The sequence below is a fragment of the Thermobia domestica genome, chromosome 11 (assembly GCF_964235325.1).
Source record: "Thermobia domestica chromosome 11, izTheDome1.hap1.1, whole genome shotgun sequence".
Taxonomy (NCBI): domain Eukaryota; kingdom Metazoa; phylum Arthropoda; class Insecta; order Zygentoma; family Lepismatidae; genus Thermobia; species Thermobia domestica.
Window position 1 is genome coordinate 250,813,563 of NC_137464.1, and position 288,358 is coordinate 251,101,920.

Genomic DNA, 288,358 nt, shown 5'->3' on the forward strand with positions numbered 1-288,358 from the left:
ATTCTTATTTAGGGAAATCGAATATAATTCTAAAGTTAATTAGTGACTTTCTTTAAACAAATCCGATTTAATGTCGCATTAAATCGAATCGTTAATGGAACACCACCTATCATTGTATTCTGGTGATATATATAATGGTACATAGGTCATACCGCCACCTCTCTTAAACTTATCCTTTATCTGATACTAGCTGAAATACCCATTCTTCGAATGGTGGAATGAAGAAAGTGAGAGGAAACGGAAGATCACCAGGAAAACCCACCCACACAGTGTTTGACCATCACAAACTTCACTTGGCGGGAGTAGGGTTTGAATCTGGGAACCTCGAGCACCAGAGGTGAACGCTCTACTACTGAGCCACCGCGGCCCCGGATACATTTTAGGAATCGAAATTAAAAGTCGCGGAGCGTTCTTCTCTACATTGTCATGTTTTTTTTTTAACTTCCTCTGTTCTCTGTTCTCCTATGTCCCCGTCATCATTTACGCTGTTCTTCGATGTTTCTTCTCTCTGTAGTTTTGTTCCAAGGCGACGGTCATTGAATTCCCAGTTCAATGAATCGACACAGCAAGCTGATGATATGCAAAACATGTAGGCTGACATCAGATTAAGTTAATGTTTAGGAATGTAAACAAAGAAACAATCTACATGTTTATCCATTAAGAAGTTTAAAATAGCTAAAGCAAATGTCGGATTCAGGTAAATTATCAATATGTCAAAACCGGTAGGAATTGAAGTCAAAATCGGGATGGTGGTCCAGCGGGATGAAGAGGGCCAGCTACCCAGATGGTCAGGGTGTAAAAATGATAAAAAGTGAAAAATAGATTAAATATAGACGTGTAAAGTATTTGTGGATGAGTGTAGATGAATTTGTGTATAAATGTAACTCTGTGTAATGAATGTAAAATGTGCACTTTTCACTTAATCTCCTTCCTCTTCTGCGCAACACACCAGGGGATGTTGACACTATCACAATCACCGCTGAACACTTCCGGGAGGTTTCTATCTGGTTTATTTTAACACAATATTTTTGCTCAAGGGATCATTTCCGAAAATTTGTTATGGGTGACATTGTTGACAAAATCTGTACATTACTCTTTGACTTGAATTGATACAACATCCAGATAAAAATAATATATATATATATATATATATCGGGTGTTGCAAAATAAGTGTTACAACTCTTGGGAGGTGACTCCTGCCAGTGAGACAAGAAAAAAAGTTCTCTTCAATTTTCTGCTATCGGACATAGTTTCAGATCTACAAGGTGCCGAAAGCGTGGGAAAATGACTTTCGGACGCCAGTAGTTCGGAAACTATTCAACATAAAGAGGGCGGGTAAAAAATTCACTGAAGAAGTCATACCTGCTCTATTGAATTTTGCATGTTTCACAATCCTACCGTGCACGCGCAAGGGATTCCCCAAAGGAACGTAGGGAGTCCCGGATAATCTGCCAAATGAAACTTGGTTAAATGGATATGAATTGATAGGCTTTCTGCTAGGTAACAATAATTCGTTTGTCTTAAGTCGATATCTAGAACAAATACAAAATGGCGGACACCTTTATGCCCGTTGTGTGTGGTTGCATAATCGCCAGATACGGATGCTGGCCAACAGTGACGTTCTGAGTATTAATTGTAGCGAATTTGTACTCAAATGCTCTAGAAAGACATCTGGAGTGTCGGTAGAGCATAACAGATGAAGCAGGGTGATTCACATGTGTGGAAACACTTAACGAAAAATGCCAAGAAATGCACTCATACTCAATAAACGTGAGTTCAAAGCGTCGGAAATGTAAGGATTAGCGTCAAGAACATGAAAGCCATTGCCAATTCACCAATAATATTCCCTCAAACCAATGCAATATGATGTGCACGGTTGCACACCAATAAGGATGCAACAACTGAGTCCAAGTTCAAATTGTGCAATGGACTCACAAAGAAACTGGGTAAACTAAAGGAATGTCACTAGTGGGATCGCATGATAGATATTGAAATGTGGCCAATGTGTGTGTTGATATCAACATGTAGCTAATGGACAAATGTGAACATGTCGCACTACTGCTGGGACACCGTCTCACGTGCGAAAACTAGGAAAATAACGTTGTACATTCTGCTATTACATGTGGTGCACCTTTTGGTAGAACGTAACTAGAACACGATTTTACCAATGTCCCTCTTTATTTGGGACATTGTCCCACAGTCGACACATATGGAAAGAAATAGCGTGAAAATAACAAACTTGTATCATGTTGCACTCTTCTGAGACATATGACGTACTCGAAATATAGGAAAATAAATCCAGAAATTCGTATCTTACACACAGTGCACATGCCAAGACAAAGACGAAAATGAACCGATTTGGCACATTTAACACTACAGCTGGAACACCATACATATGGAAAATAAAACGACATGAGAAATAGGAAGAAACGTCTTAAAACTCTGATTGTTTACAACTGTGCAGTAGGAATAACAAAATGAAACACACAAGTACCGGTATGTCGGGAGGCTGTACAAGAGGGCTTGCCAAACAAAGCAGGTACTCCTGAAAGAAATGAATACAGAGAAAGTGAGGCTCCGTCGAACCTCAGGGCTAGAGCGCTTGCTTTTGCTCGGTGGTCGCAGTTTCCAATCCTACTGGGAGCCCACGGCCTCAGATTCAAGACCCGAGTAGTTATTTTCCTATTTTTCGCACGTGGGACGATGTCCCGGCAGTAGTGGGACATGTTGACATTTGTCCATTAGCTACATGTTGATATCAACACACACATTGGCCACATTTCAATATCTATCATGCGATCCCACTAGTGACATTCCTTTAGTTTACCCAGTTTCTTTGTGAGTCCATTGCACAATTTGAACTTGGACTCAGTTGTTGCATCCTTATTGGTATGCAACCGTGCACATCATATTGCATCGGTTTGAGGGAATATTATTGGTGAATTGGCAATGGCTTTCATGTTCTTGACGCTAATCCTTACATTTCCGACGCTTTGAACTCACGTTTATTGAGTATGAGTGCATTTCTTGGCATTTTTCGTTAAATGTATCCACACATGTGAATCACCCTGCTTCATCTGTTATGCTCTACCGACACTCCAGATGTCTTTCCAGAGCATTTGAGTACAAATTCGCTACAATTAATACTCAGAACGTCACTGTTGGCCAGCATCCGTATCTGGCGATTATGCAACCACACACAACGGGCATAAAGGTGTCCGCCATTTTGTATTCGTTCCAGATAACGACTTAAGACAAACGAATTATTGTTACCTGGTAGAAAGCCTATCAATTCATATCCATTTAACCAAGTTTCATTTGGCAGATTATCCGGGACTCCCTACGTTTCTTTGGGGAATCCCTTGCGCGTGCACGGTAGGATTGTGAAACATGCAAAATTCAATAGAGCAGGTATGACTTCTTCAGTGAATTTTTTACCCGCCCTCTTTATGTTGAATAGTTTCCGAACTACTGGCGTCCGAAAGTCATTTTCCCACGCTTTCGGCACCTTGTAGATCTGAAACTATGTCCGATAGCAGAAAATTGAAGAGAACTTTTTTTCTTGTCTCACTGGCAGGAGTCACCTCCCAAGAGTTGTAACACTTATTTTGCAACACCCGATATATATATATATATATATATATATATATATATATATATATATATATATATATATATAGTTTGAAAATAAATCATGTACTTCTTGAAAACTTTTACATAAACTTTATTTCAGATTCTTACAATGTATATCTATTTACAATCAACGTTTCATTGCCATAAATTGTTCATTAAATCTTCATAGTAATGTCCATTCATGATATGTAGAATCTCAAACATTTTTTGTTTGTTTGTTTGTTTACAGAGAAATTAGTTTATTACATTAACTGTACATAAACCATTTTATGCTGGCCAATAAGAATTGGATTATAGAGTATCGTCGAACTTACACAAGAGGCCAGCTCAAAGAATTATAAACAAATGTTCTTGTATACTTATAACTTCCAAGACACACTCCAGTTATAGACCTGGAAGCTTATCAGATATTGGTGTTTAGCCACTCTCTTGGAACGATATTTATTCAATAATAATAATATACAAAAAAGAAAAAAAAAAACATAAATGCAGGGTGCCGGAGAAGTCCCTTATCATTCCTGAGAAGGAGCACTTGAATTCAAATGAAATGTTTATAATATCAAAGAAGATACCATAAGTCAACCTAATTACAGCAGTTCGACATTACTGCCCTCCATATCCAAGCAGAGTTGCCATCTCTCCGCGATACATCTGAACACACGCTGCAACCTCATTGGAGTATGCACCGATGCCGAAATGCGTTCACGCAGGTGCAAAACCCCTAATATTCACCTTTTGGACCTGAAGATTAAAGATTTGGCGCACCTGCGTGAACGCATTTCGGCAACGGTGCGTACAATTGCCCCAGCAATGTTGCAACGTGTGTTCAAATGCTCTGCGGAGAGATGGCAAGTCTGCTTGGACATGGATGGTGGTCATGTCGAACTGCTGTGATTTCGTTGGCTTACAGTGTCTCTTTGATATTATAAACTCCTCGTTTGAATTCAAGTGTTCCTTCTCAAAAATGGTTAGGGATTTCTCGGGCACTCTGTATAAGATAAAAATATAAAATAGAGTCGGAACTAAAACAATACCCAAGTGCTCAATAACTGATCAGATGAATTTTTAATACATCGCTCTCAATGATATGATCCATGTTGTGTTGAGAGATAGTGGTTCCCCCGAGAGAAGGCGAGACTAGAAATAAGGTTTTCTCGACTCGTCTCGATTCTAAAAAAAAAAAAAAAAACTGTTGTCATCTCGTCTCTTTTCGTAAAATTATGTACAAACTTTATACCCTGATTTTTAAAAATTTAATTTCATCTCAAAGATATCAAAACTCTACTGCGTAATAAGATGTCTACGAACGTTGGGATATAACAACATTTAAGCCATGTTTATTATCGAAGTGTATCATGTAATGTTTTGTGTATCTTTAAACGTTGATAAATGCTCTTCATTATGTTCGTAAAATTACTTTATCAATGCATATTTTTTTATACTATGATTCATGAAGATGTAACGCTAAAACAGTGTTTGAGGTCTAAAACTTGGATAACTACTTGTCCACGAGACTCATTTATTCAACCACTTCCTTCATTAACATATCCGCCTTTATTAACTCCGGTGCATAATCGTGGAAATTTAAAACCTAAAAGATAAATTAAATGAATAGCTAAGAGCAATATAAAGAGAAATTTCTAATACTTGTACTCACCAAATGCAAGTTGGTTAGTCCCGGGGCGGGGATCAGGGGGACATGTCCCCTCCAATCTTGGAACTGGGGAGGCTGTCTCCCCAATAATCCGATTTGAAATGTTTTTTTTTTTTAAAGGAAAAAACGTGATACTTGTGTCTGATTGCCATAAAGGGAAGTAAGATGAAATTGATGTCTCCTCAGAATAAGCCTCAAATCTGCTCGCCTCCCAATGTTAAAGACAACTCTGCTCCTCTGATCATCCACAGGATTGTTTTTCAACTTCACAATTATTTTGAGCATCGCTTTAAAAAAAAGAAAAAGAAAAAGAAAAAAACTTGTCCCCCCGAATGTTGGAGACAGATTAGTCATACTTATTGTTACTTTAAACTGTTTCCATTAGAGTATTGTCACTTAAAAGCTTTCTACACACTGTAGCCCACAAACATGTGTCAAATTTAATATTATCAACATTTTGTTTATAAATTGCACGAAATTGAAGTTTTCCATTTAGTATAATAACACTGAATCTGTTTCTAGTATCTGTCCACTAAATTATAAGTTCTTTCTCCAAAATATCCTCTCATATTCAGTATTGTAGTTTTGTGGTGGACAAACACCGTGTGCGTGGGTTTTCTCGGGGTTCTTCCGTTTCCTCCCACTTTCTTTATTCCACCATTTCATTCATTACTCATCATCACCGTCTCCTCTAGCCTAACCGGCATAACCGTGGGACGTAAAACTCAAAGATTTCATTTCATTTCATTTCAGTATTGTAGTCTGATATGGAAACAACGTAAGAGGCTATTACGTTATAGTTTTTGAGATCTGTAGAACATTCCTTAAAAATGAATTTATACGATTTTTTGTTTAATTTGCTTTATCTTTTTAGATGATACAAGCTGAACCTGTAGTAGCTAGTATCTACACTAGCTGAACCTCTCTACACAGCGCTTCATTCACATATTAGCATGAATTTCCTTGTCATTCCTCTCACCATGTGTACGTGTGTCCCTTTACAGACACAAGTGAAAGACGTCTTGATAAAAATCGGCAAGGGGTACCATAAAGGGAAGATTTTTTTCGATTATTTTTTCAATATCTCGCAGTGTTTGCAAGATTTGAACCTACTTCCGGTTGGAGTTTCTAATTCATGTATGATCAGTGTTTTCTTTCTTCTTGCATGCAGTATGTAATAAGCAAATACAATACACACACAATTAATTATGATAGTTCTGGATTTAATACATCTAGATAAATTTTCTGATCTTGTATTCGTGATATCCGTAACTTCTCTTTTTTTATTAGAGATATCTCTAATTTCTCACTTTTTCCATTCGTGATATCCCTAATGTATCTGTTCTTGTATTCGTGATATCCCTAACTTATCTGTTCTTGTATTCGTGATATCCCTAACTTATCTGTTCTTGTATTCGTGATATCCCTAACTTATCTGTTCTTGTATTCGTGATATCCCCAATTTCTCTGTTCTTGCGTGCTTAATATACCTAATTTGTACTCGTGATATCCCTAATTTCTCTGTTCTCATATTCGTAATATCCCTAATTTCTTTGTTCTTGTAATCCTTATATCCCTAATTTTTAACTCACTTTTTCACCACAACTTTATGATTCCCATTATAATCTGGTATCGGAAGTATAGATCGCACTAATTCCGAATAGATTCCACCAAAATTAAAGGTGTATCTTTTCGCGATAGTAATAAATAGTACTTCCGGCAATACAACAGTACATACTTACTTGGTATACGCGTACTTGCAGCATAAGTCATCTTTGTTATTTGTTAGGTTAGCGTTGCTCGCCATTCAATTAAAACGGAGTAGTTAGTACGGTCGTTGCTTTTTTAAGGGAGAACCTGCTTATTCTAAAATAAAGTTCTATGCATTTGTAAAAGCAGTGTTTTTATTTTCAGCCGTTCCGACGTAATAACTTATTTATATTTTTTGAATGTATAACTGTGATTGTGAAGATAATCTAACTAGGGAGCCTACAATAAGGGGTAATGGCAGAAAGTGTATCATTGAAATTTCAGGAGGGGGTGATAAATGAAACATTTAACTTCTCAGTGTCGATCTGCCTACGTGCTAGTAACCTCTTCTTCACATATTTCCGACCTATCTACGTGGTAGTGATCTCCCCTTCTTCACATACTCCCGATCTATCTACGTCGTAGTGACCTCTTCTTCTTCACACGACCTACCTAGATAGTAGTGACCTCTCCTTCATATGCTCTCGAACTACCTACATGGTAGTGGCCTTCTCTTCTTCCCATGCTTCCAATCTACCTACGTTGTAGTGGCCTCTCCTTTTCCATGTGCCCCGAAATCAGTACATCGTAGTGACTTCTGCAGTGGAATGATTGAAATTACATAACTTCTAACTTACTTAACATATTCGGATTAGGAATTGTGACTTAGGGGTACAAAATTTAAATACCCTCCACCCGAACGGTCAAGCGGCGATATGCTTTGAGCCTCCACATCACTGAGGGATTAAAGCAGTTACGGGGCTACAAATTTGTATTAAAAACTGTTGACTTTATCCAAGGACATTTATAATCAATACCGGAAGATTGGAGAGGAGTATTGAAAATCCATACTGTTGATGAAAGGTGTTATACTTCTATGAATTTCTTTGAAGAATATTTTTTTTTTCTCTAATGGAAAATAAGTTTATAGTTACTGCGTATACTTATATAATCTTTCCCTCTTCTTTTCTTTTTTTTTTAAATGGTATTGTATCGCAGTTTGCTACTCAAAATCATATAATTGACGGTAAATGAAAAATTGCATCACGAAATGCGATTTATCTATGATCATTAGTTTATTAGTGATTATTATTATTATTATTATTATTATTTTATTTTTTTATTTTTTTATTTTTACAAGGAAACCGCATAATATAACTTTTCCTTTATGATAGAAGGTTCTCTTTTGATACCGTATAGTTGTAATAAATGTGCCTTCGAAAATCCGAAATGCTGCATTCAGGTCCTTCTATGGTTCTCAATTATCGTACCAATCCAGTATGGATTATACAGCATATTACTGGTGACTGATCACGGAATTATAACAAAGAAACCATATAAACTTCGACATTTTATATCCTAAGGTTATATAGCGGCTCAACAGACTTTGACCTCAGCTTGCCTTTCGGAAATCAAATAAATAGCGAAAGTACGGGTCTTTAGCATTGTGTTTTAGTTTATGTCATTCAGTTGTTTCAAACTCTAGTGTAAGGATTTTGTAAATGACGCATCTGCACAGTTAATTCATACCATTGGCTTAGTATTCTTTTGCTATGCCATCTTGTTTTTCACTGAAATGGCGAAAGAAAAGTTATGTTCGGTTTACAATTTAAAAAGAAAATGGAAAAACAAACGAACTCAACATCATGTGGCTACAATATAAGTTAGAAAATTTACGCTTGTGTAAAATTAAGCTATTGTATCTTTGTCATCAAAATATAGGTTCATTTTGTGTACTACATAATGCCAAATCCCCGTTTCTTGTTTAGTTGTAATTATGGATTCAACTGTCAATAAAAGCTTCCAATAGAACACATTGAAGATCAGGTACCATTTTAGTCAATTTGTAGCATAACAAAGTACCTGGATATGTATTCATTACTATTTTTCTATTTTGCTTTACATTATCACACGTGTTTGTTATATTAAAATGTTTATTATTATTATTTAATGTCAACGTAAAAGCAGGACGACAAATAATTAGCCTTCATTTCCATTACCTTTGAGTTTCGCAAATTGTTATGCAAAAAGCAAAGTAAAAAAGAAAGCATATTTATATACCTGATTTTGATTGGAATAGACAACCATGTGTTCGCAAAGTAATTAGCTAACTTTCTACAGGGTGTTTCAAAACAACACCGACAACGTTTGGGAGGTGATTCCTGACACAAAGATAAGGCAAAAACTATAGACCAACCTAGGTGCACAAACGCTTCCATTCGGAGTTATAGGCTGCCGAAAACATGAAAAACTGAACTTGGAAGATCCATAGCTCCAAAACTATAGGACCTACCGTAGTTGGATCAAGACCTCACTTAGGAACTAATATTCCTATTCAATCACTAACTCCCTATTCAAAAATACGTTTCAGAATCCTGCAGTACTCACGCAACAATTTTTATAGAGGGAGTTTGGCTATTGGTATATAATTTGAAATACTCACCAACTACCTCTATAGAAATTGTTGCGGAAGTACTGCAGGATTCTGAAACATGGATATTTGGATAGGGCACATACTAGTTCTTAAGTGAAGTCTTGACCCAACTACGGTAGGTCCCATAGTATTGAAGCTTTGTACCTTTAATTTTTTTTCTGTGTTTTCGGCAGCCTATAACTCCGAAAGGAAGCATTTGTGCACCCAGGTTGCTCTATACTTTTTGTCTTATCTTGGTGACAGGAATCACCTTCCAAACGTTGTCGGTGTTGTTTTAAAACACCGTATATAAATAAAAACATCGCTGTACTTGTTGATCGGATAAATTATCTCTGGTATTTTCACTTGCAAAAATGAATATTGAAAGATAATTTTTTGCAATAGCATTAGCGTACTGTGGGCAAAAATCCAAAGATGAGGCAAATATCAACTGATAGATCTCACTATGCTGAACAGAATGGCATGGGTGAGTGGGTGAGTTAATAGTTTTAGAGAAAATTGAAATACAACAGGCTTAAAGCGCGCCATCTCTTTAAAGTGAAACTATAACTAAAACATTCTTCATCATGCCTTTCACTAAGTTAAGCGTGACCGGTATAGCTCCAAAGATCTTGACGAAATTTTCATGGGACTATTGGGAATGTATATAAACAAAGAAGGACCATTAAAATTGGTGCACCTATGTCCAAGTTATGTGTGAACATACCCACATGTATAAAAATTTATTGACTTAGGAATCTGGTCCTTTTTTGTAGTATGTTAAAAAGTAACATAACACGGAACTATAATAATCTTTCGATAAGGTACCTCTGGATAGGTCTACAGCTATAAAACAATGAGAAGATGACACCAGGTGAATATATATATATACTGTATATATTAGCAGCAACCACTGACGCTACAAACACTTGATGTAATTTATCGGATAGCCTGATCCGTTGAGGCACGTAGCGTCAAATTGGAACAAGTTCTGACTAGTCAGTCAGCGTCCAGAGTCGCTAGAGTGAGGTTCTGTTTACCGTGTCTGTCGCACATCATGGCTTTTGAATAACGCGTGAATATTAAATTCTGTTTCAGGTTGCAAAAAAATGCCAAAGAAACTCATGAAATGTTCTAGTTGGTGTATGGCGATAATGCTGTAACTCTGAAGACTATTTTCAAGTGATATGAGCGATTTAAAAGCGGAAGTGAGTCGGTAGAAGATCAAAAACGTTCGGGACGTCCATTAACCTCAAAAATTGAAGAAAACGTGAGAAAAATGGTAAAAATTGTTCGTTGAAATAACTATTCGAGAGCTTACAGAAGAACTTACTATCTCGTACGGGTCAATGAAAAGCATTTCGACCACCGATTTGCAAATAAGAAGAGTGGGTTCGAAATTCGTTCCCCGACTTTTCACCGGAGTTTTTGGTCGATAAAAATACTGGTTTTGTTCACATCTACAGTATTCTCCGCATATAGCACCATGGAAGTTCTGACTGTTCTCCAAAATTAAAACTTTGCTTAAAGGAAAAAAAAGTTTTGACACCATTCCTGACATTGAGACGATCATGACGCGACAGAACAACTGAACGCTCTTTCAAAAGAAGCCTTTCAGAAATGCTTCCAGTCATGAATTTAACGTTGGGATAAGTACACTGTTAGCCAAGGACAGTAGTTTGAAGGGAATTAAATCAAATTCTGTTTATTACTTTCTTTCTAATAAAATTATTCACCGTATTTTTTGATTACACTTCGTATATGAAAAGATAATAGGCAAATAGGAAAGCTCGGTTGGTTTTATACCGAAGAGAATCCAATGACTATCTTATGTTTGTGCAGTCATGAACATTCGAGTCTCTTAATCCATAGATACAGCCAATGAATTAACGAAGTACTTTGATTACGTATGTAACATGATTTCGAATCACACATGATTTTCTTCTAGTTCATTCAGAATACTGAACCTAATAAAGGGAGAAAAATTGAAGTTTGTTATTATTAAATCTTCTCAAATATGAAAATAATAAGCTAATTTTAAACCGTAAGCCCGATCATACAAATAAACATTTACTTACCAACCGCAGTACCTTTTAATACACTACGTACAAAATGTACTAACTAAACGAGAAAATAAAAAGAAGTATATGTAACCCAAAGCGTTCTTTTTCTTCGCTATCGAATATCAACTGTCTATGTAATCAATAAGCAAAGTAAATCAAACTATGTTAAAACCAGCAGCATTTTAAGCATAGCTGCTAAGTTGTAAGAAAAAATTAAGTAATTATTAAAAGACATAGAGGTAATATTTGAATTCAACGTCTAGAATCTAGCAGAGAGCTGTCAAGAATTGAAATTTTAATAAATATACAACAATTATTAACAGTTTAAAAAACTTTACAAATATTTCAGAGAAATATTTAAATTTTACAAATCATATCTTACTTACAAACAATAACAAAATTTACTTTTGATTTTTCATTTTTCTTTTTTGACAAAAATAATTTTTTTTAACAAATTCTGCTTCTTTCAAAAAAAAAAAAAAAAAAGTAAAGAGAGAGAAAGGTAAAATCTTAGTTAGAAATAACTAAAAACTAATAAATGATTCTGTCCATAATAGGTAATTACATTTCGCATTACGAATTTGGACCACATTGTTGCAGTACGTAGGTTGTAAAACCTGTAATTAGTGGAACCCACTGAAAGTGGTTCAGTTAAAATGGCGGACTCCCCGTTCTAGAATATGTATAGAGTCTCCCGTATCTAGAAAAGACGGCGAGCCACTGTTCTGACTGACTGGGATTGAGAGTCACGAATTTGGACCTTCTCCGAACGCCCAGTCAAGGATTTCATAAAACGAGTTTATCTCCTGCCAAACGGGCGGAAGCTTCTTCTATACATAACTTCCAGCCTCAGTTGATTTTCCTAGATGAGGACGGACAAAGAAAGCCCTTGTACAGCTGGTGTTTCTTCTCAACTGCAAGCAATAGCTGAAAACAACCAACCACTGGTAGGATTCAAAGGCTGAAAATATACGAAAGAACAAAATTTAATTAAAAATTTCTGCTTACATAAAATATCGTACAGTTTTCTCGAATATAAGGCACACTTTGGCGCTTACCGCGAATAACTATATTAGGGATATTGTAATTTATTAGGAAACATCATGTACAACCTATTGCACTTTTTTGCGCCTTATACGAGGAGTAATCAGAAAATAAGGTTACAAAGCCCGCAGTGAAACATGTATATATTATTTCATACAACCAATACATCCAACAGATAGTACGTACATTAGGTTACTTTTGGACAGTTTTCATATTGGTTGAGGCCCCTATCACATCGTGGGATGAATTTGAAGATTTTCTCGTGGTAAAAATTTTGTTCTTGCATGTTGAGCCGAGTTGTCACGAAGTGTTGCATATCCTCGTCTGAAGCGAAGCGACGACTTCCGAAGTGCTCCTTCACGAGCAGCAACAGATGACAATGCCATCTGATCCTGTAATGTAAACCGCCTGTTGCCTTGAATCAGCTCCTCCACGCGAGTTATGTTCAAATCTGTTTATGCCGTGCTGGGTCGGACACTGCGCTTCACGTCGTGTTTTTTTTTTCTACCAGCCGCAAACGTTTGACACCATTCTGCGACATGCTGACGAGACATTACAGTCTCTCCGTAAATTCTCTACCAGCTGCTGGTGAATTTCAGCCGTGGTTTCACGTTTCGCCCATAGAAACCGAATAACCGAGCAGATTTCTTCGCGGACCAGTTTTCTAAACGAGTAGCCATTTGTGCTTTACCTACAACTATCACTGTAGTTGGCGGGTGGCTAAAACTGCTCAGTTCCCAACTCCATGTATTACCGCACACTCCTTATTCCTCTATAAAAGACGAAATTCCAGAAATATTAGCCTTGTAACCTTAGTTTCCGATCCTCCCTTTTATATGGGTATGATGTTATTATATACAGGGTGGGCCAAAAGTAGGTACACTTCCTGCATTGATCAAATATAACATTCTAGTTTATGGATTTATTTGCTTCTATTGTTCTGGGAAAAGGCGTTAAGAACAAATAATAAAGAAACTAGATCTATCTGTTTGATAACAATAAGAAATGATATAAAATACAGTAAGCTGATCAATACGAGACTATATACCTACTTTTGGGCCACCCTGTATATTATATCTTATTAGAACATCTCATTTATAGCTACTGTCGTATATGTAAGCATAGAAGAAATAACTGAACTGTAAATACATCTTTAATAATCATCATAATAAAGTAACATTTGTACCTATCTATGTGTGTGTCATCAGGCCCGTATCCAGGGGGGTTTAGGGGGGCCGAGCCCCTCTAACATTTTTACGGTAGGCTTGCAAATAAATTATAATATGGTGATCAACTATAAAATGGTTGGATCGGGCCCCAATAACTTCAGCCGGGCCTACCCTACATTTTTCGACAGACTACCGGTCTGTGTGTCATCAAGTTTTCGGATAGAAATGGGTCACCTGGAACAACCAAATTTTAAACATATGTAGATTTTCATAACATCTAATCGCTTACGAAGGCGTTTCTAGATTTTTCGGCTCGGAGGGTTGTATCCTCCTTTTGCCTAATTGATACGACCATAGAACGTTAAATAATAATAATAATAATAATAATAATAATAATAATAATAATAATAATAATAATAATAGTAATAACTCATATTATTTCAATGGACATTTCCTTTCTCACAAAAAGTTTTAACTTAATAATTGCATTGCATAGAATTAATCTTCAATATGGAATATACCAAAAATCTCTGAAAAATATTTCTTGCTGTGTGCGCAAGGAAAGGTGGCTTCTGACAGTTGGGCAGAGCACGTAGAGTATTGTAGGCGGTGTTGCCAGAGGCCCCGCAACAGAAACAGCAACTCTGGCGACAAACTTAAGACGTTTAACAAGTCATTTCAACTACCGGCAACAGCGCGGTCCGTGACCTTCGTTGCCTAGCAACAGCCTGTAAGAATACTGCTCTGATTGGCGAACAACCCTCCCTCTCGTTTTGTTTACAACATGTGCAGCTATCTGTCAGAGGCCAAGGCCACCTTTCAGTAACTCGATAATGGGTACGGAAATACAAAGCTTCAAGGAATGCAAAACTGCGCTGCTTACATCACGGTAACAGAAACAAGCTTTTTTTGGCGTGACTTCACGTATCAGGTCGCATCTCTGAGCCGCATTGAAAGCTTTAGGGAATGTTTTTAAATTTCAGTTTCTTACTGTAAACTACAACTAAATTTGGTGGAGTAGTGAAAGGAAAGTGACGAAATAAGTAAAATACTGTATATAAAAGTAATGTGTTAATAAGACCTATTCTCCTAGTTTAAAATACACTTAAAGTCATGTGTAATATTTTATCATTACAAATATTTTAGATATATATCAACAGGATCATCATCGTATTAGATCAGAAACATTAGGAATCTTACTACAATTCGAAGTAAATATAAATTCCAAAGAACTTAAAAACATATGAGTATTTACATTCTTAGGCACTGATTGTGTTGTACTTCTAATAAAAGTAACATTAGTTATATATATAAGTAGTTTAATAAATTCAACACATTGACTTTATTATTGAGTAACACAGAAGTACTTCAGTATGTAGTTAAGATATTTTGTTGCATAATCTGACAAATTAATACACTACAACAATACCCTTAAATATTCGATTACGTTCAAATAATTACTTGTAAAGAAATAGACAAATAGTTTAATTTTTAAAAAATCTTAAGTTTAGTTATTTTTTATTCTTCTTTTATTAGTAACGCTGTAGATATTTGAAAAAAAAAAAAAAAGATGCATATCTAAGCCGTTTCCGTGCTGAAAGGGGCAGACAATTTCCACTGAACCGACAGGTGACGTATAAACATGGTGATCGTTGTTTTAAAGGTACAAGTAATAAACTGAAATTCTGTTTCGAATTTCGACTAGTTAAAATCAACGCACGAGCAAAAGGAAGTGTGTTTCGTAATTAGATAACTCAGAGGTATTTTATAAAGAAATAAATTTTTAAAATCAGAGAATATGTCCATTTTATAATAAGGAAAATCTTGTTCCTATCTTTTTGTTAAGATTCTGAGTTAAGATCTTGATCTTGAAACAACTGGTGCTTACAGAAGGTACATTTAAGCTACAGAAACTACAATTGTCTCAAGCTCTGGTACAGTACAAATATACGAAACATGACTGACCCTCCTCGCTGATCTAGTGACTAGCGCTCTAGCCTTTGGTGCAGAGGACACCAGGTTCGATTCCTGGTGCCCCAACATTGAAAACATTACATTATTCAGATGCTACCTTTAACTGTAGGTCCACTTCTCATATACCCACTGTACTGAAAGGGGAAACCAACTTCAACAAACAAAACGTAACTATTTTTGATATGTTCTTTAGACTATAGTAGACGGATGATTAAGTACAGTTAATAATTATAAAACATTCGGCGAAAGTCGTGAGGCAAACTGGGGAGTCACGTAAATAAAAGACGTGACGATCACTGGGTCTAAAGAGCTCCTGATACATCTATTAGGGACTGGGTGACACAGCGCACTAATCATGTGTTCGTCGCTACGGTAGACATAGTTCAGTCAGTCGCTAATAGATGGCGTTGGAGGGGATTAGAGTTGCAAAGGGTTGTTACGTCAAGTGGGTTGGTTTGATTATGAATTTGGTTGATGGAATGAGAATGTGGAAAGGAACGGAAGAAACCAGAGAAAATCCACGGACAAGATGTTCACCACTAACTCACATGTTGGTTTGGGAACGAACTAGAGACTCCTTACACCAGATGTGAGTGCTCTTATCACTGAAGTACCGTGTACTTGGAATTTAATTTATAATATCTAACTTAAAAGTATTGGTAACTTGTTGGAGTTGAATATAAGTGTCAAAGCAAACATAACTTTTGTGAGGAACGAAATGAGCCTTCAATTACGGCCCCCCACTACACATAAAATCCTGGGCATCAGTGGCGGATCTAGCCTTGGTCCGAGGGGTCGTACCTCCCTCCAGTTTTCTGAGTGTCAAAAAATAGTTGAAACTATTACTTATGAATTTTTGAAAGTTTATAGTAAACTTATGCTATCATAGTTTGGATTCTGGCCGCTCCTCCCAGTTTTTACTTTCTAGATCCGCCACTGTTGAGCATGTGCAAAAAATTAAATACATTCCAAAGAAAGATTCAAGTGTTTTATTAGTTGACAAATTTGTATAACTATGGCAATTGTATATATTACTTTATATTGAATTATATTGACAAATACTGTATTAATAAACCAAACCTACAATTAAACAAAAAACGTCAGCACAAAAAGTACCTAATTTGAGTTTACAAGTAATACATTCTTGTTGACAATCTGGCAACCCTTCTGTCTTTGTAGCGTTCTGTTCAGCAGTAAGGCTATGTGAGACGCGGACCACATAACGTGGGATCCAAATCCCATGAGCTTCCGCCGGAAAACGAACCCGATTTCTCTCCGTCCAGTCTTTGAAAATCAAACAGTTATGAATATTCTTTGCCAATTATAATGTTTTTTTTTTTTAACGCACAATAGTGTTAGAAATAATTTTCGTATGGTTTCGAGAATATGATGATTAAAAGAGAAATAGAAGGGATAGTTGTTTGAACACGACTGTACATTGCAGTAGATTGAATACGAACAAAAATTTCCCAACGCAAATGTACAAAATCCTGACGAGATAATATGAATGAAAATATGACGTAATACTGACATCTAAGAGAAATTTTCATACAGAAATTGGTTCTCCATCCTATGCACAAGAAGAGATTTTTTTTTTTCTTTCAACGTACCGTACATTTCATTCCGGATTAAAAGTTGGATTCTCTTTGTAGATAATAAGCATTTTAGAAGCCTCTTTGATCCTCTTAAGATTAAATTCATTGTTAATGAGATGTCTTTTGTCCCGTAATTGTAGTAGATCGCTAAAAAGAGCAACAAAAGGCTGACGAATGTAACCATTTCATCATCTAACTTACAGTATGTGTATGGTTTTGTTTGCGTATGTGTCGTGTGTTTGTGTACAGGATGCTTACGAAATATTAGTAAGAAATACGTTCAGAAGTCCATCATTTTCAATTTCAATGAAATTTATCATAATTAACTTTCTATACTATACAGTGGCTCAGTGGTAGAGTAATGATCAGTGGCGGAATGTAAGAACTTGGGGAGAGACAGCCATAACCCAGACTATGATAGGTATATAATGAGTTTACAATTTTTCATGTGTCTTGCAGAAGTCTCTAACTTAACTCTTTCCCGATGGATATTATGGCTAGGTTGAACGTTGACATTGTTGACCTCAAGTATTGTTTCACACATCGCATAACAGAGAAACTGGAACTGAAACTATATCTAATGTTTCAAAAAATTTCCAATAAATTATAAAAAGCAACGCTTACCATAAACTTTTGAAAATATATAAATAATATAGTTAATTATTTTTGTTACTCAAAAAACTAGCCCCTCCTTCTCCGAGATAGATCCGCCACTGGTGATGACCTCTGATGTTACTTGTCCAGGGTTTTGGAATTCCGGAGTTGGAGGAATTCCTCCCAGTTAAAAATGTCATCTTATTAATATGTTACTGCAAGTGATAACGAGAGCTTGTTGTAAGAAGTTTGCAAATTAATTACTGTAATTCCTGTGTAATTAACTAGAGCGTTCACCTCTGGTGCATGGAGTCCTGAGTTCGATCCCAGCTCGTACTAAGTGAACTTTGTGGTGGACAAACACCGTGTGTGTGGGTTTTCTTGGGGTTCTCCCGTTTCCTCCCACTTTCTTCATTCCACCATTTCATTCATTTCTCATCATCACCGTCTCCTTTAGCCTAACCGGCATAACCGTGGGACGTAAAACTTAATGATTTCATTTTTTCGTATTTCATAATTTCACGTATCCCTAGTTTTACGTATTTAAAACATTATGGATGTTCATATATATATATATATGTCGAGAAGCATTCCAGCTCATTTTTTTTTTTTTTTTTCAGTTCTGTTCTGTATTCACCCTACTTCCTTTGTGACAATTTAGCACTCTGTGAGTGGTAGTATGCAGATCGATCGCAGGCCGTGAGTTTGGAGTGGACAACACCGTGTGTATGAGTTTTCTCCCAGTTCTTCCCTTTACTCCCACATTACCATTACACTAATTCTATGCAAGCATCTATTTTAATTTCTTTTTTTTTTTTTTTAAAAAAAAAGTCCGTGTCCTATGGCTTATAGGGCAAAACAGTGGGACATAAAATTATAAATTTCTTTGAACGTCATTATACTATACTATAAATGTCCGTTATTTTTTTTTAAATCTTAAAAATGAAAAATTAAACGAAATTTCAAGTTATATGTCCCACTCACACGAATTTTCGACTAAAACAAACGAGTAACAAATGAAAGTATCAGAGACTTGATGGAATGAGAGAGTAACAAGAAACGAAAGAATTACAAGAAAACCCAAAGACACAATGTTGTTCACCGAAAACTAACACGCGCTGGAATCGAACCAGGAATTTCTAACACGAGAACTCAGAGCTTTATCACTAAGTCACGGTGTCTTCTTTTACAATATTAAGTCAAACGAAACGAATAAATACTGGTAAAAGTTGCTATTATACCAGATTTTATCACATCGAAGTAAACGATTTTTGACTAATTCCACTTCGATTAATCGATTCATTTCGATTAAAGAAATAAAGTACGAGATAAACTTCTTTTTAAATACCATGAAATTGTATGAAAATTACAAGAACGAAAAGTTGCGACCGGACTGAGAATCAAACTTGGATCGACGATTTGCTCTTTTCTGTACGAATGTAAGATATTTCTGAAATATAGATCAATTGATCAATATTTTCAAAAATCAAAATATCGATAGATCAAAATTTTCAAAAATGAAAATATCGAATGATCAATATTTTCAAAAATCAAAATATCGATAGATCAAAATTTTCAAAAATCAAAATATCGTTATCTAGACTAGTAATGACCCTTATTTCTATTTTTGATGTGTTTGATATACAAGAATTTAATATTTCTTGATATTTCTACATATTTCGACATTCAATATTTTGATACATATATTCGATATTTTAATATTTATATTTCGATATGTCGATCAAATCTCGAAATTTCATTGAGAACAATTATCGTTATTTAAATCGAGTTATCGCTTAAGGCTAACCGTAATTCGATTTACCGATCTATCGATATTTTTAAATATCAATATGTCATTATCAAACAATTTTACTAATTGACTTGTTAATATTTCAACATTCTTCGATATTTCAGTATTCAAACTATTTTAGATATTTTAATCCCCACATTGCTAAACCTATCTCCCAGTATTTCTGTACTGAATGCTTTTCTACTTTCCGTGACCCCGCTTAGCATAGTCGCTAACGCTCTCGCGCTCGGTGCGAGCGGTCCTAGGTTCGATTCCCGGTGGGGGCACTCGGCCGAAAAAGTGTAAAGAGCTTCTTCAGGCCAGCCACCCTGAATGAGGTTTTCCTGGGTTTCCCTAATTTACACCAGGCAAATGCCGGGTAGTACCTAACATATAGGTCCCCGGACGCTTCCTTCCTTCTCCAATCCTTTCTTCAGATAGTGTGCTCACCGGCGAACATCATCCTTCATTCGTGAAGAGCTAACATGATCATAGATGCCGAAAAGCCCAGAAATCTAAATCCTACATCCTTTGCTTTTCTACTTTCGCATGTTCGATATTCCCATGTTTTCGATATTTATCGATGTTTCGATATGTTAATAGAGTTTCGATATTTTACCAAAAATTCTGATATTTTCGTACACACTAAAAATGTCTGTGTCAAGTCAACACAATGCTTCTGTGTCACTCGACTTACGTTAAATTTTGACACAAGCCTGATGTTACCTCAACTCCATTGCATAAAATAAAGAGTTAAAATCGTAGTCGTTAAATGAACTGACTGACATGATGAGGAGCGATTTTAATAACACGACATTAGTGTTTTATAAATATATACTTATCAAACAACACTTACATAAAAAAACTATTAAACGGACGTGATTTTTATGAGAGATAATAAACTGTGGTATAAATAATTGATAAGTGGTTACGAAGAACGAAATATTCGGTAACAAAGAAGAATGTAGTAAACTTTGGAATAACAGATGGCAGTACTTCTACGCACGTAAAAGTTACAAAATGCATACGCTCACGAAACCATTTTCGTGAAGAATTAAAGGAAATTTAATACGTTGTTCGTTACTTGGTGTACTCCGTAGACCTTTGCTCTAGCAAAAATATAAGATCTAATACATATTCTTAATGTCAGTCACTCAATATTTATGATATTGTTGGAAGGCAATGTCCACGCTCACAATTACAATATAGTCGTATCTATTTGATACAGGGAATTTTGATATCTTTCTTAAATCATTGCTATTAGAGGCAATCCAAGTGAAATTGACCAATGGTGTTTGCTGACAAGATTTAGTTTATTTTATTAATTTTTTTTATCTAAGTTTGTACCACATTCAGGAAGTTGAAAATGAGTATTCATTTACTATTAGCCGCACAGATTTTGTCGTAGCGGCCATTTTGTATAGAAGCCTGAGCGTATTTTGAACTTTTCAGAGGATTCCGTTAAACTCTGTAACTTTTTAGGTTTTAAAGATAATGAATTCAAACCATATGAAAGATAATGGAATGGACAATATTCTATGTTCTGTGCACATTGATACATACTTTAGAACGTCGAAAAAGGCTCTGAACATTGAGGTTGGAAACCTAGAAATCGCCATTTTGGAATGTATAGTTTGAAACGAAATAAATAAGACTCACCTTCAATATTTTGTCTACATAGAGACTAGATAATAAACAAGTCTCAAAGAAGTTTCAGATCTGAGAACCATATACTTGATTTCTTTTTTAATTTTTAAACATTACAGATTTTCGAAAATCGTGCATTTTCACCATCAAATATCTCATGAAGGTCACAAGTGAAAAATCTCAAATTTACACAAAATAGACGAAAGTTGTACAGTAACAAGTGGGTAAAATTGCATCCTGAGGCTCGAGTACTTCCTAAGTTATAAGTTTTTTCTTCACTGGGACTTAATATCATGAAGCGCCATGAGGCGTGGATATAAACTTTGTAGCAAGTCAAAATAACACAACAGTAATGTTAAATGGGTAAAGTGTGCATAATTTATGAATCATATCTTGTACAAAAAACGAAACGCTTCTTTTATTTCATTTCTGCCTGTAGCGCTGGTGTTAAGACATCAGTGAGGTAAACAGTTGACTAATTTGTGTAAAGAGTTTGGTAGTGATATTGAAAGTACGACCTGTAAGAGTTGTCAACTCTGTGGGCGTGAGTTTCCGGAGAAAGTTAGTGATTAGCACCCACATTTTGCCATTCGTAGATAATTAAAAGAGGTTCTTGGGCCATTAGGATGGAAAACATGAACAAAAAGACCGTTATTTTCCCAACTGATATCTTCAATTCTCCAAATCCAGCATTTCTCATCGTAAATACAAACTACGGTATCATTAGGTGCAAATGACAACATACTATGTTCTGGAAGTACTGAAGTACTGCTATCTGTAAATTAATCTGATTGTATTTATAACATCTGCTTTAGTTTTGCGTCAGAGGTACAAATCTAAGATATGATCTGGTATTGAATTCTTTTACAAGTAGCAAATCTCGAATTTCTTGCTGTTTGACTGCACTTCTGATGAAACATAGATAAATTGTATGCCTAAGACACTATCAACTCAAAACCTGTACATCTGTTCAGCTATTAAAATCGCGAATTTCACATCATTGCAACAACTTGTAACTCAGAAACTACTGAAGTTTCAGTGATACAACTTTACTCACTTATTACTGTACAACCATCGTCTATTTTGTGTAAATTTGAGATTTTTCACTCCTGTCCTTCCTGAAATATTTGATGGTGAAAATACACGATTTTCGAAAATTCGTAATGTTTAAAAATTTCAAAGAAAAAAAATCAAGTATATGGTTCTCAGATCTGAAACTTCTTTGAGACTTGTTTATTATCTAAAGTCTTTCCAGCCTTAGAACAAAGTAGATGTAAACAAAGTGAAATGTATTACTCCGCGGCTCACACGTGCTTCGGCAGTGAGAGACGTGAGCAGGAAGATCGTTTGCTAGCTTAATGTCGTCGCATAATTTCCAAAGTATAAGGCTCCGTTGGTTGTTAAATAATAAACGCACTGATACTGACTACTGCTATGTTGGAAATAGCATTTTCTTAAATTGTTATATAAACGAGATTGCCTCTGTTCTTGTTGTTCTCTTTTGTGTTTTATAGCATGAGACGAAGATGGATTATTGTAACTCATCGTCGCCATGAAACTGTATTCTACAATTTCAAATGAGCGGAGTCGGCGCATGAACGCATACGCATGCGTAGTAAATACTATATGTCCAAGTACAGGTATGGTTGAAATAAAGCTACATCTGTTCTTAAATATTACATTTGCTGCGTTTCTCATCACAAAATAAAGGATAAATTGAGATATTTTTAATTCAAATTAATATTTTAGTAGGGATTATATTGCGGTAGGATACTAGTGCAATGAGACCAACAACCAATCACTAGTCACTGACTCATTGGTAGTCAGGTGGATTTGTTTACATCTACTTTTTTCTAAAGCTGGAAAGAGAATAGTCTCTATGTAGACAAAAATTGAAGGTGAGTCATTTATTTCGTTTCAAACTGTACATTCCAGAATGGCGATTTCTAGGTTTCCAACCTCAATGTTCAGAGCTTTTTCTTTCAACTTCTAAAGTACGTCTCAATGTGCACAGAACAGAGAATCTTGTCCATTCAATTATCTTTCATATGATTTTGGTTTTAACTCATTATCTTTAAAACCTAAAAAGTTATAGCGTTTAACTGAATCCTCTGAAAATTGCAAAATACACACACGCACCTATACAAAATTCGCTACAAACAAACCTACAAGGCTAAAAAAAAATAAATGAATACCCTTTTTTAACTCCCTGAATATGGTTAAATCTTAGGTAAAAAGTTAAAAAGTAAATAAATTTTGTCAGCAACCTTTGACCTGGAAATTGGTCGTTTTCATTTGGATTGCCCCATTAGCAAATAATAAAAAAAAAAGTCACTAATCACTGACGAATATACTGTTATTAATATTAATGTCCCAATGGCCTGCGTTGGCCATGCTAGCTGGGGTGTTAGTAACACACGTTATACGTTGGAAGACAATCATAGCACTGTTTTTATTTCCGCGTTCTCTTGTTCTTTCTCTTAGTCCTATAACATCGACGCGGGGTTAACCGTGTCACCATCAAATCGGTAACAACAGACATGTGTAAACCGCATTATTGGATCATTGGTATTGAAATAACACGCTGTAATCGTGTTAAAATTGAGAGTTGTTTTCATAGCATCTACGCAATTTTTTTTTAAAGCACGGTAACTACATATCTCACCATATAGGCCATTTTATATAACGTCGTTGAAGATGTGAACCGTCGTTTGTCCAATTTTTGCGATTTTGAGTTCTTGGCATAAACCCCATGAGAAGACAATAATCCATATTCTAGCAAACCCTTGTGCGTCACAAGACATCGATTGCTGAGAAACAATCGATTATACCATTTTCTTGCATGTCGATTGTTGGCAACTTTAGGCGATATTTCGTATGCCACTGATTTCAATGTATTATAGCCATATGTGCTGAGATGAGAGAAGCTGTACCAGCGTGTTCTTAAGATTGGTTTAAAGTGAAAAGTTTTGCCGATAGATGGCACTACAGTCTTCGTATCTCTCCCATGTATTTTTTTATCTTTCACGAAAATTCACGATTTCTCTTACAAATTTCAACTTACAGACTTCAAATTTTTAGAAAAGGAATTTCATAATCTATCGAAGGCAATAATCCGTGCCGATATTTTATTTAGAATTTTCTTCATTGTTGAAATTACTTGATCGTTGAAATGGATATCCAAACCTTTGACAATCGAACTGTTTCAACAATGAAAAAAATTCTAAATAAAAAATAGGCACGGATTGTTCCCTTTAATAGATTACGAAGTTCTTTCTCTAAAAATTTGAAGTCTCTAGGTTGAAATTTGTAAAATAAATTGTAAATTTTCGTGAAAGGTAAAAAATACATGGGAGAGATACGAAGACTGTAGTGACATATATCGGCAAAACTTGTCTCTTTACACTAACCTTAAAGGATGAAACTCCTTTCAGAAGGTCTGAAATATTAATTTTGTGAATATAGTGACGTTTTTTCGTTTCCTGAAAAACTAACAAATTGGACATACGAGATATCATATCTTCAACTACGTAAAGCATCTTAAAGAAATAATATTTTCTTGCGGAACCCTTGATTGAGCCTGCGGACTTCAATTTGAGAACCACTTGTTTAATATTTAACAATATGATTTAATTAACCTTCTCAAATGATAGACAAACACTTTTAAAATTCCAGCATTAAAAAGCTTATTGAAAATACTAAAACATACTATCTTAAAGTTTTTATATACTTACTTATTAGAAGAAAAATAATTGCTAAAACCCACAAATAGATGGTGTTGCCTGTCTTGAAAAGTTGTACCAATTTCTCCATAAGAACAAATACAAATACACATAACGATAAGAATGTGTATATAATCCATGGAAATAACAGAATTGGTTTACCCTGGAAACAAGAAAGAGAATACGGAAATGTTAGTACTCGTGTAACAATTATTATATAAAAATGAAAAGAATCTTCTTTGTAATAGCATTACGGGAAAACGACTAAATCTTGGAAATGGAGTTCCGCGGTGATTGTGAAAGTGTAAACATCTGCTATAGTGAGCTGCCGAAGAGGAAGTGGTTAAAGTGGAAAATATTCATCATTCACCATCTACACACATCACATTTAAACACGAAAACATTTACACACATTTACAATTACTCTACACGCACTCATTTCATTTATTTTTCACTTTAGCCAACATTTTCACCCCGATCATCGGGGTAACTGGTCCTCTTCTTCCCGCTGGAACTCCTCGATTTTGACCATTTTCATACCTGGCTAAGACGTTACAATTATTACCTGGATTTGTCTAATTGTTTCTTTATACACCACAACCTACTTAACTAACAATTTATATTTAAATATATATTTAATACTATATGTAACAATAATACGACTAGAAAGTCGACCAAAAAAATGCAAATGGCGGCTTCCACCATTCATAAAATTAGTTAAATGTCAATAAAAACATTTCAATTTACACACATTTATAGCATACTTGGCGAAAGCTGATGCTCTATAATAACTAGACTTCGGATCGATATGCACTAAAAAACGGCAAAATATGCATGCAAATATGCCCTAAAAATCACGAAAATATGCCCTGAAAATATGCAAATATGCACTAAAAAGGATAAATATGCACCAATCAAAAGCTAAAATTTGCGAAAAATTTTATTATCTTTAAAGAAAAAAACCTGTATTACTTGAACTGCATATGCATGGTGTACAACTATGATGCATTCATGCTACAATACACAACTATGTAGTTTTCGGTATTTTCTGGCAAAACCCTGCATTTGTCAAAACATTACTGTACATCGAAAATATTCCTTCTCTGTCACGAGTCGTTAAGCTACAGTATTTCAAAGAAGCAATGTTACTTGCCGATAAATCTGTAATTCTTGCGTCGTTGTTCCCAGGAACACTTCACTTGCATTTGACAAGAATTTTATGCCAGTTTTTTCCGCGTCTATTGACTGTGCTTTTCGTGAAAATGTTTGTCGGATTGGTCTGGGCGGAGTCTGTTTCGTTATTGAATCAAACAGCTCAAATGCACTACAAAGTCCTGAACATCGCTCTTCTCATCTCGTTATGATCTTTGAAATTGAACTGAAATGAGTATTGATAAACGCACGTTTGCTTTTAATGTTTTCAGTATTCATGGCTTCTAGAATACATTTGGTTTCTTCGGATTCAAACAGCTCAGTATGTGAAAATGTATATATATATATATATATATATATATATATATATATATATATATATATATATATATATATATATATATATATATATATATATATATATTTCTGCATAAGCATATAGTAAAACCTTACTAGCGAGATTAAACAGGACTCGTAAAAATTTCCCTGAAAGGTTTTAAAGTTAACGGAGATAGATCTATGCAAAACAATAAATAATGGACATAGGGAGATAAATTAAATTTTAATACATATCCTATTAAATTACAGTATTTAGTTATGCTACAAATTTATACACATAAAACTTACAGTGTACAAAAAAAGCCTACATGCATTTTCCAAGGCCAAGACAAAAAGTAGATGCTATTTCCTTTTCAGCGTTCTTTCCTCTACTTTTGGTTCCCTTTGATCTATTGTGTATATTATGCTCCTTGTTCTATGTCTCTGAACCAGCTAGAGAAATAGTTATTGGTTTGGAAATTACTATATAAATTGCGATTCGTTAAAAAAAGTTGCACGGTATCTAGGGCCTTATATGGCGGTAGACTATAGGTTAAATGTGTAGGGTAACAAGTAAACGAAGACAACGTAGTTCATATACCTAACCTCTCATAGAAAGTCTAAAATTTTTCTAAACGGTGCATTCCGGAACTTGAAAATTTCCGTTAAAAAGTATATTTTAACATCTGTTGTTCGCAACACAGGTTCCGACTAATCAAGAAAATTTAACACTTTTTTTTTCAATCTTTAAATTCATGGGACCATGAAATATTTCCGTTTAGTAAGGAGACTTTTCACTGTATTAAAAGCCTGCATTCAAAACCTTATGTTCTTGTTTAAAAGAAAATAAATCCACTTCAAATTACTTTTTGTATCCAATTATGTGTTAATCCTAGAATATTTTCTTCTAGCGTAACATTGTACGTCAAAAACAGTAAGAATTTACATTTTTTTAAATTGATACTTTGAATGGAATAAACTGATTTGAGCGAGACGTGGAGCATGAATGGGAAGAAGGTAAAGTTATCGAAAACATAACAGAAGAATTAGTAGGAAAGTTACGTTTCGAGAGACTGAGGTGCATATCAAAGCAACACAAGCTTATATTTAAATAATCTCATAAACTCCTTAAAGGAAAACTCGGTAACTTATCTCAAAAAGTAACTGCTGCGACAAGTTTTAAATTTAGTAAAGCAAATATTTTAATTAATTGTAGAGCATATTTTCAAAAGGGATGTTCGTTTCTTGCCGAAAAACGTTTTAAAAATATTTCTTTGAGATGGTCTCTGTCGAGTATTAAAAAAAAGCCACAACTGTGTTGTTTCGTACTTGTAGAACTCCTTGAAACTGCTATATAAGTAGCCCAAAAAATATGGCGCTGCTGAAGTGTAAGCTTTTGCTGTCGAACAATATGGAAATGTTCGACAGCATACTTAGTTTGAAAATATTACTTGTTTAGCACACACTTTGCAAAATCTATTTTCTCCTTGAATTGTTAACGTCTATCGACCTCAATCCACTGTTTCAGAGGGTCCATTAATTGTAGTCCTACACCTTCAAATTTCAATTTTAACTAGCTCTCAGAATTTTGTCCATTTTTGTACATCCAAGAAAAATCTTGTACCATTTAAATAAACGACGGAAGGCCATTTCAAAATTTGGGCCACTTCGACCATTTATCGTACGACATCTCGAAATTCGAATTTTAAGTAGCTCAGAATTTTGTCCGGTTTTTGTACATTGGTGAACCACGAATAATTTATTTTACAATTGAAATAAACAAGAGAGGGCCATTTGAAATTTTGGCCACATCGATCAGCTTCAAGCGACATCTTCAAACTCGCATTTTAACAAGCTTAGAATTCTGTCCAATTTTTTACATTCTTGAACCATCAATAAAAAGATATATACCATCCAGATGAACGAGGGAGGTTTATTTCAAAATTTGGCAACTTCGATCACCTGTAGTGAGACATCTTCAACCTCGAATTTTAATTAGCTCAGAATTTTGTTGAATATTTGAACATTTTTAACCACCAGGAAAAAAATTCGCAACATTCAAATAAACCAGAGACGGACATTTAAAAAATTGGCCAATTCGTTCACCTGTAGTGATACATTTCAAATTTGAATTTTAACTAGCTTGATGGTACAAAACTTCACAAAAAACAGTGAAAATTCTAAGCTAGTTAGAATTAGAATTTAAAGATATTACACTACTGGTGAACGAAGTGGCAAAAATTTTGAAATGACCCTCCTTTATTAATTTTAGCGTTTAAATTTTTTTCTTGGTAGTACAAAATTGTACAAAAATTGACTAAATCCTGAGCTAATTAAAATTCGAATTTGGAAATGTCACACTACACGTGATCGAAGTAGCCAAATTTTGAAATGACCTTCCTCGTTTATTTGGATGGTACAAAATGTTTTGTTTTTGGTACAAGGATTGGACAAAATTCTAAGACTGTAAGAACGTGAATTTGAGTATGTCACACTGATCGATGTGGCCAAAATTTCAAATGGCCCTCCCTCGTTTATTTTAATTTTACATAATTTTCCTTGGTGGTGCAAAACTGTACTAAAATCGGACAAAATTATGAGCTATTTAAAATTCAGATTTTGAACATGTCGCACTACAGGTGATTGAAGTGGCCAAATCTTGAAGTAGGCCTCCCTCATTTATTTGAATGGTACAAACATTTTTCTTGGGTGAACAAAAATAGATGAAAATTAAACAAAACTGTGAGCTAGTTAAATTTCAAATTTAAAGATCTCTTACTACAGGTGATCGAAGTGACCTAATTTTGAAATGGCTCTCCATCTTTTTTACTTGAATTTTACTTTTTTTTTCTTAGATGGGCAAAAATTTACAAAAATTGGACAAAATTCTGAGGTAGTTAAATTTCAGATTTGAAGATGCCGCACTACAGGTCATCAAAGTGGCCAAATTTTTAAATGGCCCTCCCTCATTTATTTGAATTTTCAAAATTTTTTCTTGGGTGGACAAAAATGAACGAAAATTGGACAAAATTGTGAGCTAGTTCAATTTTGAATTTGAAAATCTCCCACTACAGGTCATCAAAGTGGCCAAAATTTTAAATGTTCTCCCTTTGTTAATTTGAATCTTACGAAATTTGTTCTAGGTTGGACAAAAATGGACAAAATTCTGGGCTAGTTAAAATTCAGTCTGAAGATGTTGCACTACAACTAAATGGACCCTGTTACAGGAGATAATTCCTAGAAGATTTCTCTTTCGGTATTTTTGTTCTGCCACAGGACCACACAATTTCAAATCTACACGCACACAACGGTAGCAACTTTAACTTGTTGTAGGTGGAAATTTTGTTGTAGGTGATTTGACGCCGTTATTTATATCTTGGTATTTAAAAAAGGTGTCAATCATGCATCATTGCCGGGAGGATGAATCAGTCACCCCTTTCTTATTTTCCTTTTACATAAAATTGGAAGATATTCGAAGCCGACAACAATAAACCATTTCAAGGTCTTGAGTCTATTAACATTAGAAACTTGAAATTCAATTTATAACGATAGTTATTGCACATTAAAAAATATCAATTTGGTCGTTTCTTTAAATATGCATTTATATGCAATAACGACATAAACATGCACTAACCTCCGAAATATGCAAATATATGCACTATAAAACTCTACTATTTTACCCCAAAACAGCTGAAACGAATTTCTGTTCAAAGAGCATATCAATATCACATCAGGAAAAAAACATGCAAATATGCAAAAATCCGAAGTCTAATAATAACACCGATAACGGTGTAGAAGACAAGACAAGACAATCTTGGAAATGATTTTCGGATATAGTTATCATATATCACGAACTGAGTTTTTGCCATATTTACTCTATAGTGCGTTTACTCAACAGAAGTGCCATTCAGCAGATTTCTTTCAAGTTCTCATGCTGAGTTTTACGACAGCATCCATTCCTCCATCCATCCCTCTTTTGATCGCATTCGTGGGGTTGCAACGACTTAACACCCACTTTCTTCCCAATATTATGGCTAATATGAAACAGATGTCAGACAATGTAAGAAAAGGAAGAAAAAAATGTCAGAATTGGTCTTGGGTACATGGAATCGAGCATTAACTTTAAAAAGACAGCGTTTCAAACTGTGGCAACTAAGATTCCACATGGAGTTGACAAGCGATAAGTCAATTGTTTCAAATGAGAGATAATTGGTTGGCCATTTGGTTATCGGGGATGTTTTCCAGAAGTTATTAGCTTTCCGTACGATTGGGCCATGACTTATTTATGGCACGAACCAACATATGTAGAAGTCGGCATTCTTAATATACGAAATGCACTTAGGTTGAATAAACCAACTATATAATTAATATGTGTATCCTAAAAGGAGAGCAGGGGTCAAAATTTATGGAAAACGTTGACTTTCTCACAATCCTGTCAAGTTAGGAAGATGAGACACGCTATTTGTAAACTTCTCATTAAAAACAAGCGAATTCGTGTCCTGGTGCTTTTGAGAGTTATCGTTTTAAGGGTTGTGGGGACATACTTTTATAATTCCTTTCCTCATATTGAAAGCCATGTTACCTGTTGTTTGTGATTTTATATGGGGAAATGATTGAACAGTTTGAAATGAATTTTTGATCATAGTTAATACCTACCTCAAGCTGGGATTTTATCATGTCTCGGATTAGAGGGTGGATTTTAAGGGAAGGCATGGGTTTAAACTTTTTGCGGCAAATAGAGTAATTTATGGGTTTATATCACTACAATTTCATTAAAATCTCTATCCTAAGGGGAGTTCAAATATTTTCCCTAGATCATATCTATTTTCCCCGTGCAGAAAACGAAGATTTCAGCTAGTCGTAACTAACTAACTCTATGACCTATGGAACATGGAAATTCAATACCGCTTTTACAAAAGCTTTCCATTGACTTCTATCCTTAGCCAATTGGATCCAGTTTCTACTTTGTATTTGTATTTCTGAGAGAACCATCTTAATATTGTTCTTCCATCTGCGCCTAGATCTTCCTAATGGTAGTTTTCCGATTGGACTTCCACTTAGAACTGAAAAAGCGTTCCTACTTTTATCTATTCTGGCTTCACAACCCGCCCACCTGAGTCTCCTAGATTTGATGACCCTAACCATGTTTGGTAAATGGTATAAAGTATGCAGTTTCTCGATCCCAGGACAAGTAGATATTGGACATCATATTTGTACCTTACTGTTCTCTCACTCTCTCCCACATTACCATTTCACTGATTCCGTTAATCATCCCTTTCCGTTAAGTCACATCCATGGAACATAATTCTTGTTTAAAGACGTTCAGTAGATAACGTTGATATATTGTCTACCCTTAGTTTGGCGTGAATTCTCGTTGTATAAATATGCAAGAAACAAAAACTATGACTTTTCGCAATATGACTTGCTTGAGGTCTGAGATACTCCACCCCAAGCAGCGACGTAAACACGGGTGGGTCCTAGGGGCCCGGCTCCCCCGAAATGACGATTTTTCTGCAAAATTTAGTCTAATTTCAGGGGTAATTTTGAAATTGTAATATAATTTATCCTCATATTGAATTTAGACCCTCCTGAAAACATTGAACAGCCCCGGAAATAAATTCCTCCGTACGTCTCTGTCCACCAGAGTATAAAACGTTAGTATTTTCTTATTTAACAGTGTTAATACCAAACTCAATATATATGTAACTTTCCTTTTTATAAATTTTATGTTTTGTATATGAACTCTCAAAACGACACCACAGAAGTCACTGGCTCTAGAGAAATCTTTACCAACAGCGGCGAACCCATTTGCAAATAAGAATAAAATTGCATGTTTTCATAACATACATGACACTGTACAAAATATCTGTTGGAGTGTCTATATGAGATCAATTTTTAATTGTAAGTGCCAAGACAACGACTAAATATAAAGGAGAATGCTCACGTCAGAGTCTTGAAGACAATAGGAAGAGGAAATAACAAACTAAGAAATTGAAAGCGATGTCAAGTGAAAATTTATTGGGAGAGACTAGTCACGAATTTTGCCTTGAGGAAATAAATGGCAGTGACGATCTGGAAGAAGGGGGTGGCAGCTATTATTAGTGCAGGAGAAAATAATTGATAGTGACTATGTAGAAGAAGGAGGTGATAGCTATTTTCAATGCAAGAGGAAATAAGTAGCACTAACGATGTGGAAGAAGGTGACAGTCATTCTTATTACTGCAGGATAAAATAAAGGGTAGTGATGATGTGAAAGACAGCTATTTTTTTAGTGCAGGAAGAAATAAATTACAATGACGATGTTGACGAAAAAGGTGACAGCTATTTTTAATGCAGGAAGAAATGAATGGCAGTTACGTTGTTGAAGGAGGTGACAGCTATTTTTAGTGCAGAAAGAAATAAATGGCAGTGACAATGTGGAAGGAGGTGACAGCTATTTCTGTTTCCTTTATCCTAAAATGCATATGAGTGAGATGTTAAACTAAGGATTTCATTTCACTTTCAGTGCAAGAGGAAATATATGGTAGTGAAAATGCGAAAAGAGATGGCAACAGTTATTTTTAGTGCAGGAGGGAGTAAATGGCAGTGACGATGTGAAAGAAGGAGGTGACAACTATTTTCAGTGCAGTTTTACGTTGCATATCGGCAGATTAAAATAAAAATAAATAAATAAACTAAAAAAAATATTTCACTCTCTTCATGGAAAAAATCTTATTCAGCTTCATATTTCTGGTTTTTCTATATATTTCCTTCAGTTTAACATTCCACAACTTTACCCTTTAGGGTAAGGGAGGCGACTTCATACTTCACAACGTGACAACTGCAACTTCTCAGTAGATTGACATTTAAACGTTCAACGAGTCCATGTCCATTGATAACTTTGTAATACGAGTAGTAAAGAGAAGACCACTGACTTAGGTAACTTTTTTTTTCACCAGAATAGTTACGAATTAAATTTCTGTTTCCTTTATCCTAAAATGCATATGAGTGAGATGTTAAACTAAAGATTTCATTTCACTTTTTCAATTTTCTCCATTACTACGAACTAGCGAATAAATTCTCTTAACACTCAAAAAAAAAAAAAAAAAAAAAAACATATAATTGAGGTCAATCGTGATTAAAGATGAAAAGAGCTTACGTGACTGCGCACTCGAGGTCACGTTTTAGAGAACACGGACGCGTGCATCATCACTAATCAATTTAAAATGACGTCTTAGAGGATAGGAAGTTTCATGAAATAGGAAGTTAGAAGGTTAATGAGTTTTCTTTTTTAATTTATTATTATTACTAACTGTTTCACTCCTATTTTTCCACAAGGCCTTCGGCTCGCTATATGCTATGAGTTGAAATCGTACTTAATTAAAAGTTCTAATTAATTACAATTAACTTTCTATTTTTAAGTGTGTCCAACTAATTTGTGATTAAATATTAATGCTCAAATTTAAATATTATTACGGCTTGTTAAGGGTCTTCACTACAGCGAAATTAAACTGCCGTTAATTTTAGTGTTTTTCTGTAATATCTTCAAAACAAATAAAAATATTTGAAAAGCAGAAACGTAGTGAACTAGACAATACGATTTTGCATGTGATACCTTTGCCACAATTCATATCTCTGCTTTTGGTATGCCCCTATTTACAGAACCCGCAAAAAAATGATAAATCTATCTACAATTGCAAATAGAAAACAGATAGATGAGTTGTGATAACGGTATCACATACGCAAAATCGTATTGTCCAGTTCACTACGTTTCTGCTTTTCGAATATTTTTATTTGTTTTGAAGATATTACAGAAAAACTCTAAAATTAGTGGTAGTTTAATTTCGCTTTAGTCAAGACCCTTAATGGTAGTATCCTTCATGCGGATTTTTGATAAATCTTATTAAATATTGCACTATCCTAAAGGAAAACGGTAACAACTGTCTTTGGTTTATGTACTGTGTTCATGTTGCTTATTTAATAAATTCAAAGGGTGATCAGAAAGTAAGGTTACAAAGCCTGCAGTGAAACGTGTATATATTATTTCATACAACCAATACAGCCAACAGATGGTACGTACATTAAGTTATTTTTCGACATAGTTTCCATATAGATTGAGGCATTTGTTGTATTGTGGGATGAGTTTGATAATTCCCTCTTGGTAAAAATCTTGTCCTTGTGTCTTCATCCCAGGCCGGTAGCCAGCTCAAAAATGTAGGGAGGCCGGTAGAAGTTAGAGTGGGCCGATCCAACCATATTATAGTTCATAACCATATTATACTTCATTTGCAAGCCTATCTTGAAAATTTTAGGGAGGCCTCTAGACCCCCCTTGGATACAGGCCTGCTTCAGTCACGTTCTCACGGAGCACTTCACTTCCTCTTGTGAAGCGAAGTGACGGCCTCGTAGATGCTCCTTCAATTGGAGGAACAAGTGAAAGTCGCTTGGAGCGAGTTTCGTACTGTACAGAAAGTGGTCTATGGTGTCCCAGTGAAACTGTATCAACAACGTGGTGGTCTTCTAGGCTGTGTGCGGGCACGCGTTGTCATGAAGGAAAACAACGCTCTTGGTGAGAAATCCTGGCCGTTTCCTCTACCAGCTGCCGATAAATTTCAGCCATGTTTACGTGTTTCGACTACAGTAACTGAATAAACGACTGGACTTCTTCGCAAGACAAGTTTTCCAAACGAGTCGCCATTTCAGTTTACCTAGAACTAGCGCCGTAGGCGGCGGGTGGCTGAAACTCTGCACAGTTCCTAACTGCATGTATTAAAATTACTGTATACTCCTTATTTCTTGATAACAGGCGAAACTCCAGAAATATCGGCCTTGTAACGTTCGTTTCTGATCCTTTCTCCTATATTGTGCTTGACACGGAATAAATGAAAGGTGTGAGGCAAGAACATGGTAATCCACAATTTTACTATTGTAAGAAATTATAGTTTTTTTGTCTGCACACTTCATTCTCAAAGTCGAAAAGCTGAGTTTTCACATAACACTATATATGAAGGATTAAATGGACAAGGTCAAACGAAGCGATATGCGTTGCTCTTTGTTGAGTGCCACAAAACGCAGAAATTGCAAAATTTTGGGTTACCATGTTCTTGCCTCACACCCTTCAAATACTTGTGGACATTTTTTTACGAGGAAGAAGAGTCTATTGTGTGGGATCTTGAATAAAGATTTGAGAAAAGACTCATAAAATGCTTCGTGTGGAGTATTGTATTGTATGCGACATAAACATGGATATTACGCAAAAATGATTAAAAACGACTGGAATCTTTCAAAATGTGGGTGTGGAGAAGAATAGAGAGAATTTGTTGGGTAGATCGCAAAACGAATAGGAGGGGATTGGAATTGGTAGAGGAGAAAATAAATAGTTTTAGACGTTATTGAGAAGAGGAAAAGAAACTGGTTGGGGCATCGGTAAAGAAGAAATTGTATCATGAAGGACGTAATAGAAAGTATGATGGCAGAAAAGAGAGGGGGCAAAGTAGACTGTAATTGTGGATGATATCAAACCAGAAAAATCGTACGTGAAGACGAAGAGTTTAGAGGAAGACTGTGGAGCATGGAAGCTTTTCATTTGCAGCAAGTGACCTTCCAATAATGTCAGAATACCTATGATGATGATGATAATGATGACTTTTCATAAGTATTTACAACCTTACTTACACTTAACACGGCTCTTGTCTTAATAATATTAAGCAGAAAAGTATATTTACGTTCAGCATTATCACTATTCATTTTCGAAACAAAGACAGGCATAGCTACGTAGCGATTTTTAACATTTAGGAGTTAATGTTACAGACTGAGAAGATTTTGTATTATTGATAGATTGAAATTTACCTACTTAAAGGGTTGATTAATAAGTTATAATGTAAAGAAATTACTGAAAGTTGAGAACGATTATTTATTTTTAACATACTTTTACATACAACAATCTGCAAAGACGGTTTGCATTGAAGTCATCAACAATCATCAACGAACAACGACAGCAATGACGAAAGAAGTCATCCAGGTAGGCGTATATACAAGGTATTTTCAAAAGTACCCGCTTCAACACTGAAATATTGCGCCATTTATATGAAGCCATTCATAATACCTAGCGCTACCTGCAGAAGAAAGGAAATATCAGTTTCAACTGTCTAACTCCGTCAGTTCGTTGGAGGCGCTATGGGAGCTGCCACTGTCCGTTAAGGTCACTTAACTGGTCTAGTCTCTACGGCTGTTATTGTCATGGCTGGGGTACTAAATCTGGGCTACATGGTGGATACTGAATTTTCTCGAAGCCACAGTTTTCATTGTAGCCTTGGCAAGAACAGCCGTGCAGACTGGGGCATTGTCCCGTAGTAATTGAGCTCAACGCAGATCAATTGGTTCAAATATGACTGTCTTCAAGGAATTGACAGAGGAGACAGTTGGAAGTGATACAGTGTTCCTTTCATAGATGGCAGCACTATATGCCAGGAATTGCTTATTATTTGTTACGTGATATTTTAGCGGCAGGCCATAGACTTTCGGAATATTCTCGTATATAAATATTGTAGTATCCTGCAAGCAATTATATCTGTAAACATCAACATGTGCTTTTATTTATAAATAAAACTAATGCTCTTCCATTATAAATTACCACATGAAGCAGACGACAGAAATCATCGTTACCACTTGGTCATGTGATGGAAGAGAATCACTAGCGCCACCGCTGTTTGGAGGAAGGTATAAAACTCCATAAATCGCCTCAATCGTCATCAGTTTCGGCTGGTCAACATCCCTCTCTTAGCTTGCCTGGAGTTTTGAGGTCTGCAATAGCTTACCTGGAGCTCTGTAAGAACTCAACCTCCCTTAGCTTGCCTGGAGCTCTGAGAAGATCCTAACTTTACCCAAGCCTTCTAGCTTGCCTCCTGCGCACTCTGCTTGCCTGGAGTATTGTGGGAACATAACTACTCTTCTAGCTAGCGTGGAACTTTGAGATATTCCTAACGGCCGCAACCACCCAGCTTGCGTGGAGCTTCGTGGTTTTCTTTCCCGCATACCTTGTCTGGAGCTTTGAAGGACTCCAACATTTTTTTTTTTGCTTCCGTGGAGCACTGAGAATCCAAGCCCATTCTAGCCCACCACCACTCAGCTTGCATGGAGTTTTGTGGGTATCCTTCCGTTGGCTGCCTCGGCCTTCGGACATCTATTTACCCTAATTACTTAGTGGATTTTGTATTGATCTTAGTGAATCTGTGTTATACATGTTTTATAAGAAAAACTCTTATAATAAAGGGTTGTCGGAGAAAACCGAATCCCGTGCATGAATTGTTCTACCTTCTACCTAACAAGATAGAGCTTCTACCTAACAAGATTATTTTACAATATGCATTATTCTGGCATTCTCCTGATAGAAATTAGGAAAATACAAGGGGAAAAAACTTTAGTTAGTATACCTAGTTACCGGATTTGAATCTGCGCTTTCACGATTAGGGAAAGATAACGCTACCCCACTAGTCTACATCATGTTTGTTAATGATATTAATCGTCATTAGCAACCAAATTACTAGCTATTGACTCAGATGACACAAATTCTGTCAACATCAAGGAAGAAAACAGTTTTGTTATAGAACACGCGGCAGCCAAACTGAAGTTTGGTGTAAAACCAATGAGCTCTCGGCGCACTTATTGCCAACCTTCTGGTGAGAAAATTGCTTACAGCGGACCAATATTGTGAAAATTTCTCTTGTTCTTACTAGGGATGGCCACAAAGTTCCGGTTCCGGTTTTCAGAACCGGTTCTGGATTCGGTTCCGGACCTGGATCCGAAGACCCGGTTCCAGAACCGGATCTTAGGAAGCAGTTCCATACCTGGAGTTGAAAGTCCCCAAAGACCCGTAAAGGAGGCACAAAGTTCTCCTTCAAAATATGCAAAAAAGGATCATGCGCTTGTGCCCTCCCCACCTGGACCCGCTTGTACCCCTAGAAAAAAAAATGGTCCACCAGTGGGTGTTTAGCCAAATGAGTTGGCCAGTTACCCAGTTTATTTTGCCAAATGAGACAAGCGACCGCCACCTGGGCGCCTGCCTGTCGCTTCCACCACTTCATCTAGCACACTGTTCACAGCCTGCCAGCAGCTCGGGTTTAGCGTAGGGATGGTCACAAAGTTTCGGTTCCAGCGGAACCGGTTCTTAGAGATCTGGTTTCCAGAACCGGTTCCAGACCTGGATCCGAAAAACCGGTTTCGGAACCGGATCTTCTAGAACCGGATCCGTTCCGACTCGAAACCGATTCCTGATGGAACCGGTTCTGAGCATCCCTAGTTCACTAAGAACGTACAGCATGATGACCAAATCTGATTCCTACATTACAGTGTTGACAACCTTGCTATGAGCGGATTAGTCGACGTGACATCAGTACTCTAGTTCAAACTTCAATTAGACTGCCGCGCACAATCGTTAAGTAATTAACTTGATTATTCTTGGTTGTTTACAATACGGATCTCCAACCCAAATTAAACGTGACACGTTTTTACGTGAAAGGTTTCGGGTATGACACTCTAGAACTCTTGCACTGCAGTTTTCTTTATTTTTCAACGCACGCACTGCGGTTCCTGACTTTGTATATGTCATGTATATACAAAGTTTAAGTGCGGTATTAATAGTATGTGTGCTCTGGATTGACCAACTCCCGTAAATTTCACCAAGGATTCATAGAAAACGTTTGTTTCATATCAGAACAAACAAAGAATTTAGCAATGATAACACTTAACAACGCTTTATACTTTTCTTACGTAAGATCCAAACTTGAATATGCCTCACCTATTTGGAATACTTCTGTAAAATCACGTAGTGAAAAAAAAATCGAGCAGATACAAAGTAAATTCTTACGATTTTTCACATACAAAAGGAAAGAATTTTTACCCAAATATGAAGCTATGATATTTTACTTGATAATTTTACACTTCAGACACTTGAACAAAGACAGACGTTAAACGATCTCATTTTCTTACATAGACATTTCTATAACAAAATACACTGTACAAACATAATAATCCAGGTTCCATTCTTCAAAACACATAAGATAAATAGTAACCTGTTCTTCTGCGGAATACACGTAGTACAAATGCACTGCATATGTCACTTACATAGAGAATTTGTGCTACATACAATAAAATTAGTAAGTGTTATAAAGGTGGATATATATTTAATAGTTCTGAAAAGTCGTTCAAAAGAGTAATACTGTGTATTTTGTAAAAAAAAAAAAAAAAAAAAAAAAAGTTTTGAAAGAAACTATTATTTTAATATTCTATATTCAGGTTTCAGTATCATTATAATATAACATTATGCATTCAAGTATCATGTGTAGACACTGTAATTGGGCAGTAATGCCTGTTGTGTTGATAAATAAATATAATGTAAATTCAGCAAATTCATAATAAATAATCATTAACCACAAAGAAACTTACCAAAATAGCACCTACCGCCAAGACTATATCAAGGACTACGTTCACAGTGGAAATTACTAAACTGGCAGTCAAGGCTGTAATAAACGGAGAAAATACAAAGATTTAGTATATCAGAGTTATTTACAACTATAAGGTAATATTTAAAAGACTTTCAATTTCAAGTGTGCTCCCGGAAAATTTGTGAAACATACTTCGGCCCCACCCCCTCCGCCCTCTTACGGAGGAAGGCTTCCATTTGATATGGAGAAAGAAGTGAATGACGTCGGCTGTGTTGCCAATTTTGTCATTCAGTCGTTTGGTGTTGGCGATCGTAGGCTACTTAGAATGACTAACAAGAATGTACACAGCGAAGCTCGTCAATTTGGAATCCTGTCCACATCCAACTATTGAAGGATCTTGGCTAAAGCAACTTGTCTCTCCTCTTTCGAGGGAGGTACGGAATAACATATATCGACAGCAGCACCAGTAGAGGTACACTTCAAGTGGAAAGGTTCTAGCATAGTTGAATAACTTATAACTGAACGATAATACAGGGCGTTAATGAACTATACCAACAAACTGTAAGAGATGATTAGTCACATCAAGAGAAAAAGTTCATATGGACCTATGGTGAAAAGTGCATAGTTTCAGAGCTAGGGCTGTCCAAAATCGCGAAAAAGCTCAATTTCAAGAAGCCCTATTTCGAATTCCAGAAACTTTTGATGGTGGTCCTTATAAGCGTAAAGGAAGCCATGCATACACAATCCAAAAGTGCATATTTCATCAATTTTCAATAGGTGTACAGGGTATTCTCTACAGAGTGTAATTCTCAGATATGTTTTCAATAGACTTTTCAGATATACTTTGATTTCAAGGAGGGTCCAAAGTAGGCAGGAGGTAAGCCTTGACAACAATGGAGATCTAATGCTTCGGAGGGGAGTCGGAAGCGTTAAGAACCGGCAGCTCCATGTTGTTTTGTGTTCGGAATAACGTGTGATGCGATGTGTTTTGTCACAGTATAATTCATGTTTTCTCCACTCATAAGCGTGAAAAAAAAAAAAAAAAAACATCTCAGCATGCGTTTTCCCGAGTACGAGAGAGCGTGCTGCTGATAATCCTTAACCCTTCCGACATCGCGGCAAATGATTTCGTGTTCACTGTTATCAAGGCTTATCATTTGCCTACTTTGGACCAATCAGACCATATCTCAAAATTCGGTTGAGGCATGTCTGGGAATTTCACCCTACAGGGAATACTCCACCAATTGAACACCAATTGAACATTAAGGAAATACGCATTTTTGGATTGCATATGTGTGACTTCCTTTAGCTGATAAGGACCACCATTTCACGATTTCTCGAATTCGAAATAGAGCTTTGGGAGACCCGGGTTCGATTCCCTGTGGGAGCTCATGTGGTTCGGATTCCAAGTTAATCAGTAGGTCCACGTCTCATATAGCCGCGCTGCTGAACGGGACGTTAAACTCAAAATCAACTCAACTCGAAATAGAGCTTCTTGAAATTGGGCACTTTCGCTATTTCGAACAGCCCTAGCTCTGAAACTATGTACTTTTCCCCACAGGTCCATATGAACTTTTCCCCTTATTTTGATGTAAGGAATCACCTCTTACAATTTGTCGGTATAGTTCATAAACACCCTGTATAAAATACTATTATTGCTATTAAGTATTCTACCTTTTGGCAGGTCCTAGGACTAATAGGAGATTCCTCTGTCTCTCTCTCACACACACACTTACGTTGGAAGGAATAAGAAACGAAGATGTAAAAATGAGTAGGAGAGAAGAGAATACTTCTAGCAAGCATTCTTCGTAGAAACGCCAGTTGGACGCATTTTGCGAAGAAATTGTCTTCTTCATACAGCTGTAGAGGGTAAGTTGGAAGGAAAGTGAGAAGTAGGAAGAAGAAGAAGAACACAATTTGTCGATGATTTGAAAATAGAAGAAAATATTGGAAGTTAAAGAAAAAAGGTGAAGATCGAGAAATGAGGATAGAAGGAAAAGTTGTAAGTAACAAGCTGACTGACTGATCTACTGCCAGGCCAAACCGTTTAACATAGAAACTTCAAGTTTGGACAGTCCATGGGATGTGTGTCATGAAATACCACTAAGGAAGAAGTTTTAGAAAATTCGACGAAGAAGAGAGTGGAAATAAAGGTGCCAATTATTATGTAAAATGTCCATATTTTGAAATCTCTGAATATTGGAGATATGAACTTTGGTATATGGATTTATCATTTAAATAAGTAGATATATGTTTCAGCGTTAACAAAATCTCTGTCTTGTCTGCAACCAAACAAATATCTGTGCCTCCCCCCCCACACACAAAGTTACAGAGAAATCGGCGCCCTTGCACGTTACCGTACTAGATAGAGTATACATGAAAATGATCCCTTTCCTGGTCACCCGACCATGAGTCGTAAAGAAAGAAAGAAAGAAAAAAAAACTATCCAGGTTAGTGCACATCATAGGTGACCAAACTCGCGAGCCCGACGCTCGTGAGCTCGGCACTCACGCTCAACCGGGCTCGGGCTCAATAGTTGAGCGCGAGCCCGAGTGAGCCCGAGCCCCAATGAAATAATTGAGCGCGAGCCCGAGTGAGCCCGAGCCCTAATGAAATAAGTGAGCGCGAGCCCGAGTGAGCCCGAGCCCCAATGAAATAATTGAGCGCGAGCCCGAGTGAGCCCGAGCCCTAATGAAATAAGTGAGCGCGAGCCCGAGTGAGCGCGAGCTCACTTGAGATTAGTGAGCACAAGCCCCAGTGAGCGCGAACCCAATCGAGAGAAGTGAGTGCGAGCCCGAGTGAGCGCGAGCCCAGTTAACAGAAGTGATCGCGAGCCCGAGTGAGCGCGAGCCGAGTTGAGACAGGTGATCGCGAGCCCGAGTGAGCGCGAGCCCATTTAACGGAAGTGATCGCGAGCCCAGTCGAGAGAGATGAGCGCGAGCCCGAGTGAGTGCGAGCTCAGATAAGATTAGTGAGTGCGAGCGCGAGTGAGCGCGAGCCCAGTTGGGAGAAGTGATCGCGAGCCCGAGTGAGTGCGAGCCCAGTCCAGAGAGATGAGCGCGAGCCCGAGTGAGTGCAAGCTCAGTTGAGAGAAGTGAGCGCGAGCCCAGTTGAGACAGGTGAGCGCGAGCCCAGTGGAAAATGGCCATCTATGGTGCACATGTGAGATCCTATCAGTGAAACTGCAGAGGAGTTAAATATTTCCATCGGCTCTAATATTCAAAGTTCACATATGAGAGCCAAGGATGTAGTATGTTCGGCAATATTCGTGCCGAGGTTCTCACACACGACCAGAAGGACCCCCCGTGTTACCACCAGCAGGAAGCTGAAGGAAACCCCATCAAAGATACCACATTCCTAGCCAGGATTATTACAGAGGGTGAATCATGGGTTTACGGTTACGACTTCGCAACCAGGATGATATTGTTCCAATGGAAGTCACCTGAATCCTTGAGGCTCAGAAAGGCTAGGTAAGGCCGTTCCCGGGCGAAAGTTCTACTAATTGTGTTTTTCGACATCTTTGAGATCGTGTATCACGAATAAGGAACCCTATATATCACGTCACGATGGGTACACGATTCTATTAAGCGCAAACGACTACCTACGTGTACATCTTCAGTGTCATTGGCACCATAGATATATCACGAATTGTTACCAACTAATTAGCCAAAAACATTCTCGTTGTTCAAAATCCTTCTTATTTTCTGAATCTTTCTCTTTAAATAGCCATACTTCGGCAGTTGTATGTATTGAATTCTATTACTTTGACTCTAAATAAATATCTCAATTGAGGTGTTTGATGTAATGAGGGTGTAAGCGAGTTTACGCCCTTTTTGCATCAAACGCATTTGTGGCCTTTGCCATGCTTCTTTAGCCTCCTGGTAACATTTTAATTTAATATCGGAATAAAATCTTGCATATGACATTCTTTTATGTAAGAAAAAAAAAAAAACACACACTAAAATTTTCAACATCGTTTTTCTCCAACTGCATGTTTCAGACTTACACCCTTATTGCATCAAACTCCTCAATTATTGGGCAAAGAAAATTCAACAATTACTGGGCAGCAATTGCTCTTTGTTTGATTCAGTTCCAACCATGGGTAACAATACAAGGATTTTCCAAAAAAAAAAAAAAAAAAGCGTGGCCAGGGTTATTTTTCTTGAACGAAACTGTACATACGTATCTTTTATCAGACAATCGCATACATTTCTCTGTTTCATAAAAAGCTAACAAACATATTACGGTCAAGTAATATTTGTATAAATTACTATAAATTCATTACTATACTTCGCTTACTCATTATTCATGTTGAAAACTTCTGAACTCATATATATCTAATTTACTTAATATCAACATTACATTCAATTCGTCGCATTCTATCTACACAGAATTAGCTAAATACAATCGAGAGGGGATTAACTCTGAACAGCTACATAATTTATACGCTACATCATATGTAAGTAATAGCAGATTAGTTTCCATTACTACATAGACAGGTTGGATACAGGGCGTCTTCTAGATGCACAAAGATAGGTAAATTCGAATATAGGGAACTACACATAGTTAATTTAGTTTAGAGTTGAGCAATCGATTTTTCGGTGGCGGGATCCAGCTTTATTACTAGTGTACCTCTAATATTTTACGCATACTAACAAACTACTTTGTCATAAAGTGAATACAGGCGTAAATTCATCTATTGTTTAGAGATGATCCTCCAGTTTCACACCTATAAAAATAGTTTAAAACATTAACTCCTTCAAGATCAAGGAATACCGTATATTTATCCCATGTCTTTAAATTATCCTAAAATTGTTCTGAATCATTTGAAATCTTTCAATTTTCGTGCGTTGGGTAAGTGCACGAAAGATAGACAAACTAAAGTAAAATATAAGTAAAGATACACAAAGATAAGTAAAGATACACAAACTGCTTAAATGATCGTGAATATAAATATAAATTGCTCTATATGCCTAGTAGTTTAAATAATCATCTCTATAGTAGTCTTGGTTTTCTTTAATTTTCACCACCTACTTATTGATTTATGAAGTGTATAGGAAATACTACACAGCAAAAAATGAGGTGTTGAAACAACACAAAATGACTACCACTTTAGCTTGTTACTTGTGTGTCAGTTTAACACCAATCACATCGCCTTCAGAGCACAGAAAGACCTCGTTACTGGCTGTGAGTATTTGCATTGTTTTTTATTGTTGGGTATGAGCAAAGCTTTTCGAAATATATTTAGCATTTTTAGCAAGTAATTAATAACATTCTATGTTTTGTGTAGTCGGTCACAATAATATTGTTGTAAACCTGTCAACCATCTGACAGTTACACAGATAGCAGTGCTTCCGTCTGTTTTCTTTATCCGTTAATCTTGTGTCTTAGTACGTATAAATAGAAGATGGTAAACCCTGGCTGACGAACGATGATTTCTGACAGCTCAGCTCGCGAGGACGACTGAGGAGTGCGGTGTTGCCATGTGCTTCTCGCGCAAGGAAAGAATCGTCTGCTTTCTCGTTGAGGGTGAGAGGGGTTGAGTGAAAGTTTGGCAATATGCGGTGGTTTCCATGGAGACGCGACAGATTCTGAGCCTAAGGTTAGGTACAAAACCTCGCGGCGACAACCTCGCGGACCAAAACCTCGCCTGGCCAAAACCTCGCCTCCCAAAACCTCGCGACCCAAAACCTCGCGGGACAAAATCTTGCCTGGCCAAAACCCCACCTGGCCAAAACCTCGCCTCCCAAAACCTCGCGGCCCAAAATCTCGCCGGGCCGAAACCTCGCCGCCCAAAACCTCGCGGGACAAAATCTCGCCTGGCCAAAACCCCACCTGGCCAAAACCTTGCCACCGAAAACCTCGCAGGCCAAAATCTCGCCGGGCCAAAACCTCGTCTTCCAAAACCTCGCGCCCCAAAATATCGCCATACCCAAAATCTCGCCTGACCAAAATGTAAATATTCCAACAGATGATAAGGATGACGGTATAAAAGACGCTGTTTCAGAAGAAGTATCACAGGTATTTGACCAAGTCCCGCGATACCATATGAAAATTCTATTTCTGTATTAGAGGATTTCAATGTGAAGGCAGGGCGACAGGATGTTTTTAAACTGGTTATAGGGAAAGAAAGTCTGCATAAGGAAAGTAATGACAACTAACGGGGTTAGTTTCGTGAACTTTGGAACATCTAAAAACTTAAAATTTTAACAAAAATCTAATAATATTTATGAAAGTATGAAATAATATATGAGTTTTTACGACGTCCCTTGATTATGTCCTGTAGGTTAAAGGAGACGTAGATGACCAGGATGAAGGAAATGATCGAATAAAGAAAGTGGGAGGAAACGGAAAAAACCCGAGAAAGCCCACGCACACGATGTTTTGTATCTTCTTCTTCTTCTTCTTCTTATTATTATTATTATTATTACTATTATTATTATTATTATTATTATTATTTGTAATGTGGAATTGCATATTAAGAAACTCATTGGGTAAATTTTAAAGAAAAGTTTCATTCGCGGCGAGGTTTTGGGCGGCGAGGTTTTGGCCACGCGAGGTTTTGGCCCGGCGAGATTTTGTCCCGCGACGTTTTGGCCAGCGAGATTTTGGGCGGCGATGTTTCGGCCGCGAGATTTTGTCCTTATCCCCCTGCTGTCTTCTGCTCACTCGCCGTGGCCTTGTGCAAAGCTGTCAGAAATCATCGTTCACCGGCCAGGGTATAGTGTTGCCTATGTAACTGTTGTCAGATGATTCACAGGTTTACAAAAAATATTATTGTGACCGATTACAGAAAACATAAAGCATTATTCGTTATTTGTCATAAGTGCCAAATATATTTCGCAACGCTCATATTAAACGACAAATACCAATGCAAATTCTCTCAGGTAGTAACGAATTATTTCTAATATATTCGGAAGGCGATGTGCTTGGTGCTGAATTAACACACAAGTAACACGCTAAAGTGGTAGTCATGTTGTGTTGTTTCAACACCTCACTTTCTTTACACCTCATTTTTCTACAGTGTACTATTGACATATATAAGTATTAAGGTTGACAACACTATGCAGATGAATAAAAAAAGTTTTTAAAAAGTCTTATAGATAGAAGTGCTTATGCTTATTTCTTTTTATTTTTAATTAACTATCATTTCTTGATGTTAGCAGTCCTCTTTTCCTATTGAATGCTTGTTTAGCCTGCGCTATTCTGAAACTTACGTCTTTTTCACTTCTTCCGTCCGAGGATATTAGACTTCCTAAATAAGGGAAAGTCTTAACGTCTTCTATTTTTTCTCCATTTCCATCTCCGTTTGTTCCTTCCTATCCTGTTCTTATGCACGTTATCACTTTGGTTTTCTCCTTATTTATCTTAATTTTCCATGTGTTTTCCAGTTGGTCGTTCAAGTTTGAAAGTGCTTCCTGCAAGTCCTTTTCGTTCTCCGCTATCAGTACTATGTCATCAGCAAACCTTATTGGGCTGAAAATCTGTCCATTTACTTTTACGCCTTTCCCGTTTTTATCAAAGAATTCTTTCATAGCCTTTTCTATATAGACGTTGAACAGGAGATGTGAAAGTCCACATCCTTGCCTCACTCCTTTACTTATTCTTGCTTCCTTCTGATCTCTTCCTATAACAGCTGTTTGGTTCCAATAAAGTTGGTGTATTATTCTTCTGTCTCTGTAATCCACTTTCAGCTTCTTCAACGCTATGAACATGATATTCCAATCTAAGTTGTCAAAAGCTTTCTTTATATCTACAAATGCTATCACAATTAGTTTGTTTATTCTGATGTGTTGTTCCATTATCAACCGTAAACTCAGTATTGCTTCCCTTGTTCCTCTTTCCCTCCTGAATCCAAACTGGTTCTCCGATAACCGTTCTTCGATCTTCCCTTCTATTCGTTGTGTGATAATTTTGCACAGTTTTTTTTATGCATGGGAAAGCAAACTTAACGTTCTGTGTTCTTCGCGTTTCCGTACGCCTTTCCTCTTCGGGATAGGTACCAATATGCTTTTCTCAAAGTCTCTTGGTATTTTCTCGAGATGTACATTTCATTAATAAAATTAAATTATTTCTTTTTTGTTGCTATTCCAAGATTCTTAATCACTTCCATTGGTATTTGGTTTATTCCTGGGGCTTTGCCATGTTGCATTTTCATCAAAGCATTGTCAAATTCGCACAGTAAAATTGATGGTCCTAATTCATTTTCATCGACGTCTTCTTCCTTCTCGTTGGACGTTCGAAAGCGATTTATTAAGACCCTGATATGGAGCGTGGCGCTTTATGGATCAGAGGCGTGGACATTGAGAAAAGCTGAAATATCTAAGCTGGAAACATTTGAAATGTGGTGTTGGCGCAGAATGCTGTGCATATCATCGACCGAAAGGAAAAGGAATGAAGACGTGCTAAAGAAGCTAATGAAGGACGTCAGATCATGCAGATAATAGGAAAAAGAAGAAACACCATACTTGGCCAGCTTATCCGGCGCTCCGATTGGATCACTGTGCTGATAGAGGGAAAGACAGAAGGAAAACCAGGAAGAGGAAGACCAAGGATAGAATATCTAAACGCAGTTACGAAGAATAGACCTTATCAAAGTATAAAAAAGTTCTCCTAAGGGAGAGAAAATTTTTAAAATTTCCATGTTGCCCACCAACCTATAGTTGAGGTGAACAACAACAAGAAGAAGAAGAATTAACTTTCATAGAGGCATATTTCTCCCAGATAGTAAGTAGTTAATCGCTGAAATGATTAGCTTGCAATGACGGTTTCTGGAAACTATCTGTCAGCTTTAGCCCAAATAGCTTCTTTAAAAAATGTTTTTTCTTTTTGCTTACAATCCGTATGGTTAAACATTGTTAGGGTAGGTTACGTTACTTTATAAAACACGAACGCCATGCTCCTGAAATATCGAAACATACCGTAAAACCTTTCACGTCTTGCAAATAGTACTAACTTCTACATATAATTTATCGTATTAAATATCACTTTTAATATGATCAATATTAACAGACGAAAATGATGTTCACAAAGAAATTAAATTTCGAATAAAAAACAGAGAATATGTATTATTTTTCAGTTCAAAATTTTTTGACGTCGCGAATTCTGTCGAGGAATTTGAAGCTTAAAATATATAAAATGATAATCATGCCCGTTGTTCTGTATGTTTGCGAAACATGGTCGCTTACTCGGAAGGAAGAACATAAACTGAAAGTATTGAGAACAAGATCCTGAGACGAATATTCGGACCCAAGAGCAACGGGAATGGAGAATGGCAGAAACTCCATGACGAGGAACTACATAATTTATACGGTTTACCAAACATTGTTAGGGTCATCAAGTCTAGGAGGCTTTGGTGGGCAGGTCATATAGCCAGGATGGCAGAAAGTAGAAATGCTTTCAAAGTCTGAAATGGAACACCAATTGGAAAACGACCATTAAGAAGACCTAGCCGGAGATAGGAGGACAATATTAAGATGGATCTCGCAGAAATAGGAATACAAAGTAGAAACTGATTTCAGTTGACTAAGGATAGAAGTCAGTGGAGAGCTTTTGTGAAAGCGGCATTGAATCTTCGGGTTCCACAGAACATGAAGTTAGTTAAATATAACTTTACTCCCAAGCTTACACACCTAAAAATCACCCAATAACTCCAAATCACCATTTCTTACCTCCTTTCTCCTGTAAATTCTCCAAATCTTTAGTAAAAAACGAAGGGGCGCCACTAAAGTTAAGGCATTGTTTGATAGGTATTGATACCTAAGGCGAGTATTTTCCAAAATTATAATCAATGCATTAACTCCTGAAGGTTTAGCTTTACTAGATATTCCATATCTTTTTTTTAATTTAAATAAACAGTAAATTGCAAGCATAAAGAAAAAGTAGTTAGGTTTCAAACTCACAGCAATTTGCGCAATAGCTACAGAACCTATATACGGAGTGTCTGACCCGTACCCATCAAGACACTTTTACGAACTTAACTTTCCATTGTACTAACATTAGGATTCTCCATTTCATAATTCTTGCACAACAGGACGCAATTCCCCACATGTGAGACCATCAAACCACTCAAAACATATTTACCCAATTATGCCTCTGGTTTCATTTACAATAACCTCCACATCAAAATCCGACACTTTCCGTATAATTCTTTAAACGGCTTCGTGTTTTCTCAATATTTTTCGAGACACTACTTAAAGGTTGGGTGACTTATTGAGTGGACGAAAAAATCAGTATTACATTCTTGTAAACTTCGTCTTCAAAAACCTCATTGGTTAGAGACAATTCATAATAGAGTTAATATTTCACACGCTAGCGAACAGACTTGTAGGGGGGGCAGGCCGCAACCACCACCCCGGGAAGCTCCCCGCCGGTTAAGGAAGGCCCATTTTAAGACAAAATTTTCTTCCTCTATATACATGAGAACATGAAATTATAAAGAAGCATCAAACAGTCTCACTACATTACATAAACAAAACAGCACACAAAACGTAAATAAACAAAAATGAGTCGTGGGCCCATTTCAGTAAAAAATGTCTACTATTAGAGGCCCTAGAAAAATATTTATTGGTATGGCTTTGAAATTTGTCACTATTGTACCCTTAATTAATGTATCATGTATAAAACGGGCCCAAAGATGTAACTAACGGCCCCGTAGACCTCGGCCCACAGGCTCCGGGGGCCCATAAAAAGTAAGAGAAAGATGGGAAGAGAGGACCGAAGAATTAGAAAAACAACTTTTTCTAGGGGACCTAAATACGCGTATTAATGCTTGCCCCCAAGAAAGAAATCTAATTTACGGCGCTGCAAACTGATCATGGTCTACCTTCATGCCAAGTTTGATCTGAATCGGACGAATTCGGCTGAACTTGTCCTTAATTTTTCAGAGAAAAACAAATGAAGAACAAAACTAGATTCGATGGATAAGATTTCTCTTCTTCTGGATTTATTTTAGAATTATATATCCAGCCATTTGGAAAACATGGTCGCGTATTCTGAGGGAAGAACGGACACTGGAAGTGTTTGAGAACAAGACAGTGATACGAATATTCGAACCCAAGAGGAACGGGAATGAGGAATGGCGGAAACTTCATAGAAAGGAACTGCATAATTTATATGGTCTACCTAGAATTGTTAGTGTATTCAAGTCTAGGAGGCTTAGGTGGGTAGGAAAACGGGAAAAAGTTTTAACTGGAAATTCAATCGGTAAACGACCGTTAGGAAGACCTAAGCGCAAGTGGGAGGATAATATTACGATGGATCTGGTAGAAATAGGAATACTGGATCCAGTTGGTTCAGGACAAAAGCACATGGGATGCCTTTGTAAACGTGGCATTGAACCTCCGGGTTCATTCATTTTACAACCCGTCAATTTTTTACGCTTCTAGTATCTAAAGCAGGGGTGTGCAACTTGGAAAACTGGGCGGGCCAATCACAGAGCACTAAATGGCGTCGCGGGCCTCACTGTAGGTATATCATTTTTACGACAATTGAATAGTATTAAATGATGGAACATGTTCATCGTAATCTACATCACAATAACACAAAACAACTGTCATACTGGTAACCAAAATAAGTATTTACTCACTAAAGAGGAGCAGAATAATGTATTTAGAACTTTGTCGGTACATCTAGCAATCCTTATACCGAGGGAAATTTCCCCCAAGTACCTGCGTTTGCCAAGTGCTAGTCTTCAGGGTGTTATCACATTTCGCACTGTGTGATCGATGGGAAATTTCCAGTTCACTCTTAACAGGTTTTGTAAAAAAGAAAAATTATAATAATTATAGTTTTCAATAACTGACCAGCGGGGCGAAATACAGGGTTGGGCAGGCCGCATATGGCCCGTGGACCGGCTGTTGCACACGGCTGATCTAAAGTAAGCATTTCCGGGACTCATTTTACGTAAGTGTTCCTACCTATTATTATTATTATTATTATTATTATTATTATTATTATTATTATTATTATTATTAATTATTATTATTATTATTATTATTATTATTATTATTATTATTATTATTATTATTATTATTATCTTCACTCCAGAAACTCATTAAGTAAACTGCTATAGGTATATTTTGTCCAGTGAGATTTTGGCGTGGTGAGATTTCGTCCCGAGATGTTTTGGTCACGCGAAATTTTGGGCGACGAGATTCTGGATAGCGAGATTTTGGCCACGCGCGATTCTGGAGAGGCGAGATTTCGACACCGCGAAGTTTTGGGCGGAAATGTTCTAGCCCCACAAGGTTTGATTTGTGGGACTTTGGGCTGGGAGGTTTCGGCCGCGAGATTTTGACCGCATGCCCTATACATTAATATCATAATTTATCAGCTAGAATCGTTTTGATTGAAACTGGTATACACTATGATCATTGGGAATTTTATGAACGCAGTTATATACAATACTATAAAATCTCACCTACTGGAAACGTTTTGAACGTGACTACGATCTATGAGAATCATTTCCTTAAAAAATACGCAGGTTGGCAACATTGCATAATGCATAATGCAGTGGTATTATGTGTTGTATCATTTGAACTTCAGTCTATAAGGCAGAAGGCGTGTGCTTCTGACCACTGTAGTCAGTGGCGGCGATTAAACGTTAAAAGTTGTGGGAGAAAGACATGAGATCTGAATATTTGTACATCAATGTTAGTTTTCCTGGTTTTTTAATATTTTGTTTCACGAAAGGTTGTATAACTAATAGGATACTATCTTTTTCAGTTAAAATACCGTATATCGTATTTCATATTTTATTGAGTAAATTGACAAGAGGAACGCAAGTAGGTACTAACTAGCCCTTTGGACTCTAAAACAACAAAAGTGTAAGAAGAGATTTCATTCCTTGCCCGTGGACATCTTAAAATTCTGTCTGGAAAATTGTGTGATCAGATTATTTAATAACAAATTTGCAAAACAAATTATAGAAAGGATAATATTAATCATAGTAATGAATAACGAGGCTTGTTTTGTAGAAGTTATATTGAAACTGGGGTTATATTGTAGAAGTTATATTGTAGAAGTTATATGTTATTACTGTTATAAAATGAAAGACAGTAAATATTACAAGCATATGCTACAAAATTTAAAGAAATACGCAATTACAATATTAATTGGTTTGAATTTCAATTAAAACGCAATTCCTGTGGCTTTCTTAACTCCATGGGAAGGCAAATAACCAATAAGTACTCATGCGACGGCAAGTAGTATATGGCATCATTTTTTTTCTATGAACCAGTAATATATACAATAACTTGACATTTTCAAATGAAACAATATACACTAAGGGGTCCTTCAAAAAAGTGGGAGAGGCAACTGCCCCTCTTGCCCCCCTAATCGCCGCTCCTGACTGTAGTATACGTATCATAACTGCGGACATGTTGCTAATGGAAGCTGCAGGTATTCCGTGCACTATATCAGTTAGATTATCAGAGTTTATACTTTCAGATTGAAGCTTTACGTGGGATGAACCCGACACAAATCCACAGTGCTTTCGTAAGGTTTGCGGAGAGTTAGGTCGGCATACTTGAATCGAATTGTTACTATTGGCAAACTGGGCCAGAGACTTTGAGCCGGAGTTAAAATCACAGTCTAACGAGTGGAGAGTACAATCTTCCACATGTGCAACAAAATATCGACGATCTCGATCATAGGTCAAAGAACTGATATTTTTTGCTTCTGACCATCAAGAAATTAACATATACAGACCTGCGTCTGGAAGAAGTATCACCGCAATGTATTTTCGTGATTTCTTTCAAAAACTGGGCAAAAACATTCACAAAATCCTACTTCAATTGCTCGATACTGAGTTATTCATTCTCCATGACAACGATCGCCCGCATTTCGGGAAGTCAAAAGTCAAAATCTACGAGAATACGGCTGGAAGGTATTCACCTCATGATCCATACAATCCGGACATGAGTCCATCATACTTAAACCAATTCCCAAAATTGAAACAACCTATGTGTCGACGTCGTTTTCTACCTCAAGAAGAGCTTTCTGTCAACGTTGCCAGAACCATTCGACAGCTGAACAGAAATGGCGTGTTGGAGGGAATTCTGAAGCTTCTTGTACGTTAGAATTTGGTCATTGAGAAGCAGGAAGACAATATTCAAGACTTGTAAAGACATACTGCGAAAAAGCCAAACATGCAAGTAAACAAAAATCAGTATAGATTATTTATTTATAAAATAACCCTCATACTATGGAAGGTCACGTACTGGAAATTTTCTATCAAATGTTTTCAACTAGTAATGTTTTGAGCGAGGCTATTATAGACTTGCCGACTGAACATGTTATTGACTCGGCTACTATACTCAACATTCTTAACATGAACATTGTATTATAACATGACAAGAAGAACAAAGAAAACAAAGTTTCTATACAGTATTTTACTCCAACGCAATCTCTAGTTTCTCCGAATCAATTGTTACCACAACAGAGACCAGAGTTGCTGCTCCACCCACAAAGCCACATATGAAACAGAGGAAATTATTAAAAAGGAAAGCTTTGACACATGTCAGAGTGTGTTCCTTTGTAGTAGTAAACAATTCATATACATAAACAGAAACAAAACTGTATCTGAGGGAAACGTGTGACAATGACAGGTGATTTTGTTCCTGTTTCGAAGCAGTTGAACTACGATCCAAAAGTATTATTCATTAGTTAAAAAGAAAGCATTTACACTTCCAATAGAATTGGTATTCTATATTCAGTGCCGGATTTATGTACAGGCTAAACAATCTAGAGTTTAGGGCCCCACTCTCTTGGCAACCCCCCCAAAAAAAATTAAAGAAAAACTAGATGTACGAGGGTCACTACGAAAGTTTTGAGATGTGAAATAACTTACATCCTTAAAATCAATTTAACACTTACATTTTCTCAAAGTATTCACCATTACCCAACGAGATGAGACCTTTCTGAGCCGAAGATGATCATGAAGAATTTTTGTTACTGCTGGCGATCCAATGTTCACTGTAGATTCATTGTCCTTCAAAGTTGTTCGAGGATTTTCTCGAATCATTTGTTCCACAGCGGCAATGTTTTCATCTGACACACCTGTTGTCGGACGTCCAGCTCTCTCTTCATCTTTAAGCGATGTCCGTCGTCTTCTTAATTCACCAAACCACCGAAAAATTGTAGCATGGGAAGGAGCAAGGTCCCGAAATGCCACTTGCAAACGGTCAAGGCTTTTTGTCTCGTTCAAACCACTTTTGAAATCGTAAAGAATCATTGCCCGAAAATGTTCCCTTTCGAGCTCCATTCTAGACAGCCGAATACTGCTCACATCAACAAACAAGTAAAGGCCATACGGCCACGCCGATAAGCGAGGCGAGTTGAAACTTGTTTCGCTTCTTCGCTCTGGATACCACTACCGAACGCAATTGTTGGAGTTCAAATACTGTGGCACAACAATGCGTATCTCAAAACTTTTGTAGTGACCCTCGTACAGTCATGTTAAAAAAAAACTGGGCATACGCCTCTCTTTTAAAAGCTCTGTATTCTAACGAACATTCGCAATGAAATCAAATAGATGTTGATTTTTAATTTCTCACCTATTATCATGATATGATGCTCTTTTTATTTAAATGAAATAAAATTTTAATGAATGACGATTATGCCCATTAGGCTCAGGGGAACGATGATTATAGCAAGTGCATGATGATGGAAGAATTGGTAGAATGTATTTCTGAGAGAAAGGGAAAAGAAAACCCACGGACACAAGGTTGTCCACCACAAATTTACTTGGCAGGGGATCGAACAGGGGATCCCATGCACCAGAGATAAGAACTGCCTCTACCACTGAGCCATCGTGCCCCTGCCCTTTTGAAGAAAGATAGGTGGCCAAAATTTTATGAGCAAGACTGTACCTTTCCAAAATACAACAAATAAAATACAACCTATGTACAGGAACAGTGTTTTGTGCTTTGTCTGTTCCTATGATGGAAGTAATGGGGCCCAGTGATAGTTTCAGCTGGTAACCTGGAAAAATTCTCCCAGTGCAACGAAACCTCCCGGGACCTTATATCGTGCTCGATGTGAATTCCCAGTAATTCCGTAATACTACTTTTCAACCACCCCAGTATATAGAAATCCACCCTGGGAGAAAATCTTCTGAAATAATCACTGATGGGACCCCTACTGCTAGGTTTCTCCCTTTGCTCGTTTCCGTATATATATGGTGCTTACGTTCTGCATGGGGTGGTTGCATGGCAACATGAAGATAGCTGCAGTCTTTAGTGCGGACAATTTGTCATTGACAAAGGACAGCTGGACATATACAGGGTGTTTCAAAACAACACTGACAACGTTTGGAAGGTGATTCCTCACATCAAGATAAGACAAAAAGTATAGACCAATCTGGATGCACAAACGCTTCCTTTTGGAGTTATAGGTTGTCGAAAATAACAACAACAACAAAAAAAAAAAAAAAAAAAAAAAAAAGAAAGAAAGAAAGAAAAAGTCCATAGCTCCAAAACTATGGGACATATCGTAGTCGGGTCAAGACTTCAGTTAAGAACTAGTATGTGTCCTATCCAAATATCCAAGTTTCAGAATTCTGCGGTACTTCCGTAACAAATTTTATAGAGGTAGTTGGTGAGTACTTCAAATTAAATGCCCGTAGCCAAACTCCCTATCCAAAAATTGTTGCGTGAATACCTTAGGATTCTGAAACATGCATTTTTTTAAATAGCGTACATATTAGTTCCTAAGGAAGTCTTGACCCGACTACGGTAGGTCCCATAATTTTGGAGCTATGGACCTTTAAATTTCATTTTTTTTCATGTTTTCGACAGCTTATAACTCCGAAAAAGGAAGCATTTGTGCACCCAGGTTGGTCTATACTTTCTGTCTTATCTTGGTATCAGGAATCACCTCCCAAACGTTGTCGGAGTTGTTTTGAAACACCCTGTATGTTTCTGAAAGGCCTCATTATCTTCAATAGTTTTGCCTAAAGGTCAGACAAATGACAATTGATAGATCTCATTAAGCTGAACAACATGTGTGTGTAAATATAAATCCTCATGCGTAGTTTTAGAGATAGTCGAAAAAAGTTACCTTTTAATAATTCGTGTAAGTAGCCGTGTTATGTATACATCACGTGAAGGAAAAGGATTTTTTAGTTCAACGTCCCACGCTTGTGTCTTTTAGGCTAAAGGAGATGGATGCTTAATGGAAGGGAATCATTTTGAAAATCTTTTGTGCTTCTCTCACCGGGAATCGATCTCGGGATCACATGCAGCAAAGAAACATGCACAAGACACTAGACCAACGGGGAGGATCTCAGGTGAAATAATTTTGTTAGAGTAGCCGGTCGGTAAGAAATGGTGTTTCATCTCGATGCCATGTGCCGAAGCTTATCCAAACCTTTAATTAGTTGGACAGGTTTGAAAAAGTTGTCCCGTTTCTTCATTTTACTTCAATTATTGTCTCATAAACGTTCGGAAAAGCATCGTAAGAGTCTTGTACTTCTTTTCGTCTTTGTCAGTTAGCTCAGTTTTTCTCTACCCGTACCCGCCATGTGATATTTTCAAAATTACATCACATACCAGGACGGAAGCGACCAAAATATTACGTAGATTTACCTCAAATCATTTACATATAGTATGTGTAGTTTGAAGATTGATAAATATTGAAATAAAATTGCTTACGTTATAAATTAAAATCTACATGTATATGGTTATCCTATAAAATTCCAAAAGAAATAACTCAATTACAAAATTTATTTTTATAGCACACACACACAAAAAAATATTTTACATATCAATATAATGCATACATATTACGATTAACTCCTTTATATATATAGACTAATTATTGGAATAATGATTTTTATAGGCCCCAAATCGCGCGGTCCCCATCGTGGTTGTCACGAATCACTGGAATTTCTTCAGCGACATTTCTTCAGGGAGGAATCTAATCATTCATAATTGTCCACAAATACGAACAAAATCAAATATGAATGATTAGATTCCTCCCTGAAGGTTTAGAAACAGCACAATGCGAGCTTATTGGCTGATGCCGCACGCCAATTAGGGTGACGCGGACTATAACAAAGCGTTTTTAGCTTCACGCCACACTTTTTCGTTGGTCTTCTGTTTTAGTTAGTTATCTTCCTTTTTCTACGTAGTGCATGTTGTCAAAAACTGTTATTGAACTTGTTTTTGCGTTGACGATAAGGATTAACTTCAGTAGAACACCAGTAATCCGTCACCTTTGGGACTGGGGATATGGTCGGAACGCAAACAAGGTCAGATTATCAGAAAATACAGAAAAAATACGGATTTACAGTAAAATAAATTATCTCTGAACTCAAAAATGACTGTATTATTCTCTACAGTAGAAACAAACGAACAATAAGCACTACAAACTGCACAATACAGTACAGAAAGCACACATAACGAAAGAAACGATACAAGAGATGACGGAGCAGTAAAGCGGATATGCGGTAACAGCAAGTAAACAAAAATGCAGCGACGGCAGTAAACAACAATGAGTCGTGTGAGTCACCGACAAGTTGGGACAAGTTCGGCTCGAGCACAGTCGGATCAACCGGAGCGGCGGACCAGCCGAGGGCGAATGTGAGAAGTTCTACTGTATATTTTTCTTACAACTCCATTTGCATCTTGTTAACCGTCTTCCCTCTGAAGTTTGACTAAGTCGTTTCTTTCACCCGTCTCCTTGTGTTTCTCCTCCAAAGGGAAAATCCCAGTTTTAATCACAACGCAACCAACTGATGCAACAGCTAAAATTTAACTATGATCTTGTCCATTGGAATGTACTGTGGGGGGAACTTTTCTTTCTTCTTCACTAAATAAGGAGAAGTGAAGGAGTTCAGGGAAATTTCCATCGCAATCACGAGCACTCACACGCAAACAAATATAGGCGTAATCTAGGGTGACCAACCGTCCCGTAAAAACGGGATTGTCCCGTTTTTTCACTACCATTCCCGGTGTCCCGAAAAATTTTCCCGACGTACATTAAATACAAGAAAGCTTTCCAATCTAAAATTTCTTAATTTATATTATTATTTTCTTATCACATAGCTTAGAAAATACTAATAGGGTATATTATTATTTATAAGCTATGTGATTATATTGGAATATGTTTAATTATTGAACAACGTCATTACGACGTTTGCGATATTGTATGTGGTGGCTGCACTGTTTTCCCTCCTAGGCCTCCCCCTCCAAGACTCCCACTTCGCAGACGACAGTGCAAGGGGTTGATAGTCTTATGAAAAACAAACTGTTTTTACTCTCTGTTTCGGGCAGTGGATGACTGAGGTGCTGTCACCAGTACAGTACAGTGTTTCCATGATTTGACTAAGATGTAACATACTGTCATTTACGAAAGGGAAACAAAGGTATAGAAGTATAAAAGTGAAAGTAAAAAGAAAACTAGCTGTTGGAATCCGATGCTCAGAGTAGTTTGTTATAAATTCTGCCACTGACAGATTTTGTTGATTGACAGATATTGATGAATGTTTTATATATATATTTTAGTACTGTTTTCAGGATTTCATTTTTTGTTAGTTGCTGATAGTTACTTGTTATTTAATTAATTCCACAACCTTATCAATAGGTTTTAAAATGAAAAAGTGTAAATTTGCCCTTTTTTTGTCAGAGATACAGAGAGAGAGAGAGAGAGAGAGAGAGAGAGAGAGAGAGACAAAGAGGGAGAGAGAACGGAGAGGCAAAAATATATATTTAGGGGAGTAATCTATACAAACGTAAAAAAATGTCCTGTTTTCTCTAGTTGAAGATTTGGTCACCCTAGCGTAATCAGTACTAAGTGAAACTGTGGGGTGTATGGAATGTATATCTGTAAAAGTATAAAAATAAGTAGAATAATTTGACCAGAAATGTCTAAGTTTATGAGGTAAGGTGTGAGATGTGAGAAGTGAAAGGTCACTGTAAAATTTCACTGTATTTTGTTAAGCTCTTGTTTAGAAGTAAAAGTTGTATTGTTCAGCACTCATGGTGGACAACATACAGCTGAATTTCTACAATCACATGTAGTTGATTCATTAGTGTGCTGTGTTTCTGTTGTAAAAAACTATAGTTAAGTGCAACATATACATTCGGGGTACTTTCGACACTCACATTTGGGACACTTTCGACAGAGGTTTTCTTCTCCCTTTCGTTGTGATTTTTAATAACTATATATCAAAAATACTACATTACTATTAACATATAGAAAATAAAATATCTGCATCCTTTTTCCATTGCATGAGATACTCCTGGAATTTGAACAAAATGTCAGTAGCCATAGAGTCCGTAAAGAATGCAATGCTACTTGCTACTGCTTCAAGAGCTTTTCAAGTCCCTCGGATACATTACGTGACAGGATATTGAAAGTTAACTGCAAGAAACATTTTGATGAACATACAACATTTACTGAAAAAGATGAGCACGTAATAGAAGAAAAGTTAATTATATTCGACACGTATGGGTTCATCCAAGAAAATGAGATGTGGTACTATAAAGCGAAACAAAATAGTGCCAAACTTTTAATATCTGCACAAAAAAATAGTAAGATAGACAAATCAAAAAGTAGTGACACATAAAAGAGTGTACAGACATAAAAATGTTGGATAACGCAGTAACAATAATGAGAAAACTGAAAAAGAAAATTATTGTGCTATCTGCCGAGGTTAGTTTACAGCAGAAACAATTCCGCTGATTGAGTTCAATGTACAAAATATTTTCATCGGTTTAACGAGGACTGTGTTCTTCATCCAGACGATCCCTTCTTTGTGTGGCAACAATGTGAAATCTCAGACAAATATGAGTGCAATGTTTGCTCTTTCCTGTATATGAAGCTAACACTAATATTTTAATCTATAACCACACTTTTGGTAACCACTCGTATGATTTACATAAATTAATAAATGCTTTATCATGAAAAACAGAATTTTTCTGCTCTCTGCCTTAGCTCACATTTAGTACATTATTTTTAAAAATAAATTCTTGTTTCATATATTTCTCGGAAGTGAACAAATTTTGTGATTATTCTTTCCCTCATTTGTAACTCAGTGACATTTTAAAAATATTTTCCGGAGCTGTAAATAAAGGTATTCTACATTCCTAAACTTATAGATTCCCGTATTTGTTAAAAGCTTATGAACTACTTTACGAACAGTAATATGCGTTGTGAATTTATTAGTGACACAAACATAGTACGTAAGGTTTTAATGTTGATGTCGGTATTAACCCAACAGCCTGTCGGTCTTCCCCATAGAGTTGGGGAACATCGACACTTCTTCATCGTTCATTTCAATTGTGCCTCCACAGCCACACATTGCTTTTGTGTAACATGTATTGTGTCTGTCAACTAGCTGAAATAATATACTTAATCATGGGCTATAATTCATTTCTTTAATAATTCATTACAATCTTGTAGTAGCGTTAATGTCCTTAGGGTGTCGGTATTGCTCCAAATGACCATACGTATATTTGCGAAGAGAAGGTTTCTTGGAACTTTTCCATACGAGGTTTATTTAAGAAGTAAAATTTTGCACTGGTTTCTTATGGCACTGTTAACAGTGTCATAGTTTGTATAGAATATTCAAAGTAACTGGATGTGCGCTACACGCCTGAAGTTTTGGTATAGTTGGATTGAATACAGTTCTGTGCGAATTAATCGGATATTATGTTTCAGTCACAATGTTACTATTTTCCATTTGATACATTTGTTACATGAAATTAATCATTTTCAATAGTTAATATGCCCTATTTTCTGTTTACTCGATTAGTTCAATGCATTAGTTCAATTAGACGATTTGGCATAGATACCATAAGATTCGATTACATACGTTTAAGTTCATTAATATGAAACCACACGCTGACAAGAGGTTCAAACATGGCTTGCCGTGTGCAACACTTCAGTAATGTCAATCTTTTCCGAATAGCCCACAAATTCTCAATAGCTTAATACTATCTGGTTCACGCATGAATTTCCTTACATTTTTCGAACTGTGTCAAGAAAACAAATCTTTCTCGAATGCCCACCGCTATTTGGAAAAACTTCTGTAGTACACGAATAACCGTCCTCTTCAGAATGTTGATGCATTTGTTCCCGTTCACCATTCCATCAACTGGTACTAATCCAGGTTCTCCATGGGTGAAACATTCCCAAAAGGGCTTCTTTTTAGAACGTTTCACTGTCTGGCCCGAATGTTTTGATGTTATTGCTTCGTTGGTTGTTCGGTGCACATACTGAAGACTTTGCCCATTGACTTCAAAGTGGGTTTCATTAGAGAATACATCCTTTTCCAATCCTCTGTTGTTCACTTTTGATGGAATCAGGCCCAATCGAACAGTTCTTATGCATTTTACCTGTCAGAAGTATTATTTCTGTGGTCTTCTGACTTTCCTTCCAGCTGAAATAAGAATGTGGTGTATATTGGACCAGATCCAAATTCACTCCCTTTGAACTGAACTCCCAAATCAAATCCTCTGTTGTAAGAGTTGGATTCAGTTTACTTTTCCTTCGGCTATTATGAGGTGATGTTTTGTTCTTCCTTACACATTTCACTCTTTTATTGAATGAAATGGATCCTGTCTGTACTATTTAATAATATAAACGCTACTCGAACAGAAAGTTTTGCAGCTAATTCTCTTTGTGTCGATGGAAGTGTTCTCCGCTAACAACATAATCGTTCTACTCTTATGACAGCGTGTATATATATATGACAAAGCATTGCAGTTAAAGATAATTACAAGATGAATCATGGTATAAACGAGTGAGAATCATGGTATAAAAAAGAAAAGTTATACGTATTTTCCTACGACGGAACGTCAAAGTTTAATAGACTGAGTTTGTAAAATTTGTCGTGTAGAATATAAGATATAACGCTAAGCTCAAACAATGTTTTATTAAATATTTTTGTATAGTCTATGTTCAAAAGCCACATCATTAATTTTCGGTATGAACAAACGAATAGACACTCATCATCACCGTCTCCTTTAGCCTAGCCGGCATAACCGCGGGACGTAAAACTCAAAATTTATTTATTTATTTATTTCATGAAAATGTATTTATTTCATGAAATTATATTTGAAATAAACAAGAGATTATGCTTTGGGTAAGAAATGTCAGATCTGGAATCAAACACGTTAACACTTAAGCTCTAGTAGCTCGAGTATATATTCACCCACTACAAAATTGTGCAATAATACTCTGATATTTCACCTATAGATGATATTTCGCCTGCTTTCGGGATATTGGATCTGTCCGTATCACCGCGTCAGTCTGGTTCTGAGAAGCATTATCTAGACCCAGATGACTTGGTGACTTGGACAAAAATGGTGACCAAGGTGACACAGTGACCCGTAAATGCCAGGAACCCATTGAAATAGGTCAACCATTTCCTCCAAAAGCTAGAATCGTTTCAAAGTAGTGTACTCAGGATATTCTGAAACGGTATTCTACAATGCCTATCGATAGACAAGAATCCAGTTCTGTGAAGAAATGTTAGCACATTGGCACTGAAGAACTGTCATGAAACGTTGTGGTTGCGAAGTATGAAAAATCTTTTCGGCTTTATTTTCACATACCGATCTGCCAATTTATCAACTTATATCCAGATGTTACCCAATGATGTTCTGCCCTTTATACTGAAGGAAGAACGAACATGCCCTATTCTTTTCAACATAATGAACCCACCTCCTGATTGTGCCTGCATTCGAAGCTTTTCTAGGTTAGGAATTGACACAATATTGGATTGAGCTCCAGTGGTGTCATCATCGAAGGTCCAAAAGTCACCATAGCCTCCTGATCTAACTTTTCAGTATTTCTATCTTGTAGAATGCTTAAAGTCGATTATGAATTCCGTGACAACTTTGATATACACTGTACGAATCAAGAAATTGTTAAGGACTGTATAACTATAAGAAAGATGTGTGGGATCATTTCCATACAAATTTATATATAAGAAAAGTGAAACTGTCTTGATGTGTGTTGAACAGCAAATGAGAAATAAGGTTTTCTCGCCTTGTCTCGTAAATTCTGTAGAATGTCTCATCCCGTCTCGAAATTTTCTTCGTTCCGTTATGCAAACTTACATACAAAATTTATACCCTAACTTTTTTTCTAAATTTTAATCTAAAAGTTATCAGAATCCTACTACGTCACGAGAGGTCCATGAATTGTGTGATATAACAACATTCAAACTGCATTTATTATTGGAGTATGTTGTGTAATGACGTATACTATTACAAATTGATAAATGCTCTTAATATATTCATACTATTAAGTTTACTTTATCAATTTATAGTTTTTTTTATATATACATGAATATCATTTAACACTAAAAACAGTGCTTGAGATCTAAAACTTAGGGAATTAGTATTATAAAGAGTCTGAAAAAACCTGAAAATTTGGACTTTTGAGTTCGAATATTTGTCTCAGGATTTTATTTTCAAGTACTTTCAGTTTGCTTTCAGAGTAAGCGATCACGCTTCGCAACCATACAGCACAACAGGCATAATTATTGTTTTATATATTTTAAGTTTCAAATTCTTCGATGAACTTCTTCGTAGCTAAACGGTTCGCGTACGCGTCTTTCGCGTGGGAGACTCGGGTTCGATTCTCGACGGGAGCTCAACTGATTCGGATTCCACGTTAATCAGTAGGTCCTGTCTCATATAGCCTCGCTGCTGAAAGGGACGTTAAACTCAAAATGAACTCAAATCAACGAACTCTTCGACAGAATTTGCGAAGATTTAAAAAAATGGATTAAATAATAACACGAATTCCTTGGTTTTAGTAGACATTTAATTTTTCGTGCAAGTGGTTTTGGTTTGTTAATGTTGATCCTAGATATTTGAAAGTGTCCACTTTGTCGAAGGTATTACTTAATATGTTAATTAATAAAATTTGCAATATTATGGGTAGCGACAAACTGCCAAGCTAAGATAGCTTGATGGCTATCCACTGGCTTGGCTCAATAATTGAAAAACTCATTAACCAAAAAAACAATTAATTCATTGTAGTTTGGAGATGGATGAATAAAAAAAGATAGTCAATATCGTTTTTTTTTTTTTTTAATTGTTAAAATGAGTGGAAAACAAGAGGTTTGTACATACATGTATTGCTACATTTCAATAGAATTTGATTTTTCCATTATAGATATAATGTATGATAATATGCTTCCGCCTACAATTATATTCTCTTCCTTTGAAACAAAAACAATAGCTAATACGTGGAAATTGACCGATAAACTAATTATGATGCTTCATTATAGATACAAATATTACGTTCTTTTGCCAACAACGAAGTTTTGTGTTTCATTTCACGTTGGATATATTTTCCTTCATATGGAATTCAGGAGACTATATTGCAATGTTCTGGTTGGTAGAGTCTAAAATAACGTACTCGGGAATTGAACCCTTAACTTTTTTTTTTTTACAAAAAGAATGTCTTTTTTAAAAGTTTTTACAATTTCTAAAAATCTTTCTTCAAGTCTATTTGGTTGTTTCCAGCATGAGAAATAAGAACCTCTCGGCTCACGATGTAGCCTTGGAAGAAGGATATTTGTTTTTGCTCACAGCGGCTCCAGATGGGATCGCTCAAACTCCGTAGCTTATGGGAGCCCCGAAAATTTAGTATTTACAGATATCTGCTTCGTTCATAGCAGACTTAGGAGATAGTTTTAAAGGGTTATGCTAGTATCTTATGTCAGCTCCAGGAGTAGGTATTAACAAATATCTCCTTCGCTCACAGTAGCCTCAGAGATGTTTTTAAATGATTATACTCCTTAGCTCATGGCAACCTAAGAGTAGGTATTAGACGAAGTCTCCTTAGCCCATGGCGGCCTCGGGCGAAGCTATTGTAGGTGAGGTGATCAACACTAGCACTGATAATTTTCTATTAGTGTGGTCATCTTTGAACAGTTATTCATCGAGGTTCTCACTGAAATTAATTTCTGACAACGCAATTGGCAGACAGGTCATGACACTGAAAACGACATTGATTTTGAATCTGGAGATAGCTTATGAATAGCTCTTTCCTTCTGGAGATGCAATCGGAGCCACTATAACATCTAGCAACGCCAGTGATCGACAAGTTATAAGATTGAAAATGGCTAAGCAAACAAAGGGTGGAGCTCTGAAAATCGTTTATCGATACTTCTTTTCATTACTGAAATACATGGAGTGGAATGGAGTCTTCAGTTTAATGTCCCACTTTTATGCATGTTGGTTATAAGAGATGCATGATTAATGGAAGATAATGATAATGAGAAGTTGGTGGAATGAACATGTTGAAGGATAAAAGAACCAAGTATAAAGCCGGGCACGATGTTGTCCACCAAAACTTGGGAATGAACCAGAGACCCATTGTGCCGGACGTGACAGCTCTACCACTGAGTCACCGTGCCTATTGGTGATACTGTCCGGAGGCATGATGACTCAGTGGCAGAGCGGTTACCTCTGGTGCGTTGGGTCCCTGGTTCGGTCTCCGGTGAAGTAAGTTTGTGATGGACAATATCGTGTCTCTGGGTTTTCTAGGGATACTCCCGTTTCCTCCTTCATTCTCATTCCCCAATTCTTCCATCATCAATCATTTATATTGACCATCGTCTCCCTTAGCCTCAAGGGCAGAATCGTGGGACGTTAAACTTAGAGATTTCATTTCGTTTATTTCACAAAAATAGGTTTCTTGCGCCTCTTCTAACAGAAAGATAACAATATTAAATATTATGGGGTAAATCAAAGAGTCTTGATTCGAAAATCCATAGTTTGTCAATAATTCTTTTCTTTGTGGAGATGTAGGACATTTGCAGATACCGCAACGAAAAGACAAAGCAAATATAAAAACGCGTTGTTTCCTTGAGAGGGCGCTAAACATGAAGTAAATTATTATACATGTCGAATAAAAAGTAGTGACAACACCGTTCTCACGTCAGAGTACCGTCACCACTACAGGAGTCCCGTAGCTGATAAGGGAGTCTGAGGCGATGAACTGTGGCGTCTGGTAACGGCTGTGTTAATTCAGTCAAAAGCAACAGTGCCGTAAAGAAAATGAGGATAATGGAGGCGCCATATAACAGTACGTTTCAGAAAGACGAACAAAGTGCATGGACCAAGATTGAAATGGCACGTGGGTGCAGTGCACAACAATGTTTTCAGACTCTTCGTGACGACCTTTTTGATAACGTAAAGAAAACACTTCACGGGAAACATACGACAGAAGAGAAGCCCATCATCCGTGCCATATGTCAATCCATGCGCAACATTGACAAAGATTGGCGTGTTGGAAGTGTACGATGTCTTCCACACCTAGGGATGTAAAATACCTGGGTATTTATTTCAGCGGGTAAATACCCTGGGTAAATACCCGGGTATTTACCCAAAATGGGTATTTTAGTGGGTATTTTATGTTTTAATTAGCAATAAATAGATTTTATCGTTGTCAGTGAAAAATATAATGGTCATTTGTATCACCTGCAACAGGAGCACTAAATATCCACCTAATTAATCATTTTTTTTTCTAGTAACTAAAGAATGCATTTAATATTTATTAAGTAATACAGTCGTATTTCCTACCTACTCATCATAATTTTATTTCTACTTACACTAAATTTCCTTCTATTACTCTTGGCGGAAAATAATTATCCATTCTACCTTGTGAATTCTTACCTTGGTGTGCCCCTGATGCGTCCAATCAACTGCGCGGTAGAATTTGGTAGTGGATCAAACCAACACGAAAATTTAAAATTGATGACAGAACGTAACGATGACTAAAGAAAGTGAAGTCAGTTATCACCAAACCAGTCATACACTATTATTAAGTATTCTGCCTGCCTGCAGCTCCTGGTATTAATGACACGGAATTTAAGTTCTTCCTTAGGTTCGCCTCTCATGAAACTTTCTCCATTTTCCTCAATGTGGCTGATCTTCTTTTATCTTACAATACATTCTCCAGTTTTCAAATCTCCGATGAACACACTAATCACTGATGCTGTTATTTAAGTAACAGCAGGATCTCTATTACTAAAAAAATACGTTTTCGCTTGGTTTGACAAATTTATTAATGGTGGAAAATGAATTATTAATAATTGCTTTCCTATTTTAAAGATCTAAAGTTTGCAACAAGTTTATTATACAGATGGTGATCAGAAAAATGGAAAAACCTGTAGTTGGCAACACGTCAGAGTATGGGTTGGCAGTGGTGTCGTGGCGCCCGCAGCGCCGGACCGCTGGTGGTGGTGTGTTAGGTCGGTCTCCATACTACTTCAGGCGCAGTGGAACAGCAGTGTCCAGTGGCTGCAGCAGACGGAGGTAGTGTAAAATGGGAGACCTCTCAGATTTTCAAAGAGGGCTAATTGTTGGTGCGCGGTTATGTGGAGTGAGTGTGACGGCAGTGGCTACTGTGTTAGGTGTGTCGCGTGGGACAGTGTAGAAGGTGATAACGGCCTACACAACACACGGGAAAACCACATCGGGGAAGCGGAACAGTGGGCGGAAGAAAATCATGAGTGACAGGTTACGCCGGGTATGAAAGCGCATTGTCACGCAGAACCGTCGTGCCACTGCGCAGCAAGTGACGGAGGAACTCAATCAGCACCTCCCCCACCTTGTTTCTACAATCACGGTCCGCCGCGAATTACATGACATGAACTTACGGGGTCATGTTGCACGGGCCAAACCGCTCATCAGGGACCATAACGCTTTCGCACGCCGTAAATGGTGCCGCGACCATGCAACTTGGACCGTTGAGGACTGGAAACGTGTGATATGGTCGGATGAGTCATCCTTCACCCTATTCCCAACCACGGACCGTGTTTATGTGTGGAGAACGCCCAAAGAAACTTATAATCTGCAGTGTCTCCGCCCAACTGTGAAACATGGCGGCGGCTCGGTGATACTGTGGGCCGCCATATCATGGTTTTCATTGGGTCCTGTGGTTACACTTAGCGGACGAATCACTGCCCACGATTATGTCGCAATTTTAGGAGACCACTTGCATCCTATGGTCCGGATGTTGTTCCCGGACAATGACGCTATCGTCCAGGATGATAATGCACCCATTCACACAGCTGGCATTGTTGCAGCGTGGTTTGAGGAACATCGGGATGAAGTTCAACACCTCCCCTGGCCCCCCCGATCCCCAGATCTCAACATAATTGAACATCTGTGGTCCGTCTTGGAAACCCGACTCCGGCGACGATTTCCACCTCCATCCTCTCTCACAGAACTGGCCGATGCCCTGCACGAAGAATGGTGTAAAATTCCACTTGCTACCATTCACCACTTCTATGCCTCCATCCCACGTCGCACCAAGGCTGTTCTAAAGGCGAAAGGTGGTCCGACACCATATTAATCTGGTAAGTTGCAATTTCGTTCAGGTGTTTCCATTTTTCTGATCACTATCTGTATATATATGTTGTTAACAGTACCTTAAAAATTTTTGAATAGTAATGATGAAAACAACCTTTTTAATAATTAAAAAAACTGAATTGATATTAGATACGGCTCGTTACTTTCTTCACGCAAAATAATGTTATTTTTGGTATGGTCACGCAAAAAAAAAAAAAAAAAAAAAAAAAACTCGCCTTTAGTAACTAATAACCTTGAAAATACTTAGAAATTTTTAAAAAATTACACATTTACCGATCACGAAAGTTGCAGAATAATCAAGGTAATGAATTTTAATAAACTGGTTGATTAAATTATTTACTAAATATGCCATTGAATCTTATCCATAAAATAAGGAATACCATTTATTTTTACAGAACATTCATAATCTCTTCAGACAAGTAATATGCGTCGTGTTTATTTTCTTTCGACAACGCGAAATCAACAAAAACAGGTTCAGGCTTTAAAATTACGAAATAACTGAAAGATTCATTCCTTAAGTTACTCCAACCGTCACACTGTAAATATAGGTTTCTTGATTCCTCTAACTTCATTTTAACTTCCCCTTGCTTGTCATTGTGTTGAGCATCCCAATAACTCGTAGCCTGGCGATATCTTGATGGGAGAGAATACGAAGAACGAATTTTATTTTTAAAAAATTCAATCCACAAAGGGTAATCAACAAGTGACAGGGGACACCCACTAACGAAGATCGCTTTGGCAATGCTTTCCTTCAACGCTTCCTGTAAGACTTCATTAAGGTTCCATACGTCGGCATTTGTTTTAAGAAACAATATTAAGATTCTATCAAAAATACGAAATAGTAACGTTGAACCTAAGAAGCCATAAAAAGTCAAGAAAAGCCTCTATATTTGATGGAAATTGATGTATTTTTTTCGTATAATAAATGCGACTATATCTACTATATCAATCTCACCTTGTCCTTTCATTAAAATTACTCCAAATGTTCTTTAAAGTTGGAAACTAGTGGCCATAAGATACCATCTTTTCATGATTAACTTGAACCTCCATAATGTTCGACTCGGAAAGATTTTGATAATTTTGGTCGTCTTTATTCAATTAGTTGTAGCCTCTGATATGTAATGCTTTAGAAACATGATCCAGCTTTCGTTTATCTTTTATTTGTATGACGGTTGTCTGAGTTGTCTGTGAAACATTTCTGAGAATTTTAAAATTTCAAAATTGCACATTTCGGGAAAAATTGTTGGATTGAAGGAGCCTCAAAACATCTATTCTGAAATGAAAATACACAATAACTTGATAGGGATTTTGAAAATCGGCGGCATATCGCAGACTTTACATTTAAAACTGGAGCTGTCTCCCAAAGATTTAACAAAGAGGGTTTATATAAGATTTCTATGTTTGGACAATCTAAAGCTTGAAGTCATACTACGATTTCTTAATTGTTTAAATCTTGGCGAAACTAATCCAAGTTTAAAAGTCGTTCACACTTTGGTGAAGAAAGGGCATAGGGGGATAAGTATAGTAAAATAGCCCGAGATCAATCTTGAGACGACAAGAGGGTGGTAATGTAGGTACCCCCAGGAGACATTAATTTCTCATGTTTCAACTCTGACTCTGATTTGCTCGTGAGCAATGACGTAAACTCGGAAAAGTTAATTATTTCTCAAGATTGGCTTGATCGGTGTTGTTCAAACTTAGATGCATGTATAGGTGTATACGAGGGCTTCGTTTGAAAGTTGTAACAGCTCATTCTTACCGTTTCCTTCTTTCAAAACACTCGATTCAATAATTTGATCTCCTCTTTACCTATGAAGTTCTACGAGAAAAATATTTTAAAAAAATAGGTTTTAGATGTCGTTTTATCCTAGAATAACATATAATATCCAAAATTGTATCGCGGGTGGGCCATGGTCAAAATTGCCTGCACACCCGCACCGCACATGAACGGGGTCAATTGGTTATTGTTTTACATATTTATAGTGAATGAATGAGAAAACACGCTCAACAGACCCGAAAATATTTAAAAAAAAAAAAAGTCTCCGGTATGGTTAACAATTCTTAAAACTTCAAAATAATTGAACTTTCGGAAAATACCCATTTTTGGGGTAGGTAAATACCAAAGGGGTAAATACCCGGGTAAATACCCATTTTTATTTACCTACCCACTGGGTATTTACCCGACCCTCATCTCTATCCACACCTAGAGCGTTTTTAGGGGGGGAAGGAGGGAGCAATTGCCCCCTTCCAAGAGTTTGAGGAATACATATACTTTAATCGATTATCTCCTAATATACTAGCACAAGACGTGAATCTTATATCAGTGGTGCTCTTGCCCCCCTCAACCGAAGTCTGAAATCGGGCTCCTGTTCCACACGTGTGGTAGGAGGTGATAGCGGACCAGAGGCAATTACACTGAAGAAATAAATAGAACAGGTGTTTTTCTTTGAATAGAACAAGGAACGAATTATAACAATGTTGCCTTTTGTATATATATATATATATATATATATATATATATATATATATATATATATATATATATATATATATATATATATATATATATATATATATATATATATATTGATTCGAAGAAATAGAGCGCTCGAAGAATACACTATAATAAATGTAACAATATACGTTCAGCTTTAATTATGGATCCGTAGCCTAGTGGATTTCGGCCCGTGTTCAGTTCTCTGGGAAACCTTAAAGTTATGCTGGTCCGGGAGAGAGAGAGAGAAGGAAAAAAATCAGGGGATTACTTACAGTTCTCCTTTTAGGTAAGAGGATTAAGAAAGAAACTGGGATTTTGGAAAATAAATCAAAACGCTTCTAACTTTTTATTTCTTTTAGAAAATGCATAAATTTCCGTGTGATTGAAACTGAATATAATTAAACTGTAAGAAATAAATGCTCATAAAATATATAATTTTAGTTTTACCAGATGTAGAAATATCTAACATTTACCTTAATTCCTGTTTATTTTCAATATTTGAAAGTTTCCTCTTATATTTAAGAGTCTTCATCCCGGCGAAATTAAAATACCGCTAATTTTACAGTAAGTATGTGATATCTTCAAATAGATAAAAGATAATTGAAATTTGGAACAAGAGCGCCCTAGACAATATTATTTTGTGTGAGGTACCGTTATCACAAGTCACCTAGTGGCTTTCCGTTTCCAGCCGTTTAGAAAAGCGAAAATAAATGCCGATTTTCAAAATGGCCAGAAATCGAAAGCAGATAAGTGGGTCGTGATAACGATATCTCATGTAAAATGATATTGTCTAGGGGCGCTCTTGTTCCACATTTCGATTATCTTTTATCTATTGGAAGATATCACATAATTACTGTAAAATTAGCGGTGTTTTAATTTCGTCGGGGTGAAGCTCCTTCGTGGCTATGCGGTTAGCGTACGCGCCTTTGGCGTGAAAGACCCGGGTTCGATTCCTGGCGGGAGCTCACGTTAAACAGTAGGCCCACGTTTCATATAGTCTCGCTGCTGAAAGGGACGCATAACTAAAATCAACTCAGCTCTATCTGTTTGTGACTCTGTCTCTCTCTACAGCAAAGCAAAAATATTTCTAAACATCTTTCAACGTTCGCTAAGCTCAACGTCGAAGTCTATTTGTCGACTCTTATCCTCTTCAGCAATTTTAATAAAGTAGAAGTCCATAAGATCAATAATATACATATTTGTAATAGTTTAATACTGCATCCCATTGTTTCTCTATCTTTCCCACTCTACAGTACGACCCACCACGAAGGGTATGAAACTTCATAGATACCAGAAGTGTGAACAAAATTTCTGTTACAACAAAAAATAGAAAATTAAACATTTTTATGGTCAAGAAATGAGTGTGACTCGTAGGATTCCTTTTTAACAGGCTTTAGAAAAAGAAGATTCTTAATTTGCCCTTATACATTGTAAGAATCCATATACCCACTCGCGCTGCAAGCCATGTTCTCATTATAAACACGTGTATTTACAATGTAAACAAACAGTGGCAGACGACGAAAGAAGACTACATCTCCAGGGAGAAACGAAGAGGATTCGGAAAACTACGAAGAAAGCCGACTACCCCTCTATGGGTCCTCCCTTCAAGAAAATGGTTATAAAAGAGGACGACAGGACGAGGAAATTATCAGACCAGTGCTGATCGCTCACCTACCAAACCCTTCTCCGAGGCCGCCTTCGGCTACGGAGACTTCCTTTAATATCTTCTCCCGGGGCTCCTATGAGCGACGGAGGTATCCTTTAATACCTACTCCCGGGACTGCTATGAATTAAGGAGTACAACCGATCCTCGTTTCAAGCCTCTGTTTGCTAAGACAAATATCCTTTATTCCGTGGCCACATCATGTGCCGAGAACCTTCGGACATGTTGTATACGGAAAACATTGAAAAACTTGGAGAAAAGACAAGAATTTCGTTTTAAAAAAATGTCATTTTTGTATTTAAAAAAATGAGGGGTTGAAATTCCGTATACATTATTTAGACTCTACCTACATAACATATAGGATGTTTCAAAAAGTATAGACCAACCTGGGTGCACATATGCTTCCTTTCGGAGTTATAGGATGCCGAAAACATGAAAAAATGAACTTTAAAAAAGTCCATAGCTCCAATACTATAGGACTTACCGCAGTCGAGTCAAGACTTCACTTAAGAATTAGTACATGCCCTATCCAAATATTCATGTTTCAAAACCCTGCGGTGCTTCTGCAAGTTTTTACAGAAGTTGGTAAGTACTTCAAATTATATGGCCTTAGCCAAACTCCCATTATAAAAAAAGGTTGCGTGAGTACCGCAGGATTCTTAAAGATGTATTTTTGGATAGGGCACGTATTAGTTCCTAAGTGAAATCTTGACTCGACTAGGATAGGTCCCATAGTATTGGAGCCATGGACCTTTAAAATTCATTTTTTCATGTTTCCGGCAGCCTATAACTCCGAAAGAAAGGATTTGTGTACCCAGGTTGGTCTATACTTTTTGTCTTATCTTGGTGTCAGAAATCACATCCCAAACGTTGTCGGTGTTGTTTTGAAACACCCTGTATATATCTCCACGCATGTTTCGTAGGCCGACCCATTGCATAGGAAGTTGGTGTCCTACCTTTAATATACCTAAGCTCTTGGAGTAATGAAAAGTGGAGAAATTAAACAAATTGAAGAGAAAACAACCGGCTTCCAAAAGACATTAAAAAGCAGAAAATAAAAACTTTTAAAAAAGAAGCAATTTTAACCGGCTTTAAAAAAGAAAACACTGGAAAGCAGAAAAAACAATAATAAAATGCTTAAACAAAGAAAGTAATTCATTATTATGTCTATTAAGAACAGTTGAAGTTTATGCCAAGTCAAACAAATTAATGTCTCATAAAATTATTAATCGAAAATAATTTAATATGAGGGATTAAGCTGCTTAGCTCATCGCAGACTTTCAATTTCTTAATAGATAACAGAAATGAATTAGCTATTTTCTACTTTTGAACTCTTTTTTTTTTATTGTTATTTTCTGCCTTTTAACACCTTTTAAAATTATTTTCTGCATTTTAGCCCTTTCTTTCAAGTACATTAATATTGTTTTCTTTCTAAAATTTTTCTTTTCTTTTTATCGTAATCCAGAGAAATTGTGCTCAATGAGAATTAAGTTGTAATTCTGAAAGCACACGAAGCTTCTTTCTGTATAACAACTCATTTTGTTTTACCCAGTCATTTAAAAACGAATAAAATGTCTTACTTAATGTTATATCCGAAATTCGGGAACATTCATCCCTTAATTACATCTGTAAAAAAAAGAATTGTTAAGGTATATGTAGAATTTCAGCTTGGTTCAAGAATTTTATGACACATATTGAAAATTGTTACAATATTCTTTAAAGGCCGAAGGACGCAACTGCTGTATCAGGGCTTAAAACCTTAATAACTCAATCCCTAACTAAGCTAGCAAGATAATTTTGGTATTAATTTGTTCCCGAAGGATGAAGCTTGCCACCGATGTTCATTTTATGTATGTAGGGGTAACACGGTGGAGAGGGGGAGGGTAAAGTTCGTGTGTATTTTTAATCTTTTTTTGGGGGGCGGCATTCCCCTTTGGGGCTGTAGTCATAATAATTGGTATGTAAAACACTGAAATGGGTCACTATACGCTAATACCCTGCCAAAGTACTTCTTGCTTATATGAGGGAGGGGCAAAGTTGACAAGTTTTTTTAAGTCTGTTTTTTTTTTTTTTTTTTTTTTTTTTGACAATTATTTTCTGGATAGTTTCCTATACTAACACGAATATATGATCCATAGGCTTTCCAACGATGTATGAATCATGACTCTGTGATAATGAGGGAGGTCACCAGGGAGGGCCAACAGCGTGAAGGTCTGCAACAGCCCTTCGAAAATGTTATACAGGGCGTTTTTATAGGATTTTTTTTTCCTGAATTTTTATCTCGCTTTGCATTGCAACAATGACTACCGTTTCTATACTATTGTCACAAGGGTATTCCCTACACATTAGCTTCATTTTGTCAGTGTATCGTGACAGTAAGGGTTGCCAGGGACCGCGAAATTCTATATTTTTCATGCGCCGTGTGGACTTTGTGGAGGACAAACACCGTGCTCGTGGGTTCTCTCGTTTACTCCCACTTTCTTTATTCCACCATTTCACTCATCATCACCGTCTACTTTAGCCTAACCGGCATAAGCGTGGGACGTAAAACTTAAAGATTTCATTTACTATATTTTTCGTTTTGTTTTTTAGGACTTTTTGTTTCTCCTTTTTCTATGAACATTTGCGGGAACTTTGTATATTTTACCTCGTTGGAATTAGCGTTCCATAAGCTTCCCAACGAGGAATAAATCATTACCGTTTGATATAATTAGGGGATCACCAGTGCCCCCAACGTAGGAGTCTACGATACACCCTGCCCAGTGTATAAAGGATATATGATATGAATTTTTACTTACTTTATCTTTGTGTTAATACAAAGAACGAGTACTTACCAGTTCTATTTTGGTTTTCTCCTGTTTGATTTGAAGATTCTTTATCCCAAATATGAGGAGCGATGAGCAAAAAACATACAACGGCGTTAAAACCCTGCAAAAAAGAAAAGAAAAGAGAAAACATTATTTTGTAAGTAAATTATCCTCAGGTTTAATTCTTACTTTTTACAGTCCTATTAAGATTTCTTTTTTCTGAATGATTGAAAATTCAGTCAATATCTTAAACTTAATAAGGATAACTGAAATCTAAACTAGGTAGGTTTTCAAAACATCACAGTTGATTGCGAATGGTTATTTATTTTTGTAAACTTGATACAACTGGTACTCCTGACTAATGATGCACTTGTGAGACAGCAATGAATGCGGGGACAATGGTAGATTGTTCACCTCTGGTGTATGGGGTCCTTGGTTTGATCCTAGCTCGCGCCAAGTGGACTTTGTGGTGGACAAACACCTTGTGGGTTTTTTCTCGGGGTTCTCCCTTTTCTCCCCCTTTCTTCATTCCACCATTCCATTCATTTCTCATCATCACCGTCTTCTTTAGCCTAGCCGGCATAACCGTTGGACGTAAAACTGAAAAATTTCATTTCATTTTAACATTGTGCCCGTGGGCTTTCTCGGCGTAATCCCGTCTCCTGCTACATTCTCATTCCACGAATTCTTCCATAATCATTCCCTTGCCTTAATCACCCGTCTCTCTTAGCCTAGAGGGCATAAACATGCAACTTCAACAATGGAAACTGTTATCTCGAAAATATGTCGTCAAAACAATGTCTCAAAAACTGCATTTGTTTCTATTCGAGATATATTCACTGTCACCGACTCATTTCATCTTGTATTATGCACTACCCTTGTCCTGATGGAAATGGAAGTTTTGGTTGGAAATAGCCCAACTATTCAGAAAAAGAAGGAGAAGAAAAAGAACACAAAAACTGAAATTTATTTAACATTACTCCTACAGCTTATGCAACACCACGTACTTCCGTGCGTAGGTGGTTACATACGTTTTTACCCTTGCCTTCAATCTATTAGCTTGTACGGAAGTTGTCTGATGGTAGTTAATCCTCTTTGACTCTTGATTTTCTTGTGGGTGCTAAATCGTTCTCATAGCCATGCAAAAGTTTGGTCGAGATCCTTCGAGCAGTTTAGAAGACGAAGAAGAACACAACCATAAACTTTACAACAAAAAATATAGCTCTGACTGGTAACGCTACTAGCTTTACCCCTATTAAAATTCATAGTAAAATGATAAGATAATCTATATTTTTTAAATGTTACTTGAACAACTTTGTAATCGTGGAGACTGTTTTTTCAAGGTTAGAAGTGTTCTAGAATTCTGACATTGTAATTTTTTTCTGTATAACTCTCTAAGGAATCTGTGGCTTAAATATTTCATTTCACATACACGTGTATTTCTTGGTGTTACGAATTACACAACCAGCTGTGTATTATCTGATATGAAGAGTCTAAGAAATTTCTTAAGGTTATTAATAATTTGATAGGCAGATATGTGAAGTATTCTCCCTGTAAAGATTCTGACTCCTTCGAGTTATATGAAGTCGGAGACTTTTATATCAGTGGTATATTAATTGAGGTACACAAGTGACTGTAATGAGCCAAATTTCTCAGTTCTTGCATATGTGGTATCCTTAATTTCTAGTATTTTCCTTCTTTCTAAATTTTCAGTTTGTCACAATCGTTTCTGAACCCACAGAGGAAAAGAACTAGTCACCCTATTCTTACTTTACCGGTTTCGTGGCCACGCCAAGCTACGTTACAATAAAGTAGGCTGAAACTTACTTTCGAGCAGAACACTCACCTAAACAGGTAAATGCGTGGAAAATATATTCTCATTTTTACGTGCTTTGCTTTAAACTCACAATGGTTCAAACGAGTTCTGGTTCAACTTTATCCTCAAATCGTTTAATCTTAATGTAACTCACTTCACTATGTTCTGCGTAGTGTCATAAATTGGATGACCATACAATCTTCCATTGCTAACTTTATATATATATATATATATATATATATATATATATATATATATATATATGTCTAGATATTTATTAGCATTACACAGAGAGACTTATAAGGTGGTCTCTCCCTCACGTCGGTCCGTTACTCTACACGATAACTGGAGCTCGCGGTGGCTCAGTGGTAGAGCGTTCACCTCTGGCGAATGGAGTCCTGGGTTCGATCTCAGCTCGCGCTAAGTGAACTTTGTGGTGGACAAACAACGCGTGCGTGGGTTTTCTCGGGATTCTCCCGTTTCCTCTCACTTTCTTCATTCCATCATTTCATTCATTTCTCATCATCACCATCTCCTTTAGCCTAGCCGGCATAACCATGGGATGTAAAACTCAAAGATTTCATTTCTACGCGATAACTCTTCAACGCATTAGATTTTTTTAAAAAATCTCTTTTTACAATAAATAGCTTAATTAATTATCTTGGACCAGGTCATTAATGGAGTCAATCCATTAACGGATTAATGGATAACAGTGACTTTTAACGGTGGCCCTATACATTCAAATGAATTTTTGAATTCTGTTTTCTCAAACAGATATTTAATTTGCCCACTAAAATTTGAATGTTTGTGATACAGCGTCTTTAGTTGGCAACACTGAATAATAAATGTAACATAAGTTTTTGTTTAATATACAAATTTGAAATGTATAATGAAATATGTAATGTGATGTAGTGCCATTTGAAAAAGTACAACTGTATTGCGTTGGCAACTGTATTAACTTGTGGTATCACAGAGTATGCCAAGCGATGCTACCTGCCGATTTTTGCATTCCATAAATATTTGAGAGATTTTTGTCCATTAGTTTAAAAGTTACAAGGACATATCAACATAAATGGTCCACTATTTATATACAGGGTGTATCAAAAGTCCCCTGACATAAGGTAACTGTTATTATCAGAGGCACAACAAAATGTGAGAAGAGAAACCGTCTGCAAATATGACGTTTTCAATCTAAAGTGAAGAATTTTTTTGAATTGGACAAGCTGTTTGGGCTGTACACTCTTTATGCGCCCAATGTTAACTGAAAATGCAACGTTATCATTTAAATGGACCCACAACATAAGTGATTGAAGTTACTGTTTGAAATGGGGGGGGGGGTGGCCATCGACACGTTAGCACAAAAGACAGACTAATATATATATAACTGTTTTCTAAAGCGGTATCATATTACAATTTACGATACAAAATCATAGAGATGATTGAAAACTAAATATTGCATTACAAAATGTGTTGCACTTATGATCATAATTTATTACCGAAATTAGCACTATTTTTGCAACAATAAACACTATATAATTATCTTTTCTCCAAGACAGATCGGTTCTCTTTCGATGACATAGACACATGCTTTAAACGTTCAGTGAAAAATATCCCCCTCGTTCGAGAACCCAACTTTCCCCCTTTAGGTGTATTTTAGGTTCTCAATAATACAAGTCAATCCACTACAGTCTCCCACCATATTACTAGAGAATAGACGACAAAGGTACTTTGTATATTTTGACATTATATTGCACCTAGAACTAAGGCATCTTAATGAGAGTTAGAGATGCAAGACCTCACTTTAGAGGCCGTTTAGACGTTATGATAAATCATCAAGGGTAGAGATAAATTTCAGAAATCATCACATCTAAATTAGTTTATCTCATGATATCTCTCCTGCATATGATACGATGCGATAAGTTCGACATGTTCAACTTATCGCATGCAAGCCAGGTATAGCCCCCCGTAGAGAAACAAAGGAATGAATAGGTCACCGCTTCCAACCCTTCTTTGCTGCCAGCTTCTTGGAAGGAAAGCGGAAAAAAACAGGTTTTGCTAAGAATTTGCTTATACCTGTCGTCCTGTGATCTGTTCTGTTGACAAAAAGGAAAGAAATATCTTTTCCCCATTTTCTGTTCATGAAATGCGAATAGTTTTCCAAACTACGAAAACTACAACAAATTAGCCGTTCGATTTGGTTTGCTTTGATTTATGAAATTTAACCTCGGCTAAAGCAAAGGTAGATCCATAGTTTAAAATGAGATAAAACCGACTAGCACCGAGAATTGAAACCTAGACCGCATACATCAGAAGTGGCACGTCCTTGATTGAAACCTTTGTCCATATCTTCGAAACAAGTCATTATAAACCTAAAATTAAATACAGTATTTGCAATAATTCTTCCACATAAATTTATTGGGGACCAGAGATGGACACATCAACCATGGTCTACTAGTCTACAAGTAATTGTGAGAGGTAGCCCACGTTGGTCTGTCTTACTGTTTGTATCAATCAAGCATACCAATCTCGATGGACTGATTGCTAGTTTCTGATAACAAATGAACGTTTCTGAGAAAATCAAAATGAATTAATTATTTTTTTAAATATTTAAATAATCTTAATTTTATGAATCGTATTTTTATTATTATTATTATTATTATTATTATTATTATTATTATTATTATTATTATTATTATTATTATTATTATTATTATTATTATTATTATTATTTACTGTCCATTACGTCCTCATTATTAGTCTATATTTTAATCAGTAGATCGCTAGTGATTTCAGAAATGAAAAGTAGCGCTCAAACTTAAGAAAGGTTAGCCACCCTTGTTGTAGATCTATTCAATATTGTTTTATTTTTTAGTTCTTACTCTGGTTTGTCAATCAAGCGTTTTAGTGCTTACCTCCTGTTATTGCTGAACGGGACGTAAAACCCAAAATCAACTCAACTCAACTCAATTCCGAATTCAGAAATCGTATATAGATACTTCATAACTAGAATTTCGAATTTTGAATATATATATATATATATATATATATATATATATATATATATATATATATATATATATATATATATATATATATATATATATATATATGCTTCATACTTATTTCACTTCTATATAAATTGTATTTTAATTTACAATGTCAGATTAAATATTTTAACCAAAGGCGAGCTCTTTAACCAATAGTAACCATTAGGCTAGAAAGGTTTATCTTCTTCCAAGAACACTTAAGATTATTATAATATAAACTATGGGTGTTCTAAAAATGGTGCCTATGGACCACAGAGCACTCTTCTGCAGGTCACAATAATACCAGCCATACACTAACGTATTTTTCAGCCGTAGCCATAAAATTTCTTGCGCTAGTCTTGTTAGCAGCTGTCAATACGTTAGTGTATGGGACCTGGCGTACGTTTACGTACCGAATTTTCATACGCTGGAAAAGTCTGGGTGCTTTTAACTTCGAGCGTAAATACGGCGCGTAAAAACGGCTCAGATGAAAGGGTTTTCGAGCAGCAGGTGGTCTCTTGCCCTTTCCACGGCCTTCTCCCCGGTCTGGTCTTATTGTTTTCCGAAGAGAAAACCTGTTCTTGTGTTGTCCTCGCGAATCGTTGCTGAGGTTTGCTGGTAGACTCACCAGAAATCATAATTCCAATCTAATTTCAGTCTTTCCATACAATATACGATTTCTGCTAAACTAATATTTCCTATTGCACAAAACGAGACATTATTTCCAAATTAAAATTCATAATTAATTTTGAGTGCACAGAGAAAAAGGTATTTAAATCCAATACTTCCTAATCTGAATTCGCAAATTATGAGAGCTCCTCCGTGGCTATATAGTCAGCGTACGCGTCCTCTGTGCGGGGCGCCCTGTTCGATTCTAGGCGGGAGCTCATGCAGTTCGGGTTCTACTTCCCATATAGGCTCGCTAAACTTATCGAACCTGATGCCTTTCGACTAGGAATTTAAGATTTAATTTAATATTTGGACATTATTTTTTATTTATTTATTTTTTTTTTTTTACACAGGTAAAGGCGCATATAAAGATGAAGTCACACCTTCAGAGTTACCCATGTTGTGATACTGAAATGAAATCTTTGAGTTTAACTTCCCACGATTATGCCATTTAGACTAAAGAATACAATAATTAAGGCAAGTGAATGATGACGAGAGAATTGGTGGAATGAAATTTGGGAGGAAACGAGAGTACTCTGCGAAAACCAACGGACATGATGTTGCACACACAAACTTATTTGCACGGGAATTGAACTAGGGACCCCACGCACAAGAGATAAGTGCTTTAGCACTGAGCCGCTGTGGCCCTCAGTGGCTAACACCGGGCGACGGTAATTTTGTCACCGGAAAATTCGTCACGGTAATTTCGTCACCGAAAATAATGTCACGATAATTTCATCACCAGTGTCTTTTAGAACATAATACAAGTACAGTGAATGAACTCGAAAAAGTTTTTGAAATTGTTTTCTTTAATCCTCAACAGCCAAAACTGTGCAGCATAATCAAAATATATTATTCTTATTAAATAAAGAGTTACATATTTTAGATATTGTATTTGAGACAAGAGATAAAAGTTTCCAGTAATTCTATCACAGAAATATTGTCATATAGGAAATTTTGTCACGGTTATTTCTTCACCTTTGTTGAATTAAATAGAGACAAAGCAAACGATCAAACAGATTACGTTATTTTAATAAAACTTAGAAAACAATTCAGTTGGTGTTGAACTCTGCAAAATTGAAGTTTCTGGTACTCGACGCAAGAACAAGCACCAGTAGGAGAAAATAATGTCTGCTTGAGCAAATGTTAAAAGCACAGGCAACATGGGGCACTAATGGGTTCATTATTCACTATTTACAAATATTAAATTTCGCGAATATAAAAATTTCAGAACAGAAAATAATCTATATATATAAAAGAGAACGTACAATTTTTTGTCCGCTCATCACGCTAATACGGCTGAACCAATTTCTTTCATTTTTGGGGGGTTATTAGGATTTGGACCCTAGATGGTTTTTATCATATCACTTTAATTTTTAATTACCAGTGTCTTGAGATAATTGACCATTCAAGTGTCCATAACGTACAAATCCTTTGTTATTAGTTCATCATAGGTAAAAATAAACGTATTTATATGCAACCCGCATGACCGTGTCACTCGGCGGGTTAACATAAATGACAGGCGATATAGAGCGGAAAATAGCTTGAATCTTCTGTTTAAAATTTTTTAATTGATTTGCTTATTTTTACAGACACTTTTACAATATGCCAGCACCGGGATGACCGCAGCGAAGCGGGGCGGGTTAACATAAATGACAGGCGATATAATGTTAAGATTTACTGCAATCTTCTATTGTTTTTATCATATCACTTGAAAGCGAAAAAGTAAAAATTATCTAAGTAACAAAGTTTATTGCGTTCCGGGGTGACCGCAGCGAAGCGGGGTGAACGCTGCTAGTAAACAAATATGGGAAGATACGCCAATCTGTTAATTTTCCCGCAGAATAGACGAAAATTTTCTTCGTTCTAGTACCGTTCTCTGAGTTCAAACTCTTGGACCTTCCAAGTTAACAGAGTCATTTGAAAAGAGTGGCCTTTTTGAAGAGCTACTAAAAGAATTATATTATATTTGAACTCTGAGTAAAAATTGGCAAATTGTTATTGGATATATGTGAAGAGAACAAATTTCTATAAAGGAAGAAAAACGTATAAATATTTCTGGATGTTTCCTTTAAATATAGCCTTATCAACCTATTAAAAAGTGAAACATGGATTGTGAACGCAACTTTTCAATGGCTCCAAAAAAAAAAAAAAAAAAAAAAAATGTTGTTTGAGGTGAGACTTCCTTTACTACGTATACGCCCTAATGTAGACCAAGACACAAAATTCATATGAAGAACTGTTTCGTGTGGTGGTGCATCAGTGCAGTGAATTTAGTGAATATCCGGACCTGTAACTATGCTAATGGATTTTATTATAGTGTAAATGCAACTTTTGGAGATTCAACTCGTTTATAGCGTTACTTTTTTCACCTGACTCAGTCAACATGGAGGAAGGTCCAAGAGCTTGGACTCTTAGAACGGTACAAGAGCAATTAAAATTTTCGTTTATTTTGCGAGAAAATAAACAGATCTGCATTTCTTCCAATAGCAGATGTGCATCGATTAATACAAGTGACTTCGGAGGAAGAGCTGGAACTTCTGGACTGTTTTGATAGCACTTACGTGTCAAACACGTATCGCCGTGTTAAAGCTCGGTCTGGGAATTTTGTTTGCGTAATGTGCCCCGTCTATATCCCCCAGACAATTGGAATGTTCACCAATCTACCTTTAACAGCAATTCTAGGATAAATAATATTTGTGAATTGTGGAACTAGAAGTTTCATCATCTAGTAGGAATGTCCCACGCAACTATTTGGAAGCTTATTCATGAAATTCAACAAGTTGAAGCAACGGTTTCAGCTGTGCTTCATCAAGATGCTGTGGGGCAACCACCCAAACAGCAAACTAGAAGAGTGTTTCAGATTTTTCAGAAACGGCTCTAATCTTTGTGCTTAACGTATAACACTGGAACTAAATGTTTGAAAAGAAATTGCTTGTTGTTTCCTATCATGTTATGAATAGTAGAAAATGAACATGTAAACCATTTATTGCATTACTACAAGTTATATTTTGTTTGCTAATTTTCTGTTCTGAAATTTTAATATTGCCAAAACTTAATTTTTGTAAATAGTGATATATAAATCCATTACTGGCCCATTTTGCCTGTGCTTTTAACATTTGCTTGTGTTATTTTACTGCTGTTTGTTCTTGCTTCGAGGATCCGAAACTTTGATTTTCCAGAGTCGAACACCAACTAAATTGTTTTCCAACTTTGATTAAGATAAGGTCAGCTGTTTCGGTCGTTTACTTTGTCTCTACTTAGTTCAACAAAGGTGAAAAAATGACCATGACAAAATTTCCTGCATGCTAATATTTTGGTGACAAAGTTACAAGTAACGAAATTACTATGTCGAAATTTCCGGTGAGCGAAATAACCTACATGCTAATATTTTGGTGACAAAATCACCGGTGATGAAATTATCTAAATCCGCTAACACCCAACCTTTCAATAAATAAATATTTAAATTATTTTTAACAACTTGATAAAAACTAAATGGCAAGATAAACTTTAAAATAAAAAAAGGTAGGTGGAAGCAACGGGGAGGATTCCTTCAACTTACAAAACCCGAGGTAACAAGGATCAAACTATTTATAAAGAAGGGGGCTGGAGGTAGTTGTATAAGTCTTGTTTTCTCTTTCTGGTCTATTTTTGAGCTGTGGATAAGGTAGTAAAAATTGGTATTCCGTGAGGGGATAATTTATTCTATTTGTTACTACTATGGGGGCGCGGTGGCTCAGTGGTAGAGCGTTCACCTCTGGTGCTTGGGGTCCCGGGTTCGATCCCAGCCTCCGCCAAGTGAACTTTGTGGTGGACAAACACCGTGCTCGTGGGTTTTCTCGGGGTTCTCCCGTTTCCTCCCACTTTCTTCATTCCACCATTTCACTCATGTCTCATAATCACCGTCTCCTTTAGCCTAACCGGCATAATCGTGGGACGTAAAACTTAAAGATTTCATTTCATTTTTTGTTACTACTATATTCTTCGTTAATATTGTAAGAAAGAAAAAAAAAACGAAAGCTGCAACCATTAATAAATCATATTTTCTTTAAATTGAATTTATCATTCAGTAACCCACTTTTTAACGACCAAAGTCAACAGTCTAAAACATTGTATAACAAAAAAATTAATCAATTATTCAACTATCGGAACACTCCTTTACTCCCTTATTTTTTGTAAACTGCAGTTCCAAACAATAGGCTTATTTCGGAAGGTAAGAGGAAATCACACATCAAGCTCGTTCAGATTGTATTAAATCATCATTGTGTCTGTTTAGAAATTTAAATGTTTCGAATCTAATGGTGGAATGGACGGTGATAATGAGTAATGAATGAAATGGTGGAATGAAGAAAGTGGGAGGAAACGGGAGAACCCCGAGAAAACCCACGCACACGGTATTTGTCCACCACAAAGTTCACTTGGAGGGGGCTGTGATCGAACCCAGGAACCCAAGCACAAGAGGTGGACGCTCTACCACTGAGCCACCGCGGCCCTTCGTAAAAAATTCAATATAACTTTTTTCCTGTCCTGTGTCCTCCTCCTCCAAAGTATGATTTATATAAATATTTAGTGATCTCAGATCACTAAGTACAATGATCTAAGATTGTACCAAAAATAGGCCAAATGGATTGAGTTGCTTGGACGTAATATAGATAAATGTGAATTTTTAATCCTCTTCGGCGTGGCTCCCAGTCTGTCATAGGCGCCCGAAGGGGAGGGCAGGATGGTTCACGAAAATTTATACTTAATATAGCAAACCATGTATATTAAATACGAGACATAATATAGCAACCATGGAGATGGGTCCCGCTCTAGAAAATTTTCTTCGGGCGCCCCTGCAGTCTGTTTATTTCATATTGTGACGTACCACTTTGACAAAGCTTTGCTGCAACAGTGTATTTCAGATCATGTTTAATGGAAATAGTATATTGAGAACAACGTGCTCTCTACTATGAGCAGTGAGAAAAAAAAAAAAAAAACACCCTTGCAATTGTTTGACATGCTGTTGTGTGTATAATATGTTCGTATAGTTATCTACAAAACTTGTCGGTGTGATTCATCCAGCTGATTATTTATTAGTGTAATTATCAGTAATCATTAGTATATTATTTATTGCATTATCTATCTATTAACATGCTACAATACCAACTAAAATCCATTTCCTGGTCCAAATCTTTCTGTTTCTTCTATGCTTTCTTTTTATTCTTTTATTTTACAACACAATGTTTATAGCACCTGCACTTAAAACCATGGCCTCAGACAGATCCATCTTGTTCAAGCAACTTGAGTAAACTGGAAAACTACCATGTGCTCAAACAACAGGCAAGAGGAAGAGCGAAAAATGTCCGCTTCTTTTTCTTCTTCTTTTACGCGCCTATTTTTACGCTAGGTGTATGGGCCAACTTACGGACCGAAATTTACGACATCATTTTACGGACCGAAAATGCGCGCTGAAAATACGCTAGTGTATGTTGGCCTTAAAGCGAAAATATTGTATGATGAAATGCCCTCCGGGGCCTCCTTCAGGCTCTATGGGGAATGAAAATTTTACTATGTGGCAATGTCGCAGAGTAACTTGAAGCCATTAGCATTACTCTACGAATACAACAAAGCGTTAAATCGATTGCTTCACTAATAAGTGATGCCAGTATCAATCAATATCGACTTTAGTTGCCATCTGGAAAAGAATCGATATAACTAATTGATAGATTGATACATCTAAATCTATGGTTCTTTATTTGCGACGTTGCTACATAGTGCAATTTATGTCTCCAGACGACGACTCGAAAGGTATACAAATATATCTATCTATCTATCTATCTATCTATCTATCTATCTATCTATCTATCTATCTATCTATCTATCTATCTATCTATCTATCTATCTATCTATCTATCTATCTATCTATCTATCTATCTATATCTATATCTATATCTATCTATCTATCTATCTATCTATCTATCTATATATATATATATATATAAATACTGGCGGATCCAGGATATGATCAAGGGAAAGTTTAAACCATACTTTGCCGCTTTATCCTGTGTAAAGCAGGATTGAAGCTCTTTTATCCAGTGTATACCTGAGCGTCAAGAAGGGGGGGCTATAGCCCCTATAGCCCCCTACTTGGATCCGCGCCTGTGTATATATATATATATATATATATATATATATATATATATATATATATATAAGGTATGGGTCGCGGACATAAGCTCACCAGTAATAACATAATTGTATTATGAAATAATTAATGAAAGGAAAAAATACAATAATGATAACTAATTACACTTATACGTTAACTAATTTATACTAATTGCAAAGGAAAATAAACATGAATAAAATAAATACAAGTAAGCAATGGAAAAATGGTAAACGGAAAATATGACTAAAATCCAAACTAGACTTTGAATATTAATAATCTGGCAAGATAGCCCCGACTTTAGAAAATTGAAACAATAACTAGGTCATTCGTTTGTACTATGTTGGTTTTTGTCGATTACAGCGCCATCTATCACGTAACGAAAAAATGTTCAATACAGAAGTTACGTATTTTTTCACGGATAATCAGAATATGCGATAAAAATGGGGGTTCCTATTTAAGATTTCAAAGTTGCCCCTCCCTCCCCCGGGTGGTGGGGGCAGGGGGTTGCGTGTGGTATCTTTGGATGTTCCCCTTCGAGGCGAACAACTTTTGTTGCAACTTTTTTAAAATCCGATTTGCAGTTTTCAAGATATTCCCAAAAACAATTTTAAATGCTTCACCCGATATATATATAGGGAGGATTGGACAAAAATCTAAAACGTTTGCAAAAGTGTGAAAATCATACCTAGTATGGTGTGCGGCCTCTTTTTCCGTCCAAAACAGATTGGATCCGACGTGGAATGGACGTATAGAGCTCCTGAATCGTGGTGTGTGGAATTTTGTACCACCAGGGAACAATATTTGGGCAATAGGTAGAACCTGGTCCCCCAAAATGGCCTCATACTCCTTAGTATTCATAATTCCATGCAGGGCTATGATGGGACCTGCAGAAAACCACGATATCACTGTCCATACTGTAACAGAATCACCCCCATGCTTTACAGTTGGGAGCAGACAGTCTGTATCCTAGGCCTGCGACGGTGTTCTCCATACGTAAACACGACTGGTTGTTGGAAACAAGGTGAAGGTCGATTGATCGGACCACATTACGTGTTTCCACTGCTCATAAGTCCACGCCTTGTGGTCCTTGCACCACTGGATACGCCTCTTCGCATTTACTGCTGTGACTAGGGGATTGGCGATAGCGGCCCTGCCATGAATTTTCATTTTATGAAGTTCCCGTCGGGCTCTGTTTTCGATGAAACCAGGTTCTATAGGCCGGAATTGAGTTCAGACGTAATTTTCATTGCAGTGGTATTCTTTTTTAGCTGCTACAATCCTTTTTAATGCTCTCCGGTCCCTATCTGACAGTAGCTCCAACCAGACGGGCACCAATGATCATGCCTCTTTGGAAGTCTGTCAGGTCGCCCATTTTACCGCACCACTTTCACACCACGACACTCACAGGTGAACTTGTTACTGCTAACGGAAGAGGAAGGTCCACATGACACATTGAAAACAAAAGAACGATCGGCAACCGGAACACGTGTTGTACAGTGGAGGGTCAAACTTACGTGTCCTGTATGAAGTGTTTTTAGATTTTTTGTCCACCTCTGGCCCGGATATATATAGGGCCCGATCAGGAATCTCTGAGGGGGGTACACTAATAACTACCAGTACATTTGAATTAAATTTGAGTTTTTTAAATGCCTTTAGGCATCTGTGATGTGAATGAGGAATTCCTTTGGAAATGCTAAGTGTCTGGTCTCGAATTCTTTTCCTTCAACCTTCAGAAAATTGACTTAAACTATTGATTTTGCAAAACTCTCTGCTAGCTTCTCACTTTAGGTAGTGTATATTTACAACGGAAGGGGGTGCACGTTTACCCTTGCACCCCCTAAATCCGGCCCTGTATATATATATAGTAGGTGACTTGTGTATCTTATTTCGTAGCTCATTGGGTCCCACTTTTTTTTTATTTTTATTTTTTCATTGATCAGACAGGATTCCAGTAAACAGGAAAATATAGTTACAGTTTAAGATGTGATTCGATATTCTGCAAGTATTTATATATTTATTGTCAAGCGAACAAAATGAAGTAGAATTTTACAAGCGTAAAACTGTTCTAGATTTTAGTATTAATAAAAACTACGAATATGTTTACAGCTCAAAAATAAATTGAATGCTCTTCAATTGTAGTCCTTAATTAGCTATGGTCAAGAAGATGGATTTAAGTTGTTTTGTGTGTGGTCAGCTCATTGGTTTCCATCATCTTTAATTCTGGAACTAAATATAACTAATTTTATTTTTCGTTTAGAAATAAAATAGTCACCTTTAGCTCGTAACGAAAGAGAGAGCATAGTGCAAAATGTCACTATGGCATTACATTTCGTTATATAAAGAAATGAAAAAAAAAAAATACATTTATAGTTGAAAATGTCGGAGGTAATTTGACAAATATTATGAACAATTCTATAATATGTAGAATTAAGTAATGGTTTATAATAAAATAAACTGCAATGAAATGCAGGGTATATGAAGTTAGCAAAAATATTTGCCTCTATGAGCTGAAATACAAGTTTATTGAATAGATGGGGAAACTTCACCTTGAAATATACACCATGAATTTGATATTCGATAGAATTTGAAATATGTTAAGATCATGGGATCATTTATCATAGGATCATGTTTTATATCTCATTTTGTTCAGAATAGAACATCCTTTCCAACTGTACTACTCCTTTGTCCGTATTATACACCAGAAACTGGAAAATCGAGGAAAACTGGGAGATTTTTCGATTTTTCGAAATTTTTGCATCCCTCTAGTTCGAGCCTGGGTTCACGTAGGGATATGAATTTTTTATGAAAATACGTAGTTATGTACACAATACGTGTGCTAAATTTAAATTCTGCAAAATTTACATTATATATATAATTTACTGCATCGTTACTATTTGGCCTAGAGTCATGGTTCAAACGCCACTTTCTTCAGTATAATAAACCCTTTCCAACGATACCACTCACATGTCCGTATCATACACCTGGACCGGAAAATTCGGGAAAACCCGGTTTTTTTAAAGGATCTCCCCGAAACACTTCACCACTTTGGCTAGTGGCGGCTCTAGCCCGGGGGACCTAGATCTAGGATTCTCTGAGGGGGTGCACCAATAACTACCAGTACATTTGAATTAAATTTGAGTTTTTTAAAATGCTTTATCTGTGATGTGAATGAGAAATTCCTTTGGGAATGCTAAGTGTCTGATTTCGATGAATTCTTTTCCTTCAACCTTCAGAAAATTGACTTAAACTATTGATTTTGCAAAGCTCTCTGCTAGCTTCTTACTTTAGGTAGTGTACATTTACAACGAAATGAAATGATTTTTTTTAGTTTTCAGCCCCACGGTTATAACGGTTAGGCTAAAGGAGACGGTGAGAATGAGAAATGAATGAAATGGTGGAATGAAGAAAGTGGAAGGAAACCCACGTATACGGTGTTTGTCCTACACAAAGTTCACTTGGCGGGAGCAGGGTTTGAACCAGGAACCCATGCACCAGAGGTGAACGCTCTACCACTGAGCCACCGCGGCCGATATATTTACAACAACGCGGGGGTGCACGTGCACTTTTGCACCTCCCTAAATCATGCCCTGCCTAGGACCCCAGTTTTTTGAGTCAAAAAATAATTTATTATTTATATATTTTTGAAAGTTTATAGTAAAGTCATGATATACCTATCATAGTCTGGGGTCTGGCTGGCTCCTCGATTTTTTACCTCCGACACTGACTCTGGCCCGGCCCTGGGTTCACGTAGGGATCTGAAAATTTCTTGAAAATACGTATTACGTACACAATGCGTGTGCTAAATTTCAATCCTGTATCTTGAAAACAAAGGGATGAAAATTTTTTTGAAAGTCTGAATTTAGGCCACACACGTACCTATAACTAACCGGTTAGCGTACGCGCCTTTGGCGTGGGAGACCCGGGTTCGATTTCCAGTGGGAGCTCATGTGGTTTGGATTCCACGTTAATCAGCAGGTCCACATCTCACATAACATCACTGCTAAACAGGACATTAAACTCAAAATCAACTCAATCATATTATAAAAATTTACTGCGTCGTTACTATTTGGCCTAGAGTCATGGTTCAAACGCTATTTTCTTCAATATAACAAGCCCTTTCCAACGGTATGACTCACATGTGCGTATCGTACACCTAAAGCGGAAAAAATGGTAAAAATCAGAATTTTTTCTGAAAAAATCGCCCCCTCGGAATAGTTGCGACCCTCAGCCTCGGGCCCGAGTACACATGGATCTAAAGAATTGAGAAATAGGCCTACTCAAAGGTGCACACAATCCGTGTGCAAAGTTTCAATCTGGTATGTTAGAAACTAAAGGCTTGAAAAAGTTTTGAAATTTCCTCAAGGATAAGTCACTTCCCTCTGTCCCCACTTGGCGCCACCAAGATGACCATCTGATTCCAAAATGCATCCTTTTTTTGACCAATAAAAAAAGCCGGCCTAAATACCTGTTATAGAACCTAAATAAGCGGTCAAAGACAACACTTACGCCATGATATCTAACGATACCATGAATCCTAAAAGATTTAACGAGAAGTTGCGTAGTTACGGATTAGTATACAAGGTATATATATATATATATATATATATATATATATATATATATATATATATATATATATATATATATGGGGGGTGTTGTATGTTTAAATACTTGGGACAAGAATGTATATTTTATCTTTTAATTTAGATATATTCTGTGGACACAAATACAAAAAATGAATTAAAAACCCCAGCAATAAAATGACACTCGTCTTTCAGCTTACTATTAACGATTCTTAAGTGTCTAAATAGGCAACACCGTTCTATATTTCTTTTCTTTTTTAAACATAAACACAATTATATCATTGCTACGGACATGATAATTGCAAAAGCCGCATAATAGTTCTTTTCCATTTCAAGCTCTTTATTTTACTACGGCGGGAACACAAATTACCAAGAAACAGGAATTGTCCTTTCACAAGTGGCAGGTAGAAACGCACACACACACACTACAAGCAAACATCGTGGCCCTGTATTTTTCTGAAATAGTTCACATAACCTCCGAAAGATGTCAGACTCTATTGACCTCTGTGAGGAATATCTCCGAGCGATATCGCCGTGTGTGAATAGAAAATATCTCTCGTGCATATGATAAAAAAATCTCCACCCTTGATGATTTATCATAACGTCTAAAAAGGGCCTTAGAGATGCAAGATCCTGAGTTTTCTTCATTCACAGCAGGCAAATGCCGGGATGATATCTACCATATAGTTTCCTGGCCGCTTCCTTCCTTCTCTTTCCTTGGATCGCCAAGGGAGGTCGTCATTCCTCCTACTAACGGGCTAACTTGACCATAGATGCCGACAGCCTAGAAATTTAATTCCTAAATGCTCTAAACTCCAATTCTCTGTTTCGTGACGGTGTTAGGGATTCAGCACTTAATCTATTAACTACGGGATATTTTGTTTTCGAAATACCCTGTTGCTTGTCTTAACTACGGATATTTCGATTTCGAAATGGTACTACAATAACGTTTCTAACACTTTTTGTTTCATGTGTCTTCGATAAATAGGAGTGAAGAAATGGACTTGCTTGTAAACCCTTACGAAAATGCTTTAAATGTAGTTTAAAGGTCAAATAAATTATCTCCGTAGTTTAAAGGTTAATAGAAGCTTCGATATGGATGCATTCAAAACCAATTACCAGCTTAGACAACTCATAGGACAAAGTCAGCACTTAAAAAACTGACATTACGTTTTCTTTGCATTGCTTATTGTTATCAATATTATTTGTGTAATACAAAAATGTTATTTTTAAATTATTTTCTATCCACATAAAACAATAAAATATAGCAATAATAATATTTCCTTACACTGCTGAAAATGCGATACAAACTTACTAATTGCTATGTCAATTTAATTTGTTTGGCAATTCGCGACTTAGAAACCAAATTCTATCAAAATTGCTGATTCATACACTAGCTTCGAATAGAATATATAGTATAATAGCTTGGTGTTTGGTTATAGAGCTATCCTAGTATTACAAACTTCCCGTTTGTTTGTTTGTTTGATTTTAGCGTCCCTTTCAGCAACGAAGCTATATGAGACTTGGACCTACAGGTTAACGTGGAATCCGAACTATATGAGCTCCCGTAGGGAATCAAATCCCGGTCTCCTACGCCAAAGGCGCATACGCTAACCTCTTAGCCACGAGGAAACTGTACAAACTTCCCTAAAGAGTTATCTCTTCTATTCGGGGATATTAGAATTGACTAATGTCGATTTGTGATGGGTTTTTGTTTCCTTAAAATTAAGCCAAAAATAATCATACACACGAATACCTTGCGTAATACAGTCAATTATTGTGCTGCCAAAATGCCTTGAGCCGTGGCAAAAATGCGAACTAAAGCTCACACCCTCACACACCCACGCGTTGAGCCAATAAGGGTTCAGCTGTTGCTAAGCGAGAGAAAGCGAGTGGAATTCCTTCAACCGATAGCAGCGCTTGCAACGAAAGACTAGGGATCAAGTCAATGTGGTATATTTATAGTTCCAAGAAATTACCGTTTTTTTTTTTTTTAACGTTTCGCAGTTGTGCTCTTTAGGCTAAAAGAGAGAGATTATTAATGAATGTGAATGATTATGAAATTATTTTTTGTACTGTCCCACTGGGTATCGAACTCGGGCCTACGTGCACAAAAACATGCGTTAGCCATTAGACCAGCGGGGAGATCTATTATCATCCTGTCGAAAACTGTGATATTCAAGATCTATTTACATTGGGTTTAAATTGAATATGTTCATCTCAAAAAATTACGAATATAAATAAGTTTAAGAATCAAAAGTCTTATTTTTATAAACTAAATAATACTAAAAAAAAACTTTCAAAGATATAAAAGCTATTTAAAAAACATTTCTTCAATTATAAATGAAATATTTCAGGTTTACGTTCTATACATTATTCCATATAGATTAGAAGAGATGAATGATTAATGAAAATGTAAAATCTTTTGGTTTAACGTCCTACGATTATGCCTTTTAGCCTAAGGGAAACGATGATTAAGGGAGCAAAGTTGGCGTGGGTCAATGAAAACTTGACCCACGACCCACTGACCCACCACCTACCGTGACCCACGTCCCACTGACCCACCGTGACCCACTCTGACCCACCACCCACCATGACCCACTCTGACCCACCACCCACCGTGACCCATAACCCACCATGAACCACTCTCATCCACTGTGACCTACTCTGACTCACCAAAATCCATCGTCATCAACTCTCAACACGATCCACGGCCTCTTCTGTACTGACTAAAGAGTTTACAAGACTGTGAAATTGTCACTAATCGGAGTTTGAATTTCTAGTCAATCGCTCAAGCACCACTCTGTTAGAATAACGGTGGATCTGACCTTTACGATATAAAATGGTAAATTGTTTGTCAGTGAGGAAATTGAAGCACTTCGAGGTGGGGGGAAATTAGTGTGTGCGTAAAATATACTTGTACTAAGAGAGTATTCTTGCAAGTGTTAATTTCTGAACGCATTCCAAAAGAAACTTCTATTCGCAGGAAAATACCCCTGTACAATATGGAAAAGGTTATGGTTTCTCAATTCACAGTATTTTTCTCACAAAAGTCTTGAAAAATCAGTTGTTCATAGTTTATAAAGGTGCTCGGGTACCCTATGTGAGAGCATCTCCATAAAGTATGCTCATAATTGTAATTTGTGTGATCACTAAAACACCACGTTAAATTTAAGTTACAAATATGCATAATTGCAATTATTATGAATATTTATTCAAAGTAGTTTACCTAAAGCACTAAAAATTAGGTACAAAGTTGAATAACACAAATAAGCCATTAGTAATACAAGTATACATTTTCCATAATTCGTAATTTTCCACCTTAAAACAAATCTGAAATCGGGTTTATTTCCTGTTAACTTTTTCGTGGTAAATCATCCGCAGTGGTATGTCCATCCTTCAGCCAAGAAATAACTAGCTCGTCTATTTCGAGCTTGTCTAGCGGTGGGCCATTAACATTGATGAACAACAAGTTAGCCAATGTTTGAGCACTTAGTCTATTTCTAATATCAGTCATCTGTAAATTCATAAGGGGAAATCCCCGTTCGCACTCTGTCGTGGAAATTTATAATACTTCTACCCGATTTCTGCAGCTCCTCGTCGACAATCTGCTTGTTAGACTTAAGTGTGATAACGATTTTTCTTGGTCAGTTTTGAAATACTCAGCAAGAAGTATCATCTCTCTATCACCATACAACATCTTTTCTATATCTACCATGTCAGTTGGCAATGTCGATTCATGGAGAACAGAAACTTCATCTACTACGCCACGTTGTTTACTGCTTTTATTTATTTATTTATTTATTTATTTATTTATTTATTTATTTATTTATTTATTTATTTATTAAAAAATTGATTCGATAAACCTATTGCCAATTCGAAAATATGGGGAGCTCCTAAAATGTGACTAAGCTGTTATCGTACTCGCCTTTAGCGTGGAAGACCCGGGTTCGATTCCCGGCGGGAGCTCATGTGGTTCGGATTCCACGTTAATCAATAGGTCACTTCTCATATAGCCTCGCTGCTGAAAAGGACGTTAACTCAAAATCAACTCAACGAAAATATAGGTAATAGTGAAATCTGCTTTAGAGCAAAAGCCATGTTGTGGAAAGCAGTCCTGTACTGACTTTGAAATCAAGCATTAATTTATGTAAGCATTATTATTATTATTATTATTATTATTATTATTATTATTATTATTATTATTATTATTATTATTATTATTATTATTATTATTTATGATTTCACTTACCAAATTGAAAAATGCTATGATTATGGATCCGCTTCGCAACGAGAAATAACAACAACAGGTCTTCGGCAGTAACTCCATCTTTGTGGACTCTTCTGAAAAAAAAATTTATTATTGAAAATTTCATTAAATAACAAATTATACTTACAGTAAAGAGTCAACAGATACGAGTACATATATTTTACTTCCTGAACGACAATTAATAACAGTGAATACCCTAACGTCTTGAGGAAAGAGCGATTGCTTTTCTCTAAGCAACTATTTCAAGGAAAAATGAAATGAAATCTTTAAGTTTTACGTCCCACGGATATGCCAGTTAGGCTAAAGGATACGGTGATGATGAGAGATGAGTGAAATTGTGGAATGAAGAAAGTGGGAGGAAACGGGAGAACCCCGAGAAAACCCACGAGCACGGTGTTTGTCCATCACAAAATCCACACGCACGAGCTGGGATCGAACCAGAGACCCCAAGCACCGGAGGTGAACGCTCTACCACTGAGCCACCGCGCCACCCTACTATTTCAGGGAGTTCGAACCCTGATTGTTCTAAATGTTCACAGGGTAGAGGCGTATCGACGCGGGGAATCCACCGGGTCCTGAATCCCTCAAAAAAACCTTAATAACTCGAAATACATTTGTACACCTTATTAATGAAACAATAATTGATTAGCAGAAAAATAATTTATATAAACTAAGGATTTAATCATCTGCACTGTTTTTTTCTTTTTTTCTTTTTCTGTTTTTGTAAAAGCAATTCAGTTCTATAATTTTTTCATGAATGGGGGTGTAAAACTGATTTCCAGACCTGGATTGGCTGAAGGCTTCAGCCAATAAAATTTAGACTTTTTCATAGAATCATCATTTGTTTTCTATAGTGTATGTTGAAGGATATTTTAAATATCCGTAACCGTTACACATTATAGTTTAAAATACAATGTGTGTGTGTGTGTGTGTGTGTGTGTGTGTGTGTGTGTGTGTGTGTGTGTGTGTGTGTGTGTGTGTGTGTGTGTGTGTGTGTGTGTGTGTGTGTATGTATGTGTGTGTGTGCGTTGAAGATTTGGTCAGTATTTCTTTTGTTACAAACTCCAATGCAAAGCCATGGATAGTGTTGAAATACTTTTACCGTTTACAGCACTTCGATATCTCAAACCGTTCCACATATGATACACATCTTGCAGTTAGCTTCCATCAAATGAAGTAGATGACTGAGGTCGATATTAGAAAATGATATTTTTTGATTTAGAAAATGTTATTAATATTCGGAACTAGGTAAACTGAAAGATGCTTGGCAGAGGCGGCTTTTCGAGAAGGCGAACCGGGCAGTTATCCGGGGCCCCGCGAGAGAAGGGTCCCGCACATTAATTAAAGTATATGTAACATCGCATATATATATAGTATGGCGCTAAATTCGTTGGGCAAAAGCAGAGGAGTGATTCCTGAGAGTAAAATAAACAAAAAAGTTTCAATAAACATAGGGCGAAAACCTCATCGTTTACGTGTTATAGGCTGCCGAAAACATGAAAAAATGAATTCTAAAGGTCCATAGCTCCAAAACTATGGGACCTACTGTAGTCAGGTCAAAACTTCACTTTAGTATGTGCTCTATTCAAAAATACATGTTTTAGAATCCTAAGGTACTTAACCAACAAATTTTTGGAGGTAGTTGGAGAGTACTTTATATAGGCCCGTAGTCAAACTCCCTCTATAAAAATTGTTGTGGAAGCACCTCAGGATTCCGAAACACACATTTTTGGATAGGGCACATACTAGTTCCTAAGTGAAGTCTTGACCCGACCAAGGTAGATCCCATAGTTTTGGAGCTATGAATCTTTAAAATTCATTTTTTCATTATTTCGGCAGCCTATAACACGTAAACGATGGGGGTTTCGCCCTATGTTTATTGGAACTTTTTTGTTTGTTTTACTCCCAGGAATTACTCCTCTGCTTTTCTACAACGAATTTAGCGCCATACTGTATAGGCTATATATAATGTTTACGTATTTTACATTACAATCAGGGGAACGCACACACACGATATTGTTTACTACAAAATGAGACGGCCTGGGATCGACCCAAGACACTCATACGCCAGCAGTGTGCTACCGTAGCCTCAATAATAATAATAATAATAATAATAATAATAATAATAATAATAATAATAATAATAATAATAATAATAATAATAATAATAATAATAATAAAAATACATCATATAATCATCTAGTAATAATGCTAATACTAAGACATCCCTGGTCATGTAACCGAGAATAAGCAAGAATGGAATTGCAATGAAGGAGCATTTTAAACACTAAAAATTGTGTACTTCCATTCTATTATATTAAAATACAAAATCTCAGATCCTCGTAAATTAAAAATTTGCATTACGTTTCTCTATACGTGACAGTCTCAGTTTGTTCTTATTGTGAAATCCGCAACATCACGGAATAAATCTCCAAGACCTCCATATAATGTACTGCTCAGTTCGACGGTTCCATAATGTTCTTATAACTTATTTGATTGCTTGTTTCGAAGAGTTTTGGAACTTTGATGTGCGAGACACGGGTTCGATTTCTGATGGCCGAGTAGAGGTTCGGATCAAGCACACACCTAGAAATTATAGTTGGGAGGGGTCCACTCTTTGGAGGGGGGGAAGGAGTCCAATACTATGTCTATGTAATATTGAACGAATATTATTCTGCTCCCGAAGAGACGATAAGTAATTGTAAAATACTTCCACCTATAGTTTCAGAAACAAAAAAGAACTAGATTGTTTTTATGAGAGAAAGAGTACAGATAAAGTGAAAGATCAAATTTTCATGCCACATCAACCATTTTACTGTTAAGAGTCTTCATCCCGGCGAAGTTAAAATACCGCTCATTTTACAGTAATTATGTAATATCTTCAAATAGATAAAAGATAATCGAAATGTGAAACAAGAGCGCCCTAGACAATATTATTTTACATGAGAAACCGTTATCACGATTCACTTATCTGCTTTCGATTTCAAGCCATTTTGAAAATCGGCATTTATTTTTGCGTTTCTAAACAGCTGAAAACGGAAAGCCACTAGGTGACTTGTGATAACGGTACCTCACGCAAAATAATATTGTCTAGGGCGCTCTTGTTCCATATTTCAATTATCTTTTATCTACTTGAAGATATCACATAATTACTGTAAAATTTGCGGTATTTTAATTTCGCCGGGATGAAGACTCTTAAACAAGTATAGTTTTATTGAGAAAATGTACAAAAAATGTTGAGAAAGGACGTTTTGAGGGTCTGGACCTGATGGACCCCCCCCCCCCTTGGGTGCGACACTGGTTCTGTTGCTACGTTAATTTGTAAATCAACTTTCATTACAGCCTCGATCTGAAAACAAGCGTTATTTTTTTCCCTTTCGTGTTTTATATCATTGATATTTCCTATCTAATTTGAGGTTGTCCTCCAGGCATATTAGCGAAACTTACGCAGCGCTCGGAGGTAAATTTGTACTTTGTAGTTCCGTCGTTAGTCAATAGATGGCAGGAGTGTGTCGTTAAGCTGTGAGACTAATAAGTTGAACATTGATTCTCGTTACTTACCTAACAAACATTTAAACGTTTTGACCCACTGCTTTTACGTAGGGAATTTTTGTCTCTTTTATTTTAAGTAAACTGAAATTTTAATAATATAATTTTTACTGATTTCTTCGTACGTCCAATTAAACGTCCCACGATTATTAAAAAATAAAATTTATATAAAGTATATACTTCAATGTTACTTTAATTAAAATTTATTATTAATTAAAATAGATTTGAAGATGAAATTTAAATAGCTATATAAAATCTAAAAATCTAAAATGAACAGTGGTGGATCTACCTCGGGGCCGGGAGGGCCTGTCCCCCAGTTTTTTGAATTAAAAAAACAAAGCTATTATTTATTTACTTTTTGCAGATTTGTATGAAGTGTTCCCTTTTATTCTTTATTGGACACTTCTAAGATAATAATAATAATAATAATAATAATAATAATAATAATAATAATAATAATAATAATAATAATAATAATAATAATAATAATAATAATGAGTTGTATCTTTATATTCAACATTTATTTTCTCCGACAATTTCTAACTTAAATGTTAATTACAAATTTTCCTACAATTTGTTAAATGCTAATTCGCTCATCTCTAACTGTAACTTGTGAAAGGAACAATTCATCTTTTATTCCTAGTTTCTGTAACTCCAGATTATAAAATGATTTCAAATTAAAATGATCTGCGTAAACTCATGATATATCTATCATAGTCTGAGTTCTGGCTGCCCTCCCCCCTGTTTTTACCTTCTAGTTCCGCCACTGAAAATGAAAATAAAATCTTTCAGTTTAATGGCCCACGGTTATGTCGTGTAAGCTAAAAGAGATGGTATATGATGAGAAATGAATGAAATGATGGAAGGAAGAAAGTAGGAGGAAACGGGAGAACCTCGAAATGAAATGAAAATAAAAATCTTTGAGTTTTACGTCCCACGATTATGCCAGGTAGGCTAAAGGAGATGGGAAACGAATGAAATGATAGAATGCAGAAAGTGAGAGAAACTGGAGAACCCCGAGGGAACCCACACATACGGTGTTTGTCCACCACAAAGTTTACTTGGCGGTAGCAGGGTTTGAACGGGGGACCCCATGCACCGGAGGTGGACTCTCTATCACTGAGCCACAGCGGCCTCAGGGAGAACTTCGAGAAAACTCACACATACGGTTTTTGTCCACCACAAGGCCTAACTGGCGCGAGCTAAGAGCGAACCAAGGACCCTATACACCAGACGTGAATGCTCTATCACGAGCCAGCGTGACCTTCTGTAAAATTTCGAATTCAATTCAGGGGCCACGGTGGCTCAGTGGTAGAGTGCTTACCTTTGGTGCGTGGTATCCCTGGTTGATTCCCGACCAAGTAGGTCCTAAATTTGTAGTGGACAAGATAACGTCCGTGGCACTCCTGTTTCCTCCCACTTTTTCATTCCACCAATTCTTCCATCATCATTCCCTTGCTTTAATCATCCGTCTCCCGTAGCCTAAAGAGCATAATCGTGGGACGTTAAACTGAAATATACATCTTATTAACTATACTATGCTCTGTCATCTTGCTAGTCTCATAATGAACTTAATTAGGGCATGTTTCAGTACCAGTTTCATCTCAATATTGTTGCATGGTTCTCGTATAGTATCCAGTTTTAAGTATACAAATTAATATGTGTACTCTTATTAATATGTGTACTACACATGAGGTTTACACTGACGCATATTCATTTTGTTCAGCTCAACAAGATCTATTGATTACCATGTATTTCATATTTGAAAAAAAAATCCAATCTGTTCTTGAAAATGTGCTTGTTCAAATATTTTTTAAAAGCACATTGGCAAAATCTAACGTTACAACAGTTTCTTAGAATTCTTAAATACAATTTGGGAATATTACGGTTATATCTGTACGACAATTCTATCAGATAAATAATTCAAATCTGCATGACAATATACACACAAACTGTATTAATTTGAATTAGCTCTGCCACAAGCAATTATTTTATCGATCCCGGTTCAGGACAGGGTGAAGCTGAAGAAAAATATAAAACGAAATCTTTTAATTTAACGTCCGATATTATGCCGTTTAGCGTAAGGAAGAAGGATAATTAAAGCAAGTGAATGATGTTGTAAGAACTGGTGGAATGAGAATATAGGAGGAAATGGGAGTATATTGAGAAAACTCGCGGACACAAGGTTGTCTACCACAAACTTACTTGTCCGGGAATAGAGTCAAGGACTCCACGCACCCGAGGGAAGCGCTCTACCGTACCTCGTACCTCTTATGAAGCTGAAGAATCCACGGGGAGGGATCAGTCGAAGTAGGATGTGAATATGCTCATAAACGATGATAAATGAGAAAAATATGCACCAACTTGTGCTAGGTAGTAAAACACCAACCTGTGCTAGGTAGTAAAACCCTCTCATTGTACAATCATTGCCTTATGAACGATTGTTTGGATCCTGCGAGACGTTTTGTTCTGCAATTTCTTCATTGTAGGCATATCGTCTACATAAATTAGCTATTTATGTAATACTCCTACAAAGGAGCGAGGTCCAATTGGAAATAATTTTGGTGGGCTCCACATTCCCAGCCAACTTGGGCCAGAGTCTACAGAGTGTTGAGGATTGTGTTTGAAGGGTTCATGGGTTCAATCACCATTGATGTCGGTTCTAGGAATCATTGTTAGTATATATATTTGCTCTGCACAATAAACTCAGATACATTATGCAACCTTCCTTCTAAATCAATATTCGGTACCCTTACCCAGTGGCTGAACTAGAAGGTAAAACCTAGGGGCCCCCCAGAATCCAAACTATGATAGGTATATCACAAGTTTACTATAAACATTCAAAAATAGGTCACTCAAAAAACGGAAGCCCCCCGGTCTAGATCAGGTATGGCCACAAACTTTCGGTTCCGGCGGAACCGGTTCCTGGAAATCCGGTTTTCAGAATCGGTTCCAGACATGGATCTGAAAATCCGGTTCCAGAACCGGATCTTAGGAACCGGCTCCTAACCTAGATCCGTAAACCCGGTTCTAAAACCGGATCTTAGGAACCGGTTCCAGACCTGAATCCGAAAATCCTATTCCAGAACCGGATCTTAGGAACCGGCTCCAGATCTGGATCCGACCGGTTTTTAGACCTGGGTCCGAAAACCCGGTTCCAGAACCGGATCTTAGGAACCGGTTCTAGACCTGGATCCGAAAAACCGGTTCCGGAACCGGATCTTCTAGAACCGGATCCGTCCAAGACCGAAAACCAGTTTCCCCAGGAACCGGTTCTGGCCATCCCTAGTCTAGATCCGCCAGTGCCCTTGCCTTCCACAGCAATTTCTCATTCTTTCGTGTCATAGCACCTTTTTGCCTGTATTCTGCTTTCCCATGTGTCAGCTTGTAAAAATGTAATAGAATGTTGATAGAAAAAATAAAACTTCCAAGTTGTTTTTTTAATTTTTTAAAAAAAGTTCGGAAACTCTTCCGTAATTTTGGTTACCGTCAGAGTTTCATTCCGCCTTCTTGCTACATTAATATTATACCGGATTCATGGTTATCAAGTGAGTTTTCAAAAAGACGAATGTAACTGAGGTTTATAACTTTTATGGACAACACCCAAAATAACGTCTATCTTTGTCATAATTGTGAGAGGTGGAGTTTCAAAAAACCGAAAGCGAGACCTCGAAAAACAAACCAAAAGCAAAAACCATCAACCAAAAATTATTTTAATAAAAGAAAACAGATTTCAACAAACTCACATCAGCTCATTAAGGAGCGAAACAATGAATTTTTGCCTGCCATATAAAGTAAAGTGCCTAACAAGCATTTAAAAACTCATTCGCTGAATACTCTAAAAGCATATATCCTAATTTATTAACATCTGTAAACCTTAACCTTTAGTTTGCAGTGTCAGTTCAAAAGTCAGTGCGTTAATGTCTTATATAAAATTGGATAACATCCAATTACATTCCCTAGTAAATTATGTATAACTTTTAGCATACGGCTATCAAGCCTGTTAAATCTTTAAATAAATGGTGTTTTATAACAGGCTCATTTTATGCATAATAGCTTTAGCTATAAATCTATAACATGTCATTTAGGTCACGTTTTACAAGTATACAGGGTGTCTCAAAAGTCCCCTGACGTAGGGTAACTGTTATTATCAGAGTTAGAACAAGATGTAAGAGAAAAAAAAAACATCTCTAAATATGATGTTTTCGATCTAAAGTGAAGGATTTTTTTAATCGGACTAGTCGTTTGGGCTGTACACTCTTTATACGCCCAATATTATAAAATGCAACGTTGCCATTTATCTGGTCTTACAACAAAGTGAATGAAGTTTTACTGTTTGAAATGGGGGCTGGCCATAGATACGTTAGCGTAAAAGACAGTAACTTCATTCACTTATGTTGTGAGTTCAGGTAAATGACAACGTTGCATTTTCTTTTAACATTGGGACCATAAGGAGTGTACAGCGAAACGGGTTGTCCGATTAAAAAAAAAAATCCTTCAATTTAGATTGAAAACATTATACGAGTATTTAGAGACGATTTCCACTCTTACATTTTGTTTTAACTCTGATAATAACAGTTACCCTATGTCAGGGAACTTTTAAGACACCCTGTATATAATAAAAATGTAGGTTTTATTTCACTTAACAGTTGGAGATCCAACAAATGTAAGCTACATTTTAATATTAAATATTAAATTGCATACCCCTAACTAACAATATTTTATATCATCTCTGAAAAGTAGTCAAAATAACACTTAATTAGTGACTTTGAAATCATTATTTAAAAAGATATTTAGTTCTCTTTAGGAAAAAAAAATTAAAATGTAAGTGCACTGTCGGGAGCAAATTGTTTTCTCAACTTCTAAAAATTACTTAATAGTCATAAACTATAAGTGAGTCATATTATTATTCCTTTTAATTAACGCTATATTCCTTGCTTTTTATCTCTGCAAAGTACTATGTTTTCTAATATTGTCTAAAATGAAATTCCTTCTAATTTCACATTCACTGCTCAAAATCACCAAAGTGTTCAAACGTTCTTGCTGAATTGATGATTTCAACTAAGTTTTGACAAATTTCAACTTGGAAAAACACCTTTCTCCAGATTTTACAGTCAACTGGAATTGTCAAAAAAAAAAAAAAAAAAAATGCAAATATTACATTGTGTTCTTGTGTATAATTAACAATCGATTTGTAGATTACACTCTAGCGCAGGACTTGATTCGAAGCAATCAATCCAATCAGCTTGATACCGAAACCACTCTTTTGTTCTAGTGTTTATAAACACTTCAGCTGTAAATTTTATTCATGTTCGAGCCCCTATTCCTCATCCTCACACTTTTTATTTAAAAAATTTACTGCTGACTGCTAATTATTAGAATTAAATTGTTACATCTTGTCTACTTCCTGAAATAAAACTTATCGTAAGATAGAAATATGGCGTATCTGTGTTACGAAACTAGGGTTAAGTGCTGTAACGCCGGACCAATTTTAGAAAATTAACCGGATGAATTGGAGAATTTATTTTAGTTTGTGAGGAAGAGTGAGTGAAAGTAAGGTGAGAGGAGTGGTTGAAGTTAACTCTCTTCATCCCGGCGAAATTAAAATACCGCTAATTATACATTAATTATGTGATATCTGCAAATAGATAAAAGATAATCGAAATGTGGAACAAGAGCGCCCTAGACAATATCATTTTACATATGAAACCGTTATCACGACTCACTTATCTGCTTTCGATTTCGAGCCATTTTGAAAATCGGCATTTAATTTCGCGTTTCTAAACAGCTGAAAACATAAAGCCACTAGGTGACTTGTGATAACGGTACCTCACGCAAAATAATATTGTCTCGGGCGCTCTTGTTCCATATTTCAGTTATCTTTTATCTATTCGAAGATAACACATAATTATTGTAAAATTAGTGGTATTTCAATTTCGCCGGGATGAAAACTCTTAAGAAGGTGGTTGTTGTTATTATTAGTTGTGTTTGATGTTGTAATACTGCTTGTAGACGATCCAAGAAAGCTTGAACAAGAGTCTTGTTCAAGAGCATTCAAGACTATTTGATGAAAAAGACGTCAGCACTGACGTCATTTTTGTCTTGAATTCAATAGTTTCGTTCAAGAAATTTCGTTTCGGTCCTGTTCTAAACAATCCAATTCAAGAACGTTCAACAGCCAATCAGCGCTCGAGTTGAATGCAGGAAAATACGAAAGAACTATGATGGCGTCGTGATAGAACGACAGTTGTTGAAGAAATATCTTTTCATTACTCTTTTCCATAATTATCTGATGTTCAAAGTGTGCTTATAATAATGAACGAGGTCTAATATCTGCGCTGGAAGATATTGTTAATATTTTTGTTGATAATATACACGATTTATGTAGTTACAGTGCTTGCATGCCCATAACAATTGTCCAATTCTTTAGTAATGACATAAGTATTAATTTGAGAATTTAATATACAAGAATATCGGGTGTAGATTAAGAAAGAAGAGTCCATCAAATAAAAAACATATATCTGACTTTTCTTGCTTTAATCAGGCGTTTTGTACTGTTATTAATCTGGGATAATTTTAAAAAAATAATTGCGTACAGATTGATTATATGCTCGCAAACTGAAGTACCGTGGAAATGATTACATGATATCCTATTATAAGATTACAATTATTTTATTACGGAATTCACACGTAGCATTTCAGAAGTTATTTCTTAAAATAGGATTTGCTTTCATGCGTGCAGGTTAATTTTACGAGGACTTTCCCGTAATTTACAAATGTGCATCCAGACATATGCCACATATACGAAAGTGAAAAAAAAACACTAAGATCGAGAATGCTATTTAACAGAACCAGGGCAGGGACATAGAAAGGGGCCCACGCTAGAGTACGACCGTAGGGAGCAGGCGCGTCATCGATGGAGGTTATACTGCAAGAAACATAAGAATAAGAATAGTGCAACAAACTCTTCACATCGTATTCACTCATTTGAACTTAACTATAGCCCTTGTAATGATTTGATACTAGTAACATTAAACTTCTAAACATAAAATACTTGTTTCCTACATTATACAGGCATGTTCCGACAGTGGAAATTATTATCCCAACCAGTCTTTTTTCATACGCACTCACACATTTTAACAGTAAAATTACTATTTGTTTGACGGGTTATTCTTAACCACTACCAAATATGAGATAGGTTTGTGAAGAAAGTGTGATACAGATATGGGCGGTAAGTCAAGTGGCTGAAAAAAATATGTTATCATTGCTCCGTTTGGTTTTTGTGCGTTTTCAGCGTTCTCTCTAAACAGTCTTCGATGCCATACCATAAATAACATCTAAAGGTATTCATTGCCTCGTGATACAATTTTGGGAAAAAGTTCGATTTTTTTTTTCTTTTTAAGTGTGATTCTGCCATCAGTACGCCATTTGAAGAATCAGCTTTTTAAAAAGCTTAGTACAGGGATGTTATATCTAAGCAGCACTTTACTCTTTTAACTTAAGCTAACCTAACCCACATGTAATGTAAAAGGAGCAAAATACTTAGTGAAAATTCGAAGAGGGTTGTTACAAAATCAATTGACCTGTTTTCTAAATGATTTAATATACCGGTAATCTATTAAATTCCAAATGCTTGCAGAAAGTTAGGAAAGATATGCTAATACTATAGCTATTCATGCGCAGGTCTGAACTAAATCAGTACGCAGTTTCGCTTTCATTTGTTTTCATAGTTTCCGTCACTTGTTTTGGACTGCCACCTATCAACAAGTATATAAAACACGATTCAATACCTCTATAATCGTGTAAAAGTTGTTTCAAGACCATTCGAGACTCTCATTCAAGTGTCTTGAACAATACTCCTTTGAACGTGTAAATTTGAGGTATTGAATGGTCTTGTTCAAGCTTTCTTGGATCGTCTACAAGCAGCATAAGCGGCACTCTATGTGGAGGCGGAAGAGACCATTTGGCGGAGAGGTACACTTGTTATGATTTAATGGCGGGAAAAGCATTGTAGAAATGGCACGTATACGTCAAGGTTTTGAACGTAACCTAACTTATTTAGTATATTTTGGTACTTTTTTTTCGGTTTTCGTGTGGTCCGGCGATACAGTTCGAAAATAAAAGGAAATGTAGGAAGAGGAAATGTTTCCTTCTGCTTTAAGTCAGAAACGTTTAAATTCTTATCTCTTAAGTACTTGTGAGAGGGCGTGGTGTTTTAATTTTAACGTAGTTTTCATAAACAGTAAATACTTCCAACGCGTATGCTGTATACGTAGTATTTAATATTAAACAAAAGTCATAATATGGCCAGAAAGAGGGAAAAACAGTGGACGTCGAGATATCAAGAAGATAGTACAAATAACTGTAGCTTGAGAATACACACGCGAACTTTTCCAGTTTAGTGGACCACCGCAAAACCACAGAATTGGACTCAGGACAACTTCATGTAAATGCATGGAATATACTTGTAGTCTCTTGCTGAGAGAAGTTTCGTACATGAATATGTAATTCTACGCACTATTCGTCTGCATCTTTTGACACATAATAATTACAGGGAAGCCTAAAGTTGCGAGAAAAGCACTGCAGGGTACAAGAAGTCCCTGAACTTACAAGCTTCATATTAAAATAGTTCATAAACTAACAGAAACTAGACAAAATAATAAACATTACATAATTTGTACCACTTTCGTATTCTAATATAAGTGGTTATAAAAATGATGGAAACACTTAAAGAAAATACAACTTGCCTTGTTAATACGGTCAGGAGTCAATGACTCATTTGGGCTTTTATTAATCTCCTGAGTTTGAAATATATACAGTGGTCTTTCAGTTAACCGAGCCCCGGTTATTTGAGCCTCGGGTTATCCGAGGTGATTATTACTTATAATTATTTATTTTTATTTTCAGCTTAAATATAATAGTTAAGTGTTGAACCTTGTTTGTTTAAGAACATAAACTAAAATATAATTTTCTGAATTTTGTATTGTAGTTCATTGAGTTTCATTCTGTTATGACTGGATATAAACATACAGTATTAATGTTATGCTTTAATACTGAAGTGTACTCGGCAAAAAAAAAAGTTCCACTTTATGGAAGACAAACAAGTCTTCCCGGCGTTGCTTGAGTTGTCTACCGACCTCCTGTCAAAAACAAATGAACACTCATGTTCATGGGCACCCGAAGAGGGGTAGGAGTGGCCCCTCTGGCTCATGAAAACGTATTATATTTCTTAAGATTTTCATAATACAAATAAAAATGCCAAACGCAATATAGCAACCAGGGAGATGCCTCCCTAGAAAATTTTCTCCACGCGCCCATGCTCATGTTCGTATAGCACCAGTGTAAGATCAAAATTTTTAGACTACCCCAATCATTTCCATGCTAAACAAATATAGCTTTCGAAAGAAAATGTACAAATAAATGTCGAGTTACTAAGTATATATTTTTTAGGGAGATTCCGTCCCAGTGGACCCCCACCTCTGGTAGAAATTAGAGACGGCCACAAAGTTCCGGTTCCGGCGGAAATCGGCGGAAGCGATTCTCGGAGATCCGGTTTTCAGAACCGGTTCCGGACCTGGATCCGAAAACCGGTTCCAGAACCGGATCTTAGGAACTGGTTCCAGACCTGGATCCGAAAACCCGGTTCCAGAACCGGATCTTAGAAACCGGTTCCAGATCTGGATCTGAAACCCCGGTTCCAAAACCGGATCTTAGGAACCGGTTCCAGACCTGGATCCGAAAGCCCCAAAGACTCGTAAAGGAGGCACACAATTCACCTTCAAAACACCGCAAAGAGAACCATGTGCTTGTGCCCTCCCCGCCCAGACCCGCTTGTGGCCCCAGAAAATAAAATTGGTCCACCAGTGGGTGTTTAGTCAAATGAGTTGGCCAGTTTGCCTGTTTAGGCAATGTGTTTGCCAGTTATCCAGTTTATTTAGCCAAATGAGACAAGCGGCCGCCGTCTGGGCGCCTGCCTGTCGCTTCCACCATTTCACCTAGCACACTGTTCACAGCCTGCCAGCAGCTCGGGTTTAGCGTAAGGATGGTCACGAAGTTTCGGTCATAGCGGGACCGGTTCTTGGAGATCCGGTTTTCAGAACCGGATCTTCGGAACCGGTTCCGGAACCGGATCTTCTAGAAACGGATTCGTTCAGACCCGAAAACCGGTTTCATCAGGAACCGGTTCTGGCCATCCCTAGTAGAAATCATTCATGTCCAGTCTTAACTTTTGTCATCATAGAGCAGAAACGGTACTAGATAGCTAGAAGCGGTTTCCTGCAATTTATTTATTTATTTATTTAAGAACCACCAGATACACCTCAGAGGCCATATTATACTGGATATCTAACAAAACAACAACAATGGAAAGGATTTGGGAAGGTGTCGGCCAGGGCCTGTTTAGTAGGTACCATCCCGGCATTTGCCTGGTAGAACTGAGAAAAACCCTGGAAAACCCCAGTCAAGATGGTCGGCAGCGGGATTCGAACCCGCGACCTCCCGAATGCGAAGCCAACGCTCTACCACTTGAGCTACTTCGCGTCCCAAGAATAGAATTATATCTGCATTATTAACTCTCTAAAACCGGAAGACGTTAAAGTTGGGAACTACAACTCCCGTTTCAATATTAATCTAGAAAGCAAAAACAGACATAGACAGCAACAGTTACTTTTTGGAGTCGATTTAACGTTCTAAAGATAGGTTCAACTTTCTTCCTTAAGCTTTTTATTCAAGCCGGAAGTGAATAAATATAATAGGGGATAAATATAATAGTAAGTAAATATAATAATACATAAGAGAACAATAAATAGAAATGCATACACCTTAGTGAACACTTGTAGGGACATGGGTCTAGAAATGAACGCAGAGAAAACTAAATAAGCCTACATGGAAGTTAGCTGGGATCGTAGTACTACATTTTATGGATGCGTCAAGATATCAAATAATACTTTCTACAAAGTGGATACTTTCAAATATCTAGGATCATTGTTAACGGATCAAAACCATATTCACCAAGAAATTAAATATCGGCTAAAAACAGGGAATTCATGTTGTTATTCAGTTCAAAATCTTTTGTCTTCCGGAATTCTGTCGAGGAATTTGAAACTTATAATACATAAAACGTTAATCATGCCCGTTGTTCTGATTGAGATCGGTAGGCTGGTTCAGGAGTTAATAAGTCACAAACACAGTGACTTTTATTTTTATTTATATAAATTAACGGACTAAAAAATCCAAAGCATTGTGCAACCAACGTTAAATAACGTTGATTTTCGTTTCCTTCCCATTCGCTTTGCAGAGCACAATATATTTACGTACGAGAATGAGACATGTACCGCATACATTTATATTGATCGCCAACTACAGCACCGTTAGTTAAGATACCAAGTTTTAAGCGATAATAGAACAACACTTGGCAAAACAGAAATTAGAAAGGCAGAGAATAAATAAATGTAAGTAGATAGGGCGCCTACAAAAGGTGGTGGTGATGGTGGTGGAAGGGGGGGGGAGATGTTGTGGTGTTTCTGTTGCTTCCACGGCTAAAATGTTAATTAAGAGATAAGACAACTGGAGAAAGTTTCAGGTGGGAAGGAAAAGAAGGAGAGGGAGACTTGTGGACCCAACAAACCAACTTCTCTTGTTGTTGTAGTTACCTTTTGCTTAACGATCTCTCCAGAAGACTTCGTCGAATCAAGAAACAATGTGATTATTTCCAAATTTTCCACGCTGATGAGGATGTAAACATCATCTTAAAACCATAGTTACTGTACGCACATAAAAAAAAGAAAAATCGTACACGCAACATAAACTCTTGTGTGTGACGTCAATATTTGCAAAGAAAGAAAGTCCATGTGACAGTATTTCCTCTTTCGTTATTTTTTTTTCTTCTTCTGTCATAGTTTAATAACTTCCTCTTGGAAAATCGTTAATTAGAACCAGGAATTGGAGTCTGTTAAGCTTTTCCTGTTTCGCAAACCCCTGTGTAGGTGAGTTACGGCTGAGGAGATACTCTATAATTTCTCTAAAAGTATAAGCGGGTAATTAGACACAAAAGTTTTGATCTTCGACGTAAAGTAACTTACTGCTTGGTTTCCCTAGCAACTGTGTTTGGTTATTGGACAAAAACGACTGCACTGCACGGAGATATGATATTGTATAGTTGCAAGTCTAATTTCTTCCAGTACATATGACATTAATGCCAACTTCCTTTTATAGAAAGCTCCCTCAATACTGATCTATTTTATTCAAAGGAATGCTGCCTTATTTAGTACAGTACAACCTCGTTTATTCGGCCTAACTGGGACCAAAGGCAATTTGGAAAATCGAAAATCCGGATAATCCGGGTAATAAGAAAAAGAAATGCTTAAAGAAGCAGCCTTACTGCTTATTACGATAACTTTTCACATGATTTCTTAAGAAAGAATTGGTCCATTATCTTCTATCTTTAACATGCGTGACATCTGAATGAAGCACTGAGATGTTTTCTTAAACTAGACAAAAAAAAAAAAAAAAAACATTTTATGTACAGTATTACCATAATTTATTCTGCAATCTATGCAGCGTCTGTACATTTAATCAAAATAAAAATCGAATGTTTGGCATAGTTATAGTTACGTTCTTGTTAACATAGTTAAAATTTATTACTTATGTGAACATTAATTTTTTTTAAAAAAATATCTACAAATCTGATCCGAATTATCGCGAGATCCGGATTAACGAGGTTGTACTGTACAAAGATTCTTTGATATTCCACTCGCACTGTTCTTCCTCACCCCCTCCGCTCCCTCCCCAAGAATTGGTCTATGTTTCCTAGAGACCTATAAAGCATAGAATTAACACTTTAGCTGTTGGTGACACCCGTACTTGTGGACACACAGCCCTAGAACCTCACTAAAGTGTAATATGTCATTACAGTCTAATGTGATTATGTTTTTAATAGGAGGGTGCCCGAAATTTTTTGCACCGACTGTACTTGACGTTTAACAAAAAATTTCTGGCTGTTCATATAATTCGTAATTTTGTTTGTTATTCTATTTCAAATTAACATGGAAAACTGTAAAAAATTTATTGGGAATTATAGTTTTGGGAATCAATATCTTTATTTATATATTAAATTAGTTATAAGTCTTGTATATGGATATGTAAATGGATTATTACAATTCTTACGGTGTCAGTGCTATCTGAAAATATAGATCCACTATTGGACGGAACTTTTCAGATTAAGTAACCAATCTAAAATTCGACAGAATTTTCAGGACCACCCTTCACCTCTCTTTTAGATACCTAGGTCCCTCTAAAAACTAGTTTAATCCAGATTTTACCAAATTTTATTCGTTTCAAAGCCCCACCGCCAAAAATGCTTTGTTTTGATTGGATGATAAACCCACGCTATGATATTAGGGCGCAATTATTTCCATTCCATGCCGGGAAGTGTTACTGAAGACACTAGATTCTGATCGTCTAGCTTAAAAAGTCGAAAAGGAACTAGAAAAGCTGCAAACAAGGTAATATTTGGGATTTTATTAACATGTACAATCACTGGAAGTCTTGAGGAGCCATGAACTATTAAATTTCATAGTAAAACTGGACTAAAAAAAAGCTGAAATAGTAAGTGCAATATAGTGACGCCATGATTGCATCCACCGATCGCTATGGACAGGATTCCGAAGTAGTGTGATTTCCGTTTTCCTTTTCCTAAAACCGGTTCTGAAGATCAGTGTTTTCCCCTGATATTTTTCACCTTCCAATTTTCCTGCTAATTGAGGGTTACAAGACCTGTCCATTATAGATTTGTTTATGTAGGTAGCGAGTGATTTCTTTTTTTTTTAACATACATGGCGGCATTTAATTCTGTTGTAGTTAGTATAGTAATCACAATGCACGTGTAAATTTACAGTAAGGGCTCCTATCTGACTCCCAAATTGGGAGTACGGCTTCCAGCGGGATGAGTTGAACATGTAGTTTGTTCCGGGTTCCTGCCCCTTCAGGGCAGGGGTCCTATTGTTAGCTAATACTTCGATACGTCCCCTCGGGGCATTGATTAAACTCTTAAGAATGTGATTCAGTGAATACAAGGGCCAGTTGGCCCTGTCCCTTTCTTTCCCTTTCCTTTCGAGCCGATTTAAAATGGTAAAATATGAATGTTTTCTGTGTATATTTATTAGTATAACATGTATTAATGTAGTGTGTAGTATGGATGTGGCATGTATGTGTATATTTGTAAGGTAGTAAACATTTTCTAGTAGTAGTAATTGTGGTAGTTAAGTGATGAAAGAGTGTGTGAGATAATTAAATATGGACAGTGTAGTATTTACTATGCAATAAAATTTCTATTATTCCGTCATTAAATGAACTCATACACAATATTTAAAAGTGAACGTAATATAGTACAATAATTCCGTGTACAAGGTCACATTCAGTTGTTCAAGGGTTGATTATATCGTCGCTAGCCTCTAGTGTCGAAAGTCAGTACTAACCGTCATTCTCATGTCGATGTTCTTAGTGATTTAGTTTTCATGGAATTGACCTTTCTTTTCGAAATAAAACCTAGAAGGTATAATTCACAGCCCATATGGATGTACAGTTAGGTTAAGTGACCCAAAATTAATATATCCTGAAAATTTCAACATTCTGCTTAGTCTAGAAATCGAAATATGTAAGTAAATAAACAATACGTAATTTTTTAACAGAAGTCGGGCGATATGATGCTAGTTCTTCGCTTTGAAATTATATTAAATGTTCATCTTTTTTTTTTGTGGCTGCAGAATAATTTCATTGTTGCTGCAGAATTTCATAAACATTAAATATTATCGCAGATAATTCTATTTTCAGTGAACATACGTAGGATTTTTTTTTCGTTCTTAATAAAGCTACCAGGTATTACATAGTATTGTGTGTGTGGTGAAAGAGTCTTGAGTTCGAGTGAGGTTGTCGTGCGGTGATCGGAATGGGAAATGTTTGTAGTGACTATAGATTTTAAAGTGTTATGATGAAATGTGTATATAGGCTGGGCGTAGATAGAGGAGACAGGGTGTTTGTAAAATATAGCGACGTAGTAAATGAAAAAGATGATTATATGAATATTAATATGAATATGAAGTATATGAATATTGTAGTAAATGAATATAGAAGATAGGACACCCATATAGTTAAATATATAGTAGCCCAGTGAATACTTCGCCGCGTGTTGATATATAGATATTGAATAGATACGTGTAGCTACAAACATCTCAGGTTCTGACCCCTGCACCATAATATCACGCGGACCGGAGGGCGATATATAGTCGGACTATGGTAATACTTTGTAGTTTAATGTGTTATAGTAATAATCAACCATAGTAATACCATCTGATAGAATGGGTAGCATCATATAGTCGCTGACTAGACATATTGAATAATAAATTATGAAAAGACAATAGTAGTTATACAACAGGGCTGTAGTGAATTATATTTTCTGGTCGGTTTTAAAATAGAATATCCTGCTCCGTGAGATTTTTTTTTCTTCACGTTACCTACTCGGGCTAGCTTACAATGTTCATGGAGGCGACAGCTCTGACCGGGTTACAGAATCAAAACAATTAATTATTGAAATTTATTATCCCGTACCCGGGCATCGACCCCATCCCCCTTGAATATTTTCGTTTTCTTTTATTAGTTTCCAAACTAGATAGTGATGGAAATTAATCGATGCCTCAGAATTTAGCGCATTCTGCGAAGGCGAGCTATCGGTGATGTTTGGTCATTGAAATCACCGATCCAAAATTCAGTTTATTTAGTTTTTTTTTATTTTCGGCAAATCATTAGTTAGGGATATCTTAGCTAATACTTTTATTCTAGTTTCATTACTGTCCTAGAACCTTCTTAGTTCTTCTGAGGGGTCGAATATTTTTTTCTTACTTAGAGATTTCAAAATTGGGGACGCAGTTACCTGGTCCCTTCCCCCTCTTCTTTTTATCCTGCTGGTCTGGGCCGGATACGGGGATCGGATTTCAATCTTACAAGCAAATTCTTGTGGGATTGGGATCTGATGGACACAGAACTTGCATCCTTGGCAGCAGGGACTCCCTCCTAGTTTACGTATTTAAGTAAACTACCCTCTTTCGGCATATGTGAATATTTTGGCTATGAGTTGTTATATATTTAAATTCGATCACTCTTCTGTGTAGTGAGTAGTACTTCAATCTTTCTTCTTTCGTTGGCGCCGCTTTCTCTCTCTTGTCTCTTCCTTCTTACTTCGAGATTTTTTTTAAAATTTTCAACCTTCCCCCCCCCCGATTTTGAACTTGTCGCTTACGATTTATTTAACGTAGAACTCTGATCTGAAATTACCAGCTGAGACGTTGCAAGACACGATTCATGGATAAAGTAGATAGTGATTGGGTCCTCCATCACATTTTGACCTATCGCCGAAATGAACAAAGACTTCATATTTGACGACACTTCAATTACGTTCTGTCACCGTCATCCTCTTAAGTTATTTTTTTAATCCGTTGGTCACTTTCCTTTCTGTTTTGGTTTTCGATTACCTTGTAGTTGATCTGGGCCCAGAAATTGTATTTTAGGTTATCTAGTTTTATCTTTAGGAATGTTCTATGTTACGTGCCTGCCTCACAAAGTTTTTTTTTTATTATTTAAGCACGAATTGATTATATAAAAGTTAAAATTTATAGACGCGCGGTATCAGGTAAAAAATCGATTTTCTTTTTCATATGTAATGTCGGAAGTCATTTGTTTTCTTGGACAATGTTTGCAACCTTTTAAAAAATTATTGTTGGGGTGATTAATTTAAATGTGTGCGCATTTATAATAACTATATATATATATAGAGAAATGAATACGTCGAAATGTATATGTAAGTAGTATGTGAATATGATTTTAAAGTAAAAGTATGATATTAAATGTATTATGAATATATGTAAGAGCGCTCGTGTCTGTCCCCCTAAACGTGTATTGGTTGCTATAGTTTACCAGTGAGTTTCCGTCGAATTTAAGAATGTAGATTTTGTCAAGAATACCGCCGTGCACTCAAGTAATTTTCCTTTTCTTCTGAATCAATGTAAATGATAACCTCTGTAATTATGTAATGGTATGTATTGAAAAGTAACGGCAGGTCTAAACGTATAGTCGAGACGTTCTATTCGTCCCCAACCGGCTTCCTTTGTACTCAAGCAGAAAATTTGCCCTAACCGCCCTCATAAATAACACTCCAAATAAGCCATAAACGGCACGTGTTCGGTGTCGAAGTAATACGTTGTTGCCATCGTTAAACTTTTATTACCGATGGATACATTATATAATAATAATAATAATAATAATAATAATAATAATAATAATAATAATAATAATAATAATAATAATAATAAAACACAACAATAATTAAAGGAATTCAGTATAATAGTATGGACAGGGGTGGTCAAGGACGGATTTCTGGGAGCGGCAAAGAAAGATTGTATTTTTTTCTCATCAGGCTTCTGCGGCATTGCCTTGCGGGGGGAGGACAGGGGCGAACTACTTAACATGTTTGGTTCGTACAAGCGGTATCGTTATGGAAGTTACATAATATTAACAATATGCTATATTTAAGAGTAATATAAGCACATATCATGAAACTAATGATTGATTTCTTTTTTCTTTTCATTACAACGAATTCAAATTAAATTAAATATTTCAGTTTAACGCCCCAGAATTATGCCCTCCAAGCTAAAGGAGACGGAAGGAGGATGCAATGAAAACAAAAGTAACAAAAAAACAACTAGATAAATCTGTCTTTCTGCGAAGACTACTGAAGAACAGTAAGCAAGAGGATGAAAATTGCAACATCGCTTTCTTTTTCAGCAGGTCAACTGGCAGGCCACCCTCAACTGGAAGGACATGTTGAATTATCCCTCCCATGTAACAAAGAAACACGCGGTTTCCTTCAATTGTGTTCCGCTTCCTTTGTAGCCGCGTGGGGATGGTTCGAGCGATTTTACTATAACCCACATCATAACGAATATTATCCCTGAACAACTAACCTAAAATCATTGTGGAAAGTGCACCTTGAATCCTTCTCACCTGCATATGTATCCTGTGACTTGACCAGTTTTTTTTCCATCCTCCATTTGAACCATCATACTCCGTACACCTGTGGAAGATTGTTTTTTCTTTTTTTTTAAAATCCGAACCATGTATACAGATATATAAAAGTGATCTAAAGGAAAGGTCTCGTGACGTGTCCCAGTGTTGGATAAATAACTTGAAATTATTCAATTAATAAGTTTGGAAATAGACCGTCTAAGAGGAGAAACATCCTCTGGTGTAAGTGATTTTCTCGAAATCCCTAGATGAGTATAAACGTAGCAGTGTGCGATTGCAGATATAAACTGTTAAGAGTTACAAACCAAATATAGTCTATGAATGGTTTTTGTAAACCACTAGATATATATATATATATATATATATATATATATATATATATATATATATATATATATATATATATATATATATATATATATATATATAAACACAAACTAAGTTAAATGGAGCGAAATGTTTTGGACACTACGACTAGTGCGTGATTTGTGATTTGAACGCTCAAAATTATTAATATTTTATTGATTAATGTGAGGTAGAGACTCATATAAGTTCTAATACATCTAAAAAATTTTTTTCTCTTTTCTTTCCTCTTTGTCCAATTTTTTTTAAGTGAAATAAGTGCCTTTTTTGCGTATGTCGCAAATCATAATTTTGCTTTAGCATGCCTAAGATATGATACATATAATTATATTTTTTTTTCTTTTCGTTCCATTTGTCAATATGATTGAATATACAAAAATTTACTAAAATATAACACTATGTACTCTATTAATATATAACCAAGAACTTGTGCTTTTAATATTTTCTTCATAATTACTTGTTTTGTCTTTTCTTTTCACTATGAATGTAATAAACTATTTGTATCCTTGTAGCTAGTTGATTTTCCTTTAAACATATATACACTGTCCTGAGTGAGTGAGCGTGTGAATGCATGATAGATTTAATTTAGGTAATTTTAGTGATATCCTTTGTCATATTAACATCTGTAATATATGTGACATGTTTTAATAGATGTGTTAAGGTAAATAACCTAGGTCATGAAGGACCGCTACTAATGGTTTAAATCGGCTCTAGGAGTGAAACAAAAATAGCAGGATGAGCCTAAATACGACATCTTTCTTCCAGGAAGTTGAAATTCTTATTGATACGATACATAAATTTATATTGAGTTTATAAGTCTGATTTTTTTTTCTCTTGGCTAATTCATATGTGTGGTCGATCCTAGAGAACAGAGATCAGATGCTGGATGGTTATCAATCACCGGTTGGAATAACAGTACAAAGAATGATTTCACCTTTCTCGTTTCCAGGTCTAGGTCTGGGCAATCCCACGGTCGTGGTGCCTGGAGTTAGGTCTGGGTGGTATGAGGGAACATGTGTCTATTCCGAAGCATTCCAAAATTGATTAGTCGTTAATAACATTTAGAATGATTCATCTTTCAACGACTTTCCCGACCTTTTACTATATTTCCGGAATTATCCAGTAATCTGTTTCTTATTAAAATACCCTATTTCTTTTCTTTCTTCTTTTCCTACCTCCTTCTTTTACCCTTCTACTTTCTTCTCTTTCTTTTCTATTTCTAAATGAAAGAAAACGGAGTCATGATTGATAGTAGTCGCTATTGGCACGGTCAATAAGTTGTTTAGATGAGTTTTCTTCGGGAGTCCGATATGGAATAATCAACAATAACAAGAAAGTTTATTGGAATTTACTTTATTGGAAAATAATCCGGATTTCAATCAGTAGGTGATGTTTCGTAATCGTCCTCGTTAAAGAGAATTAATTTTAGCGACCCCTCTACATCCACTTCTTCTTCGTTTTCGTTTTGTTTCAATTGGCGACCGTTGACATCGGACAGTTACCATGGAAACAATTGTTTTCCCTGGTAACGGATCTGAAATTATTTATTAAACACTGTTTAGGATCGAGCACATATTGACTTGGCCACAAAAGGTGAATAATTAAAAAGGTCACAGTGAGATTAAATAATCATAGTGATTGGCTGTTCTGCTATCTTTGTCTCTCTCTGTAGAAAGGGGGAAATGAAGGAATTTGTCAAAGTGAATTCTAAAATTTGAAAATGCTGGAAGTTGACCCAAGGAGGGAATTAGATAGGAGTCCCTTAATTTATGAACAGTGCCTGAATAATAAGTCTTGTTAGTCTATAAGTATATAATTGCATGTGTTTATATTGTGTCTTTTTTGTATGGAAGCTATGGCAACCAATAGAGAAGTTGTATCACACGAGAACGCGGAAGTCTCATGTACACAATGTACGTTAGAAGGTAATGAGAAAAGAGCTCGCGTCTCCCGTAGGCTAGTGAGGTGTCACGAGTGTGGGCTGAAATGGATTCATTTCAGTTGTATCAATTTAGAGGATACTGCTGAAAATGCAGAAAAGGTCCGGGCTGGTGAGATAATTAAATACTGTAAAGAATGTGAGGGGAAGCTCCACCAGTCGCGTGAACCCATGAGTTTATCCTCTGAGAAAGAAAATGAACATCCCGATTCAGACGGTGAGCGAGGGTATAGTACCCCGAAGAACCGAGGCCAAATATCTCCAGTGGAGATATCTGACCTCGATGATGATGAAAGAAATGGGGATTCGATTGGTGATAAACCCAAATAAGAGCAAAGGAAGACTGTGTCATCTAATAATGACGCTCTCCTCCTTTCATTGCAACAAATGCTACAAAAAATAGATGATAAAATAGATAATAATAGCCTGGAGATGAGACGCGAAATAAATGAGAATAGCCTGGAGATGAGACGCGAAATAAATGAGAATAGCCTGGAGATGAGACGCGAAATAAATGAGAAAATAGATAAGAATAGCCGGGAAATGAGACGCGAAATAAATGAGAAATTTGACACCTCGAACCGAGAAACTGAATCTCGATTCGAGGTACTAACCCAGAAAATCGACAACATATGTTCGGACTTTGCTTCCTCAATAACTACATTGAGAGAGCAAATGTCTACTGAAATTGACTTGGTCAGATGCGAGGCTCAGCAATCTCTAAAGCAACTTCAGCAGGAGACTGAGGGTAAATTCGATCATGTAAATTCTGAAATTGAACAAATAGATACCAAATTGCATAAGATCAACAATAAATTAGAAACACAGCAGGCCGAAATTGATAGTTTAAAGTCAACCTTGTCAGATTTATCACTGGAAACCAAACTGGAAGTGACTGACCAAAAAATTTCGAAAATTCAGAACGAAATAGTAACTATTCAAAAAGAAATAACGAAACCTAGTCGCGGAAAATCAGAGGTAACCTATCCTTTCCCCGGTAGCGATTCCTCAGAAATATTACCTGCTATAACAACTACCTGTAGCGCAGGAAAAGAAAATTTAATGTCAGTTGATGCACGGGATATTGCGACGCACTACCCCATGCATCGGTCAGAACTAAAGTCGTGGTTCAATTCCAATAGTGTGCCGAATCAGTCGAGTGTTGTGACGACTACGGTCACTAGCGTGAGTGCTCCCTCCTTACATGGAGGTATACAATCACATAGCGTGTTGCCGGGAAGAGGAGATGGGTACCATTCTGAGTCGTTGTTCACGGGTGCGATTGGTCCGGGGATGGAGCCCAACATATTCAATACGACCAACAGAATCCCTTTTAATTACATGGGTAATTATAACACCGCTACGACGTCGTCAGTGGTAAATCCGGTGACTACTCCGATTGTGCAGGATAATATGTTAATTCCCACTAACTATTCCACTGCTTATGTTAGTATGGGTTCGAAGGTTTCACTGAGGGACATCGAACGTTTTCCCGCGTTTGATGGGAATATCACTAATGGACAGCCTCGTGTTTTCCTGCGTAGATTGCAGCAGTGCTTAGAAATGTATCGGCTAACCGATAGAGAACGTTTGCAAATAGTTGAGAAACTTTTAATTGCAGCATCAGGCGCGTGGTTTGCTTCTATTAAATATAGAATCCATACATTTGACGATTTCCTGATCCTTTTTAAGGAAGAATACTGCAATGAACATATAGAGAGGCTTCAGAAACGCAACCTCCAATCTTTAAGGTATGATCGAGCCAAGTATGGGTCCCTTTTGGACTATGCTTGGAAGATCATAGAATTGTACTACCAGATCGCAGAAAATCCATCGCAAGCCGAACTAGTAGACATCATAGTGAACGCTCTTCCACCAGATGAGTCGCGGGCTATTGCTTCCCACTTGTGCCAAACGGTGCGAGAAGTTACGTCACGCCTAGCTGCCCTGTGTGGGAAAGAAACTGGAGGCCCACCAAAGAGGTATTTCGCCCGACAAGCAAAAGTTGTGAAACCCGTGAAAAGCAAGGCAACGGCTAGTTGCCAAACGGACTTTCTGAGTTATACCCAAGCTGGATCTCGTTATCCGAGTGGGCGTGGCTCGGAAAGCAATCAATATAATGGTCGACGTCTGTACCGTAACCGACCGATGTTTAACAATCGCCGGGGTTATCGCCCCTATGACCGCACAATGGGGGAATCGAACCCGAATAGGGACGATAATAGGAGGAACTTTAACGGGGCGTACCGGAGAAGAGAAAACGGTAATGGTCAAGGCAGCAATGTTAATAATAACTGTGCAAGTAGATCTCAGAATTCTGCCCCTTCGCAAATACAAACTAATGGCGGAAATGGAATTCTAGCGAATCGAGGGACTGATAGTCGAGAACCTAGATCCTAATGTCATTGGATATGCCAGTCGGCGAGTGAAACCGTATGAGTTGTTTCTTTCAATATCTCACCTGGAACTCCTGTCCGTCCTGTTCCCTTCTGAATATTTTTAGCAGTTAAATTATTGAAAAATTGCGCCGTATTACACAATCTAAAAGGTGAAAGTATCGGAACTCACAATTTCCAGAATCTTAAGCTTTTTAACCGTACCGAGGACAAAAAACGGGAACTTCTATCTCAATACCCAAAGTGAATGTTACACTGTCTCATTTGAGTGTATGAGAGTATGAGTGAGTAGTTAGCTTATTAGTATTAATACATGTTAATTCTATTCAACAAAATTTTGTTATTCAAACAAAATTTTTTTAACGACGCCGGGGAACTGTAATATGCCATTACAGTCTAATGTGATTATGTTTTTAATAGGAGGGTGCCCGAAATTTTTTGCACCGACTGTACTTGACGTTTAACAAAAAATTTCTGGCTGTTCATATAATTCGTAATTTTGTTTGTTATTCTATTTCAAATTAACATGGAAAACTGTAAAAAATTTATTGGGAATTATAGTTTTGGGAATCAATATCTTTATTTATATATTAAATTAGTTATAAGTCTTGTATATGGATATGTAAATGGATTATTACAATTCTTACGGTGTCAGTGCTATCTGAAAATATAGATCCACTATTGGACGGAACTTTTCAGATTAAGTAACCAATCTAAAATTCGACAGAATTTTCAGGACCACCCTTCACCTCTCTTTTAGATACCTAGGTCCCTCTAAAAACTAGTTTAATCCAGATTTTACCAAATTTTATTCGTTTCAAAGCCCCACCGCCAAAAATGCTTTGTTTTGATTGGATGATAAACCCACGCTATGATATTAGGGCGCAATTATTTCCATTCCATGCCGGGAAGTGTTACTGAAGACACTAGATTCTGATCGTCTAGCTTAAAAAGTCGAAAAGGAACTAGAAAAGCTGCAAACAAGGTAATATTTGGGATTTTATTAACATGTACAATCACTGGAAGTCTTGAGGAGCCATGAACTATTAAATTTCATAGTAAAACTGGACTAAAAAAAAGCTGAAATAGTAAGTGCAATATAGTGACGCCATGATTGCATCCACCGATCGCTATGGACAGGATTCCGAAGTAGTGTGATTTCCGTTTTCCTTTTCCTAAAACCGGTTCTGAAGATCAGTGTTTTCCCCTGATATTTTTCACCTTCCAATTTTCCTGCTAATTGAGGGTTACAAGACCTGTCCATTATAGATTTGTTTATGTAGGTAGCGAGTGATTTCTTTTTTTTTTAACATACATGGCGGCATTTAATTCTGTTGTAGTTAGTATAGTAATCACAATGCACGTGTAAATTTACAGTAAGGGCTCCTATCTGACTCCCAAATTGGGAGTACGGCTTCCAGCGGGATGAGTTGAACATGTAGTTTGTTCCGGGTTCCTGCCCCTTCAGGGCAGGGGTCCTATTGTTAGCTAATACTTCGATACGTCCCCTCGGGGCATTGATTAAACTCTTAAGAATGTGATTCAGTGAATACAAGGGCCAGTTGGCCCTGTCCCTTTCTTTCCCTTTCCTTTCGAGCCGATTTAAAATGGTAAAATATGAATGTTTTCTGTGTATATTTATTAGTATAACATGTATTAATGTAGTGTGTAGTATGGATGTGGCATGTATGTGTATATTTGTAAGGTAGTAAACATTTTCTAGTAGTAGTAATTGTGGTAGTTAAGTGATGAAAGAGTGTGTGAGATAATTAAATATGGACAGTGTAGTATTTACTATGCAATAAAATTTCTATTATTCCGTCATTAAATGAACTCATACACAATATTTAAAAGTGAACGTAATATAGTACAATAATTCCGTGTACAAGGTCACATTCAGTTGTTCAAGGGTTGATTATATCGTCGCTAGCCTCTAGTGTCGAAAGTCAGTACTAACCGTCATTCTCATGTCGATGTTCTTAGTGATTTAGTTTTCATGGAATTGACCTTTCTTTTCGAAATAAAACCTAGAAGGTATAATTCACAGCCCATATGGATGTACAGTTAGGTTAAGTGACCCAAAATTAATATATCCTGAAAATTTCAACATTCTGCTTAGTCTAGAAATCGAAATATGTAAGTAAATAAACAATACGTAATTTTTTAACAGAAGTCGGGCGATATGATGCTAGTTCTTCGCTTTGAAATTATATTAAATGTTCATCTTTTTTTTGTGGCTGCAGAATAATTTCATTGTTGCTGCAGAATTTCATAAACATTAAATATTATCGCAGATAATTCTATTTTCAGTGAACATACGTAGGATTTTTTTTTCGTTCTTAATAAAGCTACCAGGTATTACATAGTATTGTGTGTGTGGTGAAAGAGTCTTGAGTTCGAGTGAGGTTGTCGTGCGGTGATCGGAATGGGAAATGTTTGTAGTGACTATAGATTTTAAAGTGTTATGATGAAATGTGTATATAGGCTGGGCGTAGATAGAGGAGACAGGGTGTTTGTAAAATATAGCGACGTAGTAAATGAAAAAGATGATTATATGAATATTAATATGAATATGAAGTATATGAATATTGTAGTAAATGAATATAGAAGATAGGACACCCATATAGTTAAATATATAGTAGCCCAGTGAATACTTCGCCGCGTGTTGATATATAGATATTGAATAGATACGTGTAGCTACAAACATCTCAGGTTCTGACCCCTGCACCATAATATCACGCGGACCGGAGGGCGATATATAGTCGGACTATGGTAATACTTTGTAGTTTAATGTGTTATAGTAATAATCAACCATAGTAATACCATCTGATAGAATGGGTAGCATCATATAGTCGCTGACTAGACATATTGAATAATAAATTATGAAAAGACAATAGTAGTTATACAACAGGGCTGTAGTGAATTATATTTTCTGGTCGGTTTTAAAATAGAATATCCTGCTCCGTGAGATTTTTTTTCTTCACGTTACCTACTCGGGCTAGCTTACAATGTTCATGGAGGCGACAGCTCTGACCGGGTTACAGAATCAAAACAATTAATTATTGAAATTTATTATCCCGTACCCGGGCATCGACCCCATCCCCCTTGAATATTTTCGTTTTCTTTTCTTAGTTTGCAAACTAGATAGTGATGGAAATTAATCGATGCCTCAGAATTTAGCGCATTCTGCGAAGGCGAGCTATCGGTGATGTTTGGTCATTGAAATCACCGATCCAAAATTCAGTTTATTTAGTTTTTTTTTATTTTCGGCAAATCATTAGTTAGGGATATCTTAGCTAATACTTTTATTCTAGTTTCATTACTGTCCTAGAACCTTCTTAGTTCTTCTGAGGGGTCGAATATTTTTTTCTTACTTAGAGATTTCAAAATTGGGGACGCAGTTACCTGGTCCCTTCCCCCTCTTCTTTTTATCCTGCTGGTCTGGGCCGGATACGGGGATCGGATTTCAATCTTACAAGCAAATTCTTGTGGGATTGGGATCTGATGGACACAGAACTTGCATCCTTGGCAGCAGGGACTCCCTCCTAGTTTACGTATTTAAGTAAACTACCCTCTTTCGGCATATGTGAATATTTTGGCTATGAGTTGTTATATATTTAAATTCGATCACTCTTCTGTGTAGTGAGTAGTACTTCAATCTTTCTTCTTTCGTTGGCGCCGCTTTCTCTCTCTTGTCTCTTCCTTCTTACTTCGAGATTTTTTTAAAATTTTCAACCTTCCCCCCCCCCCCGATTTTGAACTTGTCGCTTACGATTTATTTAACGTAGAACTCTGATCTGAAATTACCAGCTGAGACGTTGCAAGACACGATTCATGGATAAAGTAGATAGTGATTGGGTCCTCCATCACATTTTGACCTATCGCCGAAATGAACAAAGACTTCATATTTGACGACACTTCAATTACGTTCTGTCACCGTCATCCTCTTAAGTTGTTTTTTTAATCCGTTGGTCACTTTCCTTTCTGTTTTGGTTTTCGATTACCTTGTAGTTGATCTGGGCCCAGAAATTGTATTTTAGGTTATCTAGTTTTATCTTTAGGAATGTTTTATGTTACGTGCCTGCCTCACAAAGTTTTTTTTTTATTATTTAAGCACGAATTGATTATATAAAAGTTAAAATTTATAGACGCGCGGTATCAGGTAAAAAATCGATTTTCTTTTTCATATGTAATGTCGGAAGTCATTTGTTTTCTTGGACAATGTTTGCAACCTTTTAAAAAATTATTGTTGGGGTGATTAATTTAAATGTGTGCGCATTTATAATAAATATATATATATAGAGAAATGAATACGTCGAAATGTATATGTAAGTAGTATGTGAATATGATTTTAAAGTAAAAGTATGATATGTCGCAAATCATAATTTTGCTTTAGCATGCCTATGATATGATACATATAATTATATTTTTTTTCTTTTCGTTCCATTTGTCAATATGATTGAATATACAAAAATTTACTAAAATATAACACTATGTACTCTATTAATATATAACCAAGAACTTGTGCTTTTAATATTTTCTTCATAATTACTTGTTTTGTCTTTTCTTTTCACTATGAATGTAATAAACTATTTGTATCCTTGTAGCTAGTTGATTTTCCTTTAAACATATATACACTGTCCTGAGTGAGTGAGCGTGTGAATGCATGATAGATTTAATTTAGGTAATTTTAGTGATATCCTTTGTCATATTAACATCTGTAATATATGTGACATGTTTTAATAGATGTGTTAAGGTAAATAACCTAGGTCATGAAGGACCGCTACTAATGGTTTAAATCGGCTCTAGGAGTGAAACAAAAATAGCAGGATGAGCCTAAATACGACATCTTTCTTCCAGGAAGTTGAAATTCTTATTGATACGATACATAAATTTATATTGAGTTTATAAGTCTGATTTTTTTTTCTCTTGGCTAATTCATATGTGTGGTCGATCCTAGAGAACAGAGTTCAGATGCTGGATGGTTATCAATCACCGGTTGGAATAACAGTACAAAGAATGATTTCACCTTTCTCGTTTCCAGGTCTAGGTCTGGGCAATCCCACGGTCGTGGTGCCTGGAGTTAGGTCTGGGTGGTATGAGGGAACATGTGTCTATTCCGAAGCATTCCAAAATTGATTAGTCGTTAATAACATTTAGAATGATTCATCTTTCAACGACTTTCCCGACCTTTTACTATATTTCCGGAATTATCCAGTAATCTGTTTCTTATTAAAATACCCTATTTCTTTTCTTTCTTCTTTTCCTACCTCCTTCTTTTACCCTTCTACTTTCTTCTCTTTCTTTTCTATTTCTAAATGAAAGAAAACGGAGTCATGATTGAGAGTAGTCGCTATTGGCACGGTCAATAAGTTGTTTAGATGAGTTTTCTTCGGGAGTCCGATATGGAATAATCAACAATAACAAGAAAGTTTATTGGAATTTACTTTATTGGAAAATAATCCGGATTTCAATCAGTAGGTGATGTTTCGTAATCGTCCTCGTTAAAGAGAATTAATTTTAGCGACCCCTCTACATCCACTTCTTCTTCGTTTTCGTTTTCTTTCAAAAGGATCTCCCCAAAATATGATCCATTTTGAAATTGAAATAAAAGAGAATGATATAACTTCGAAGGAAGAGTATTCATGGAGTATAAACAGTACAGAGTATCCAACTAATTGTAAATACGTGTGTATTTCACTCACAAGATGGTCTTCCTGTTTTGAAGGTGACGTCGAAAAGTGGCTACCATTCTGCACATTTTAAGTCACTTTATTAGTTTGTAAGGATATTTCATGGAGAATAAGTCATATTTAGAGATTAGACGAGGAACATCTTCAATGGCTTCGCCAATAAGCATAAACAAAATTTCAGATATTGGGACCTTGAAAACCCATGTTAATAATTTATTTTGCTACATACTGTAATGTTTTGATGGTAGAGAAATCTTACACGGGTTCTTGTGTTTCCTATCTTCACTTTTTGTTTTAAAAAACTAAAGATTAGGATTAAAAGTTCCTTTTTACAAAGTCATATTCTATACAGCAATTACAACTGCGTTTCTTACAGTAAGCTGTCTCTTATCTAAGCAGTAAAGAAGGAGTAGGTGAGTGTTCCTACAGTATAGCTTCAGGTCCAGGCACCCAGCGAGATTCTAGCATGGAGGATAGATCCACGAGCCAAGCAGTCGATCAGAGTGGATTGTTTGTGTAATTCTCCTAGTCCAGGCAGCCAGTGAGATATATATATATATGAGTTTAGCAGGGCTCACGCAGCAAAAAGAGAGGTATAGGTGAATCTCAGGGCCCAATCAGCCAATAGAGGTAGGGAGTTTCTCAGAGCACAATTAGCCAAGAGAAAGGTAGGTGAATCTCAGGACCCAAGACGCCAAGAGAGATAAGGAGTTTCTCAGGGGTCAGGTAACCAAGAGAGAGGTATAGGTGAATCTCAGGGCCCAATCAGCCAATAGAGGTAGGGAGTTTCTCAGAGCACAATTAGCCAAGAGAAAGGTAGGTGAATCTCAGGACCCAAGCAGCCAAGAGAGATAAGGAATTTCTCAGGGGTCAGGTAACCAAGAGAGAGGTATAGGTGAATCTCAGGGCCCAATCAGCTAATAGAGTTATGGAGTTTCTCAGAGTATAATTAGCCAAGAGAAGGGTAGGTGAATCTCAGGACCCAAGACGCCAAGAGAGATAAGGAGTTTCTCAGGGGTCAGGTAACCAAGAGAGAGGTATAGGTGAATCTCAGGGCCCAATCAGCCAATAGAGATAGGGAGTTTCTCAGAGCACAATTAGCCAAGAGAAAGGTAGGTGAATCTCAGGACCCAAGCAGCCAAGAGAGATAAGGAATTTCTCAGGGGTCAGGTAACCAAGAGAGAGGTATAGGTGAATCTCAGGGCCCAATCAGCTAATAGAGTTAGGGAGTTTCTCAGAGTATAATTAGCCAAGAGAAGGGTAGGTGAATCTCAGGACCCAAGGCGCCAAGAGAGATAAGGAGTTTCTCAGGGGTCAGGTAACCAAGAGAGAGGTATAGGTGAATCTCAGGGCCCAATTAGCTAATAGAGTTAGGGAGTTTCTCAGAGCACAATTAGCGAAGAGAAGGGTAGGTGAATCTCAGGACCCAAGCAGCCAAGAGGGATAAGGAAGTTTCTAAGGTCTCACGTAGCCAAGAGAGAGGTATAGGTGAATCTCAGGGCCCAATCAGCTAATAGAGTTAGGGAGTTTCTCAGAGTACAATTAGCCAAGAGAAGGGTAGGTGAATCTCAGGACCAAAGACGCCAAGAGAGATAAGGAGTTTCTCAGGGGTCAGGTAACCAAGAGAGAGGTATAGGTGAATCTCAGGACCCAATCAGCCAATAGAGATAAGGAGTTTCTCAGGGTTCATGTAGCCAAGAGAGAGGTATAGGTAAATCTCAGGGTCCAATCAGCCAACAGAGGTAGGGAGTTTCTCAGGGCACAATTAGCCAAGAGAAAGGTAGGTGAATCTCAGGACTCAAGCAGCTAAGAGAGATGATGAAGTTTCTCAAGGCCCATGCAGCCAAGAGAGAGAGGAATGATCAATTCAGGCAGACTGATATCAAGATATCTAATGTTCCTCCTTTTATACAGGATCCTCGTCCATTCTCGTTGTTGGCGCTGCTTTCATCCTTTTTCAGGTTGTATGATGGTTTGTTTATGGTTATAGTGCCTTTTACTGTTGCCAACACGTGGTCATGATATTACAATACACAATATATAAATAAAAAGCAATGTCTTTCCAGCAAAATAAAATAAACTGTCAGTTATTGTTGACAAAGAACGATATGCTTTTTAATGCCACAAAAGTTAGTTTTTCTCGATGTTTTCAAAAACTGTTCATGAGGATTTACCTTCAACCATGTTGTTTTGATCAGCTCCATCTGACCTATCGAATAATATATGATTTATATTTGAAATTATTTTAAGAGTTAATGATAATTCTAGGGTATATGTTTTAACCATACTCTGTACTGTCATCTTGCTATTATAACAATAAAGAACTTAATGAGGAGTACATTTCAATGTTAATTCCACTTCAATAGCCGGCAATTTTTAGGTTTACAAATAAATTAGTTTCCCTCCATTAAAGTAGTTTTTCTGGGAAAACTTTGCATGAGCTTTTATAGTTATACATTTAATTTGGTTCAACTTATTAAGATATATTGATTGGTATATACGATGGGTCTTCAATAAGTTATGTACCTAGATAGGAAGGAATGCAGATAAGCTCACCTGGTTATCCCTGTTTTTCGATGTACTTCCCATGGAGGTCTATGCTCCTTCGCCACTTTGTAGTCTGCGAATACGGATTGCACGAGGCGAGTCGAGACAGGATTTTCCTGACAAAATTCGAGTCGAGACACGGCCCTTCCAATAGAAAAATATACATTTTTAGAGTCGAGACATCACTTTTACAGCACATTTTCGAGACGAGACAGCCGCAAATCTTGTGTCGTGTGCATCCCTATCTACGAAGAAATCCCAGGGAAGTATGGTCTTTGTCATGGCCAAACCAATGGGAAACAGCCTGATGGACCTCCTTGTCTGATGACAAACGGTGTTTCCGCAGCTATTTCTTCACGTCTTGGAGGAGGAGATAGTCACTCGGGGCCATGTCCGGACGGTAGAAAGGATGATTCAATATTTGGAAACCACAGTTAGCAATGGCAGCCTGAACCTTCCTTGCCGTCACAAACGGGGTTCTCCACAGTTGCCTTGGAGGGCGTGTCAGGCGTTATTATAATGTGTCCTCGCTTCCTGTCTAGGTAGACAACTTATTGGAAGCCCCTCGTATATTCTATTATTTTTCATTAAAACTAATAATTTTGTAGTATTATTAAAACCTGCCAGCTGGAAAAGGTTATGAACATATCTGTAATGTATTGGAAATAAAGATGTTTTAGTAAAGCTACTTATTCTTCGCATCTATCTTTCCTCAGGGATCGCGCAAGTTATCATTCGATAGGTTACGAATGAGTACTACGATCACTTTATGATTGATTGGTCTGTTCGTGATGTCGGAAAAATCGGTGCAAACAAATAGATTAGAGGAGAAGAAGAAGAACGTACTAGTTAGTTTTATTATCACAGGAAAATCTTCCTTTGTATTTATTTATCGAGCGGAAAACGACTGAGAAGTTGTTAGAAATGGTAGGGGAGAAAAGAACAATCTTAGATATTATTAAGAATAGGAAGAGAAACTGATTTGCGATATTGGCTAAGAAGTAACTGTATCAAGAGGGACCTGCTAGAAGTATGTAGGCAGGAAAGAGAGGGAAGGGGAGAAGGAGGCTGCAATTAATGGACGATATCAAAACAGAAAAATCAGACCTGAAGACGAAGAGGTTAGCTGAATACCGTGATGCATGGAAGCTTCTCAGTTGCAACAAGTGACCTGCCAACGCTGGCAAAATATCTATGATCATGACTATTATTATAGGTACACACTCCATTTATAACCAAGCTAATACACTTTCTCCTCATTTACTTTCTTCTGTTTTAAATCAGCGTTTAATAACAACTTCCTTTCATGTAAACAACAATTAGAGATTTTCCTTTCCATGATTTCACTAATTCCAACCGTCACATTTGATGAATCTTAACTCAGGAACCAAAGATCTGCGTAACATAATATTGCACATGTGTACAGCATTAAAAAAAGTGTTAAAACGACTCAATTTGTCTATCACTGTTAAGGTGTTATTTCAACACCAAAACAATCACCTTCCTGCAGCGTGGTTCGGAAATGGGCGTACTCCTAATTGGTGTTTTCTGACGGTTTTAGGTTTTACCCACATTGGTTTGGTAACATTGATTGGCATTGCCTGATAACATTGTCTGGCAACATTGCTATCCATGTTCATTTATTTTCTTCGTTTTCTTCTAGGTAACTTGAATCACGTTTCCTGGCAGCTGGATTGGAAGAGGTTGTGCATCTTCACCATCTCCCTTTTCCTGGCCTCCAAGAAGTCCCGATCTGTCGACACCAGACAATGCTCTCTGGGGTTTCATAAAGCAACAAGTAAGAAACACCCGATATCACACAACGCAGGAATTACGAGCAGCTGTGGAATGCCTTCACCCTCGTGACTCCGGAGTATCGTATTTACGCGTGTATGCCGCGGCCCCCGTGTAAGCCGCGCACCCCCAATTTCTTGAACGTAAAATTAAAAAAAAAAAAAGCTCGTGTAAGCAGCGCACATCAATTTTCTAAAAAAAAAAATGGTACAATGTAATTTTCATCCTACTTTTAATCATTAAAATCGTTATACACAGAGACAATCCAACAATACTGTAATTATTAATAGAAATCACTCCCGTGCCTATCTTTCTTCGTCGCCGTCGTCTCCCGAGGAGCTGGAGCAGGTATCACCATCGGATTGAATAAAGTCTTCGCTCCCATCGTTGGCATTGGAAATGCACCATTTTTTAAAGCTGCGGACAAGATCCTCTGGAATTGAATTCCATGTTTCAATAATCCATTCGCACAAAAGGCGAAGTGCAGGTTTCTTAATTCGGCCAGTTGGCGTAGTTTCGTGTACTGCAGTCGCCATCCATTCAGTGTACAGTCGCTGCAAGTGGTTCTTGAAAGGCCGGTTGATGCAAAGAGGAAAGATGAGCTGTAACTTGTCATTTTATATTAAAACTTTTATACTCTTGTCAAATTACTCACAATATTCCAGTATTACGTTAATAAAAACTCCCCGTGATTTTAAATGCTTGGTGGCTCAATCAATTCTACATTTCCTAGTGTATGCCGCGCACCCTGTTTTTTGACTTCGTTTTTGTACAGAAAAGGTGTGCAGCATACACGGATAAATACGGTATGTCCGCAAAACATCTGTGAGAACTTAGCGCAGAATTAAGCTGTGTTACGACATGGATAATGATCATACCGATGTTTATAACTCTTAAGACTTCAAGGTAACGGTGTACAGACATTCTACCATAACTAACACTATACTGTTGAAACTAAAGGGCGTTACATTCACTTCCGGACCATCCTTAGGGTATCATGAATATCTAATAACTGAGAGTATGTATCGGTTATTTTTGCTATATGAAAAGCTTTACGCGGTATATTTGACATTTATACCAATAACTGAAAAATCTATGATATTTCCTGTACTACTTAACGAAAATTGTTCTGTGTTCGTAGCGGATTTTCTAACACGATCATTTAGTTTCAAAATCATCAAGACATATCATATATCCTAATTGATCATATATGCTAATTGCTGTTTTGAATAGAAATGCATGAAAGAATGTTCATTACCCGCTTATCTGGGTTGAATTTACAACTTCTTTATATATCTCTCCCTCTCCTCCTCCCCAATTGCAGGGCTGAATTTAGATTTAAACGGAAGTGTTACTGTTCATCGCAGCGACCCGAAAACTATGGATTCGACACTAATATCGGTCATTTTCGATCATTTCCAAATATCATCCATCCTCCCCCTCCCCTAAGTTCCGCCGTCAAAGTGAAATTTAAAAAAAAAAAAAAAATCATAGAACCTTCTCATCTATGTGGCAAATTCGATCGAGATCGGTCGCGTGGTTCAAGAATTATTAAGTTTTATTTCTTTTTTATATATTTCCCTCCTCTACCCTAGGTTGTACCGTCCAAGTGAAATGATAAAAACACTCACAGGCCCAAACCTCATCTATGTTGAAAATTTGATTGAGATCGGTTGGGTGGTTGAAGCGGTGCGAAGTCACAAAACATACTCACTTTCATTTAGATAGATATAGATATAGATATAGATATAGATATAGATATAGATATAGATATAGATATAGATATAGATATAGATATAGATATAGATATAGATATAGATATAGATAGATAATATGTTTGTATATGTTTTTAAGTTACATCGTTTTTGTTAATAGTTTTTTATATGCAACCACCTTTACTGTTGACTGAAGCGACGATGTCTAGTAGGCACGAGTTAACATTCACCTGTTAGAACAAATATCATATTTCCACGATTTTTCATAAGACATTTGAAAAAAATAAAAATAAAATAAAAACACTTTTCAAAACGTTTTTTTTTTTAAAAAAAGAACTTTAAGAAAGGAAAATGAAACTAATCAAATTGAAATGTGAAGAAATAAAATAAAAAAAGTAATATTTAAAAAAAAACATCTCTAAAAAGACTAACAACCAAAAATCAAACAAATCGTAATTAAAAGTAAAAATAGAAATTTTGTTTCCAATAAAGGTACTTTTTCTTAAAAAAAAAAAAAAAAAAAATGCATGACTAAAAGGAAGATCATAACGAGCGCTCACGTTTACAATCAATTTATAAATTCTTCAATTTTCATGTAAATCAATTGATTATATATGAAAACACTCCTCATGCTTTTCTTTCTAGCCATGCATAAATACAGAACGAGTAAAGCTTTGTTTCACAGTGTGAAAGTACGGTAGACTTCCAAAATATGAGAATTCATTGCTTAAACTAGAAGTAGGACATCCGTAATTACTGGTTGCAATAGAGTAGTAAGACCAAAGATAAATCCTGTTCTAATCTACAAGTACAGCATAACTTTTTTTTTAAAGTTTACAAAGAAATTTGTTTTTTCTCTATTTTCTCAAAAACTACGCATGGGAATTTACATCATTTTGTTCTACCCAATTTTATATATATATATATATATATATATATATGTGTGTGTGTGTGTGTGTGTGTGTGTGGGTGTGTGTATGTGTATATATGTATCTATATAAGTTTTGTGCAGTACTTTTTTTTTATTAAAAAAAAACGTTAGTAATATTGCGGAGTGAATTTTAACGACTGTATCATCGCTAGAAACATGAACAGATTTTGTGTTAATTTTACCAATATGTTATTCGTTTCCTTTGATCTTTGTGTATCCATATAAATAATACAAGTGAATAATATTGCCATTTTATACACGCATCGGATAATCGCTAGCATACCAGTTACATCGTATTCACTCAAAGTGAATGCATTTGAGTGGAAATTTGTTCGGATAATATATATATATATATATATATATATATATATATATATATATATATATATATATATATATATATATATATATATATATATATATATATATAAGTACTGAAGAGTCATCTATATATTTCAAATTAATATATACTGTACTATATATTTCAAACAAATTTGTGAATTCGCTCAGGACTACACTAATATATTTGTTAAATTGTGTAATAGTCTCGGTGCTAAAAGGGACACTAAATTTCAATCCACTCACCACTATCCACTTTTACTTTTAGTAACAACCTCGATTCTCGTTATAGATCACAATAAATTATTAATGAATATATAGTGGAGATCATAAGAGTTGATAATTGGTACGGAGAGATCCATTTTAAAATGTACACGGCAGTAGGTATTAAAATTGAACAGCTGAATAGTAACAGTTAAACAATACTATCTAAACATTGTTTATAACTGGCCAAAGCACTACCAGGCATAGATGTTCATCCTCGCGAGTTCCCTCAAATTCCCTCGCCCACAATGATGCGAGGGCAAGGGCAAAATTTGACAGCGAGGACGAGGGTGCGCGAAGACAAGGACAAATTTGGAACAGGAAGGTGAGGGCAATGGAAAACTCCCTTTGCGAGGGCGAGGGTGCGCGAGAGCGAGGTCAAGTTTCTAGCATGAGGGCGAGGGCAAGCGAGGGGAATGGACAACTCCTTTCGCGAGGTCGAGGGTCAACTGCCACTGCGAGGGCTAGGGCGATGGACAACTCCCTTCGCAAGGCGAGGGCGAATGGGGGCGAGAGTCGACTGCCACTGTGAACGCCAGGGTGAAAGAGATTGAAGTAAAATGAACACCTATGCTACCAGTTTTGCAAAGGTCTGGGTATTTGTAGAGGAGAAAATGGTGCACATTGAAAAAGTGGTGGATCCATATCAGAGCAGGGAGGCAATTGTCTCTCTTCCCAAATCTCTCCTAATATCAGTCGGTTTTGTGACACATAGACCTAATTTTATTTTCACTCATAGGGATCGAAGATTTCTGGCCGTCAGGTCACTATGGCGACTGAAAATACGAGTCTGGTCCCTAGATAATGTAAAGCAAAACATATAGAATTGAGTATCAAATTGAATTTGCATTATTTTGTCGCTTGGTTTTCAAAAATGACACCTAAGTCAGACGAACATTTTTCGAACACCTTTGACATATACGGGAGAGTTTGATGAGATGTCTTGCTACTCGACTCAATCTGTCTCGTCTCCAAAACATTGTTTTTCAGTTTTTCATTCATAAGAAGTCCAACACTGCCAATCTTGTCATATTTTAATTCTCTGTAATAGGATAGATGAACGTAGCTCATCTCAATTACGTTATCTTCTTTTCCTCTTACTCCCGAAGATGTCCCAGTTGATCTTCCGTAGACCTTTGCCTCTGATAACAAAAATTTTGCATGATACGTAGCAATGGTCAGCTTTAAATGGCAACGCAGTCTGTAACTGTAAGTATTCTGAGAACCTTCTGCCTGCATGTGATTTTGAACGTTGTGCTGTTTATTCACAATTCGACTTCCGGAGAATGAGAACAGCTTATCTTGTCATGGTTAGTGTAAGAAGTTCCTAGCTATTGTTTGAAAAATCATTGTGCTGGCCAAGTTTGTTGTCAAACCTGTTAGTTTCACCGTCTAATAAAAAATTCCAGTCCCCACAACACCGTGTAACGTGGGTTCCTGTCACCACGGCATGGCGCGTCCTCAGGTTGCGGATCGAGGAGAAGGCCTCTAGATATAGAGGTTAGCTGCGAATATACTGAATAAGCAGTCGCGGACAGACGACTAGGAGTGGTCCTCCAGCTTGGGGGTTTGGGTAAGGCTAACACCCTCATCCTGTAAAAAAAGGTACTTGTTCAGAAACATTCACAAAAGCCTCGGACAAGGACTGATAACTTGGCACGACATCAGCAAAAGAAAATGGACATGAGATTTGGAACATGGAATATTAGAAGTCTTTATAGGGCAGGCGCGTTAAAATCTGTAACTAGTGAGTTAGAGAAATACAGGATGGACTTAGTAGGAGTTTAGGAAGTTAGGTGGGAAGGAAATGGATCTGAGAATTCCGGAAATTTTACGTTCTTTTACGGGGAAGGAAATAAAAATCACCAGTTAGGAACAGGGTTTTTCGTTCACAAACGAATATTACCAGCAATTAAACGGGTTGAATTTGTTACTGACAGACTTTCTTTTATTACTCTTAAGGGACGGTGGTGTGATATTATTGTTTTAAATGTACATGCTCCAACTGAAGATAAGGGTGACGATATAAAAGATAGTTTTTACGAAGAAGTTGAACGGATATTTGACCAACTCCCGCGATACCATATGAAGATTCTATTAGGGGATTTCAATGCGAAGGTAGGACGAGAGGATATTTTCAAACCGATTATAGGGAACGAAAGTTTGCATAAGGAAAGTAATGACAACGGTGTTAGACTCGTGAACTTTGCAACATCAGAAAACCTAATCGTGAAGAGTACAAAATTCCCACATCGCGACGTTCATAAATACACTTGGACATCACCAGACGGAAAAACACATAATCAAATTGATCACGTTTTAGTAGATAGAAGAAGACAATCTAGCATAATTGACGTCCGGTCGTTTAGAGGGGCTGATTGTGACACTGATCACTACCTGGTAGCAGCGATAATACGGGAGAGATTATCGTTGAATAAATGTAATCCTCAATGTCCGAAAACGGAGAGATTTAATTTAAAGAAATTAGAAGAGAGCAAGGTAAGAGAGGAATACCAGATTGAAGTTTCGAATAGATTCTCGGTTTTAGAAGATTCGGAGTGCACTAGTGTTGAGGATACTTGGATTGAAATTAGAGATAGCATTAAAAGTTCAGCAATAGAAAAATTGGGACACGCGGAAATACGTAGGAACAAACCATGGTTCGACCAAGAATGCATTAAACTAGTAGAGAAGAGAAAACAGGCAAAATTACGGTGGCTACAAAATCCGAATGAAACAACTACACAAAATTTCGCAGATATCAGGCGGGAAACTTCCAAAACTTTTAGAACAAAGAAACGGGATTTTTTGAAAGCTAAAATTAAGGAACTTGAAGATAATAGTAAAAATAAAAGTATTCGGGACATGTATAAGGGGATCAGCGAATTTAAGAAAGGCTATCAACCTCGTGCTTATATATTAAAGAAATCTGACGGAACAGTTCTCACTGATACGGATAGCCTCTTAAATAGATGGAAAGATTTCTTTGACGATTTGCTGAACACGCAGCCAAAAACTAATGTGCGTGGAGAAAAGGAGATACACACCGCAGAACCGTATATTCCAGAACCCAATCGAATAGAAGTGGAAGCCGCTATAAAGAAATTAAAGAAACACAAATCTCCGGGTGTAGATGAAATTCCGGCTGAGTTACTTTTAGCTGGAGGCGAAAAATTGTGGAACAAGATACACAAACTCATTCTCCTTATCTGGAACAAGGAAGAATTGCCACAAGAGTGGAAAGAGTCAATCATTGTTCCAATTCACAAGAAAGGCGACAAAACTGACTGTAATAATTATCGAGGCATTTCTCTTCTGTCAACATCCTATAAAATCCTTTCAAATATTCTGTTAGCAAGATTGACCCCATACGCAGATGAAATTATTGGAGATTATCAGTGCGGATTTAGACGAAATCGATCAACTATCGACCAAATATTTACCATTCGCCAAATACTCGAAAAGAAGTGGGAATACAATACCCCGGTACATCAACTATTTATTGATTTTAGAAAGGCTTACGACTCGGTTAGGAGAGAAACATTATACAACGTTCTTACAGAGCTTGGAATACCGAGAAAGCTAATTAGATTAATTAAGATATGTTTAAGTGAATCCCAAAGTAAAGTCCGGGTAGGAAAATTTTTGTCCACGAGCTTCCACGTCGAAAATGGCCTGAAACAAGGAGATGCGTTGTCGCCATTATTATTTAACTTTGTGCTGGAATACGCCATAAGGAAAATCAAAGATAGCAACCAGGGCCTAGAGTTGAACGGCATTCACCAGGTTATGGCATATGCTGATGATGTAAATTTAATAGGGGATGATAGGAGAACAGTAGAAATAAATGCAGAGATATTATTAAACGCTTGCAGGGACATGGGTTTACAAGTAAATGCAGAGAAAACTAAATACATGGAAGTGCGTCGGGACCGTAATACGGCAAATTGTGGATGCGTTAAAATATTAAATAATACTTTTGATAAAGTGGATACTTTCAAATATTTAGGATCAATATTAACAGACGAAAATCATATTCACGAAGAAATTAAATGTCGACTAAAAGCAGGGAATTCGTGTTACTATTCGGTTCAAAATCTCTTGTCGTCGCGAATTCTGTCGAGGAATTTGAAGCTTAAAATATATAAAACGATAATCATGCCTGTTGTTCTGTATGGTTGCGAAACATGGTCGCTTACTCTGAGGGAAGAACATAGACTGAAAGTATTTGAGAACAGGATCCTGAGAAGAATATTCGGACCCAAGAGGAACGAGAATGGGGAATGGCGGAAGCTTCATAACGAGGAGCTACATAGTTTATACGGTTTACCCAACATTGTTAGGGTCGTCAAGTCTAGGAGGCTTAGGTGGGCAGGTCATGTAGCTAGAATGGAAGAAAGTAGAAACGCTTTCAAAGTCTTGACTGGTAGACCCATAGGAAAACGACCATTAGGAAGACCTAGGCGCAGATGGGAGGATAATATTAAGATGGATCTCGCAGAGATAGGAATACAAAGTAGAAACTGGATCCAATTAGCTAAGCATAGAAGTCAGTGGAGAGCTTTTGTGAACGCGGCACTGAACCTCCGGGTTCCATAGGCCACAGAGTTAGTTAGTTAGTTTTAGTCCCCACAACTGGGAGGTACAGGTATGATATTTGATTATATACTCGGCCACTTTTACACATTTTCAATAGATTCTTAGCGTCTTTTTTCCTCTTAGATATCAGACATCCTGCAAAGGGCTTCCTCAACAGCCACTCAGGAGGGAAAGTGCAAGAAATTAAAAGCTCAGAAATTGGAAAGTTTAATAACAGAGAAAATAATTAGGTAAATATTATCATGGGAGATTTCAAACCCAGATTAGGAGAAAAAAAATCAAAAAGAAAGACAAATGTGGAAACAGTAGAATTCGCACAAGCTGAGAAGATTAACATTATAAATTTCCTCTAAAAAAACAATGGACATGGTAATGCCCAAGTGGAAGAATAAGCTAAACATATTATATCATGCCAAACAGAAGATACGTGATTGAAGACTAAAATATTCTGAACAGGTTTAATACAGGAAGTAAGAATCGAATACTAGTTTGGTATAAATGTCACTTCTGAAAATCACAAATGTTATAGGACAATAGCCTTGTAGCTTGAAGGTACAATGGAAGATTCTTCAAGAGTAACGTAACGTATTTCACCTGGGACTGAAAAACTGTTTTTCCGCAGAAACTAACAGGAGGATTGCAAACACCCTGATAAACACAAGCCCAGAGTAGGATACACCTACGAAGATAGGAAGTATTACGAGAAAGAAGAATGAGAACATAATCTCGAAAGAAATACATCTGATGAAGAAAAGAAGAACAATATTAACAATGAAACATTTAAAATAGTATGTGGAACTACGCGAAGTAACACAGAAAGCATAAGAAAGTTTAACAGCAATCTCATACGAACAATAATCGAATATGATATGGGCCTTAAGAAGATGAAAATAGAGCCTGAGCTATGTACTGAAGTAGATCAAAGCATTGGAAAGAGAAGATAACACAACCATTAAAAACCGTGAAGAAACAGTAAAGATTTAACTACTCAACAACAAATTGTATTCAAGCGTTGAATCGGAAGTGAAAGAAAGTGAAGAAAGAAACATAGATATCCTATTTCTCCAAGAGGAAGTTAAATTCAAAAATAAGAATCAAAAAACACTGCAATACAACGTGGAAAAGAATTATAAGATAGATGATTGTGAGAAAAAAGTTGGAAGATCTTTATCCAGCAGTGGATTGACAATAGTTGTTATGAATATAAGAATAAGACTGTATATATATATATATATATATATATATATATATATATATATATATATATATATATATATATATATGTGTGTGTGTGTGTGTGTGTGTGTGTGTGTGTGTGTGTGTGTGAGTAGTAATGGCGTTACTCTGCCGAACTCTTAATAATCCAATTTTGGGTCTCCATGGACCATAATGAATGAATTAGGGATGCTTTGGCCGGGATTACGTCACCTATTGAAATTTTTGCTTATGCTTATTCAGGGGCCGCACGTTGGTGTAAATGAATCAGAGGTACCTTGGTCCTGCTATGACGTCATTGAATTGGGAGTATTGGATCAGAGGTCATGATGATTCTTTAAAATTACTAAAAATATGGTCTTGATGATTCATTACGTTATGAAATAGTACAGGTTTACGAATGCTTTCGTTCCCTTTTATGGCATAAAATTTGGAGATTGTTATGCATGGACTAACACGGATGCAAATGAAATCTTTTAGTTTTACGTCCCACGCTTATGCCATTTAGGCTAAAGGAGATGGTGACGATAAGAAAGGAATGAAAGTGTGGGAGAAAATTGGAGCATAATGTTGCCCACCACAAAACTATTTTCGAGGTGTTTAAATCAGGGACCACATACAGCAGAGGTGAACGCTCTACCACTGAGCCACCGCACCTCTACTGGTATGAATGAATTAGAGGTAGTTGGTTCGAGCTAATATATTCGTTTGACGTCACTGAACTGGGATTTTTAGCTTGGAACTTATGATGGCTTGTTTCATTCCCTTTTATTGGTATAAAATTACCAAAACAAGGTTTGATCTCTTTCTTGATGACCTATTACATTATGAATTAGTAGACCCCAGTAATAGTATAAATTAGTATTAATATGAAACTCGAAAACTTTGGAGTTTCTCCGTGGCTAACCGGTTAGCGTATGCGTCTTTGACGTGAGAGACCAGGGTTCGATTCCCGGAAGAAGCTCATGCGGTTCGGATTGTTATCCCTTTGATGAGATGGACTAACACTGGTGCAAATGAAAAATCTTTACTTTTACGTCCCACGATTAGGTTAAAGGAGACGGTGACGATGAGAAAGGAATGAAAGTGTGGGAGGAAACTGGAGCATGGCAGGGATCACTCAGGACACATAAGATCACATTGATTTACATCAGGAGTTGGGGAAGGGGGGGGGCGTATAGGACCTTGTACTCTTTGATGAGTATAAAAAATATTAAAATTTGGACTTTTTTAACTTATCCTATTATCTTTCACGAGACATTTTTTTGTATAATAGAGTACAATGGTTTACTTTATTGGGAGTTATCGTTTCCTTTGGAGCCTTATTACGTTATATGGAGGGATATTTAAAATTATTCCCTTAAATTTGATAAGTACTTTGTGAACCAATTTGTTCCGCTTTAGGGATGAACCTTGCAATCGTCCCGAGTTCAATTCTTGGAAATGTTGAATTTAATGTCCCCGCGAAAACGATGGTGATGAAAAATGGTGAAAACATGAACTTCCTTGACTGAGGATTGAAGCAGGGACCTCATACAGTAGAGTCAAACGCTAAGCGACCGTACACGTGTGTTGATTACTATGCAATTGTCCCGAGTTTGATTCTTGGTGCTAGTTTCAGGAAATGTTGAATTTAATGACCCCGCCGATGATGAGAAATGATGAAATGAGAAAACATCATAAACTTACTTGCTTGCGGATTGAAGCAGAGGCCTCACACATCAGAAATAAGAGCTGAGTCACCATGGCCCATTTAGAAGTTCAGTTTGTTGATTACTGTGTCATGGTCCCGAGTTCGATTTGTTGTGTTAGTTTAAGAAATGTTGAGTTTAACGTCCCCTTGAAACGATGATGAAAAATGATAGGAGGAAACATGAACTTACTTCGTTGTGGATTGAAGCGCTGAGCCGCCGTACTCCATTCAGTGCGAACAGTTTCGCGTATGAAAAGAAGACGAGCTGATTATGTTACATTACACATTTCAGTGCGAGCAGTTTACACTAGGTTTATGTTTCATATAGAAAGATAGAAGATCTGTGTTGTCATCTTTTTACTTCGTGTGCGATTTTTGACCTTGAAGAAAACCTTGTTGACTCAGTGCAAAGCATTGACGTATACACATAATCTTATTGTTTAGTTGGCTGTATTTAGAGATGAATCAGACATTTAAGGTTGCTGGTTCGAATCTAGTTGTGTTCGCTGTAACTCAGGGTCTGAGCGATACTTACCGAAATTTTTCCAGTGTTGCCAACACTATCAGAATGAATCGATTCATTTAGTCGGAGCAGTTTCGTGACGAAAAACTGATTTTTGTTTTGCACACAAAATTTTTCTGAAACAGAATTTTGTTTGTACATAAAATTTCTTTTCTGAAACAGAATTTTGTTTGTACATAATTTTTTTTCTGAAACAGTTTTTGTTTTGTACACACAAAAAAATTTCTGAAACAGAATTTTGTTTTCGTGCACAAAAATTTTTTCTGTAAACATTTTTTCGTACACCAAAAAATTTTCTGAATCAGTTTTTGTTTCGTGCACTAAAAATTTTCTGAAAACATAATTTTATTTTGTACATAATTTTTTTTATTTCGTACACGAAAAAAAGTTCTCAAACAAAAAATTTAGTTTGATTTTTTTTCCGTAAAACATTTTTAGAAAATTTATTTTACCGGTAAACTGATTCAGAAAAAAGAAATTGAAATCGCAGTACAGGAAAAAGAATTTGATTTAGGATGTGAAATAAAACACAGAATCATGTTTCTGTACATTTATTTTTAGCAAGTGACATAGAATACAGAATTTCTTTTTCTTCAAAGGAAGACTTGTTCGTGACGGGTACAAGTTCTGTAAAGAGAAAATAAAACATATGAATATACATGGTAATATTTATTTTGTTTCCTGTGAAAGAAGAAAAACAGATTATTAACATCGAACTAAATGATCAAGAGAGAGAGTGAGGTGAGAAAAGAAAAGCAAATGTGACGTACCTGAATTCCTTTTTTTTTTTTTCTCCACGGGTTTCTGCAAGGTGATGTCATCTGAGTTTGTTTCCGTTCGTGCATCGTTGAAGCATGTCCCGTGCACGGTCTTGATTCTTTGCCCCGTCTTTGGGAGGTGATGTTGGTGGAATTAGGGGAAAATATGGCTGTTATTCTGTTCTGGCTTTTTTATACCCATAGGGCAATGTTTCGTATGTGTCTGGTATTAATCGGCGTTTTTTATAGTTGAAACTGTACTTCTTTTCTTCAGGTTTTGTGACAAGATGATGATCGTGGGTTCTGTAAATTTTGTGCGGCGTGCTAATGGAGATTTTTTCACTCGATTGATTTATGATCATTTGCTCCAGACTATTAAAATTTAGCTTTTGACTTGCAGTATAATTGAGTGTGAATCCACGAATTTTGCATACATAACTGGTTGATTTCGTGTCGGGGTTGTAGATTTCCAAGGCGCACTGTTTTGGGCCACCAGACACGAATTTTTTAATGTATGCTTTTGGTCCAATTGATTCCAGTTCATTTGACATTGAACCAAGAAATACTTCTGGTTCTATTGTGGGCTGTGATGGTCGCTGCGTGAATATCACGGAATCTGTATCGAAATATAGTACTCTTTCTTGCAGCAATTCTAAATATTTGTAGAGTTCCAGACGAGCTTGACACGTTGTAAATGCTCCAAGGACAACATTAGCATTGTGATTTTGTACTGGAACATCATCTTCATACTGCCAATAAAGGTATAACAACGAATCATTAACAGGTAAAATTTGGTTGACTTTTATATCTGGAGCAGTTAATTTCTGATACAGTTCTTTGGGGTCGTTAATGATGGTCGTTTGGCTGAAATTGTCTCTTATAGCGAGTCGTCCCCAGAAGGCATTCAAACAGAGTTTTGCAAGACTACGACGTGCTGAATTTGTCATTATATTTGCTGCATCCAAAGTTAGGCCTTCACGTTGTTGTACCACTTGAATATACTGCTGCTTTTCTTCTTCGGTGACGCAATTGGCAGGCCAACCAGAAGCTTCCAGCTTAGATTTCAAAAATGTGTTAATGTATTCGCTGAATAATCCGCCAGTCTTGGTTTCTGGATCATATACGGTGATGTCGTAATCCCAAATTTCGTAAATTTCAATGACTTGATACCCAAGTTCAATGGCTTTTTGAATTTCATAGGACACCCACGTTCCTGTTAGACTTCGTTCACTGTCCGAATGTTTACATTCAGAATCTTGATTTAATGCTGTGGCACAGGCAGCACAAAGTGGAAACAACAACTTTTTATTTGAGCGAAATGGCAGTACTGGATGAAACACATTTCTGCTAGGCAAAATCTTCAACTTGACCAATCCGTTGACAGTTTGAATGTCGGGCATTTCTGGATCTCCCTGTAGATATATTCGTGGATGCCCTATTGGATACCGTCCACATTTATTCACATAAGGATACAGGGAAACGATATCCAAGAATTTTATTTCTTCGCCTTCATTTTCATTTGCGACGTGATACAATTTAATGGCATTAACACGGCCACCATAGAAACTGTCTCTTGGATTTAATGGTGTCTTATTCATATAAGGATGTGTGCTTAAAGAAGAGGCCAATGCTGGATTGGATTTTAACACTTGACGAAATTCACATTCCCACATTTCATGTACTTTATATCCCATGGATCGTAATAACTTCATTTTACGCTGTGTTCTCTCGTAGCGATAGTTCATCGTTTCTTCGGAGTTCTCATAAATGGGCTGATCACGGCCTGTAGGGACACATAGAGGACAGCCATGATAAAAACAGCCGGCATGCTCATACACGTGTTCCTCTTTAGTGTCGGGATCTTGGTAGTAGCCGTCCAGATGAAAACCAGCAACATAAACTTCTTTTCCTCTCGCAGCATGTAGAATTGGATGACCCTCTTTTTCTTCCATGTAGGCAAGCCACTGCAAAGCAATCCGTGACTGATTGTTTCTGTGACGGTATCCTCGTGCAGGAAGAATGCTAATAGTATTGGGTTTTAAGAAATTTCGTCGAAATACTAAATTGCATGCACTCGCCAAAGTGATAGTCTCCAGGAAAGGATTGACGTGAGTTTCTTGTTCAAAAGTGGTCATGAAAGATATACAAGCCATTCGAAGTACGTTGACGTCCTGGACACAATAGTTCACCAATTCTTTTTGGAAAATAAACGTATCGTTCTGGTGTTCGTTGTACCATGTCATGAATTTCTCTCGTTCATCCACTTTCATTTCATCTGCACCATAATAATGGATGTCCGGTAATTTTCCCACATATGTTTGATTTGCAGCAGTATTAAAAAAGTGTGGAAAATATCCTTTGGTCGCTGGTAAATGAAATGCCTTGGATAATTTACTTAAAGCCATTGGCATGAAATTTAAGGAGTCAATAAATGATAAGTGATTCACTTTCATGCTTAAAATTTTTGCTCCGTTCAAGATCAAAGTAGGTTTCAATTCATGTTCTTCCACTAAAGATTTAAGAATAAAATGACCATCATATCCCTTACAATTATGTGCCAAAGATACAATAAGTTTGATGTTGGGTCGTGGTTGACGTAAATACGCAAGAAAGGCATTGATCGGATCATCTTGAAAAATATGTTCCCGCTGTCCACAAACTTCACACGGATGATGTATATCTTCATCTTGAACACAGTTGTAACATACTTGTTGGGCCACCAGTAAATTGGGCTTATGAATGAACGTGTCTTCATCAAAGAAAGTATCCTGTGTGGCTTCGATATCATAGAAGACAATCATAGCCTTCTTGGCATGTAACAATGATGGAACTCCAGGTTTTAATTGAGTCGTATCAGGCTTCATGTAGCATTGGTGGGTAGACGTAACGTGTTTATGGCACACATTACAAAAATAATCTGTACAATGATGTTTTCTTTCCCCTGTATGGACAAACGAATAAATGCGTAGACATTTGGCACACTGTTTCACCATCTTGCATATTGGTTGACCTTTATGATATGGTACAGTTAGATGATTTGTATAACATGTTTCACCATAAAATTCACGATTGCATTCTAGGCACTGCTTCTCCGTATTGGTCTTACTGCATGGCGGTTTTTGCAAACATTTCTCACACATGGCCGAACAGTTCTTAACGTGTCTATTAAGATGATCATATTTTTTGTGGCATGCAGCACAGTAATACACAGTAGAAAAAACGGCTGTTAATGACGTGATGATGTCATAATGAGAATTGATGCACATTAAATTGATTGGAATCTTGTCTTCGCCACCAGGCCCTTCATACAGAATATCCTCTCCGGAAAAGCTGGTGTATACGGTAAGTTTATAATTTGTCAAGTAACGTTGCAATTGTCGCAATTCTTCCACGGATCCCCCATGATCTAAATTCACTGATGATCGAGACAAAAGTTCATGTACGGCTGGGAGAACGACACACTTGCTCTGGTCCTGATATTGTCTGTACAGTTTCTTGTTCGTATCCTTATATTTCTTTAAACCAATAGCAATCACAATTGCATACGCTAAACTTTCTTGTCGGTGTTTTTTACACGTAAAATGCCAGTCTTGCGTTTTAATAATTCGTCGTTTGATAAAAGACCTCGACGCATTCTCCCAAATCCACGGGGCACAGCCACATGATGAAAATGTACAATGAAAGGTTCGTTCATGAGAAAACTATCGTTACTTTGAAGAATGCGATCAAAGGATGCCCATAAAGTCTCCAGTGTCAGATTACTTGCACGCCGAAAAGATAGATAAAACGGTTTGTTCTTCTCATCATGAGATAAAATCGATAATCCAACCATCGATGATTCGTCAACATTTTCCAATAAGTAATCCAACATCTGTTGAAAGGAGGCCTGAACCCATTCAACAATATCGGTGCCACTGGTCGGAGCATTAATTTGAATTTCCAGCATTCGTCCTTCAAGATTAAAACGCCGATAATGTCTATTGATTTCTCGCAAGACAGTAAAGCCAGAAGTAGCCATATTCAAATAGGGAAAAAGGTAAGGTAAGCAAAAGGGAATAGGCAAAGAAAACAAATATCTAAAACGAGAAGAGAAAAAAAACACGAATTAAAATTGAATTCAGAGATCACTACGTTATCAAAATGACTACACGATCAATCCTAAAAGAATTATCATATCTCAAATAGTTCTACTACTGAAACGTTTTATTGTCGTCATACTGGAAATCAAACCCGGGATCAACATGTAACTGACCTAACTTTCTGTAGTGATAAAAAGAATGAATGAAATTGTTTTTCTAACTGTGCTGAGAGAATCATTTTCCCCCTGACACTGAACTTTAAACGTATGACGAACATGAAACGAAAACAAAATCTCATGCGCTTGCTTTTTTCAAGCGGTTAGACAAGGAATACTCGAATTCGATTCTCGGCGGGAGATCAGATCCCACATTAAACTGCAAGTCCACGTCTCACGTTGTAGGGAACAAATTCGTGCGTAGTTTCTTTGTTTACGTTAATGGTAACTTTCAGAAACTGAGCTAAGTGGTTAGCGTTACGCACCTCTGGCCCGGGTTCAACATCCAGTATGCGCTCAGATTCAACATTAAGCTGTATTCCTAGCATTAACGCTGAGGGGACGCTAAAACCAAAATCAACAAATTTCTCGTGCTTACTTCTAATGTGTGGGATGTGGCCCGGGTTCAACACCCAGTATGCGCTCAGATTCAACATTAAGCTGTATTCCTAACCTCACTACTGAAGGGACGCTAAACCAAAATCAATAAATTTCTCGTGCCTACTTCTAATGTGTGGGATTCCCGGTCAAGTAAGTAAGGGTTATTCTTCCATTTGCTAAATATTTCATGCTAAAATAAAAAACAGTGATAACAATGTTATCCTCATGCAAAAGCATTCCATTGATGTTAAGAAAACGCGGTCGATACTTACCTCAAATTCAAGGAACGGAGTAAAGTCACGCTGTCACTAGAGGTACACCTACGTTCATTCACGATCTTCGTGGAAGTAGGATTTGAAAATGAAATTAAGAATTTTATTTAGGTCTGAAACTGTTCAACTATAAAGTGACAACACTATCAGCCAATCAGAAACGAGGAAAATGAATCAATGACATCACGGAGAACCAATGAAAACACAGCTTTCATCATGTATCATGAGCCGAAACGTGATGTAAGAAGCAATCTGATTGGTTGTGACATTATTCACGTTTTCTCCTTACACATCAATCGTTACATCTAGTATCGCAATTTTGATCATGACATCATACCGTTGACTCGTTAGTTTAATACGACATTCAAATTACCACATCTAAAATGTGATTCATTTTCCTTAAACTTGATTGAAAAAATGTAACACTCATCGATATGTTACGAAACTGTCTTTGACATAAATGTAAAGTTGAGCTTTAAAAGTCCGTCAGCTGAGAAAAATGCTGATGTAGTATAAGCACATGCTGCAATTTCACAATAACAAACTTCTATGCTTAACAACGAGCAGAAATGTGTAGTAATGTAACATAATCTGATCATGTTCTTTTTCATACGCAAAACTGCTCGCACTGAAGTTGGCATGGTGGCTCAGCGTTTTTTTTTTCTGATGTGTGAGGTTTCTGCTTCAATCCGCAAGCAAGTAAGTTTATGGTGTTTCCTCATTTCATCATTTCTCATCATCGGCGGGGTCATTAAATTCAACATTTCCTGAAACTAGCACCAAGAATCAAACTCGGGACCATTGCATAGTAATCAACACACGTGTACGGTCGCTTAGCGTTTGACTCTACTGTATGAGGTCCCTGCTTCAATCCTCAGTCAAGGAAGTTCATGTTTTCACCATTTTTCATCACCATCGTTTTCGCGGGGACATTAAATTCAACATTTCCAAGAATTGAACTCGGGACGATTGCAAGGTTCATCCCTAAAGCGGAACAAATTGGTTCACAAAGTACTTATCAAATTTAAGGGAATAATTTTAAATATCCCTCCACATAACGTAATAAGGCTCCAAAGGAAACGATAACTCCCAATAAAGTAAACCATTGTACTCTATTATACAAAAAAAATGTCTCGTGAAAGATAATAGGATAAGTTAAAAAAGTCCAAATTTTAATATTTTTTATACTCATCAAAGAGTACAAGGTCCTATACGCCCCCCCTTCCCCAACTCCTGATGTAAATCAATGTGATCTTATGTGTCCTGAGTGATCCCTGCCATGCTCCAGTTTCCTCCCACACTTTCATTCCTTTCTCATCGTCACCGTCTCCTTTAACCTAATCGTGGGACGTAAAAGTAAAGATTTTTCATTTGCACCAGTGTTAGTCCATCTCATCAAAGGGATAACAATCCGAACCGCATGAGCTTCTTCCGGGAATCGAACCCTGGTCTCTCACGTCAAAGACGCATACGCTAACCGGTTAGCCACGGAGAAACTCCAAAGTTTTCGAGTTTCATATTAATACTAATTTATACTATTACTGGGGTCTACTAATTCATAATGTAATAGGTCATCAAGAAAGAGATCAAACCTTGTTTTGGTAATTTTATACCAATAAAAGGGAATGAAACAAGCCATCATAAGTTCCAAGCTAAAAATCCCAGTTCAGTGACGTCAAACGAATATATTAGCTCGAACCAACTACCTCTAATTCATTCATACCAGTAGAGGTGCGGTGGCTCAGTGGTAGAGCGTTCACCTCTGCTGTATGTGGTCCCTGATTTAAACACCTCGAAAATAGTTTTGTGGTGGGCAACATTATGCTCCAATTTTCTCCCACACTTTCATTCCTTTCTTATCGTCACCATCTCCTTTAGCCTAAATGGCATAAGCGTGGGACGTAAAACTAAAAGATTTCATTTGCATCCGTGTTAGTCCATGCATAACAATCTCCAAATTTTATGCCATAAAAGGGAACGAAAGCATTCGTAAACCTGTACTATTTCATAACGTAATGAATCATCAAGACCATATTTTTAGTAATTTTAAAGAATCATCATGACCTCTGATCCAATACTCCCAATTCAATGACGTCATAGCAGGACCAAGGTACCTCTGATTCATTTACACCAACGTGCGGCCCCTGAATAAGCATAAGCAAAAATTTCAATAGGTGACGTAATCCCGGCCAAAGCATCCCTAATTCATTCATTATGGTCCATGGAGACCCAAAATTGGATTATTAAGAGTTCGGCAGAGTAACGCCATTACTACTGTGTGTGTGTGTGTGTAAAGGTAACCAAGAAAGTTCTGTCGGTTTTTTTGGAGAGTTCTGTATTCAATTGGCTCTCACACCACGAGTTGAATGCGAATGGAGTTAAGATGAATGTCAGTTGTTGGTGGGAGTATATCCAACGTAATACTTGGTTGTGGCAGTTCAGTTACACCGTAAATTTGCGTAAGGACAGAGTGAACATGGGACCTCCACAGAGCGTCATAGGGGTATGTATACTGTAAGAATTTAAACTGCGCTCAAACGCAGCTGCAGCGGGCGGAGGATATGTCCGGTCTTTGGTGAGGGTGTCGTGACTACGCGGACAGTGCAGCGGTGGTTTAACAAGTTTAGGCACGGTGACGAAACACTCGAAGACTCACCACGTGCCGGACGACCAACACATGTACAAAATGAAGACCTTTAGGCAGCAATTGAGGCGAACAGTGGCCAAACATGTGAGGAACTGGGACTACAATTTAGTGTGAGTGGAGGAGCCATTCGGCAGCACCTCCATCGACTTGGGAAGTACTACAAGTTGGGTTGATGTGTCCCACATTATTTGACTCCAGACCAGAAAGCAACGCGTGAAGACATCTATGTTTCTTTGCTGTCTCGTCTGAGGAAGGAGCCATTTCTAGATAGGGTGTTGACATATGATGAGAAGTGGGCCGTGTACGAAGCATCATCCTTGGTTAGCATCCCATGAATCGGTTTCAAAACAGCCGAAACCAGCACTGCACGAGAAGAAGGTCCACATGTGTGTTTGGTGGACTGCTCGCGGAATCGTGCATCTGGATTTGCTACAGGTGGTCAGAGCACCGATGCAACTGTGTACTGTCAGCAGTTGAGCCATGTTAAAAAAAAAAAACAAAAAAAACTCAAAACTCTGGAGTCAGCACTGCTGAATCGCAAAGGGGTCCTCCTCTTATAGGACAACTCTAAGCAGACGTGCGTATATACGATGACCCGGGACGCCATTCTACGCCTTGAATGGGAAATACTATTGCATTTGCCACACTCCCCGCACATTGCAATGTCCGATTATCACCTGTTCCATTTATTGGACAACCACCTTATATGACACCAGTTCAAATTCCTAGTAGAAGTGCAAAATGCTCTTCCTCTCTTGATACTTTCTTCGCTTCACGGCCCACCAAGTTCTATCGCTATGGAATCCGTGGAGTTCCAGAACGTTGTCAGAAGGTCGTCAATGCAGATGGGGACTATTTTTGATCTTCCCAGGTTCGTTTTAGCCCCAGGTGACATATCGATGTTCGAAGGTGGTGGGTGAGAAAGCGATAGAACTTCCTTGGTTACCTTCGTAGATAGGTTCTCTGTACAAGGGATTAAATCGAAATAGTTATGCACAAAGGTATAATGTTTGGTCTGTGGTAGTAGTTCTTGGATATATATATATATATATATATACAGCGGTGCCCACAGAGGGGGGCTATGACGCAAACTGCGTCATTGAAATATTTGGGGGGGTTAAAAATCTATATAAAAATGTTTGAGGGGGTGTAAAAGTTAATCGAAAAGAAGATTTTTTCATGGAAGAACACCTACGAATTGACAATTGGGGGGTGCGTCATGGACATAAGGGGGGGGGGCACCACTGATATATATATGAGTTGTTTTATTCTGCTACAAAAGTAAAATTTGTTTCCTGCAACTCCAGTTTACGTTCTACGTTCTGGTTATCCCCTTCCTCCAAAAGACCCTTCTGGATCTGCTAGTACGGACATTGAGAACACAGACATGGAAAATAATGTTTTTTGTGGACTATATTGAGGTCATCCACGCCTTTTCAGAGAAGGAGGCTCGTCGTGCAGCAAAGTAACTTTCTAATTAAAGGCTAGGGATAACATAATGATATGCCACATTAAGATGGTTTCAAGATGAATGCTAATAAAGGTTCCAGAATAATCAATAATTATCAGTTTAATGTTTTATCATTATGTATTCTTAATACTGTAGTTAGTTAAATGTAAATGGTTAATGTAAAATAACTATGAAGAAAATGTTACGAACTCTAAACTTTTTTATAAGTTAAAACATTTTCCATTCTACGTAAGTTCAGCAACATATTCGAAGTAAAATAATATCTTCTATGAACACTACAGAATAAATGTTTCACATATTTTAACATAAAGTTAACTACCATGTATAAAGGTAGAAATAATATTATTAGCCCATTCATATCAAACTTTTTGCTGAAGTTTAATGTAATACCACATTTGTTGTATCGAACTGTACACAGTCGGCTGTAACTCTGTAACGATGCATTTCCTGACATATGGTCATATGAACTTTTTTGCTTCTCTACCCATAAGGAATCCACCCCTGAAATTTTGCTGTACCTTTTTGTTATATCATGTATATATATATATATATATATATATATATATATATATATATATATATATATATATATATATATATATATATTAGGAATTTAATTCTAGTTTTACTAAAGCAGCCCTCTACGGAATATGATGTCGATATGCGAATGATTTTAATAATACCTTGAAATATAATAAATTGTGTACAAATATAGATGAAAGATGATAATACGTGATAAATGCGTTCTAATTATAATATGTAATTTGATAAGAGGCTACTAATAAGTTCAGAATTGATCTCAATTAAAATATCAATCGAATACTCATATGTTGTCCTTATATACTGCTTAATCTAGTTGACATTTCATAAAATTTCATGCACAGCTTGATTACTAGTGATCAGATTTATGTACGTCTGAAAGAAAGAGAAAGTTTGCATTCTTTACTGTGAGAGTTTCTCTATCAGTACATCGATCCTCAAGTATGAAAATTCATTGAATCTGTAGAGAAGTACTCTGTTATACAGTTATGGTGTAACAGAGGAAGGTGAAAGTGGGTGTGTTTCCCAGTCCCCTTTGTGCACGGCAAATATTTTTCATTGGTGAATTTTGATGAAAGTCTCTAGAAAGCATAAACGTGGAACATTAAAGTAATAAGCAGAAACTTCAGTGTTTCCTTCTTTCTTTCATTTCCCCCCACTTTCCCTTCCCTCTTTGAACAGATAATAAAAAGGACAAAGATTAATCACGAGAAAAGATGACAGGACATAATTAAGATAATTTGTCTTACAGAAAATAATGAAAGGAAAAAGACGTATTTATTGTCCATGGAAAGAAAGTAATTAATTATAACTGAAAGGGCAGCAATGCACGATTTTTGTAAGCACACCCCTGACATTTTAATAATAACAGTCAACAATATCCTGTTTAAAACATACACATTCCGTTTCCCTTATTTTGTAACTCACAAGCAAACTTTCTGATAGGAACAGATTTTTCTTCTTTGACTGTAGTCAACATGTCAAAATAAGTGTTCATACCAGGCGCTGATCCAAGGGGGGCTGTAGGGGCTATAGCCACTTTGACGCTGAGTTATTCACTGGATAAAATGTACTTCAATCCTGCTTTATACTGGATAAATGTGGAAACTATGGTTTAACACCTCCTTTGATCTTATCCTGGATCCGTCACTGGTTCATACACAGTATGTCGAGATAAGTATTGTTGGAGTAATAACATTAAATGAAAAAACTTGATAAAACATATTCCGAACATTAACTACCTAGACAAAATGTTTTAAATAATAACTTTATGGGAACGTTAAAATGCTGAATACATTTTAATTCATACATTAAACCATATCCTCCCGTATATAAGGCGCACTATAAAATTTGTGCCTACAACTTTGGATAAAATATTCATGTGATCAGTGGTGCGGATGGCAATATGTTCAAGGGGAAGGGCATGACTGCTTAAGGAGAACCGGGCTTTTTACATACTGAAAGTAAACTGAAAGTTAATAACGAAGAACACATACAGTGCATGTCACATACGTACATATTATTATTATTATTATTATTATTATTATTATTATTATTATTATTATTATTATTATTATTATTATTATTATTATTATTATTATTATTATCCATACTATTTACCAAGGGCGTCGATCCTGGGGGTCGAGGGCCCACCCCCCAAAGCTCATGTGGGCCTCCGTATTGTATTTATGAATATACAATATTTTGCATAATTTGAATGCAATTTGTCTTAAAATTCTCATATCTCATAACCTTTTGCATCACAATGCCCCCCTTCCAAATTTACAGAGAAATCGGCACCCTTGATATTTACTCATTCATCCACTATCGGTAACAGGCTTCTTCAAAGTTCTACTCTGCATTTTTTTTTTTTTTTTTTTTTTTTTTTTTTTTTACTGTGCATACCAAACTAACGACGCGACGCCGACTTTCGAAAATGTATGTAGGTGCTTATCAATGGTGGAACGTGTTATATGCTTTCAGGGGAGTCTGGTACTTTTTAATTGCTTTCCTTTTAGTTACAATCTTTTATGAACTTTGTCATAAAGTGCTGTGCTGGATTCTATTCAATAAAGTTCCATTTTTTATTGTAGGGACTGCCTTTGACTAGACCAGACACAGCCAAGAAAGGGGGGGAGTGTATTGCTTGGTTGCCTTTGCATAAACATATTTGAAACAAGCAAATATGTTTTTGAGATTAGAAATTTTAACTTCCATTTCAATGTTTTAATTACTTATTACTTTTTTTTTTTGATAATGACAAGTGAGAAATACTTATTTTAGTTTGTTTCTATCAAACTAAAAACCCACCAACAAGATTATTTGTGTGGTTGCTGGAGCCCCGGAGCACCCACGTAGTCGGCGCGCACGTACCAAACAGATTCTCCTTTTAAAAGCAAATAACCGTGCCAACTACCGCTACTCAATCAAATAGCACGACATGTTAATTGAACAATAATGATCACTCACGCTACATATAAAAAAAGGAAATGAAATCTTTCAGTTTAACGTCCCACGATTATGCATTTTGGGCTAAAGGATGATTAATGCAAGTCAATTATGATGGAAGAATTGGTGGAATGAGGTTGTGGAAGGAAACAGGAGGACCTCGAGAACGGACACGATGTTGTCCACCACAAACTTACTTGGGCGGCTATCAAACCACGAACCTCACGCACCAGAGGTTAGGTCTCTACTACTGAGTCGCGATGCCCTCTGTTTCATATATCCATGTAGCAAGTAAGTGTGCTGTTTTGCAAGATGTGTTATTTCCAATATTTCTCGTAGGTAGTATAAGTCAAACCCTTAATGCTTGATAATGTTTTAGGGGAAAAAAGTGCGGCTTACCACATGAAAATACGTTATGTAATACCATGTTACACACAGAGAGAAAAAAAGGAAATGACATACGTAAAACGTAGGTTACATGCGTAAATTCTGTATTTTTTGGACTTGACGTACGACTATGGGTAACAAACACCCTGTATGTAACGTATGACTGAAAAAGTTTGCTTACTTTATATGCGTACTTTCCATCTTTATACGTACTTTCCGTATGAAACAAAGACAGGTATATAGACAATGAGGATCTCACATACAGATTGACGCATATAACATATAGCTGACGTATGTAATATACAGAAGACTGTCAGATGTCAGACATGCTGCAACGGCATGATGTAACATCTAAGCGCAAAAAGGACAATGCGTATTAGCATATCAATAACATGTGCTCCCTACAGATTTTTTGTAGTAAACTTATGGAATTCCGTATATTTGTACAATATAACACTCTCCGGATAACGGATTTTTCTCAGTGCAGTCAAGGAAAGTTCTTACTTATTGAAATTTCCTTCTATTACTGCATTTTAAAATCCTATCTCTTGTTTTTGCTACACGGCAAATTTAAAAGAAATATATTTTTTTTCCTTCCCTTTACTTTGTATCTTCAGGTCTTGTAGTAAGCGATAATCGAAAGGAATTTCAACATGATTTGTTGTTGTTAAAAGTTTCTTTCCTTCAATTTCGGAAATAAACTTTCCTTTTCTTCCTTTTGTTGTATATCACAGGGGGGGAAAAAAGTAGCAGGAATTTGTTAACATAAAAAGGAAAGTTTAATGTCACTTTTATTTCTTTTATGAGGAATTGCATTATTTTCATAAAGACTAGAATGACATTATTAGAGGCTAAATAACAGGACATAAATTGATTTTCTTTCTTTTCAGAGTTATTTAAGTGAGAAATACTTGTATGGGCGTGTACACTTTATAAAAAAGAAAAAAGAAAAATTTACCGAAAAAAAGTAAATTTATTATACAGTGCAAAGTGCTAGAACATTTCCTTCCATATTATAATAGAAACGATGGTGCATAGCTATTTATGGTGATAGCACAAAATATTAGAACCAATAATAATAATAATAATAATAATAATAATAATAATAATAATAATAATAATAATAATAATAATAATAATAATAATAATAATAATAATAATAATAATAATAATAGCAATATTGAAGTGCATTATGTGTAATCTGTCATCGTTAGCTGTGACTTGAAGCAAGTTACAACTTTTTATGGGTTACAATCTACGCTAAATTGTTACTTTTGACATAAGAGTTCTCGTGTAACGAACTAACTCTATTGCCTATGGAACCCAAAAGTTCAATGTTGCGTTCACATCCATTGACTTCTATCCTTAGCCAACTTGATCTAGTTTCTATCTTGTATTTCTATTTCTGCGAGATCCATCTTAATATGGTCCTCTCACCTGCGCCTAGATCTACCTAACGGTCGTTTTCCGACTGCTGTTCCAGTTAAGACTTTGAAAGCGTTCCTACTTTCTTTCATTCTGGCTACATGACTTGCCCACCTGAGTCTCCTGGACTTGATGACCCTAACAATGTTTCGTGAACGGTGTAAATTTTGTACTTGCTCGTTATGAAGACTCCGTCATTCTCTGTTTCCGTTCCTCTTGGCTCCAAATATTCGTTTCAGGATTTTATTCTATAATACTTTCACTCTGCGTTCTTCCCCCAGAGTAAGCGACAATCTTTCGCAACCATACAGGGCAATAAGCATTATTATCGTTTAATATAGTTTAAACTTCACATTCCCCGACAGACTTAAAACAAGAATAAATACGATTCAGGGTACCAGGGGTTTGCCCCCTAGAAAAAACAACTGAATGAGAACACTGTAATCCTAATAGCTCAGACAATTTTCGGTATGTTTTAAAAAAATCTCAACTGCAGGCTAATATTCCGGTTTTTTTCGTTCCCAGCAGTTACTTTGGGGATATTCTCCTAAATTTTTTGATATAGGAAATATAGAATGGATATTTGTCCTTGTACCTATCGTGCGTACATCAATATCAAATAAAAATACTTTTTGAGTTTAGATGGTCCAGCAAGGTGCAAAATCCTTAGAGGTTGATGTCAATTCTCCCACCACTTATTATTTGTGGAAGAAAATTCTCCTTACTAATCACTTACTGGTGGTCAACTATTGTCACAAGTTTGCGAATTAATTGCAGTAATTCATATATAATTAACATGTATGATATAAGGTAGGGATGGCCAAATTTTTCCGGAATCCGGATTCCGGAAATTTTGTTTTCCGGAATCGGAAAATTTACTTTCCGGAATTCGGAAAAATTCCGGATTTCGGAAAAATTCCGGAATTCAGAAAAAATCCGGAATTCAGAAAAAATCCGGAATTCGGAAAAATTCCGGAATTCGGAAAAATTCCGGAATTCGGAAAAATTCCGGAATTCAGAAAAATTCCGGATTTCGGAAAAATTCCGGAATTCAGAAAAAATCCGGAATTCGGAAAAAATCCGGAATTTAGAAAAAATCGGAATTTTTCCGAGATCCGGAATTTTTCCGATTTTACTTTCCGGATTCCGGAAAGTAAAAATTCTGGAATTGGCCATCCTTAGCTAGTAGCTGTTAAAAGAGAAACACAATAATGAATAGGCTATATATACTGTATTAATTTCTTGTAGTTGGATATGTCTTTATCATTTACGTAGGCAATTGCTACTGCAGTTATTTACTACTTTATGAGAAAGGTCTTATTTTCACACACAAAAAAGTCGCCGGTATGTCTCAAACATTATCGCGTTCCCACCTGCAGCTGCTCCAAAGCACTGCAAACTACTTTTTAACCAGACGAAAGGCAGTGAAGGAAAATAAATCTCAACAAATATTCTAATAACAGTCGCTTATTGTCAACATACCTACAGGGAGCGCAGAAAGTGTTCGTACACCGTGCATACTTTATATTGAAAACAGCTAGCATGAGAACGGGAGGTGGAAAATATATATATAACCAGAATTAAGACTACACATTCATACATTTTATTTCTATATACAAGAGAAAGGCCAAACAAACACAATCACTGTTTTGTTCAGAAGAAAAGAGAGAATTCCTTTTTTGTAAACGCAAAAAGTCACCGTACACTTATGCTTGAATTAATGCTTATAAAGTATATTACGTTATTTAATATTTTGTGAGATTACCCTGTGCGTTAATGATTGTCTGTAGTCTTCGTGGCATTGATTTCACCTGTAGTAGTTCGTAGTTCTGTAGCTTCGGGACTGATTATGTCCCATTCTTCTTGAATAGCTTTTCTTAGGCCTTCTTTAGTAGACAAGCTGTGCCTTCTGATTCTTGTCTCCAGAACAGATCATAGATGTTCTATGGGGTTCATGTCTGGGGATTGGGGAGGTGTGCGAAGCTGTTTCAAGGTATTATAGAGTCAGGGGCGGATCCAGAGGGGGGCGATCACCCCACCCCCCACAAGAGGAAACTCTTATTTTATATATAAATAAACCCATCCATAACAAGTTTGGAGCTCTTAAAAGTAGCAGTATTACCGCCGACCGCCCCCCCAGAAGTCCGTCCTGGATCCGCCCCTGGCAAACCTTGCAGACAGGCCTTGTTCAACAGTACAAACAATAATTGCGATGTATAATGTTTCTATCACTGTGCGAAACCATAAAATAATAATAATAATAATAATAATAATAATAATAATAATAATAATAATAATAATAATAATAATAATAATAATAATAATAATAATAATAATAATAATAATAATAAAAGAACTGAAAGACCAAGAGTGTTGAGTGAACAAGTTAAACGTTACATTATTAGGGAAAGAAAAAAGGTTCCAAAAAGTAGTGCTGTGCAATTGGCAACGGATCTGGAAACACGCGGTGGCGGAATATTTGCAGGGTATCATGGTCGGATAGCCAGGAAAATGTTCTGGGTGAACAAGACAAATCGTATAAAGAGACTAAAGTTTGAAAAAGAGTATAAAGATAAGGGATCAGGCTTCTTTCTGGAATAGGGCCATATTTTCGGACGAAAATAAATTTAATTTTATCGAGTCCAATGGGAGGCGTATGGTATGGCGCAAGGTGAATACAGAGATGAATCCTCAAAATCTCGTCCCTAAAGTAAGACATGGAGGAGGGTCCGTGCTCGTCTGGGGTTGTATGAGTGCCTCAGGAGTGGGTCGTCTCCACCTTATCGATGGAGTGATGATCCACAAAGTGTATATTAACATATTAAAGGAATATCTCCATACTAGTGCCAGAAGATGGTTCTTGAAAACAATTTATTGTTCAGCAAGACAACGACTCCAAACATACAGCGGAAAATACTCGGTTGTGGCTACTCTATACAGGGGCGGATCCAGGACGGACTTCTGGGGAAGGGGCGGTCGGCAGTAATACTGCTACTTTTAAGAGCTCCAAACTTGTTATGGATGGGTTTATTTATATATAAAATAAGAAAGTTTCCTCTTGTGGGGGGGGGCGATGGCCCCGATCGCTCCCCTCTGGATCTGCCCCTGAGGTTTGCTATCTTTCTCAAAGACTTACCCTTCTTATGCACTTTAATAATTACTTTTCTTGTCTCCTCATTTGTTTCTGTTCGGTTGCTTCCCATTTCGACAGCCCACCGTGCAGTTTTTTCACTCCTATTCACAACTAAACTCATTTTGTTACTCGTCATGCTATACAGAGGTGTATACTCAGGTGAATACTAGTGAACCCCAGTTGTGGTATCTTTGTTTCGTATTCGTACGTCAGGTGTACGATCACTTTTTGCGTCTACTCTATACATTTTCTACGGAATTTATTTACTTTCTGACCATTAAACTTGTCTTTGTGGTTCTTTATTGATATATTCATAAAGCTTAGTTTTCATTATTCATATTGTGTGTGTTATTACACTTCTTAAATTTTCTGTTTCTTTTTCGCAGGCATTCTCGTTTCAATAGCATAGGTGTACGAACACTTTCTGCGCTCACTGTATGTACAGTAAATACAAATTTATAATTTTTGACTTTACGAAGTATACAATGTAATTGTTCAATAATTAACATAAGCAGGCATTCATTAATTTATATTAATATAATAATTAACAAAACTAATAAGCGGGTGATTGATGACTCAGTGGTAGAGTTTTCATCTATGGTATTCTAACCCAGGACATGTGGGTTTTCGATGGCTAATTTTGTGTTCGAAAATTTTCCCGGTGGTACTCTTGGTTCCCTTTCTTATATTTGTTCCATCATCACTCATTAACGAATTTAGTTTATCAAAACTCTATAGCCATATATTCATTCTGTCCGTCAGTGAAACAAACAGTCTCAAGAACTATCTGATGGATTACCAATCAATTTTGGCCATGATGTACAGAGTCAATAGTTAAGAATCGAGTTCCCTGATGAATGTAATATTCAAACCGGAAGCGGTACAAATCAACCATTTCCGGTTTTAACGTTAATCATTATATAGTAAATATGGTAATAGATAGCGAGAAGCGGTTTCCAGTAATCGACATATATAACATTCATGTAGATAGAATGTTACCCAGTTTGTGTATCTGCTGAAAATAATGAGCTTAGGTATTTAGAGAGCATTTTCCGCTTTAGAAAATGTGTGCTTGGTAAAGAATGTAGAGAATTAGCTGAGTCAGGCACGTAGCTAGAATATGGTAATAGGAAGGGGAGGGGGATCTGTCACGAAATACTGTGGTTATTTACCAGGGGTTCAATCATTCTAAACTATTTTATTGGCAACATATATTGGTTCGTTTAGCCAAGATTTCTAATGGGTGCATGATATGAAACACTGTGGTTACACACCAGAGGCTCGATCAATCTAAATATTTTACTGACAACATACCCATATTGATTGGTTAGGACAATAAAATGAGGATATATTAGTAAGTATTTTAATAAGAAGCTATGAAGAAATCTCGAGTAAAAGAATATTAAAAAGTATTGAAAAAGATATCGTCTTCCGAGGTCATTCGAACGGTGTCGAGAATTTTGCGTCTGGGAAATTTGCGCCCTACCTCAAGAACAGGGAAAATTGCGCCTGCGATGTACCTCCACCGGGAAGTTTGAGCCCTGCGAAATAAAAGAAACTATTGGAGCTTACGCATTTCCTCGGAGGGGCTGACATTACAGCATAAACAATCCTCCCCCCACAACCATGCCATTTGTCATTTATTTTCATTGTGGCTATATAAGGGAAGAATAAACTTCAATATAAGCCAAAAGAACACAACGGATCAACGCAATTACTGCTTCTTCCAGAGATGATTTTGGGGGAACACTGGCCTCCCCAGAGCTCTCAGAGTGCCCCCTCGGAGGAGACCAAAATAATACGTCTATAATATAATAATAAATAGAATAGTACCAACAGTGACCCCCCTCCGGAATACTAAACGTGCCCCCCGGAACATTTTTCCTGAAAGAACGACTGAACGCAATTGTGTGTTTGAAGTGTAATTCCAGCAAGTAAACACACTGTACATAGTTTTCTTGATAATATTACTGAACTGATTTTACATTCACTTTACATTTTCTTTTCTATATTTTGTGTCCTGAAAAGCCAAACAACTCGCAAGGATTGTGAACAGAGATATCTGGGTAGAGCCAAACAGCCTTTTGTAGATTAAATTATACTCTTTGATTATATTAATAAATAATTATATATCAGTCATTTATACTTTTATTGTAAATTTTGTAGTATAATGAAAAATTGTATTTGTATGGATTGCCCTTTAGTGAACTAAAATTGTATTTTTTTCGTTTGTTCGGAATATTATAACGGATGGAGTAACTCACTGAGACGATGAGAGGCAAGCCTAGTTCCAGTGCGAGTGGAAGTTACTTTACACAATACAATAATAAGTTGAATTGTAGGGCGCTAACATCCCAGTGCAAATATATAGCCGGCGCATTTTCCCCTCTTTTTGGGGTAGAGCGCAAACATCCCAGTGCAAATATATTGCGAGCGCATTTTTTCCTATTTTTGTGGTAGGGCGCAAAATTCTCGCATTCAAGGAAAATATAATGTCCGTGAAGTTGACAAGCCACTTATGTCAGACTCCAATTTCGACTTTAAACGTCGTTAGTGCTACGTTAGTGTTCGATAGTGACGCAAATCGTTAGTACTCCAACTGCATGCCAACACGCCCACTTCTAAGAATCATCTCAAAAATGAGGTTAACCGTTAGAGCAAGTAAGTGCTCATTGGTGCCATTAACATTAACGTTAAAGCCTCCATCGTACGGCCCTTTGAGTAATAATAACACCACGTTTTTTGCTAGTCTCAATGCGTCCCTATATTCTCGCGAACATTCTGACGTGCCCAAGTTAGTTACTTTTTCTTTTTTGGGGGGGGACTATTGTTTATCTGTTATTGTTTATTGTTTATTGCTAGTCTGCAGAGTAGTCCTTACATTAATATGCCATTGTCCTTGATAATCATTGCGTATTTACAAGCAATTTGTTATTACTGTTAGAAGATATCAAAAAACAACAGATAAAATCTACTACTTAACGGTTCATATTTTTCTTTTACAGTACATAAACGATTAATAATAATAATAATAATAATAATAATAATAAGACTATTCCAGCATAAAAGTTATCAATTGCATCACACTGGCAACAAGCGACGCATATTTTAACTTCATAAAAAATCGTTTCTCACGATTTTCTGGAAAACTACGTATGATAACATCTTCGTTATGTCAAGTTGTTTATCTCAGTGTGATATATGTCTTACCTCTGGACAATATCACAGTAAAACAAAAATTAAATATTAGGAGTACATCGTACTTTTGGACTACATCTCATTAACCATGGGAAGATTGAGTAGTGTATACTTTAGGATGTAAGTTTCAGCTTAACTTGCATCATACATTCTTAGGATTACAAAAAGGAAATTTGTTCGTTTGCATTTGAACAAAATTCTTAGGATTACAAAAAGAAAAAATAATTTTTCCGAATTCCGGAATTTTTCCGAAATCCGGAATTTTTCCGAATTTCGGATTTTTCCGAATTCCGGATTTTTTCCGAATTCCGGATTTTTTTTCCGAAATCCGGATTTTTTCCGAATTCCGGAATTTTTCCGAAATCCGGAATTTTCTCGAATTCCGGATTTTTTCTGAATTCCGGAATTTTTCCGAAATCCGGAATTTTTCCGAAATCCGGAATTTTTCCGAATTCCGGAATTTTTCCGAAATCCGGAATTTTTCCGAATTCCGGAATTTTTCCGAAATCCGGAATTTTTCCAAATTCCGGATTTTTTCCGAATTCCGGATTTTTTCCGAATTCCGGAATTTTTCTGAATTCCGGATTTTTTCCGAATTCCGGAATTTTTCCGAAATCCGGAATTTTTCCGAATTCCGGAATATTCCGATTTTACTTTCCGGATTCCGGAAAGTAAAAATTCCGGAATTGGCCATCCCTAATATAAGGTAATTAAGAAGTAAATTAGTGGTTAGCGTTATCCCTAATCTCGCATAGTTTAATATGTTCAAATATACCAATTCTCTATGTTGAAACATCCAGTGTGAAAATCTTTTTCCTCCACTTCGACTGTTATGATTGCGCACCCTGCCTCGACCAAAATTTTCTAGTCTCAAAAGAAATGAAATATTTGAGTTTAACATTCCACGTTTTTTGTAATTTAGGCTAAGGAACAAGTATGATTAAGGCAAGTAAATGATGATAGAAGAATTGGTGGAATGTGGATGTAGGAGGAAACGGGAGTACCCCGAGATAACACACAGGCACAATGTTGTCATCCACAAACTTACTTGTCACGAGATCGAACCAGGGACCCGACGCGTCAGAGGTAAGAGCTCTACCACTGCGCCACCGTGCCCACTGTTCTAGTTTAAAACATTTATCCAAATTTATCCACGTTGGCGCCAGAATACAATTCTTGTTCTCGTTCGTATTTCTGCAATATACAGGGTGTTCATTTATTATGTGGCCAAAATTTATCGGTGAAATCCTCATACCTAAACAATAAAAAAGTCCATATGAACATAGGGCGAAAAACTCGTTGTTTCAAAGTTACAAGGTGTCTAAATCGAGAAAATTGTAACTTTGAGGCTGCCTAGCTCGAAAACTATGAGAAATATCAAAGGCGGTTAAAGAAATATTAGAGGAATATTAGAGAAATATTAGTATACTCTATCTAAATACCTATGTTTCAGAGTTGGGTTATACAGTTATACATGATTTTAGAGAGAGAGGTGGAGAGCGGAACCTATACCGCAGTTCCCTCCATTGGCTACATAATAAATGAACACCCTGTATTCCTGAATATTGCTCTTCTTATTTTGTATCGAGACCGGATGTTAGGCAAAATGCCTATTCTTTAATATTAAATATATCGTCAATAATTACGTCTTAAAGTTTATATGTGGGGTTATAGTTTCAATTTAAGCTAATTTTATTTTCCCTATTTTACCTATTTCCCTCCTTCCTGCCTAAATAACTGCTTTAGTGCCTAATATTGCCTATTATATGAATTTTCTTCAAAAGAAGACTTTATTGTGAAAGATATATAGTTTAGTATTTCAAGAAAGGATTCTGCCTCTTCCGAGAAATATAAGTACTGTTTGTAGTTATAAGATGCCGTAAAACTTTGGACTGCTATGTGTACTGATAAAGTGCTGTAAAACTTTGGACTGCTGTGTGTACTGATAAAGTGCTGTAAAACTTTGGACTGCTGTGTGTACTGATAAAGTGCTGTAAAACTTTGGACTGCTATGTGTACTGATAAAGTGTATAGCATGTGCATTATTATGTGTAGTGCGTATTTATTAAGTGCTGTATAAAATATGATTAAATATACGTGGAATACATCTCAAGATTTGTTTCTAGTAAAAGGGGACAACAAACAGGTATATTTCTATATTCTTTGAACATTATCTATGACTTGAATTTATTTTTTAACTGTATTGAGTATTTATCTTCATTACTTTGAGTTAAATTTTAATGTCATTTTTTAAAATTTTAAGTCCAATTTGCCTGCCTGTTTTCTAGGTTTTTAATGCCTAAACATCCGGTCTCTAATTTTGTATTTCATTTCAAACAATAGGTTCCGTATCAAGTGTTGTGAGCAGTGAAAAGGAACATTAATATGAAATCAATCAATCAATCAACAAATATCCAATTCTTTACATACAAAGGAAGCAAAATCAAACTACACTATCAGCTCAGTCCTTCTGCAACGTATGGGTATCGTAGACGATTCACATGTACATGATCGACCCAGAACCAACTACAATTCCTAAGTAAGCGCCATTGGTAATTGAATATGATTTCAAAAGATCATGCTTGTAAGTCGGTATCGAGTATTGTTTAGAATAGAAATGTATATGTACACCGTGAAAGAGTTTCATTTATAAATTTATGGGCTCCCTCGTGGGTAAGCGATTAACATACGAGCCTTTGGCGTGGGAGACCCGGGTTCGATTCCCGGCTGGAGTTCATGTTGCTCGGATCCCCACGTTAAGCTGTAGGTCCACGTCTCATATAGCTTCGCTGCTGAACGGAACGCTAAACTGAAAATCAAATCAAGTCAATTTATAAATTTACCATAATTGCAATTTCATAAATGCATATGATGTAATGTTGAGTGTCTAATTGTTGTATGATGTCATCCAGACAGATGGAAGAAGTTAAATGAAAATTTCAAATATTGAACATCCTACACCAAGCATACACTAGGCAGCTCCAAATAAAATCTTGTTCATATATCATTTGATCACTTATCAGAAAAAATGAACTCTGGAATTCACTGCAGCTACAGTATTTCATGGAGGGATTAGGAGTTTTCCCACAAATTTGTCCATTTCGTAATGCTTAATACCATAAGTAATCTTCCCATTCTAAATTTAAAAAAAAAAAACTTTTATTACTCTTTTGAGCATCCAAGCGCAATTCTGTCCGCATCTGTAGTGTATTGCTGTGTCCTACATCTTCCTTCAGAATCACAGCCAGCGGTATTGGATTAAGATGATATTTCCCAATCTTGCGGTTTAACCCACTGTGCCAGCTTCCTGCAGCATTTGTGGCCCTATAGCAGTTGCACACGACCTCACATGATGCCATGTTCAAGCCAATACTACACAAAACATTCGTTGAATTTTGTTACTTATCCTATGGCAAGTAAAGTTTCCAAATTTTTTCAGCCAACCATCATCGATGTCTGTTGGTGAAAAGTATTCCAAGGCCGAAACCATTCGAATGTGTTGCCTAACGGCTTCGTTATGTCTGTACAAAAATAGAATTCAAAGATCCTATATCTTTCTTCATAGTTGCTGATTGGAACGAAAATTACACTGCTGTATAAACCATGATAGAAAAACTTCTGCAGTTGTCTTGATCACCGATATTTCGAAGTCCATTTTTATTCCAGCGGTATCCTGCAATAGAATGAGAGACCTAGTCAAAGAGAATACCTGAACATATGTCTTCCTACTTTTCTCGGAAAGAAAAGAGTGAAGTGTTGCCCTTACTAATCCCATGACTTTAGCATGGATTGTATAATTCTGGCTGAAGTGTTTAGGACAACTATTAGATACCCTGTTGACTATGGCCAGATTACTATTTATTAAATTGTCAACACTCATTTTGCTGAAGAAGAAAACAGTTCTCTCGTGTGCAAGGAAAGAGGATTCTGGCATCTTCAAGTGAGCGTAATGGTCAAGATGTAAGATCTGCTGCATGCAACGATGCATTTTGCAAGAGTCATACAACATTTTTATAACGGGACATTATGACACTCCGCCACAAGTAAAATGCACGAGGTGATCATACTGAAGATACGTTTGAGCTGTCTGCAAAAAGTATCTAAATTTTACGTTTCTTTCTTTTTAAATGAATGGCCCTTTTCAGTAATGTGTTAAGTAATCGTTAGTAGCACGTCACGTGGGACAGAACTGAGACGTGTGTTGAAGCAAACAGATAGTAATGATGCAAAACAGACCTCTCCAAATATGCAAAAAGGTCAAATTATGGGATCGTGGGTAGGTTAACGTAAGTTCACCTAAGATGGCCAGTATGGTAGGTGTGTTGCGAAGAACAGTGTCCAATGTTATGATGGCCTATAGAACTCATGATGACAAAACAACATCGGCAAAGAGTATTATTAGACGGATGAGAAACCACAGCTATGAAGAGGATTGCCACAACAAATCGTAGAGCAAATGCAGCAAAAGCAACTGCGAAACTAAATCAAGACATGGAACATCCTATTGCGACCATCAGAGTCTACATAATAACCAGCCTTCGACATTATTGAACATTTGTGGTCAGTTATGGAGCTCAGACTCCGCGAAGTAGATATTGTAATCCATCTTTGCTGATGATAATGAGCGTTACACTGCGTAAGGAATGGTAATATCTTCATATGTTCTGGAATGTTTCAAGTTCTGTCTTCTGTAAGAAATTCCACTAAGATCCTAGCGGCAAAACGTGGATCTACTCTCCCGTAGCCTCAGGTATCAATTAACAAATTGTCCTCAATTTCCTCAAAGAATAGGCATTAACCGGTTCAGTCTTGCAGGTGATGAATCTGAAAAATTTCGATTTCAATCTTATATGTAGATAATCTCAGACGACTCAAATAAATTAACTTCTGCTTTATATGTTCTGCTTCAGTTCTGCAATTGTTTATATTCTGTCTTTGCAACACATTTTGTATTTACAATTGAGGAACCAGGTTTAATATGACATCCTTTAGGTTCAAGAACAGGGTTTCGTTTTCTTCTTGGGGGGTACGAGCTTGTAAAATTGCCGGTTGACCAAACTACATAGAAAATCGGTCAGAGCCTTCTGTTATACGACCGGAGTATGCCTATTTAGTGAAATGTGGCATATTAAAAGATATTTTAGGGGCTGATTCTGCCATTTGGTTTATATGCATTACATTTCCGCCCTGCGAAGTTTTCTTACCTGATCAAGTGATAGGCATAAAAAGCTACCTTACAAATCAACTTCTATGTCCTAAACCTTAATAAGAAAATTCAGGAAACGTATCCGATAAAATCTAATTTCGATTTTCGATAATAAAAAGAGCGTCCTAGGAAGAATTTTCAATCATTGCATGGTTGTTAGTTCACTCAATTAAGTCCTGATTGAACTGGCCTCTTGTAACATGTAATGTTTTCTATGTGGGAGTCGGTAGAGTCAAAGGCACACAGGATTTTTCCCCTAATCTATTTTTACTACGAACATAACAAAAGTTTATAGAAACTATGTACAGTGACTTTACAAAATGAGATCAACTAAGATCTTCGAATGTTTCTCTAAAACTCGTTGTGGGTTTTGATAAAATGAGTGTCCGGGAGAGTGTCTGTCCCACAGCAGCCAGAGAGAGGTTAAGAGAGGAAGGCTATCCTTGCTCACAGCAGCTGGGATAGAAATTCGGAGCCCACAGCAGCCGAGAAGGTAGAATTTTCTAGCCCATAGCAACCGGTGCAGGTAGGTGAGATTGGCCAATCTCAACGCAGACTGATGCTGCCGAAGGTCCTACGGAGTCTTTTATACCTTTTTTGCGGGTAGTGATGGCGCTAGTGTTCCTCTTTAGACACGTGTCGATGTCATAGTAACCAGGTGTCGTCTACTTCCGTTGTTGTTTACTTCATGCACGTGGAGTTAGTGATCACGTGGAGGAAATAGTACAATATACAGCATAGCATATATATATATATATATATATATATATATATGCTACCCAAAACCTATTATTTTCGAAATTGATTACACGGTTTGACGCTCGATTGGGCAAGTAGAGACATCTATTAACGTGAGAAAATGAAAAGAAATATTTAAGTTGTACGTCTCACGATTCTGTCGGCTAGGCTAAGGAGACGGGTGATGATGACAAATGAGTGAAATGGTAGAATGAAGAAACTGGAAGGAAACGGGAGAACCCCGAGAAGATCCACGTACATGTCCACCACAAACCTCACTTGGTGCGAGCTGGGATCGAACCAAGGACTCCATGCACCAGAGGTGAACGCTCTACCACTGAGCAACCGCGGGCCCAGTTTTTACTATCATGATTATCGTGACGCCTAATCAGAGACCTTTGCCATGCTGCCGCTATCTCTTATATTCGCCCAGTACTGTAACGCATAGCAATGTACAAATTCAAATCCAGCTTTACGTGGTTTAGTGCTGAGTTGTAATTTTCCTCGGTGGAAGTAATATTACCTCTGCGGTTTGTTGCTACAATGTACTCTATTTTACAACTTTTTTCTTTCTCTCTCTCTCTTTCTCTACTAACTAACTGTCCGCGACTTTATTCTTCTCCCACCCTCAAACATCCTAACAGACAATTTCTCGGTCTTTCTATCTCATATTAGGACTCTGACACAAACACACACACACACATGAATAGATATACACGAACATATAATAGAAGAAGCGACAGGAGAGTTTAGATTACTTAAGAAAATTTGCATTTCCTGATAAGTTTTGATGAACTTTCTAATTTGTTTTCTGCCTGTTACCAGACCATGGTGGTAGAGAATGGTCTTTGAGAAGAAAAAAAATAAAGCAATAGAGGAAGGAAAAGAGAGAAAAAACAAACAAAAAATAACAGGTCTACCAACTTTTGTGTTCAAACTTAATTTGTGTTTTCAATTAGCTGATTTTATGCAAAACATTTTTACTTTTTCTTTCTTTTACATCTCTTTCTTCGATGCGCTTCTGTTTGTTTTTTTTTCCTCGTTCTTAGTAAGAGATGTCGCACATTTTGAATTTTGAATATGATTAAGAAAATCTTTCTTAAAAATTATTTAGTTATCCATGCCAAAAATTTCTCTTTTTTAAAAATAGGGTTAACTTTAGTGACTATTTGTAAGACATGGAAGCTAGAAACGGCACCTCTAAAGTTAAGTGAAAGGATAACGTAACGTAACGTAACCTAACAATTTCAGTTTTATATTTTAAAAGGTAACCTGACTTATCCTGACAATTTGTAATGTTTTAAATGCTTTTTCGTAGGTTTGAACAGTGACGTAACTAACGTCGGGCAAACGGGGTTTGTGCCCCGGACGCCGGATTGGAAGGGGGCGCAAAACTGGGTAAATATTTATTTTCATTATAAGGCAAAAAGAAAAGTTTTAGCAAACTACAGATCATAAAAAAATACTCAGAAACTTTAACAGGACAACAACGTCTCACCAATGTTATTATCATATCCATAGAGCACAAGTTAACTTCAAAGCTATCTTTTGAGGACATTGTAAAAACTTTTGAAGCCAAAAGAGCCCGCAAAGTTAAATTTTAGTTCCAGTTTTTTGTTTGTTAATTTAACTTACATCGATTTAAGAGATTTGCAAAATGTCCGAGTATAATACTCGAGACGACAGCTTGACTGTTTGTCATAATTCCATTCTAAAGCAACACACTATTGACTCATCTACACATAGCACATCCCTATATAATTCCAAAAATATTGTGATTTGTAGTTATTATGACCAGACTATAAGAATATTTCAAGCATAGGCCTACTAATCTCATAGCTACATTATTTGGAAATCAAATATTAATTAGTTTGGTGTTTAATTTTGTACTAAAACTTAAATTGTATTGTATTGCAATTTTGAAATCAAGCGTTACCACTTGAAGAAAAAATGGAATAAGAGAATTACTGTGTGATACCAATTTCAGATGTAGTCGGGGAGCGTTTTAGTTTGGTTGGTCACGGGGGATCTTGCCCCGAGCGACAACTAGTTTAGTTGCTTCGCTGGGTTTCAAACTGGAGGGACACCTGGAGGGGCCGAGGGGGCCAGGGCCCCCCAAAGCTCATGTGGGACCCCCATTGTATTTATGAATATACAATATTTGGCATAATTTGAGTGCGATTTGTCTTAAAATCTTCATATATATATACCTTCTGCATCTGAATGCTTCCCCTCCAAATTTACAGAGAAATCAGCGTCCTTGGGCATCTCTAAAGTTAAGCTTATTTATAAGATCATGTATATTGATATAAGGTTAGTCCAGTTAAGTTCCAGGACTGATGCTAGTACTCTGTAACTGTTAGTGACAGAAAATTGTTTACTATGTGAAATTAATGCTTTGGTATTCTTTTTTCTGCAGCACATGTCATTATTTAATAAAGAGAAAATCTGCTCCCTTCTAGACATCGGCCATCAAAGACATTCGGTTCCCCATTATTATGGATTCTAACATGGAACAAAGGGCAAACGGTAAATTTTGCTTAGAATTAGAATTTAGGTTTTTGGGGTTTTCGGCATCTATAGTCATACATATAAGGGTGACATCCTTCGCCTATCCGGAGGAGGAGGAGGAGGAAAGGAAAGGAGAAGGAAGGAAGCGACCTAGGACCATTATGTTAGGTACCGGTACCATCCCAGTATTTATTTGGCGAGAGTGAGAAAAATGGCTGGCCTGAAAAAGCCTATAGAACTTTTCAATCGAGAGTGTGGTAATATCCCGCGAGTGGTTCTATTTACAAACAATAAAACATGTGCTTATAATTATGATCAACACCACGTGGATCCTACTACAAACTACTACAGTGACAGACGACAGGAAAACGAACGCCACCGCTAGCCATGTAACTAAGGTAGAACATCAGCGCCACCGTTACACTGAAGCAGCTATGAAACCAGACCACTACAACTGGTATCTGTCTTTGGCTGCTCAACTCCACTCCCTTAGCTTGCCTGGAGCTTTGAGAGATACCTAACCCAACCCAAGTCTTGTAGCTTGCTTGGAGCTCTAAGGCCTCTTGCATCCACCCCATACTGCTTGCGTGGAGCATTAAGAATCCTAAATCCACCCCACGTAGTTTCCTTGAGGATCCTTTCCTAGGCTCCTGGGCCTTGGGACTGCTATTTAATCTAGTTATTAGACAATTATATATTTTTTATAGTGAAATTGCATCATACTGTTTTATAACAGGAAATTTTGTAATATAACTGGTAGTGGATTCGGCATCGCTCACACTAAAAGCGATAGTGTTTACGCCCATGCTACGCGGGATCTCGTAAGCTTTGCTATAAATGAGCAGAATCAGCAGCACAGAGACTTAACAGTAGACTTAGGATTTTAGGGCAAATTGACTACTTTTTTTCTTTCATTATACGGCAATAAAACTTCGTATCTTTACGAATTATGAAAATTTAGGCCTATTGAAACAATGTTTTAGTGACCTAAAGTGTCCTAAAAGAGGTGTTAGCGCCTATTTTTGCCTTTTTGTCCTTTAAAAGCCTAAAATAGCCTAAAATAAAAATAGCATTCTTCACATATTTTCTTAACAAACAATTAAAAATAAACGAATATTTTAATAAAAGTTTGCAACTCATATCTCGGTGGTGTAGATGATTCCGAAGTTCTCCTTCCCTGTACCGACGCTGCGTGCTACATAATTGCTGCCTCTAAACATTTTAAATCCTTCTATCCCAACTTAATTTATGTTACCTGTTTGGCACATGCTTTTCACAGGATTTCTGAAACCATCAATTCTCTGAAGTAAATAACCTAATTTCAAACATAAAGAAAACCATCTTTAAAGCTCCATCCAGAATTTTTTCAGGGAAAAACTTCGTGACACCCTCCTTCTTCCACAACCTGTTTTAACATGCTGGGAAACATGGATTGAGGCAGCTTTGTACTACGCTGAAAACTTGGATTTTATTGCGCGTGTTGTTGAAGAACTTCCTGGTCAGGGTAGTAGTGCGTTTCTCACAGCTTTGAAGAAGTTTGTGAAGGACGCAGTAGTAAAGAGAGATTTTGTGTAAATAAAGGCAAATTTTTCATTTTTGCCTGTAACATTTGTCAAATTGGAAGGTAAGGAAAGAACACTTGTTGAGCAGGTGACAGTGGTAAAGGAAGCAGAATGTAAACTCAGAGTTCTACGGGAAAAGTTGAGGAAAATTGAAGTATAAATGGGAAACTATAATTGAGAAAAACCAAGGATTTGATGTGTTGGATCATAGGGCAAGAGTCTTGACGGGGGAGAACGAGATGCTTCCGGAAAAAGTACTTTTTATCAAATGGAAGCAAATTCAAATATGCACCTATAACATCGCTTTCAGTTGAGAGATCATTCTCTGCAACGAAAATGATTTTTAACAGATAAAAGACATACAGATTAACTGTAGAAAACTTGGAAAGATTTTTGCTCATTTTCTGTTTCGTGAACTATGAATAAAATCTTACTATTGTGATATGGCCTCTATACGTATTGTTGAAAGACACAAATGACGATGTTTGGGAAATTTAGAGTTGAAATTTTAGAAACTATTTTCGAATTTTAAGGGCCTATTTTAGGCCCCTAAAGCCTAAGATTTTCGTGCCTAAAACTCCGAAGTCTACTTATGAGATATTGAGAACTGTTTACGAAGAGAGAAATAGAAATTCTTAGGGCCCAGATGCAGCCAAGAGAAAAGGGTTAGATTTCTCTCAGGGCCCAGACACAACCAAAAGAGAGGAAAGAGTTCTCAGGACCCAGACGTAGCCAAGATAAGGAAAGGTAGCTCCTAAGGTCCAAATCAGCCAAGAAAATGTACGGGAGTGATCTATCTGGCGAGACTGATGCCTTCAAAGATTTTGCGGTGTCTTTTATATCCTATCCCCATGAGTCCTCCTAGATCCTCGTTGGTTGTGATGATGTTAGTCCTCTTCGGGTCACATTCAACGATGACATTCGTTGTCTGCAGGATGTTGTTATTGTGATTAAGCATTATTGTTATTGTGATGAGTCATTGTGGAGCATCGTCGTATGCAGAGGATATTACAACGTTTACTGGGCGCCCTTCACATTGTTAGGTCCTCTATTTTTGAATAATTAATCACCTGCATCTTTACTCCCAAAAAGAATCTATTTTTTCCCTGGAGTATGTTTGCTCACATGCATGGTCGGAGAGAGATGAGCACTGAGAATGAATTCCGCCCCTGGCGGAAGAAAGTGTAGATACACAACTGTGTACAACAGAAATAGGATATTCTATAAAGATTGCTTCTCAAATTTAATTTTACAAGGGCTGAGTAACAAACAATCAAAACAGATTAAAGTTTAATATTTTGAAAACGGAAATTATTGTGTTCTTCTACCACTTCCGGTTTGAGTAGATGGTCAGGGAGGATATACACGGTAATTTTTTTTTTAATTCACGGATTTCATTTGGGTCTAGAATTTCTAACAGAAGCCCGATTTTCTTGTTGTTTGTGGAAAATGATCAAGGAAGAATGGGAAATTTATGAGACTGTGTTCACAGGTTTAAATTCATCCAGCGTAATATCAACTACGCTTCAAGAAAAACAGAAAATATTCGCCAGTGTACCTTACAATTGGAATGAGGTGCTGTTCAGTGATTTGAGTTTTCTTCGTTAGATACCAACCTCGCTAAGGTCAATAAGAAACAGGAAACTGGGATATTGTTTTGGGGATTGTGCTGTACAGTTTTTTGCTACTGTGTGAGTATGATCAGGACACAGTGAGAATAGTGTACTCTTTGGAGCAACATGAGTTTATCGTTAAAAGTTTTTGAAGGACGGAATGCAAGGAACATTTAGAAACAAATTTGCCTTACGTTCTACCCCAGACAAGAACATAATATGGTCGCTTGTTAATAAATTGGAAGAAAGAGAATCGCTTCTGAATGAGACAGGGAAGGATCAGACCCTGCAGCCGGGTGTTGTGGAAGATGTCAGTTATCGACTCCTTAGGTCACCCAAGAAATCTCTCCGTCGTTTGTCGCAAGAAACGGGCTGTAGCTATTCAACATGTGACTCATGGGTGTTACCACTAACACTTTACTTGTATTCTTGCTAACAGTTAATTTGTATTCTTCAATTTTGGTTCAAAAATCCAAAATCTCATTCCAATTGTAAGGTACACTGGAGAATATTTTGCTGTTTTTCTTGATGCGTGTTCGATATTATCCTGGATGAATTTAAACCGGTAAACATAGTTCCATAAATCTCCCATCCTTCCTTGATCATTTGCCACAAATCACATGAAAATCGGACTTCAGTTAGAAATTCTAGACTCAAATAAAATCCATGAGTTTAAAAAAAAATCAGCCTGTAGATTCTATTTTTCAGACGCTAAATCAATCAGTTCCTCATGATTCCGTTATGTATTACCATTATTACAATGATACCTGTTGATAGTCACACAGACGAACATGTCCGTCCTATATTATTTCCGATACTAATGCATCGCAGGATATATCGTATTTCAAGGGGCCACATTTTATCATCTCTTTCAATCTTCAATAAGAAAGCAAAAGTCTTCCTTGTGCTCATCCAACCAAGGAATGTCGTTGGAAGCAATCAGATAAGAAATTTTGCAGATGTCCACTCAGCCGTGGACCCAACACTTCTTGTTATCTTTCGATCAGCGTTTTTCTTCTAAGATCACTATAAACATTCTCCAAGGAAGTGATTCCTTGTCACGCATTAAAAATAACAGGAAATCACTAACTAGTTCATTTTTAAAATACTGATTCCATTTCACAGGTAGTGAGGTATATAAAGACACAATTATATAGGTATATGAATCTCCAAACTTCACTGCTATTCCAGTTAAAGTTGTCTAGTATATGTTTCAAATAAATATTCTTGCTTTGAATTTCTTATTGCTGATCATTGGGAATAGTTTATAAAAGTGTAGAAATATATGGACGTTCCAGTTAGGGCTTTACGTTGATTGACATAGAACAAAAAACGATAATACATAGCTAGAAGCTGTATTTTTAGAATTGAATCAAATTCTCAATAAAATATATAATCTCTACTCTTAACATTCTGCTAAAACCGAACATTGTTGAAATTTACTAGTACCTCTGGTTTCATTATTGATTTCCATTAAGCAAAAACGGCGAGATATACCGAGAAATGTTTTCCTGGAATCGATTAAACGTACCAACAATACATGCTATCTACTCCATTAACCTTCTATTGAAACCGGGAGTGTTAAAATCAACAATTTCTAATTTTAATGTTGATAGCCGTACCATAAAAACGGTAATAGATAGGGACGAACGGTTTTTGGAAATCGGTTCAGCGTTTCAAGGAATCATATCATTTGCGCTCGTAGCACTCTACAAAACCGGAAGAGTTTAATTTTTCTTACTTTTTCCGGTTTAAAATTTGATCACCGTAGATCAGAAACTGTAAAATATAGCGAGTAATGACTTTCTAATACAGGGCCGTCATTTGGGAGGGCAGGGAAGCAATTGTTCCTACTTAAGTTTGAGAAATACATTTTTTAAAATGTAGCCTATACTAATATATAACAAAAAAAAAACGTGAAGCTCTTGTCGGAGCATAATCTTGCCTCTCTGACAGAATCTGAAATGCCGCCACTGTTCTCATATAAATTCAATGTCCCAAGAAAGGAAAGTATTTATTTCTCTATCCTCAAAGTTTTACATTAGTTATACTTATCTATATGACAAGCTGTTGTGGGCCCTGTAATAAGACAAAAATATTTACTTTCACAATTTAATGCACGTTAATCACATCTCAGGTGCGTTTTAATCTAAATATATAATATGTATTGCACTTTCTAGAAATCAGTTTTCCTTAGTTTATTGCCAATTAGACTAGTGCATAAGTTTTGAGTTCCTTTTTCAAATCGAAGTATTGCTTTTTTTTTCAATGCCAACTTCCGTCTGCTCTTGTATTGTAGCTCCGAAAACTTTGGTCCTCTTTGATACTTCGTATTGCAATTCACATGCTTATGTCCAATCAAGTGCGAAAAGTCTTTTTTTACGCTTCGCAGAATTTATTCGTACGTGATAGACAACATTTATTCTATGCTGGCAGATATAATGCCATTACCGTTCGGTTCCTCAATTAGTTACTGAGTTCGACAAAAGACCTCCTCACATACGTCAAAATAATCTATCAAGTCTGTCTGCTGTTCCTCATTCTTCAGTATGCTCTGCAATACGTTCTACATTACATATATATCTCAGGCCACTTTCAACTTGGTTCACTGCTAGAAATGCTAACCACAAATCATTCCACTACGTGTACGCACTGATTTATCTTCCTTGTATACAGCTCGTGAATCTAACGCTTGAATCTTCCTCCACACAGACTGCGACAAAAGGTAGAAACAGCCTTTCACATTTACACTCGGTCCGAAACTTTTTTTAAAGCATTTATTATCGCCATTTCGAAGCCCATCCAATAGTCAAAGAGTCAAATATTATACTTAGAGAAACATATTTTTGATACTATGTACCTCTTATCTTTCTGAATAGTATAAATTTTAGCAATATTAGGTAGGGATGGCCAAAAATTTTCGGATCTGGATATCCCGGACCCAATGAGATCCGGATCCTGATCTTGTCAGATCCGGACCTAGAACTGGACCTCGGATCTGGATCCGAAATTCGAATCTCAGATCTTGATTCGTATCCAAACCTACATCTGAAATTGTGATGATAAAATTGAATATCTAAAATTCGTTAAAACTTTTTTTTTTTTTTTTTTTGGATTCACTAATATAGTAGGTTGCTGTGCTTTTAAATGGGGATACGGCTGTTTCGGTGTAGGACGTTTTGGTGCAGGGCGTTTCGGAATAGGACGTTTTGGTGAACGGATGTCTCGGTGTAAGGACGTTTAGGTGTGAGGCTGGTTCGGTATAAAAGTTCCACTGTTTACACCGAAACGTCCACTCTTCAAAATGAAAATTATTCGTTAGGGAGAAATAAATTCATGAAGTAGAAAATATAAATTAATAAATGAAATAAAAATTAAATGCTGCTGTAATTGACAGGGGTTACTTATTTATAGTGAGTACCCTCACTTCATTCTATGTCAGAACTTCTTATATCCTCAAATGTTATAATTATGAATTGATTGGAAAAACGTTTTATGGTAATGATATATAATAAAAAAAGTGTGTGATGCATAAACATTGTGTACACCACACACATCTTATTACGGCATTAACTGTGCACAAATCGCAAAATGCTGTACAATCTTTGAAAGGAAATTTTCAAACACAGGTGGTTTTTCTTCCAAATAACCGCTTTTATATTATGCATACCCAATAAGATTAGCAAATCTAGGAGAAGAAAACTGATTATGAATCAGTGTTTGGATCTTAATTATATTATTACGGAGATGTAAATTCTTGTTATAATTGTATAGAAGGACAGTGTCAGAAAAATATCTCAAGATTTTTTTAACGGCCTAAAGAACGCAAGAAGAGGCTGAATTCTACCAGTTGCTCCTGCATAAATGGTTTATGTTATGAGTTACTCTTTTGTTCTTAAAATAGATTCAAAGTTGATGAATTGTTACCACTCCACGAAGCTAATAACAAAAGGGACTTTGCATTAGACGCTTGAAGAAAAATCTCTTGGAACCATGATCTCACAAGATTTGATGTTAAATTTTCTGGAGTTGATGCTTTCAAAAGGATATCTTCAAATTTAAAGAGGTTGTGTTGTACTACAAGGCCAAATGTTCCATTGTTTTCCTACAAAACAATTAACAGTGGTGATAACAAAACACTATTTGCAGAAATTAAAGGCTGTATGATGTAGCTACGAGTCATAGAATTTACTGACTGTGCCACACTTTCTACTGTTTGTGTTCCTGTAAACACTAGAGTAAGTCCCGTCTGAATTTCCAAATTAAACCGTATTGTTCAGAGTTATAAATATTTTCTTTTTCAATAACATGTGTTGCTTCACATTCGCGACAAATGCATTGGCACTGGCTTCTAGCTTTTGGGGCTATAGATTTAATCAAACGTCCTGTTAAAATAAGCACAGAAAGGGGTTTCAAATGAATCCGCACCTTCTCTCAGTAGTCCCTGCCAATTATAATTGTTCTTGGCTAACTGCAGAACATTTCAAACCAGAAGAATATTTGTAATTGTAATCATCATATTGGATCCGCCAATTTGAATTTTGTAATTTTAGCGTCAGGTTCTGAATCGCCTGTTCTTGGCAGTAAGCTGGCAGTATCATTTAATCTTATATTTTAATCATTATTTTCTGTTTATGCTTGGAGACCACCTCTAACGTTCAAAGGGTGGTTTCTACCCTTAAACCCGCATCATTGTCAAAATGAATAAAAATACGTGACGATTATTTGTTGATATTCTACAAGTATGCAAAGTTTCATTCAAAATCAGTAAATTAAACTTCCGTAAGTCTCCTTGTTAGTGCTGTTCAAATGGAACAAATAAGTTAATTGGCGGACATGAAGTCAGAAAAAAGAAAATAAAATACGCCGATGTTACGAAGAGACAGCAATAACAATGAGACTCAATAACAATGTTAATCAGTTTACACTGTTGCAGAGTGGCTACACTATGACACATCATGACTGTTCATTACAAGCATATGATTAATGCAATCAAATATTAGGCTATACACCGGAACGTCCTTTACAGCCAAGCGTCCTTACACCGTAACGTCCGTACACCGAAACATCCGTACACCGGAACATCCTACACCAAAACATCCTACACCGAAACGTCCTAGACTCTTTTAAATCTTTCCATAACACGTCTGTGCTACCTTTGTTCTTTATTTTATTTTAACCTTGCAATGTTCTTTACATGTTGCACTTTCTGACGAAGTATAGTAAAATGTTTCCAAGTTTGATTTCTTCCCATTTCAGAGTATAGTGAACTGTCTGAAAACTGATGTAAATGGTAACAAATTCTTCTGTTTAGCTCCTCTTCAAAACTTAATGTTAGCTTAACATTGAAAATGTTTATTTTATTCTTAGAAAATAAACTTTACTATTTTCTCATATACGAATGAAGTATCTTTTAGATAAGGCCCTTCTAATCGCAGGAATACTAGACAAAACAAACTCTTTATTAATTGTAGTTCCTGACTCACTAGAGTCCAACAAATGTAATAATGAATATCTTTCACTTCGAAGGTACAACAAAAAATATAGACTGGTTGGCGTGGAACAACAGTAGATTTTTAAACATACACACGAGAATTTCAGGAAAACGATATGGTTATGTAGTATTATTAGTATTAATAAAAGTGTTCGTTGTGTGACTTTATCACTAAGCGTTCGCCCCCCCCCCCCCCCTAGAGGAAATTGTACTTGGGAATATCGAAAACCCAATAGAATTTTTACATTAGTTGTAGCAAAAAATGAAACTATATTTGAAAAGTCGCTTATATTTGCCCCCCCTTGAAAACCACAACATGGGCGCTCTTGGGTCAAGGTCACGTATTATATAGCTTCTGTGCTCGAAAGGGACGCTGAAGTCCAAAACAACCATCAACATAATAGCAGAACAGAAAAGAAAGAAAAAACATCGTTTTTTGGCTGACAATATTAGAAAATTTTCCCGTTCCCTAAAGCTAATTGGAAAATTATAATTTGTTGCTGACTAACTTTCCTCTACAGAAATTCAGTTTTGTAGCTGAATATGCAGTTAAATATAGTGGAAATTTTTTCAATTAACATCACTATATATAACATCCAAAATTCTCCGGCTTATGAAAAGTTTTTTCCACTTGTTTCTACATCGTGATGAAAATTTTCCGATCTATGAAAATTCCTTTCATTTGTTTCTACAGAGCAATAAAACTTTCCGATTCACAAAAAGTTGTTTTACTTTTTGCTTCAAAATGATGAAAATTTTCCGACTTATAATAAGTTCTTCGATTTTTCCATATAAGACAGAAAATATTTCGATTCATGAAAAATTATTTAACTTGTTCCTACATACTACTGAAAATTGTGTGAGCCATGCAAATTTTCAGATTCTTTAAACGATCTTTCACTTTTTTACATTTCTGTACATGAATTCAACCAATTTTATGATTGCTGAGGAATTGTTACTTATTACTGATATTTCTTTTAGAACGGAAAATTTTCCGGAAAAATATAGCGGAAAATTTTCCACCTCACATCACTACATATATTGTTACAGATGGCTGTAGGTGCTGTTGTTCACTCTGAGAAATGAATCTTCTTAATAAATCTCTGTTAGAAATTCCATCAGACTAAATATACTTTGCTGAGTGAGTATCAGTGGAATGGACATACCATTTCGCCGTCTAAAAATGAAATAAAAATCATAGTGTAAACTGGTAGTTAAGTCAGCAGGCGACAAGAAAATTGGTCAAACGAGAAGACACCATTAGAGACACATGATCCTAGGTTTTAACCCCTATGGTCTCACTGGCCTCACTAACTGCCTCCAATAAATAATTAGATATATTAGTACAACATGTGGTTATTTTTGATCTCTTGCGTAGTATTACATCCAAAAGTTTCTTTCCTTTTACTTTTTTAATTCAAAGCTTTAAATATACTAAATTTTAGTGTTCGATTCGTGAGAGGAAGGTTGGGATACATCCGCTTGTATTTTTAGCCTACTTCTGGTACTTGAACCACATTCAAAAATTGCAATTTTTGTCATCTAGCATCTCCTTTTCTAAAATTTCATAAATCGTAAAGTATTCTAGTAACTTGTTCTATGTTTCCATTTGAACAATCTATTTATATTCTTATTCTTTAACTCTGTTTTTTTTTTATAGGTATTGCATTTATTTGAATCTGGTCTCTAAACTTACATTTAGATAATGAAAATTCAAAGTATATACGTATATCGTATTCAAACGGATGTAAATGCTCCCCTAAGCCATCTCTTGGAAGCGAGAAACAGTAGTGAGAAAAATCTACCATATACTCATATAACATAATTTTTGATTTACTAATTGATTGTAGAGTTAATGGGCACATAATTATTGATGCGTTTGTTCCCCGTTACGAGGAATTTGATTTTGTATGATTATTTATGTTCGCACCAATTCCTCCGGATATAATTATAGAACCTGGGGAAGTACAAACTTGAGTAGTGGTTCAGATCCACTTATGTCCCGTCTCACATATCAAAAAAAGGAATATGTATTTATCATATATATTAGACAATTTGAATCGAAATAGCAACTTGAGCTTTTGGTGCTTACGAGTTTAAAACTCATATAAACGAATTTTATATAAATCTCAATGCACAGATTTTTTGTTTTAAATATCTAATTTATAATTCAATTTTGGAGATTTATATATAATTGTGTCTTCATATACCTCCCTACCTGTGAAATGAAATCAGTATTTTAAAAATGAACTAGTTAGTGATTTCCTGTTATTTTTAATGCGTGACAATGAATCACTTCCTTGAAGGAAAAGCTGATCGAAAGATAACGAGAGGTGTTGAGTCCACGGCTGAGTGGACACCTGCAAATTTCTTATCTGATTACTTCCAAAGACATTTCTCGGTTGGATGAGCAAGGGAAGACTTTTTGCTCTCTTATTGAAGATTGAAAGAGATGATAAAATGTGTACCCTTGAAATACGTTATATCCGCATCGCATAATTTGGAAGTCTAAAAACTGCAATTAACATGTTACATTAAGCTATTGTTTTTGGAAGTTCTAAAGAAGGTTGGGTTGGAATGGAAAGATCGAAGAATCATAACAAACTTGTATATCAACCAACAAGTAAGTGTTAGAATAAGAGAGGAAATGACAGAGAAGAGTACAATATGAAAGAGAGTACCAACAGGTATGCTGTCTGTCGCCTACATGATCTAATATCTATCTAGAAGTGATAGTGAAAAAGAGCCTACCCGAGGTAGAATGATTAGGTTTATACGGTTTGAAGATGATATGACACTTGTTGCAGAATGTGAATAGAAAATCAATAAAATGTCGGAAAACTTGGGGAAGGGCTGCAAAGAATATAGAATGACAATAAGTGTTAGAAAAACAAAAGCCATGGTGACTGGAACGAAGGGGCCGGTGTCTGATATAAAAGTAGAAATGGAGAAAATAAAATAAATGATTAGTTTCCGATACCTGGGTAGTATTATTAGTGATGATATGAAGTGTGAACGTGAAATAAAAGCAAGGATAGCAATAGCGATTAAAGCATTTACGAGGAAGAAACTACTATTTTGTGGGACCTTGAACAAAGAGTTGAGAAAAAGACTAATAAAATGCTTTGTGTGGAGTATTGTGCTGTATGGGGCAGAAACATGGACAGTACGCATAAATGCTGAAAAATAACTGCATGCTTTCGAAATGTGGATGTGGAGAAAAATGGAGAAAATCAGCTAAGTCGAGCGGAAAATGAATGAGAGGGTGTTAGAAATATTCAAGGAGAAAAGAAACAGTTTTAGATGTTGTTAAGAAGAGGAAGAGAAACTGGTTGAAACATTGGCTTAGAAGAAATTGTATCATGAGTGACGTGCTACAGGGTTTGGTGGCAGGAAAGAGAGGGTGGGGGGCGAAGGAGGCTACAATTAATGGATGATATCAAAACAGATAAATCGTACGTGAAGACGAAAAGATTAGCGGAAGATCGTTGAGCATGGAAACTTCTCAGTGGTAGCCAGTGACTTGCCAATAATGGCAGAATACCTATGATGATGATGATGATGATGATGACGTTAAGCTAAAACAGAAAGTAGCATTTCGTTATAAACTTTTCCCATTAGAATTGTATTTCCTCATGATTCCTTGTTGGTTGCTGGAACTCCGAAACACTCTTGTGGTTGTTTCGAGTGAATAAAAAAAAAATTGTAAAACTAAGTTGTACAGATTACTTATCGCATTTCAAATATGGAGTTTAAGATAAGACAAAATGGCCTCCAGCGGATTATATCCTATTCATAGTAGGCCGAGCTATCACATTCACAATGATAACAAAATGATTTTTCTTCTTTTCTTTTCTATCTCTCATGTTTCCTAAGAGATTAAAACCACTTGATTGCATACAACCATCGTATTTAGTATGTGTTTTATGTATAAAGAGGTAAAATTTGTTTCATCCTTTTTAGAAAAGGAAATAATTTTGTACATTTACTCCGTAGTAGAAAAAAAATAATAGTTTGTTGAGAATCTGGCATTTTGACACTAAGAAGTCCGAATCCCTTTAATTCGGAGGAATAATAATTTCAAACATTTTTTCCCATGGTCCTTAGTGTTTAATGAAAAAGTTCCAGAGATACGACGCATTCCATTTTGATATAACTTATTAAGCTGAACAAAATGTTGTAAATGATTATAAATTCTCATGAGTAGTTTTTGAGATAATCAAGAAAAACGAATCTTTTTTTGTAAACTTAAAAATTAATGTACGACAATCATACCATCTACTGGAATGAAACTGAACCTGAAGTGTATCATCATCAAGTATTTTTCGTTATAAATGAAATGATACGAAATATTTCAGTTTAGCGTCCCACGATTATGCTATTCAGGGTAAGGAAGACAATTAAGGCAAGTGAATGATGATGGAGGAATTGGTGGAATGATCTTATGATCATTACAACGTTATGAAGCTAACTATCATGATCCCAATAATAATAATAATAATAATAATAATAATAATAATAATAATAATAATAATAATAATAATAATAATAATAATAATACATTGTTATTGACAAGATAAGGGCTGTTTATCAAGATGTTTCTATGAACCGTCGTCCTCAGCTAACCTCTCTCTCTTGAGGTAGTGGTTGTCCGGTTAATATATATTCCATTGAGAGCAGTTCTTTTCTACCTTTCCCTCGTGTTCCTTCTACTATACCCACATAGAACAGAGAAGTCGCTTCGACGTACAAGGAACGTTAGTGCCGTGGATGTCGGGACGTTCCACGGATCTCCTGCGGAAATCCATTTATGTCCTTAAAACGAGATTTACTGTTCGACTTCTGAGATATTACTGATATATTTCCAATATAATCACAGGAGAAAACATTAGACATCCAATAATTATTACATGACAGGCACGTCTGATTGAAACCGAAGGGAAATTTCGTGAATATTTACTCTAATTCTTAAAGTTTCTCCTGTGACAGGTACATCCCATTGAAATCAAAGAAAAATACCATACATATTTCCATTATCCTTTATGAAGTTTCTACTGCCAGCCTGAATGTTCCGGGACACGCATATGACCCATGGATATGTTTTGCTTTGTGGATAGCAGATCCTTCAGAACATAACTTCTGTAACAGTATATTAACTAATTACACCGTACGTAATAGCTTTTCTGATTACATTTTCCCCATTTTTTTCCTTTATAGATATATTCACGAATTTTACTTATCGACTAGATTCTTTAAGAGTTCATTTCGGATTTAAACTGTAAATATTTCGCTATATAAAAATTAATAATTTTCCCCAACTTGCAGGGAAATGTGAGTATTTTAGTCCAGATTGTTGGATATTTGTTTCTGAGGAGGCCGTAACCATGGTTTTTGGCTTCCAACGTAATAATGTAATTTAACTTGTTTCCAAGTGAAAGTAGATTTTCTAACTGAAACTGAGCAGTGAGCCGACGAGGTGTATATATATGTATGTTGACAGCTTCCGCATAAATGACACAGGGACTGGTCGAGCTGTTGTAATGTTGAAGCTATTTGGGTATTTGTTGGCAATTCAGGTGTCCAAGATAAGTTATTCTTGGGAGATTTTCCCTAATGCAATATGTTAGCTTAGGTGATCCTTAGTATTTTCCGTAATAGATTGCACTTTATTTGTTTCAAATCACGTATTTTCGAAGGAAGAATACGAACGGTTTTCTAATTCCAATTTACCAAATGTAACTTATTTTAATAATAACGCATTTCGAGTGTCGTAATATTGAACTATGTTTTTCATTCAAATGAAATACCAAAATGAAATCGAGTTACTTCTCAATAAAAGAAAATAATACCAATTGACCTCTTTAAGTAGGCAACCATCAAATACGTAGAGTATTGCAGGTTGCATAAGAGCATAGGCGTTCGGTCAACGTAAAAGAATGCAATAATATAATTTTGTTCGTTATTGAAATGAAGCAACAAAACTGAAATTACATTTACTTTTCAGTAAACGAAAATAATACCAACTGGCCTCTTTAAGTATGCAACCATCAAATACGAAAAGTATTGCAGGTTGCATAAGGATGCAGGCGTTCTGTGGAAGTAAAAGAATGCAATAATATTGAAGCATGTTCATCACTGAAATAAATTAAAGTGAAATAGTTGCTTTAAAAAAAATGATGTCTTTAAACAGGCAACCAACAAATGCGTAGAGTGTTGCAGGTTACATAAAGAGACAGGCGTTTAATCACCATAAAAGGATAGTGCAATCGGTTTTACAAGGCAATCCAAATTTTTTGTTTTCTTGTAAGTTTTTAAAACTAATTTTTGAATTAATGGTCTGCTTTCAGTAGATTAAAGATTAGAGATTAAAGCAGATCACCACGGCACAATACTTGTGACAAATTTCATTACAAGGAATCATATTGTTTCAGTATAGCGTCCCTTTCAGCACCGAGGCTATACGAGATGTAAACCTACAGTTTAAAGTGAAAACCCAACCACTGTAATAAATTCAACGTTTCCCTACAAAGAACCAAACTCGAGACGACGTTTACCAAAGACACGTACACGAATCACCAAGCTAGCGTAAAAGACTAAGGAATCGTCTTGTGAACATTTCCGTATTTTGTATATGATACTAGCACTAACAATAAAGCGTGCGCTTCGACAATAAAGCATATGTTGGTGTGCTTGTCTATGATACATAATACAGCATTAATAATGAAACCGCTGTTTTGTGAAGCATACGCTATTGTATTTGTCTATGGTAGTAAAAATCACTAAAAATGAAGCGTGGTAAGTGTGGGTGATTAGGGCTACTCTAACAAGGGAACCTTCCGAAAATGATAGTTGCAGTGAAAGATGTGGCCTATGCCAATTGAAAGAGCTGTAACAGAGATGAGCATTCCCAAAAAATTAGCTGCCCATAGGAATAGGTTCAAGAAATATAAGGGGTGGAAGTTCGGGAAACAGCAAGGTTGGACAAGGGGGAAAAGTGCAAATTCCGCAAAAAAGGGAGGCACGGCAAAATACAATGCTGACAAGTGATGTATAGAAAGAGACTTGCCACAATAGGGAACAAATGAAGGCCACCAGTGGGGTTAACAGTGTTGCCAACTGCAATGAAAAGTACATGTTTTGCAAAGAGCACTACATGAAGTGAGTGCAATATTCAGTGTCATGTAGAACATAAGATATGGCGTGTATAATCAGTGGTACAATCTAACGAAAGAAGTTCGAAAAATACGGAAAAGACGAAGTTGGCCATAATGCGCCACATTTGATCACGAGCTGTGCATATTAGAATGAACAAAACAAGAAGCACCAACTATGCAGGAAACCGACGTACCTAGAGTCGAAAAGAAAAACGAGTTCCAAAGTTAGCAGCACTGGCCATGAAAATCCAGACAATTCTAATATAGTTAGGCCACTCGCTTCACAAAAAGAAAATTCCAGCAAGAGGCATTAACCTTCGCATCATTTGTACATGCTCGTCCACATTGTACGTGCAATTGTTCGATGAGACAATGGTCCAAACAGAAGATACATTTGCAGAGAGCACAGCGAATACTGCCAATCCGTCATACATGGTTCAATGATCGCCTGTGAATGTCTCGAAACAGTACTCTAGAGGTGTCGGAACCTTTGGTGGTCTTTTTATCACATATCCACACCAGTAGAAAGCAAACATAATCAAAGGCTTGATCTGCTGTGTGTTGCTATCTGCAGTACTATCACCGCAGTACTATGCCTATATGATGTATCCAGAGTGTCCCACCTAACTCTGCGACTGAAATAGTTTCAAAGCGAAAAAAATGTGACACATCCAGTTGTGCAGGAATGTACCCATGTCAGCGGGCGAGAAACTTCTGTGAGACGCAAGTGCCCCCAAGTCCCCCATTATAGGGTCCCAGGGGCCAACTTCAAACTTTCAAATAGCACCATCAGTCGAGTTATATTTCTTTCGATAAATCATGGAATATGCAACAACGCATATCAGAAATATTTACTATATGGGATTTCAAAATGGCCGCCAAAAATATCTGCTCGGTGACAAGAACAACGTGCATTTTTGGCGGCCATTTTGAAACCAGTGTTTCATATGACAAATGTTTCTTATAGGCGGTGTTGTATCTATCCAGAGAAATATCATCCGCACCCTGTTCCCATTTGAAATGTTGCGGTTGACCTCTCGAGCCTTATCATGGGGACCCTGGGGACTTGCTTCTTACAAAGTTTTCTTGGCCCTCGACATGAGTACATTCCTGTGCAATTGGATTTGCAACATCTCTTTTCGCTTCGCAGCAATTTGAGATCACAATGTTCGATGCCATGTTAAGACACAACATATATTTGTGGCGGCCATTTTGAAAAACATGCTTCATATAGCAAATGTTTCCTATATGTGTTGTTGCACATTCCATGATCTATCGAGAGAGTTACCACTCGGTCCCTGTTGCCATTTGAAAGTTTGAAGTTGGCTCCTGGGGCCCTATGATGGGGATCCTGGGGGCACTTGCTTCTCACAGACTTTTATCATCCCCTGACATTGGTTCATTCCTGCACAACTGGATCCGTCACATTTTTGTTCGTTTCTCAAATCTTTCAGGTCATAAAGTTTGATGGGACACCCTGTATATTCCCACATACGACCCAACCATGACATAATGTTTACTTCTATTATAGGTTGTTGGCTTAACCCAACCATTTCATGTTCCCCGACTTGGCATTGCCTCAATCACTCCAGCATTGATGCATTCCGAGTGATGCCTGTTGCCGGAATTTTCTTTTTCTGAAGCGAGTGGCCTAACTATATTAGACTTGTCTGGATGTTCATGGCCAGTGCTGCTAACTTTGGAACTCGTTTTTCTTTTCGACTCTAGGTACGTCGGTTTCCTGCATAGTTGGTGCTTCTTGTTTTGTTCATTCTAATATGCACAGCTCGTGATCAAATGTGGCGCATTATGGCCAACTTCGTCTTTTCCGTATTTTTCGAACTTCTTTCGTTAGATTGCACCACTGATTATTCACGCCATATCTTATGTTCTACATGACACTGAATATTGCACTCACTTCATGTAGTGCTCTTTGCAAAACATGTACTTTTCATTGCAGTTGGCAACACTGTTAACCCCACTGGTGGATTTCATTTGTTCCCTATTGTGGCAAGTCTCTTTCTATACATCACTTGTCAGCATTGTATTTTGCTGTGCCCCCCTTTTTTGTGGAATTTGCACTTTTCCCCCTTGTCCAACCTTGCTGTTTCCCGAACTTCCACTCCTTATATTTCTTGAACCTATTCCTATGGGCAGCTAATTTTTTGAGAATGCTCATCTCTGCTATAGCTCTTTCAATTGACATAGGCCACATCTTTCACTGCAACTATCATTTTCGGAAGGTTCCCTTGTAAGAAAATTCAATCTTGCAGCACTGGATAGCAATGCAGAATGTAAAACTCCTCATGGAGGGAGAGCCTAGTACGTGAGAAGTGTTAGTGGAAAAGTGGATGCGTATTGGTTTTATAGTTTTCGTTGTATGAAGAATTGAAGTTACGCCCTTGAAGGTAAGTTGTTAGAATTTGACTACAAGTTAAAATTCAGTGTTGAGGATATTGTGTATCTTATAGCACGTATTTTTCCTAACAATGAAACATTTCTTTATGTAAGAGCGATAGTTATGGGTCAACAAATAGTCAATTGTTCAAGGCCAGTCAGCGCATGGAAATAGGATTGCTGTTCAATGATATGAAAATATGTGTAAATTGGATGAATAGGGCCTAGTCATTTGGAGCGAATAGAACCACCATAATTGTAACATATTTTATAGATTTTTATACACTAAATGCTTGTCGTCATGTTGTTTTGAAGATATCTTCACATACTAAGAAGCCTTTAAGAAAAAAATATTAATTATTTTGTTACTGTTTGATTTTAAATTACCAGATACGACAGAAAAACTGAAGTCAAATGGACTGAAGAAGTTGTTCAGGCGGCATTGCAGGCAGTTAGAGATGGTATGAGTCAAAGACAGGCAGCAAGGATGATGTATGGTGTTCCCAGAACGTGCTTGCAGAGAAGAATTAGAGGTAAGATAAGTTTCAAACCAGTTGAAAAGAAAGGAAGACAAACATATTTTTACAAATGACCAAGAGCAGGAGTTGGAAAAACGATTAGTAAAAATGTCAGAATGTGGTTTTCAAAACCAATTATGAATCATGCTGTGCTATAGAGCCTGGATCTTCTACTGAAATACCGAAAGGAAGTCAAAAAAGGAAAGGAGAAAACAAAGAACTTAAAGTTGATTACAATATGTGTGCATTTTGTGGTATTTCATGTTAACACCCCAATTCTTCATCCTTCGGCGATTGGATATCTTGTGTAAAATGTAAAACTTGATATCATGCATGATGCGTAGGGCAGAGAAGGAGAAGATGTTCACATGTAGACAATGCTTGATTGTCTCTACTTCTTAAATACAAGTGTAACTTCAGACTCAAGTGAAACTATCGAGTCTCGAGTGATTATATTATTATTATTATTATTTCATACGAGCAATATAATTTCATATGATATTCTGTAATCTACTGTATTCCGATTATTGTACTAATGTTCTATGCTTACTCTGAATCTTAAAAGAAAACCATTTTTTACAATATTGTTCTTTGAGAACTCATTATTTTATGAATACTTTGTAATCCAATGTATCACAGTGAGAGGAACAATATTTTTGTACTTACGTTATTCATGAAAAAAAAAAACTTATTTTTTTCGCATTATTGTTCCTTATTCGGACTATTGATAACATATATGTTTGTTGTCTTTATAAATAAATGTATCATCCAAATATATTAAATTAGTGGTAAGTAAACTTAATGGCCCTATTCACCCTTTGGGTGGTCCTATTCACCCAATCAACAATGATTAATAGGGCCACTCGTAATACTTTGTCTTATTTAAACCTTCTCTCCAATCTTAGAGGATGTGTAAACATTTCTGGACGTAATCAATGGATAATGGATGTAGGGAGTATATTTACTAGAAATTCGGAAAATATAGTAAACAATGAAAATATAGTATAGTATAGCAAGTATTTTTTTTTTAAAGTGGCCCTAATCACCCACAATTACCATAATAACTGCAAGAAGTGAAAGAACGCATCACTGCTATTGTGTTGAACATTGGCGGGAACACATGGAACGTTTGGAACATAATGGATTACGGTTTGGACGTGACTAACGACATACACACATTGAACACCTGTAGCTTGAGTTGAGTTGAGTTAATTTTGAGTTTAACGTCCCTTTCAGCAGCGAGGGTATATGAGACGGGACCTACTAATTAACATGGAATCCGAACCACATGAACGCCCGCCGGGAATCGAATCTGAGTACCCCACACCAAAGACGTGTACACTAACTACTTAGCCACGAAGGAGCTCTGAACATCTGTAGTATGTACATGAAACTTAGTAAATTCATATCTTTTTATTACGATTAGGATTTAGTTTCCTACGCTTTCGGCATCTATGGCCATGTTAACCCGTCATGTATGAGGATAACGCCCCTCGACGATCACACTATTAGGGGAAAGAGAAAGAAGAAAGGATTGGGGAAGGAAGGAAGCAGCCCGCGACCTACGTTAGGTACCATCTCGGCATTTGCCTGGTGGGAATGAAGAAAGCCCAGGAACACCTCACGCAGGATGATTTACCTGAAAAAGCTTTTACAATTTTTTTCGACTGAGCGTCTCCACCGGGAATCGAGCCCGGGACCACTCACACCAAAGATGACTACGTGATGTATGTTTTCATATATCACCCATCTTTGTAGGTGTTAAACATCTACACAGTATTTTGTAATCTGATGAATCATTTATACTAATCTTGTGTGTTTGTACTCATTAAAACCAATAACCATTTAAGACTAATAATGTAAGTAATTCATTGGAACATTCAAATAGGTTTTATTTACCGTATTCATTTGGTTTTTGACCGTTATGTATAGAAATAAAACACTTCCAGGAATCATGTCTGAACAAATTTGGACGAAATGTGGGTATCAGGTGAATCCTGAATCTGCTTCCTGACATCAATGTATTGGAGAATGAGACTATATTTCCTTTTTAAAATCTCTCTTTTTTTTCGGTCAATTTTTTCCCTGTCTTTTTTCTTTCTTCTAAAGGTGCTATGTTATGGGATACCCATTTCGCACCCAGTCTCTGTCGGCTGGAAAAGAGCATATAACCTGTACTGAACATCGTACCAAATAGAGCTATAAATTTTCACTTCAAGTGAAACCACACTTGGAACGATGATTCCATTTCTTCTTTCTGTGTGTATGTGTGTGTGTGTGGGGGGGGGGGAATATGCTCTTGCATTTCTATTTTGTCCTGCACGTATCGCCTTTACATAACAACTTGGTATAAGGTTTCATGTAGTGTCCGAGACGGTTCATATAATGTTCCTTTTTTTTATTACTTTTTAAGGTTCATTTACATTATACTTCGTTTAGAAGACAGAAAATTAATCTACAATTTTACGGTACAGTAGAGCCTCGATTATCCGAGTCCCGGTTAAGCGAGCCTCTGGATTAACCGAAGGAGTGTAAAAATATGAAGATTAGAGTTGTAAGAAAATGAAATAAAATCTTTCAGTTTTACTTTCCAAGCTACGTTCCCAGCTAGGCTAAAGGAGACGGTGAAGATGAGAAATGAATGTAATAGTGCAATGAATAAAGAGGAAACAAAACCCTGAGAAAACTCACGAACACGTTGTTTGTCCACCACAAAGCTTAATTGGCGTGACCGGGAATTGAACCAAGGTCCCTACGCACCCTACCACTGAGCCACTGTGCTCCACACACAATTGTTATAAGAGATGGAGATGATACTGGCTCTTGCAGAACCTATATAGGACCCAAATCTTAGGGCTCAGTCGTCTGTCATCGTGTATCGCTATATCTCAGCATCAAAGAGAGGCCAAAAGATGTCCCAGAATAACAGTAATTGTAGACTGAATATAAAATGCGTGCTAAGTGTCAAAAAATGGAAAAAGTTTGGTTTAATGTCAAAATGTGGCCTATGTGCCTAACACTGCTCAGTGAAAAACAGGCTATCCAATATTCACTGTGGAAGTAGTTCAAATAATCCCCAGAAGAACACGCATGCCTATATGTCCCATCAGTTCTGAAGTAACATCTGGGTTGTTTACTCAATATTTTCGTTTTGGTACTTAGCACGGATTTTATATTCGGTTTACAATTGACTTTTGAAAAAAAATAAGTTTTTCACAGTACTGTACGTAGGTAAAAATAAGTTTTCTTTAACAAAAAATAAGTTTCATTATATTGTATGTATCAAATAACAGTTGAATCCCATATTATCCGAGTTCTTGCGTGCCCAAGGTAGGCTTGATTCCAATTACCTCGGATAATCGAAAGTCTACTGTATTTTACGCAATATCTCCGTTTCTCTATATTAGAATTAGACTCAAATAGTATGAACTCCTCCTCAAACACACTATTGGGATTCCAGTGGCGACGATTGCGTGCTACAGTAACCGGCGTGGCCCTTCAATGCAGGTCTCTTGAAGGAGATACAATGTAGTGGGGAACACCTGTACGGTGAGTTTTGATCTTGTCGCGAAAACTGAACCAAATTCAAGCTTCAGTTCTTGTTCTGAGCCCATGTTATTATTTTATCCACACTATATTGTTTCCCATCTCATCACTTCTCGACAACGGGCGTGGTTCGTCCCATTTCATCGCTTGTGATGAGGAATGTGGCTTTTACCCCTTATGAGCTCCCATTTCATCGTTCCTAAAATTTAATGGCTTTACTGTTTCAGTGTTCCTTTAATTATTTTCTGTTTTAACTTAATTATTATTGCAATTTGTAATAATATTTACCATATTATACATAATAATTGCCCTTCGTTTAGGTAATTTTTAATTGTTGCAAGTACGAATACAATTGCTTGAGTGGGTCTCACTAGTTGTTGAGTGGTTTGAAAATACACTGTTAAAGCTATTTGGAATTGTTTTGAGCGTAAGCACAGGACCACAAATATGACAAAGAAGTGGCACGATAGATTAGTCCGGAGAGTTTCAAATTGCCATCCAAACGCTGTCGAACTCGACACTGTTTTAAAGGAAGATGTTCTACATTTCGACGCACTGCAATTAATAGCAGAACCAAACATGAAACACAAGAAGAAAAAAGGAGTATATAGGTCTCGATAGATGAATATCTGTCTCCTTAAATAAATTTGAATAACATAGGTACGTTGGTCAAGTTCTTCGATATCTCGGGTACATGGTTAAACTTGAATGAGTGCTCGTTTCAGATTGAGTGTCTGATGAAGGCAACGTTAAGTTGTTGAAACTGTAACATTTTATTTTAGTTTTAATAAATAAGAATATTAAGCTCTGGTCAGAGAGGATAGTTTCTTAAAATATTACAACTTAGTTGAGTATTTCTAACTAGATATCGTTTATATAATTATTGTTTTGTTAATAAACTAACTAAGTCTACGATATATGCAACCCGAAAGTTCCATGTCGCATTCACGAAAGCTCTTCACTTACTTTGTTCTTAGTCAACTGGATCCAGTTTCTACTTTCTGTTCCTATTTCTTCAAAATTCATCTTAATATTGTCTTCTCCAACGGTGCCTAGGTCTTCCTAATGGTCTTTTCCGATTGAGTCTCCTGTTAAAAGCTTAAAACTCCTTCTACTTTCTTCCATCCTGGATACATGACTTGCTCACCTGGACTTCCTAGACTTAATGACCCCTAACAACAGAAGCGCCGGGTTTTGAAAGTCGGTATCAATATTTTTAATTCACAGCCCAAAACTGGGGGATCTGAAGCGTAGAATATTCCAGGTTTAGCGAGAGGTTCTACCCGAGAAAATTTGCAAATTGACCCTCCTGAAAATCCGGTTTAAGGTATTTTAGAATGAAATTTGGGAGTTTTTTCACAGTGGAATATTGAATGAGAGTATGGCAGCGTAATCAGCGATATTTTAATCTCCTGTCTTTGTTCTCATCAGGTCATTCTGAGCGTTAACCTTTGGGTTTCTAGGTTTTAAAGAGTAAAGACAGCGAATAAGTTAGTTAAACAGAAGAACATTTAAGCGCATGTTGTTGTAAAATGAGAACGTACACAGTGAAGCAAATGGAAATGAAATATTTGTCATTTTTGTCTGGTTCCTGAGAATCCTTACGATGTTATACTCAAAGACCTGAGCACATCCGGAATTGGGGCCGATGCCTAATAATCTTAGGGAACGGTACAAATTATGAAGCTTCGGCCATTTCCTTATTTCCGTCCCTTACCTCTAACAAATTTTCCGTGAGCGATCTTTCAGGTGACCATGCAGACCAGGAAAGAATCGGTAGTCGTCATTCTTTGAAGAGTCAAGCACACTTCAGGATACATATCGCTGCGCATTGTCCTGCTAAAAAATATATAGCGTTCGGAGTTGTCTGAACGAAGGGTATAAGTTCGACCACTAACTCTTTCCTGATGTAGCTGTCACTGTAAGGTACTTTCAATGCGTAGCAGCCGAGGCTGGGTGCTGTATCCAACGGCGCTCAAAACAGTGAAAGATATTATGTTTGATAATGCTTGCTGGGAGATTGTGCTGCACCATGTTAGTGTTAAACGCGCGCACCGCAATTTTTGAAGTATACGTTGAAAGAGAGCATCCTATAAGACAATTTCTACAGTACAGCACGCCAGCGACAGTGTTTATGTATCAATTGTGGCCAGAAGTGTTTCATGTTCTGGTTCAAAGGGAGCTGACGTAACGTTTGTGTCCTGCCAGTCCTAATTTCGGTAGACGCCGTTGAACGGCACTTTTCACTACAGCTATAGGAACAAGTTATATGTCATTCTCTGGCGTAGTCACATTGTGGTCTGTACTGCCTGTTCATTGCCGGATATGGTTCTCCGTTATTCATTGTCTCTACATACGTATCACTGTCGTTGCAGTACATTTTATATCCGTACCAATTTTGCGATGAGAGAAACCACTTTTCGGTAGATCAATCATGCGGCCTCGTTCAAATACAAGCGTCTGTTTATATTGCACCAGTTTTCGCCGACAATACATAATGATGCTTGCCTACAGTTTTCTGCTCTCCTGTTTACAGCCAGAGTGCTATGTAAACAGTTCTGTCTTGGTACTACTTCACGCAAAGATCCGCGGGCGTTGCTGGGCTCACTCATTCGACATCCTGCAGTAATATTAATCGTTCGTAAGTTAAACTCTGCCATCTAAATGCTGTTAGTTAGTTTGTAATGCCATTATTATTGCTAATTGTTGTAATTTCCAGAAACAGCAGCCCTTCATCCATCATATATCACGGAAAGGAATTACTATCGTGACGGTAGTTTGATGGTGTCCAGAGGCACAATGATCACTACCTGTTTCAGCATTGATGATAGTTCTGTGATCACTCGAAGATACCCAAATGAGATTCTGGAACAGTTCCACGGCATTAAGGGAGTATTGTGGATCCCAAATTCGTTCTCATGGACTACAACCCCCCACATATGTTAGTCAGTTACTTTGAGAATATCGCTCGAAGGAATGGCGAATCAAGTCTCCCGATATAAATCCAATTGAATACTTGTGAGATGTTGTAGACAGAAGGATGGCAGAACATCTCACCCTTCCTAAGACCTAGAAAGCTGAAAGTGAGTCAGACGTTTCTCATTTTGAGTATTAGTTTCGGGATATCACATTCTTTATTAAGAGCTGCTTAAATAATTCGCGATATGGGTAAAAGTATAAAATCGCATTTTGTGATCAACGTGCCCCCTTTTTTTTCTGTGTTTCCTTGTTTTATTTATACTCATACGGCTGCATGGGTGTCAACAAGTTCTGTTCGTTTTATACTGTTTGCTGTGCGCCACTACCGTATTCGTAACGCAATATCGTAGTCTTGCTTTGTCTCTGTATCTGTGCACTTGCTTTAAAAATGCCATGAAACATTTCTTCAATACGCTTGAGAAAATACCATTGGTTTTACCCAGCCGTGTTTTTGATGTAGACGAAGAGGTTGTTTGATCTTGTTTATATTTGTTGGAATGTCTAGTTTAGAAATGGGTTTATAGCTGTGTGGTCTTTGTACATAAATGAATAAGTAAATAATATCTCTAAGCATTTCAGCGAGAAAAGAACATACTTCCTCGTACAAACGAACGGACTAAATATAAAAATAATGGCAGAGGTACTGAGCAATCTTAGCATTGCGGGTTGATAAAGTTATCATTCAGCAACTAAGCTATATGAGACGTGGAGCTCAGTTTAACGTGGGATCCGAACCACATGACCAATTATATGGTTTATTATTGATGAATGATGCAATCTTCACTAAATGGAAAATTTACCATTATAAACAACCATTTCCGTGGCACATCATTGATTTATTTCACCAAGCAGACATTTTTTTAAATACAAGAGACCAAGCCAGCACCCAGTTTTTTTTTTTTTTTTTTTTAAGGAAGTTCAATACTACAAGACAGTATATCTATGTAAGCCTAGTATTTGAACCTGTGTTATTCTTCACCCGAAATATTATTTTTTATAAGAAAAGAAAGAGTACAGATTAGGCGTAAAATCAAATCTTTAGGCGAGCTCCTTCGTGGCTAAGCGATTAGTGTACGCGCCTTTGGCATAGGAGGCGTGAGTTCGATTCCCGGGGAGCTCATGTGGTTTCGATTCCACTTTAATCAGTAGACCCCGTCTCATATAGCCTCTCTGCTGAAAGAGACGTTAAAATCAACTCAACAACTCAAATCTTTAGGCTTCCTCAATTCTCTGTTATACAAGCATAGTTATTTAAGAAAGTGTACAACCGTTAGTCTGGTTACGAACTTTTTTTGGGGGGGGAGGAGAATCTGGACCCGCGTCCTTGCAATAGACGTATCATTCATGATACTCATAATATAGAAATCCCTCGTGGAATAATGGTTAGCGTATGCCGTGTTCGATTCCCGGTGAGAGATCATGTGGTACGGGCCCCACATTAAGCTGTAGGAACACATCTCATACGTCTATTTACTATTGAACCGGTTTTATATTCTACTTAGGTACATCCAGTGGCGGATCCAGGGGGGCGATCGGGGCGATTGCCCCCCCCCCCAGAAGAGGAAACTTTCTTATTTTATATATAAATAAAACAAAGTTTGGAGCTCTTAGAAGTAGCTCTAAGTAGCAGTATTACAACTCACCGCCCCCCCAGAAGTTCGTCCTGGATCCGCCCCTGGGTACATCCGAAAAGACGATGAGTAATCGATAGGTACTGTCATCTATATTCTCAGAAACAAGATGCTAAAACTAGATTGTTTTTATCGTAAAGAGTATAGATGAAATGTAGAATCATATATTTATGCTACATTGATCAATTCTCTTTTGAATAACTATCAGTGGCGTATTTAGGATTTTGTTTCTGGGGGGGAGGGCTATGCACAACACGTAAATAAGCACTTATATTTTTCCTTTTCAACCTTTGGAACCCACAAGCGTGTCATTGGGGAAGTAGGAAAGCAATTGCCCACCTGAGTTTGAGAATTAAATATATTTTAATTTATTATCTACTAATATAGTACTAGGGGGGAAAACGAGGAACTTTTATGTCGGTGAAGGACCTTACCCCCTCCCCTCAGGCAGGCAAATCTGAAACGACGCTGCTGCAAACACACGTTGAATATTTTGTAATCTCATTTCAACTTAACTGATTCCATTTTAGAAAAAAAAATGGAAATATTCAGCTTTATCTGTGTATGTTTTTATCTGAAAGCAAATGTTGAGGCAAGTTGAAGCTAAAATATACTGATTGCAGTTTCAGTGGCAAGAATTATTGCAAACTGGTGAATCTTATATGATATGATATAAGAATTTAGCAGTGAATCTAACCTTTTATTCAGTTCATAGAAGATAAAATAAGCATCCTCTTGGCCTAACTAATTTCCCGGGCTACTTATTCCCCCTTTTGATTTTCTTTACATTTACCTTTCTTTATAACTAAACGATGTAAATATTCCTGTGCTATATCTAGGTAATAACTAAAGTTCCGTTATGTTGATATCCGTGCAAGATGGTATGGAACACTAGTTTCGCTTATCAGCTTCTCTTAGTTTTGATGTTATTGACGACGGGCGACTTGAATCACAACTAACAACGGTCGAAATTATGATAGGAGAAATGAAAGAAAGTTACAACTAAGAAAAAGAAACAGAAGAGTAGAATGGATGAAATAAAGAAAAGAAAAAAAGAACGCAGTTCTTACATGGAATGAAATTTGACAAATACAATATTATTTCTGAACAAAGAGCATAAGAAAATATAAAGTCAATGAAATTCTTAGAAATGGTAAGAAGAATTATTATGTTATGTGGAATGCGAAAAACTAACAAATTTATTTCGAAGGAGCTTGAGCCCGATAGCTCCCCTAAATACGCCACTGAGAACTATAGTATTATGAAGAAATTCTACAAATGTATTTCGAGTTATGAAGTTTCTTCGGGAGGAGGTCCGGGCGCAGAGGACCCCACAGAGGCGCGTCCCTGTCACATAATGTTGTCATTGTGTATCATACCACAGACTGAAAGCGCAATAGAGGAAAAGTTCTCCCGTAGCCAGCAGGAACAACTAATGCAAATCCACTCTCCCGATTTTCATTTGTTTGTTAAACCAATACTTAATGTTTAACGACTTCATTACGAGCCCTTGCCATGTTATTTATACTATTAATCAAATATTTACTCCCAAATTGGAGCATTTTGGACGAGTTTAGATTTCCAAAAACTGTATACGAGGGCAATTCAAAAAAAAAAAAAGTTTGGTTATCGATGACATACACTCGCAACTACAGAACTTTCATTATACACATTATATAAGTACAAGATTACATTACTTTTCAACATATTCATAATTCAAATTAAGGCACTTGTCATAACGTTTTAGAAGGTTTGAAATTCCTTCTGCAAAACAATCTCCTGCCTGGGAATGAAGTCAACTGGTAACCATCTTGAACAAAACAGTCCGGTAAATTTGGGGTAGGTGAACAGAAGGTTTAGATATCGTAAACCGACGGACTTTAGGGACAGTTTTGTCAATTTCGTAGACGAGTACATTTCGTTGAGTACAAATGGGCGCCCACTTATTGCCGCATCGTGCACATCAGTTCGTCCATCTTGAAACATGCGACACCATTCACGTACGACACCTTCACTTATCACATTTCGTCTGTTAACACTACACGGTTCACAATGAATCGCAGCTGCCGAAGTTTTCCTTTTTTTCTCTCACTCTGAAATCGTATTACCGCACCCACTTCACATTTCGCGGGGTTTTCTATTGGAGCATTATGGACGAATGAACTGTAACGTAAGTTTCTCCTTCCACTGGTCACTATTGCACACAGCGCCACAGAACTGACGTCACTCTTGCCGGTCATTTCTCGCACATGTGCAAACGGAGTTTATTTTTCGAATTGTCCTCGTATTTACTCTCTGTCCGTCCGTTTGTCCATCCGAGAGACAAAAAAATCTCCACAACTACTTGATGAATCATCAATTTTGCCTTCAATGTAGAGAGTCAAAAGTAATGAATCATGTACGTTGACGGAAATGATATTCGATCCGGAAGTTGTAGAAATCAACCATTTCCGGTTTCTGCTTTTGTCACTATAGAACAAAAATAGTAATAGATAGTGTAAAGCAGTTTCCTGTAATGGATTAAGTGTCCCAAGAGTTCATTAGAAATTTAAACTTCTGGGCTTTCGGCATCTATCAATATATTAGCTCGTCACTTATGAGGGATGCTAACGTCTCATTAAACCTCAACCAATCAGATTAAACGTATAGTCACTGGTTCCATCCCAGATCGCGCCAAGTGGACTTTGTGATGGACAAATACCCTGTGAATGGGTTTTCTAAGGGTTTGCAGTTTCCTCCTACTTTCTTCATCCTACCATTTAATTAATTTCTCATCATCACCGTCTCCTTTAGCCTAGCCGGCATAGCCACGATACGAAAAACTAGAAGATTTCATTTTCAAATGTATCATGCATGACGTCCCTCGGCGATTACACTATCCGCAGAAAATGATTATATTAGGTACCATCCCGGCATTTGCCTAGCGTGAATAAGGAAAATCCAAGAAAACCTCACTCAGGATTGCTGGCTTGAAAAAGCGCTTTACACTTTTTCGACCGATTGTCCCGACTGGGGATCGAACAAGGGACCGCTCACTTTGATTTAAATTCTAAACGCTCTATCAAAACCGGAAGTCATTTAAATCTACTAAAACTTCCGGTTACAATATTGATATACATAGAACAAAAACGGTAATAGATTGCGAAAATCGCTTTAAGTTTAACTGTAACTGGAAGAAATCAACCACTTCCTGTTGTTTTAACATTGATCACTATGGAGTAAAGACGGTGATAGATAGCGAAAAGCGGCTTTCTACGTACAATCAATTGAGGGTTCCAAAAAAATATTTCATCTTCATTGTAATATCTCTACTAAAACCATAAGTAGTATAAATGTACTACCACTTCCGGTGTCAACCATAATTGAGTAAATATCACGCCATAAAAAAACTAAATGCCTTCATGTGCTGTACACGTGACGCTGCTACTTCTTTATGAATATATTTCACTCATAGGTTAGATTATTCGTAAGACGTGAAAGACGTAAATCCAAATAACCCTCTACATATTTTACATATCTATCAGGTTATGACGTAGTAAGTTAACTTTCATTATTATTATTATTATTATTATTATTATTATTATTATTATTATTATTATTATTATTATTATTATTATTATTATTATTATTATTATTATTATTATTATTATTATAACGAATTAAAAAATATTGTTAAATTCCCAAGGAATTCATTCAGACGATTTCCAAAATTCATAGAGTAAATAATATGTGTTTGTACATTAACTGAATAATTACCTGAACTCTAGTGACTCTACTTGTGTTTTTTCAGAGTTTGTGTTTTACATATCTTGATTCAATACCAAGGTTATGCAGAAGAGACGACCTCTACTATTAGCCTGGTCATCAAAACCTATATCAGGCTATAACCTGGTGCTGTTTGCGGGAGTCACAGATGATGATATAAGATTAATACTTATAATACATAAGCTGTTACCCTTCAATGCTATCTACGACTTCAACGTGTAAAAATGTTAATCTAGGTGAACTCGTCAATTTTTTTTGTCTTGTTTTGATTCTTGGTTGTCTCGTCTCGAACTGTAAAATAAATGTACTTCTTGTCTCGATTTTGGTGACGTTTTCGACACGACATGAGAAATTTCTCGTCTCGTGCAGAAACAACGAAAATATTTCATTGTCTTATACTTTCGTCCCTCTAGAAGAATCCGTTATTGAAATCAAAAAATGGTAGATATCTACCCCCAACCGGTTTAAATAGAGGAAATGAGAATGAAATGAAATCTATCAGTTTAACTTTTAACACTTATGTCCGTTAGGCTAAGGGAGTCGGATAATTAAGGGAAGTGAATGATAATGGAAGACTTGGTCGAATGAGAATGTGGGAGGAAAAGGGAGTACTCCAGGAAAATCAACGGATATGCTGTCCACCACAAACTTACTTGGTAGGAGTTCGAACCAGGGATCCCATGTACTGGAGATAAGCACTCTACTACTAACCCACCGTGCTCCTATTATGTCAGTAAGTCAACTAATGTCATACTCAAAGTTCTAACATCAATTATATATAAATAAAAAGAAATTACAATGTATCGTCCCAAGTAACAAGAAAGCTTTCGGCTAGTTGGCGCGTGCTTGGCTTACGCTTGCCCTTTCAACGCGTACTTTCATACAATTTGCCTCTTGTTGTACTTGCAAGCAATATTTTAGATCCTTCGCAGAACGTCATAGCATCACTGGCCGTTCGTTGGCTATTGACTTGCCGCCAGCGTAAAACGCTTGCGTCAAGCTTGAATGAAGCACTGAATGCAAGGTTGCCCCATGTAACTTCGTTACTGTAATCCAGCTTGAGGCATGCTTCTACGCTTTCCAATCAAGCTGGATGCAAGTTTGCCGACTTCCAATGCAAGCTTACATCAAGCGATTTACAAGTTGTCTTTGCTACTAGGGATGTATCATATGCATATACATATTCACTGCAGTTGTCAAAAAACAATAATAAACTCTGCTAAATAGTATAAAGAACATCATGCAAAACGTACATTTATGAATGAATGGGCTTACGCTTATTATAAGGATTAAAATATATATAAATATTTCTCGCCTAGATGATTATGCAACCCGTGAATCTCAAATGATTTGAGATTTGCATATTAGCGTTATGCGAAATGTACATTCGTGAAAATAAATGAGGTATGGAGAGTCACCGTTAAACTCACTGTTACCCTTAACAGGTTGATTTCATTCACGAACTCGGCAGGGATAATTGCTCTGCCTTCTTATTACAGAAAAAAAAAGCATAATTCAAAAGTTCGGTTTCATGTTTTATTGTGTGGCGTAACAGACAGTCGGATTAATATTACAATCTTATAAGTTTCACCAGTCTAATCCTAATGAAAATGTAAAGGGAACAATGGTTGAACGATTACATTATACCACGCCGGGTAGCGTTGTCGCTAACGCGTTCGTCTTTTGTGTAGGAGTTCCCGGGTTTTAATTCCCGATGGGGATACTTCGGTCAAAAAAGGTGTAACAGCTTTTTCAGGTCAGCCATACTCAGTGAGTTTTTTGATGGGTTTTACCTCATTCCCACCAGGCAAATGCCGGCATAATACCTAACATAATAATCTCAGTCCGCTTCCTTCCTTCCCCATTCCTTTCTTCCTTTCTAATTCCCCAGTTAGTGTGATGGCCGAGGCCCGTTATCCTTCATATATGTGACAGGCGAACATGGCCATAGATGCCGAAAGCCCACATATCTAATTTTTAATCCCTAAAATTACATTATTACAGAAACCTTAGGAAACATAATTTAGTCAAGCCAGGAAGAAAAAGACTGCAGATAAATAAATAAATAAATAAATAGAAAATCTGGGCGTAAATAAATATAAAAGTAAGAAGCAGTTAACATACCAGAAAACCTATCAGTTGACCTTCCTCGTTATTAAATGGTTAGCAATCGTACTGGAGTTCAATTCCCGATAGAGTCCCATACGCTTCAAATTCTACACTAAGCTTACAGATCCGCGTCTCATATACGCTTTCTTGAGCTGAAGAAGAAACGTTAAAATGCAAAAAGACCGATATTAATGTCGTAATAACAAGTAAGAGAAACATATTTAAAGAAGAATAAAGAACGTAATAAACATCGTTAGTCTACATAAATGAATACTATTAGAATCGAAATCGGCATGCATGTGTTACGTGTATTATCCGTTCACTTTATTCAAAATCCTCTCGTTCGTTTATACTGGGTCACGGTGGTCTAGTTGCTAGAGCGTGTGGCTTTGGTGAACGTAATCCCGGGCTCAATTCCCAGTGGCAGAGTCTCTGGAATTAACTGTCCTGGACATGTTTCTGATCGTGTCCCTATCCATTTTGATAAGGGTTTTAAAAAAATCAATGTAACAGGGAAATTCAGGTGCTCACGAAACTGAGGTATCATCGGTTGATTTTTAGGCGGGGAGAAGTGGTACAAGGTTCACCTCTGGTAGGTAGGATCCCTGGTTCAATCCCAGCTCGCATAAAGTGGGCTTTGTTGTGGACAAGTACCGTGTGCGTGGGTTTTTCTCGGGGTTCTCCCGTTTCCTCCACTTTATTCATTCCACCATTTCATTCATTTCTCATAATCACTGTCTCCTTTAGCCTACACGTCTTATACGTGGGATGTAAAACTAAATTATTTCATTTCATTTTTTCGTGTATTGCGAAATGGTCACGCAGCTTAAAAGGAAACTATGAAATAAGCGGGTTGCATAACATGTCAGGCGAACATTCAATTATCCATGTCTATGGTATTATTATTATTATTTTTTTAATTAAAAGCTCGAATTTCTTTTTTTTAATAAGAAGTACATCACAAAAATAAAGAACTTAAATCATTCTTGGTTTTAATGACAATTTTGGTCCTTTAAAATTTTTGTCCTGTACTTAGAACTCTACGTATAGATTGTTAAACTAAAAACAAACAAAAATCATTTTTTCAGACGTGTAACCTGAGCAAGGACGCCCATCAGGGGGAGCAAGGTGGGGGCTTGTCCCCTCCCCTAAGAGGAAATCTTACTTGGGAATATCGAAAGCCCAATAGAATTTTTACATTAGTTATAGCAAAATTTGAAGCTATATTTGAAACCTCGCTTATATTTGCCCCCCTTCCCTTGGAAACCACAACATGGACGCTCTTGAACCTGAGAAATATTAATTGTACGAACATTGTGTTTGTTATTTTTTTTTTAAAAAAAGAAAAATACTATATTTACTATACAAGAGAAAGAAAATATAATGAAATCATAAAAATCGTAGCCCCAACACTCAAAGACGAATATTACAGGCTAAGGAGCCAACTCAACAGAGAGATCCATGGTGACATAAGAAATCAGAAAATTAATGTTCTACGGACATATGAATCCAGCTAGGTTCACAAAACGAATAATTGAATTCTACGGAAATAGAAGCAAGGTATAAACCGGCCCCATAAAATAGATTAGCAATCTAAAATTAGCAAGAATCACACACCACATAAAAAAAAAATTTAAAAAAACGAAGTATTTCACTTTAACGTTTCACGATTATACCCTTTAAGCTAAGGGAGACGGGTAATTAACGGGAGCGGGAGACGGCAAGTATATGATGATGGATGAATCGGTAGAATGATAACGTGAGAGGAAACGGAAGTATCACCGAGAAAACCAATGAAAGTCAACATCCAAAACAAAGAAGATCTTCAGTTCTAGAATTTGTGAATGGCAAATATATCAGAGGGTGAAACTTGGCAGTGACGCCTCTATTTCGGGACCGGGTGAGCTAGGTCTTACCAGATTTCTCAATGACAAAAATAATTTAAGCTATTCTTTATATATTTTTAAAAGTTTATAGTGAACTCATGATATACCTATCATTGTCTGGATTCTGACTGTCCCCCCCCCCCCCTTCAGTTTTTACCTTTTAGATTCACTCTTCAAACTTGGTCTGAAGAGATGAAAGAAGCGGACAGAAAAAGAACGAAAGAAATATTTCTACAAAGGAAGGCTAATAATTCCCCTAAGTATTTCACGTAGTCGCTTAAAGACGAATTCACAATTAAGAGGAAAATATATATATAAAAACACTGTCTGGTATAAAATACTAGAAATTAGAGTCACAGAAAATAGTTTCTACTTCAATTTACTGAGATAAACTAGACGAAAAGTAGAGGATTAACTGAGAACTAACGAGAATTAGAGGCAGAAGTAAGTACGATAAGTCGTTGAGGAAACATACAAAGAAAGGTCCATTGTTCTTTCTTAAAATTTAGCGTCCCATTTTAACAGCAAGGCTATATGAGACGTGGAATCCGAACCACCGTAATGTGTTGAATTCTCTCCCACCGGGATCCCTTTCACCAAAAGTGCGTTGGCTAGCCATTAGATTAGCCGGAAGGGCACTAAGAAAGTGCATGTGGGGGATTAATAAAATAATTTAAATCAAGTTCCTCCCCAAATTTCCTCACGACGATGGGTTATCACTAAAAAAAATCCACTAGATTTTCCACCAACTATAAGATGTAAATAATGTAAAATCACTATTATCTTTTTTAAAAAAACTGCCTTTTAGATAGATTTCCGCTTGGTATAAAAACACAGACTTTTATCACCATAAAAGTTACGTATCGCTGCTTCTGAAATATAGAAATGTTTCTTGTGCTAAAATTATAAATGAAAAATATTTTTCTCCATATCATTAAAAATATGCATACAATAGAAAACACTTCTGCATTTTTAACGGGATAAAAATACCTGGCAGACACACAAAATTCACACATCATCCAGCACGACTACACTCGTAACACTATTAAATTACGGGAGACGAGGAACGGAAATTTCAGAAGAAAAGGTGAGAGAGAGAGAGAAAAGCAAAATTTGTCACGTTACGACGATTTGCCATCTCGTCATCAGGTGATGGGAATCCCCCCTTGGTTAGCTTCACTTACCGAGCGTTCGTTCGTCGCTCTTCGCTCGCTGATGTTCCACTGTCAGTTTTGCCGCTAGTTCAGGCGGCTCATTTAGCGTTTTCTCTATAAGGTCGTGACGTCACGAATCAAAGGTTGCCAGTTGTTGAGGTATTATATGAGTGCGCAGCGCACTGAAAGATGTGAAATATGTTAAATAACTACATCTGGAAATGTGTGTTAATGCCTGCTTGTCCGCGAGCACTGTCGAGCTGTCATAATCAAAACATATTTCGTTTGTGTTTCTCTGTGTGTTGGAAGTGATCGATATTGTACAGCATTTTAATTCAAAACAGAAAATTAATACTGATTTTGAGTATACAAAATTAAATATTTTAGATTTCATTAGACTTCCAAACTATACTATGCATAAGTACACGGTGGCCCCATAATTATGTATATGATATTTCAGAGACTGTGGAAAGAAACTAGCAACATACCTTGAATATAAACACATTATTCTCATACCTTTCCTTATAAGAATTTTAATATCTCTTGTCCATGGCATGGTTCACCAATGCACCCATCCAAATCCATACATGAATGCAGACGAAAAGGAATTTTATCACAAGCGACTTGACAGAACCGTACTAGCATCCTGTGGAACTAGTAGTGATAGTTTCTGAAACTGTGATAATCTCCCATAGTTCGGCCACATTGCGTATGTGATGTTGATACACTTTGTCCTTTAAAACACCTCATAAGAAAAAAAAATAACTCTGGTTCAAATCAGGAGATCGAGTTGGCCATTCCACTGAACCGCGTCGACCGATCCAGCGGTTCGGGAATATTTTGTGAAGCCCCACCATTTCACCATCCTGTCTAGCATGCACTAACAGTTCTAACGGTTCAAAATCCAGTGACCGTTATCTCCATTCTGAAGCCACACAGTGTTCCCATATTAAACCTTTTTTGACCAGAATTACAAATACTGCAGTCAATCAAACATCATATACATAATTACAGAATACCCTGTATCAGAAGCTTTATACAACGGCAATGTCTGTCTGTCCTTCTGTCTGTCAACAGATATCAGAGCTCAAAGGTAGGACAAAAACAGGTTGCATACCTTTTCTAACCTTCTATTGCAACCGGAAGTAGTAGAAATCTACCATTTCCGGTTTCAAAGATAGAGCAAAGAGACAAAAAAACCGTTAAAGAAAGCGAGAAACTGTTTTCTTATATCGACTCGGCGTCTCGCAAATATAACCCTCTTTCACTTTCAGCTCTCTACCGAAGCCGGAAGAAGTTGAAATTCATTGCAATATCTGATTTCAATATGGATTTTTTCATAGAACAAAGTGTATAATAGATACGATAACGTGAAACTGTTTTTTTAATACGAATTTAGCATTTGAGTGATTAGTTCAAACAGGGTCACACCCACGGGGGTCCACCGGGTCCCAACCTATCAAAAATTGTCCTTATTCAACATACATTTGTACACTTTTTCAATAAAATTATACTTATTATCTTTCTCATATAAAAATAATCTATAAGAGCTTATTTTAAGTGCTTTTTTAAACATAGGTGGAAGCATTTTACAATTACTTTCGTGTTTTTGGGCGCAGAATACTACCCGTTCAATACTACATAGACGTAGTGGCTTGTGTATTGGATCAGGCCCGAAGCCAGCCCAAAAATTTAGGGGGGGCCGGTAGAAGTTAGAGGGGGCCCGACCCAATCGTATTATACTTCATCTCCATATTATAGTTCATTTGCAAGCCTACCGTGAAATTTTATGAGGGCCAGTCAAAATTTAGGGGGGGCCGGCCCCCTCTTGCCCCCCGTAGATACGGGCCTGTATTGGATTCCCCTCCCCTGAAGTTTGGACCCCTCCCAACAAAAATTTCTTTCTGCACCACTACTGTAGAGACAGAGGGATCAATTAGAAATCTTCCAGTAGTTCTACTTTCAATATTAGTGTCGATTAAGCAAAAACCGCAAGAGATTGCGAGAAATAAATTTTCAGAAAGTAAAAGGGACTGACGGTGGAAGGTAAAGTATGGGAGGACAAAGAATGAGGTTAACTTAAGAAAATCAATCTCAATACCTGACACTTCAGTACACGGCTTCTTAAAGGAGCAGTTCGACTTAGAAATGCATTTCTTACAATTTATTTCCATTTGTAGAGTTGAAAATTCTAAAAGGAATGGTGTTTGTTTGATCGCGATACGTTCAGTCGTTAGGGAGTAACAGAGGAAGAAAGATTTTGTGATGACGTCATTGGTGGTCAAGAAGCGAGAGCAGGCTTACATACTACACAGTGCCAAGCATTTCGTTTGTGAGAGGTGCGGTGGCACGTTCTAAGTGCGGTTTTCTTTTCCAGAACTGATTGCAAAGACTTACAAATATCATCTGCATGTAGAAAATGATATCTGATGGTGGGCTGTACAAACGTTTTTATAATATTATAAAACGTATCCTATAAAGCATAAGTTCAGCGTTTCAAAAAAAAAATCGAAACCAATATTTTGTAAATAGATGGCGGACGAGATTACTGCAACACCTAAGTACCTTTTCTTTAATCATTCTTCCGATTCCCAACATAAGTATGTTCATTTTCACGTTTTGTTGCAATTTTTAACGCTGACCCTATAATTTTGTGATTCAAGGTATGTACAGGAGCGCAACATATGAGGCAAAAATGAAATAACATCTATAAAGTTTGCCAGAATAGGAAAAACACTTTACCGGTTAAATTTCTTTTATTCGCATAGCTGTCCGCGGAACAACTCTCATCAACCGGTTCACCATCATTGTTACATGATACAGAGAAACTAAAGGATGAATCAATGTCTTGAGGAACAGTCATCGTCACTGATTCCTTCTACAAGCCGGTATATTTCACTCCCTAATTCACATTGTATAGCTTATTTCTAAAGCAGTATCTTCAGAATCAGAATCGTCTCTATTACCCTCTAATGCCTCGTCTTGACTACAACCGTCAATTGCGTCTTGTACGATATTTGTACGTTGGTAACTGCACATAGATCGGTGCTTGTTCAATGGCTCGGATTTTAAACCTTTCAATAATATACTTAGAACAGCATTCTTTCTCAGTTCGCGTGTAAATAATTATCCTGGCATTAGCCAGAAGTGGATCTAGACGGTGAGAATTCAGGGGAGGGGGAGTCAGAACCCAGACTATGATATGTATATCATGTTTACTAAAAACTTTCAAAAATATCTATATAATACCTTAAGTCAATTTTGTCACTCAAAAACTGGGGGACCTAGGTCCCCGGCCCCAGCCTAGATCCGCCACTGGCATTAACTTTTCTGACAGTAAACTTGACTTTTTTTAAGACAGGCTCTTCAAGATTTTTGGAACACGAATAATTTTATTTGGTACATTTTTTCGCATTGATTTTCTTGAGCCATAATTTATATTGATCTGGTGATTTCTCACAACCTGGAAACGTAAAAGAAGATACTTTACGTCCTCAGCTTTAATTGCACAAGAATTATAACCGAAAACACAGCAGGTGTTAGGCATTTCTACTTCACTTCACAGACACAGCACGCGTTGTACTAACATGTGTTTTCTACTTCACACTATTGTTTCTTTCAGGCAAAAAATTTCGGGGGGGGGGGGCACTTAGTATTCGGAGAGGCACATTATTTGTACACGGTACTATTATATTTATTATATTATAGACGTATTATTTTGGTCTCCTCCGGGGGAATCTCTCAGAGCTCCGGGAGACAGTGCCACCATAAAAACATGTCTGAAAGAAACACTGTTTCGCACAACAAACGTAATTACTGCTCTCTCTCTACTCTTTTTTATACTAATGCTGTAGGAAAAACAACTAACAAAATCGTCCCTCAAGAATTCAACACAGAGCAAGACTGCTAACAAATCCAAAACAGAATCTATTAAATCCAATGCACTATAAAAGGTTTATCAGCTGCGTACAAGTGAGTGGTTGCTGACTCATATTAAGTTTCTCGCGTATCCCACCAGTGACGTCAGCATTTACGATTCATCAAAAACAAATGCCTGTAGAAGCTGAACGAGACGGCCTATCAAGATATAAAAAAATACGGGTCTCTTATTTTTTGTTACTCTTTCTATTGCACCAAACTTGTTTTTAACTCGAACTGCTCCTCGATTACGATGCTCAAAAATATGGATTTAAGAGACTTCGTCTTTCTTTTGATTACGGCAGACCAGATGGCCTTTCTGTATGGGCACATGGTTCTGGCTCCATGGATGGTCTTCTTAGCTTCTAATAAACACCCTCTTCTACAGACTCTCGACCAACTTCAACCTTGATGGACTTGGCTCCTAGCCGTACTTCATTCTTTTCCATGTCCACATATTTGGTCTTCACCCTGATAATCGTCTCCATCTTCCATTGCAACATAATTTGCCTCTTCTTCCTCTGAGCCTTCGTATCTACTAAAACCAGCATCCCGAGCTATTTAGATTAAGAGTCTTCATCCCGGCGAAATTAAAATACCACTAATTTTACAGTAATTATGTGATATTTTCAAATAGATAAAAGAATTGAAATATGGAACAAGAGCGCCCTAGACAATATTATTTTGCGTGAGGTACCGTTATCACAAGTCACCTAGTGGCTTTCCGTTTTCAGCTGTTTAGAAACGCGAAAATAAATGCCGATTTTTTTCAAAATGGCTCGAAATCGAAAGCAGATAAGTGAGTCGTGATAACGGTTTCTCATGTAAAATGATATTGTCTAGGGCGCTCTTGTTCCACATTTCGATTATCTTTTATCTATTTGAAGATATCACATAATTACTGTTAAAATTAGCGGTATTTTAATTTCGCCTGGATGAAGACTCTTAAGAAGAAGTCAAAATAGAAAGCCGGAAGAAGTAGGTTACATCAACAAGGTAAAGGAAAGATTTATACTTGTCAACACTGGAAATGAGACTTGTTTGTCGTTTATTCGAAAATTTCATTACAAAATGTGTGTGTGTCAAATTTCATTAAATAACTCTTTTTTTTTTTTTTTTTTTTTTTTGGGCAGATACCCGATACATGTTGTTTCCAACTTTACTACCAACTGCTCCCACAATTCTTAGATATTCAATAACTTAGCAGCGTAAGTTTCTCTTAGTTTTATACAAAAGGTACTACAAAAAATTGTCAGAATATTTTGAAAGTAAATTCCTTACATGAAAATAAGAAAAGAAAAAAAGTTCATATGGATTTGTGGTCGGAATTGCATAATTTCGTATTTATAGGGTGCCGAAAACGTGAAATAAGTTAAATTTAAAGGTCCATAGTTTCACTACTATAGGACGGCTAGTAGTCGGGTCAAGACATCACTGAGAAACTAGTATGTGAACTATCCAAATATCCAGCTTTTAGAATCTGTGGTACTTGCACAATCATTTTTAGACAGGCTGTTTGGGTGTACTTGATCACTCTCCACCTACCTCTGTAAAAATTGGTGTGCAAGTACTAGAGCATTGTTAAACATGGTTATTTAGATAGTTCACATACCAGTTCTTCAGTGATGTCTTCAGTGATGTATTTATTTTGTAATAACTTACATAAGTTTTTACAAAATAAATAAGTTATTACGAAATAAATATAAATAATATTTAAAAAGTATCTAGTCTCTGACTTAACCAAGATTTTTGCGTAATTCAAATTTTGGCCACACTGTCATTTCTATGGATGGCAACACTGATTATTCTTCCGATTCATATTTTGAGGTGTAGAATAACATTATCTATTATCTATTATTGTGGTAAGTTACCTTTCATTATCTCTTTTCACTTACGAAAAACAGGAAAAAGAAAAATTGTTAGCTTTTGAAAAATATTTGGTAGTCTGCCCCCTTAATGTTACCTCTTGCATATAACGTTCTATTTTTGCTTTGTAACTTGACCAAAGAACCAGGTTTTTTAGGTGGTATACTTATCATAATCATAATGGTATTCGTCCATTACTGGCAAGTCACTTTCCGCAACTGAGAAACTTCCGTGCTCCACAGTTTTCTGCTAACCTCTTCGTCTTCACGTATGATTTTTTTTTGTTTTGATACCGTCCACTAATTGTAGTCTTCTTCGCCCTCTCCCTCCCTTTCCTGCCACCATACCCTTTAGCATATCCCTCATGATACAGTTCCTTCTCAGCCAGTGTCCCAACCAGTTTCTCTTTCTCTTCTTAATAATTTCTAAAATGTTCTTTCTTCCCCCACCATTTCTAACATCCTCTCATTCATTTTCCACTCGACCCAATTAATTCTCTTCATTCTTATCCACACCCACATTCCGAAAGCTTCTAATAATTTTTGATCATTTTTGTGTAATATCTATGTTTCTGCTCTATACAGTACAATACTCCACATGAGTGTTTTTCTCAACTCTTCATTCAAGGTCCCATAAAATATACTTTTCTTCCTCATAAAGGCTTCTTTCGCCAGTCCTATCCATGCTTTTATTTCATATTCACACTTCATATCATTACTAATAATACTACGGAGGTATCGAAAACTAGTCATTTGTTCTATTTCGTCCCCTTCTACTTCTATATTTGACACTTGATCGCTTCGTTTCAATCACGATGCCTTTTATCTTTCTAGCAAAACGACTGGGGGCCACGATGGCTCAGTGGTAGAGCGTTCACCTCTGGTGCTTGGGGTCCCGGGTTCGATCCCAGCTCCCGCCAAGTGAACTTTGTGGTGGACAAACACAAGGGGGGTTCCTCGGGGTTCTCCCGTTTCCTCCCACTTTCTTCATTCCACCATTTCATTCATTACTCATCATCACCATCTTCTTTAGCCTAACCGGCATAACCGTGGGACGTAAAACTTAAAGATTTCATTTCATTTCATTTCTAACAAAGCGACTAAAAAAAACAGGTTGAGAAATATATAGATAATAATTCGGGCTGTCGCAAGAGTAGGACAAGTTCCAAAATATCAAGTGAACGGCAGTACACATGTTAACTTACGAAGCTCAAAGTTGATCGGGTGTAGCTCTTTTTGCTAACCTAAACTTGTTTTAATATATTCTAAAGTGTTTTTAATGCTTCTACACGTTTCTAATTGCATTTTTCGTACTAATTTGAGGACGCTTAATTAAAGTATTTTGAAACATATCGGTTTATGAGGTTGCTAGAAAAATGACCCTAATATTGTGATATTCTATAGGTAGAGTCAATAACGTACACGGGATTTTTTTTAACCTCTTTATTATTAAAATGACGTAGGTAAGTATCGTACAAAGTTTTTATAGTTTTTCTCTAAGTCTTTAAATACTCTAAATAAATGTTTTCAGTGTAGGATAACAATAACTCCCTTCGACATAGAATGTTGTCTTAGTCCAAAGCTGCCTCAGACGAGATACGAGGGACGTTCAGTATGCTCTAATACTGACTCCTTTCCCCCTCATGTAGGAACATGATTTTAACATGAGCAGAAAATAGACATCTTATGATGACTTTATGCCGCAGTGCAAGTTATTTGACCATGTACTTTCTTCTTTGCAGGTGTTTGCAGTGGAGCATCTGTAAGAACTCTGTGAAAATGGAAAATAGTGAGGTTCGTGCGGTCATCAAGTACCTGCAATTGAAAAACTTACAGCCAAGGGAAATTCATGAGGACTTGGTACAAACATTAGGACAGTCTGCTCCATCATATTCAGCCAATCATGCAAAGATGACCGCACAAACCTCACTATTTTTCATTTTTACAGAATTCTTACAGATGCTCTACTGCAAACACCTGCAAAGAAGAAAGTACATGGTCAAATAACTTGTACTGCGCCATAAAGTCATCATAAGATGTCTACTTTTTACACTTGTTAAAATCATGATCCTACATGAGGGGGAAGGGGATTAGTATTAGAGCATACTGAACGTCTCTCGTAGGTACCTCCGTAGCTCATAGCGGCCTTGGGAGCGTGTATTAAAAAGTATACACAGAGTATAAACTTTTAATACACGCGGGCTATGGCGGCCTAGACAGAAGGTCTTGTAGGCTACTGATCAGTACAAGACACTATTGGGTTCTTGGTCTTGACGTCCTTTTTTATAGCTATCCTTTGGAGGAGGAACATGCGGAAGGGTTGTCGGATTTCTTCGTAGTTCTTCGTATCCTCTTCATCTCTTCTTGAGAGTGTAGTTCCCTTCTGCCGTCTGCCACTATTGGTTTACAAATTGTGAAAACATATGCTTATAGTAACAATATGTTGCTTATAGTACGGTGTGGGTGTACGGGTCATTGCAATATTGATCTCCTTGAACTGCCATTCATAACAATCATAAAAATTATTCATGTTTGAATATGTTTCTAATTGCGCTTTTTATACCAACTTCAAGGCGTCAAATTCAATGGTTCTATTTTTAAACATATTTGTCCATGGCATCACAAGAACAATGTTTTTAAAATTGAGTTCATTGATCTCAAGTTGTTTCTGAGTAATGATAGTCCACTAAACTCTCCTTATCTGAGTAGCATTTTTTTCGTACGCTATCGTAGCCAAACTGTTTTATGTTGGTCACAAGGAAGCAGATGAAGTTAGATTTATATCGAAGATGCACCACCTGAGTGTGACGTATTATCATTGGGGTCAAAGTAGAACCAACCGAGCCCTGCGGGGTGCTTTTAACCCCCTTCGCTCCGTTGACGTTCGGTCAGCTATTATGTTTCTTAACGTAAGTGAATCACTTCTTTATATCAATAAAGTTGTGTGTGCAAACTTTTCCCCCATCCTGGTACCTCCCATTCTCTATCTCCCAACTACCACCTACAACCTCTCGCTTCGCGAGGGCCCCACTTACTCTCTTGTCGGTTTATAACATCATTATTTATAAAGGCTATCAGAACTCTCTAAGTAGGTGGTTGGAAAAAACAATTTATGCATTATATATTACGTACAACGGAAAACTAGTATTATTTTCCTCTTATTTTAATGAAAAATATTATGATTTTTTTTTTAAAAAAAAAAAGCTTTGTTGGGCTGGGTTTGAACCCACGATGAAAGCGGTTTTTATTACTAGCCCGTTCACTAACACGCTTTAAAAAAAAAAAGAAGAAGTAAACTGACTCACCGAAAGTGTCTCAGGAACTTACTTGAACTACTTACTTGCTTTACTCGTTTTAACTTGCTTTTCCAATCACCTAGAACGACAGGGACACGAACAAAGAAACATCAAGGACAGTCAAAATTCACAAAGGCTCTCCAACTGGGAATCGAACCCAGGACTCCGTACACCAAAGGCACACGTGTTAGCCACTAGACCAGCGGGCAAGGCATCACACTCCACTACTAAGGTCAACAGCATCCAGCCTTTGTTTTGTGCTATAAGTAAGCTACTTGGAGAGAAACTGATAACTCCAACCAGTCAGAACCGTGTACTTAGTTTATATAGCTAGGGTTTAGCGTGATTAAAATATACACATCTGAATACAATGGAGATTTCAGGAAAAAGAAATGAAGGCCCTTAATTTTATGTTGACGTGGTCAGATCCGGAAACGTAGCTGCACACAAAAAGACATTTCCTTTTCTCTTTGACAAGATTGTCATTTAGATCATCAGAATAGGTTGTAATTAACTTCTTGATTGCATCATTTCCGTCCAAAATGATTATTGTGAGAATGACTTCAGAAATTACACAAATGTTTCTCATTTCTTCACACCGAGTATCCATCCTAGATACTATCTTGTGTACGACTTCATCAAAAACTAATATTTTAAATTGGTCTTTTTCAATTTCTCCTGATAGTGTTTCAAGAAAATTTTTCTTTTCCTTCCCATTTTTTTGTCACTAAAACTCCCTTAATTCAATCTTAGAATACTTCTTTTTAGCTCTTCTTAAGTATTTAGACCATACGTGACGCTGAAGGACACTTGTAGTATTCCTGGTTGACTGTCTGCCCCCTAGGGGCAAATTCATGATGCACGATACCCATAGAATCGAAAAAAAAAACACCAACATTGTCTTTACCTTCAACCGACTTTGTCGCGCTTTCTTTGGTCTTGGTGAATTGGGCTCTTTCACTGAGAAGATTGGGTCTTTGTTTCTAGGTTATACCCACGAACCCATGATTTATCACCTATTATTACCCTATTCAAGAAATTATCAGGGTGGGTGCGCTATATATGGAATACGTTCTTAATATGAAATACCAGACTATTTCGTCTACTATGTGCTGCCGCCGAGAAGACTTTACGTAAACTTGTACACAGTGACACCCTCAGTCTGCGCATGAGTGGTTTGCTGCCGAACGATAACAAAACATTTTCTTTTGTTGCAGAATATATTTCTGAAGAACTTGAGTTTTTCGGACGTACCCTTCCAAGCTGCTGAATGTACGCAAAAAGGCATGTATTATCTTTGAGTTTGTGATATTTAGATTACATATATAGTGTACCATAAGGGCATAAAGATTCAGCACACTGAGAATTACGTAAACGCGTGTAGGAAGAGAACTATCCAAAATAGCAATTTCCCTAATATGGAATCCTAGCAGGATCCTAATATGGAATATTCCTAAATAGGTTCATACCTATGTGAACTAGAAGTGAAGAAGAATAACTGAATTGTAAGTTATATTATAGTCCGCATCACTCGAATTGGCGTATGGGGTCAACCAATAAACTTGCAGTGCGTTGTTGGCAAACCTTCAGTGAGGTTTCTAATCATTCGTAAATGACCATAAATATGAACAAAATCAACTACGAAAGATTAAATTTCTTACTGAAGGATTGGAATCAGCGCACTTCGAGCTTATTGGTTGACTCCATACGCCAAATCGAGTGACGCGGACTGACAGGCCTGACATTATTTTAGACCGAGAGTCAGCGAACGTCTCCTAGTCGACACGTTTGGCATTTGTGTTGTCTGTCTGTGCGCGATAACTCCTGAACGCGTGAACCGATTTGAATGAAATTTTCACAGATTATTTATTAGTTCAAATGTACCAAATACTGTGTCGTCTACAGTGCAAAGTGAAGAGAACAGCACGACAGTACCGATTGAAATAGTGAGTCTACTACCACAGTATTGTAGCATTGTAAGTTCACAACTACAGCCACAGCATTGCAACACATTTGGTCGAAAGCCAGGTGAGGCTAAAGTAGTTACGAACACTCTACACAAAAAAGATTTAGAAGCTGCCTCTACCTCATTACAACGGGCCTTTACCTCATCTCTGCAAGTAGTTAAAAAATGTTTAACTTTCCAAGCCCCTCCCAAAAAAAAAAAATCCAATCGAAACAGCCAAAGATAAGGACATCAAGTGGCTACAAGTTAGAAAGTTAATCTGAAGAGTCAGTGAGTGATTTGAACGAAGATCGTGACAGTTTAAGTGATCCTACTGATGATGATGAGGAGGAGGAGGAGGAGGAGGAGGAATGTGGATATTGTGGTAAATTATGGTCACTTAGTGCAGGGTAGGGACATTGGTTAAAGTAGACACTTTGTAAAAGATGGTCCCACGAAACGTGTCCCATGAAAGATGGAGTGTTTTGCAAAGCAAAACTGAAATTAAAAAATTGTACGCCTTGAAAAACACTAATTCAGTATGTTTGAACTTTTTCTTTATATAGGGCATTTTTGTATACTTTATTTGTCGCACGTAGTTTGCTTTCCCGGAAATTTAGTTTTACAAGCATTTTACAAACATAGGCCTAATAATGAATAAGTTCAGTCAAGTTCGATAATTATCTTTGTACTACGTAGAATTCTGGTATTTCTGCTGTTTTATGTTTTAATTATCTTAAGAATGTTATGTAATTTTTGTTTACGTCTTATAGACCTATAGGCCGCAATGCCTACAACGCGACATTTGGATAACTCGAGCATGGGCACGATCACTGCTCAGACCGCCCATTCTGAGTGAAGTTTTCCCTTATTTTCTTCAGTCCCATCAGGCGTATGAAGAGATGGTACTTTTCTGGAGGCCGGACCGAGTCCTTTTCAATTCGTAGACTTATATTAAGAGCCTATGTGATTTCGGAGTTCGAGACTTGAACACTTCATATGCTTCTTTCCTTGAACTAATATCTAAGTAAATTTATTCCTTAAATAAACAAATAAATTGCTCGAATACATCGCCCATGCTCGAGTTGTCTAAATGTCGTATTGTAGGTAGACACATACATTTGTTCTAGTATTCCATTTTAAGAACAGGTAGTGTTTCATATTAGGAGCGGGATGTGCCTAATATGGGAAATTGAGTTTCTTTCAATTTTGTAATATTGTAAAAGATCAATAATGTGGAACACACTTTCATACTTGTATTTTGTTTTACAAAGGTACCACAAGTATTATGATGTATAATATTTTTATTCTGGAATACGCATTTCTGAGAAATGAAGAAGAAACAAAAAGTATTCCATATTCGCTGCCTTTACCCTACTCTATTTGAGTCCATTTTGGCTCGATTAAACAGTTCTTGGGACACATCAAGTCTGTGTTGTTTCTGTTCGTGTGACAACACTTTTGGAATGAATTTCGCGGACACTCAACGCATGTTCAAATCATCAGTTTAAATTGACTGAACCGCATTGAAACTTAAATTCAGATCTTCAGGTATCTCCCTAATTGTAAGTCTATGGTTTGAGCGCACTAAATCGCCAACTTTTGGTATGTTTTCGTTAGTTTTTGATGTTGAAGCCCAGCCAGACCAGGGGTCATCCTCTACTGACTCGCGACCATCTTTGAATCTGTGAAACCAGATAAAAAAAAAAAAAAAAACGTTTAACCGGCTCAGATCCGTTTGTCTCCAAGGTGTGGTGCACATCGGCACACGTGCACATCCGCACAGTACGATTTTCGTGCACATCGGCAGGGTATTTTTATCTTTATTTATTTATCGTGCTAATCCGCACGCTCCCTGAGGCGAGGTGCGCAGAAGGATGGAAACCTGTTTACATAGAAAAGGGAACTGACTATAAGAAACTGGCTACAAACTTATAAAAGATGAAAATAAAGCAAAACCAGTACAACATTACGCACATTCAGCAAAACTTAATAACTACATAGGCTACAAACTTATGAAATATTAAAATTAAACCACATCAGTACAAAGTTACGCATATTCAAGCAACACTTCACAGCTACAAAATTTAGTTTGGATACAAACTTATGCAAAACATATAAAAATATATGTTCATACGTCTGGATAATCTATAACATTCCGCTCAAGTTTATGAAAAAAAGCAATGACTACATAATTACATCGCATTCGATCCATACCCCTAGGCGACTCCGATAGGAGTCTTGTCGAATATATCCGTACTAACTGCACCTCGTCGAAAATAATACATGGCTACAAACTTATGAATATTTACACATTACAATATCTAGCCTACTCAAGTTTATGCGCGTACACTCATGTCCAAAATTATTGTCGCATGTTTATAAATATGTTGTTGTAGGAATATAATTTGATAACGAATTCGCCCGGTATTTCTTATTATGTTTAGTATGTGTATAATTGGCAAAGACATGTATGTGGCAAATTTCATGTCAAAGGAGCAGTAAATAAGAACAATAAAACGAAAATTAAACTTTCTTGTCCATTTTAGCAATATTTTGTTTTACTCATTCTAATTTTCGTATTTATAATTCTTTTCCTATGAAATTTATCACAAATATATATTTCCCGATTGTACACACAGTATCAGTAATAAAAATATCCTACAAAATCATTATAAAATAATATACTTACGTAGATATGCGACAATCATTTTGGACATGAGTGTACCTCAATCTCCTGAGACATCTCTTCAAGTCACCATCTTCTCCAAATTGTTTTCAGTATTTGATTTATCCTGTCATACAGCTTCATATGTGTCAACTTTCTCCTCTTCTGGCTGTTGCTAAACATTTCCTGTCTGTTAAGGACATGGAAACTGGATGTGGCATCTGCTTTCAACACCTGTATAAGAGAGAAGAGATGCGGTGAATTTCTTGATATGGTGCTGTTCAAGCGATTATGCCAACCTTCAACGACGTTGTTCGTCCTGTGCCTTTGCCAACTGCAATTCCACATTTTTCTAGGTACGTTAGCATTCTCCAGCCATTGTTCAATAAAATATTCATTGACCGCCTCAACCTTTTCTCCTGTTGGACAGTCCTCCATGGTAACCAACCAACTATCGTCAACGTACTCCAGAGGCACAAGTGGCAGAGAAGCACACATCCGCACATGGTTGCGTATATCTTCGTTTTTTTGTGTGTACTCCTCCACCATACCGAGAGCCTATACCTTCCGCCAAATTCCCTGGTTAAAGTGATAGTTGCACCCTGAGTTCTGAGCAGCGGGGAATACAGCCTTCGGAGCATTCACAGCTACTGCTTCGAAGTCGATATTCAGCAATTTTGGGTTAGCTCCACACCATGATTTTACGAATGAAAACAGATGTCTGTACGTGACGTTACGTTTGTCGGGCAGCAATGCATAAAGAACGGGCACGGCCGATGTACTGCTATGTATACTTCCAATATCAGCATGTAAGGTATTATACAGTTGTGCAAAATGTTTACAGAAACTCTTAAAAGTTCCATCCAAGAACCATTCCTCACTGTTTTTCAGAGTTCGTCTTAAACCCCCATAACCGAAACACAAAATCCTTTTGTCTTCTTCTAATCTGTCGTACTGCAAGAATAAGGATCCATCCTCAAATAGAATATCGTCAGGGAAGGAGATGTTGCTAGGCGTTGGTGTGTCATGTTTCAAGCCGAAAGCTTTTCTCCTTGCTTTGTTCAAATAGCCTTTCTTGTCTCTGTACATTGGAATTTTTGTCACCAAATCTAAACCTTGGTTTACTGGTACTGTCATTTCGTCTTTGAAGATCTGACTTACAGGTGTAAATATTTCTTCCTCTGCTCTATTCTTGCAATTTAAGAGTCGTTTTCTTATCTCGCAAGCAGCGACATTTGGCATACATGTGTGATTTCTCTCTACAACTGCTATTTCCTTCACCAACTTCGCTTTGCCAGGACAGTTCGAAGTCCTTCTCTTCACACACAACTGAAAGAAAGATGCAGATTTGATTAATTACGTTTTACTTCATAAATGTAAATAATAATAATAATAATAATAATAATAATAATAATAATGCATATGGATTTGATTAATAAAGTTTTCCAAAATAAATGTAATTACACCTTTCAGGCATACTATACATTCTCAAGCCTTCTGTTTACAACTTTCAAAATTGGCTTATGGAAATATTAACGATTTTCACTTACCCATGTTGTAGAATCTATATTCTTCCTCTGGAAATGATACTGATATCCTTCATGCATTAACAGTTCTTTGCCCATAGCGGTCCCTGTGAACTCCATTGCAGATCAACGTGGTACTGTAATCCCAGTATCATGTTTTGGCCTTTTATAGTTTTCTTCATCCCAACCCCCAGCATCTAGGCCACGGAATCAGGTGTGCACACCTGGCCTCTGGGAACGTCGAGGTGACAAGGCTTTCACCCCCACCCCCCAAGGCACGAAGCCAGGTGTCCGCACTTGACAGCTGGTAGCGTGGGGATGAGCACGATGAGATTCGAAGATAAAAATACCGTGGGGATGTGCACGAAAATCCGACTATTCCGATCAGCACGCGTCCCGATGAATACCTAATCGTCTCCAAAAGCTGTTTTTAAGAGTTCATAAGTCTTCGAAGCAGATTTTCCAGTTTTAAAACAAAGGCGTTGTTTCGATTTTTCATCCATTTTGCGCACAAGACACACACACATTACCCGGGTTCGATTCCCGGCGGGAGCTTATATGGTTCGGATTCGACGTTAATCAGTAGGCCCACGTCTCATATAGCCTCGCCGCTGAATGGGACGTTAAGTTCAAAATCAAATCAAATCAAGACACACACACGCCAGCACTCAAGTGGTTGCTACGCCGTACTGAGTAAAAATATCTCGGTGCATGTTTCAACATGTCTCAAGGACACACGAAGCCTCCGCTTCCATGCTAACGGGCGATTATGTCTACTCTTCCTGAGCAGTGTTGCCAACTGTCTTAAAACTTTCCAATCACACCACGTATACCTCCTGTCTATGGTAACCTCAAGAGTGTTAACATTGTTTGTTTCATTATTAAAGGGATCATTTTTTTGAGTACAGAACCCAACTCCATGTATTTATATGGTCTAAAATTTTCTTCCAAAACTCCAAGAAAATCGATGATTCAAACTTGGAAAAAATAACTAATCAGCCCATTTACTTCTGATATCTTATCATAATGCAAATTGGAATGCCTTTGTGTATTTTGTGAATCATTCATTACTTCTGGTAGCTTTTCTGCGATAGGCTTCACTGTCTCAATTTGTGCATACTCCATCTTGTTTCACAAAGTCCATGAAAGGATCACCTTCAACAATCTATACTAATAATATATGTGGGCTTAAAAAAAGTAGCAATACAAAAGTTACTGAGTTCTTGTATTATGAATGTTCACAGTTGGTAACTTTATTCTGGTTACCAAAAGGTGTTGAAAAGATTGATAAATTTATATATTTAAATTTATTTATTTTTTTGTTTAATTTAATCTCAATAGAAGTTGTGAAAAATTAAAAGTAAAGATAATTTTTATCATCCCTCCCTTCCAAAGATCTGGCCCCTGAGATTTGCCAAGATTGCCCCACCTCGCTTATGGGTAGTCCTGATGATATGCCTCTTTTGCGGCTAAGCGGTTAGCGTACGCGCCTTTGGCGTAGGAGATCAGGGTTTGATTTCTGACGGGGACTCATGTAGTTCGGATCCCACGTTAAGCTATAGGTCCACATATCATAAAGCCTCGCTGCTGTGAGGGACGCTAAACTCAAAATCTAATGAATGATATTCCTAGATTCAACACTGGCTACACATTTAAACATAACAGAAACTGTAATTTGAAACCGTATTTAGTGAGTCTCTAAGCACTAAACGATTGCCTCGAGTAGTTAAATTCAATTGAACAAACTTGATTATGACGTCAACAGCCGATAGCGTAGTAATCCGATAACGTGCTTGATGTCTGTATGTATTTCGTGAATAAATATAATGAATATGTTTGTTATAATGCAGTTACCTGGAATCCCTTAGCTTATGACTAGATTTTGTATCAATCTACACGATTACGAGAAAAGATAAACCAGCTATAATTCATGGACATCATGGCAAACAACACCAAAATCGACTTGTGGTAAACGACACCGTGGCAAATCGCACTTAAACGCTAATATGCACCAGCATGGGCGACAGTGCGGCCCTGGCTCACGAAAATGTATTAAATTCCTTAAGATTTTCTTAATACAAATTTAAAAAATGCCAAACGTAATACAACAACCAGGGAGATGGCCCCCCTTGAAAATTTTCTTCGGGTGCCCATGTGTACAAGTATACATTACAAAATAAACATGAATAGTACAGCACAGTACTTTTAATCAAGCATTCTGTTCAATCTGGCAGTGTAAAGTATCTCTATACCGAGATGTAAGTGTACACTACAGTAAGACTTACAGTATTTTCAAATTCAATTGACTGTTCTAGAATTCGTTCATTGCTTTAGATATCCATTTAAAGGGAAGTTCGTAAGACCAACAGATGAGTGTATTTACAAACATGAAAATCACTTTTTAAAAATGTATTTGAGGAAATAAACTTCAGTTTAATTTCTTGTTCAAATCATTTATTCTTCTGTTCTTTTGGACAACTGTAAATGTACATGTCTCTGTTTTGATATCTTCCGGCAATACAAGCGTTTATCGTATTTTGTCGTGTTTCCTTCAAACAGGTCAGTGCTGCACTCTTGTGAAAGGAATTGTTATTTTGTTCCTAGGGATAAAAACCACCACAAAATGGCCTATCGTAACTGTTGTGGGTAGACATTTTCTGACGGTCCATTCAGAGCATTATTTTTTTCTTTATTTCTTTTCTTTTTTCTTCTAAAAATATCAAACCGCCAGCTCTATTCTCGTATCCTATATACACTCACAGAAAAGGACAAAACTGCACGCAACAGGTTTTATAACGATTTTCTTTTGTTTGATGGGAGGAACGCAGAAAGGAAATAAAAAGAAAGAAAGAAATTATATATTAATTTTTGAAAAGTTTGTTCGGTTCGAAAACGTTAAAAACACGCGAATCTGAAAGCCAATAAGACAACAAGAATTTATGTACAAACTAAACACACAAGTCGAAATAAATAACGAAATGTAAACATCAATTAGCGAGTATTTACTTACGTATTAAAGACAATTGTTTATTAGATTTCTTAACTACGTCATAAGTACATAAGGAAACTTTTATAAAACGATTTCGTCAATGCCAGACTTGCAAACCATGCCATAATTTACCGTGAGATATGATAATTTTAGCCTTAATGCTATATATACGATAATACCCTTGCGATAATAGATGAATATACGATAATTTTAGAACGCACTTTTTTTTTTTTTTTTTTTTGCAGTTATTAAATGTACAAATAAATAAATATATATATAAAACTGCTAGTTGCCGGCTAATTCTATTTTAGGCGTGCTGTGTTTCGTACGTAACAGAGTCAAAGTAATTAACTGAAGGTTAAACATTTGAAAGTTAGGGCCTAAACGTGGTCATTTTTTAATCAGTTGTGTGGAGCCTATCAACGTTTTATGACCACATTTTTCTAGCTTAGTTCCATACATAACTATATTAGATCTCCTGGTGGTGTACCAACAATTCTAATTTCCTTTGTTTGCTCTTTCAGGGGAATGGACACTCACTAAAGGATCGGAGCCAAAAACATTTTTATTCTATGACAATGGAGCGGAAGCTGAATCTAGACTTATCATTTTTGGGACAGAAAATTGGCTCATGGAATTATTCAGCAGTGTAACTTTTATATGGCTCCTAAAAACTTCACCCAAGTGTATGTAATCCGAGTGCCGACAGGACAAACGTCCATCACAACAGTGTATGCTCTGATGGAATGAAAAACTCAAGCTTCGTACGAGGAACTGTTTTGAGCCGTAAATCAACGATGCAACAAACTGTCTCTTTTCCCTGATCCTGAAAACGTTGTCATGGATTTTGAAATAGCAGCAATGAATGCAATCAAGACAACGTTCGGTGATTCCATTCGTGTACAAGGTTGTTTCTTCCACTTAGCTCAGTCTACGTGGAGGAAAATTCAAGAACTTGAGCTTACAAATCTCTACAAACAGGATGAGGAATTTCGTATATTTTGTGGAAAATTGAACGGCCTTGCTTTTCTTCCAATACAAGATGTACGTCAGTGGATTACTTCGACCAGACCTACGTTTCCGGTACATACCGGCGTGTTCGGGCCTTTGGAAGAAACGACGATAACATCCGTCTGAGAAATGTGCGCCCTATTTTCCCTCCAGAAGTATGGAATGTTCACGACGTCACACTAAATAACGAACCGAGAACAAACAACATGTGCGAGTCCTGGAATAACAAGTTCAAACATCTGGTTAGAGTCTCTCATCCGTCAATCTGGAAATTAATCCAATGCATTCAGCAGGATGAAGCCATAGTCTCGACACTGCTTTTGCAGATTGCTGTAGGGGAGCGTCCAGCCAAGAAGACGAAGCGGATCTATGAGCATTTGCAGAAAAGACTTCAAAATTTGTGCTTGGCCTACAATGCTGGAACAAAGAGCATGCAAGAATTTTTGCATGCTGTTTCATTTAATGTTGTGCACAACAAAAGTTAAAGATGTAAAGAAAAGGTGCAATGTTTTACAATTGGGATTATTGTGAACCATATATTATTGCAAATCATGTGTTATTGAAATTCATTTATTGATTTGTTAATTTTTCTTGCGTAAGTGTGGATTTAAGTTTTCTTAGTTAAGAGTTCAATAATTTCCATTTTGACTTGCTTTGAATACCTAACGAAGCTACCAATATTACTTTTACTGGTGTTTGTACATTTGTCCCTGGTTTCATTATTCGTGCTGATACAGTTCTAGTCATTAACATGTGATCGTAAATATCTATTATATCCAGAGTTTTTTCTACTTTTTTTCTCTGTACTTCAATTTCCATGGTTCGAATCAGCTGTTACTGTTTGCACTTGAAAGTAAAATACAAACCCATTAGGGGATAATTTTGACTTGTTTTGAATATCTAATGAAGCTGCCAATATTATCTTTTACTGTGTTTGTACATTCGTCGCTGATTTCATTATTCGTGCTGATACAGTTCCAGCCATTAACGTGTGAACGTAAATATCTATTATATCCAGAGTATTTTCTATTTTTTTCTCTGTACTTAAATTTCCATTTTTCGAATCAGCTGTTACTGTTTGCACTTGAAAGTAAAATATAAACCCAGTGCAGTGAACATAGTGCAGTCTTCAGCAACTCAAAGAAGATATAATTTTCCATAAATTACAGAACACTTCTCAAATCAGTCCATCAATTCCAAAGTTATAGGCAAATAAATTTTACAGAAGAGAAAAAAAAATTGTCGCTGACTACATTTGTCACTGGTTTGATTCGTCGCGCTGGAACAGTTCTAGTTAATAACATGTAAATTTAAATATCTATTACATTCAGAGTATTTTCTCACATTTTCTGTACTTCTATTATAAATGGTGCCAAAATTTCCGTTTGCTTCGTTTCTTGGTGCCAAAATTACCGTGTCAAAACTACTGGTTCCAAAATTTCCGGTGCCAAAATTACCGCGCCCCAGGCTTCTAGACCACACCGCTATTCTGTCTGATAAAAACTAAATGAAGTAGTAATAAAATAATTACTTATATTTCCAATGTGAATATGGTAATATTACAGTGTACAAACATAATCATATAGTATGTAGGATAGGAAGTAAAAGAATATGTCACTTAACACGAAAGACACAGACGAAGAAAGTACCGGTACTCTTCCAAATACTGATAACCTGGAGAACCAGTTTACAGAATTAGAAAACTCATGTTTCTTTCCTCGCGTGTATCATTTTGTTTTCGCGAGTTGTCTGCTTATTCTTACAGAAGTATATTGCAAAATCCTCACTTTTTTCTAATACTTTATTTTATTACCCTTGGTTCTCACATATCAGACTTCTCCATTGTACATTTTCAGCACATGTAGCTCCAATAGTGTGCAACACTGTACCACTACACTTCACTGTTATGTTTAGTGATAATAGTGCATTTTAAATAGGTGGACACTTGTATATGATGCTATTTATAACAAAATATTTTTATGCTGAGTTGGCATTACTGCTTCACCTATCGCAACATTGTTTGTGGTTTTTGGTAGGGTATTTCGTTCTCATTATATTGTGCAACTTTTGTTTTGATTGCTTTAACAGTTTTCAAGATATTTACTTTAAATGTACATAATTCCATGATATAATTCTTTGGATATTCAAATTTTGAATCCTGTAGCTCCTACTCTGGTTCATAGCACCTTAAATTTTGCTCATGTCCGTTTCTCCTGATGCTCTATCAGATGTGCTATGTTTCAATCAGATTTTAGCGACAACTTGTGGGATCCTCCCGTGTCAGCCACAGAATTAGCCCACTATCAAAAAAAATCATGGTAGTAGTTTCTGTGTTGTAGCATAGAAGTGCTTATCGAAGATTAGGTATAAACTACTGTACTTTTTTGTTTCTGAACTATGCTGACAACCAGATTTTGTAGTAGCTTAAGTCCCTTCCTATTAAATTTAGTACAAAAGTTATGGACTGCTTTCTAATCTTGATTGACAAGTTTCCTATTCTGGATTAGCTTTTTTTTTTCCTTCTTCAGCAAAACATGTTTTCAGTAGAACCATAAGTTTATTTTATTTTATTTTATTACTTTTTCTGCAACAATACTGTTTTGATTCACTAAATAGTGTTAGGAGTTATGTAATGATTCATAGATTATTTGAGAGAGTTATGTGATGATTCTCTAAATAACCATATTTTGAATATTAATATTAATCTCTAGATTTGACATCACTGGTAGTATAGCGCTAAAATCTTACCATGTTGTTTAATTCGAATCGAGTTTAACTTGTTGAAGAATTAAATTCAAAGTGATATATATTTATTGGATCATAAATCATCCTTGACAAAACAAAAGCTTACAATTACAGCAGACATATTCAAAAGAATATGCATTAAGGTTCATGTAAAGGGACAAGTTTTGCCGACAGGTGTCACTACAGTTTTCGTATCTCTTCCATGTATTTTTTTTTTTTAACCTTTCACGAAAATTTACAATTTCTCTTACAAATTTCAACCTAGAGACTTAAAATTTTTAGAGAAGGAACTTCATAACCTATTAAAGGGAACAACCTGTGCCGATTTTTTTATTTAGAATTTTCTACATTGTTGAAACAATTCCATTGTTAAAGGTTTGGGTATCCATTTCAACAATGAAGAAAATTCTAAATAAAAAATCGACACGGATTGTTCCCTTTAATAGGTTATGAAGTTCCTTTTCTAAGCATTTGAAGTCTTTAGCTTGAAATTTGAAAAAAAAAAAACGTAAATTTTCGTGAAAGGCAAATAAATACATGGGGGAGATACGAAGGCTGTAGTGCCATCTATCGGCAAAACTTGTCCCTTTAAACCAACCTTAAGCACACTCTTTGTCTGTTATTTCAATATTATTAATTTAACTAATTGGCAATTACTCTTTAGAACAAATATTTGAGTGTACTGATTACAGGTAGGTCTGTCGAGAGACCTTCTTGAGAACTATTGAAAATACATTCTCTTGCACAAAACAAATTCAATTATAATAAAAGGTAAACTTATAAATGAAACGTTTAAATCAGCGAAGAATCAGTAATTTGTCTTTTCTTCGTTGTTGTCTTGTTCCGTTCTGTCCCTATCATTTTCTCTACTGCCATTTTTTGGGAAGTATTTATACAAGATCTAAACACCTTCATACTGGCATACAATTTAAAAACAACTAGCACTACACAATTCTATATGGAGTATTTTGAGGTTATTTACTACTTACTAGTTCCTATTTCTTTTTAAAATCAATACTGTTTATAGGTCTTGAAATTGAGTTCTAGTAGAAGCATGTACAAAAGTTTTGTAAGTTTCTAAACTGCAATAAAAGTTTTTAAATATTTCAAAGAATTGTAAAATGATGTTAACGTTAGTTAACACAACACATATATACTTCCTGTATTTTCTTCATAGCTTAAACAAGCGTAGAATTCAAAGGGTATTTGAATAGAAATTTTGATTTTAAAAAATCTACAAATGTTTTGCAAGATGTTTGCACCAATATTCAATCCTTATTAATATACTTGTGCTCTATTATAATACAATGAGCCACTATACAATTTGGAGATAATGTAAACTCATTATTATTCCCAAAAAACTTACTTTCTATATAATGAAAACAGCTTGAACATAAGTAAAATTGTTAATATTAACTACAAGCAATAAGATCTCTTAAGTTTAAACAAAATTGTGATTGGTTGTAAAATGATGGTATGAGTTACAAGATCATATTGTTAATTTAAAACATTAGAATAAGGAAAATACGATAAAGTTTAGCCTTTGAATTCCTTTCTTCCGGATATTATTTTAGATTTAAATATAGCCATTTTAATGTCTAGTATATTTTGTCATGGTATTACAAAGATTCTACAGAGTAATATATATATATATATATCACAATTTCCAACATAATTTAATTGGATATTATCTTGTTTTGTTTGTAGATATGGTTAAGCGGAAAAGTAAACGATGAATCCTTGCAAAAGCTACAACTGCAATTTATCCTCATTGATCTAAATACAATTATCGATCTCATAACCATTGGAGGCTTATATTACAATTTACTGGAATTTGATATTTGTAGATGTAAAATCAACATATTTCATGAATAATACCAGATGTGCGAATCTGTGGGAATCCTGTGGCTCTGCTTTCTCTAAAGTCATTTAGATGTAGAAATACTTCGTCATAATATCTAAAAATAAAATTTAATCGTTGAGTTCGAAAACTGGTCATCTCCATAGAAGCTAATTTGAGAGGAGTGAAAAATAAAACTAAATGAGTCAATATGCATTTGATATATAGGACAGTTTTCATTTTCGGACCGTAGAACTGACATTTTTCTTCTTTCCAAAAATGCAAATAACCCTATATGTCAGATGCATATTGATTAATTTAGTTTTGATTGTCATTCACCTCAAATTAGCTTCAATGGAGATGACCGGTTTTCGAACTCAATGATTCAATTATGTATATATTATTTAAAGTTTTGCTGATGTTTATTTTAGTTCTTGTCTTGATATGTACTTCTTTAAACCTTAAACATAGAAATTACCGTTTAGTAGTTTCTGAACAACTTCCTGGAATTTCATTTTCTTGTTTTCTAAACTACTAACAATGGCTTTAAATGCGAGGGTAGTAACAAAAGTAAAAAAGAACACACAAAAAGATTTGGGAAAACTACATTTATTCTCAACATAGTCTCCTTTTGGCTCTATATACTTTTCCCAGCGATGTTCAATAGCTTCGATACCCTGTTTATAGTGTGAACAGTCGAGCACCTCAAAATAACTATTAGCTGCAGACTCCAATTCTTCATTATTGACAAATCTTTTAGCAGTGAACTATATTTTCAAGTTTAGAAACAGATAATAACCCAAGAGGGCTAAATTTGGCGAATACGGTGCGTGAGGAAGCAATTCAAAGTTTAACTAATTGATTTTGGGAGATTGTGATAATGGATGTGTAAACTAATGCATTGTCTTCATGAAACAACACATTCTTTTTCGGCACATGACAAAATTTTCAGTCAGTATGCGATGTACAGTACTTCTTAAAATGTCCTATGTCTGCTAGCTCTCAAAATTTCAGTCGACGGTCATCCAATACCATTTTCTAGATTTTCTTCACCATATTTGGCGTGGTCACCTCATTTGGTATACCTAGGGTTGCCATATGTCCGTATTTTGTACGGACTGTTTGTATTTTTAGGTCCTTGTCCGTATCGCACAAAGCTTGAAATAGGAAAATGTCCGTATTTGGCAGTTTCTGGAGCTGCCCGAAAATTCCCGAGTTGTGAATCGCTAAAATCTTGGGCGAAATTAGTTTTTTTATTATTATTGATGTTGATGGCAATCCTATTACTGTGACAGATCATTACCTCCGTATAATAATAAGTTATTTTGATTGATTGATTTTGAGTTTTACGTCCCGTTCAGCAGCGAGGCTATATGAGACGTGGACCTACTGATTAAAGTGGAATCCGAACCACATGAGCTCCCGCCGGGAATCGAACCCGGGTCTCCCGCGTCAAACATGTTATTTTGAAAAACTATACTACGGTCTAATTATATAATAGTTTGTTTTACTTTTGATACAATGTTTGTTAGTTTTTAGTTTTCTTTTAATTTTGGTACTCCTGGTGTGATAAAGGAAAATACCGAAGTTACTAATGAGTTGAGTTGATTTTAAGTTTAACGTCTCTTTCAACAGCGAACGGACCAACTGATTAACGTGGAATCCAAACCACATAATCTCCCGCTGGGAATAGAACCCGCGTCTCCGACGCCAGAGCTGTGTACGGTAACCGCTTAGCACGAAAGAGCTCCCTGAAGTTACTAAATTAATGTAAAAGAATTATGTTTTCATCATACAACTTATATTTTAATTACTATTAATAACGTAGGTTATCTTTAAGAAAAGTCTCATTTTTCATTCCAGGATTCTTTTGGTTAATATACATAACCTAATGGCATGATTTATTATATGTGTGTTAATGAAAAAAATATATAAAACATGCTAGTTTCCAATAGTGTTTTAAGTATTACAGTAAACAATTGTGTGGCAGCCTTAAATGGTGATTTTTAGGAATTTTCAAAATATTTATTCTGTTTGGCCACTGTATTTTCGATGGGTCGTCATGTTAAGGCTTGTCCTTATTTTGGACCAAAAAAATTATGGTATACTACAGCCATGCTCGTCTTCTTAGCTCGTGCAGCCTCGTTTAAATTCTGCCACACAATATTTTATTGTTGTAAACGAAGAAGCAGACTCAGCCAGAATAGAATCTAATTCGGCTTTGATGTTGGTTGGACTTAGGCCTATCAAATGAAGGTATTGTATCACATAATGATGATCTATTTTTTTATGTTTACAAATTCACTGAGAGCGTTCAATATTGATGGCTGCCAAACAAATACTAAAAGAAGTAGCATCTTTAAACTTCAAACTTAAGATTTATAAGATTGGTACCTTCAGCCATAGTTATGTTTTTCAAACAACAGTAACCCTTCTATACGTCAGGTCGGATACTTCTGGGACTATGAACATGCATAAAATTTTAAAAACATGAATATTTCCAATCAGATATATAAATAAAAAAAATGAAAATTGAATTAGTTTAACTCAAGATTCTGAAGCAACAATGATGACATTGTAACAATTATGGTATTGTAACAATATCAGTGTCAAACAATTTAAAATTAATTATGATTTAGTGTATTTACTGCTTCAGAATCTCGAGTTAATCGATTTTTAGTTTTTACTTTCGAGCAACAATAGGAGAGAAAAGGGATGTTCTTCGTGGGAAAAAATCGAATTCGAAATATCAATGAATTTAGATGCATCATGGCGCTTACATATCGAAAATATAATTGCTTGAATATCTATCAATCCGTTCGTTCGTCTCAATGTAGGTATACTCGCCTTCAGACTATAAATATTCAAGATATAAAATCAAAATTTTAAAATTGAGGCTTTTATAATTTCCTTGAGAGATTCCAATTATCTTTCAATCACCTAATATAAAGGTACTTTACTAAAGGTACCATTGAGATTTTCTCGTAAACGGTTCTAACGATTTTATTTATATTCCATACATCAATATTTATTTAACACCTTGTTATAAATCATTTTCCTGGAATAATTTGTTGTTGGGGTATATCAAGATTTAGTGTGAATAAATTCAAGAGATTTCCTCCTTCTTACTTCTATCTTCCTTTATTTATGTGCTCATAGTTCTTTGTTTCTATTTCCAACCAGAGATTTCCTCCTTACTTCTATCTTCCTTTATTTATATACTCATAGTTTTTGTTTCTATTTCCAACCAGAGATTTTCTCCTTTTTACTTCTATCTATCTTTCTTTATGTGCTGACACTTCCTTGTTTCTATTTCCAACCAGAGATTTCCTCCTTCTTACTTCTATCTTCCTTTATTTATGTGCTCATAGTTCTTTGTTTCTATTTCCAACCAGAGATTTCCTCCTTACTTCTATCTTCCTTTATTTATATACTCATAGTTTCTGTTTCTATTTCCAACCAGAGATTTTCTCCTTTTTACTTCTATCTATCTTTCTTTATGTGCTGACACTTCCTTGTTTCTATTTCCAACCAGAGATTTCCTCCTTCTTACTTCTATCTTCCTTTATTTATGTGCTCATAATTCTTTGTTTCTATTTCCAACCAGGGATTTCCTCCTTCTTACTTTTATCTTTCTTTGTTTATGTGCTCATAATCCTTTGTTTCTATTTCCAACCAGAGATTTTCTCCTTTTTACTTCTATCTATCTTTCTTTATGTGCTGACACTTCCTTGTTTCTATTTCCAACCATAGATTTCCTCCTTCTTACTTCTATCTTCCTTTATTTATGTGCTCATAGTTCTTTGTTTCTATTTCCAACCAGGGATTTCCTCCTTCTTACTTTTATCTTTCTTTGTTTATGTGCTCATAATTCTTTGTTTCTATTTCCAACTAGAGATTTCCTCCTTCTTGCTTCTATCTTTCTTTATTTATGTGCTCATAGCTCTTTGTTCTATTTCCAAGAAACCCTGAAGTTACTGAGTCTCTACAGGAAAAAAATTAGGTGTTTGTACTGCTGCATGCAACAGCAGAGACGAAAGAACAGAAATTAGTCTATTTATCAATAATGTCTTAAAAGACCTATTTTCTGGAATGCATGGGACAAGAGAGAGCTCATAATGAAGCCGAAAGTCTTGCTGGTTGTTGCTCCAAGTGAGATGAGAACGACTTGCATGACAGAGGTCCAAGTTCTGTCATTTCATCAAAGAAGAAAGCTTCCTGCGCTGTAGACTTTCAGACAGACAAACGCATCGCCGAAGGTAGGGATGTACTTGTTACCGATCATTGCCAACCGTTAGTTCAGAGGCCCAAAAAGCTGAATAACACCCAAAATGGCTGAGCCACAGTAAACTTTTATTTACCTAAATTCCAACACGTCTCTTGTTTCTTTCATCAAATATTGAATGTTATATTCATTTATTGGTGAAAGTAGGACAACATCAAAAGTTTATTATAAATCCTTATGATTCAGGTAGAAAAAAGTGCTCTAAATGACATTTGACTCGAAATTAAGAGCGTGAATGTCAGTTTTGAAGATAATAACAGAATAATTTACAACGGGCAAAACCGCAGAGTTTGTCTACTATCAGAGATTTATGATCTTGAAAAAATATACCTATGGGAAGAAGATTGCACCATCAATAACTCAAGTGCACACAGGACACAAAATATTTCAAATAAATGAATTTTAAGCTACCAGTACCAGAGATTGAATGGGTCATGAGTTACTGGTTCACACTTGGGTCACGACTTTTGTCCGAGTCATAGGGCTCTGGATCTCACTTCTCTGACATGGAGACCCGGAGACTCAATCAGATACGGTGATCCAAATAGATCCGGTGACCCAGAAGCAGCCGGAATATCGAGGGATTACTGTAGATTTTTATAGACGATTAATGATGTTCACTAATTGAGCTTGAACATTCATGTGTTTCGTTCTAAATTTAACTCTTAATTAAGACACTGTGCCTTGAATATTTCCATGCAGAACTAATTCAGCAAGATAGAGCTTTGTAAGAATTTATGATTTTTTTTCAAAACATTTACATGTTCTGTGAAAAGTGGAAATTGAACATCTCTACATCGTATATTGAATTTTTATATTATTTTGAGAGAAAAGAAAAAAAAAGAAAGCCAAGCTGCTTCTGGCCTGGAATATTAATTAGAATCAAAGAAAGAACTATTTGAAATAGGTACTTGCAATTTGCAAAAGCTGTTGAATACACAGTATGATCAATTTTGTAATAAAATGTTAAAATGAATTGTAGGAAAACCAAAAATTTATCAAAAGATTGAGATCTTGGACAATAATTACTTTTAGGATCAGGAGCCACAAAATTTTTGAACAGCCCCTAAATCGAGTTTTCGTATTTTCTACAGAATAAACACATCAGACTGAATTAAGTGATAGTTTGGCTTTGACTACATTATTTGTAGTTCTTCAGATATAGGGGAAGGTCGTCTGGTATCGGACACCTTAGCTTTTTTTAGTTTGTCATGCTGAAAAATAGCTATATCAAATAACTTAATGCACAAAACGATACCTTGGTATCTTACACACAACGTGTTAAAGGTGACTTGATAGGTAAAAACTAATAATAGATATTTTTGTCAAAAAATCAAAGGAACATAAATTAGCGTTCTTAAAAAGTGGAGGGTGGTATCGGACAAACATAAAACTATAGAGAATTAGTCTTTTGAGGAATTTAATAACAGAACAAATTGAAAATATTAGCTGTTTTAGCTGTTTACTTACAGGAGCTCTTACACACAAAATAGAGTTTTATTACGCTTTCAAATATAGCCTAAAATAAGAGTAAAAAATATATCTTATAATTCTTAGTCTCATCAAGAGTTGTATTTTTTTTATTCTGACATAAATCACAATGATAAAATAGTCTGCCTTCAAAATTTTCACATTGTTCATGTACCAAGTTTTTACATATATTGCGCTGTATCCAATCATCAAAAGATTCCCCACAGATTATAATGTTTAGTTTTTCAGCAAGTTTATAAACTAGTTTTAAAAATTCTTAGTGGCATTAGGCTAGTTAACTATACAAAGCCTTTACATGATTGTATAGTATTTCTTCTTGGTCACGTTCTACTAGGTGTGCCTTTGTTATCCTAGCAGCGAGGCTTAGCTGTTACCTCTTTCCCTTTCAACACGATCTTCTAATGTACTCTAAGGAACACCAGATCTAGCACTGGCCGCACGTGCTTCTTTGGAAATAACTTTGTCCATGGCCAACTTCATATTTTTTCATTCCAATTGCCACGTATTTTCCCCATGGTTTCCTGAAAAGGCCAGAAACGATTAAAAACGTCAAGTTTACTTACCAGTGTTGTGTCCGATACCACCCGATCCTCTTTTGTCCGATACCAGCCGAAAGACTTGTAACTTATGAATGGCTATCTACCAGCTTGTAACAACACGAAGGCAAGTATACGCCTAAATTATAATATATATACACCCTAATAAATGCTGTGATAGCAGTCATATATCAATACATTTACTTTGTGAGAAGTTGCAGGCACACAAATCTATCTCCGTGCAGCTGATCACTCGCAAAAATACAAAAACCTTGAAGCACGAGATACACCGTTCATCGGACAAATCCACTATGGCGTGGGCTTAGCTAGTTCATTTTGATCAATTAACTGTATGCTTGACAGGTGCCGCCTTAAGCAGGAAATAACGAAAACTGCTTTTGTCCGATACCACCCGCTGTCCGATACCAGACGACTTTCCCCTAAGGCCTACAAAAAAAAAAAAAAAAAAAAAAATGAAATATACCAGTATTGGATGTTTTGATCCAAAAACTGAGCAGAATCTTTACCTTTTATTTAAGCAAAAATTGAAACAAACAACAAAGTTACAATTACTTACTTTAATTTCTTATTACATAGTAAATATTTAAAACCTACAGTGTGAGTATGATAGCATTACAAGTAGGAAATTATTTATTAGCCTCAGTACTGCAAGGTAGTACACAAAATTAATTATTTTGAAGTTTTGTGCAATTAGGCTATAATGTCCTTTTGCCAGTAATCCCCCAATTTGTTGATTCAAGAATTCCTTGAAATAATGGCCTAACTGCTATTCTTATTTAATTCAGAGCTAAATTACTCAAAACTGGAAAGATATATAACAATTATAAGAATATAAATATTTTTATTGGTTTCAACGTAATTCGACAGTATATAAATCTACATTTATTTACCTTGTTTTTAATAATACTACCAAGTACAAAGGAAAGTGTGTATAAAATATATAGGAAAGTGTATATAGATATATATTTTAGATTGAAGTTTAGCGTCCCTTTTGGCAATGAAGTTATATGAGACGTGGATTAATATGGGATCCACAAATGACAACTACATGTGTTTCTGCCGGAAATCGATCCCAAGTCTCTTGCGCCATTACCCATACCTTCATCATATAGCCATAAGGGAGAGCTAGAAAGAAAGATAGAAACAACAGAAAATACAATAGCCGAAATTATTGCTAACGTTAATATCCTTAATTCAATTTTCAGTAGTTTAGATCATGTGTCGCGATGCACTAGTGTGTCACGCAGTCCCTTATGGTGTAGGTCGCGAAAGTTTAGAATTTAAAAATCATGGAGAATTTAATAATAATTAGTTAAAATTGAGATAGACTGTACCAATCAACATCTCCAGTAGTAGCAATAATTCACTGCTATATAGAGTCACTATAAAAACGAATTAGTTTCACTATTTTAATTATTATTATTATTCTGCCTTTCGGCAGGTCCTGGCATTAATTAGGGTTTATTATTATTATTATTATTATTATTATTATTATTATTATTATTATTATCATCATTATTATTAGTCTATTATTATTATTTATAATAAAAACATCAAACAAGTGTGTCGCGATGTAACCACTGATTTAGATAAAAGTAGTTGGGACAGATCTGGAATTATACATGTGTCCGATTGACCAGAAAAAGAAAGTTGGCAACACTGCTAGAACGGATCTGTGCTTTTTTTCATTATTATTATTATTTTTTACTGAGACCACTTTGGAAGAAATTGCTCCTCATTTGGTACCAACTTAAAAATCAAAATCAATATAGACTTGTTGATAGATCTTTAAAACCAGGATCTCTGAAGGTATATTTGCTATCCAGTCAGATGGTAAAATGAAGTCTTAAGGGTTTAAAATAACACACACACAACCACACACACACACACACACCCACACGAAATGGTGAAGTTACATATATATACACAAAGAATTTCATTGGCCATTTCAGACAATATTTTCATCCCATGATTCTCCATATTTCTATGGGGAGATCCCTGGCAACCCTCTGAAAATGTATTCCGCAGGTCGATCCTCGCCGAGAGTCATAAAGACCTGCGAAAAACCGTTTTAACTCTGGGTCCACCACTGACTATACGCAGTACGTTCTATATAATACATCCACTTCAAAGAAAATTTTTGAAAAAGAAAAAAAAAATACTGACTAACACTCCAACACGACACATGCGCCACGAAAGCAGGACGGTGCAATTTCCAGAAGCAGTATAGGCTTATTTCGTAGCGAGTAATATCGCTTCAGCTTCGTATCATAACACAAGTTAAGAGAACCGTTAGTTTGTGTGCGTGTATTTCCGAGAGGAAGGAGACTAAATGATAAAATAAAACAACGAATGCACAGAATATATAGTCATTTTTTTGTGTGCTTTCCCTCCTATCTTTTTTTTTCTTCTTTTTCTTCTTTCTTTTTAGTAGGCATTGCTACAAATGTAGTTTTTTGTCTCATCAAAAGTACATTGGCCCCTTATTCGTCTGCATAGACTTTTCGGAAGAGCTTAGCAAATGGCAGAAAAATAGTCAAATTTAAAACAAAGAAGGAAAGATTGTGAAAATGGCAGGAATGAAATGATAAAAGAAAAAAAATACTAAATGAGCTGTTCAGACTCATTGGGGGAAAGATGGGAAGGTTTGGGATAAAAAAATAGACCAAGAAACGTACGAGAACAAGGTCTGGAGAAAACTTACTTATTATTTGCAACTGGAGAGATGTAAGAAAAATGCTTGATTTAATATGTAGATTTATTCCAAGTTTTGTTTTCCTGTACAAAACGCAATAAATTTTTCGTTCACTCATCCAAATTTTCTTTTCCAATAGAACGTAGTATAATTACAACTTTACTTTTCAGAAAAGAACTTTATTTATTATTATTATTATTATTATTATTATTATTATTATTATTATTATTATTATTATTATTATTATTATTATTATTAATAATAATAATAAAGCTTTAATTTTGAGTTCTCTGAATAGGTCATAAACAACTAAAATAAATCGATTGATTTGACTTCATTTCATTTCACTTGATTTCACTTGATTTTATTACATTCCATTTCATTTCACTTGATTTTGTTTGATTTTATTTCACTTGATTTATTTGATTGTATTTCACTTGATTTCATTTAATTTTATTACACTTGATTTCATTTTATTTTTTTTTCAGTTGACTTCATTTTTTTATTAGATGTCACTTGGTTTCATCTTATTTTATTTCACTTGTTGTCATTTAATTTGACTTCACTTGAATTTATTTAAATTTGATTTGATTTCTCTGGACATCATTTGATTTTATTTCACTCGATTTCACTTGATTTGATTTAGCATGATTACATTTAATTTGATTTCACATGATTTCATTTGATTAAATTTCACTTGATTTCATTTGATTTGATTTCACTTAATTTCGTTTGACTTGTTTCACTTCATTTTGTGTGATTTGACTTCACTTGATTTACTGTGATTTGATTTCACTTAATTTTGTGATTTGATTTCACTTGAGTTTGCGTGATTTCATTTCACATGATTTTATTTTATTTGGTTTCAGTTGATTTTCTGTGATTTGAATTCACTTGATTTTGCGTGATTTGAATTCACTTGATTTCATTAGATTTAATTTCACATGATTTTATTTTATTTTATTTCACTTGATTTTGCGTGATTTGATTTCACATGATTTCGTTTGATTAAATTACATTTTATTTCATTAGATTAGATTTCACATCATTTCATTTGATTAAATTACATTTAATTTAATTAGATTTGATTTCACATGATTTCATTGGATTTAATTTCATTTTATTTAATTTGATTTGATTTCACTTGATTTTGTGTGATTTGATTTCAACTGACTTCATTGGATTTGATTTAATTAGATTTGATTTCACCTTACTTCATTGAATTTGATTTCACTTGGTTTCATTTGATTTAATTTCATTTGATTTCGTTTGATTTGATTTGATTTCACCTAACTTTATTGGATTTGATTTAACTTGATTTCATTTGATTTGATTTCACACGATTTGATTTGATTTCACTTGATTTGATTTGATTTGATTTCATCTGATTTGATTTGATTTGATTTCACCTGATTTGATTTGATTTCATTTCACTTGATTTTATATGATTTGATTTCACTTGATTTGATTTGATTTGATTTCATCTGATTTGATTTGATTTGATTTGATTTCACCTGATTTGATTTGATTTCATTTCACTTAATTTCATGTGATTTGATTTCACTTGATTTTGTGTGATTTCAGTTAACATTATCCCTTTTGATTTGATTTCACTTGATTTTGTGTGTTTTGAATTGACATGATTTCATTTGTTTAAATTACACTTAATTTCATTAGATTTGGTTTCACATGATTTCATTTAATTTGATTTGATTTCATCTGATTTCATTAGATTTGATTTCACTTGATTTCATTTGTTATGATTTCATTTAATTTGATTTGATTTCGCCTGACTTTATTGAATTTGATTTCACATTATTTCATTTGATTTGATTTCACATGATTTTATTTTATTTGATTTCACTTGATTTCATTGCATTTGATTTAACTTGATTTCATTTGATTTGATTTCACTTGATTTTGTTTGATTTGACTTCACTTCATTTCATTTGCTTTGATTTCACTTGATTTCATTACATTTGGTTTCACTTGATTTCATTTGCTTTGATTTCACTTGGTTTTGTATGATTTGATTTCACATGATTTCGTTTGATTGGATTTCACTTGATTTCATTTGATTGGTTTTCACTTGATTTCATGATATTTGATTTCACTTCATTTCAGTTAATTGGGTTTCACTTGATTCAATGAGATTTGATTTCACTTGATTTCATTTGATTTGATTTAACTTGATTTCATTAAATTTGATTTCACTTGATTTCATTTGCTTTGATTTCACTTGATTTTGTATGATTTGATTTTACATGATTTCGTTTGATTGGATTTAACTTGATTTCATTTGATTGGTTTTCACTTGATTTCATTAAATTTGATTTCACTTGATTTCATTGTATTTGATTTCACTTGATTTCATTAGATTTGATTTCACTTGATTTCATTGTATTTGATTTCACTTGATATCATTTGATATAGTTTCACTTGATTTCATTTAATTTGATTTGAATTCACCTGACTTTATTGAATTTGATTTCACATGATTTTATTTGATTTGATTTCATTACATTTGATTTCACTTGATTTCATTTGCTTTGATTTAACTTGATTTCGTTTGATTGGATTTCACATGATTTCGTTTGATTGGATTTCACTTGATTTGTTTTCACTTGATTCCATGAGACTTGGTTTCACTTGATTTCAGTTAAATTGGTTTCACTTGATTCCATGAGATTTGATTTCACTTTATTTCATTTTATTTGTTTTCACTTGATTTCATGAGATTTGATTTCACTTGATTTCATTGCATTTGATTTCACTTGATTTCATTTGCTTTGATTTCACTTGATTTCGTTTGACTGGATTTCACATGATTTCGTTTGATTGGATTTCACTTGATTTCATTTGATTTGTTTTCACTTGATTTCATGAGACTTGATTTTACTTGATTCAGTTAATTTGGTTTCACTTGATTCCATGAGATTTGATTTCACTTATTTCATTTTATTTGTTTTCACTTGATTTCATGAGATTTGATTTCACTTGATTCCATGAGATTTGCTTTGATTTGATTTCATTTTATTTGTTTTCACTTGATTTCATGAGATTTGATTTCACTTGATTTCAGTTAATTTGGTTTCACTTGATTTCATGAGATTGAATTTCACTTGATTTCATTTGATTTGATTTCACATAATTTTATTTGATTTGATTTCACTTGATTTCATTGCATTTGATTTCACTTGATTTCATTTGCTTTGATTTCACCTGATTTTGTTTGACTGGATTTCACATGATTTCGTTTGATTGGATTTCACTTGATTTCATTTGATTTGTTTTCACTTGATTTCATGAGACTTGATTTCACTTGATTTCAGTTAATTTGGTTTCACTTGATTCCATGAGATTTGATTTCACTTGATTTCATTTTATTTGTTTTCACTTGATTTCATGAGATTTGATTTCACTTGATTTCAGTTAATTTGGTTTCACTTGATTCCATGAGATTTGATTTCACTTGATTTCATTTTATTTGTTTTCACTTGATTTCAGTTAATTTGGTTTCATTTGATTTCAGTTAATTTGGTTTCACTTGATTTCATGAGATTTGATTTCACTTGATTTCATGAGATTTGATTTCACTTGATTTCAGCTGATTTGGTTTTACTTGATTTGATTTGATTTCATTCAATTTTGAGTTTAACGTCTCTTTCAGCAGCGATTCTATATGAGACGTGAACCTACAGCTTAACATGGAATCCAAATCACATGAAGTCCCGCCGGGAATTAAAGCCGGGTCTCTCACGCCCAAGGCGCTAACCACTTAGCCACAAGAGAACTCATAAAATAAATCATACCAAATAGTAAACTTTTTTTGTAAAAAGTAAGATTTTAGACAAAAAAATCTATTTGTGCATTATTAAAAAGCGAAACATGGGGAACGTTTTCATATATTACCTGACCAGGATATTAGTGCGGTTTTTCGCGGAGGGCGCTGCTGTTGTGTTTACATCAGTTTCTAGATAAGCACTTTGGGACAGGGGAGCGGAGAGCGTCACTCTGCCGTGCATCCAACGATTTCTAAAAGTTGCAGTATACATGTTATAAGTAGCCTAATCTGTTTCGCTTAGTAAAGAACGTCATAAATTATATAGTTGTTATTGAATGCAAGAATGGTTCTTCCTGCAGTAATGCAGATGTATTGTGGATAATGACGTATGCATGGAAATTAACAATTTAAGAAAAACAGCACGTAAGTTAGTTTCTACCATGTATTAAGCAGATTGTATAAAAATTGATTACGTTTTCTTTGATTTCATTATAAGACAGGAGCAACCTGTAAAACACAGGAATAACGATGCCAATGACTAAAGATTAATTAAGGGTTGATAGCTTAGAGACTTGCGCAATACCTTATAACTGTAAGTTTAAATAAGGTTAAGACTCGTGATGCTTGTGTTTGTTTTAAATGTATGTTTATCGGTTGACAAATAAATTCTTTTCTCGAGTTTTAGCCAAGGAAGAATTCCGATACCTTTCCACTCGAGAAATGTGGAAGTCCTCTTCGTTGGTCTATAGCCTAGCGCATGTGCCTTTGTTGTAAGTGATTCTGGGTTGAAATCCCAGTGAGAGCTCAAAAATTCATTTTACAATCTTTCACTTTCATTAATCATCTGTTTCATCTAGCATAAAGAGCATAATCATGGGACGTTAAACTAAAGAAATTTTATTTTATTGTTTCGATGAATGTGAACCCTTTGGGGGTAAAAAGGTGAAGAAGAAATTTTTTCTTCATTTTTTAAAGGGTTATGGGATTGGATGGCTTGCCTTTCGGGATTGACTTGTAAAATCTGATTACAGTGCATCTTTCTGTTAGGATTATTATCGTAATCCAGCCTTTTGGTAAATGTGGAATAAAAGTATTGGTAAAGGTAAAGTATATCAGCGTATGGGTAATGTAAGTATCATTGCTTCAACTCATAATAAATTCACAACTTTTATTTATGAGTACAGAAATTCCCTTTGAACTCCCTCTGAATTTCTTTCAAACTCTAGGTCTCAGGTGGCAAAGAATTAATTCTACTGTCTGTTTTCATACAGGGTGTCCGAGAAGTCCTTCCCTGATTACAGAAATTGATAACTCAGGCTAGGAATAAGACAGAAATATGAAACTGGTGTTTAATTGTTTACAAACTATAAAAGTTTTTGTCTGTGTTCGGTTTGTTCCGTTTTACCAAGTCTCATTTTTTTTTTGGGGGGGGGGGGTTAGGTTTGTAGTACGTAAGTAAGAAGCCCAAAAAGCCATGCCAAGCAACCAGAAGGCACAGTGTGTCCTGTGGTAGCATGACACACGATCACCAACCACGGTGCAGAGACAGTTCCAGACAACATTTGGGAGGACTCCACCTGATGTCAAGAGCATTAAAGCCTGAAACCCTGCAGCAACGAATAACCACAGTCGTTGCATCGATCCCTCCAGTGATGTTGGCTAATGTGTGGATGGAAATTGAATATCGCCTAGATGTGCTACGTGCTACCAAGGGTGCTCATGTGGAAGTGTACTGATGTGACCAAAACTGTTAGAGTTTGTAAACAATTCAACACCAGTTTCATATTTCTATCTTATTTCTAGCCTGAGTTATCAATTTCTGTAATCAGGGAAGGACTTCTCGGACACCCTGTATATAATATAATTTTAAAACTTGGGAGCCTAGTGTTATCTTGTGTCTGTAATACATAATCATTTATCGAGTGACTTCAGAGGACTGAGTTTAGCCCGTAAGCATAAGTTGCATATAGTTCAAACATATCATATTGTACGGTCATGTTTAACAAAACCTGCCCCTCTCCCTCCTCTATCTGAAAAGTCCTATATTGTTGTTCACATATGAAATTCATAGACAAAGGCAATCATCTTTAAACAGCTGTATTTTTACTTCAAGTTTAAGTATTTAAATCTGCTATGTATGGTTGCAAGAGGTTGGGTAGCTTTTTTTTTTTTTTTTTTTTTTTTTTTGCTAATACTGACCTTAGGTACCTAACATTAGCACTCATCTTCTTCTTAATGAATTCATCTAAGAAGCGGTCACGTGATTTTCCGGCCAATTGTTTCATCACTGGTATTTCTTTTTTAATACGTAATTCGTTTTTTTAAAATTTCACTGGTGTTCAATTCCTTGGAAGAACAAGGAATCTTCAATTGTCAGGCACCCCACTTTAAACTTTAATCGCTCCCCTAACGCCTCCAATGTAACACTGGGTATATTTCTTTCAAATAAAGTTTTCAAAATATGGCAGAAATACTGGATTTTTTAAATTACCAAAAATGCTAAATAATAGCAGGTTAGACATTAGAAAAAGTTATCTTTATCTACCATCTCAATCAGTCTCCTTCGGAGGCGGTTAGAGTGTTGCGGTGAAAGATTATCAGTTTCTCTCTGACCGGGCTTTTGCAGCACATCCGAAAATGATCTCAATGCAAAAGAATTTTGTTACTCAAGACACTGCTTAGACAATCGATCAGAGATCACATGGCACAACTTGATCGCAATTTCAAAGATGTCTTATCTCTAAACTATAGAATAGAACTTGCTTTAAACAATGGAAGCGCAGTTGCCAAAGTATAACTTTGATTCACAAAGATGAACTTCTAGGTTTTGTTAACAGAAAAAGTAGGAATGTCTTAAGCTCGAATGGTACGAAGTACTTAGTGTTTCTTTGTACAACACTGAGGTTAATTTATTCGCAAGTTATTGTCAAATTAATGTGGAAGGTGTATGTACTTTTTTTTCAGTTCCTTAAAGTGTTTTGGATATAATTTCTATAACTTTTGAAACTGTGTTTGCCTGAACTTGAACATATGCTTGAAGTGGACAGGCAAAACGAACGGGACAAAAATAACTGTGATGGATTAATTACAAGTAATCAGGTTAGAAACACTGTTGTTTGTATTTTGATTCCACAACCGGCCGCCCGCACTCGTTCGCTGGTCAGGCAATACTTGTATTATAAATTGACTGTATATAATTATATTTAAAAAAAAAAAAAAAAAAGATATTTTGTTGAAAACCATTTTATTTTTTCTCTAATATGATTTTACTCCGTGGTGCGATTTGTATTATTTTGTTTGTTAATTTTTTTAAAAAAGGAAAGCGTGTTTTATTTTAAATATTTTTAAATCTTTATTTTTTTCCACTTTTTACTCATAATTAAATACATTTTCTATCCTTTTAAGATTTTATTTGTTTTCTTTCGTGCATTCTCGCCGAGATTCGGTGTACTTATTTTGACACTACAATTTACCTGAGGAAGAAATCCAAAATTACACAGAAACGGAAACTTCTTTGATAAGGGAAAATGAAAAATGAGACTTAAAGGACATGAAATTCTCTAAATGTTCACTATAATTCATTACAATCAATCGCACTCAATTTTTTATAGCCTAAAACCATTTTTTTTAAATTTCACCTACAATTAAATCACCTTGTTTGTGCATATTATGTAAGCTTAATTATTTTTTGTTTATTTTTTTCAGTTTTCTGTTACTCTGTAAGAGAGATTTCCACATTCAATCAAATCTTCATGTTTTTGTATGTACACTCATGTCCAAAATTATTGTCGCATGTCTATAAATATGTTGTTCTAGGAATATAATTTGATAACGAATTTGCCCGGTATTTCTTATAGTGTTAGTATGTGTATAATCGACAAAGGCATGTATGTGGCAAATTTCTTGTCAAAAGAGCTGTAAATAAAAACAATAAAACGAAAATAAAACTTTCTGGTCCATTTAGCAACATTTTGTTTTACTCATTCTAATTTTCGTATTTATAATTCTTTTCCTATGAAATTTACCACAAATATACATTTTCCGATTATACACATAGTATCAGTATTAAAAGTACCCTACAAAATCATTATCAAATTATATTCTTACAAGAAGACAGTTATAGATATGCGACAATAATTTTGGACATGAGTGTACTTACAAAATCTGAAACTAACTTATGGAGATTCCCTGGATGCTATACTGTACATGACAATTCCAGAGCATATTTTGTTGCATAAGGGATAGGATATACAGTTAGCACAGCACAATATTAATGAAGTAATTAATTAGGAAATATACCTCAACTGGGGACTTCGCCCCCACAGCTCCGAATTTGCTCAGCGTACTTTATTTTTAAAAATTATACTTGTGTTTTTGATCTCGGATTCTCGTAACAAAACTTTCTAAGTGCGAGGACCTGGTATCATGTAAAATTCTCTGTAGATCTACTAATATGGTGTCACCATAAAGGAAAGTTTGAAAAGCATTGGTTCAGAGAATTGAGCCATATCTTGTAAGTGTAAGTTTAAATCAAGATAAAGGGTCAACAAACTTTATGATGATTACGCTTGTGTTTTGAAAGCATGTTTATTGGTTGAAACATAAATTATTTTCTCGAGTTTCAGCTAAGAGAGAATTCAAATATATTTTCACTCGAGAAATGTGGAAATTCTCTCCACTGATCTAGACGCTAGCGTGTGTGCCTTTCGTGCACGTGGTTTCGGGTCCGGTTCACGGTGGAAGAGCACAAAAAATTTAATTTTACAAACATTTACTTTCATTAACCATCTGTTCCTTTTAGCCTAAAGGGCATAGGATAAATATAAGACGTTAAGCTAAAAAATAATAATAATAATTTCGAGGAATGTTTAGTTTTTAGAGTAAATGGAGGTGAAGAAGAAGAAAGTGTCTCTGCACTTTTTAAAGAATTATGGGATTGGCAAGTTTGTCTTTTGAGATTGACTTGTAAAATTGGATTAGAATGCATCTTTCCTTTTTGATTATCGAAATCCAGCCGTTTGGCAGAGTTGGGATAAAAATATTTGATAAAACTGAGGGTATGCGTGATGCAAGCTTGTCATTGCTTTAGCACCACTTTTATTTATGGGAACAAATTTTTTCCTGTATTCCCTCTGAATTTATCTCTGGTTCTACCACTCAAGTAACAAATAATTAATTATTCTGTTTTCACATTCAGTGAAATTTTGAAACTTGGGAGCCTGGTGTTATTTTTTATGTCTATCTTTCTAGACATAGTAACAGAATCAGGTTTTCCTATTTGAATATTTTGACTTGAAAGGACTGAGTTTAGCCTGAAAGCACAAAGTACCTAAAATGCCGGAGTGTTGCCTAACTTATAGGTCCCTGGCCGCTTCCTTCCTTCTCTTTCCTTGGATAGTGTAATCGATGAGGGGCGTCATCTCTAAAACTTGACTTGTTAAATGGCCTTCGATGCCGAGAGCCCAGAAATCTAAATCCTAAATCCACAAAGTGCCTATAGCTTAAGCGTATAATATGTACAGTTTTGTTTAATGAAACTTACTACCCTCCCTCTCTCTCTCTCTCTCTCTCTCTCTGAAAAGTCATTTGTTGTTCTCCATAGATAGAATTCAATTAAAGGTTCCAGACACCACGTGATTTCCAATTCATTGTTTTATCACTACTATCTTCGAGCATTGAATCAATATATATATCTATATATATACAGGGGTGCCCACAAAGAGGGGTTATGACGCAAACTGCGTCATTGGAATATTTGGGGGGGGTAAAATCTATATAAATATGTTTGAGGGGGTGTAAAAATTAATCGATTTTTTTTTCATGGAAGAACACTTACGGATAGACAATTGAGGGGGGGTGCGTCATGGACATGAGGGGGGGGGGTCACCACTGATATATACCTTATACGTCCTCTCATCAATAACTTAGAAACGAGTCGAATCGACCAATTTAAATTTTTTGCCATTGAGTAAATCTGATTCTTTCACTGAGGGCAATTTATTCACAAGTTATAATCAAATGAATATCTAGGATGTGTATACTTTTTGGGGTCAGTCTAAATGTTCTGCAAACAGCTTCCGAAACTTTTGAAACTGTATTTGTATTATTATTTTGAAAAACGTGTAAAGTGATTTATAACGAGCAGAACAATAAGAATTGCGATACATGAGTGGTTCTCAACCTGATTTCAGTTCTGTTTATCAACACACACACTGTGCGCTTTTTCTTGCACCGTCACCATTTTCATAACCTTTGTTCTCACCAGTGTTGCCAACCTCATCATTGTGATAGTGTTCCCAACCAAAAATTTATAGATCATCGAAAAATTTAAAATGGTTTCACAGCAATATAATTATTTAAAAAAAAAGTTTTAGGCATTTTTATAGCAAGGACTTCATAACAGCCATATATATATATATATATATATATATATATATATATATATATATATATATATATATATATATATATATATATACAGGGTGGTTCAGTAATGTTGGACAGCCCTGAATAAATCGGAAACCAGAAGAGATATTAGCAAGAGTGTGGTGGATCCAGATACTTGTGGAAGGGGGACGTCTTTTGAGGTACCACACAATGTTACCAGGTCAACAGTGTTGCCAGCTCAGTACAAAGTTGTATTTTTTAAATGGAACATATAGAAGTTTATGCCATCAAAAGAATTAGTACAGAATGTGAATACCAACAAGCGAAAGCGCATCTGTTAGTGTTGCCAAATAAGGAAGTTATAAAGCTTCAAAGAACAAGAAATTCAAGTGTCCGTAGGGCAAAACTAGCAAAAAGGCAAGAAAAATAATACTACGGAATGAAAAGGAGTAACAGAAAGAGTAAACCAAAGAACGCACAGCATCCAGTGAGTAACAGGGTTGCCAAAGCAAAGGGGGAAAAATTGAAAATTTTGCAGTTGCTGTAGGAGGAAAAGTGCCCATATGACATAATGCTGGAAACACCATAGAAAGTCTATGTAAGAGTCAGGAATCCTAATCGCGTTTGTTCGAAAGCGATATCTCTAACCAGTAGTATAGATTTAGTATCGTGACCGTAAAAGAGATACCGCGCCTTGATAAGAGATAGTTTATCGCTTGTTTAATTAAGGATAAGGGGGACTATCGAAGGAGGTGATGAAATAGGGTCAGTTTTTTTTTTTTTTCCTGGAGATAGATGACGAAAGGAAAGGTTGAATGACCACTACGAAGGTCACATTGGATGGTCCCTGTGCAGGACCACAATGGATGACCCTGGAAATGGCCCCCAGGACCCATAGCCCCTATGCAGGACCCATAGCCCCTATGCAGGACCCATGGCCCCTACGCTTCAATAGAAGCTACCTGTTAAAAAGCAAATAAAAGGAAATGGTTTCCTTCCCTGCTTGCAGCTTATGTAATGGTTCGTAATATGTAAAATATTACTAATTGGTAAAAATATGGCCCCTGGAAATGACCCCAACCCATGTTCCCTGAAGATTGCCCCCTGTGCAGGAACCATGGCCCCTATGCAGCACCCATACGAACAGAATGTGAGAACATTACAAGCTACATGTTAAAAAGGTGGGAGCAGATAAAAGGAAATGGTTCCCTTCCCTGCCTTGCAGGGCCCCTGGAAATGACTCCCAGGACCCATTGCCCCTATGCAGGAACCACATTATGTATTCCTACGCTTCATTAGAAGCTACCTATTAAAAAAGATGTGAGCATCCCTCGACTTGATCAAAGTGAAAAGTTAAAAATAAGCCCCTCCCCCCCCCCTCCTACCCCCTCCTACAAGTATACTATGAAAAGGGTAATATTTATTAAAAATTATTTTTTTTTCTTACTTATGAGCTGAAGACTGAGTGGTACAGACGTCCTTCCTTGAGAGCCGTTGAAATTGAAATGAAGGAGCGAGAAGGCGTTTGGCGTGGCTTTAGTGACGTCAAGATTAACTTTGTACCGTATCAGAATGATAAAAGTGATTATAGACTTTACTTATTTACACGAATCACAGATTACTGGCAATCATCTACAAACATTTGTATGATTTGAACTTAATGAGAACTCTGAATAACAATCACGTGTAAGGTTAAAAACCTTTATTATTATTGACAACCATGAGTGATATCTAACAGAGTTAATCACAGATGGATCACGAGTTTATGTGTACGAGTTTAATTGATACTGATGATAGAGAAACCGATAATGACGAGAACTGATGGGTTATTGAACGCTTGCTTGCAATCATCTACAAACATTTGTATGATTTGAACTTAATAAGAACTCTGAATAACAATCCCGTGCAAGGTTAAAAACCTTTATTATCGACAAGCATGAGTGATATCTAACAGAGTTAATCACAGATGGATCACGAGTTTATGTGTCTAAGTTTAAATGATATTGACGATAGAAAAAAATAAACCGATAATCACGAGAACTGATGGGTTATTGAACGCTTGCCCTATTACAACTGACGTATATAGTTTGAATCATGAGAAACTTATTTGATTATATGTAATTTAATTGGAAATTGAGGAAAGAAAAAAAAAAGCCAGTATTTAGCTGAAATATACATGTACTTTTCCTCCATTTTTACCCTAAGGTTAACGAAATTTTGTATTTTATATGTGGATTAATTGCTTGATTGTACCGTTAGCAGCAAAGCTATTTGAAATGAAATGAAATCTTTGAGTCCCACGGTTATGCCGGTTAGGCTAAAGGATATGGTGATTATTTTATTCGATCGTTTGTTTTTACAAACTCTGAACAATCTAAGATGTTTGAACTAAATATGGGAGCTCTTAAAAGTATATAGAAAGTGGGAGAAAACCCACGCACACTGTGCTTGTTCACCACAATTTATAAAAAAATAAATCCAAAGTGAGTGTTTGTCATGAAAATGTTAAAATAATTGGTGCGAACCAAGGACTCCATGCACCAGAGGTGAACACTGTATTATAATGGGATTGAACCCGGGACCCTTAACACAATAGGTGAACACTGTATTATATTGAGAATGAGCCTGGGATTCCCAAGCACCAGAGGTGAACGCTCTACCACTGAACCACCGCGCCCCCACCCCAAAGCTATTTGAAACGTGGACCTTTTATGCCAAAAGGTGTGTGCGCTATTCACTTAAGCACAGAGGAGCTCTTATATGTAAAACTATGAGAAATTATGCGCTTAACAAAATATATCCTAAGCACTTTAACTGTAATAAACTAGTTAAAAAATTTGGATTATTTTATACATATCTACATATTTTACTGTATAATAAACGTTTTATTATTTTTAGTACCATTATACTGTTTTGCAAGACTTGCAACTTGAAAAAAAAACGATAGTTATCGAACTAAATGCGTGACATATTCACTAATTTTTAAATTGGACTGTTTTTTATTGTATATGATTTTAATACATTAGTCGGAGCAAGTTATTTTACGGATTGATTGCTAAGGAAGCTCAGAACACTAACTGTGTTAACCTACAAATATTTAAAAAAAAAATTCCATAGACTTGTTGCAGAATTGTAATGATAAAAGAGGAACCTCCTGTGGTATAGTTTCTATGCAAGATCCGAATATTTCCTATAGTAAAGCCCGTTTGCATGACCCATACGCTTCATTAGAAGCTACCTGTTAAAAAGATGTGATGATATATAATTGATTACAAGCTAACTGTTAAAAAGATGTGACCATATATATATATATATATATATATATATATATATATATATATATATATAATTCAATAGAAGCTGCCTGTTAAAAAGATGTGAGCATATATTTATTGTTTCGTATGGTAAGCCATACTCCTTGCTAAAAGGGTGAGAGCGAATAAAAGGAAATGGCCCATGGGTCCTAGGACCACAGCGAATGACCCCTACCCCTTCCCTGCTTTGCAGGGACAGCGAATGACCCCTACCCCCACTTTATTGCTTTGCAGGGACACAACGAATGACCCCAACCCCCTTCCCTGCTTTGCATGGACAGTGGATGACCCCAGGACCCTATACAGGATCCATACGAACAGTATGTGAGAACATTACAAGCTACATGCTAAAAATGTGGGAACAGATAAAAAGAAATGGTTCCCTTCCCTGCCTTGCAGGCCCCCTGGAAATGACTCCCAGGACCCATGGCCCCTATGCAGGAACCACATTATGTATTCCTACGCTTCATTAGAAGCTACCTATTAAAAAGATGTGAGCATATATAATTGATTAGAAGCTAGCTATTAAAAAGATGTGAGCATATTTTAATACCTCAACTCGAACAAGGTGTGAGAAGTTAAAAAGCTTTTTTTTGTTAAAATATAACCCTTATGCAGAACCCCTAGCCTTACGAATAAAATATTTATGATTATATTAAAATTTTGCTTGAATGAAATTATATGTATATGAAGCCTTTAATAGGAAACAACTTTATTTTAAAGCTGGAACGTTGTTTGGAGCACTGGCTGTAGTGATCTTTTCTTGACATGCTTTGAAACGAGACTGACTTTTGCGATAGAGATGCTGACTGGCGATATTATGACGTCATATGAACATTGTTTTAACCGATTGCCATGACAGAGTTAATCATAGAATGATCACGAGGTGTACGTACATGAACCAAAGTTGAAATTAAGTTTAGAGATTATTTAGACAGATAAGCTAATGTTTTATAGTGAACGAACTCATGTGTTGTTACCCGCCTACCCTGTGATATTAGCTTAACTTATGATGACCTTGTTTAGCAACAAGAATTTTAATTGCCGTATATAGCTTGACTTATGAGAAACTCATCTGATTCAATGCAACTTAACTGGGAAATGAAGAAAGAAAAAATTCAATATTTACCCGCAATATACATGGACTTTTCCGGCTTCCCCCAATGATTGAGAAATTATGTGCTTAATGACTTTATTTGTAATAAACTAGCCAAAGTTAAAATTTGAACAGACTATCTGTATTTAAATGCTCCCCATACGTCATTGATTTAATGTGATATTTTCTAACCAATTGAAGCTCAATAAACTTTTAAACTTAACCCAAAGTTATAATTGTCCTATAATGTATGTATAAAGTAACTCCACCCCCTTCATTAATCAAATGCTTATATATAATTCTTTGTACAACAATTGCTTTATTATTTTTACTTTTAGCAGCATTATACTGATTTGTGTGCTACGTCTATTGATTGCTGATTGACCTGGTTCTTGGGAGAAAAAAAAACGTAAGTTTTCCAACTAATTGCTTAGTTAACTTAACGGGTTTTACACATTAAAAATGTATAATAATATATTTACTGTGTTTTGAACAGTAAGGCTATGTGAACCTACAGCTGAATCTAAATTTTACGCCACTGCACAAGAAAGATTTGTATAATAATACCATATTTACAGCGTCTTTTAACAGTAAGGCTATGTGAAACGTAAACTTATAGTTGGTGGTTGGGATTTAATTCACACGAGTTTATTAGGGGAACGGGAACTATAATAAAATTTATGAGGAACGTTAACATAGGTTGAACATTTTATACTTTTATAATAAATTAGACGGAACAACTTACGCGGAAATAATTTTTTGTTTTGTTTTGCAAAAGACCCATGTACCCTTAGTTACTCACGCGCCCAGTTAACATAGGTTGTTTACGGTTGAACATTTTATACCCTTATAATAAATTATTTGGAGCAACTTACGCGGAAATAATTTTTTGTTTTGTTTTGCAAAAGACCGATGTACCCTTAGTTACTCACGCGCCCAGTTAACATAAGTTGTTTACGGTTGAATATTTTATACCCTTATAATAAATTATTTGGAGCAACTTACGCGGAAATAATTTTTTTGTTTTGTTTTCCAAAAGAGAGGTGTACCCTTAGTTACTGACGCGCCCAGTTAACATAGGATGTTTATAATTAAACATTTTATACTTTTTTAATAAATTAGTGGTAGCAACTTATTTCACGGATTGATTGCTAAGGAAGCACAGAACACTTAGTGTGAACCTACATGAGTTTTTCGCTTAGAATTGAGCCCTAACGTTAAAGCTGTGTACGTTATTTGCTTAGCCATAAATGAACTGTAGTTATTTTTGATTAACGTGGATTTACATTGATTTTTAGTATTATGAGTGTTATATCTTTGAAAAGCTTTTTTTTGTAATATAGAAATGGATATTCCAATTATATGAATTGTCGTTAAAAGAAAGAAACATGTTAGTTACCCCTAGATTTGCATTAGTCCCTAGTTAATTTACGCAAAGCGAACGGTTTCACTAACATAGGAAATTATTATTATTATTATTAGTATTCTTAGGTAGTACACGTATACTTTTTCCATTAATGAAGATTATTTTAATTCAAAGCAGTTATTTAACCCAATACTTGTTTTACTTAGAACATACGAGCCTATTAAAATGTTTTAATATTATAGGAACAACAGAGAAAATTTGACATGTGTACCCCTTTAATTATTAACTAATGGTTAAGAAAGGAAATATAACATTTATTGAAATAAATAATAGTATACATTACCTTAAAATTAAAGAGAGATTGCTTATTATTATTGTAAAACAGTTTGTTGTGTACTAAATCCTATTTCAGAATTTTTACCCAAAGGTTTCACGACTAGCACCAATTTATTATAGTAATACTATTAAAATAATAAGTATTTCTTGAAAGAAATAGATGTATGTATTATTGCATTTAATATATATATTGTGTTTGTTCAGTTGAGGGTGGAATTAAAATTGAAGTATAGAGCGTAAACATATGAAGCGAATGCGTTTTTTTAATAATTGATTTTGTGTAAATAGTGTTAGGAAAATAATTTGAGTTGTTTGACTTTTGGAATAGTATTGAAAATTGTTTAACGGATTATTTTTGAGGGGTGAGAAGGAAGCGGTTGTATCCTATAGTATTTTATAAGAAAAAACAATTATACTGTGAATTTTAGTTTATTTACACGGACGTTAGATAGTAAAACACGTAATGTGACATTATAGTCTTACCCGGAGTGTTTATTTATGCTAAGCTTTAGCTATTATTAAAAGCGATGTGAGCGCTAGTTTATGTATTGCAAATTGAATTTGCACGTGCTTGCACAGGCTTTAATGAATACGTTATGTGTAAGCAATTGGGAATTATAGTATAATACCGTTTTACAGCAAATGAAAAAAAAAAAAACATGACATACGAGTTGTGGGCAATAAATAATTGTTGTTGTATTACACTATAAACTACCATTGGATGAAAAATAAAATAATGTTTTACTTATTAGGAATTAAATTAATACTTTTAATGTACTTTTTTGACCGTAAATGCAAGCGTTACGAATTAGACTCGCGTTTGCTGCTACCGCGCACGGCTGCGCTGGGAATTAAACCCGCGGCCGTTAGGAATTAGATTTGCGTTTGCTGCTACCGCGCACGGCTGCGCTGGGAATTAAACCCGCGGACGATAGGAATTAGATTTGCGTTTGCTGCTATCGCGCACGGCTGCGCTGGGAATTAAACCCGCGGACGATAGGAATTAGATTTGCGTTTGCTGCTATCGCGCACGGCTGCGCTGGGAATTAAACCCGCGGGCGTTTGATTGTATTAGTTTGCGTTTGGAAATTAAAAGCGTGAATTAACATACCATTTATTAGCGTGGTTATTATTTTAAAATAGATAATGATGCATAATTGATATAAATAAATAAATACAGTGTGTTCAAAAGAATTTCAGATAAAAGAAAGAAAAAAACTACATAACAATTTAGAATTTTCCGCTAAATAGGAACGTTTGGAGGTTATTTTATCCTACTTTTTTTTTTTGGAGGTAGTAAAGTTTAACATAGTTCTTATACTGATTTTACTAGTTATAATCCATTTTTATTGACCATAAGAAGATATATGCCTATATAGATTTTTTCTGGTTAAGGATTTCCAAAGACGGATTTACTTTTGAGGTTTAGAAGTGTTTTAAAATCTTGAAAATGAGGTTAAGCAAGTTTTTTTAGTGTTAATTATTCGTATTTCCTTAAGTTTGTTTTGTTGGAGTTTGTTTATTAAAATATTTCTAAAATCAACTTGGAACCCTTGCACTAAAGGCGTGTATGTTAGGTAAAAGCATTAGAAATTGAGCCCAAAATGAAGGGTACGATAGGAGAATTTTCTAGGAATTTAACAATAGTTGAGAGCCTTAATGACTATTTTAGGGGAACAAATTCACTAGAGGGTTTGCTTGCATTAATTATGGAAATATGATTGATTGACTTTTATACGTGAGAATAAATAACAGATTTTTTTATTTAAAAGCATGGAAGCTTAATTTAAGCAGGCGTTTAGAATATTTATTTATTTTTGTGAGAAATTACATGTATGCTTGTTGGCAAGCGATTTCCGAAGTGTTTCACGGAAAGGAAAAAAAAAAAGAATTTTTGTACAATGTTAACTTCGTTCAGCACCGTGGCTATACGTAACTATTAGTTTACCACAACCGGAAATTGAACATTGGGGATTGCTAGCACCAAACAATAAAATATTAGCGCCTGAATCTTCTTACGTGGTAGATGTTATTTACAAACATATTACTAACAGCTTAATTTTAGTTAACCAACCGTTTAGTAGCAATCCTATATGAGACATGAACCAGCACAAAGTTTAACTTTATGAGAGTTTAGGTACACCAAATTAACTTAGATTTGATAGTACAAGCTAGAAATATATATACATATTTTGTATATTAAGAAATAATAATTATAATTGATACTAATTACAGTTTTTTATTTTTTATTTTAGAAAAATGGAACCTCAACCGAGCACTTCGACATCCCTTACCATATCCCAACTGGAGTGCTTTGACAAAATTGATAATTTATTAAATGCAGCAGAGGAGAAGAGGGGTAGAGAAGAAGATGTGGAAAATAAGTTAAGAAAAAATAAACGAAAATGCTACTTTCCAGTAGTAAAAGTAAAAGCAAAACCAGCGGTGAAAAAAGAAGTAATCCCAGTGCTAGCGGTGGTGGAAAAACAAATAAATCCAGTGTTGCCAGTGGTGAACAATATACAACTCATGCCAATACATGCACCAGTGGTGGAAGGTGATGTCAGTGGGGGTAATACTAATGATGATGACATATCTTTGTTATATGACGGGGAGGACTATGTTTTAACAGAAGCATACGAAAAATATGAAAGACTTGAAAAAATTAAAAAAATTAAAGAGAAACTGCGGGAAAACATCTCAAAATATTTGAAATAAAAATGTAAATATTGTGAAATAAATGTGTATTTTGGGTAAAATGGAAAAATTTGAGTTTTCTTTCCTTTGAACCTACCTAACAACGGTTATAAATGACTAATTTTTTTCTTTCCTGGTTATATTGAACTTATATTGCAATATATTGTCTAATGATCCATATAAATATCTTATTAACAACAGCGTTTTAAAAAAACGCTTTTCAATGTTTATGGTTTTCAGCACAATACACTATTTAGTTAACCCCCAGTAATAAAAAGTTTTTTTTTTTTAAATTTTGATGCAATGTTTACCACAACTAATATGGTTTCCCTCTAGTTTTTTAAATTACACTTGAGTTTTGATGATATCTACGTTGTTTTCTTCTTATTTTTTTGACCAATATACATAGTTGTAGGGTAAAAGAAACTCATTGAAATAATTGCTTGTTCGCATAGATAACAATTAAAACAAGGTTGTCGTTTACTATTTAGTCTGTTCTTAAAAAAATGACCGAACCTAAGAATTTCAAGAAATTTTATGCAGCAAAGTTAAAAGAATTTCAAAACTTTTTTTTTTCTGTTAATAGTAAAATTTACTTGCAGCAGGGAACACGCATTGAATGTCTTGAATAATTAACTAGGTATTTCTTTTTGGGCCAAGCTATTTCATATGAAAACACGAAATTATCCAGCTATTTAAGGTAAAAATGTCAAAGCATAACCTGTATATTAATTCAGATACCATTTACCCACTTTGAATTCAAGAAAAATGATATGGAGATTCACTATAGTTAGGGTAGGATGAATTCCTGTATAGCTTTTATAAAAAACTCTTTAAACTTTATAGAAAGCAGCCCTGAAAAAACACAGCCACCACAAAATCCAAAACTTAATAATTGTCATAAAATGTTCAAATAATTAGAGTAATTCCAAGCACCAGAGGTGCCAAGGTATAATTGCCAAAGAAAACTTTAGTTCAGTTGAAATACTTATTGCTGCCACAGCAGTTTTTTTTTGCTATTAATCTTGCGCGCTTACACAACAGATTTATTTTTTAATTATAGCAAGCATTTACGGAAATAATTTTAAAATTTCATTTCCATTTAACAAAAGTTGGCGAAGCCTTTTGTTACAATTGCACTTACGCGAAAGCGAAATAAAAAAAATTACTGTGTTCACCTAGCACATGTTGGTTTTACTTTTAAAATTGCACTTACGCGAACGCGAAATAAAAATTACTGTGTGCAACTAGCACATATTGCTTGCACTTTTTACAATTGCACGTACGCAAACATAAAATAAAAATTACTGTGTGCACCTAGCACATATTGGTTGTACTTTTTACAATTGCACGTACGCCCACCAACTTACATTTAAGAACGCATTATAAAATAGTTCGTATCATATAACTTCCGCGGACAAATTAGTTGCCTAGCACAAAATTTAAATTGCCTATCCATTATTAAGGTAAGCTAAGATGGCTATACTTGCTAACGCGCCTTTACTTGAAAACCACATGTTTTTTACTAAGGTAAGCTAAGATGTTTATACTTGCTAATGTGCATTAGTGGAAAACCACATTTTTTTTTACTAAGCTATTGTAACGTAACCGTCGCTAACGCGCCTTTACTTGAAAACCATATAGTTCCTTAATAAACTAACCTAAGATGCCTATACTCGCCAACGCGCCTTTACTTGAAAACCACATGGTTTTTTACTAAAGTAACCTAAGCTGTTTATATTTGCTAACGCCACCTATGGTATCGTGACCGTCGGTAACGCGCCTTTATTTTAATGGAGCATTATTTACCTTTGATAATAATGTATAAAATAATTATTATTATTTTGTTTTAACTTGTTGCTACGCGTTTGCTAATACTGAATAATTGCTTGGAAATGCACACCGACTTTGCCCTCCCCTGAACCATATGGTTGCGCGACGGTTTTACCCTACCCTAATCCACTTGGTTGCGCGTATGCTTTATCCTGCCCCGCCCACATAAACGCACGCAGGTTTTTTACATGTACACCGACTGCTACATGTTTAGAACTAATAAATGTAATTATTGTACGCATGCTTTCGTATAAATGCAAGTATTTTTCCCGAATGGACTTGCACTGCTACACATTAATAATAATAATAATTGTATGAATGCTTCCGTATAAATGCAAGTATTTTTCCCAAATGGACTTTTACTGCTACATGATTAAAACTAATAAATATACGTATGCTTCCGTATAAATTCGCGCACGTTTTTTTTTCACGAATGGACACCAATTGCTATATTAATCACTGCTATATTTTTATACATCTACAATAACAAATACTAAATATAATTGATTTTAAAACACGGAAAAGAAGAACAACCTGCGATCGGCTAACATTTATATGTTGGAAATACTTTTAAATAGTGTAGAGTACCATCATTTGCTTAACGCACATAGTGACGAATACGATTTTCATAAGTATTCATAAAATAATATTAGAAAAAAAGATTATCAATTTGAAATATTTCATTTCTAGTACATACTAAATAATTTAATGCTAAAAATGATATTAAACTTACCTTTATATATAATCTTCTTTTAATTACATTTCGAAACCACATTTTGAAGTATACGTATGCTAAGAAGCGCGTGGACAGGAAGTGACTCAACTTCCTGTAGCAGTGTTGGTAAATCTTAATACTTTGTGTTTAGTTAGAGAATGGTAATGGAAGATTTTTGATTTAAAGAGATTAATAAATAAGCAATTATTATGAAATGGGGAATTGTTTTTGGTATACTTTAATTACAAGTGCAGAAAAAGTATATGTGTTGCCTAGTTTGTAAAATAAAAATAAATGAAAATGCTTTAGGTCAATTTGTATTGTAGCCTGTAGGAATATGAGCCGATTCACTACCCTTTATGATATTTAGACTGCAAGCCACAGACTATAATGTAACACATTTGCTTATTTTATGGATTTTGCGATGGATTATTTACGCAAACAGTATGTAAGACACATTGTGTTAGTAACAGACAACTTAGTAAGATACATTGTGTTAATGAAAGACTATTTAGAGGATATTGAAGAACTATTTAGGGGATACTTAAAGGGTAGTTACCCCATACTAAGGATATTCAATGACTATTAGGGGGTAATTAAAGGGTAGTTACCCCTTAGTAAGGATATTCAAGGACTATTAGGGGATACTTAAAGGGTAGTTAGCCCATACTAAGAATAGTCAAGGACTATTTAGTGGATAATGAAAGGGGGTATACTAAAGATAGGCAGGGAATAATTAGAGTATACTAAAGATAGTCAAGGGGGGATACTAAAGATGGTCAGGGACTATTTAGGGGGCAAACTAAGAATAGTTAAGGGTTAGTTACGGGATAGTAAAGATGGTTAGGGACTATTTAAGGTATACTAAAGATAATCAAGGGGTAGTTACGGAATACTAAAAATAGTCAAGGGGTAGTTACGGGATAGTAAAGATGGTCAGCAACTATTTAGGGGATAATCAAAGGCTAGTTAGCCCATAGTAAGGTTAATCAAGGAATAATCAGGGAATATTAAGAATGCTTAAAGGCTAGTTAGCCCATAGTAAGAATATTCAAGGAGTATTAGGGGATAATTAAAGGGTAGTTAGCCCTTACTAAAAATATTCAAGGACTATTAGGGGATACTTAAAGGGTAGCTAGCCCATACTAAGGATATTTAAGGACTATTAGGGGATACTAAAGGTAGTCAAGGGGGTATACTAAGGATATTTAAGGATTATTAGAGGATAATTAAAGGGTAGTTATTCCAAACTAAGGATATTTAAGGACTATTAGGGTATATTTAAAGGGTAGTTATCCCATAGTAAGGATAATTAATCAGCATTTAGGGGATATTAAGAATGCTTAAAGGGTAGCTAGCCCATACTAAGAATATTCACGGACTATTTAAAGGAAAGCTTAATTATAGAGTGCGGAATGAGGACTTTTTTGCGATACTTAGTTTAAAAATGAATATTGCGGTGGACAAAATATGCGTTCAGCTATTTTACAATTGCAATAAGGACACATACATGTGTACTGTTAACATAAATGCCTATAGAATGGGTCTTAGGATATTTTCCAATTGGAATAAGGCTACATAAATGTATACTGTCAACGCAAATACGTATAGCATGGACTTTAGGATATTTCAGAATTTTGGAATAAGGCTACATAGATATGTACTGTTAACGCAAACGTATATAGAATGGGGTTTAGGATATTTTGCAATTGAAACAAGGCTACATACATGTGTACTGTTATTGGAAACACGTATAGAATGGGAATTGGAAAAAAATGCACAGAGACGTGTTGTTTTATGAACCCGTTTGCAGACGACTTAATACTATACTGAATGCTTTTGAATAAGGCCGCTAAGTGGCATTACTTACCACATAATTGCGTCAAAACATTCGTAAACTTGTTTAATGTAATGACATATATAATAATATAATATTTCGTTTTAATATCATTTTATTGTACTCGTCCTTGACGTAATTTAAAATAAATATTACTAGTGCTAATAGTAGTACTGAATTTAGTAAAAATATTTATCTGTTTTACGGTGTGCAGTTGCAAAATAAACATTAGCGAGGGCATTTTTAACAAAAACAACTAAGAATTAGAAGGTGAGTGTATTTCATAATAATAATTAATATATTTATTGAACATTTCTTTAGCTGTAGTTGTTTTTTTTAACCAATAATTAATAAACAAGTTTCTTTTATAGTTTTCAAAGCAGGTTATTGATTATTGCCTGTTTTGCTAGATTTTTTTTATTACATAGAACTCAAAAATGTTTTCTTTTTTTTGTTTTAGATGGATTTCCTGTGTTCAACTGGTGAGTTCAATATGATTGATAAACTTTTCTTGTACGAAGTTTTGTGCGGTTTTCAGTACGTGGAAGGCAATATTAAAGTTACAAAGAATAGGACAATGAGCCAGTTAGTAATGGTGTAAACTACATAGAATAAAGTTTTTGTAAACTGATACTGCAGAAAGCATAAACAAGAATAAAATGATTGGTTGCTTAAATTTAAGTGGGCGTTTCCACTAAGATTGCTCAATGACATTACAGCAATATATATAAATACAGCGTTAAAATAAAGAGATCTACTCAATACCTTAGTTTTGGGTATATATGTAAAAGACTTATTTAAAAATTTTGTTTCTACGTACTGCTAAATCATGTCGGATAACATGTGCCAATGCATAAATAATGAAATTAACATTCAATGTTTAATAAAAACCTTTCAATTGTGGGAGCCCAAGAGAAGAAGTTTGCTAGTGTGTGTTCTGTGTTCAGACAAATATAAGCAAAGTATTAACCGTGAATGTCTGGTCATACACAAGGATATTTTAAAAACAAGTGTCTTATGTTTAATTACTAATATGGACATCCAAGATGAGATTTTACTACAGTTTGAGAAATCCCATGGAAAAACATTTACAACATTACAACAATTTTTTAATATATATGAAAAAGCAATTGAAAATGAGGAATTTATTAATGAACTAATAAAAATATTCCTAGAAAAGGACTTTAAAAGGCATATACTTGAAAATGTTGTATGTGTGTAATTAAAACTTGAAATAATGTGAAACTGTTATCAATGATTCACAAAAAAAATGTAATGTGCACTGCTGTGAACTAATATTAAACAATTTTTTCAGTATGCATACGATTCGAAGAAGTGACTTTTTTTTATAGTGCTAATAATAACAAGTAATTCTCTGCAAATGTTAACAGTTTTCTTAGTATACAATATAATTGGAAAAGTATATTCTTCCAACTATTTTACATGGCAATAACTTTGTATAAGAAATATATAAAAATAGTAATCATTGTCATGGGTTACTTAAACTATGTATTAATAAATAGTATAATTATAGTAAACAGTAAGCGTTAATAGATATACTTGTTTATAATAATAATAATAATTATTATTATTATTTTTATCATCCCAAAAATAGTGTTCCACGGTGTTGTTTACCCAGTTTTAGTACTACATCAATTGTACAGTCAATACTAATAATATAATTTCGTGACAAATACCTTTAAGTTTAATTCTTAAATAAAAAATGAATCTTTAAATATTGTTGTGTTTATGCTTTTAATAGTTGTAGTAGTAGTAGTAGTAGTCACCATGTACATATTTAATCGTTCATAATATTTATTCACTAGTGTCTTACAAAAACATACTTATATAAATTTTATAATTTAACTAATACTTTCGCTAAAACTTTTATCATATACTTCAATTGTTTTGTTATACTTTTTTACAACTATATGTCTTTATTCTTTTACTTAAAAATTTTTTTCTTTTGTTTCACTCCTTTGCATGTACTAAAATATAAAAAATGTTCAAAATTAATTTTCCCCTGATTTTGTATACATAATTTAGTTTTCACCCTTCGAAAACTTTATTGGTTAGCTCTCCCAGGTATAAACCCAACGTAAGCTTAGGTTATTCATTGCGCCGCTAAACATAATACTATTGGTGTCACAGTTGTCAACAAATCGTAAAGCTTTAACCGCGTCCATAATGTAATAAACGCTGCAAGTACAACGTTTGAAACTTTAACGGCTTATTTTCATTTTCAACATTTTTATATGTAATAACAGCATGTTTTCCCCAATGAATAGTACGCTTTGTACTTCGTACTGCGGTGCCCATAGGAAGCCGTAAAGCTTTTCTAACGTGTTAACAACCACTGATTGCAACAAAACCATTCTTCGCCCCCATTTGCCGTAGAACAAATTGATAAATAGCTTGGTTATGTACCTTAAGCCAAGGTTTAATCCAATATTTTTCTCATCTAACTGTATGCCTTCGTGGACATAACATTCTGCAATATATTTATTTTCATCTCCTTTGCTTGCACATAAAATAAAAAAATGTTTCATTTAAAGAAATCTGCAATAAACTATGTAATCCTTTTACACTTATTTTAATTATATTTAATGTATAGCCTTATGCACTGCAAAACGCTCAATATTAGTTTTAACCTTTAAATGTATGAACATATTCCTATACATTGTATCCTTTACCTTGTCTTTAAAAGTTCAATAATATATGGATTAATGTTTTATAAGTACAATAATTATATATCATGTAATTTATTATAAAATGTCTATTTTCACATATAAAACAAAATCCAATGTATGTAAAAATTAAATATGTTAATGCGCAATCTTCTGCGCAGGTTTGTGATTATAAATGAGGTCATGGTTCATACTGATATAAAGCGGATTCTACCGTGATAAAATGTACAGTCAAAGGCCGTCTGTTTCCGCTAGTGCAAAACGAAAAAGAAATACATCACTACATATAAAACCATTTTCAACTTCTCATAATAAAAAACAAAAAGGTGAAATTCAAACTAATCTTTTATTATCCAAAAGTAATACTGTAGACTCTAAGTATATTTCACCACGTGAAAAACAGTTTCAACTTGAAAAACAAAAGAAAATTATACTTGTTAATCCAAATGATCCTGAAATTCCTGAAGAAGATGATACATGTCGCATAATATTTCCAACACAGGAGCCAATACCCGAACAAGTGTATAGAAGAAGTTTCAGAGAATCAAGTGAAATACCATTTCAAGAGGAAGTAACAAGTCAAGATATAATTTCTAATGATAATTTTATATTCAACGAAGTAAAGTGTAATTGTACTCCTAATAACGTAAGTGAAATTTGTGTAAAACAATTACTAGAAAATTATAAACTTTCTGAACCTTTACTTTGTGAAGGTTGTGCAAATCGTAGTGAAAATAAAACTGTTCATAAATGTTTAACTGAAACCGATGAGGAATTAAATACTGTTGTGTGGAATTTCCTAATTAAAAAATCAACACGTGATCAAATATTAAAACAATATTTGAAAATTCATGTAAAATATATAAATACCAACAATATTCTAAATCTTATAAACAAATTTAACTATTCATATCAAGAAATTACATTGAATGATTATCATATTTTTGATTTAAGAGAAGCATATCTGGAAAAGGACAAAAATGTGTTTCAAAAATCGTTATTGTAAACATCGTTGTATTTTCCTAAATAGATACGAGAAATGCGAATATCATTGTTCTTCTTTTTCTATAAAAGAACACTGTGTGTTAATGTGTATTGCCCGTTGGAAACCACATCGAGAACTTTTGTGTTCCGGATGTTTTCAAAACAGAAGCAAAATAGAAGAACACGATTGTATTACTTCGGACTATAATATGTTATGCTATAATGCATGGCGTACAATGGTAAGCGCACAAACTTTTGATGAATTATATGAACAATTTGCAAGAGTGCATTCTGATACTGAAATTGATGATTGGGAATTTACATGGACATTATATAACATTTTATTAAACAAAGAGAACATTGAATTAATTACTAAATTATTTTTACAAAAAGATTTACTATATAATCCGCATTTTAAAAAGTTGTAATGGAAACTCTTCTGTTAATCAATTACAAATAATAATAAAAGTGTGTATAAATTAGTGAAAACTGACCAATATGTAAATGTGCATATACTAATATAAATCTTAAATGTATTAAACAATGTATCAAAGAATGTTAACATTATTAACAAATACAAATGTATTTGTGTGTATATCTTATTGTGAATAAAATTTTATCAGTGTATATTACTTGTTTTCATTTTTTTATTATTATTTCCTTAAATGTGTTTTTGTTTTGTGTAAATGCGTTTTACAATATTATTATACTTAAAGTATTCTGTGAAAATTAATTCATGCAAGTAAAAAACTTTAACATGTGCATATAACAATACAAAATTCACATGTCATAAAATTTACTTGTGCATTTTATAATGCATGCAAGTAAAAAAACTTTTTTTTTTCGTTTGCGTTTTTGCATTTTGTTTTTAAACTTGTATTTTTATTTTTATTTTGTTTTTAAACTTGTATTTTCATTTTCATTTTGTTTTTTCCAGCTTTTATACCATATGTATTTGAACAAATTTTTTAGTTTTCATATTGCATTTCTAATTAACGTATAACTTTTTATAATTTACAAGTTGTGTATTTCAAAAATAAGTTTCTTTGCATTAAAGCTCATTGTAAATACCAATTCTTATATCCAATAATAATATATTACCTATTTTTATTATTATTCAGGAAAAGTCTTTAATAATAAATAAAAATCAAAAATAAAATTTTGGTTAAATATTTATTTCACTAACAGAAAAATATATACAAGCAAAATAATAATACAAAGAAATAATATATGTACAAAACAAAATATGAATACAAAAATCATGCTTTAAATGTTACATTTCTATCTTTCTCTAATAATATATTGGGTAATTCCTCAATATAATTCGGATTTTGCAATAATTCATTATATTGTTTCTTAAACAATTGTTCATTAACATACATATTAGCATGTGAAATCAAATAAATAATATAAACGTCGTTTCTTACATTTTCATTTGCCATAATAAGCCATGCTTCCGCCTCTAATGACAGTTGGTTAGCCAGCAAACAATGATGTCCAAGCTGATTGTAATAATTAAACTTGCAGCCTTGACATAATAATACATTTTCAGGTTTCCAATTTAAAATACTTTTATGTACACAGTTTTTGTCCACAATATCAAAACCACACTCACACTTTTCTTTTCGTCGCACTGATAAATCCATTGGTTCCTTTTGTGGTGTAACACTTGCAATTGGTGTATCAGGTTTACATTCGTCCAATTCCTCAAATAAACGATGAATTTCCTCTTCTTCCACCTCACTAAATAAGTCTGGCAATGGGGGCCTTACTTCTTCTTCCTCCTCCTTTACATGTGACATTGGTGGTCTTGCTTCTTCCTCCTCTTCAATGAATAAACTTGTCAATGGTGGTCTTGCTTCCTCCGCATCCACATATAATGATGGAAACCTTGCTTCTTCATCCTCTTCAATAAATAAATCTGGTGATGGGGGTCTTGCTTCCTCCGCATCCACATATAATGATGGAAACCTTGCTTCTTCATCCTCTTCAATAAATAAATCTGGTGATGGGGGTCTTGCTTCCTCATCCTCCACATATATCAATGGTGGTTGTGCTGGTGTTGCTTCTTCCTCCTCCACATATATCAATGGTGGTTGTGCTGGTGTTCTTCCTTCTTCCTCATCCTCCTCCACATATATCAATGGTGGTTGTGCTGCTGTTCTTCCTTCTTCCTCCTCTTCAATAAATAAATCCGGCGATGGGGGTCTTGCTTCCTCATTCTCCACATATATCGCTGGTGGTGGTGATTGTTTTGCTTCTTCTTCTTTCTCAACATCCAGCGTCCATTTCATTGCTGGTACTTTTAATGTTGTACCAAACAATGGTCCAGTATTTGATGCTCTCAATAATGAAGGTGATCCCACTGGTGATGTTGGAATTAAAACAGGTTCATGTCTAAGATGAATAATCTCCTCCTCAATAATTATTTCTGGAGATTCCGGAGCGTCTAAAGACTTAAACTTCTTCATTGCCGGTTCAATATTAGAATCCATCTCAAATCTGACTCTCTACTTAACTCTTAATCAACTCTACAGCGTTAATGCCTCTATGAACAACTTCTCTTCAAACCCCAGTATATAAGGAAACATTTTATCACCAACGTCATATCACATGATCATTATATTTTTTCAAATATAATTTCAAAACAAGCCGTCATCATAAGCACATGATATACGGAAAACACGTAAACAATATGCTATCATGTTGTAGTCAAACCACATGATATTTTAAACCAACCTATTAAAACAACAAGTTTTCAAAGTTCAAAACATCTATAATGATAAATTCAGTTTTATTTATCATTGGGAATCTTTCGCTTATGTATTTAACGCTCTGCCAATCTTAATTAATAACAAGGATCTTTAATCATATAAGTTCAATACCCTATCTATCTTATTTCGTAGTGCGTTAACAGTTTCTTTTATATTATCTTATCATAGCGTTCCGTGGCAGTGTCATATAATGCTTATTCATCTGTTGGTGAACATCCCATCACGTGTTCACCTTATGCATAATCAAACGTGGTTAGTTATCAATCACATGTTACTTAATCATACTGTTGTAGCCCAAATTACTTATCACATAATGTTTAGTCATACGTCAATGACCCCAATTACTTATCACATGATCATGTATCAACGGTCAAAATTACTTATTGGGGCATAGTCACATGATGTTTAGTCATGTATCAACGGTCAAAATTACTCATCGTCACATGATGTTTAGTCGTTCAACAAGTTTATCTAATTGTACAAAGGTCAATTCATCCGGGTTTTCAAAGCGCGCAAAACCTCAGTTCATGTCTTAAGTTCTTCGTTGATGGATGTGCGAGAACAAGACTCCATCTTTAGTACGAACACCAACTATGGCTAAATAATGCAATAAAATAAAATAAAGTAATTTCCTATTTTCCCGAGTTCAATTCCTGTGTCCACATAAATATAATTTCATATTTTTTAAAATTCAATAAACAGGGGCAGGGTGTACCTATACAGGGGTCATTTCCTTTTATCTTCTCACATGCTGTTCGTATTGGTCTTGTTTTTACCAATAAGCTTTTTTTTTTTTAACAAGAAGTATGGCTTGCCATTACATAAGCTGCAAGGCATGGAAGGAACCATTTCCAGGGGCCATGGGCTGGGGTCCTGCACAGGGGTCATTTCCAGGGACCATCCACTGTGACCTTCGTAGTGGTCATTCAACCTTTCCTTTCGTCAACTATTATTGTGAAACACATCACGTGTTCTTTATCAATCAATTGACCTTTCCCCTTTCCTATTGCATCATCTCCTTCGATAGTCCCCCTTATCCTTAATTAAACAAGCGATAAACTATCTCTTATCAAGGCGCGGTATCTCTTTTACGGTCACGATACTAAATCTATACTACTCTAACCGTTTTCGAGATACACCAAAGGTGTGCGGGGTTTGCAACACTGCATAATTGTTTTGACGATTAGACCCGTGTAGTTCTTACATTTTGTTGGGCGTATCATTTTCATTACTCGTTCCTGTAGTTTGGAGGGCGAGGGAATTATTATGCAGTGTTGCAAACTCCGCACAGCTTTGGTGTATCTCGGAAACGGTTAGAGATATTGCTTTCGAACAAACGCTATTAGGATTCCTGACTCTTACATAGACTTTCTATGGTGTTTCCAGCATTATGTCATATGGGCACTTTTCCTCCTATAGCAACTGCAAAATTTTCAATTTTTTCCCCCTTGGCTGTGGCAACCCTGTTACTCACTGGATGCTGTGCGTTCTTTGGTTTACTCTTTCGGTTACTTCTTTTCATTCCGTAGTATTATTTTTCTTGCCTTTTTGCTAGTTTTGCTCTACGGACACTTTAATTTCTTGATCTTTGAAGCTTTATAACTTCCTTATTTGGCAACACTGACAGGTGCGGTTTCGCTTGTTGGTATTCACATTCTGTATTAATTCTTTTGATGGCATAAACTTCTATATGTTCCATTTAAAAAAATACAACTTTGTACTGAGCTGGCAACACTGTTGACCTGGTAACATTGTGTGGTACCTCAAAGGACGTCCCCCTTTCACAAGTATCTGGATCCACCAAATTCTTGCTAATATCTCTTCTGGTTTCCGATTTATTCAGGGCTGTCCAACATTACTGAACCACCCTGTACATATATATATACACGTATGTGGACAAGGAAGAGCAACGCTCTTGGCGTTGCCCCTGTCAATATGAGTGTAATAAATATATAAATATGTAAATAAATAAATAAGTAAGTAAATAAGGAGTAACAACCCGTCTGCTTAATGCTTCTCAATATGAGTAAAAATAATAAATACAGAAGAGAAACTTATTTGGTTTTACCCCTGTCAGTTCCTGGATCCATGTCCCTTCTTGGCCAAATTTGGGCTTAAATATCATCGGACTATCACCAACTAGCTTAGCGATCCCGAAAACTATGGATTCGAGACTAATCTCAGTCATTTAGGACACTTTATTTTTCACACTCCCCTCCAACCTCCTCGCCGCCATGACGACGGGGGCTAAAGTTGGACTTAAATGTCACTGCGAATGTTACTGTTCACCTCAGGACCCCGAAAACTATGAATTTGATACTAATATCTATCCGTCGTCCCCGGGTTTTATCATCTACTTTTATGCACAAATTTTGACTTCACGTAACCCTGAGCCGTACTAGTACGTAAATGTTTGTAATTTCGTAAACCTTACGTTATTGTGTTGTCACATACTTGATAGATTTAAAAAAAAGTGGACCCCATTAAGAATGCTTGTTTGTATCTTAGCTTGATAATATCGCTTACACATTCCAACACAACAATAGCCAAAATCACATGCTTTTATGACTTACTTATCGTAAAAGTTTGTACTATTAATATAACATCTAATAATTTGTTTCGGAACTAAGTAGATAAAAGATGTTGAAGTTGTACAGATTTTTTACTGTTATCAGAATTTCTTTTCTTAAAGAGAAAATTATGTTATCTTTGTACAAAGTCCGAAACTAGACATCAAAATTCTTTACATATTTAAACAATGTTAAGTGTAATCCAGTTTAATTACTTCTTTTCTTACATTTAGCTACGAAATATACGAAAATTTTAGTTAAGAAAGAACAATTATACAAAACTCCTTAAGATGGATAAAAGATTCAGCTTCTCTCCGCTCAGAAATAACGCCCTGCATTAAATACATATATGAGAGAGAGAGATTAAACCGCCATTTTGTAGTGTAAGGAATATCGCGCCCTCCACTGGACAATTCTGGAATCGTGATCCATAAAGAATTTCAAGCATATGTTAACTGTTGCCAGAACATGGAGAGCTAAAAGAAACGACATTTTCTGTATAAAGAAAATGCTTTCACAAGATCTCCCTTGAGAAGAATATTAAAGGGGGAATCCATGGGAAAGGAAGACAAAGTGGGTTTATGTTTTGTTTGTGGTGGCATCGCTTACATTCAAAAGAGAAGAAGGTTTAGTAGGGGAAGTGGGGGAGCTGGCGGGAAACTCTTACTCTTGTACACATTTCAAAAGAGTCCATTGCTTGGCGATTTGAAGTCTTGTCACGCGCTCGAAAAACGAACTCAAAAACCGCATCGCTGGTGGTTGCTGACTGGCCATTGCGCTGTGCGATCTTCTTTTTTCTTTCTTTCTTTCCCTCTCAAATCGTTTAGTGAGGAAATCGTCACAAAAGGGGAAAGAAAAGAGGAACTAAGAAAAAAAAAAAGGAATTATTTAAGGAAAGTGTTGAAACTCTCACACTAAGAAAAATGAAACAAAATGGACAAAGGAATAAAAGGATATAACAGAACAAATTTTATTTCTTACTACGAGAAGAAGGAGGAAATCTGAGTTAAAAGTTTCTTTTAAATGAACAATATATATTGTTTCCTTTTCTTTCCTCTTTAAAAAAAAAAAATGTAAGCATACGAATACTACAAGTAAAAGAAGATTGACAAAGCTAAAGGTTGACATATCATAATACAAACACGGTGCAATACAAAAATGAATAAGATATAATATTCAATATACATACAAACCTGAATTACACAGTACCGTATTATTAGCTGATACGAAAAACAAAAGTCCAAGAATAAGATGTATAGTAATCGATAGATAAGAAATCTTTCAGTTTAACGTCCCACGATTATACCCTTTAGGCTAAGGAGACGATAACTAAGGCAAGTGAATAATGATGAAAGAATTGGTGGAATGAGAATGGGGAGGAAACGGGAATATCTCGAGAAAACCCACGGACACTATTTTGTCCACCACAAGATTACTTGACTGGGGATCGAACTAGCGACCCCATGCCCCAGAGGTAAGCGTCCTTCCACTAAACTACCGTGCTCTCCTACTAATCGATAGAGCTACTAAACTGAATATAATGATGTGGATGAATATAATTCCCCATATGTATTTATGAAAAAAATCGAAATAAACCGTTGTTATGTTTGCTAAAGCATTACCCCAAGAAAAAGCAAGCAATGAAATGCAGTGATCATAGAACCTTATTTCTCACACTGGAAACATTATTGCGCGCATATTGAACAGGTGGCTGGAAAATAAGATAGATGAGAGGTTAGAAGATCAATTTGGATTCCAGAAAGGAAAAGAACACCAGAGATGCTATTGGTTTGATGAGAATTATATCAGAACGAGTTCTTGATGTGAAGGAAGAGCTATGTTTGTGCTTCATCGACTGGCAAAAGGCTTTCGACTGGGCCAATTGGACCAAACTTTTGAAAATATTTAAAAAGAAATCGGGGTCAACTGGAGAGACCGACGGCTCATTCGCAACCTGTACATAGGTCAACAAATGAAGTTGTGCTTGAGTAAAGGAGAAACCAATAGTGTGGAGATTGGAAGAGGAGTCAGACAAGGATGTAGTATGTTGTCCCAATTATTCAACATTTACAGCGAATTTTTAATGCAGGAAGCATTAATGGGAATTGGAGATTTCAAGATTGGAGGACAGATCATTAACAAGATCAGGTATGCAGCTGATACGATTATTACAGCTAGAACCGAAGAAGGATTACAGGAAATTATTTACAAAATAGTTGACACTGGGAAACTATATGGAATTGAAACCAACATTGAAAAATCAAAAGCTATGAGAATATTCCCTGAAAATTCGCCCTTACGGGTCAGAGTAGAACAAAGAGGTCGATAGTTTCAAGTATTTGGGAAGTATATTGACGAGAGAAACACTACACCAAAGAGATCAGGTCAAGAATTGCCATAGCCAAAAAAGCATTCAACAACAAAAGATTACTCTTAACTAGCAGCCTTAATATTGGATTAAGGAAGAAGTTAGTCAAGTGCTATCTATGGAGTATTGGACTGTGTGATGTAGATTGAAAATGGAAAAGATAAAAAGACCAGAGAGAGAGTAACAAATGAAGACGTTTTAAAACTGATAGGAGAGAAGAGGACACTTTTAGCCAGCATCCTTCGTAGGAAGGCCAATTGGGTTGGACACATGTTGCGAAGAAATTGTTTTCTTCATACCGCCGTAGAAGGAAAGATGGAAGGAAAAGGAGGAATAGGGAGAAGTATAACAACAAATTGATGGCTTGAAAAAATAGAAGAAAATATTAGGATTTAAACAGGAAGCTGAAGATCGAGGAACGTGGAAGAAACACTTACAGGCCCAAATCTAAAATTGAAAATAAATAAATAAATAAATAACTAGTCCCGAGCTAATCCTAAATCCCAAGCTAGTGAAAGACTAGTTTGTTAACAAAGCCCGAAGAAATCGCTTTAAAGAAAAAATAAAAAGGTATAATGCAAAACTTCCGGGTAAACATAAAATCTAGCATCCCTAATGTTACCTATCCATATCCACATTTACTCTACAAAATACCCGTGAGATTTTAAGTTCTTTAGAATAGATGAAAAGTATTTAACGATGTCAATTTCTAATCATTTATTAATTTATTTATATTTATCTCCTTGGCCAACAACGTAACTATATGAAACAAGACATAGTGTTTAACATTCGATACTCTCCCACCTGGAATCGGACCCGGGACCTCACACTTTCCTTGATTTGTTGAGGGTGAAGACTACTAAATATTTTTCAAAAGCCAACATTTTTTTCTTTTGCCAGATTTTCGTAAATGAAAAGAGATAATGAAATGTAACTTACCTCAATAATAGATAATGTTATTCTACACCCGAAAATACGAATCGGAAGAATTTTCAGTGTTCATTAATAAAGAGTACAAAATGAATAATTTTTAACAAACAATATAATTAAAATACAAATATTATTTAAAAAAGTAATTAACAAGGAACATAGACAGTATGATAAGTCATCAATTGCTGTTGAGTTCATTTTTCCAGTCGCTGCCATAACCTAGATTTTTGAGTAATTCAAATTCTGGTCACACTGTAATTTCTATGGATGGCAACACTGAAAATTCTTCCGATTCGTATTTTCGGGTGTAGAATAACATTATCTATTACTGAGGTAAGTTACATTTCATTATCTCTTTTTATTTACGAAAAACTGGCAAAAGAAAAATTGTTAGCTTTTGAAAAATATTTAGTAGTCTACCAAGCCCGAATCTTTTAACTTTGAACACCGATTAATGAAACTCCCTGTATTATAATTAGTTAATATTGAATTATGCAATTATTGTTTACTTAATAAATTGAATTTGTTCTGTATGGTTGCGAAACATGATCGCTTACTCTGAGGAAAGAACGCAGACTGAAAGTATTTGAGAACAAGATCCTGAGTCGAATTTTCGGACCCAAGAGGAACGAGAATGGGGAATGGCGGAAACTTCATAATTAGAAACTGCATAATTTATGCCATTTACGAGACATTGTTAGAATAATCAAATCTAGGAGGGTTAGGTGGGCAGGTAATGTAGCCAGAATGGAATAAAGTAGGAACACTTTCAAAGTTTTAACTGGAAATCCAATCGGAAAACGACCATTAGGAAGACCAAGACGTAGATGGGAGGACATTATTAACTGTAAGATGGATCTAGCAGAAATAAGAATACGAAGTAGAACTGGATCCAGTTGGTCCAGGACAGAAGTCAATGGAGAGCTTTTTTGAACGCGGCATTGAACCTTCGGGTTTCATAGGACATAGAAAGAATTAGTAAGTTAATTCTTTCTCACTCACGCGCGATCACACATATGCATTCATCTATGGTAACATAAGTATAATTTTGCATATATCTACTTGTATATACAGGGTGACCCAAAAGTAGGTATACACCCCTACATTGATCAAGTATAACATTATAGCTTATAGGTTTATTTACTTCGGCTGTTCCGAGCTTAAATTTTAAGTAATCATCATCATAGGTATTCTGCCTTTATTGGCAGGTCACTTGCCGCAGCTGAGAAGCTTCCATGCTCCACGGTCCTCCGCTAATCTTTTCGTCTTCGCGTATGATCTTTCTGTTTTAATATCATCCATTAATTGTAGTCTCCTTCGCCCCCTCCCTCTCTTTCCCGCCACCATACCCTCTAGGACGTCCCTCATGATACAATCTCTTCTTAGGCAATGTCCCAACCAGTTTCTCTTCCTCTTCCTAATAATATCTAAAAGTGTTCTTTTCTCACCCACCATTTCTAACACTCTCTCATTCGTTTTCCGCTCGACCCAACTAATTCTTTCCATTCTTTCCCTTTTAAGTAAAAACGCTTCAAAAACAAATAAAAAAAGAGAAGACAAGACTGATGGATAACAATAAGAAATGATATAAAATACAGTGAGTTGATCAGTACGGGACAGTATATCTACTTTCTGGTCACTTATTTCGCGATTTTTTAAAAAATGAAACTTCAGTCGAATTCAATATGGAGGATGATAATATCAAGATGGTGGACGGACCTCACAGTTTCTCCAAAAGTTCTGCGTTCTCCATTACTCATTACCATATGGAAATCTTCCTTATCTATTGCTGATTCTTCAGTATATTGCCCGTCCTGACTTTTGAAACATTTTAGGGACACAGTCACGGGGGATCAGGCCGGTAGCCAGCCGAAAAATGTACGGGGGCCCGGCCGAAGTTATGGGAGACCCGACCCAACCATATTATAGTTCATCATCATATTATAGTTCATTTGGAAGCCTACTGTGAAAATTATAAGGGGCGAGCAAAAATTTAGGGGGGCTAGACCCCCCTGGATACGGGCCTGCGGGGAATCCACCGGATCTGTATCCCCCAAACTTCTTAACTCAACTTGCATTTGTACACTTTGTCAATAAAACTATCCTTGTTTAACAGGGAAATGATTGATGTAGAGTAAAAATTTGATCTGAAATTTCATCTGTACTCTTTCTCCTATAAAAACAATCGAGTTCTATGTTGTTGTTTTTTTCTGAAAATAAGAGTGAAAGTATTTTACAATTACTTATAGTCTTTTCGGGTGAAGAATAATACCCGTTCAATACTCCATAGACGTAGTGACTTATAGTATTGGACCGCCACCTTCAACCTTGGACCCCTCCCAATGAAAATTTCTGAGTACGAACCTGAAACAGCACTTTATGTATAAAAGGATGTATATTGGTTATTTATAAAAAAATAATTGTCTACTTTGTATAATTCAATTCTAATTTCTTATTTGTTCTTGGTTTTTTTTGTCCCATTTGGAATCCTTTCAATATCAATAGCTGTTATTAAATATCCCTAGAGATTACTTAGTCATTGTTTCGAATATTCTACGTGTTTTGCGCAGAATTAATATCTCAATTTATTTTCATTTAACACTTCTGAATGTTTTTTTTTTTTTTTTTTTTTTTGTGTGTTCTCTGGAATATACATGTATCTACAGTACAAGGTATTTCCATTAATTAAAGATCAGCAGCTATATTTTACTTCTGCTCATGTCCCGTTGATAAATTAATTCTCAAGAGAAGCCTTCTATAGATTTATATAGCTATTCATTTAGATCCTTTTTTTCCTGTTACACTTTTTTTTTTTTTTTACTCTAACGACACGTCTCTTTACAATCAAGAATTTATGCACTGGAATTGCTTCACGAAATAAGTGATAATAAATAAAATCTCTCTCTCATGTTAATACTAACGAGATTCCGGCCATAAGATAAAAGAATAAATGATTTGTTCTTCGCTCTATGGTCTACAGTCATGTCCTTACGCTAGATTATTAAAGAATTGGTAGAATGAAAATGTGTGAGGAAACGGAACAACTCCCCCAAAAAACCCATGGACATAATGTTGTCGACCAGCAACTGACATGAACTGGAATCGAACCACAGACCCCTCACACAAAAGAGAAGTATTCTGCAAACGTAGTCAAAGGTAAAGTTCAACTTGGTGAAACCAATCTTTCATACTTTATTGACATGCACTATCTTTTAATTCAGGCAACTTTCAAATTTCTGAATCATCATTTCAAACACATGTAACTCCTACCTAGGGTCGAATCCAGAACCATCCATCCGAGTGGCAGGCGTACTAACTATTACAACACAGTATCCTTGATCTCTTTGTGACAAGTAGCGCTGATTTCTCAGGCATATTAACTGTCACAACACTATTCTTGAACTCTATTATGACAAGTAGCGCTGATTTCCCAGGCATATTAACTGTTACAACACTATTCTTGAACTCTATTATGACAATTAGCGCTGATTTTCCAGGCATATTAACTGTTACAACACTATTCTTGAACTCTATTATGACAATTAGCGCTGATTTCCCAGGCATATTAACTGTTACAACACTATTCTTGAACTCTATTATGACAATTAGCGCTGATTTCCCAGGCATATTAACTGTTACAACACTATTCTTGAACTCGATTATGACAAGTAGCGCTGATTTCTCAGGCATATTAACTATTACAATACAGTATCCTTTAGCTTTATTGTGGCCCCGCGTAGCGTAGTCTCTAACGCTCTCGTTTTCGGTGCGAGCGGTCCCGGGTTCAATTCCGGATGGGGGCACTCGGTCGAAAAGTGTAAAAACTCTTTTTCAGGCCAGCCACCTTGAATGAGGTTTTCCTGGGTTTTCCTCATTCACACGAGGCTGCTTCCTTCCTTCCCCCATCCTTTCTTCCTTCCTTTTCTTTCCCCTGATTCTGTGCTCGCTGAGGGACGTCATCCCTCAAAACGTGAAGGGCTCAATGGCCTTAGATGCCGAAAGTCCAGAAATCTAAATCCTAAATCCTTTAGCTTTATTGTGACAAGTAGCGCTGATTTTTTAGGTATATTAACTATTACAACATAGTATACTTGAGCTCTATTGTGACAAGTAGCGCTGATTTCTCAGGCGTACTAACTATTACAACACACTATTCTTAAACTCTATTATGACAAGTAGCGCTGATTTCTTAGGCATACTAACTGTTACAACAGAGTATCCTTGAGCTCCATTGTGACAAGTAGCGCTGATTTCTCAGGTATACTTACTATTACAACACAGTCTCTTTTAGCTCTATTGTGACAAGTAGCGCTGATTTCTCAGGCGTACTAACTATTACAACACACTATTCTTAAACTCTATTATGACAAGTAGCGCTGATTTCTTAGGCATACTAACTGTTACAACAGAGTATCCTTGAGCTCTATTGTGACAAGTAGCGCTGATTTCTCAGGTATACTTACTATTACAACACAGTCTCTTTTAGCTCTATTGTGACAAGTAGCGCTGACTTTTCAGGTATACTGACTGTTACAACACAGTATACTTGAATTCTATTGTGACGAGTAGCGCTGATTTCTCAGGTATACTTACTATTACAACACAGTCTCTTTTAGCTCTATTGTGACAAGTAGCGCTGACTTTTCAGGTATACTGACTGTTACAACACAGTATACTTGAATTCTATTGTGACGAGTAGCGCTGATTTCTCAGGTATACTTACTATTACAACACAGTCTCTTTTAGCTCTATTGTGACAAGTAGCGCTGACTTTTCAGGTATACTGACTGTTACAACACAGTATACTTGAATTCTATTGTGACAAGTAGCGCTGATTTCTCAGGTATACTTACTATTACAACACAGTCTCTTTTAGCTCTATTGTGACAAGTAGCGCTGACTTTTCAGGTATACTGACTGTTACAACACAGTATACTTGAATTCTATTGTGACGAGTAGCGCTGATTTCTCAGGTATACTTACTATTACAACACATTCTCTTTTAGCTCTATTGTGACAAGTAGCGCTGATTTCTCAGGTATGCTATTACAACTCTGTATACTTGAGCAATATTTTCATAAGTAGCGCTGATTTCTCAGGCATACTAACTGTCACAACAGAGTATCCTTGAGCTCTTTTGTGACGAGTAGCGCTTATTTCTTAGGCATACTAACTATCACAACACAGTATCCTTTAGCTCTATTGTGATAAATAGCGCTGGTTTCACAGGCATACTAACGTTACAATCAGCATACTAACTGTTACAACAATATATCCTTGATTTCTATTGTGACAAGTAGCACTGATTTCTCAGGCATACTATTACAACACAATATCCTTGAGCTCTATCATTGCAAGTAGCAGTGATTTTTGTGTAACTTTTGGAAGGGGGCCATTTCAGGTTTGTCAGGGCCATTTCAAGTTTTCAGTAGGGCCATCATCTAACAAGGCATCGATGAAGATTTTACTACTAAAAATACGTAGCCTCAATCAAACTTTAGATCGGCGGTTCCTCTGGCCACAATCAAGGATCAGCGACCATGGTCGATGATTATGTAGTTAGCATATGCGCCTTCTGCGAGGGAGATCCAGCTTCGATTTCCGGTAGGAAATCATATGGTTCGGATTCCACAATAGCTTGTGCTGTATACCCACGTCATGTACAGTCAGCAGCAAAAGTATCTTCCCTGACAGCTACAATATAATTTTATTAGATCGAATCCAATACTTTTGCTGTTATCACTCAATTTACACCTAACATTTCAGTCAGCAGACGATAGTTGGTAAGGCTATGGAGCACTGAAACAAGCTATTGTTGTGTGATTGATGCATGAAATAGTTCTCCACTTTAATCTTTATTGCTTTTAGTATGTTGTCCAATAAGTGCCATATATCAATGACATTATAATTCGATGTGTGCATAATGCACTATTTCATTACATTCTGTATATGAGAAGAAGAAAGCACTGATCATACATGAATTAGAAAATGTCTGAAATTAACTGTACCAGATCTGGAATAATTGAAGGAAATAAAAGTTGTAAATCTTTGTCTCCGTTCATGGATCTACTACAATTCTCCGTTATTCCGGTATCTCGAACATCCCCTTCCTTCTCCAAATGAAACAGAATATGGATTGAAATAGAAGTACGTTAAAAATTTGGGACCTACGGAGATTCGAACCCAGGTCACCTTTGTAGGAATCCAATGCGATAGCTACTTGCCTACGCAGACCACTTAATAGTGTTGCACAAAAACTGTCAGCTAGTTAAAGACCCTTCATGTAAAACTTGTCCAGACACTTGTGTGAAATGATGGTAATTAAATGAAACGAAATGAAATATTTAAGTTTTACGTCCCACAGTTATGCCGGTTAGGCTAAGGGAGACGGTGATGATGAGAGATGAGTGAAAATGGTGGAATGAAGAAAGTGGGAGGAAACGGGAGAACCCCGAGAAAACCCACGAGCACAGTGTTTGTCCACCACAAAGTCCACACGGCGCGAGGTGGGATCGAACCAGGGACCCCAAGCACCGGAGGTGAACGCTCTACCACTGAGCCACCGCGTCCCCATGATGGTAATTAGTTGAGTCACTCATTATTTCCTTCTTCAACTCAGAAATAGATTTTTGCAATGAGGGAAATATCTCGAAACGTTCCTCAAGTTGAGCTGAAGTTTTAATGTTGGTTTCGCAATCGAAGGAGAAGAAAAGATAGCAAATGTTATTTAGTAATTGTTGCGTCAAGACGTCCAGATTATTAGTTGGTTGTCGATATGTTTTAGAGTAAAATATGGTTAGCAAATGTATTGTCTCCATAACTAGTACTTGAATTTGTCATCCTTAGAGGTAAGACTTGTAGCGTCGTGGTGTCGTAAGGAACTATCAAGTGACAGACCTGGATTTGAGTCCCGCCCCATCAATTTCTCTTACATGAAATTATATTATTTAGATAATTGTTATTATAATACTATTGTTGATATACTATTATTAGTAGTAGTAGTAATAGTAACGATCATTTCAAACCATCATCAGTTCACGTATTTTGTTTTACATAAATTATTGTGACGTAAAATTAAATGTGACTTGTACGATTTTTTACATTTATACGTTGCAACGGCTGTAAGTGCCAATTATTTGTCACAAACTCAGTTGTCTCTGACTGATAAAACCTATTGTGTAGCACGAAAGAAGGAAATATAATGTCCGTGAAAAAAGTTGAATTCAAGATTTCAATGTATGTACACATTTCATAGCATGTATATTAATTTAATTAAGAATATCCGTTAGTCAGTCTCAATCTAACATGTTCACTTGCTTAGAAATGATATTGCTCAACAAATCCCCACTAAATTTTGAACTTTAGGTTTTCTAGGAGAGTTTCTCGAATTTGCTTCTTATCCACAAAATAAGGAATGTTTACTGAATAATTAAAATATTTAAAAATGCGGTTTTCTTAAAAATGGCTGTAACGATTTTTTAAAAATATTTCATACTAGTATTGCATATGCAAATCTATACTGTGGCATAAGTCATTTTTGGGAGAAAAATTTGAGAATGATAGTTTATTTACTTTTCAGAATGGTTTTCTGTAAACAGATTCATAAATGTTAACAACCTGACAATATATAATTTATTTGCTCTGAACAAATCTACGAGGGGTAGCGATTTTGCTCGAAATATTTTCTAAAAAAAATGATTCAGGTAATTTTATTCATATTTCGAAATAAATTTTGATTAACAACCTGACAATATGACATAACTCGTTTGTCGTATAAAAAAAAAAAAAGTTCACGAGAGGTATTTTATTGTTGGTGGTAAGTTTTCTTTCCACAAAAACAACTTACGCGATTTTATTCATTTACCATATATATAATTCTATAATGATGAACAAATTACTTCCTACAAAAATATCCACAAAGAGCAGTTTACTCTTCAGAGTAAATGTTTTCTCTTTCTGACAGTTTTCTGAAATGCAACTTAAGAGGTTTTTATTTTATTTTATTTTTTTACATTTGATAAATAAATATTTACATATTAACCTTAACAAAAGTCATAAGTCATCTCTTATGAAAATTCCATAGGGGTAGTTTAATTTTGAGGGTGAGGTTTTTCGCCCAAGTGTGCTAAAAATGCCTTATAATCTAGTTTCTTGTCTCACAAGAAAATGTTATGTTAATAACTGCAGTATAGCAGGATTTAATGTAAGGAATAAGAACGGGAAAACGGAGTCCGTGCACCGATGGTAGTTTCGAATAACCAATAATAATAATAATAATAATAATAATAATAATAATAATAATAATAATAATAATAATAATAATAATAATAATAATAATAATAATAATTAGAGAGTAATAATAGAGTTACAATTACAGCTTTCTAAATAATAAGATTTGATAGAAAAATTACTAAACACGACGGGATTCAAACCTGTGTCTGTCACTTGGTAGTTTCTTACCATGACGCCTTGTCTTTCCCCTAAAGGTAACAAATTAAACTTCTAGTTACGGAGACATCCAGCAAACCTAACTAACATTGCTGGATGTCTTCATACAATAATTTCAAAATAATATATCTATTTCTATATACAATAGCGTATTCTATTTATCTCTGTTCAATGCTAATAATTTATTTCTTTCCCTTTTTTTCTTTTCAGGTTCCTTGGACGTTTTTCCACGGATAGAGAAGACAATGTGTTTCACGACAGTTAAAGTTCCCAGTTCATTTTTCCTTTTTTGTAAACTAATTAATTCATTATTATCTTTTATTTTCTGTTATTTATACTTCGTTTTTTCCTCTTTTCTTTTTCTTTTGTATAATAGTGTTAATATTAGTATTTTTTTTTTTTACTTACATAACAAGATTTCATATTTCATCCTTATTTCCTTATTTTGTGTTGTGATTACGTTACATAAATCACTAATTGTTTTGTTGTTCTTTTTTTACTCAAGGAAATCACCATAGCAGCGGTATCAACAGAACAGAACAACGAGCATATATTGCTTAGGAAGATAACTTCGTAAGGGAGTTTGAAATAAATAGCGGGATAAAACAAATATAAGTGTCATACGTATTCAGAATATTTTCTGATATTTACTGTAAGTTGACTATATTGTCAAATATGCATGCTGTATGTTTTAGAAGAGAGCACAGTGGCTTAGTGGTAGAGCGGGATTCCTGGTTCGATTCGGCCAAGTAAGTTTCTGCTGGGCAACATCGTACTGGTGGGTTTTCTCAGGGTTCTTCCGTTTCCTCCCATCTTCTCATTCCACCAATTCTTCCATCATCATTCACTTTGCCTTAATCATCCGTCTCTCTTAGCCTAAAGGGCATAAACGAGGGACGTTAAACTGAAAGATTTCATTTTGTTACAGCAAAGACACCAATTGCAATATAACTTTCAGGCAAGGGTTAAGGTGGATCATCACCCGGAAGTCTGTACATATTTTAGCTCATTCGCTTAACTACTGCGCAATGAAACGTTACATATTTTAAATATTGTGCTATAAGATAAAGTTATGTTTCAGCTACAGCACAAGACACAGATTCATTTGGTTGTGTCTTCTGATATGGACAAAAATAACAAATAAAAGAAAAATATTTGATTCGTTTTACAATGAGCACACAAGATGGCACTTGCTGTTAGATCTTACTTGAAGTCCTCAATATTATGAAATATTTATTTGTGTGTGTAAAGTATTTTAAAGTAACGATCTTAGTACGAAATGGATATATTGTTTGACCGTATTTCGTGTTATGTTTCACATTTTATTTAAATATTAATTTACATTTAAGGAAATAGATTTTGAGAAGAAACATGAACAGAACGCCATAGTTCGTTGCTGCCAAATTTGTACGTTTAATTTCTGGATTCTATCGTTGCAGTTCGAGAAGCGGAACTTAGCTGTGAATTGCGGTAAGGGTAGAAAACTAATTTCTCCGGTAAGCATCCAATCAGAATTTCATGATAACTTCCTTTATTATCTGGCACCAGTAAACACTCGACACTACCTGGCAACGCTGCACTATTCAAGCACTTTTTATCATAGCACCGTGAACACCTAGTGATCCACCTTAAGGTATTTTTGTGTGTTTCCTTGTCACATAATCAAGCAAAGATCCAAACAAATATATTCAGATTTAGAAAGGTAGGGTCCCTTTGGCCTCTCAAGATCGGGTCCATGGTGGTAAGTTGGAAAAAAATGATTCCGATGATTTACGAATATTACGGGGA

At 36.0% G+C, this 288,358-nt stretch overlaps 2 protein-coding genes across 2 annotated transcripts; both read right to left on the reverse strand.

The window, feature by feature from the left end:
* Positions 1-11,934: 11,934 nt before the first annotated feature.
* Positions 11,935-209,675, reverse strand: LOC145663799 (uncharacterized). The gene is made up of 6 exons (XM_081729887.1): positions 209,644-209,675; positions 96,747-96,838; positions 76,280-76,373; positions 39,939-40,012; positions 25,059-25,209; positions 11,935-12,473 (listed from the first exon to the last, which is right to left on the reverse strand). The coding sequence occupies exons 2-6, from the start codon at positions 96,822-96,824 to the stop codon at positions 12,343-12,345; spliced, it is 528 nt and encodes a 175-aa protein (XP_081586013.1). The 5' UTR covers positions 96,825-96,838; positions 209,644-209,675; the 3' UTR covers positions 11,935-12,342.
* A 14,188-nt stretch (positions 209,676-223,863) lies between these two features.
* LOC145665523 (uncharacterized) lies at positions 223,864-224,951 on the reverse strand. The gene is made up of 2 exons (XM_081732829.1): positions 224,856-224,951; positions 223,864-224,634 (listed from the first exon to the last, which is right to left on the reverse strand). The coding sequence occupies exons 1-2, from the start codon at positions 224,949-224,951 to the stop codon at positions 223,864-223,866; spliced, it is 867 nt and encodes a 288-aa protein (XP_081588955.1).
* Between the last annotated feature and the right edge of the window lie 63,407 nt (positions 224,952-288,358).

What these genes read in the sequence shown, in the direction of transcription:
- LOC145663799 (XM_081729887.1), bottom strand. Translation starts at nt 96,824, where the DNA reads ATGGAGTTACTGCCGAAGACCTGTTGTTGTTATTTCTCGTTGCGAAGC. An exon ending in AGAAAACCAAAATAGAACTG is followed by an intron (nt 40,013 to 76,279) that starts GTAAGTACTCGT and finishes CGTTTATTACAG; the next exon opens with CCTTGACTGCCAGTTTAGTA. An exon ending in TGGCGGTAGGTGCTATTTTG is followed by an intron (nt 25,210 to 39,938) that starts GTAAGTTTCTTT and finishes TCTTGTTTCCAG; the next exon opens with GGTAAACCAATTCTGTTATT.
- LOC145665523 (XM_081732829.1), bottom strand. Translation starts at nt 224,951, where the DNA reads ATGGAGTTCACAGGGACCGCTATGGGCAAAGAACTGTTAATGCATGAA. An exon ending in ATATAGATTCTACAACATGG is followed by an intron (nt 224,635 to 224,855) that starts GTAAGTGAAAAT and finishes TCTTTCTTTCAG; the next exon opens with TTGTGTGTGAAGAGAAGGAC.